Here is a 256,199-nt window from a genome sequence, read left to right as displayed (position 1 = left end):
TTTAATCAATAATAGCCCAATTAAATGTACATTAATACCTTGGCTACCTTCACTTGGCTTTGCTTTGCATTTAAATGCTAATTTTATCGATTCAAGTTGAGGCTGTTAACCAGTTATTTATTTATTTAAGTTTAAGTAAAAAATAATTTTATATCAACATATTAATGCAAAGTATTAGAAACATCAGAGAATTTCACTTCGCATTGCTTTTCACTTAACAGCCTATTTTCTAGATCCAAGTTGAGGCTGTTAAGTGAGTTTTAAAACAGTTTCAAAACATTTACTACAATAATTTTTTCAAGTTTAAGTTTCAGACAAATTGTTAAGCGAGTCTTTATATTTTCATTGATTTATTTATTTTTTTAAGGTTAATAATTCAAATAAATGTATAATTAAAAGCACTGTTTGTATCGTTGAGTCATTTACGTACGCTATTAGGCAGTACATACTGTAGACCGTCTCTCTCTTGTTCTGTGTGTGTAACAAAGGCTTTGTGCTGTTTGTTGGACTTAACATAATACGTATACGCCACGTCGTCTGCCTACACATGCACACGTTGGAGCGCTTTGTTGTGCAAACATGCCTAATTAGTGTCAACTATTAACATAAAGAGTGCACTTCACATAAGAACTCGAGACGACAGCAGCAACAGCAACATCAGTGGCAACAGTGGCAACCACAGCAGCAACAGTGGCAACAACGAGACTTGATGACTGAGCTGGCCATAACTAACACTCGACTTCAAGTTGACTAAGCCCCAACAATGCCAAAGGAGCGAGTGTGTGTCCTTAATGCTGCTGTTGCTGCTGCTGTTGCTGCTGTGGCAACATAAAACGCGTGCATTATCTGCGCTCGTCAAGAGCAAATGAAGTGCGAGGAGGCTGCCTCAAGTATCATTGCGGCACTCATGAGTTGTGCTTGTTGTTGTTGTTGTTGTTTTGACGACGCAAACTGCAAACAACAATGTTCTACAACACATTCTGCAAGTTGCAACACATTGCACTTGGGCACCCACATTGACCATATCCTGCGACACATCCTGCAACAGGAAGCGCACACACACACAAGCCCAGACCGAGCACAACAATAAGGCTTAAAACAACATTTAAATAGTTGCAACAGTTGCGTGTTGCAGCCACAGTATGGGGCAGGACACTGGACACAGGAGATTGGAGATTGAAGCAGCAGCAGCTGCTAATGCTTGCTTCGCATTTCTGATGATGGACTTTTAAGCCCCAAGCTAAAGCTGGCTAGCTTCTCTCTGTCTCTTTGTTTCTCTTCTCTTTTTCTCTGTCTCTCTCTCTCCTCCTCTGCTTTGTCGCTTAAATCACATAACTTTGGGCAACAGCTCGAGTCGAGTTTTGGGGCGCTAGAAACTATGCAAAAATTATGTGCGGCAAAAAGTCTTGGAAACTCTTTAATACAGTCATAAATTTGGCGCCTGCCAAGAACCTGTCACAAGTGGCCAAACTTGCGAAGATGAAGAGAGTGGGGGGGAGGGAGAGGGGGAGAGAGAGGCGGAGTCTCGCATGCAACTATTTAAAAGCCATAAAAGCTGAAAGCTGTTGCCCAACGGATATGCCAGCCGGATGCAAGTGATAGGCATGAGTTGTATACACACAAGCTCACGCGGCACGAGGCAAGCACTGAAAGAGACCTAGACAGAAGGGGGATAGAGAGAGAGAGAGAGGGGAAGGGAGGAAGCAAGGATCACACCGGGCCGAACACTTTCCGGCACATTTGGACAGCACAATAGCACACCGCAAACAATGGACAAGGCGACCAACATGCCACCCCCCTCTTTCTCTCTCTGTGCCTCTCTCTATCTCGCTTTTTCTTGTGCGCTGCAGTTCAGGGGGCGTGGTCGGGCGGGAGGCTGAAAAGTGTTGCCAAAGCTACAAGAGCTTTGCAGCAGAGCACACTAATTGCAACTCATGTAAATCGACAAGGACAACGACGCATACACGCACACACACTTACGCACACACACACACACTTACGCACACACACTCACACACAGCCAGACTACATTGAGAGTCATAATGCCAACGACAAGGACGAGCTGCGAACGACGCTGACAAACTACAAGTGAAAACAACTAAATATCCAAATACGAAAAAAGCAACTCACCGAACTCTGAATGCTCTTCAAAGCTATAACTTTTACTATTTTCGCAATGATAATACTATTTGTTAATAGCACTTTATCACTTTTCAATTGGTAATTCACATCATTTCATTTACTTACAATAATTCTAAGATTATACAATTGTTGATTACTTTAACCAAAAATTAATAAATATTTTTAAAAACGTTAAAAGTATAAATGAATAAATAATATAGAATATTGCAAGAAAGAATATAATATTTCAAGCATATAAACGTAATATCGGTGGAGGCTAGTCGATACATTAGCAAGTCGATAGTCACGAAGCTATCGGTATCTTCAGTCATCAGTAGATCATCAGAAGTTGTAGATCATCAATTGTTAAAAGGAGATCACGAACAAGAGTAAATCATTAAATCTTAAGAGATCTTAAGAGATCATCAACAGTAGTAGATCATCAATTGTTAAAAATAAATCGTCAGTCATAAAAAGTTGAAGTGAAGCAGCAGAAGTCGTCATTTATAATGTAGCAGGAAGCAGTATTAATCAAATTTATCAAACTGTACAATTACTATTCTCATAAATTATTATTATTATAATACTTAGATTATAAGTTCATTTATAAACTAGCGTAAATCTAGTAGCACTGGCTGACCTTTTCTGAGAATAATATTAAATAAATATTAGATAAATATACCAACTAACTCTACTACTTAATACTAAAATAAAAATAGTACAATATATAAAGTATATTATAATGATATAAACAAGATCAATTAGAATAATTAAGAATGTAATGAAAGATGCAATGTAAGAAATTTTATTATTATCTTACATTATGTTACATTCTTAATTATTCGTATTGATCTTGTTTATATCATTATAATGTATAAATATATATCATTATAATATATATATCATTATAATATATAAGAAATTTTATTATTATCTTACATTACATTCTTAATTACTCTTATTGATCTTGTTTATATCGTTATAATATACTTTTATATTATGCTATTATTTATTTACAATGTCTAAAATACTTAAAAGTATATTTAATACCAAGTAGTTACTAAAATATAAAACACTATTTAAATTCAAAAAATTAAATATAATTACCAAGTAATAAAATTTTAAGATAATATAAGTTGGTTTCAATTTCGTCATATTTTATACACTTCAATTTTAAAATAATTACTAGTTAAATTTTGAATTTTTTTTTAAATTCTGTAGTTGTTGCTCGCTTAGCTGATGTGCCTGAAATGGCAGTGTAAGAACAAAGTCAGTGCTGGAAACGGGACTCAGCAAGGACAACGAGTGTAAATACATGCATATATCCTGTGTAAAACTTGAAGTAGTGCTTAATAGTTAGTTAAGTCGAGTTGAATGCGTTTTTCGACACAGGCAGGCAAGCAGGCAGGCGAAAAAGAGCAAGAGATAGCTGCAATAGAGTGAGAGAGAAGACTGCACTTTGGCTGCTTTTGAATATTGAGTGAAATATTGTCGGAGGGGGAGGCAAAGGCGAGGCGGTGGGCGGGGCCAATTGGGGCCTGACTGTTGCTGCTGATGTCGCCTGTAATTTATTTACATTGCAATTAGTTCTCAGCTCCGTAAAGGATTATAAACTTTCGCCGCACACACATACTTAAGCTCATCTCGCACACGTGTGTGTGTGTGTGTGTGTGTGTGTGTGTGTGTTTGTGTGTTATGCCTGTGTGTGTGTGTGGCAGAAGAAACTGCAACTTGGCCCCTAAGCAAATTGACATTAAGTCCTTGCGAAATTTTCTAACACAGATCTTTAAGTGCTCTTATACACAAAGGATAATCGATGTATGCGTATGTGTGTGTGTGTGAGTGTGTGTGTGTGTGAATATTTGAATTTATATTAAAACAGTTTTACAGTATGCTACGTATGTATAGTGTATAAAGACGTTTATTTAATTGATTTATTTTTATGATTATTGTTATGAAATCTTTAGAGGTATTGTACATTTTGTATAGACAGATTTATTTAAGTTATTACTAACAAAGAAAACAAAACTAAATACTGAATAAACCAAATATTAATACCAACTAAAAATTTGAATGAAAATAAAAACTACTTTCTTTATAAAAAAATGTAAAAACCTAAGTGTGTCTATACTAATGACCAAGAAAAATTCACGATGTTTTGAGTAGCTTTAAGAAAATGCTTGAAAAGCACACTCTCTTTAAATGTATACAATAATTTGAATAATATATTTAAAGTGTAATACCACAAGTTTTTGCTTATCAACTTCATTTTAAATCTTCATTAAAATAATAAATAACAAAAGAACTTTAACCTCAGAGCAGCAGTGTAAATATCAAAAGACAGCACGCTCAAAAACTGCAATGCGAAATGCGGGCTTACGAATATTCAATATTGCCTCTTGCCAGCGTGTTTGTTGTTGTCCACCACGCAAAAATGCAGTGAGAGCGGATCATAGGTAGAAAGCTCGTGAGAAAGCTTTTGGATGTAAGCTCTCTCAGAGCAGCGCTTAGAACTAAGAAAGCGTTCGACATTATTAGCGTAACAACAGAAAACAAGACAAATTTGTATGGAAATATCAAAATTGAAAGAGCGAGATAGAGCGAGTGAGGTGAGCGAGTGAGCGATATGTCGAGAGCTTGCACAGTGCGCGAAAGACGAACATGTCTCCAATTTTGGCCGATTTCCGTGCAAATCGGGTTTCGCACCAAAGTGCAGTACTGCCATGAGACTGCCAGTGCTGCCATTTGAGGGCCAGTGCAGCCATTTGAGTGCCAGTGCTGCCATTTTCGACTAGTTCAGCTGACGCCGCTAATAAGCGAAGTTAATCAGAACATTTTCTCTTTGTTTTTAGTTTTGTTAAGCAAACGCAGGTATTAATGTATGAAGGGTTTTTTTTTTAATTGTATATTAGAGTAGCATATTTGTAGCTGTGCATAATGCTGTAAATAAATAGAAATCAATAATAATGATAATTATTATTTGTAAAAGCTTTAACATGACATATTTTTGTGGTATCGTTTTGCTTGACCAATTAATTAAAAGCCAGTTCGACACATTGATGGAATATTAAAAATCGCGAACACAATATTTTGAACTTGAATAAAGATTTTACCTTTTTATAGTCAATTTTGAGAGGCTATAATTGTTAATGAACATTTTAGTCCGGATTTTAACACTCATTTACATACATAAAAATAACTTTACATATTTTAAATACTATTTTTTTTAAATTTTTGGTTATTGTTAATATCATATTATTATAATAACATAGCATTATTATTATCGTAAGTACAAAGCTCGATTTAGTTTGATCAATGTTAGCCAAAATACTGTTTAATCAAATTGGATAAAACAAATGAAATAGTAATATGATTTTCACAATTTATATTGAAAACTAGATTTAATTTCCTCATTGGCAATAAACAGACAGTTTACAAATGAATTCCATAAAATGTACATATATTATTTTCACATAATTTGCAGCACTTTAAGCCACTTAACATAAATGTTGATAGCCAAGTGTTGCCTTCACCTGATGCTCATCCTTCAGCCTTCAGCCATCCTGCGGCGTTGACTCCTTTGGCGCTTGCTTTGTTCTGACAAAGCTGTGCAGAAGCCTAAAATTCTATTGGGATTCGCCGGCTAATCCCTTTGGTAGTTCACGGCTTAGCACGTGCTTAGCTGCCAAATCGTTCACATCTAATGCTTCCATCCACTGCTCAATGCGCAATATTCAATGTTCAATGCTCAATGCTCAATGCTCAATGCTCGACCATCGACAATCGAACACAAAGCTTTGCTTTCCCTTCACTCTTTCCTCTTTTCTCTTTCCACCAAACACTTAAAGTATTCATCGATTTGCAGTCAGAGTAAAATTGCAATTCGAACTGCAATGGAATCTGTGAAATGTGAATAAATAACTATTCATTTTTATCATAGTAGTTATTGTCCTATTTATATTGCATATTAAAGATAAAGATTTTAAATAATAGAAAAAAAGGAAGAAGCAAAAGTGGAAAAACAAATTAGTGAAAAGAGTTAAAATTGTGTTCCATTTTTAATGGCTGAATTAAATATATGTATTTTTGAACAGAAAATTTCAAATATTGTATTAAATATTAATAGATATTATTTTAAAACAAATGTCTTTACCTTAAGGCAATTTACAGTATATATTCAGTACATTTCATATTCATCGCAAGCATATTTAGCAAATAAAATGTGAAAAAACGGAAAATGTATTACAACAAATTTGAATTATTAAATCAAATATATTAAAATATTTTGTTCATTGCAACATTGGACTAAATTTATTTATCATAAATGTATTTTCAGTATATTTCATTAGTGCAACAAATAATTTTTCCTTCACAAATCATGTGAAAATCAGAACATTGAAATTGTAAATATTAAATTACATTTTGTTTAATACTTTTTAAGCATTAAAACAAATCTATCTTCGCATTTATTTCCAATCTAAGCACATTTGATATATTTCTTTAACATATAATGTTTCCTTAATTAAAATTTTAATCATAAAAAACAAAACACTTTTTTAAGTAACAATCAAATAAAAGTAATCCATGGAAAGGATTAACTTAAGTTTGTTATTTCCGCACAATTTTCTGAACTGACTTTTCAAGGTAAGTTCCCACCAAAAATATCATAAAATTCTTCTGCAAAAATGTGAATAAAATGAATAATTTACAGTCATTCTTTTCTTTTTCGATTCATTTTTATGAATTCTACATATAAATAAATAAATAGAAACCACTTTTCGCGTCCAGGCGGAAATGGCAAACAAAACGTCAAGGCAGAAGAAAAGTGCAAGAAGCTTGAGGGGCGGCAAGTTTGTGAGGGCGTCAGGGGCGTGGCTCGTCTATTGTGCGGCAGCCGCAACAAAAACGAAAAGCGATGCGATGCGATGCCAAATCAAAAGCAGAGCAGAGCAGAGAAACACTTGGAATAGAATACAGAAACGAAAAAAAAAGTGTTGTCAGTTTGGTGCAATGCTCATTTTTCTTGCTCAGAGTTTATATTGCGTCGTCGTTGCTACGTCGGTTGCACTTTCAGCTTAAGGATGGGGCACGAATCGAGAGGGGGGCAGGGGGATGCACTTGAAGCACAAACGGAAGTGCCACGTCTTCAACTGACGACAGACGGACAGACGGACAAACGGACAGAGAGCAACTGATTGACTGCAGCAGCAGCACTTGGCAACTGTTTCTTTCAAACTGAGTCTCAAACTCAGTTGGCCATGCTTTAAACTTTCCCCCTCCCACTCCTCTAATGAAATCGTTAAGCGCTTTAGACAGAACGAGAGAAGGAGAAGGAGACAAAGAGGAAGGCGGTTTACGTTTAATAGCTTTTTGGCTCAACTTTTTTGCGCGCCACTTTTCTCCCAAGCTCGGACTTCGCCTTCGCCTTCGCCTTCGCCTTAGTCTGGAATTGGATTTGAGTTGGATATGGCTGAAAGACTTATTACTTAATGACGCTTCATTTGGTGATGCGGCCAAAAGTCGCAGGCAGCGTTTCATTGACGCATCATTAGACACACATAAAAACAAAGTCTCTTTTCTCTTTCACTCCCCCCCTCAATCTTTCTCTCTCTGTCTCTGTCTCTGTCTCTCTCCTCTCTCTGTCTCTCTCCACCTGCCACTGATTAAAGTATCTGCTGCGACTTCATGGCCCATTGCCAAAAGTCTTTTAATTGCGTTACACGACACAATATTTTGGGCCAAAGTTTGTTGGGAATTTTGACGCGGATTTGCACAGCAAAGTTTATTAATTGATAATTATTACAATGAATCTGCTTATTTCCTATTGCAATAGTCCACAAAAAAGTCTTAGCTCGAGCTCTTAATAAATTAGGAGACATTCAAGAAAGCGTAACTACATATGTGTAGTAATTTTAAATAGTCTATAAACAGAGAAAGAAATATAAAACAAATCTAAATTTTAGGGTGCTCGATATTGATTTAAGATTTTGCTACAATTCTGTATTTTTGCATTCTTGCATTTTTAGGAATGCCCAATCTAAATTTATTATATGCTTTTTTAACTTTATTTCACAATTTACCTCCTGGAGTCAATTTTGACAACATAATTCAAGACTCTTTGTGTATCAACAAAATTAGCTATCAATAATTGAAATACGAGCAGGCTGTTGTTTATATAATTTTATTTGGAGATCAACTAAACCACATACAAAAAATTTCATATTTACAATATTTCTATAATCAGTTAAGATTTATCTATTTATTTATAATGTTAGTTATGTAAGATGAATATAACAATTTTTCAAATATGTTTCATAGCAAAACCTTCACAAAAACTAAATTGATTTCATAATTACCAAATCTCAATTAAGCCAAATTTCATTAGGTAAATTTATACTACCTATTTTTGCAACTAAGTAAATCTTAATTATATTATGTGTAAAACTAATACTAAAAACTACTGTAATAATAACATAGCATATAACATATTTGATAAATTTTAACTATTGTTTATTAGCTTAAGTGTGTTCATATATAGTACATAAAAATGAATTCATTGAAGTAAATATCAACCCATTATTTCATATAGCAAACTGCAATACAACTAAAACTATTACAATACGGGTATTACTACGAGGGCTGCTATTTATATTTCTGGCCTAATAATGAAAATGCGAATATTTATCAAAAAAAATGGATTTATTGTTTGTCACAGTATTCTCCAGCAAGATTTATATACTTTTGAATGCGCTCAAACCAATTGTCGAAGCACTTTTCCACTATGATAGAGGCACCTCCAAAACATGGTTTTTGAACGCTTTAACAACATCATCTGACATCGAAAATAGATGACCACGCCTTTTTTCCTTGATGTGCTATTCTGTTTTGGGCTCATAACCATAGATCCATGATTCGTCACTTGTGACGATCTTATAAATGTCTTTTGAAGCACAGGGAATGTATTTTTTCCAAATTTCTTTGAACCAATCCACACAAGCTTTTTTTTGAGCAATTGTCAAATTGTGCGGGATACAACGAGAACAATCCTTTATTAAGACCAGGTGTTAATGCAATATCGAATGTATTCTGGTGGAAGAAATGTCAAAGGATGCCTCTATCTCACGATGTGTCACATGACGATCTAGCATTATCAGTTCACGCACGGCATCAATGTTTTCTGGCACAACGTCTGTTTTTGGACGACCTTCACAACCTTCGTCAAACAGCGAGCATCGGCAACGATAGAATCCATTAAACCAGTTTTTCACAGGGCTATAGGACGGCACTTCATCGCCTTACAAAGATTTAAGTTCATCGGTCCACTGTTGTCGTAATAATCCAAGTCGAAAGTTGTGAAAAATTATTGCTCGAAAGTGTTCACGAGTTAATTCGATTTTTCTGCCGAGGTAAGTTTTTGATTAATCATTTATCGATATCAAACGTGGTCGCACATGAAAAAGTTGTATGGAGCTTTTATCGATAAAAGTCCAAACTTTTTTTAGGAAATAGCCAATTGGTCCTAAAAAGGCTAGAAGTGACCTAGGCCAGAAACTTAAATATATACCTATTTCCATATTTTTTATTTATCTTAGTTTAACAGCAATTTATAATATATTTCAAAACAAGTTAAGAAATTTGATATATTTATTTTTTAGATTATATACTATATTTATGTATTTATGTTTTAAGTTAAATATATTATTACCTTTTTAACTATTTGCAAAAATAATTTTACAGCAATTAAAAATAAAATTAAGACTAGCAAAAACAAAAGAAATATCTTTGAAGACATGTAGAAACATTTTATTATTTTAATTAATAAATTACATATGTATCTTAAACAATAATACCTGATATTTATTTAATTTTTTTAATAAAACTAAAACGTTAAAAGCACTTTGTAAAGTTGATCTATGTTTTTAAAGAACTAATAACCTATTATTGATATTATTTCTTACGTTAACATTTACACAAACAGCACTTCAACGATTAGCATAAAAATATTGCTCGTTTTATGCAAACACTCTTAACTTTTAACACTTTTTAAACTCAATCAAAACGCTGCCGCAGATAGGAGAAGAGAACTATTTAAAAGTCGTGTCTAAATGACGTGTTAAGTGCTTTAAAAACTACTTTACATAATCGCGCTTAAATTGCAATTTAATGTTTAGCTGATTTTCCCAGCAAACTTATTGTTTATTTCGAGTGAGTGGGAGAGAGAGAGAGAGAGAGATAGAGGGAGCGAGTTGAGTTTTCAGTTTGGAGTGGAGTTGTTATTGTTTTGTTGTGTTGTGTTGTGTTGTTATTGTTAAATTTTGGACTAACAAAAACAAGGCAGACAAACGATGCTGCTGCCTCAAGTTGTTGTTATTTTTAACAGGTGCTATCCATAAAGCTGAAGTCGACAGCGTTGATGTGCTCTCTGCATAATCTCTGACAACGTCAATTACCCCGACCAGGTGCAAAACATCCTCTCTCTCTCTCTCTCTCTCTCTCTCGCAATTGGCATTTAAAAACCAAGTGGGCGTGGCATGTGTCGATGTTGCTGTTGTTGTTGTCAGTAAGCGGATTATATCAGTTTTTGTGCAAAGTCAAAAACCATCGAACGATAAAGTTAAAGCGAGAATTATATAGAGTGAAAGAGATGGAAATTAAGGGAGAAACTTAGCAACTTCAAGTTGAACAATTGTCCTGGATGATCGTCATCATCATCCTCATTCTCATCGTCATCCTCGTCCTTATCTGCATTTTTTGTGCTGTTGCTGCTGCTGGCTTTTGAAATGTGAAACACGTCTAATCCTTTGAGAGCTGTCACAGTAAATGTGCTTCAAGCTGTCCAACGGTCAGACATTTATGAAAAATGATTATAAATGCACAAAGCATGCAGCGCAAGTGAGACAGAGACAGAGACTGAGAGAGTGGGAGAAGCAGACGCAATTTGAATGGCGGACGCACAAAAGTATGCTACGAAAAATGGCAAATAATTAAACATTTGATGGGCGACGGAGGCAACGGCTAACAAAATGAGCAAGGAGCCAGGAGCCAGAGGTGAGCCTGGCAAAAGGCTTACAATAGCTTGTCAGCTAACCAGACAGCAAGAGAGAGGGACAGAGAGAGAGAGAGAGATAGATAGAGGCGACGAAGCGTGTGGCAATGCAAGTGGAAATGGAAATGGCAATGGCAATGGGAACACCGCAAAACCGCAGCTGCAAGCGCTGCTAATGAGTGGCCAACGGGTTAAATGGCGGGCGACAGAGTGCGAGCGAGACGGTGAGAGAGCGAGAGGGAGAGAGAGGGAGGCGTCGCCTATGCACTAATTGAAACAGCAGCGTCAGGCGAAAATACAATGGCCGACACCTGAGCAGCCAACACAGTCAGCCAGAGCAGCCAGCAGCCAAATAGGTGGCAAGCTCAGGTGCCAACAAAAGAGAGCGAGAGCGAGAGCGAGACAGAGACAGAGAAAGAAAGAGGGACTGAGAGAGGGAGCTGAACCAACAAATGCTTCCAGCAAAGTGGCCGCCGTTTGATGAGCTCCAAATGAAAGGCAGCAGCTGGCGCCAAGTGTTTGCCAAAGCTGCAGGGCAACAAAGTGGCCACACACACACACACACATACAAACACTGCTTTGAATGCAGACACAACACACACAGTCTGTTGGCCAGTTACACAGGCAAATGACTTTGAGTGCAACAGAAGCTGATTATGGCCAAGGATTTTGGTCAATAAGTTGCGTCCAGCACTCCACAGCAGCTTTGGCTTAATGCATTTTGCATCTTGAATCAATTAGCTGATGACTGCAGCTCTTAGCAGCAACAGCAACAGCAGCTGCAGCTGCAGCAACTGAGCCATCATAAATGCAACTGCGATTATCCAAATTAAACGACTCCACTGAAAACGCTCAAAATTTTACATTATGATTTCAATTTCATAATTACTCTACATCCAGTTTAATGAATATATTATTAATACTTAAATATTACAATAATAGAGAATTAAGACTTATATTATATAATTATATTATAGCTAATGTGAATTGAAAAAGAAATTTTATTTAGAGCATTAGAAATATACTTCGATCTTAACACTCATTACTTTGATGATTTATTGTATGAATTTACTACCGTAAACGATACTGCGATTAGACAAATCACTAAACGACGCAAAATGTTATAAAAAAAAATGATTTCAATTTCATAATTACTCTACATCCAGTTTAATGAATATATTATTAATACGTAAATATTACAATAATAGAGAATAAGGATTTATATTATAACTAATTTAAACAATGTGAATTGGAAAAGAATTTTTATGTCGATAATAAGAATTATAGTGTACTTCAATCTTAATACTTTAATGATTTATTGTATTATATATTTACTACTTTACGCTACTGCGATTAGAAAAATCACTAAAACGACGCAACCCAAAATGTTATCAAGGAAAATGATTTCAATTTCATAATTACTCTACATCGAATAACTACGAAGTCAACTAGTATCCATTGAAATTTGAATATAATGTAAGAGTTAATGTAATTATTCTAATAGAGTTCAAAGTTTTCCAGTTTCGTGAATGTAATATTTAAGTATTAATAATACATACAAGAAACTAAAGAAATTAGAACTCTTTTATTATTTTCATTATTTTTTTCGTTTTCTTGTAAGAATTAACTACCATAAATGCATAACATCGAGTATTAAAATTAAACGAGTCCGCAACTAGGATGTAAATATAACATAATACATATAATAACATAAATTCAAGTAATTATAACTACAAACAACATTTATGAGTATTAGAAGAGCGTTAGATATCCTTGAATTTGAATTCCAATTTCTACATTTCTATGTCTACCACAGTTTATCGATATGAGAATATGAAAATGACGAGACATGAAGAAGAGTCAGAGTCAAGAAGTCTTTATCACATAACTCATTTTTAATTACGAAATCCATTCCCAGTCGCCAAAAATGTTTAAATTGATATAATGAATTGTGGGGAATGAAAACCAAATGAAATAAATGTTAGTTTGTTAGTCCTACAATAATAATGAACTCGATTACTAACAAATATTATATATTATTACTAACTTAAGATGTTTTTGTGTAGAGTATATTAATTATACTATTATCATTGTAACTGTAAGAGTTGATGTAAATGCGATATGTCAAATCAAACAATTCATAAAATAGTTCAACAGTTTCAATGGCATATTAACTAAACATATCAAATAACTTTAGGATTAACTAATTCCAACATAACTATCTAAGTTAAGTAAGTAGATCGAAGAATTTCATTCATTTTATATGTGATAGTAAAGATGGCATTAATTTTTTTTATTTTAATCCAATTTCTTATTGTGAATTTGGAGTATTAAACATTTCTTTTCAATTGCAGCACTTAAATTGCATAAATTTGGATTTAGAATTAATTAAAGTAGATATGGAAAATATTTTATTACAAAATTCATGATTATAAAATTGTTAAGTCATTAGTTGACTTTAACCAACTTTTGATGGTCAATTGTAAATATTAAAATGATTATTCAATTTCTTTATGGTTTTCAAAGACTTTTCACTCCCTGCAGTAATGTGGCGCAATTGAAGTGGCATGAATGAACTTGCAACACTCGTGATCAAATCGAGAAAATCTAAATTGAAGAACAACTGTTGAAATGAGGCATAAACGTGTCTGTTGAATAATTACTATCGATGGCCATTAAGTAAGTAGCTTTAGCTGTAATCCAGCTTGTTCGTTCTACAAAACACGTATACGTACCGTAAGCCCGAACCCCTTTCTAGGTATGGATAGCGAGAGGTGGAGTGGTGAGGGGGTTAAATCCAGAGAAATTCGCAACATTTGTCACGGATTATGCATATAAAACTTTCACTCCAGCTCGAACAACTCATCAAATATTCATGCAATCGCCGAAAGCCAACGGCTCCAGGCATCTTCCCCTTGCCCCTTTCCTTTCCCCTTCCCCTTCCCCTTGTAATGCATGTGTGCTACCTGCAGCTTGTGGCCAAAACTGAAATCTGAAATCCGAAATGCTAAAAGCGAATTGAAGGGGAAAATGGGGAGAAACCAATTTGCAGCAAAGCATTTTTTATGAATGATTCGTGTTGCCCGAAAACTTCTAGGGATTAGGTGACGACTGTTTCATACTAAACTAGCTCCTCCCCCTCCCCTTCCCCTTTCTGTACTCCCACTTTGCACACAAACTGTTTGTTGTTGTTGTTGTTGTTGCTGTTGACTTCCATTTTGGAATAAATAATTTATCATGCACAAATTAGCGTACGGATTTCAGATTTATGCTCAGCCAACCAGCTTCACACACACACACACACACACACACTCACACACATGACTGATGGCTGCCTTGTTGTGCTGACAAAGCCAGCTTCCCCTTTCCCTTCCTCTTTCCCTTTCCCTTTGCTCTACCTCTCTTTTGGTGTCCATTCTCTGGCTGCCTTCGCGACGTTGACAAACTTTTCTGTTGCTTTTTGCCTCGCGTTTTGTGTGTGTGTGTGTGTTTGGTTATAAAAAATAATTCTGGTCAACCGCAACAATTTTCAAGCGGTTTTCCTTGAACGTGCTAAAAAAAAAAGAGAAGAGCGAGAGCAAAAACACACACAGAGCGAGAGCTGCCAAAAAAAGGGATAAATTATGAACAAAAAGCCGGCAGCAAGTGCGGCAACAGGAGGCAAGGGGCATGGGGCAAGGACATGCCCGCAACTTTGTGGGGCATGACAACAGCGAGAATGTCGACGTCGCGTCGCGTCGCGTCGCGTCGCAAATGTTTGAAATTCTCAGGCGGCGCACGCGCTCGCCTCGCCTCGCCTTTCTACCTGCCCCACTGTGGCAAGTTGCCCCCTCTGCCCCCTCTGATGCTGTGCTCTGTCAGTTGGTCGGTGTCGTGGCTGCCTCTGCACTTCTAATGTAATCAACATCTTCTAGTTTTAATTGCATTTAGCGTTGCGAACGACGCCTAATTCGATTGTAACGGTCAGCTAACACAGAGGCAGCCCTTTGGCCAAAGTTGCCTCTTCCCCCCTCTACACCCCTTTCCACCCACTCTCTTCAAGTAGTAGTACTTAATGAGAGTTGAAGGTAATTGGCTGTTTTTATGGCCACGAGTTGACTTTGAATTCTGTGTGGCAAGTTGCTTCCGCTTCCTTCGCTCCTTACTTCCTGCTGCTGACATGGCTAATTATAAAATCAATGTAAGTAGCTGCATGTATGTAGGTGGACTACTCGATGCAACACAGCTGCAGCAGAGCTGCAACTGCAACACACTCGAAGAGACACGAAGCATATTGCACAAGACAAGAGACAAAGCGTGGAAGCAACAGACGAACAAACAAACAAATAAACAAATAGACCAAGCAGACATTGCAACGAGTCGTGGGAGCAAAAGGAAGAGATAGAGAGAGAGAGAGACAGAGAAAGAGAATGGTTAGATAGATACTCGAAAAGTTTTTCAATATGAAAAGCCGTGGCACAAGAGAAAAAAAAAAGGAAGGAATAAGACTGTGCACAACACACAGACTGTCGCACAGTGGTTTGATCGATGCACTTTGGCTGAGAGCCAAATCGATATGCATAAATCACATTTATCGATTGCTCTTGGCATATTCATATTCCTTTTCCATACATAATAATAGCTGTATTTGTCATTATGTGTAGATGCTCACGAATTCCAGACCACAAACAAACTTGCAATTATTCTCAATATAAATATGAATTCGAATTTCAAGCCATAAAATATAATACATATCAATACTTTACATACAATTTTAATATTAGAATATAATAAAACGTTATTTAGAGTTTTATTTTTTATAATAAAATTATTTTATAAACAATTTTTTTATTATAATATAATAATACATTATTTAGAGTTTTAATCCTCATACTTATTATATATTATTATAATATTATTATTTAATTTAAAATACAAATATTATAAAAAAAACCCAATTTTTTATTTGCTTCATTTAATATCGCCTAATTTGATGTTATTTTAGTAACACAAAAGTACATTAAATTATTAAATTCGGAAACAGAACATTGAAAACAATAAAATTAACGAAATTATCTATTTCTAAACTGCATTTAGTTTATAGCAATGCATTTTGTTCTACACCAGTATTACATAATTATTTATTAATTCATTTAATTTTTAAAATATTTACACATTTGTTTTAATAAACTATTCGCTACGAAACCTATTTCAAATTTTTATTTCTACCCATTGTTGTAGATCATTTAACTAATGTAATACATTTTAGTAAAACTTGTTTTAAGTACATGTATTATTTAGTTATTCCTTAATGTAATAAAAGTTAAACTGGAATGCTACATCAATTGTTTTCTTATTTTTTTTTTAATAATCTTTTTAGTAGGGAAGAATTTTAAATTTCACAGCTTTCGCATATTTGTAATAAGATATTTCATGCATTAATATACTACATTTCTTATTATTAAAATATATATTTAATTAGCCCTATATTATCTATCATTATTTATTATAATTAATACTATTTACTGCAATTAAGAAGCAATTGAGTTGAACAAGTTTTTATATAGACAGTAAATGCGAATATCAACTGCAAATTTCATTTAAAATATCAAACTAAAATTCAAGACAATTTCACCTGCTGTGGACCACTGTGCGTGTGCGTCTGAGACTCTGAGTCGGAGTCTGAGGCTGAGTCTGCGTCTGTGACAACAAGGAGACACTCGGAGACATATATTTATTTTCTTGTTCCATTTAAAAACTTTATTTATTGACGCTGATAGGAATCTAGCCATCTATCTGTGCGTTTTAGCTGCACTGTCCCCTCCCCTTTGGCCCTTCCCCCCCCCCCTCTCCACTACCTTCGCGGCCTTTCGCATGGCAATAAAAACGAGATACAAACTGCAGCAACAACAACAACAATTCAACAAATGGCTGTAAACACAGAATGTTGGCCAAAAAACACAACTGACCTCGAGTCTGGGCTGGCTGGGAAAGAAAGAAGGTGGAAAGTGGGTGGCAAGAGGTGATGGTGGGCTGGATTGGGGGATTGGGGGATTCCCCCTTTTTCCTATGTGCATCTGCAAGTATTTTATTGATGTCGCCAATAAAGCGAGTTTGAATCGTAGTTGGAGACAAGGCGCAAGTAAACACAGTCAGCAGCAGTTGAGAGCTGAGAGCTGAGAGAGCACAAAAGCCGACAAAGCGTCATAATCTAAAAATCTTGCCGCCAGCCAACCAGGCAAACAACAAGCGGGCAACAAAAACAAACAAACAAACAAACAAGAAAACAACAAAAAAGCCAAACACAAACAGAAAGCCGCTTGGACTTTGCGCCTTGACCAACTGGAAACAACTTGGAAGGGGAACGGGAAGGGGAACGGGAATGAGAACGGGACAAAGTTGCCTTTGTCTGTTGCTGCAAAATTCTAAATCAAAATCAAAGCACAAAATCCAAATCCCAATACAGCGACACACACAATGCAATTTTCATTAGGCGACAAAGTTGCCAACTGTTTGCCAAAGAGTTTTCCCCCCTCCACTTTTCCCTCTACTCCCCTTCTGTTCTGCTCTGCCACGCCCACTGACCAAGGTAATAAGGCAAAAGTTCTGATAACACTCGGCTTCAGTTGAGCTTCATGAAGGCAGCTGCCCCACAACAAAGCAACCGGAAATGAACTCGCCCCCATCTATCTATCTCTCTCTCTGTCTCTCCCTATCCCTCTCTTTGTCACTCTCTTCTATCTCTCTTTTATTGCATCTCTCGACGTGTGGGATGACATGCTGTAAGCAGCTAGACAACTAGAGGATAAGGACTGCAACTACACATATGACGACATCAAATGATCCCACTGCACAGTGGGGCAAATGCTCATTTTGATGGGCAAATTAATCATGTTTTTAAAGTACTGCAATTAGAGTTTATATTACATTAACATTTATCTAAGAACATTAATATTATAGTATATATATATCAATGCACAGTGGGGCAAATGCTCATTTTTATGGTCAAATAAATAATGCTTTTTAAGTACTGCAACTAGAGTTTATATTACATTAACATTTGCCAAAGAACATTATTATTATAGTATAAAAATATCCCACTGCACAGTGGGGCAAATGCTCATTTCGATGGGCAAATTAATCATGTTTTTAAAGTACTGCAATTAGAGTTTATATTACATTAACATTTATCTAAGAACATTAATATTATAGTATATATACATATATCAATGCACAATGGGGCAAATGCTCATTTTCATGGTCAAATAAATAATGTTTTTAAAGTACTGCAATTTGAGTTTATATTACATTAACATTTGTTAAATTATATTATTATTATAGTATAAAATATCCCACTGCACAATGGGGCAAATGATTATTTTTGTGGAGAAATAAGTCATGCAATTAGAATTCACATTGAATAAACATTTATCATACTATATTTTATGATTGTAATATGACTATATTACATTATATTTCACTTAGCCTTATTCATATAGTTTTAAAATTAATTAGAGAAAACAATTCCATATATCGAGTGGTTAAAAAACTTGATTTATAAATAACTATAATTGATAAACATATAATACTTGTTGTTAACTTGAACATATTAATAAATCTTAAGGAGATAATTCCCAGCAAGGAATTACAAGTAAAGAAACATAAACTCTATTAACATGATTTAAATTATAAATTCAGATTTATTAAGATATCTTATGTACACAAGAATACGCATTTATGTTAATCTCAGTGCACTGTGGAGCAATACAAATTCATTCAAGCCAATAAATGTTCCGCTTTAAGCAAAAAAGATTCATCAAGCTATTAAGATCTTTCATTTTGTATACATAAAATAATAATAACAAAAGGACAATTGAAAAAAGTCTTGCACTTTTTAAAAGTTTCGTAATCTTTTTTTTAATTATTGCAATGCATGATTTTTATCTGAACATCTTCATACTGCAATGATGAGAACTTGGAGAAAAATCTTGCTTGATTTGTAATTTTAAAAAGTATGTAAGATTATCTATGGAAGTATCTATAATTTTTAAGAGTTTCATGTGAAAATATTATCTACATATAAATATTTAACATTTACAATTAGAACTACTCTTTTTAGGTACTTCTATTCTGTGTAAAATTTTAATTTAAAGTATAAATAAAAAAGGGAGAAAACCTATTTTATACAAGAGAATTATAAGTCGTGAACTGTACTCACTCCGAATAAATAAAAACTACACTTATAAAAGTGGAAAAACAATTTTCGAAAATGGCCATTCAGCCCACTGTGCCCACTGTGGTACTCTGCAACACTCTGCCTCTGTTTCTGTCTCTGTCTCTGTCTCTGTTTCGATTTCTATGTCGCTCTAATCAGCTTTCTAATGGGCGGCATTAATTTCACTCACTTAATTGTAGGCAACATTTTAGTGCCAAATTTCCACCAATTTTCTAAAAACAATGCAACAGCGGGAACGAAAGAGACAGAGAGCGACACACAAACATATTTAAAGAGAGAGATAGATAGTTAGTAAACAAGTGTAGGGAACCAACTGCAGAGTGTCCTTAGAGACTGAGAGCGAGAGAGATTGTGGCACAGATAATTGTTTGAGTTTCAAGTGCAAACCATAATTCGAGGGAATTAACATTAACATTGTTGTCACGCATTTGCTGGAAAGGATTTGATCACATTCATTCTGCAATCTGAACGAAACACAAGGCAAAGGACACTCGGCTTCGTCCTCGTTCTGGTTCTGGTTGCACTTGAAGATTATCTTGAACTTGCAGCAGATGCTATCTTGCTGTGGCACTCAGTTGCTAAATGCTGAATACTTTGCATGTGTTTGTCTTCAATTTAAATTCACATTAGTTAATTGTCCTGCGGAGCATTTGAAAACCAGCAGCAGACATAATTAATCATCTGTTGAGATGGCGAGACAAATCACAAAGCCATTCACACACACGGTCTACTATCAAGAGTGTTTGGAATGTTGTTATATATACATATATATATAAGAATCATTGTTTGTAGTCTACAATTTGTTAAATAAAATGAAATTTCCATTCCTTAAATGTATTTTGTTTAAATTTATAATTTAAGATGCATTTATAAAGTGAGCCCAACAGTTGAGAATTTTATAAACATAAAGTGATTCATATCAAAATCTGTTTTATAAATATACATATATATGTAAAATATATTGTATTATTCCTAAAGGTGTAGTTTATTTATTATTAAAGTCTAGTATTATTCATATTCTGCATAAATACATTTTCTTCCACTCTCATAGTTTATGTTAAGAGAGCTAAACTTATCCTAATAACTGATCTAATAAATTTCAAATTTGAAGTTTCTTGCTCTTCTAATTTCTTAATGGATGGAATTTTGAGGTACATACTCGTATTTAAAATGATATATAGATGTTTTTATACCCGCTACCCATAGGGTAGAAGGGTATTATAACTTTGTGCCGGCAGGAAATGTATGTAACAGGTAGAAGGAGGCATCTCCGACCCTATAAAGTATATATATTCTTGATCGGCGTCAACAGCCAAGACGATATAGCCATGTCCGTCTGTCCGTCTGTCCGTCCGGCCGTCCGGCCGTCCGTATGAACACCTAGATCTCAGAGACTATAAGAGATAGAGCTATAATTTTTTAGCGGTAGCGGGTATCTCACAGTCGAGCACACTCGACTGTAGCTGTCTTACTTGTTTGTTGTGTACACATATTTCATTAGACATTAAGAAGTTTGTTGGAATAATAAAATCGTAATTAAACAGCAAGCGGAAATATTCATTTCATTTTCTACAATATTTTAACACAATTTCTTAAATTTGTATAGTACCTGAAACGCTTGAAAAAATTGGTTATAGTCTATAACTTGATTAAATACAAATATAACTACATTTAATGTTTATTTCAATTCATTTACTTTAAATTCTCAGACTATTCTTAAAGATTATTAGACTAAAATGGAATCTATATACCAATTATGGAGTCACGACTTCTTCTGAGTTATAAAAATTCAATCTGTAAGACAGACAATATTGTGCAACATATTATATATATATATATATGATACATATATATATTAATATTACTGATTGCAAGATTTCGTTTAGTACGGAATAAGGAAACATTCATTAAATGTTCATTCACTCATTGTTCTATTCGTGTCTAATTGCATTTTGTACAATTCTGAAACTTTGCTTACAGTTAACTAGACTAAAATGGAATGTGCACTACAAATTTGAAATCTCTAGCTTTTATAATTCCTGAGTTAGATGCATTCAAAGTTGTGGTCAGACGGACAGACGGACAGACGGAGCAACAGAATTGTATGGAATACGTCGCAGTTTATCGATAACGATAATTGTTGAGTCAAATACATGTTGCATAATAGCTGCTGATGTAGATGTGCTAAACAGATGATACAATAAAGTGTAATAATCGGTCAATTGATAAGCGAATCGATTGTTCAGACTGGAAACCCTTGAACTCGAAAACGTGAGAATTTGAACAATTAGCGTAGCGTGGAATTGTTTGCGGGTAACAACGGGCCACGCCCACGTCGACGCCTACGCCCACGTCGATGACGACGATAGTGCCACGCCCCTTTGGGGCAGACCGAGCAGCTAATTACAAAAGCAAAACAAACAATGGCATATGGTCATTGTGCGAGACAGAGACGGAGCGAAAATGAGTGTGAGAGAGAGAGGAACTGAAAGTGAAACGCTTATCAGGGAAGCGCAGGCAAAGCTGGAAGAGGAAGAGCAGGAGGATGGCAGGAGAAGAGGTGCTTGCAACCTGCGGCAAGACAAGCAACACAACAACAACAACAACAACAACGACGACGATGGCATTAATGAAGCCATCGCATACTCGCATCACGTAATTACACGCCTCTCTCGCCGTTCCCCTCCCACTCCCCCTCACCATCATCTCACTCTCTCGCTCAAAATTGATGATTTTCATTAACGACAAGTTAATAACTTAGCCTCAGCCCTCGCAGGCGACTTCATTATCGATAGCAATCGAAATGTAAACACAGCCATATGCATGTGAGTGCGTGTGTCTGTTTGTGTGTGTGCCCTTTTATTTTGATTTGCAGTGTGCCCAGGCTGGACGCAATTTGATGGCTGCTTAAAAACAACAAACAACAATCAGCATCAGCAGCAGCAACAAGCTACAAAATGTGTCGCCAAGTGGGTAATAAAATAATTGCGGACACAAGCAAAAGCAAAACGCAAACAAAATACAAAATACAAAATGTTGCCAGCACACACATACACACAACAACAACCACCTGCAAGCGGCCAATGTTGCCAAGCAGTCAGCAACATGCACGAGAGAGCGCAAGTGTGAGGCCGAAAGAGCGTGAGAGAGCGCATCGTGGTGAGTTGTTGAACGTCAGCAACATACATGCTGTGTAGCAACAAATGTGGATGCTGTGCATTGCTTGCGCTTGGCAACATTTGCTGCCAGCAACACAATGCAGAAGCGATCAAGCATCAGGCAACACACACACACATTCAAAGAGAACGTAGCGACTTCGTGGCTAGCGCGCGCGCTTCGTGCACGACGATTACACAGTCGACTGTGAACTGGCAGCCCGAGTTGACGTAACGAAGACCGACCGAGCGAAAAAACGAAGACAAGCGCAGCCTACGCGAATCGCGCGCGATAATAAACGCACCACGCTTAGTGAGACATATAGAGAGAGAAAGAGAGTGCAAAAACAGTTAGTGATAAAGATAGCAAGCGAGCTTAAGCCTGCGCATCAGGCTCAAAACACCCAAAAGAAGAGAATTTTTGTATTGTTTTTTTATTGTTTGTTGTTTTGTTGAAAGTGCAAGTGGAAGTAAAAGTAAAAGTGAAACATGCAACTGCAACTGCGCGCCGTTTTGTGTGTGCTCACGTTGGGCGCCATTGTGGCCACGAAGATATCCTCGTCCGAGGATCCTTGCGACAAATACGGCAAAGCCAAGTACTGCATCCCCGATTTTGTGAACGCCGCCTTCGATGCCCCCGTTGTGGCAAGCAGCACCTGTGGCGCGCAACAACGCTACTGCGAGTATCCTGGCACCACCGCAACTGCAACCGCAACCGCAACAGGAGGGAGTGAACTGCAGTGCCACAGCTGCGAGTCACAGCAATTCTCGCCACGCTTCCTCACCGATCTGAACAACTCGAATAACGTGACCTGCTGGCGATCTGCCCCAGTTGGTGGCGCCTCCGCGGGCAACGACAACGTCACGCTCACCCTCTCGCTGGGCAAGAAGTACGAGCTGACCTACGTCATACTCCAGTTCTGCCCGAATGCCCCGCGTCCCGACTCCCTCGTCATCTACAAGAGCTCCGACTACGGACAGAGTTGGCAACCCTTTCAGTACTACAGCTCGCAGTGTCGCCGCCTCTTTGGGCGGCCGAGTCGCACCACGGTGACCAAGCACAACGAGCAGGAGCCGCGTTGCACCAACGCCCATGGGCATGGCCATGATGCCGCCAACGGAGGACTTGCCTCGCGCATTGCCTTCAGCGTTCTCGACGGTCGCCCCTCGGCCAAGGACTTTGATTCATCGCCCGTGTTGCAGGATTGGGTGACAGCCACCGATATACGCATCGTCTTCCATCGGCTGCAGCAACCAGATCCGCAGCTGCTTTCGCTTGATGCTCCCATGGATCTACGCAGTGGCAAGTACAGCGTGCAACTTGCGGCGAATACCATCGAAGGACATGGCGCCACATCGGTGGCAGCAGCAGCAGCGGCGAGTGGCTTGCACTATGCCGTCTCCGACTTCTCGGTGGGCGGACGCTGCAAGTGCAACGGCCACGCCTCCAAGTGCTCCCCCGGATGCCAATGGGCAGCTGAGCTGCGAGTGTCGCCACAACCGCGGGACGCGATTGCGAACGTTGCAAGCCCTTCTACTTCGATCGACCCTGGGGACGAGCCACGGCCCGTGATGCCAACGAGTGCAAACGTGAGTACACTGAGAGAAACATTTCTATTACTATTATACATTAGATGGTGTATTGCATATTGGGGAGTGAAAATTATTTGATGGAATATTTTGGCACAAGTCTTACAATTCTATAAGCAATGTATTCATATAATTACACTTTGAGAAATTCGTATTACTATTCGAAAGGGTATTCAATATGTCACCTTATATCATACGCTATATCTGAGAGACCAAATTTGATAGAATGAAATGCAATCAAATGAGAATTATGATATTAGTCTAACTATTCTCCTAGTAAACCATGATTACACTGCGAAAAATTCGCATTTCTATTATTTTTGGTATTAAATATTGCATTTAATAAATCTTAAAGGGTGAGATAACTATTATAACAGTGTGAAGTGATAGTAATCACAATTCTAAGAGTCAAATATTTCCATGATAACACTGCAATACATTTTGACTGTCTTATTAAATATTACGTCTATCTTAGAGCAAGTTCTATTATACCTTTTTAAATAGGAATAGAATACTGTCCATGAGATGTTCATTTCACTATTCAATAAATAACAACTGATAGTCTCAAGATTACAAAAAGATATATTCTTTGTTTAAGAAGAATCTATTCACGTTAATAATAACTGCAGCAAAGGAATCCCTAACTTACTTATAAATATCAATTTCTTAAAGAAACCTATTTTCAACAATAATACTCGCTAAGGAATAATCACAAGATTACTCATATATTTGCTATGATTATATCATCATATATACACATATTCTTCATAATTATTTTAATATCACTTCAACAATTTGACAAATATTCAATTATACTTCGATCTCAACACACACTGTTTTCCATTTAAATATGAAATTGTGATATACTTGCAATTTAATTTATTTTTCATTCACTTCGAAAGAAATTCTTTTAATTATTTTTCTCTGCTTGTCTATGGAAATCATTGTGGAAAAATATGATGCATATAATTAAGTTAATTTCTTTATTAGAATCGATCAAAAGCATTTCAATTTTTCATGTGTTTTTCAACACAAGCAACAAATAAATGTTGTTTACAATTTATGTGCTCAGTTTGTCAATTTCAAGTTTATTTTCGAATTCATGTGTCCATAAAACTTGAGAAAAACATAAAAGTTGTTTTTTTTTATTCTTGTCTCCGGAGATTTGGCGAATGAATTGATTTATCTGTGTGATCGCAATGTGAATTTTTCGCTATTTTGTCTGGGAAAAATTTGGGAATTTATGTGTTTATAAAATACGGAAATCTTCACTTTGTTGAAATATTTTTTATGTGATCTGTGCGTCAATTTGAATTTAGTTTAAATTTAAAAATTTTTTTGAAAAATATATTTATTTTAGAGTTACTTAAGTGATTTGTATTTTATTTGATGTGAGTTTAGGAAGAGAATCCTTTGGAGTGATTTCGGTCTGCTGACTTATTGTAAAGCAGACGAAACCCCTTTGTTGGATTTTGACTTTCAACGGTGGAGATTGATTGGGGAAAGAGAAAGGGAAAGGGAGAGGGAAAGTGGGGAGGAAAGCAGGCGGCTTAAACGACTCAATTTCAATCCTGAGGACGTCGTCAGTCGCGTGTGTTTAGTTTTCGTCTTAAAATTTGGTGATGGCATTTTCAAATGTTGCGGGGGTTGTTGCAAGTTGTGTGTGTGTGGGTGTGGGAGGGGTAGAAGGGGGGAGAGTTGTTGCTGCTCTTTTTAAGCGCGCTTCATAAACGAAAATGTCCCGTGGGAGGCAAAGATGGAGGGGGAGGAGAAATTGTTTGTGCTGCGGATTTGGCTTAGCCATAATTGAACAACTGCGGACACGTGTAGAGAGCATGCAGCGAACGTTTTCAATCAATTTGCAACTGCTGGAGCAACCCTCGCGTTGCGTTTTGGCTTTACCTTTAACAAATAAACAAACAAACATGCAATCAATACCTAAAAATAGCTGAAGAAACCAAGAAAGAGAGACAGAGAGAGAGAGATTGAAATAAACCCTCGCAATTAACCCTCTAAACTCTCTCGCTGAGCCCGAACAATAAACGCGAATTTAGCGAAATTAATTTGATAAGCATTTCCCAAAAAAAAAAAGAAAAGAAATGAAATCGAGTCTGAGTGCATTTGAGTGTATTCATAATACTCGGGGAGGATTGCTTTGATTTCTTCAGCGCTCATTCTTCGACTTTGCTGCAGAGACAGAGACAGAGACAGTGGAAGAGAGAGAGAGAGAAGGGGACGGAGGGAAATGCTTTGGCGCTGCGGCCTTGTGAACGATGTGTCAATGTTTTTGTGGCACTTGCTGCAAGTGGCATGTTCTGTGCGTGTCTCGCGTGGATGCCACATGCCAAAGATGCCACAGCAGCAGCAGCAGCAGCAGCAGAAGCAGCGAACGCGAATTGCGAATTGCATTTTTTTGCAGAGCCAAGCGAAGCACAGACAAACAGTCAGACGGACGGACAGACGGACGGACGGACAGTTTGTTTAGTGCATAAATCACGGGTTCCAGGACAGCACAGGAGAGCGCAGGACTTCGACAAAGGCAGGCAGGCAGGCAATCGCAGGACCTCGACCAGGTCAGAGGGAAGGAAAGAGAGGGGCGGAGGCGCGACTGTTATCAGAGGCAGGCCACGTGTGGCAGCGTTGCTTTATTAGGGTTGCAAATGCAGCGAGTGGCAGACAAAGAGGCAAAGAGGCAGAAGGCATGAGGTATAAGGCAGGCAGGCGCGACCCTTTTGCCCCGCCACGCCCCGCTTGCAGCACGGACATATGTTGCATGTTTATGGGCAAGCGAAATTAACGCTGCCAACTTTTGCTTTTGACGTTCAATGTGACCTCAACAACAGCAACAACAACAACAACTGCCGGCAATTACAACCAACAACCATCAAGCAACTACAACAAAGGGGGAAATGGACAAACTGCCTAGCCTTGGCAAACAAATAAAATAACAGCAGCAGCAGCAGCCACAGCCACAGCAACATCAACAGCAACAGCAACAACGGGAGAAAAAAACCCGAGAAAATTGGAAAATTTTTGCGTGGCCAGATTTGCCGGCATATGAAAAGCAGATGAGAAACAAGGGGCTGCATTTTAGCACATAATGACAGAGAGAGAGAGAGAGTGTGAGAGAGTGAACGAGAAGTACGTGTAATTGGCATTATTAGAGAACTAACAGGCGCGTTGTGATAATATTTGCATGTTGCCCCCGCATGTGTTGCAATTACTAGCCAAGACAGCGAATTTTCCTGATCACGCTTAGATCAAGGTAATTAACGTCATGGCAAAGTTTTCGATATGCTTTCCATTCACTGTCAAAATGTTCAACGCAAATAAAATATGAATATTCATTGATGTGTATAACTAAAATTAATTATAAAGCATATAAAAAATAATATAGTTGTGTATGCACGACGGTGAGATACCCGATACCGTTTTTCAATAAAATATACCAAATGAAAATATATTAATATATGAATATACCATAGTACTACATTCAAACTATACTATAGAGTATAAAATATGCATTATACCAAATCAATATACCGAAAATAATTAAATATATCGATAACGATCCTTGGTATATGGATATAGTATATTACTGAATTCAAAATATAGCATCGAGTATAAAATATATGAAATATACCAAATAAAAATACCAAAAATACACAAATGTACTAGTGACTATACTCTGTATGTGGATACTACATTCAACATATACCGTAAAGTATAAAATATACCAAAGAGATACGAATATTCTTAAAAAATACCACGTTAATATACCGAAAATACTGAAATATACCAATGACTATTTAGTATATGAATAAAGTATAGTATGTAGTATTTAAAATATAACATAAAGTATAAAATATACCAAAGAGATACCCATATATTCGAAATATACTACATTTATATACCGAAAATACTGAAATATATTGATGACTATTTACTATATGGATATAGTATAGTAAATAGTATTCAATGTATACCATAGAATATATAATATACCAGAATTTCAATCGATAGCGGTAGACTATTTAAGCTATATAAAATACTTTCTATAATAACTTATTCTCCAATGTTATAATACCCCATGGGTAATTGGGTATAAACATGCCACAAATCATTGAAGATTCTTGAATTCTTCTCAAGCATAATCACTATTCATAACTTGAATTCATATTTCTTTGAGCACAACTTTAAAGTGAAGATTATTGTTCTTGTGGTCATCAACGAAGTTGTTGTGGCTGATTAATGATCTATTTTGCATTTAAATTGAATTCACTCCAAATTTATTTGGTTTTAATTCGATTTATTCCACTTTTAGGTTGTTCTTGTTGTTGTACAATTCAATTAATCAAAAGCATTTAGCAAATTCTTAATTTATATTCATTTGACTTAACGATTATGTGCAAATTACTTTATTAAACAATTAATTGAGCTCAGTTTTCGCAATAGACAGGAATTCTAATTATAGATGAATGTTTGAGATTTGTTTGGTCAGAAATAAAATTGTTTTATTTGCTTGCAAATTCTTGCTGAACTTTATTAACTTCTGCGAGCACAAACAACTTGAACTTTATAATTACTTCTTAAATTATTTTGCCAACATTCGTTTTAATGAAAGATTAAGCCAGGATCAAGCAACGCCTAAGTAAAACTTTGGCTAATGAGCAGCTGCAGCTGCAGCTGCAACTGCATTTGCATTTGCATCAGCTCGCAGCTTCACCTTGGCCGCAAATCAAGGGAAAAAAAGGGTGGCGCCTCCGGATGATGCAACATCAGCGCCAATCAAACGCACATTAACAGCACTTCATCATAATTAAAATGCAAGCTGGCCCACAAATGTAACGCCTCCATCCCCAATCCCAACCCCAACCCCAACCCCATCTCCTTCCTCCTTCCTTTCCTCCTCCCCCATCATCGTCTCCGCCTCCGTTTATTCTCCAGCAGCACAGTTGCCGGCTATCAACGGCTGCGCCCACATTTCATGCCACAAAACAGGCGCTAAAACATTTGCAAAAAGCAAAGAGAAAGACAAAAAAAAAAAAAGAATAGAAGAGAAGAGGGGAAACAGCAACAGGAAAAACAACTTGGCGAGATTTAGAAATAGTTTTTGCTGCCTGCATTATAATAAAAAAAAAACGAAGAAGGCAGCTAAATTTAAAATAGACGAGATGAGATGAGATGAGTTGAATTAAGTTGAGTTGAGTTCGTCTTCGCTTGTTCTGTTCTGTTCTGTTCTTGTGCGGTTGAGAGGTTGAGTGAGCAGTCGGGCAATAAATAAATTTAAATCTTAAGCCGTTGGCAAATCAAGACATTACTCATACGCCGTGTGGCGCACTCTATAAATAGTTGTGTTGCGTTGCGTTGCGTTTGCGTTGTCTGCTATTCTTGTTGTTGTTGCCCACTGACGTCTCTGATGGACGCTCTAATGCTGAACGCGTCATGATAAATGTGCCGACGGCTTTTAGCCAAATGCCGTGCAAATTAGCCAAACAATTTGTCCAATCAAATGAACCAATACACAGCACAATATTTGTATATATTAGATGAATATAATGCAAACGATGCGATGCGTCACCTATCATAAAGCAGAGTGTGTGTGTGTGTGTGTGTGTGTGTGTGTGTGTGTGTGTGTGTGTGTGTGTGTGTGTGTGTGCTTCAAGGCTATGGAGAGCAGCGTTTCCTAAAAATAAATATTTATATGCCGCGCATAAATATGAATATTAATTAAAAAGCATTGATCTGATTTATGCGCTCAAACTCTAGTTTATGACTCAATTGGGATGTGTAAAATAATTCAAATAAATTAATGAGCATCTAAAACATTTAAATATTTGATTCTTTCTAAAGAACATCGATTGACAATTAAAACTATTGTAACTATGAGGATTGCATTTCTAATATTCGATCGTCAAAAGAAGAGTTAAAACAGAGCGCACATGTACTTAATTTAAGGATTTCAATTATTATTCATCGTTTGAAACAGAGATGTGATATCGTATGCTACATTAAAAAACCACAAAAGATTGACTTCGTATTATTTGATTTTATACATGTTTCAATTTTAAGACACAAGAGCAACACAACCAACTCATAAATCTCTCGCCAAAATGAGAAGAGTTAAAACAGTGTGCCCATATACTTTAACGATGAATAATCGTGTACATTAGAGATGTAATATCGTATGCTACCTTACTAAAAACATAAAAAATTGACTTCGTATTATTTAATATTATTATTTATATTATTCTACAATTATATTATTGACCACTTACAACATTTTTATTAAAGAGAAAAGAGTTAAAAAAGAGTGCTCATATGCTATAACGAATCATCGCTTACATTAGAGATGTGATATCGTAAGCTACTTCAATAATAACGTCAAAGATTGATTTCGTAATGTTTGATTTTATATATTTTGATTTTAATGCGCAACAGAAGCAAAACTAGAATATTGATATCAAAAATGGAATAGTTAATAAAGGATGCCCAACTATTAACGATGATTCATCGCTTGCACTAAAGAAAGATGTGTGGTATCGTATGCTGCATGTATTGAAATGGAAACAATTAATCTACCTCAATCTCTGTTGAGTTATTTCCGTATGCTCAACACTTGCCCACTGTGATCTATTAACCCCTAGACATCAACGATTCGATATTCTGTGATGGATTTTGGATTTGCTTTGAACATACGCTCGAAATTGCATTGTCATGTCCTCAAGTTATTTGCCTCGCATAGTTCGCTATCATTTTTTCGTTCGATGACTGCGAAAGTTGATTTGCTTTTGCTTTCTGCTTTCTGTTTCTTTTGGGCATTTTTTAAACAAGGTATTTTGGGCATTTGTTTTTTGGGCCCGTTTTGCCACATTTTGTTTTGTGTGTGTGTCTGCGGCTCAGTCGCTGATTTTGGCTGCTTTGTTCTGTGTACTCTGTGTGTTCTCTATGTTTGCTGTGTGTGTGTGTGTGTGTGTGTGTGTGTGTGTGTGTGTGTGTGTGTGTGTGTGTGTGTGTGTGTGTGTGTGTGTGTGTGTGTGTGTGTGTGTGTGTGTGTGTGTGTGTGTGTGTGTGTGTGTGTGTGTGTGTGTGTGTGTGTGTGTGTGTGTGTGTGTGTGTGTGTGTGTGTGTATGTCCTCTGCATGTCCTGTGGCTATAATTTCGACGCTGGACTCTGATACGTGTAGATGTCGCAGCGTATCTCATCTCGTTGCTCGTCTGGTTCATTGTCAGATTTCATCAGTTACATTTTTTCGGGGGGCTTTTCACTTGTCCGCTGTGGGTTGGGCAGCAACAACAGCAACAACAACGTCGATGGGAATAGCAAAACAGCAAAGAAAGCGAAACGTGCAAAAATCCTTTCGCCTTTTTCTATCTCGCCCCGTTGTCATTTTAATTGTTGTTTACTGGGCTTGTCAAATGCGCACTTCAGTGCGAAAAAAACGACTGGGAAAAAACGCGTCCAGAGGCGCCTCGAGGCGCATCAGAGTGAGCGAGTGAAAGAGAGAGAGAGAGAGAGAGATGGGAGTACCACAGCATCTCCATCAGCATCAGAGCAGTGCCAGCAGCTTTGCGTCTCGGGGATTTGGGGACACTCTGAGACTGGGGAGATTGGGCAGATTTTTTGGGGGAGCCGGGCAGTTTGGAGACCCGTGTGTGTGTGTGCGAATGCGTGTGTGTGTGTGTGTGTGTTGCCCCATTCGTCATGGCGGCCGCTGTCTGTGACGAGGCTGTCATTGCCATACGCTCTGATTTACTGGCTAACACACACTCACTCACACACACGCAGCTCTAGGATGCGCCTTCTCCATTCTCTCTGTCCTCGCCTTATGGTTCATACCTGTGCCATGTTGGCATTTGTTTAATGTTTATGAATTTTAATACTCTTCCCCAAAGAGTCTTGTGGCTTTCGGAAAAGGTTTACCACAACACATGCAATAACTAGACACAAAAAGTATTCAAATTTAATTTCTATTACAATAAATGAAAAGTCACTTAAAAAATCCATCAATAAATAAATAAAGTTTCTACATAATTGAATATATAATATATTCTATTTAAGAATCATAATTTTCATACTTAAAAATGATTGCTTTAAATTATTTTGATGATACATTTGTATTCTTATTTGAAGTATGATACAAAATCATCTATAATTGCAGCTACACTTAATTGCATATCATAGATAATTATATCAAATTATTTTTGAGGGGATTTTTATAGAGATTTTGCATTGATACAGTATAAATTCAATATTTGCAAACTACGTTTAATTGCACCTCTAAAATATCACATTTAATTGCGCATCACAGATAATTGCTTCAAATTATTTTATCATTAAAAATTTCTATTCTCAATAACGCAATAATTTCACCTACATTTTATTGCACATCAAAAATAATTGCTTAAAATGTTGCCCAAATTTCACATACATATAATTGCACATCACAGATAATTGCATATACATATGTACGTAATATTATATGTACATAAATGATGAGATGCAGCTTAAGTGCAATGCATATAAATGCACTTAAGAGAATCTTGCCTAGCATTCAATTCTATATATTTATTTATGAAAATAAAATAGATCGCAAAATATGAATATTTGAATTGCACATTGCAGATAATTGCCTCATGGCTTGTGCAATTATTGATATTATTAAATTAAGAAAAATATGAAGTTAATATAAATGTCACTTTATATTAATGAGTCAAATCAATAAGAAAAAACAAATTAATAAAGAAATGCGACTTTTGATGTTAGATTCACATTTGGCATTTAAATATAAATATTAATGAAAATAGTATGCCATTAAAAGAGCAATGTCTTTATAAAGTTATGAAAGAGTATATTAGGATTAGAACATGGGGCAGAATAGATTCTCAGTTGTTTTGTGTCCTTGTTATTTTTGGTGGCAAATTCACTTAGCAATATTTTTAATAAGCAAGCAAAGGAAGTTGGTAAACAATGCATCCACTAAAGGATTTGTGTACAAACAGCATCACGTGGCTGCTGCTGCTGCTGTTGCTTCATTTTGTTGCAATTTATGTTGTTATTTATTGTTGAGGCAAAGTGCTCAAAGCGCTCGAAGCGCCAAGTTTGCCATTCGACATTTACCATTCACCATTCACCAGTCGACCCTTTATTTGCCTTTAGTCCTCGCTCTCACTCTTCATCTCTCTCTCGGATTTGGCTTTGGCTGGGCTTTCAAGTGATTATGATTATTTTTTATGCACATAACGTTACATATGCGGGTCGTGTCCAACCCCAAAATGCTAAAGCCAAAGCCAAAGCCGAAGCTGAAGCAGAAGCTGTAGCTAAAGCCAAAGTCAAAGCGAAAGCAAAGCGTCAGGCTCATCAGGCCACGTCAAAAGCAAAAGGCAACCTGGTGAATGGGTAGAGAACAGTGAGAGAGGGAGAAAAGTGGCTGTAAGTAAAACGAAACTTGAATGCTCTACACTTTCGCAACTCTGACTCTTGGATGTATTCGAACGTAGGACAACCGGACAAGAAATTTCAGCAAGAAATTGCCGTGTTCAGCTGAGTTACCAAAGTTGTTGGAATCGCATTGAGAGAGAAAGAGCAATGCCAAAAGGTAGAAGAGTGAGGTACTTAGTGTGTGTGTGTGTGTGTGTGTGTTTGTTGAAGTGTAGCCATGGGGCAGTCGTAAGGACGCAGGACGAATGACGTGCGTTGATTTTTACTGTTATTACTTGGACCCGGGCATATGTCTATGAATGTTTGTTTGTTTGTTTGTCTGTTTGCTCGCTTGTCTGTTGTCCATGTCTCTTCTCTCTGTCTGTCTGTCTGTCTCGCCTCTTTCCTCTTCTCTATTTGTCTGGCCATTTGTGTTTTGTGTAAGCAGTTAATTGGATCAGGGGCTAGGGTCACTCGTTGGCCCCTGACTTGTCCCACACACACACACACACACACATACAAGTCGCTTGCATCTTCTTGTGGCAGAAAGGGCATAAAAGATTGTTGCATACCTCATGGCGCCGGCAAGGCTGCCACGCCAAATATTTCATGTCCAAATGTCAACAACAGCCCCAGGAACCAACAACTTAAAGACGTCTAAGCGAGGCTTCAATGGCGAAGGGGGTGAGGGGGAGGGGGAGGGAGAGCAGTGAAGATGTCTTCAGCGTCTGGCGATTCATGGAATCTATTAAATTATTTTTTGTTGCTAATAAATTTGTATAAAAATAGCAACAACAACATCTGTTGCTGCCTCTTTTCCTTCTCTGTTGCTGCCTCTTTTATTGTTGCACAGCTGAACGTTGCAGTTGCAGTTGCACTTGCGCTGTGGCACAAACGATTCTTGTGAATTCAAAATTCCAACTTCTGTTTGTTCTCCTCACTCCCTCTCTTTCTCTCTCTCTTGCTCTCTCTCTCTGTCTCGCTCTGGCAATATGCGAAATGTTAAATCGAAGCTGGGAATGGCATTGGCCAAGTCAACTCAAGCCAAGCCAAGCCAAGCCACATCCACATCCAGACGGAGGCAACATTCGTTTTTGGTCTGTTGCCCGAGTCTAAAGTTGCTCATGCGCAACAACAACAACAACAACAGCAACAGCAACAACTGCAACATCAAGGAAACAACAATAGACAACACTAAGCACAGTCTGCTGAAGATGGTATATCATGACTCTACGATTATGCTGTGCCACTGCGGATCTATAAAGAGATATACCACCAGCGAGGGTTCCTTCTAAAGTTGTGCATATAATTAGCTGAGGAACTGTAGAATCCAACAAAAATTTGCTCAAAACGAAGTTCTCACTCGCAAGATAAAATAAGTAAATCAAAAAAGAATGAAAGATATTGAAAAGAATTCAAAATAATTTTCTGAAATGATATTCTTACTTTAGATAAAATACTTAAGAGAATGCTTAAGCAAAAAGAGAATAAGAATCATTTCATCCTTTCAAGTGCAATATTGATCACAATAAATGATAGTTAAATATTAAGATATGAAGACTATATTCCAATTCATAATGAAACAGAAATTGAAAAAGTCGCACTGCTAAAGTATTTAATTTTCTCATATATTATTCCTCAATATACTTTCTAAATTTTAATTTACTGCCAAAAATTTAAATACTTTATCTTTCACTTGAATGTAATTTAAAAATTCAAATTCACTTCCAAAAAAATGTAAATATATTATCGAAAAATTAGTTATGTCTAAAATATTGATTTATTTGCTAACTCAAATTCATTGCTAAAAAATGTTAAAACTTTATAAAAGTTTGACGTTTGAATATATTTTCAAAATTTAAGATATCTTTTATCTTGAATTATTATATTTAACGCTTGAATATAATTTTAAAATAAAATTCAGATCTACTAAAGTTTCAAATTTTAAATGCAATATTATTATTTTATCATACACTCGAATTTAATTTGAAAATTCAAATTTAAATTCATTACAAATAGCTAATTTAATCAAATTTTATTTTTTTGGTAAACAAAGTAATTTAATAGCAATGAAAATAATTTAAATAACATATTTATATAAATAACTTGTTATACTTGTGTATAAAATTGTCACTTAGCTTGAGCAATGAAATCAAATTGAGTTTTGTTCAAGTCCAGCAAAGTTTTCTAAAATGCATCTTCATCATCTTCGATTGAGCAACTTTTCGGGCAACCCATGCGCTGTGCTTGGCTAATGATATGTATGGCATATAAAGCCAAAAAAAAAAGACTTGCAACAACAGCAGCAGCAGCGGTGGCAGCAGCAATGGCAACGGCAACGGCAGCGCCAACATAAATCAAAATTTGTGCAGCGGCAACTATTTTTTTTTTTTGCTTCTTCATTTTTTTTTTTTTGTGCTTTTTTGCTGCTTTACCTTTGCTGGGAAGTTGCCGCCCCAACGAGGGAAACATGCGAAGCTGCCACTTGGAAATGGAAATGGAGATGCTATTGCCGTTGTTGTTGTTGTTGTTGTTGCTGTCGATGTTGTTGTTGTTGTTGCTGTTGTTGCTGCTGCTGTTGTAACTAAAGCCGAAGGAGCCGCCCGTCAAGTGCCGCTAAACGTAATGTAAATAAGCATTTAACAGCAGCAACATCAACATCAACAGCAGCAGCAGCAACGGCAGCAACACAAATAGCAGCAGCCACAGCAACGACAGCAGCAACAACAACAACAACACCAATAAATGGCATTACAAACAACGGGCAAATAAATCGCATTGAAGCGCAAATGCGCCAAAGATGCAACTCAGATGAAAAAGACCAAAAGACGTCGACATCGACGTCGGCGTCGAGGTTGTTGTTTAACATTTACAACATGCAACAGATTTATGCATGCAACAAAAGCAGCAGATACAGCAGCAACACATGGTGTTCACTTATGCAGCAGGCAGATATCAAGGCGTCAGCTGCCCAACAGCTACTTGCAACTTGCAAGTTGCAACTTCAAACTGCTCACTTGAACATGCAACTTACCACCCTTCATTGCAGCCCCCACCTCCACCTCCGCTGCCATGCCCCTTCTTCTCATTGTTGCAAGGTGCAGCCGCATGTGCCACATGATGAAAATGTTATCTGTGCTGTGCTGTGCTGTGCTGTGCTAAATACTTCATTTACTTTTTATGCCTCCCGCAACAGCTTTATTAGTTGAGGCATTTCCATACACAAATTAAGATGATTCGAATGTGTAACAAATCACTTCAAATGCAAATGAATAATTACTATATAATTAACAATTTATCAAATATTGAACCCAGTAAAGAAAATTGATTATCTGTCAATATGATATTATTATATTGTATCCAAGAGATGAAGACATAGTTGAAAAAGTCGCGTTAAAAAGTTGTGAAGTTTGTTTGTATATATATTCTTGATCAGTCGTGATGATATAGCAGTGCTAGGTTATTTGTATGAACACCTCTATCTTAGATACTATCAGAGCTGGATATTTAATTTTTGGACACAAATTATCATAAGTTTGTTTTCGATTTTTGATACGCTCATTTCCACCCACAAATGCGTTTTAAATCAAAATTGTAAAGTTATTTATGAAATAATTACAAATAACTGCTGCTATAGCGTCTTAGTTGATTTCGATGATATATATACTGGTATATTTTGTTGTCTATGGTATATTTCAAATGTTGTGGTATGTCAATATACTAAATATAGAAGAAATAATTACAAATTCCTGTATACTGATATATTTTGTTGCCTATGGTATATTTCAAACGTTATAGTATGTCAATATACTAAATATAGAAGAAATAATTACAAATTACTGTATACTGATATATTTTGTTGTCTATGGTATATTTCAAACGTTATAGTATGTCAATATACTAAATATAGAAGAAATAATTACAAATTCCTGTATACTGATATATTTTGTTGTCTATGGTATATTTCAAACGTTATATAGTATGTCAATATACTAAATATAGAAGAAATAATTACAAATTATTGTATACTGGTATATTTTGTTGTCTATGGTATATTTCGAGCGTTGCGATATATTAATTTAGTATATTTTAAAGAGAATACCGCAGTTTTGCAACTTGTTAGTTTGCTTATAATTATATTTTATTTAACCAAATTTATGATATAGAAACTGCGCCTTAATCCAATTTTATTGTTGAACAATAATAGTTATTAATGGAATATACAAATATACAAATATAAATACCAAATTTATTACTTTTAAAATCACTTTTAAAAACTATTATTTTGTCTGCAAGAAATTTGAATAAATTTAACAAACATTTCAAATGACTGAACACAATAAATGCGCTTGCTATGCAGTTTAAAAATAATGCATTTATCATAAATAGAATATAGCACAATATAGTGTGCTATATGTATTTGATGAGCTAGCAAGCAAAGGAATTCCCTGCATGATTAGCATTAGCACAGAAAACGAAAAAGAGAACTCGTAAACGTAAATGCAAACGTAACGTAAACGAAAACGTAATCGTAATCGTAATCACATTCGTAATTTGAAAGCCACTAAATCATGGATGTCTATGGCTGCCTTGGGGGCTTCTGATGGTCTGCTGTTGGCGCTGTCAGCAAGCAAATTTATCCCGCAGTTAAACGAGAGGAAAAAAGCAGCAAACTGTAAATGAGGCAAAGCAAAAGCACAGCGAACATGTTGCGCAAGTGGCCCACAAAGCAGAAGAAGAAGAAACAGAAGAAAAAAAGAAGAAGAAGAAGGTGGAGCACCGACAGCAAAGTCAACGTTGGCGTAGGTGTGAAGAGTGCAGAGTGGAGAGCGGAGAGTGGAGAGCGGAGAGTGCACAGTGGAGAGTGTGAAGAGAATCGAGCGGGGTGCAATCAAATTGCAGCGGACCAAAGCAGGTGCCAAAGTTGTTTAATCACACAAGACACACTTCAACAACAACACACACACACAATTTGTGTGGAGCATTGGGAATGCTAAAACGCTGGGGAATTCAAATTCGAATTGAAAATTGGGGTTAGCCATGGCCAAAAGGCGTGGCAAAGGGACACACTCGAAGAGACGCTGTCAAATAAAAAGCTCATTAGTCGAGTTGACCAAATTGCAACATGCCAAACGCTTCTCCACCCTCTTCTCTGCTCCCTCTGCCCCAAGACAAATGACGGCTATAACATTTGTTAGGCAGCCGACCCCCAGAGGCTCAACAGTAACAAAAACAAAAACAAACAACAAAATAGACCCCGACAAGAAAAAAAGTGAATTCAAATAAATAAAATTCGAATCGAATCGAATCGAGGCGAGTTGGGTTTGTTTCAAAGTTGGCCCAAAACACAAACGAAATGCGAAGCAAAACGTCAAAAGCAATTAAAATTGAAACTGTCGAGCGAATGGAAAACGCTCAGCCACAATAATGATGACGACAATGCCCAAGTGATAATGATGATGAGACTCTTACAACTCTTACAAAGCGCACAAAGTTTGCGGTCTTCAGCAGGTGTTCCACCTCACCTTTGGGTCAGCCAAAGTATTGTAATTAACTCAAAGCTGGCAAAAGTTTTTTGGGACAAAACACAATTGTGGGAGGAAGGCAAATCAGGGAGCTCATTGTCAGAGCTTTTTACAGCGTGAAAGAAAAGCTTTCGCAGCTTAACGGGTCGCCGAAAGCTCATTAAAACTGAAGTTGCTTAAAACTACTGGAAAATAATCTTCGATTCTATTTCTCGACTTAGATATTAAGAGTTCACTGAAATTGAAGTTGCTTAAAACTACTTGAAACAAACTTCGATTCTTAGCAGCTTTCTCGACTGAGATATTAAGAGCTCCCTGAAATTGAAGTTGCTTAAACTTGAAACAATCTTAATTTCTTAGCAGCTTTCTCGACTTAGATATTAAGAGTTCACTGAAATTGAACTTGCTTAAAACTACTTATAATGATCTCTGATTCTTAGTAGCTTTCTCGACTTAGATATTAAGAGTTCAATGAAATTGAAGTTGCTTAAAACTACTTGAAACTATCTTCGATTATTAGTAGCTTTCTCGACTTAGATATTAAGAGCTCACTGAAATTGAAGTTGCTTAAAACTACTTGAAACTATCTTCGATTCTATTTCTCGACTTAGATATTAAAAGCTCACTAAAATTGAAGTTGCTTAAAACTACTTGAAGTGATCTCTGATTCTTAGCAGCTTTCTTGTCACAAAGTCTACATTAGATATTAAGATCTCACAACTTGCGATTCCTCGAGGAACTTTACTGTTGAGGGCTCAGCAAAAGCTTTCATAACAAGCTCAGAATTTAATGGCTGTTTTATTGTGTGATTATGCTTAAGCATAATATTAAGTTTCTTCACGCTACGTCAATCAATCGCCATACTATTGCTCATCTTTAATAGTAGAGTGGAGTGCGTATCTTTATTTTTAGCTATTCGAGATTAGACTGTGTAATAGCCCAACCTTCAGAGCATTCGGTGCCCACTCCACGACGCATACCTTAAATCTAATTTAGTTGATTTTCCTGGTTTCTTTTTTTTTTCCTCTTTTTCTACTTTTTGCTGGGAGTGTGTCTTGTGCTCATTTGCCTCAACCCCAAATGGGCCAATGTTATTTTGGGTATTTTTACTTTAATTAAATTTTACACAAATATTTGAAAAAGTATTTCAAAATTGAAGTGAGTCGAATAAACTCCCCTTATATTTGTATGTGTGTGTGTTTGACGTGCGGTTGTCGACGCTGTGGTGGTTGTCTTTGCCTTGACGCACCTGAAAGCTTAAGCTGTGGGCAAAAAAGGGTTAACAGGCAAATGCTTAGCTGGACAGCAAATAGGCCTAAGGCTTAGACTTAGACTGGCTGGCCAAAAAGATTTCCCGAATTCGACATAGGCTTTAGTTTATCTCGATGTGGGAGATAGAGAGATAGAAAGAGAGAGAGAGAGAGAGCTGTTGACAGGCGCCAAAAGACAACGAGATTAACTCATCGAAGCGCATGAAACATAACAAAAAGAAAGAAAGGGGGGAAGGAAATTCAGCAACAACAATAGATAGCAAGAGATTCAAAATATTTTCATTTGACAACGAGTACTCGCTCCATTCTTCCCCCCCTCTCCCTCTTGTTGAAATGTGGTTAACATATATTTTGGGTGGTTGTTGGCCATATCTTGTTTATGTTGCTGTTTATTTGCCCAGGGCAATTCCGAGACCGACTCCAACTCCAAGGCTCGCTTTAATTTGGCTTTTTTTCGCCACTCTCTCGTTTTTTAGCCATATTTTTTTTTTATTATTGAATGGGGCGCATAAAAATCTTGAGCACGTAATTATCCTTTTTTTTTTGCGTCACGATTCCTCCGCTTTCATGCTTCATGCTCCATGCTGCTCATCCACCTAGAGTTAGGCTCTACTTTCCTCTTGGCTATGCATTCATTTATTTATTTGGCTTTCTTCTTTCTCTGCTGTTTATACCCGCTACCCATAGGGTATAAGGGTATTATAACTTTGTGTGGACAAGAAATGTATGTAACAGGCATAAGAAGGCATCTCCGACATTAAAAAGTATATATATGCTTGACCAAGACGATCTAGCCATGTCCGTCTTTCCGTCTGTCTGTCTGTCCGTCTGTCCATATATACACCTTTTTTTCAAAGACTATAAGAGATAGAGTTATAATTCTTTTTCGACAGCATTTGTTATGTTTACACGCAGATCAAGATTGATTCAAATTTTTGCCACGCCCACTTCCGCCCCCATAAATTGACAAAACTCGTATAACAAGAGTAATTATAAAGCTAAAGTCGAATTTTGGTATATACAATAATAATTATAGTCTTTGTGATTCCTGATTTGGTTGCAATCAGATAAAAATTGTTGAGTTATTAAAGAAATATTTTGTATGGGCAAAAACGCCCACTTATTAAAGGTCTTAGCTGCTTTAGCTAACAATCTGGTATATTTTGTACTCTATAGTATATCTTGAATGTAGTGCCATATCGATATACCAAATATACACTTTTAGTATTTTTCAAGTATATTATTTTGGTATATTCTTATTCAAAATGAGTAGCGGGCATCTCACAGTCGAGCACACTCGACTGTAGCTTTCTTAGTTGTTTTTTTTTCGGCTGCTGGCTGCTGTGGTACTTGTTATTTCTTTGGCTATTCATTTTATGACATCTTGTTATTTTTATTGTTATTGAGTTGCCTTTTGTCGTTCTTGTCGTGGTCGTCACCATCCTTCGCGTTCGTTGTTACTGATTTTCCTCGTTTTTTTTCGGTTTTTTCGTTTTTTCTTGCTTACCATAAATTGTGCCCTCGTTGTCAACGTCTTCTAGGCATTGTTGGTGTTATTAATTTTGTATTTTTTTTGTTTGTTTGTTGTTCTCTGTCGGTTTTTTATTCGGCTGCAAACGAGCTTATTAGCGGCATCTTATGGACGTGTGTTATGTCATGTTAGATGTCTCAGCCTCGCCTTAGAACATTGACAACTTCATCGAGATCAAATATCATAAGACCCTTGTTCCCGGCTGCTTTTCCGTTCTTTAATCTAGCTGCTACAAGATGCCACAGTTCAGATTAGAAATCAAAGCCTTTTGCCGGAACAATTTTCGCAGCAACAACACCAACGAAAACAACAACAACAACAACATTGACACCAACACCCATAATCAAATGCAAATTATCAACAACTATCACAGCAACAACAACAACTAGCTGTTTATGTGCGGGGCGTGTCTCGAAAGAAAAAAAAATAGGAGAAGAGTAGAGGAAAAAACAAAAGAAAAAGTTTCGGTTTCTTCGATAACAACAACAACAACAACATCGACCACAACAATAACAAAAAAATTTATGTAGATTTGCCGTGGGTTGCCCCTTCGTATCTTTTGATTGAGACATTTCCAAGTGCGACTTCTTGGCCATGGTCAATTAAAGTCAAGAGGGAAAACACACTCACAGCAGTCAGCATCCAGCATCGAATTCGAAATCGAAATCGAAATCTATGCAACGACCTGCAAATGCTGTACAAACATCTAAGCTAGAGGAATTCCATTGCCACAATGAATAAACAATTATTAGTTGTCAAATATTTCAAGTCATTCATTCATTTGTGTTTCTATTGAGAGTACACTAAAATTTAATGCAATCTAAAATGTTAAACATAATAAATATTGCATTTATTTATAGATTTGACATATTTGTTAAACTTAAAATGTCCATACAAAAAATAAAAATGAATTTAAAGAAGAACAAATTTGCTAAAAATGCATTTGAAAATGGTTTCAACTGAAAATCAAGTTGTGAAATATAAAAAATATTACATACTTTTACACTTGGCTTAAAAATGTTTTTTGGAAAAATTATAAGAAATATTATATATCAAATTAAAAAGAATTAAGTGTGATTTTAAGATTTTTCTAAAACGAACTAAGAAAAGAAATTGAAGTCATGATATACGATATATATGATATACGATATACGAGTATGATATGTACATATGTAGATGCAATACCATATCGCAAAGGAAAATATTAATAATATAATATAACGATTATTGTATTTTCTTCTTTAAAATATTTCCAAATTAATTTATTTGCTCTAATTTTTAGCTGAGATGATTTGTTTTGTGTTTTTAAAATTAAGTATTTGACTAAATGAAATTTTCAAAAAGTTTCTTTGATTAAACTTTATTTGTACTTTGATGAAAATCGTTTGCAATAGTTTATGTCATGAATATGTTTGCTCAAATCGTTCTTAACAAATGAATGAGGCAAGTGTTGCAAGTTGGCTATTGTAGGCAATGTATCTCAACTTTGGTTCTCTGGCGGCAGCTGCGCTGAGCAACGCCTATCGATTTCAATCGGCCGACAGCCGAAGACCAAACACGCCAAAGCGCAATCAAAAAGCGTTTTTAATAATGCGCTAAGTGATTGTTAAGCTCGAGACTCGAGGGGCCAAGATATCGATGGAGAGGGGAGGAGGAGGAGGCGAGTCGAGAGACGCGAGTTGATGGTCCATAGCCAAACAGCTTGATGGCTTAAACTGAGACTCCGCTTTCCCAATCGCCAGTTAAGTCATTAATGAAATGCTCTTTCAGTTGCTGTTGTTGTTGTTGTTGGCACAACATCTTCGCAGCACCCACGCGACCTTCACCCGCATCACAAAACGAGTGAGAGAGAGAGAGAGAGAGAGAGAAGGGGGGAAACTCAGTCTGGATTTTTCGCTATTAAAACTCAATTACATTTAATTAATCAAGCAGCGTTGAGCAAGTCGACACCTCGCTGATGACGCTGCACAATTGAAGGCGCCATTTGGAAGGAACTCTACTCTGACATTGGCTTCATTAGCGTATCGAAGACAAGAGCTCAAATTAATAGTTAAAACAAATTGAAATGGACAGAGTAAACACACACATACATACATGCATACATGCAGACGCATATTGAATAAGTAAAGCGAAGTTGTGTGTAAATAGTTTGTGTAAAGACTTTTGACAACTCACAAGCATCAGTGTATTTTTAAAACAAGAACAGTTATTTTTGTCATTCTTCTTTCGTCTGGCTTTGCTTAGGGTTAGAATTTGCAAAAACAAAGCTTAGCTTTTTTCAATTTCTCCTCCCCCTACATTCGCTGCACTGAATTGCGCGTGGAAATATTTAAGAGTAGTGGTAGACATACATACATACATAAATACATTACATACATACATATATTTTTGTCATTCTTCTTTCTTTTGGCTTTGCTTAGGGTTAGACTTTGCAAAAACAAAAGCATAGCTTAATTTTAGTTCTCCTCCTTCCACATTCGCTGCACTTGAATGCATAAATATTTAAGAGTAGAGGTAGACATACATACATACATAAATACATACACACATGCATATGTATGTATGAATATAATTGGGTAATTTGAATATTGAAGTGCGAAGTGCGAAGTGCGAAGGGCGACAAATATTTCAATGGTCCAACTCATTAGCCGCTGTTGCAGTTGGCAATTGAAGTGGCAGTGAAAGGTGTGAAGGCCAGATTAACTTTTAATGAGTGTTTTCTCGGCTTGGGAAGTTGAAAATGCCATAGACGTAAAGTTTTGCCTTTTGTAACATAGTATCATCGCACAGCTGCCCAATCTGTTTGCTTATCACGCCCAAACTTAGGCCTCAGTCAACAAAACAATGCAATGTGCTACCAAAAAAAAAAAAAAAAAAAACACACACACAGAAAAATAAAACAGAAGAAAACAGTAGAAGAAAAAGCCAAATAAAATCTGAGAACCCCACAACAAGATTATAAATGACAAAGAAAGCGGCGAAAGTCGCGAGTTGAGAGACTGAGAGACTGAGAGACTCTGAGACTCTGAGACTCACCTGGCATGTAACAATATTTGTATTGGCCAAACAATGGCAATCTCTCCTCATGATAAAAAAAATGAAACACCCTCTCAGGCAAGAAGTTCTTGCCACTGTTGCTGAGAACAAGAGAAAAATTACTTCATTAAAAGTTGGGAAATGAAGAAGCAGAAGAAGTGAAGTGTCCGAGGTGGGTTTTGTTGTTGTTGTTGTTGTTGTTGGGGGCAGCTGCTGTCCCGATAAGAAACTCATAATTGGTGTCATTAAAAAAGCCATTTCGGAAGTTGTTAATCTTGCCTCGCTCTCCAGGGTTGACAATTATGCCCAACTAGCCAAGTAAATCGCAGCGCAGAGCTTCTCCTTCCCCTCCTTCTTCTCCTTCTTTTGCTTCCTCCCACTACTAAAAAAAAAAGAAGAAGATGCATAAATATGTAATTTATTAAAAGCGACGCACACAATAAAGAAAATATATAAATGGAGGGAGGCGCAAAAATAAATAAATGTTTACAACAATGCCTTGGCTTTTGTTTATTGTTATCATTATTTAGCCAAGTGATAGCAGTAGCCAAGGAGACAACACAAAAAGCCTCCGATTCCGACTCCGACTCCAACTCCGACTCTGAGCTTCATATTTTGTAGCTGTCGCTTATCGCTCGCCTTTAGTTTCTCTCCCATTCTCTTGCTCTTCTCTCTGTGCTGCTCTTCATTTTAATTATAAAAGTGCGATAAATGTGACAACCTAAAAAGAGAGCGAGAGACAGATAAAAACGAGAAGCAAATATAACCGCACAACAACAACAAGTGAAAGATAGCCCAAAAGGCGAAAACAACAACTGGCAAAAGTCGTTAAGGCCTCTCTTTACCGACTTTTTTATGCCTGCCCCCCAAGAGGGTTTTTCTTTTTTCTTTTGCCTTTGTCAAGAGTTGGCCACGAAGCATTTAATAAACACCAAAAACGTCCCCGGCCTGGCCAGGTTCCCAGTATCCCTAACCCAATCCTTGTCCTGGACTCAGTCTAGGCTCGCAATATGAAATTGCAAATGTCTCTACACAAATACACACACAGAGATACACAGAGACAGGCCATAAAGTAAACGGCAAAAGATACAAAGATACAAGTAACCGCAACAAGCAAAAGATACTCGCATTCGCATATTTTGTGGCATTTGCTTTTTGTTTTCTTTTTTTTTTTTGCTATTTTTTTTTTGTCTTCTTGTCTTGTCATTTGCCCATAAATATTATCTCTACAGCCTGCTGCCTTTTGTGGCACAGTCCTGGCTTCGTCCTGGCCATGTTATGTATGTATGTTAGTTTGCCTTTTGCTGGTCAAGTGTTAATTTCCTCGAAAAGTCAACTCTCTCTCTCTCTGTTTCTCTCTTTCTCTCTGTCTGTCTGTGCTGAACAATTAACTTTAGCCTCTGTTCTTCTCGCAGTCCAGTCGCAGTTCCAATTCCTATTGCCAATTTCTATGCCTGTTGCTAGTTGCTGTTCCCATTGTTGTGCTCTCTCTTGCCAAGGCCTAGACCAAGCGAAGATAGCCAACAAACAACAAGTAAGAAAGCTACAGTCGAGTGTACTCGACTGTGAGATACCCGCTACCCATTTTGAATAAAAGAAATATACTTTGCGGTATTTTTCTCAAAATATACCGAATATACTACAAAAATACTAAAAATATACCAAATGGTATATTTGGTATATCGATATAGTACTGCATTCAAAATATACCATAAACGGCACAATATAACAGATTGTCAGCCAAAGCAACTCAGACCCCAAGTAAGTAGGCGTTTTTGCCCATACAAAAGTATTTCTTTAATAACTTCCACAATTTTCATCTGATCGCAACCAAATTTTCAGGAATCATAACTACTATAGTAATTATTGTATATATCAAAATTCGACTCTAGCTTTAAAACTAGGCTTGTTATTCGATTTTTTTGATTTGCAGGGGCGGAAATGGGCGTGGCAAACATTTTAAACAAACTTGATCTGCGTGCAAACATAACAAATGCTGTCGAAAAAAAATTATAGCTCTATCTCTCGTAGTCTCTGAGATCTAGGTGTTCATACGGACGGACGGACAGACACACAGACACACAGACGGACAGACGGACATGGCTAGATTGTCTCGGCTGTTGACGCTGATCAAGAATATATATACTTTATAGTGTCGGAGATGCCTCCTTCAACCTGTTACATACATTTCCTGTCGGCACAAAGTTATAATACCCTTCTACCCTATGGGTAGCGGGTATAAAAAATGCATTACACAGGTAAAATGCAAAAATATTTGTCGCTGCCATTGGCATTGTCTTAATATGCAAATTGCATTGTCTCAAATCGAGTTTCAGGTTTAAGGTTCAATTGCCCATCAGAGCAGATCAGCTTAAAACGCGATCGATGCAGCTTGATTTCCTTTTGACCTCGCACACAAAAATATTAATAAACAATTGCTTTGGCTGCCGGAATCATGATCATCGAGAATCGAGCATCGAACATCGAGAATTTGCTGATCACAGATTGTTGCAGATTTCCTTTACTTATTATTATTGAGTCACATTTCTGTTGTTGTTGTTGTTGTTGTTGCTGTTGTCATTGTGTGATTTGCTGGTCTCTTTTTCTTGTACTTTCACGATTCGTTTGTCATGCAAAAAACGAAACAAAATTGCTGCAAATCTGACAATATATTTACTCGCCTGTCCTCGATTCAAGTAAACGGCTTCCAAATGCTGCTGCAAATTGAGTTCTGAGCTATCAGCCAAAGTTTCAGATAAACATCTTGGCCTAATAAAGAAACACACAAGCTGCAATTTGCTGGCAAGATCAAGATCAAACGATCAGCAGAGAAATGCAAACTCAACTCTGAACTACATCGAATTTCATTCACAATCGCAGAGATCTTCAATCTCATCTTTATAGATAAATCTAGGGATTATATTGAGAATTCTTTAGCAACTCTTTCGCTGAAGAAGTGATGCCGAAATTATTCAAACAAAATTATACCGCAAACGAAAATGTAGTAAATAAATATTAATCAACATTCAGCGATCTCCAATTTCTAAATGAGAGCATAAAGATTCATTTAAGGATTATCTTGAGAATTCTTTGGCAACTTTTTTGCTGAAGAAATTAAGCGAAAATTATTATTTCTTTCGCTCGACAACAAACAAAATTATACCGCAACATATTTATTGTTGACTATATAAAGCGGGATTCATTTTCTGAATGTAGTAAATGAATTGCAACTTTTAATCAGCAATCAACGATCTTCAATCTCATCTTTAAATAACTGATCATTATAGAAAAATCTGAGGATAACATTGACAATTCTTTTGTAACTCAAAAATTATTCTTTCTATTGCTCTATAGCCAAAAAAATGGTAATTAACTAGAATTATTTTTCGAAATAAAGTTGGCAAATTCTATTAATATCAATATGTTGCATTTAAACATTAAAAGATTTTGTTTTCTCATTGTTAGATCTTATAGAGTAGTTTACTTAATTCGAGTGAGTTTATAAATTAATTTTCAAATCGAGTTTAATTTCCACTTTGTACTGCGCGATCTTTAAACTTCAGTATAGCTTCTACTAAATGTGGATTACACTTGCTTAACCCATTTGCAGTTTCATCAATTGTGTTTGCTTTAATTGATTAACTGTCGTTTTAAAGTCTGTTATTGTTTTTACCCGGTTTTTAAGGCAGCTTCTGCTTGCTGCAATCTCCTGTCGAGCTATTCATAAAATAACATTTCCATTTTGGCAACTTTATGGCAAACACACACACACACTAGCACACACACACACACACACACTAGCACACACCTGTTAGGTCCCTTTGGAAGCAACGCGGCAGCAGTTGCATTGTGTTGAGCTAAGCCAAACCAAACCAAACCAAGCCAAAAAAAAAGGCTTGAAAAATGCGCTGGCTGCATGAATGGCAATGGGAATGCATCCCAGACAGACCGGCTCTGCTTTCCATCTGTCCTGCTGTCCGTCTGTCTGTCCGTCCGTCCGTCTGTCTGTCTGTCTGTCCGTCTGTCCGGCAGGCAAATGTAAATAAATGCAAAGGCAACTCTCTGTGAGAGCTGCCGCGTCACGGGAACTGCATGGACATGAAAGAGAGACAGGGAACAAGGACAGTCCGACAGACAGACAGACAGAGGCAGAGGCGGAGGGAGGCGGGGCAGAAGAACATAGTTTTGCATGCAACTCGGGCTGCATAGTTTTGCTGAATGGATCCGGGCCAAAATGTGCAACAGCAGTCGAAGCTGAAGCTGATGCTGAAGCTGTAGATGCAGCATCAGGACAACGACGACAGCTGCCTCTTGGAAAACTCATTGAACAATTGACCAAATCGAAGCCTCGAGACCCTCAATACAATAAAAATGTGCTACTCTCCCTCTCTCCCTCTCTATTGCTCTCTTTCTCTATCTCCTCTCAAGCGTAACGAAAAGATTAAAATGCATAAAATTCGTAAGCGAGTCGAAACTAGAGACAGTAAAAACTCGGACAAAACAGACACCGGTTTCATTTTATCATCCTGTCATCCTTGTCCAAGTCTCTGTCTCTCGGCCTCAATTGTGCCAAAAAGGCATCTCTTATTAATTTGCTTAAGTGCCATAAATGGCAAAAACTGTGCACACCACAAAAGGATTTGAATTTCCTACCTTCCTTTTAGCCCATTGTCACTCTCAGACTCAGACTCAGAGAATTGTCGGCCGCCCAGCTGGAGATTTTACACGTATTACACGAACCGATCTCCAAGACGAATTGTCAAAGCAACCGAGCCCAGCAACAAAGCAAAAAATGCAAAAATAAAAAAGAGAATATAATACGATAAATAAATGACAAAAAATTACAGCAAAAGTGACCAAAAAGGGAATTCATAGAAATGCACAACGAAGTGAAAATACCCTAATGCAATGTATGGAGAATTGAATAGAATTATTCTGAAGATTAACAGAGAATTGATGAAGTTTTAAGCTACAATGCTCTATTAAAATAAATGAGATAAAAACTGATATATCTATCTGAGGTATATCTATCAATTATTAAAATGATGGGAATTGTTTTTGTTCCACAAATGTAAACTAAAATCTCATTAATTTTATTAAGTAAATCTAGCGAAGAATTCAAACAATTGAAAAAATATTTATTGCAAATGTAGAAAAAAACAAAATTATAATAAAAATATTTTGTTTATTAAAAAATAAATAATATTTTTTTTGTATATATTCTTTATTTATTTACAATCTATCTATCTAAAGATAATAAGTAAATTCTATGAAGAAATAATATGGAACATATCTAAAAGAAAATCAGCAGATATCGAAAATAAACACAAATAAATTAATATTGCATATATCTATCCAAAATATCGTTTACAAAAGCTTGAAAAGAATTTTACAAAATTAAAAGATTGATAATAACATATACAGAAATATAATCACGAAAAGTAAAGTAAGATTATTTGCAAAAACAAAAATACTTTTAAGAACATCGGAAATATAATAAATAAGTAATTTAACTGAGATCATATCAATGCTCAAAATATATATGTAAAAATATAATATGTAGAGAAATATAATCACGAAAAGTGAATAGATTGCAAAACCAACGCTTATCAGAAAAAATAGTACTGCGAAAATCGGATAATTGAAAAATAAATATTAAACTGAGATTATAATAATACTCAAAATATATATCCGTTGCAAAAATTAAAAAAAAGAAAAGTATGATTATATATTGTGGAATATATGTAGGAAAAATCAAGAGATTAGCAGCGTGAGATCATGAGCATGACATAAGAAACATTTCATATTTAATCTTAGAGCACTTGTTGGAGAATTCGGCACGTTTTCATTGGATATGATATAATGAGCAATCAAGTGAACATGTACAAGAAGCATGACATAGGATCACCAAGAATCGGCGCTTCTTTAGAAGAAATCGAATGTAAGCGAAGCGTAAAACGAGTTCACACAATTCTGCAGATGGTGCTGTGAACGAGATCGGAGATCGGAGGGCGTCATGCTGATTAGTCAGATGATCTGTTGTGACAAACTTCTTGAAGAAGTCATTGTACACGAACGCATACTCTGCCTGGTGACTGGGCTCAGATGACATTGAAAATGTCAAGACTGTAAGCAGACAGAGACAGAAAGAGAGAGAGAGAGAGAGGGAGAGGAGGGATCTTATAGAAGAGTCGCTTCGTGGGCTGATTTATGTTTTGGGCTACTCGTTTTGACCTTTTGAACGCATCGCATCGCATTTCAGTTCAGTTCAGTTGAGTTAAGTTGAGTTCGTTTGCTTTGCTTGTTGCTGCTTCTAGTGAATTTGTTACAGCCAAAGATAGGCAATCTGGCAGGACAAAGTCGACATGGCATTGACAGTGGAGAGTGCGAAGAGAGCGGAGAGTGGAGAGCGGAGACTCAAGTTGGGTTTTGCGGTTAATTAAATACAATCTATACACAAGTGTGTACAAGTCTATTGGAGACACAAGAGAACGCTGTCAACTGCAAATCAGTAGCGCATATTTTGCGTATTTAAAAATCATTAATTTGAATTAGCTGTGTGGCGCTGTAATTAAGGCGGGGCAGTCACAGTCACAGTCACACTCCATAGTCGACGGTCGACGGTTCCACGATTTCTCGTTGCCTGAAAGATAAACAAACAAATGCAAATGCAGCAACAGCAACAGCAACCAAAAGTTAAACAAAACATATTGCCGCACTTGGAGCACATGGCCTCCAAGTGAGCACCGCTGACATTTCAACACCATCAGCATTCAGTAGCACCTCACTCCCTCTCCCTCTCTCACTCTCCATCTTTGCTTCGTCTTGTCTAATGACAAAGCGCGCAGAATACAATGCAAATGCAAAGCGCAGCCGCCTGATCTTTTGAACTGGCAACTGGCAACTGGCAATCGAATCCATATCCAAATCCCAAATCCCAATTTCAATTTCAATCCCAATCAAAACAATGATCAAAACCCACAGCACACACACACCAGACACTTGAGTTGCACGTCAGCGTCAACGTCAACTGCGACTGCGACGCTGGCAGAGAGCAGCAGGCGGGCGGCTACCGCAACACACAATTCAGATTTCTGTTTCAGAGTTTTCAGTTGCCTTTGTCGTCATCTTCTTCTCGCTCTCTCGCTCTTTCTTATTGCCTTCGCATCACCTGCGCGGCTGCTTTGCTTATTGATCTAGCTGTTGTTTTGTTTATCTAACCTACACACACGCACATTCCTACACACACACACACACACACACACGTTTTCGACACTCTATTCAATTTTGTTGCGCTTTTACACATTGCATTCTGGCCAAAGCAATTAACGTGCTCATTATTTTAAACCCCAAAAGAAGAGTATTTAAAAAAGAGTGAGCGAGATAGCTACAGAGACAGCGCATAAGTGAGACTTATTGCTTTAAATATTTTGTTGTTGTTTTCTTTCCATTTATTACGAGATCAATACTTTATATACGTTTTACTCATGTAAAATGCATTTACACTTAATTGCCTAATACATCCAAGATAATTGCATACAATTTTATATAGTTTAACTGAAGTACACAACTTTTCCTATAATGACATATTTCGGATTATTGCATAATTTTTAAGGCATTAATTTGCAGTTGTCACTATCAAATGTTAAGTCGCATACATTTCAAATATAAATAAAACTTAATATATTTTTATTTGTATTGCATATTGCAGATAAGTGCATATTTTCGTTATCGACATTATACCGCATTACTTTAATATAGTAATCATATAATTGAATAAATAAAATAATCCATTCGAAATTGCATTAGCAAATTTTGAAAACATGTGCGTTCTAATAAGTTTTTTAATGATCTGAAATAAAAAAATGAACTTACAATGAGAATTACTTCATAGCACATTCAAAAATGCATTACCTAATTAACTTTAGGAACTTATTCTCTGGGGTAGTACTCATCAATTAACTAAAATCCAAGAGTCAAAATATGAAATAAATATATTAAAATAAAAATGCATTAAATTACTTCAATACAATTAGGAACTTATTATAAAGTATGAAATTTATTGGTTTACTTCATTGAATTGTTATTGAAAAAGTAACTAAACTTAAAAAAATTTGAAAATATAAATTAAATAAATTATGTACTTTACTGCACATAAGTGAATGCATTACAAATTATATTAGAAAGTCATCGTAAACAATGCTTTATATTAGTCCATTGCCTTAAAATAGTATGGTAAAAGAAGTAAAGTTAAAGGAGCAATTAAAAATGAAATTAATTGAATTACTCGAACGAATCCAATTCATAAATGCATTAGATAGGAACTTATCATAAAATATGCATTCTATTAGTTCACTTCACTGAAAATATTGCATAAGGAATTGCATGAATTATGAAGTGATCATAAAGTATGCATTCGAATGATTTTAAAATCATTTGATCATCCAATAAAATACACACTTTAATTACTTTCCACCATTAACAATATTTCTCCCTCTGGCAGCTGAGTGAAAAAGTGTATTTAGGCTTCGTGGTTAGTTAACAAACATCGCGTCCTCTTTCGGCTATTTTGTTTATATTTTCGGGCCACTTTTCTGTTGCTGTATGTGTGTGTGTGTTGGGCGACTTAATTAGGAAACTTGGTGCGTTTTATTTATGTGTCTTAACGAGTCGTTTATTTAACCCCCAACCCCCCACCTCAATCTCTCGCTCTCTCTCTCTCAGTCATTGGGAAAAACTAACATCAAATTGAAGCTGAACATTTTGGGAAAATTTGTTTATTGTTTTTCTTTGGGGTCCTCCGCAGCAACCGCTGCATTTCACTAATTTGGAAAGAGCAGAAATCGAAAATCGAAAACGAAAACGGAATTCGAAATGGAAAGGAAAATACTTGTACTGTGGGAAGGGTGGGGAAGAGAGAGACAGAAGACAGAAGAGACTCATTTGAGGGAGAATTGAAATAATGTTGTACCTTGATTTAAATAAAATAACAAAAACCAAGACGAAGGCAATTCGACGAAAAACTAAACATAAATTCTCTCTGTCTCTGGCTTCTCTCACTCAAGAGTGTGTGTGTAGAAGTGTGTGTGTGTGTGTGTGTGTGTACGTGTGTGGGCCAAGCTGCAACCATGAACTTTGTTTTTTATTAGCGGCAGGATATCGACATTGCCTCTCTCTCTCTTTCCCTCTCTATCTCTCTCTCTCTGTCTCTGTATAGTATATATATTTATATGTTAATTCGTTTGGCGGCGTTAATTGGAAAACAAAGTCCCCCAACTCCAAGATGCAACTGCAACTTGTGAATGCAACTCAAAGGCGCAGCCTCAAAATTGAAACAGAATTCCACACAATTTATTTTTAAGCAGACATTTTTGTGTATTTATTTATTTTGCCGCCGCTGGCAGCAAACAATTTGTAATCGTTGTTTTTGCTCCGCTGCTCCGCCAGCCTGACAACGAAAATGTTGCAGCTGCGGCACGCGAAAGCTGCAAGCGTCTCCTCCTTCTCCTCCTCCTCCTCCTCCTCCAACTCCTCGTCTTCTTCCTCCGCTTGGTGCCCCGTCGCGCGTTGCACTGTCGCCTTAATTGCACTCCCAAGGAAGTGACTAAAATATGCCCATAGCTTTTGATGTCGCACAAGCATCAACAACAACAACAACGCTGACAACAACAACAACAACGAGATGTGGCAAATGCCAGAGGTCGATTATGGGGCAAGAGCAAACGATGTTGAAAATCAAGACTGAAATTCAATCAGTGCGCGCAACTTGTGATCTAGCGAATTGCTTTCAATAAAATCTGCATTATATTACAACACAAAATTTGACAGTTCTTATTAGTAAAACAATCGATAGATATATACACAAATTGATTAAAAAATATAATAGAATAAGCAGATAAATTATATTAACGGTATATGGTATATTTTGTACTCAACGAAACAGTATATTGACATACCAAACATAAACTTCGTTTTATTTTAGTATTTTTCTAAATATTTATTTAGTAAATTTGAGCAAAAATACTTTCTTACTTTAACTAAGTTGAAACTAATAAAATCTAAACAAACAATTTTTAAAATATATTAAAAATCCATAAAATCTCAAAGTTTATTTCCATTCTAATTAATAGAATAAGCAGTTAAATTGTATTTATTTGTATACCAGCAAAGATCGGTATATGGTATATTTTTTACTCAATGGTATATTGTAAACGTAATAGTATATTGACATACCAAACGTAAACTTCGTTTAATTTTAGTATTTTTCTAAATATTTATTTAATAAATTTGAGTAAAAATACTTTCTTACTTTTACTAAGTTGAAACTAATAAAACTTTAACAAACAACTCTTAAAATTTATTCAAAATCCATAAAATCTCAAAGTTTATTTCCATTCTCATTAATAGGATAAGCAGTTAAGTTGTACTTACTTTTATACCCACAATGGTATATGGTATATTTTTTACTCAATGGTATATTGTAAACGTAATAGTATATTGACATACCAAACATAAACTTCGTTTTATTTTAGTATTTTTCTAAATATTTATTTAGTAAATTTGAGTAAAAATACTTTCTTGCTTTTATTAAGTTGAAACTAATCTAAATCCATGAAATCTCAAAGTTTATTTCCATTCTCATTAATCGAATAAGGGTTTACTGTATTGCAAAACTCGGTATATGGTATATTTTTTACTCAATGGTATATTGTGAACGTAATAGTATATTGACATACCAAACATAAACTTCGTTTTATTTTAATATCTTTTGGTATATTGAATTGGTAAATTTGAAGAAAAATACTTTCTTACTTGTTGATTTTCGAAATTGCAATAAAAATCCATAAAATATCAAAAATTATTCCCATCCAAATTAAACTAAATACGACAAATTCTATATATAGTAAGTATATCAAACTCAACCGTTGAATTAACATAATAAACAATAAAATTTGTGTGTAAAGGTTTTTCAATCATTGCACCACTTTGGAGAATATATTTGCCTAATTCAAATGGTTAAATTATGGTTTCAAAAATGACCACTAAAAATCGGTATTAAGCTATATATAAATTTGTAACTTAACGCCCTTCAATTTGCTGTTCGGAATTTGCCACAACAATGCGAGTCGATGGCGTCTTTATTAAATCTAAAAAGCAATTCATTTCCATATCGAGTGTTCGATTAGCATAGATACGATGCGATTATACACGATTATGAGAGCTTATTCAACAACTAATCCACTCTTCATGGCTCTTGTGTTGTAAAATACAATACAAATCTGTTTTGGCTATTTCCATTCCATAGTTTCATAGTTCTTATCTCGAATCTGAAAAGTGGAATCAGTTTATTCACTGAATGAACTGATTTTCCAATTGCATTTTCATTTGGCATCTTCATTTAGTTTTTTAGCTTGTCAGCTCATTAGACGATGGAATTTTAATTGCACTCATCATAATACTGAGGTGACAGAGAAGGAAGAGCTACAAATTGAGATGCAGATGGAGATGGAGATGCAGCAATCATTATTTCGATTTCTTGGTATTATTATGAAGACTTCCCGAGAAGAAAGTGCGAACAATTTATGAAGGCATAAAACAAAAAGAACAGAAGGGGCAAATTTTATGACTGCTTCGAGCATTTAACTTGAAAATGTTTATAAATAAGATGCAAAAGAGTAAACGTATAAATATACTATAATTTTGTTCGTTTTTAGTAAGTACCAAAAACATTCTCAAATTGGGCCACTTGGAATAGGTCAATGCATCAGATTTTACATAATTCCAATAACTGCACTAGAAAGAAATAGAAGAAGAAAGCGAGAGAGAGAGAGAGAGAGAGAGGGAAAGTGTGTGTGGTATCTGATGTGATGTGCTAATGAGAGAAATAGTCAGTTTTTACAGCTGGTTTGTTGATGTTTAGCACATAAAATGCGTTTCATGAGAACACACATTATGAGGAACTCAAACGGGGAAATAAAAAAAAACAATTCTGATGATGATAAGTCGCTCTCTGTCTCTGTCTCTCTGTCTTCTTTTGACTTTTCTGTGTGCTGTTGAAGCACAATTATTTTCAATTGTGTTTGCCAACTGAAAATTATTAATTACCAGCGCAAAAGCATGCAAACAAAAATTTGTAAATCGACCACTTTTGATAAATCACACACGAAAAACACAGAGACACAGAGACAGAGGGACAGACGGGTTGCATGCCACAACAGAACATGGCCACAAACACCAAAACAATTTTGCGATGAAATTGTCAAATTGCAGTGGAAAAACGCAGAACGGCGAATGCAAAAGCAGCAAAAGCAAAAGCAAACAAGCAACAAACCGCAACCGCAAAACGCACACCAATCGCAATCGCAAAGCGCGAGCAGCAGCAACCCTGGGCCAGCCAGAGTTGTAGCCAGCCCCCTGCCACCACAAATTCAATTCACAATTTTGGTAACCGAAAATCACAGCAACGATGTGAACGCAATCAATCATAAAACGATGAAATGTCGACGCGATTGCGAATGCGAGCAAATTGAAAACGCTGCCAGGAAACGGACACGGACACGGACAACGGACAACGGTCATAGAGGGGCCTGGGGCAGGCGCGGGGGGCGTGGCATGTCAGTCAAAGCAAAAGCAAAAGCTAGCAAAGTCATCGTTAAAACGATTTCGGTTTGCCTTCTTCTCTGCTGCTGCTGCTGTTGCTGCTACTTCCAACTTTTGTGGTCCACTATCCTCATCGACAATCTGTCAATTGCTGATTTTTGGGTCTGAGTTGTTTTGGGTATCGATTTGGGGGCCCAAGCATAAAGCCAGTTTGTACTGCAAAGTTCAGCGCCTCGAACAATATGTTCAGTCAACGGCAGTTAATTAGAGAGGCGCAGATACTACAACGACAATCCATAGATACAGATACACAGATACGCAGATACAGATACAGATACAGCCATAGATGGTTTGGGCGAACTGACAATTTCATTGTCTGGCATTGTTTTTTTTTTTTGGTGGGGTTCACTTATCAAATTTGAACTTAATTACCAATACCAAAACTGGCCTAATGAAGCGGTTGTTTTTTTTTGGTTTTTTTGGTTTTCCTCTTCTCAGTTATTTATGCAGCGTTTTAAGCCGCTGTTATTTTGTAATCTCTGCTGCGGCTAGACTGAGAGATTTACATTAAATCGACAATGCTCGCTGCCTGCCTGACACATAAATCACGTTGCATTCGCACGCAGTCGGCAGCCAGAGTAAAGTGTGTCATTAAAATTAATTATCTAGCATTTTTTAACACCAACTCTGAATCTGAATCTGAATCGGAATCGGAATCGAAACTTGAGCTGCTCATTCTCGTCATTGACTTGGCAATTAGCCACACGCCGTGCAGACTTTTGTTTTGCCTTCTTCTCTTCTCATTTTTTTTTCCTTCTGTTTGCTCTTCTAAATATTTACTCACACAGCTCTTGTTGACACACACACAGTCATGAGGAGTTACTACTGCTATAGAGCATTCAATGGCCTTCGTCGACATGTCGACTGCTCTCAAATATTTGCGCTGACATAACTTTGTCTGCGGCTGGCGCGCGCCAAGAGTCGAGTTGAGTCGAGTTGAGTTGAGGCTCAAACAGCAGACGACAGGCAGCCGCTTTGTCTGCGCCTCACAATGTGTGAAAGATAATTATAACATGTGTGCACACACACACACACACACACACACACACACACACACACACTCACACACAGATACACTCGCATTGAGAGGGACATTTGCTAGGTGGACAGTTGTTGAACAAACCGAGATCGCTAACCAAGTCAAAAAAAAATAAATAAGTAAGCTACTGCTCGACTGTGAGATACCCGACACACTCTCTCAATAACAGCTGAAATGCGAATTGGTAAAATATACCGAATTGATATACCGATAAAATACTATTATAATACCACAGAGTAAAAACTATACCAAAGTCAAGCAATGCAATTAAAATATTTCGAAAACAAATTCTATAAAAATTAACAAACATAAATACATTTTTAATGTGTATAGTAAATATACCATGGCGTGATAAATATACTAGATTGGCAACCAAACCAATTCAAATTTACTAAATAAATATACCGGAAATATACTTTACAAAAAAAAATTTTGAATGTGTATATACTACATAGTAAATATACCATGGCGTGATAAATATACTAGATTGACAACCACAACAATTCAAATAGACCAAATAAATATACCTAAAAATACTTTAAAAATATATAAAAAGCTAGATTGGCAACCAAACCAATTCAAATATACCAAATAAATATACCAGAAATATACTTTAAAAAATTTACAAACTTAAATACATTTTTAATGTGTATATACTACATAATAAATATACCATGGCGTGATAAATATACTGGATTGACAACCACAACAATTCAAATATACCAACTATGTACATATACCGATAAAATACTTTTAAAAATATGCAAATAACCATAATTTGCTAATCAGTATACTACCGCTAAGAAAATATACCATTTATTAATAAAATATTCCACATTTTGTTTTATCGATATATTAGTACATGTAAAAAAAATATACCATAGAGTACCAAATATTCCAATTTTTCTCAACCAAAAAAATTTAGACCAGCCAGCTGTAGCTCTTTTTTTTAATAACTTTTAAGTTGTGCCCAAAATCAGGTTTAGTTTTATTCCTTTTCTTGATTTGCTATCTTTCTGAAATCTACGTGTTCTTAGGAAACATGATTTTATCCGTTTTGCTGTTCGAGAATATATACTACATAGATGGAGTCCTTCTGCCTGCTGCATACAGTAATAATACCCTTGTGTCCGATGGGTAACGGGTATACATATTTAGTCTAAGGGCGACAAGTGCCAACTGTGCAAAGCGAGTCAAGTCTTCTTCACTTTTCCTCTTTTGTCGGCTTTTGCCACTGACAGCTCGAGCTTGGGCACAAAGCTGACGCTGAGACTAAAGATGCCAGCACAGCAACATCACAGCACACACAGTACACAGCATCGGCAACCGCACTCTATTCTCCCATTCTCAGTCCGCAGTTATCATCGAATGTCAATAGCAAAACTGTTTGCAAAGAACCAAGACCTGAAGCAGTCGGACATAAAGTCAAATAGATAGATTATCGTATGCACTATAAAGACTGTAAAAGCACAAAGTATATTTCAAAGCAAACGAAATTTTAAGATAAAAATAATTTATAGAAGCAATAGAGAATTATTCATTTATAAATGTATCCAAAAAATACTGCTAATTCATGAACCATTTAAAAAATACTTGAAACCGATTGCATTTGAAATGATTGCAGCCAAAATCATCTAAAATAATGTTCAATCGTTTTCATTATGCAAAAATCCAAAAATAAATATAAATGTGATTGACTTATTCAAGTTTACACAAATTTCAAAGCAAATTTAATAAACGGAAGATAAAAAAGTATTTTAATAAAATATTTACCACGCTGTAAATTATAAATGAGCAAGGTAATAAAACAATAAAACAAGTAAGAAAGCTACAGTAAAGTGTGCTCGACTGTGATATACCCGGTACACATCTTGAATAAAAGCAAAATAATGCGGTATTGTTCATAAAATTTACCAAATTAAAATTCCGTAAAAATACTTAAACTAAACCAAAGGCTAAAGGATATATTAATATGATACTACACTCAAAATATACTATAGAGTACAAAATATACCAGATGGGTAAATTGTCAAAATATACTAGATTTACCACAAAAAACTTAAAGTAATATAACAAATGTTGCTTTTAGTATATTTATATACTTATATATTCAAAATTTAGCACAGAGTACGAAATATACCAGATACCACAAGATATACCGCAAAATACTAAAATATACCGAATGCAATATTTGGTTTATTCATTTAGTATTATATTCAAAATATACCATAGAGTACAAAATATACCAGATTGCCAGACAAAGCTAAGACTATATATGTATATTTGTGTATCGTCTTGGTTATTGAGGCTGATCAAAAATATATACTATATACTTTATAGGGTCAGAGATGCCCCCTTCTGCCTGTTGCATCCATTCCCTGCAGGCACAAAGCTATAATACCCTTCTACTCTATGGTTAGCGGGTATAAAAATATTAATAAGCCGATTTGCAATCATAAAACCTAAAACTACAGCTATTCTGCTTAGCTCAGTGAGTGACCACAATGAATAAGCTGTTTTGAATAGTCTCCCAGAGTACTCACATGCATATTCACACTCACACTCACACACACTCACTCACTCTTGATGCGGTAGTCGAACTGTCGCCAGATTCAGTTTGATAGTGATGATTGCTCGCATAAATTATGCAATTGAAGCCAATGTGCCGTTAGACAAATGAGACGAGGCTTGGCCTCGTCATCAATGGCAACAGCCACAGTAGCCTCCGCTTGCCGCATGTGGCATGTGGCATGTGGCATGTGGCATGTTGAGCCCGATTTGCGTACCATTTATTTTCATTTATCGCATTGGACAGTGATAAAGACATCGCTGCTTGTTTGTTAGCTACTTAATTTGTCCATCACTTGATGGCTCAATGTCGTATGCAAAGAACATTTCATTGATTTATTCTCTCTCTGTTTGCAGAATGCAATTGCAATAATCATGCACGTCAGTGTCGCTTCAACATGGAGATCTTTCGACTGACACAGGGCGGCTCTGGCGGCGTTTGTCAGAACTGTCGACACTCGACCATGGGACGCAACTGTGATCAGTGCAAAGAAGGCTTCTATCGGGATCCCACCAAGGCGCTAACGCATCGCAAGGTGTGCAAAGGTAAGTTCAACTGATTGAAAAATTCCTTACTCGATTAATTAATTAATCAAAACATATACATTTTGTGTTACACCAATTTATAAAGAAAGAAAACATTTGCGAGTTCGAATTGCGAGTTGAAAGCAGCAGGAATTGAACACAAATTTATGAGCTGGCAATAATTTTCACGCGCTGGCTAATCAACTCGACCAAATAAGGTGGCCAACAAAAGCAGATGGCCAACTAAATCGACTATTTTTAGAGCCAACTACAACTCGTTTGTAGTCGTAGTAGTCCATCTGAACGCAATCAGACCGAAAATTCTCCTCACGAACATTTCGTATTTGCAATTGGGCAAATAGTAGAATGTTGAATGTTGGGTAAACAAAAATACACAAAAATTTACTTAAGTAGTAAAATAATGAAAACAAACAAAGCGCTTTCGCATGTAATAACGACTTCTGAGTTCTGAGCTCTGAGTTCTTAGTTCCGAGACTTCGAGTTCTTAACTTCCCCCCAGCTGCGCGTATTGCGTATACGCCCCATTTGTCATCATTTCTCAAAAGACATCGATGCTGCTGACTAAGCATCATAATTCTGAAAAGCCGTTAAATCCAAATCAAAATCTTATCGATTTTTAATTAATTATACAACGCACAGCCAACACACAAAAATCCACTCCAAAAAAATCAACCGACAACATCAACAACAACAACAAAAACAGCAATCATCAAAAATTTTACAAGGCCAGCTAAATGCGCACATCGTAAATAAGTAAAGCAAGCAGCACACACACACTCACACACACTTGCACACACACACACACACACAGACAGAGAAATGTAAGCTTTATGAGTTTAATCGTCGGCGGCTTCTCTTTGCAACGTCGTGAAATTTTTTTGTCGGTTTGAGTTTTTGTTTTATTTTCGCAACGTCGAAAGAAATTTATTCATTTTAATTTTGACACGCGTGCAATTTGTTTAAAACATTTTTGCATTGTGGTTTTCGCTCATTGTGTTGTTTCACTTGTTTTTGTTCTTGTTCTTGTTCTTGTTCTTAGTCTTGTTTCGCAAAATGTTTTACGTCATGTTTTTTTGGGTCGCTTCGCTTCGGTTCGCTTCATTTCGCCTCGAGCCATTTGGCGACGTTGCCTTTGCAATTAGTCAAGCGCCTTTCGGCGTGTCGGGACATGTTGCCGTGCTTGTCTGTTCATGTCTGTTCATGTCTTCGACTTGCTTAATGCAGCAACTGCGTCAGCTAATCGACAACAAGTGGCCCACATGGCGTATGCGAAACGTCTTTGATGGAGCCATCCATATAGACATTTCAGACGAATACGATTGCACCTTGAAATAAATGCATAAATCCAAGCATTTAACCACATCAATTTATCATCTCTCCTTTTGCAATTGAATTTGCCTCAATATATTTTCGTTTAATTTTGCCATGATAAATTTGCCATCGCAAACACAGAACACACAACACAGAAGACAGAAGAAAACGCGCAGCTCGCAGCGGAAGAGGAAACTTTTATTTACGAGTGGAAATAGCATCGACTATAAACATCTGAAGAAAGTGTTTTTCAAGCGAAAGTCCATACCTGGCTAACACATAACATTTGTGGAATTATTTGCAGCGAGCAATTTCTTAAGAATAAACTTAAACAGAAGAAGCAACAGCATCTTCGGAGTGCTTCCACTTTAATAATTTAACAGAATTTATATTCTCAGTACTTGAATTCTAAGGAATCAAAACTAGTGCATAAGATGTTATTCAGCATTTCTTCATTTGAATTTCCAATTGCTTGGCCACTTTGACTTTTCACTTTGCAAATTTGTGATGTGAAGCAATTAAGAAACTATTTTGCAAATCGTAATCGGAATATCTTCATCTGCTGTAATTGATAACATGATAGAATCTAGTATATACTATGTTGTGCAACTATTCAGTATATATGCAAAATACTATTACATGAGATTGACAACTTTTGCGTCGCATAATTCGATTTCGTTGCGAAACTTTTCTCGCCAATTTCGCAGCGGCAATTTCAAATATAAAATATGAAATTTCAAATTTGAAATGATGCATAAGTTTGCTCGTAGATTGCAAATCACGCGCCGCTCGCATGTCTCGCATTATAATTATCGCCTTAAAGCGATGTCGATGTCGATGGCGATGTCGATGGCGACTTCCGGGAGACGAGCTGAGAGTCGAGCTCAAGTCTCGACTGCTGCTGCTGCTGCTGCACATTTTTGTCGGTGCTGTTGTTGTTGTTGCCATGATTTCGATTTAATTTAAATATTCAAATGATTTACTTGAGAGCTCAGCACAGACACCACGAGCAAAATGACATCGAACAGGCGACAGACGAACAAACGAACAGACGTTGCCAGCCATAACTCATCAGAGAGAGAGAGACGGACGCCAGACTGACTGAAACGGATGCAAAAGGCCAAACCATAACATACCTTCACACACACTCGCACACACACACACTCGAGTACACTTTTGGGACTCGGACATGTTGTCAAAGTCATTTCGGTTTCGGCTCAGCCAATTTCCTTATTTGCGCAAATGTTTCAATGACCGGAAAATTACATATTATTATTTGTCCAATGAGAGATTGCCTCACACACATACGCACACACACACACACACACACAGACTGACCATCATTATTCATAATAGTGTGTTGCTGTAGCAGATCTTTGGATAATTAAAATCTCTCTCTCTTTCTCTCTGGCCGCCACCCCCAAAAAGTATGCTCCGCTTTTTTGTCCGCACTATGGGAGAAATACGCTATTTTGTAAACTATTATAAGTTTGTGTCTGAAGGAAATGTATGTAACAGGCAAAAGCATTTTCGATTTTCTAAAGTACTATATGGTATATTTCGAATATGGAGCAATATTTGGTATTTTTGCGGTATATATTATTGCTTTATTGAAAATATGTATCTCACAGTCGAGCACACTCCACTGTAGTCCAGCGCAACAAAGTCATAGACTTCTGTTTAGGTTTATATTTTGATTATTGAATACAAATTCTTTGTAGTATCAAAAATTTACTAATGTCGAAAATGAAAAATAAGTTTGCTTCTTAGTGAACTGTGTAAAAAATAAATAAAAGAATATTTTGTGTTTTCGTTTTAAATGTGTTTCATTTTAAACTTTCACATTTTGAACATTAAATATAGTTGGCTTGCTTTTATTTGTGTGACAACCTTAACAAAAGTTACTTCCTTCTTTTATTTGAACTATCATACTTATTCCTTTATTTATTTCAACCTTAACACATTTTAATTCATTTTTCTAGTTATGTTTTATTTATTTTCAACCTCTTCTATATTTACTACTTATTTCATTACTTTATGCAACAAATTTTACTTCTTTCTTCCAACTTTATTTATTTTGTTTTATGTACAGCTTAGTATCAAAATTTGTTCACAATATGAAAGTTATTTTGTGACACTATTTTCAACCTTCTAAGTAACTATAAAACAAGCAAAATTTCCTAGCCTATATTTTATTTCGTATTGTCCAAAAATGTTCAATAACCAAGAATGAAAACTGCAACTTGTTTTACACTTGGAACTAATTCAAAATATAATATATTTATAATAAACTTGAATTAAAATAATATGAGAAACAAGAGGTAACAGACTAGTTTTTCCAAAGTAAGAGAAACGATTAATATAGATTTGAAAAGAATTATATAAAATTTAGAAAGGTTCTCTTCCATTTATTAAGCGACTGACTTGCAATCGAACACGGAGCATTATGGCCCACCGTGCACAGTGGCATCATTAATTTCAGATGTCAAACTATGGAAAAGAAACAACAACAACAACCAGAAGAAGAAGAAGACGAACAAGCAACAGAGCATAAAATACGCTGCATAAATCAAGAGAATATTCGCATCAAAACTAAGCACATTCTTTGCCACAAAGTTGTGATGCCCAGCATGTTAAAATGCAACCGCAAATTGCCATTGTAACTGTGTGTGTGTGTGTGGAGTTTATGTCAATACAACAATGGACAACAAACTTACATGGCAAATCATAAACGATGCCATATTGAGGGTGGAGGGAGGAGGAGTTGCCATGAATACAATTAACAATATCCGTAACTAAATACGTGAAATTAAAAGCCATAAAATCACAAAGTCACGTGCGAAATGCTACAGCAATAACAGCAACAGCAGCAGCAGCAGCAGCAATTAAAATAATGTCATGAATTATCTAGCACACACACACAGACAGTTACACAGACAGTTACACACACACACACAGAGTGCGAGAGAGGAGCAACTTTTTTTACTGCCCATTTCGGTGGCAAGTTCATGAAACGCAGCCGTTGCCAACGCAACCATTAGACAAGGTGGTGGAAGGGGGAGGGGAGCGGGGAGCGGGGAGCGGCAACAGTTGCCGCACTCATCAGTGGGTGAGAGGTTAAAGTTCAACTCACACCATATCACATCGTATCATATCATATCGTGGGGTGTTTCTTCTCGCTTGAACGTCATTAGAATTTCATAAAATGCGCATCGCATTGAAGGTCGCTCCACTCCGAGGGTTGCAACTAAACTTAATTGAATGCCACAAGAAAATGCATTTATCATCAAAGCCAGTCGCCAGTCAGTAGTCAGCAGAAGGGGGAACGGGGGCAGCAGCAAAGGTGGCAGCTCAGTCAGCCAGTAAGCCATAATGGTTTTTAAAACTAAGCTACAAAAATCTATTACAGCTATACAATGATGTATATGAGGGGGGAGTTGAAAAGAAGGCGCAGGAGGAGGGGGAGGGGCAGGCATAGCGAGCTAAGCGGCGTAGCAAATTTACGCTGGCGAAGCAATAAAAGTTGCCAGCACAAATTTTCCAATTTCGGAAACGCAAAAAAAGCAGCAGCGAAAAAAAGTGTGCTCGACTTTGCAAATACCCTGAAATGCAAACTATTCATAGTTATCGAAAGTATGATATATCGATAATAGCAATAATCAAAAGTATATATCGATAGTATGATATATCGATAGCAGCTATAATCAAAAGTAGTCATCGATAGTATGATATATCGATAGTAGCAATAATCCAAAGTAGTTATCGACAGTATGATATATCGATAGCAGCTATAATCAAAAGTAGTTATCGATAGCATGATATATCGATAGTGGCAATAATCAAAAGTAGTTATCGATAGTATGATATATCGATAGTAGCAATAATCAAAAGTAGTTATCGATAGTATGATATATCGATAGTAGCAATAATCAAAAGTATCTATCTACAAATGAGTTCAATTGTGATAATTCAGTTAATTATTATCATTATTATAGCCCAGATTGCAAATAATTTTCGAACCTAGTATTAACTAGAATTATTATTTATTCATTATTACAAATATTTGTTCGTAAAGGTTTCCTCAATTCCTGAGCTCTGAATACGTAAATATTTCAATGAATATATTGAATGAAAATTTGACGAGCTAATATCAAATATTTCTTTAGTTGCTACCAAATGTTAAAATCAATCAAAATAAGTTTTCTTTATAATCATATTTACACATGTTTTATATACTTAAATGCAGCCAAAGTTCAAATTGTATCTTCCATTCCATCTCCTATTTTCTGGTGATGCTTCATCGAAAGCCAAAGGCTTCGATAATTGAATGTTTTTTACTGCTGATTGGAATTGATAACTGCCTCAAGATGCTGTAGAAATGATATGAGCACGTTTATGGGCTCTAAAGCCGCCCATAAATCGTATTTAGATACGCGAAGCTCTTTCAGTAGAGTTGACACTGCCTTATCAACCCCATCACTGGGTTAGAGTATAGAGTATAGAGTATAGACACATTGCAAGCCACACACATACACATCACATTCATACATTCATACACAGCACACATACATACATATATAGAGAGACAGACTATAGACACAACCTCAGGCTGGCCACGCTTTCTGGCTCTCTGTCGGCTTTTGTGGGCGTCGTGGCCTAGGGGGGCGTGGCATGGCGTGGGCCAGGATTTGAATTATGACATTTTGCATGCGAGTTGACATTTAAAGCTGTGCAAATTGTTCGAGCGTCAAATTGGCGCTGCCATTTCGTTGACTCCACGGGACCGCGACGGTTCCGCACTCCCCCCCTCACCATCCCCCCCTCTCCGATCACAAATGCTACTTTGGCATTGCCTACTTTTGTGCGCATCGTTTGATTTTCAATAGCCTTTATGTCTGCGCCTCAATTTTAACGCACAATTTGAAAAGTGCGCCAAAGTTCTGAGTTTTGCGAATACAATTGAGGTCTCATTTCTCGGCGCGTCTTTCTTCCATGCCTTTGCTTTCCCACCTGCCGCTGGCAACTTTTGTCAGTCTTCCTCCTTCTTGTTGTACATGCAACAAAATTGTAACAATCCATTTGAGTCTGCTTCTTCTTCTTCTTCATGTACTTTTGCTCATTTCGTCGTCGCGAAAGTTGAGCGAACTTTACGCCAGTTGCAACCGCGATAAAGTTTTTACACTGCCAAAGCACAAGGAAGTCCTCACTCTCTCTCTCTCTGTGCATAACTTTTGTCGCGTCGTGCGAAGCCATTGATTTATTAATAGGCCAAGCGAAGAAGAGGGGCTCTAGAGGTCTACCCCTCCAGCACTCCTCCAACATCCACACAAATTAGGCGGCAAAAACTCAGCCTGCGACTCGAGTCGTTACAACTCTCAACTGAACTGAACGTACTCTCCACAAAGTATTTAATTCCATTCAATCGCATCTGACTTTTCAGACAATTTATTGAAGTGGCCTTTAGCGAGTATTCGGAATCGGAAAGTGCATTCAATCGAATGCACAACTTTTACTAAAATGCATCTTCAGAACATTACTTTGAGTGTTACTCAAAATTCATTCATTGCTTGCGAATTTCACACAAGTATTTGACACTTTTTAATCTGAAATCTCTTCTATTCATTCACTTCACTAATCGAGTATCGATTTTCGAAATTATTATTACTCTCATCGGTACTTGTAATTGTATGTGTTGAGTAGTAATTAAATTTGTATATTGATAATATATTTGTCACTTTTAAACGATGCATATTTTCTATTCATTTCACTTAAAAGTGACGTCGATCACACACAGGTAGCGCTATACTATCGATTGTTATCGACTAATCGATTATTATTACTATCGATCGATTGATTGTTATTATCACACACAGGTAGCGCTATGCTATCAATTATTATCGATTAATCGATTATTATTACTATCGATCGATCGATTATTATAGAGTATCGAATTTTGTTCTTCTCTTTAATATTATTATTATTAATATTTGTCTATTAATAATAAAGTAGCTTTATTATCGAATATCGATTATAACTATATATCAAATAATAACTTATTTTAAATGTTGAATAGTACGTACAGATTATTTACGTCAAGTGTTGAAATAAATTGTATAAAGAAAACGGTTAATAAATCAGAGAATATAATAGTATAGCCATTATTTGAAATATTTGTATACTGCACAAAAATACAGTAAGCATTATGTGGACCACATCAGTCTGCAAAAGAAATATATTCTGCAATCTGTTGGTGCGTATTCACTTGGACTGGAAATGCCCAATCGACTCCTTCCTTCTCTGAGTTGAGTTACTCATTTCGCAATCGAAAAAGAAAACATTCATATTTTTGTTGCAGCTGCAAATGATTCATTCTCGGGTACTCGTTATTTATACAATGTATCGCGGTCTGTTTAGTGTTGCTGCTTCTCCTTCTCCTTCTCCTTCTGCTGCTGCAGTCAAAGTTGTGTCCGCTTGCTCAGGTGTAATCCCTCTCGATTCAATTACGAATACGAATGCGATTGCGATTGTGATTCGACAGAGAAATCTTTTCATAATTCTCTCCACTGTATGTGTGTGTGTTTGGTTTCTTTTGAAATTTTGCATGAATCTATTTGGCTAATAATAACAAACAACAGCAGCAACAAAATAAGAACACAATACAGTATACAGAATACAGAATACAGAATACAAATCACAATCCATATTCACATCCACATCCACAACCACATCGAAAAGTGGCCCCTTCCTGGAGGCAGCTGTGCTTTTTATTGCTCACCATTTTTCTTTCTGGTTTTCTTGGCCAACAAAATTTCGGCTAATATTTTATGGCAATTGATGGAAGTGGCCGACGCCGCCACTGACGACTAGAGTTTACGTTACGCACTTTTTAGCTTTGTGGTCAGCTAAGCAGAAGAGGGTGAGGAGAGGAGACACTGAGGTTGGGGTTGACGTTGATGCCGATGCCGATGCTGAGACCGAGACCGATGCCGAGGCTAAGGCTGAGGCTGAGGCGTGGGTTGCTTCACTTGCCCAAAGTTGAAATAAACAATAACAAATTGCGCTTGATTTGCTTTATGATGTTTACACTTCTACCCCGCCCCGCCCCACCTCATCCCCCTCTCCCGTCCCGTCCGCCCTTTCACTGCCGCCCTTCCATCGCGAGCACCAAGTGTGAATACAACTGCCAGGGCGATTGTGAGTGCAAACACAGCGCGCACAGCGAAACTTCGGTTAATTAATTTTTGGAAAGCCAAGCAAAATAAATAAATGCCAAAACAGATTTTAACCATTGTAAATAAAGGCCAGAAGCAGAAAACAGACCAAACCAGAGCACAACACATCCACACATTTAAAGCCCGACAAAATATCCAAATTGAAATACATACCTGAAAATTAAATGGCAGTCCACTCAATATTCAAATAATGCACGATACACATTCAGATTAACATATATGTATGTTATTGTGACTGATCTGATCTGAGACAACATTTTATTCTGATTGAAACAGTTTATTAAAATTATGTTTCCTTCTCTGTTATATTCATAGTATTTTATTATTTTATTGGCCATTTATTTTCTTTTATCTTTTATTCGATGCCTATTACTGATAATTAACATAAATGCTTCAATTCAGAGATAATTCTTACCTTACAAGAAAATAGTATTTTCGATCATACTATTGGAATTGTTATTCTGACTTAACCAAGCAGAACAAGAACAGAATTCTTTTGCCAAATTAATTTCAATATCATTTGTTAATCAATCACTCTCAGAAAGTAGTTTAAGAACTAAGATTAGATGATATATCCAGGCTTCTTTATAATCACTCCTCATCTGCATACCGCGGATTTGTTAACAGGTTGATTCGCCCGGATTCATGGCATATACATATCTCCACTAGCCCATTTGCGAATACCTTGGCAATTACACCTTCCAGATTCTTGTACCCAACCTTGCGGTCACCCTTGAAGACAATCCATAATATTGACAGAATTTGTCCACGCTAAATAAAACGCAGAACTCTACAGATTAGAGATTCGCGTATTCTCGACTTTGTTTGACAGCCCAAGAATTGTCCAATTTGCAAGACCTGGGCTACTAAATGTCTATTTGCATAAAACAGGCGCCATTCTCCCAGAACCAAACGTTCTTATTACCCTTCATCCACAGTCTTACCACATGAATATGTTTGTTATACTCAACTTGCTCAGGAAGTTGTTTGGAGTGATGATCCAGATCGATTCTGGTATATCAAGACGCTCAAAATTGACGCTGCATTCTGCAGTTCCTCAAATGGTGTTGGTGTGATGGATGATGCTGATGGATGTCTCTCACAATACGGATTTCTCATAATCTTTGAATTCATCCTGCAATTCTTGCTTTATCTTGTTACAAACTTTTGCTTTGAGCTTCAGACTTACGTCGCTGTTAAATACATATCCATATTTGTGAATATTGTGAGCTGTACATATGTTAAGTGCGGTACTAATGGTATATCACAATACCAAATACATCTTTTTGGTATATGTTAGTATTTTTCTGTATATTAAATTGGTATATTTTAATAATATTATCGCACTGATTTAGTTCTATGAAAAATCCTTATGGTATTCTTGTACTCTATGGTATATTAAGAATCTAATAGTATATCGATATACTAAACATAGCTGTTGTTGCATTTAAGTATATTTTTCGGTATATTTAAAGAATATTACCGCATCAATCTGGTATTTTTTGTACTTCTTTACTTTTTTATTTGTTTTTTTTTAATGCAAACTACAATTTGTACGCATATCAATAGTTGTTCAACGAAAGTTAGCTAAAATGTGAGCTTGACTCATGAGTGCGACTTTGATTAACATTGGCCATGATTCACATGATGCTGTGCTAATTAAGAGGCCATTAATAAAGCGCCCAAGCCAGAGAAGCGAGTGAACTGAGAACTGAGAGCTGACATCGAATTGGAGCAAGCAAAGTTCTCATCTCTCATCTTCCAGTTGCCAGTTGACGAAGCAAGCGAGTGACAGTTACATTTGGGAACTGCAACTGCAACTGCAACTCTTTGTGAATAGTTTGCAAGGCACGTGTTGGTGTGAGTGTGAATGTGAGTATATGAATATTTGCATGTGATTCAAAATGCGGCTTTTTTGGTTCGTCCTTTTTTGGTGAGTCAGTCAGTGTTCGGGTCTGTAAGTTGGTTGGTCGATGGGTGAAAGGTAGTTTAGTCTGGTAACTGATCTGCCTGTTGAATGAATGAATGAATGAATGAATCATCATCATGAACACAGCTTGCTGCATGTGGCAATCATTAGAGAGCAAAGGCAAATGGCAATGGCAATGGCAACAGCAACTGCAGCTGGAAACTAGAAACTAAACATTACTGAAAGCTACTCGATTACATTCTTTGTGAATGTCAATTACGGTTCTGATTGCGAATGAATGAGTGTGAGTGTGAGTGCTTGGGTGTAGGATGCGCTCTGTATGTGTGTGTGTGTGGCTCGTTATAATGAAAATTCATAATCTCTTGCCTCTTGGTCAATGCGGCAAAAAAGCGCAGCACGGACAGCAGCATATGCTCAACGACAGCGATGTGCCACCGTGTGAGCAGGACAGCAACAGACAGAGAGAGAGAGAGAGAGATATTGCACATATTTGTAGCGTTCAGTTCATAGCCATCATGCAACGATATGGGGCAGGATGCGTAATGAACTCGTTGCTGCTGCTGTCGCTGCTATTTTTTCTGCCTTGGCTATTTTAACAGTTGAGTTGACTGCGTGTGTCTGTGTGTGTGTGTGTTTGTGGCTGCCACGTTCAGATACCACACAGGGGGCAGGCATCCGTATTGTTGTCATATTGTTGCTGCCACGCCCCCACACTACCGCCGCCCCTCGCCGTATCTGACAGCTTGGCCATGCCCTGAAGCCCGAAGCCGAAGCCCAACAATGGACACAAGCGCCAAATGGTTAAAGCGCTCTCACGTTGTTCTTGTTGCCGCTGCCGCTGCTGCTGCTGTTGTGGCAAGTTATTATTGTCTGCTGTCGCTGTTGTCATTGTCATTGTTGTTGCCGCTGCCGTTGCCGTTGCTGTTGCTGTTGTTATCTTCCGGATGTGTCGCTGTGTGCATATAAATCGCATTTAATTTATTGTAAATCGGATTAAATTACCAAATGTTGCACGCACGCTGCAACCTCATTCCCGCCTCCTTGCCCCTTCCCCTCCCCCCCCCACTCACAACACCCATCGCAACATGTTGAGCCTAGATACACACACACACATTTGAGTGAGTGTCTCAGTTCTTCGTTGCAGCTTCCCAGCGGCGAAACAACTTTTTGCATGTGCGCAAGTAAAATCGCAAAAAGGCTTTGAGCCACCTCATTCGAAGTGTGGCCAAAAGCAGCTTATTAACTAAAAACCACCTCACTCGCTTTTCCATTTTCCCTCCCTCTCTCTCACACGTTGTCTCTGGGCGACACATGACACAAATGAACAGTTGCCCAGCCCAGAGTTTGTCATCCGTCAAAGTGCATCAAAGTGTTCGTGTGTGCGTGTGTATGTGTCTGTGTGTGTGTGTGTGTACTTCAGACCAGGTCATTAGGGGGTGGCCCAAATGGGACAGCTGTGTTATAGTTGCAAAAACTACAAAATGCAAAACATTGCGGCAGACGCCAAGCTTCTCTTTCGCTCTCTCTCTCTCTCTCTCTCTCGCTCGCTCTCTCCCCCAGCCCAGCGGTGAGTGCCACAAACCGAGGCAACAAGTCTACAAGCAAAGGCTGTGAAAAAAACACAAGTAAGAAGGCAACAGTTGAGTGTGCTCGACGTTGAGATACTCGCTACCTATTTTCAATAAAAGCATATTCGAAAATATACCAAATCAATATACCGAAGATAACTAAAATATACCAAAATGTATATTTAGTAGACTGATCTAGTATTACATTTAAAATATACCATAACATACAAAATATACAATATTCAAAATAACTTTATAAAGTATAAAGGTATAAAGGTATATACTATATTCACAATATACAACAAAGTACAAAATATACTATATTTCAAATATATCATAAAGTACAAAATATACTATATTCAAAATATTCCATAAAGTACAATATATACTATTTTCAAAATATACCATAAAGTGCAAAATATACCAGATTGTCAGCAAAACCATCTAAGACCCAATTACAGTATTGTTTTTTTTGTTTACATACAAATGTTTTTCTTAAATGACTTCTACAATTTCTTTTTGATCGCATCCTAATTCGGAGAAATCTTAAATACTGTAGTTAGTATTGTATGTACCTTTAAAATTCGCATCTCTACCTTTGAAATTACGTTTGCTATTCGATTTTCAGGGACCAAAATTCGAAACAAATTTGATTTGCCTGAAAATATAACAAGTGTTGTATGCAATAATATCTCTATCTATTATAGTCTCTGATAAATAATTGTTCATACGAACAGACAGACAGACGGACGGACATTGCTATATACATATATGTACTTTATGGAATTGGAGATGATTCGTTCTGCCTTTTACATTTCCAGCAGTCACAAAGTAATACTACCCATCTACCTTATGGGTATCGGGTATAAAAATGTAGGTTAAAGTCAGCATCCGATGTGGCATAAAAGCACTGCAAATTCGAGTAGTCACCACTAAAAAAGTGTGGCAATTAGTGCATCAATTAAATAAATACAAAATAGTTTATTTCTAGTCATCAATCGATTTGTAAGCATAGAAAATGTATTTACAGAAACCACATAACTAAAAGCTTATAAAGTTAAAAAAAAAAAACCATCCAATGATCACATCGAGAAATAGTCTCTGCCTCATGCCGCTCACTTGAAGTGGTGTCAAAGGGGCACTCATCGAGTACAGCACGAGGCACGAGGCACTGAGCTGCCCTCTGGTCAGAGTGGTTCGTTCTTGCTGTGAAACAATGGACTTTGGGGGGGCAGAACAGGGCACAGCGGAAACAAGTGCCAAAAGCAAAGTGGATGGCCAAGTAAAAGTCTGCCGCAAGGGGCAAGCAGATTCGCACTTTCATTTGCAATTAACCGTGTGGCATCCACCGCAGACTCGCTGCAGTCGCGACCCGGCATTTAACTGGCAGCGTGCACTCAATTTGGCATCCCGACAGTGGCTAATGGGAATGAATGCCGCTGTTGGTCAGCAAGGGGTCTGTCTGTCTGTCTGTCCGTCCGTTCGGCCTCTGTTATCTGTTAATGCATATTTCCACGGCTCATAAACGTGCAGTCCAGAAGAGAGCGAAAGAGAGAGAGAGAGAGAGGGACGAAAAAGTCGATGAAAAGGAAAACTTGAAAGTAACTTAAAGTAAAATTCAAGTAGCTTCCATCGCCACAACGCCATCTTGGTCAATACTGGCATGTGTGTGTGTTGGTGTGTGTGTGTGTGCTCAATCTCGAATGCATTTGCGATTGGGAAGAAGAGGAGAAAAAGGCTTTGAAGTGCGGCCAGCTCAATTAAGCACTCAACGCTGCTGCTGCTGCTGCAACAGCGGCAACTTTTGTATCTCTGCTGAAATGTATCTTTATCTGTATATATGCGTATCTTTCAACTGTTTCTGTATCTGTTCTGTTCTGTTCTTCTCCCATTTTCCCCCCTTACAGCCTGCGACTGCCATCCGATCGGCTCATCTGGCAAAATCTGCAACAACACAAGCGGTCAATGTCCATGCAAGGACGGCGTCACCGGATTGACCTGCAATCGCTGCGCCCGCGGCTACCAACAAAGTCGCTCCCACATTGCGCCCTGCATCAGTAAGTCGTTCTTTCACTTCTCCATTCATCATATCTACATAAGTAATACGAACTAAGTATTAGGTAACCAACAATTAAAAAGTAAATGCCGGAAAATAATTTATAGTGTAGTAGATAAAACAGCAAAAACACTGTTTATTCATTTAAATCTGCTTTAATTCATCAATATAAACTTTTTAAAAAGCAATACCAACATTCGAAATCTCACAAGATTTTTCTTGTGTTTTAAAAAGCGCATCCATTCCAGCAAAACATAATTCGATTGCTTAATTGGCCTTAATGCTAGGGTTAAGGCTTCTTATTGCAATGCACTATGGGCAAAAAGTCCCGAATTGCGGCATTTTTACCATTTTTTAAGATAGAAACATGAAACTTTGTACATATACCTAAAAAATAAAGATAGAATTTCGGATTTTTTCTTTTTTCAATTTGACCACGCCTTCCTTCCCGCCCACCTTACCATGAGGTTATAATTTTCGATTTTTTTTTAAGTATTCTAATTCAAAAAATAAAGTCAATTTAATGATACCGAACACAAACAAAAAAAATGTAAAAATGCCGCACTTTGCAACTTTTTGCCCATAATGCAATGTTAAGAGTCTTAACTTAAGACTTCGCTTCGCAGGTCGTTAGCACGGTTGTCTTAAGTCTAGACTTAAGACTAAACTTAAAACATTTCAAATAATTTATGAAACAAATTTAATTAAGTAATAAACTATTTTAAAGCTTTTATTATTATTAAAATATTATAATGTACATTCTTAAGTTCCCTTAAAATAATAATCTAGCCATAACAAAATAAAACTGAAAGCTAACGATGCAAATAGAAGAAGTAAATTCGAAAGTTCAATAAAAATTGCATAATCGAATAGATTTCGTAAATTTAACTCTGCTTACAGAACACTACTTTCGATGCTCGTCGATAACTTATCGATTTATGTTTTTGCAGAGCAACCGCCGCGCATGATTATTATTATAATACTATAATGTATATTCTTAACTTCCCTTAAAATAATAATCTAGCCATTATAAAATAAAACTGAAAGATGAACAAGGAGTAAATTCGATAGTTGGATAAAAATTGAATAATCGAATAGATTTAGTAAATTTAACGATACTTACACAACACTACTTTCGATGCTCGTCGATAACTTATCGATTTATGTTTTTGCAGAGCAACCGCCGCGCATGATCAACATGCTGGATACGCAGAACACGGCGCCGGAGCCAAGTGAGTCCAATGGAGCTGTCGGAGGCGTGGACAGAGATCGAGGCGCCTCATCGGCGGCCGCCCAATCGCAGTATTATCGCACCGAGGGCGGCAGGGGTAAGTAAGTGTTCCCTCTCTCTCTCTCTCTCTCACTCTCACTCTCTGTTGAAGTCTGTGTGTTAACCGCTTGTGCATGTTGTTGTTGTTGCTGTTGTTGCGGCCGCTTTTACTAACTATTCCAGACGGCAAACTTTTGCCGCGTCGCTTCTCTCGCTTTGTAATCCTTTCAAATGGGTGAGAAAACACAAATCCGCTAAAGTGCAGTCGGTTGTCGGTTGTTGGTTAAGCGGCGGAGCCTCAAAAGAAGACAACGGACAGCGCGAAGCGAAGCGAGAGGGCTGCTAGGGCGTGGGCGTCGACGTGGGCGTGGTCGTGTTGAAGTGGGCGGCACAGCACTTAACAGTTAGCGCAAATGTTTGCATGCAACTTTTAGTTACAGTTGCCGGGCGTGCGAGGGAGACGGGGAGTGTTTGAAGCGTAGAAACTGCAGCGCAACAAGCAAACAGAATGCGCCACAACGGCATAAATCATGCTAAAGCCGCCCGCCAGCCAAACCAGGCAACCAAGAACCACAACCCTCGTCTCCCTTCTCCTCCTCCTCCTCCACCTTCTCCTCCCATCCCCATCATGTTAAGTTGCTATTGCGGCGCCCTAAGGTGGCGCGTGCTCAAGTAAAAAGCAAAGCAAACTTTGCACAAAGTGGCAAAGCGAATGGCGAGCAGCAAATAGAAAGCAACTAACAGCGACAGCAACAGTAACAGCAACAACAACAACAACAAGTTGCTACGCAAATGTATTAAAAAGTTTCTTTATTTAATTTGTTCATGAATGAGCAGCGCCAACAATAACAGCAACAACAATGAGCTTTTAAGCGGCACTGCAAAATGTCCACGCTGCCTGCCTGTTGCCGTCGCTAATTGCTCCCAACTATTTATTTGCAATGGCTAGAGGGAGACGGCAACGTCTGACTGATGACAAATTGCCATAAAAAGCTACACTTGCAAATTGCGCAAACAGAGCTTTCTGTTCTTCGATCTTAAGCAAAGCTTTCAAGCAAGTGAAGCTTGATCTGTGCAAGAGTAAAAGCTTTAATTCCTTTTTGTTCTTGGTACATTTATACATACATGCATACATACTTGTATTGTATATGCATATTACGCAGTAAATTCAACTTGAGCGAGAGTTGAAAAAGAAAGTTGCAATCTGAAAACTGTTAAATGTAAACGGCTAAAAAGGAACTGTGACAACTTTGACTAAACTAAACTGAATGCTCGCTGAACGCAAATTGGGCAACCATCCAGAAGAGCATCCATCATCAAATGCAAATGGGGGATTCTCAGTCAAAGTGCCTTCAACTACTCAGCGTCGTCTTGCTTTCGCGCACACACACACAGACACATACACGTGTACACCTATGTGTAGCTATCTCGCTCTGGTTGCTGCTTAAAAAGGCAGTCAGTTAAATGTATTTGTCAATGGCAAAGAAAAGCGCAAAGTTGATGCCGAGCGAGAAACGCAAGTTGAAGTTGAAGTTGAAGTTGACGTTGATGTTGGGAAGTTGAAGTTTGCACGCTTGTAACCAAGAAGCGCACTAAAAAGCTGGTCAGCTCTCCCTCTCGCTCTCGCTCTCACACACAAACATATTCGCCCGCAGGCACAAACACACAGACACACACACATACACATAAGCGAACGCAAAAGTTGGTCCTTGCTTTCAAGTCATAGTGTTAGTTGTGGCATGGGGGATAGAGCGAGATGGCGAGACGAACGGAGAACAGAGCAAAGCGGTAGAAATGTGATGAAGTGGGGGAGGGGGAGGGGAATTAGAGGGTGGGGGGCTCTGGAACGAGACTGCTCGACATGAATATTAATTATGAATTTATAATTTGATAATCTTATTAAATTAATTTGAAATTCTGTCGAGTTTGAGTTAATTTAAAGTTAGTGCCTGTCACACACACACAACCACACACACACTCATACACACACACATTAACTCACGCACTCAACGCCCCCTATCGACCTTGGTGCGTATCTGATTTTGCATACGAAATTTAATGACATGTTAATGTAATGCACAATTAAATGATTAACGAGTCACTTTGAATTGATTGCAGTCGAGATACATAGAGAGAGAATAGCGACAGCGACACAATCTCACCTACATATTGCACAGGCTAGAGACAAAGGGGCGTGGCCAGTGCACTTTAGCGTAAGGGCCGCAAATAGCTGCGATAAATATCGCTAGGCCACTTAACGGCAACTAACGGCAAAGCCCTGCTCCCCTCTCCCCTCTCACAACTCCCCGCTCCCCCTCCTCTCACGCTCTTTCAAAGTGATTCACATAAAATACCAAAATGCAAGCGACAGCCTCGAAATGTTGGCGCACCCTCTCCAATTTTAGAAATTCCCCGCTCCCCCACCCCACCGCTTTCACTTTTGCATTATAGATCGATGAATCGATCGCGATCGCCCCGATCGCAGTGCCTCATATAAAACAATGTTTATGCGTCCAATTGTGTCACGTTCGGTTTGCTGCCGTCTCTGACATTGGCAGCAGTTGCAAGTAGCCAACTGCAACTGCCACAGCAGAGTGTCACATTTCTTTACTCAGCTTGCGAATATCCTGTGTTGAAAAAGTCTAAAGCAGGTTGTTAGAATGCGTTGCTTTAAATTCAAAGTTCATCTTTTCTTTCTATTTATATATAAAAAAAAAAGTTCAGTACTTTATCTAAATTTTCTTATTTGAAACCTTTTGTTTTTGAACTCATTTCAACTTATTGAAAATTAAATACTGGATATAAGACAGTAAAGTTTTCTTCATATTTTTCACTCAAGATTGAAAACATTTTGTTGTATACGAACTTAATTTACTGAAAAATTTGTGTAGGGTCTATAACAGTCGAAACATGTGAAGTGTTTTTTATATTTCAATCTAAATTTTTTTTAAATTTTATGTCATTCTCATTAGAAATAATCATTTCATCAACTGAACTTTAAATTTATTTTGTCAATTAAATTTACTGAACTTAAGTTTTAAGTTCATTGGATTGATATCAACAATGTATCAATGTATCTTTTCAAAAGCTAGCATACCCCATAAGAATAATTAATACAGGGTATAGCAGCAATTGCTGCTGAAACAACAAACGTTGCAGTTAGCATTGTTGCAATCAGAGAAACAACATCAAAATGCTTTGGCTAATTTTAGTTTACAATAGCAGGAGGCCCCACTGTAAGGAGGGGGATGAAGGGGATGTAGAGAGGGGAGTTGGAGGATGACAGCTTTAATGTAATGCCGATCGCGTCTTAATGCTTATATTATTGTTGCTGCAGCAGCAACATCAGCAGCGTCTGTTGCAGTTGCAGTCGCTGTTGCTGTTGTTGTTGCTGTTGTTGTTCGACACGCTAATTGGCATTGGCCATAAAGACATAAATTTTGCAATTAAATTGTAAACACAAACACAAGAAACGAACATGCACGCATTCATCCAGTTACGACTAAGGGAAAAGGCGTGGGCGTCAATGTGGGCGTGGCAGCAAGTCGAAGGTCTGCCAGAGATCAATAAATAAACCGAAGTTGCAACAGCTCTACCATCGGGCAAATTGAATTTCAAATGCAACGCGGGGGGCGTGGCAAAAATCTATTATGCATTTGGCTAACATGATCATTAAATGAATATTCCTGCAAACTTTGGCAACTCTAGCACAGACGATCGCTGAGATCTGGCTGTTCAAAGGGGCGGACGGACAGACGGGCAGACGGATGTTGGATGTTTGTGCTTTTATGTGCTTGTTAATTACACTGTCGCATTAATCACTTATTAATCTCCCTCTCTGTCGTTTGCTTTCTCTCTTTGCAGAATGCGAAAAATGCAAAATAAGCACCAAAAGGTTAAACCTCAACAAATTCTGCAAAAGAGATTACGGTAAGTCCTTAAGCTCCTCTCTTTCTCTCTCTCTCTCTCCGGATATATTCTTACCTTCTTCTCTTGTGACACTCGCAGCAATAATGGCCAAAGTGATTGGCAGAGATACGAGCAGCGAGGCAGCCAGCAACGAGCGTCGACACGCCATGGATCCGGACGCGGACTACGAAATGGATCAGCAGCCGGACAGGGCAGGACAAGTGCGATCTGGGAGCAGCGGAATGAGCGGGAGCAGCGCGTCCGATTATCAAAGCAGCGACAGCGAAACGGCGCGCTTCGATCTCCAAATTCAGGCGGTCTTCAAGCGCAGCAGAGCCAGCAGCGTCTATGGAATGCCGAATACAATGCTCAAACGGGGTCCTATGACCTGGATCATACCGATTAAGAATTTGGAATGTCGTTGTCCCAGGATTAAAGTCAACAGGTAACTTTGACAACATCTATTTAAGTTGCAGCAATTCAAATATGGTATTCTACATGTTGAAATAGGAGTATAGACTTTAAATCTATCTTAGTCTATAGATAAAATAGTATTTCCGGATACCGATCGATTAAACGATAAAAACTAATCTTTGCACAAAGTAGTTCATTCTCGAACTATCTTAAAACACTCATAAATAATATGAAAAGCCTTTAGACCTTACTTTTTCTTTGGAATCTGTGATCACAGTGATCTAATGGTAAATTGGTAAGAGAGTCTTAAATACATAGCCTGAAGATCCCTGGTTTAACTCTTGAAAATAACAACGATCTAATTAAGGTTCTTCTATTTACTGAGCTCTAACTTCGTCTTTGGCATATTTGTTTTGAATAATATTCTCATTATATTCTATTTCTTTCGAGTATAAATACAGTTCATACACATTTTGATTTAAGTGCAGTCAAGACTCAAACCACTTAGCATGTATTTCAACCAGTGCTTAGCGAAGTCAAGAGCTACTTAAGGCTTTCAAGCAATGTTTTTTTTTTAGTCTTTTGCATCTTATAATATAAAATTATTATTATTTATTATAAAGCTTACAAATTAATGCGCTTATTATTATATTAATTTCGATATCTCTCTCTCTCTCTCTCTCGGATGTTTTACAGATCGTATTTGATTCTGGGGCGAGATTCGGAAGCGCCGCCCGGTTACTTGGGAATTGGACCGCGTTCGATAGTTATCGAGTGGAAGGACGATTGGTATCGACGCATGAAGCGCTTTCAACGCAGAGCACGCACTTGTGCGTAGACATGCCGTCCTGCTCACACACACACACACACACACACACACGTAGCGGCCATCTCTGTCTCTGCTTTGATGTCAATTTAATTATCGTACATTAAAATATACTATTATTTTTTTTTTTTTGTAATTGCTTAACGTATTTTGTAGTCTCTAGAGCTTAAGTTAAGAACCAAAATCAAATCAAATCAAATCAAAGCATAACAACACACACTATAAATAGCGTTTAGTTTTTATTTGACTAACAGCTGCATTTAATACGACGATTTTATTTTCGCTTAGCACTCGTAAGGTATTTAATTTATTTAATTAACGCGTATCTTTAATTGTTATTTCGACTATCAGTGGAACGAAAGTATCAATATGATTTGTATTATTTTTGTACAATAAGAAGTCCAGTCTGCATACATAAATATTCTATTCTATCTATTATTAACTGTATTACAAGCAATGAACAATAACTACACACAAGAGCAGCAATTAGCGCATTAAGCATCAATAATTATACTACTTAAATACGAAATACTATGCAAGCAACTTCAATCCAAATTGACACTTGAATGTGTAGACAACGCAATCTTGAATAATGCTTACACGTAACGCATGCAACTGAAATAAATAGATATTGTACAGTGAAACCCACAAAATTCTGTGTTTTATTTCAATCGAAACGGATAACGGATTTCAAAATTACGCGCCAAACGGCAGTTGGCTGCTATTCAAATGCAGTGTTGCCACATGGTCAAACAAGTTTGACGTTGCCACCTCGACGGCATTGCCATTTCCGAAATTTAAAGAAATGTTTGTTGACTGCATTTTATTGTTGTAGCACCGAAATAAATTACAATTCAAATTGTTAGCCATTGCAAACTTAACGGTCAGTTAATCTAAAAAACACTATTTCAAAGTGGAGGTCCATCGATGAGTAAACGTTAAAAAAAGAATTGAAAGTCATAGCAGGTAGACTTTAATAAAATTATAAGTTGGCTGCTTGATTTCAATTACAAGGTAAATAAATAAAAATACAAGTGGCAAGAGCTAATAATTTAAATTTGTTGCGACGTATATCAATGCAAAAGAGGTCTCAAGTTTCCATAGAAAAGTGTGCCCAACAGCGAGTGTGATATATCTCGTTAGTATATTCGCATAATTGCGAACTGCGGTCACACACTGCACAACAACACAGGAGACGCGCCAAAAACCCGAGTATTTTGCCACAGCCACAAAAACAGAATAGTACCAACACCCTAAGGATCAATAATTAAGGATGAGCACAAGCCTGGATGCAACGATATGCGCATATTTTGTAGACAACACGACCAGCGACGGCGACAACGCTGTTGCCGAACAATTTGCCGAAGCTTTGCGCTTGATGCGCGATCAATTGGCGGACACGCAAATCCGGGAAATTCGTCCAAGCGAGGGATTCCCTTTGATTGCCGGCGGCGGCCTGACCAAACAGGATGTCTTTGTCATCGCACGCTTTGAGGGCGATTTCTTCGAGCAGCTGCAAACCACAAAGGCACTCATCCTCGGACCACCCTGCATCATCGATTGCTTGACAAGATGCACTCCAGTTCCGCTGGGCACCAGTCCTATCTACAGCACGGCGATGCGTGATCTGCAGATCTCTGCGAGTGGCGTGAGCACTCGCGAGAAGGACGAACTCAAGAAGCTTATCCATTGGATGGGCGGACACTATTTCCAGAACTTTGGCCGCAACATCACGCACCTCATCTCGAACACCATCAAGTCGAATAAGTACGAGCATGCCACGCTCAATGGCGTCGCAGTGATGCATGTGGATTGGGTGCAGCGCGTCTGGGAGCGTCACATCAGCGCCGAAGATCCGCAGTTCGAGAAATATCGTCTGCCCACGTTCTTTGGCGCCAACATCACGTGCAGCGGTCTGGAGGCGTCGCGCAAGGATGCCGTCATGCGGCTGGTCAACGAGAATGGCGGCAACTATCATCGCGCCTTTCGCTCCCAGCAGGTGGACATTGTGATCACAGAGCAATCGAAGACGGACTCGGAAAAGTACAAGGCGGCGCTGCGCTTCAAGAAGGACATCCTGCTGCCGGAGTGGATCTTCGAGAGCGCTGCCCGTGGCTACGCACTGCCTACCAAACAGTACGAGGTGCGTCCCCGCAAGCAGATGTCCACGCCTACCAAACAGCGATCGGGTGAGGTGAACCAGACGTCCGACCAGCTGCCGGATCTGTCCTGCATCAGTTTTATGTCTAACGCCGCCGGGCGACGCATGTGCAGCGACAACACGACGCTCAACGAGACGCAGAGCAGCAACTCGGGAGGATCAGGAGTATCAGGAGTTGCCTCTGAGGCTGGCGGCGCCGGTTCGGCAGCCAAGCAGCTGCTCAAGCAGGCAACCTCACAGCACGCGCAGCAGGTGAACTACCAGCAGACGCTCGCCGAGATCTGTCCGCGCCAGGCGAAGCAGGCGGGCAGCTTCCTCGACGGCTGCTGCGTCTATTTGAGCGGCTTTCGGACCGCCGAGCGGGAGAAGCTGCATCGCGTGCTCAACACTGGCGGCGCCACTCGCTACGACGATCCGCACGAGGGACTCACGCACATCATTGTCGGCCAGCTGGACATGACCGCCTATCGCCAGTGGCAGGCGGACGGACTGCTCGCCGCCTGCCAGGTGGTGCAGCTGGAGTGGCTGCGCGAGAGCATCCGGCTGGCGAGGATTGCCAGCGAGCTGCCGCATCGTGTCGCGCTGCCGGATGCTGCGGGCGTCGAGCCGACGATCGCCTCGCCGGGCAGCAAGCGGACGCTGCGTTCCATGAATCACAGCTTCAAGCAGCCGTCGACGATGGCGCCCATCAAGAAGAAGCTCTTCGAACTGCCCGCCGAGGAGGCGGAGCCGGAGTTGGAGCCATCGCTGCTGACACAGTATGCGGCCGATCAGGAGCCAGCGATGCCGTTACCCGCCGCCTGTTCCACGCAGCTCAACAACACCGTGACGCCAGCTGTGCCCTCAGCTCCTGCTCCTGCTCCTCCTCTGGCTGTGGCGCTGCCCGATCTCAGCGCCAGCACGCTCTCCATTGACTTTGACAAGCTGGACTATCTGCAGGGCGCCACCGTCTATGTGCATCCGACGAGCTTTAGCAGCGAGCTCTACGATCAAATGGTCAGCGAATGCCAGGCGGCGCAGGGATGCCTCGTCTCCGCCAGCTACACGGATCCCGTTGACTTTGCCATCGTCAGCTTCGAGCAGCTGCTCGATGTGAGCACGCTGCCGGTGCGGTGGCGTCACCTGGTCACCGAACTCTATCTCGAGTCCTGCATGAAGCAGAACAAGCTCCTCCAGCCCCTCGAGTACTACCATCAGCCGGTGCCGCAGCAGGCGAAGGCCAACACGCTGGCGGGCATGACCATTGTGGTGTCGATCTATGCGGGTCTCGAGCGGGATTTCATCAATGCGCTGGCGGAGCTGCAGGGCGGCAGTCTGAACAAGGCGTTCGTGAAGAAGGAGCGTCCGTTGCTGGTGTGCTCCAGTGCCGAGGGCTCCAAGTACGAGGGTGCCTTGAAGTGGGGCTATCCGGTGGTCACCGCCCAGTGGCTGCTGCACTGCGCCCAGGGTGGCGAGAAGCTTCCCTTTGCCGGTTACCTGGTGGGCACGAGTGCCGCCGAGTTTCCCGCCTCGCCGCGGCTCAGGGAGAGCAACAAGCAGTTGCCTCCGCCGCCGCAGGAGCCTCAACAACAACAGCAGCAGCAGCAGACACCGCTCTCGCATCGCAGCAGCAGCAAGCAGCGAGAACAGTTGCAGCCGGAACCGCCGCAGATGCAGCAGGAGAACCAAGTGACGCCGCTGCGCAATCCACGCATATCGGAGCTTGTCACGGGTCTCGCCAGCACACGACGTCGCTCCAGCTCCGGAGACGTCTCGCCGCAGACGCCGCTGCAACGTGCGGGGGCAGGAACGGGCGCGTGCAACTTTGAGTTCCTCGAGCAGGTGGCCCAGCGTCTGGACACGAGCCAAGCACGTGACTGCGTGCGTCAGATCATACGCGAGATGCGCGAGAATCAAACACCCGAACTGGAACGGATCCGGCGTCAGGCGTGCACGCCGGTAAATCGTCGTCAGGCGGCTGCACAGCATCCCGTACCGGGGATACCAGACTTTTGCCTCACCCCGGAGTTCCAGCAGCGCATGGCCGATGACTTCGAGCGGCGCTGGCGTCTGCCCAAGCAGCAGCTGAAGCCGGACACGCCGATTGCGGTGATACGACAGCGTGTGATGCGCATCACCTGCGAGACCCTGGGCATCGAGTACACATCGGGGGAGGAGGAGGACCAGCACCAGCAGCAGCAGCAGTCGGTACAGGTACAGGTACAGGTACAGAAGCCATCCACACCCACAGGCAGAACTCTGTTCCAGGCTAGGAAGACAGCGACTCCAACTGCAACTCCAACTCCAAAAGCAGCAACTGCAACGCCAAAGCGAAGAACAGCGTTGCCCGCCTCGCCCTTTGTGCCCAACACGCAGCCGCAAGACGAGCAGCCGAGCAGCAACAGCTGCGCCACAATCAACTTTGACAAGATCAGCTTCGAGGAGTCGAGTGCGGACAATATGTCCGAGCTGAGACAGATCACCGACTACCTCAAGAGCCGCGAGTCTCGTCGCTCGAGCCTCAAGCGCGATCACGATGGCCAAGCGCGCAGCCAGGCGCAATTTGTGCAGCCCTTCGAGTCCGAGGGATTCGCGCTGGGCACCAACAGCGAGGACATGGTCGACTGGCGCGATCCCGTCGACTTCAATGGCGACCAACGACGCTCCGAAAGCGGCATCGGCGCCAGCACCTCGCCCCGCATGCAGCACCAAGGAACACCGCCGTGCTTCAGCATCTCGAGCAGCGACGACGACGAGCGACGACAGCAGCTGATCGAACGCATTCGCGGATTGGGCGGCACTGTGTGCCAGAATTTGGTCAACTATGATCCGGAGTGTACGCATCTGTTGTGCGAGCGTCCCAATCGCGGCGAGAAGCTGCTCGGTTGCATGGCAGCCGGCAAATGGATTCTCACCATTCAATACATCGAGCAGTGCCATGCGAAGGGCGTCTTCCTCGACGAATCGCTCTGCGAATGGGGCAATCCCAAGGCACTCAACTTGCCACCGCTGACGCCCGAGGAGCAACCCATTGCGGTGGCAGCGCATCGCTGGCGTCTCGATGGTGGCGGCGCATTTCGCGACCAGCGCGTCATCCTCAGTCTGCAGGAGCGGAGCTTGGCCGCCATTCGGAATGTGCTGCGTGCCGGAGGCGCATGCATTCTGGAGCCCCAATTGCCACTTGGATCGGATGATGTGGCCGCCGGTGCCACGCATTGTTTTGTCGACGTGAAGAAGGCGCCGCTGGCTGCCGCGGATCTCGAGTATCTGCAGCAACATGGTGTTCGCATCATGTCCCAGATGTGGATCAACAGCTATTTGATGGGCGGACGCGATGCCAACCTGGAGAAGTATGTGCTGCGTTAAAAGCCAGCTGGAGGAGGATTCCCAATCATCCAATCACCCAATTCACTCTTCAATTTTTTTTGTAGATTTATATATTCTTGTTAAATTTGATCACTTTATGTTTTTGTAGTAAGTTCTGCTTCGATCGGAGCCGACGAAAGTCTGAGTCCCAATTAGTTGTAAGACGGCAATTAAATATTCGTTTAACTATTTTCACACAAATCACAACAATCGATGTATTATCAATTGCACATAAGCGCATCTAAGATAATTGCATTGCATATATAGATTATTGCAGTTCGATTATTGTATCATTTTAAATATTGGTTTAACTATTTTCACACAAATCACAACAATCGATGTATTATCAATTGCACATAAGCGCATTTAAGATAATTGCATTGCATATATAGATTATTGCAGTTCGATTATTGTATCATTTTTAAGGCACCACAATTGTGCAGTTAAGCGCAAAGCAGCTCAGCATAACTTTTAAATATTCTACATATACATACGTATATGTTTAATTGCTCATTGCAGATAAGTGCATATCGAAGAGCGTGTGCAGTACTCTTATGTATTAGCGTAAACACATTTTGTTTGAAGTTAAGTGAAATTGAGATGTCATTAACTGCAGCTACACACTTAATTGCACATTCAAACTAATTGCATTTACATATTCACTTTAAAAATATTGCTTATGAGATTATTGCAATATGTTGAAGGTTATCACATTTCATTGTTTTATAAGAAAACAAGTAATATCAAGTAAATATTGTTCGATCTTTGCGATTTAAACATATTTTTGTTTTACTTATCTGTTTGCATTCAATTGCATATCGGTAGTTCATTATGTTCATTCATTATAAACTAGGCATATTTTTTACTATACATTTTTTAATTGTATATTTATTTGGCGTAAATCGTTGATTGTAGATTGTAGAATGGACCTGAAAGAATGAAATTAGATTGCCACAAGATGATTCTGTACGAAATTATTATACATATTATATGTACTACTATATCTTTTGACCCAAATTAAACAAATTGTTTTCTTTTAAACCCGAAAACATAAGAAAGCGTTATTTAATGCACCCCGAATAATGCCGAAAATACAAAGTGAATTGAAGAGTTATCAAAAATCCAGATCATCGTTGTCATTGTCGCTGCCAGCGTCCAAGTCAAAGTCAGCGGGAAATAATTCCGGCAGCTCTTTGGGTAGATCGATGTGACGTCGGCAATTCGGACAGTTCGAGGCGCGAATAAGCCAGGCGCGAAGACAAATCTTGTGGAACCAATGATCACAGGCAAGACGCTGAAGATCGGCCAGAATTGTGTCGCCTTCCGTGATGGACTCAATGCAAATGCTGCACACGGTACCCGGCTCCAATCGACAGAAGGCCTCCATCAGGGACCAATTGTTCTGCATTTGCCTCAGTTGTCGCCATGAGAAAATTGTGTGGATCAATAGCAGCAAGACGATCACAGACATTGTGTAGATCACCGGCAAGTTCATCTCGGAATTCATTATTTGCTGCATGGTTGTTCTTAATGGATGATTGATGGAATTTTGCCTCGATTTATTTTTGATATTGTTGAAGTGATTCGGTTGCGAAGCAAATTTGAAATGAGGAAACTATTCTAGCTGTATGTCTACGTAAAATAGAGACTACCTATACACAGGGTTCCTGAGATGGATTCATATTTAAATTGGGGAACCTTAAATATGTATATCCGATTGAAAAATAAAAATATTAACAATGATAATATTAGTAATAATAATAATAATAATAATAATAATAATAATAATAGTAATGGTAATGGTAATAGTAATAGTAATAGTAATAGTAATAGTAATAGTAATAGAAATAGTAATAGTAATAGTAATAGTAATAGTAATAGTAATAGTAATAGTAATAGTAATAGTAATAGTAATAGTAATAGTAATAGTAATAGTAATAGTAATAGTAATAGTAATAGTAATAGTAATAGTAATAGTAATAGTAATAGTAATAGTAATAGTAATAGTAATAGTAATAGTAATAGTAATAGTAATAGTAATAGTAATAGTAATAGTAATAGTAATAGTAATAGTAATAGTAATAGTAATAGTAATAGTAATAGTAATAGTAATAGTAATAGTAATAGTAATAGTAATAGTAATAGTAATAGTAATAGTAATAGTAATAGTAATAGTAATAGTAATAGTAATAGTAATAGTAATAGTAATAGTAATAGTAATAGTAATAGTAATAGTAATAGTAATAGTAATAGTAATAGTAATAGTAATAGTAATAGTAATAGTAATAGTAATAGTAATAGTAATAGTAATAGTAATAGTAATAGTAATAGAGTAATATTAGTAGTAATAATGATAGCAATAGTCATAGAGTAATATTAATAGAAATAATAATTATTTTAATAATAATATCAATGATAATAGTAATAATAATAACAATAATGCTAAGCATTTAAAAAACAGTTGTGTTCTTGAATTTCGTTTTATTTGTTGTGTTACACAATAAGGAATATTAAGTTGATTTTCATGTTCATGTTCCATGCATGCTTATGTTTACTTCTAAATATATATATATATATATATACTATATGGTATACATATATGTATATGAATATGTCTGTGTATGCATAGTACCTACTAAGTATAGTACGAGTATACAAATATAATAATGCAGGCATCGAAAAATAGTTAAGACAGTTCTTAGCAACTATCGTAAATAGCGAATTTCCAAATTCTCATATTTTATTTCTTGTTGTAGCCGCCTTTGATTTGCTTGGTGTATATATACACATATATACTACATATCGTGTTATATGCATTAAACACAACGTGATACATGAACTGAGCATATACAAATATATATATATATGTAAGTATATATACAAATATAGAGATATCGGTAGAATTATATTTTATACAAATTAAGGTAGAAATATCAAAGCGTGCCTGTGCAGCGAAGCTTGGCCCAAAAAAACGAAAACAACTGACTCTGAACATCAAGTTGAACGCACAAAAAAAAAAAAAAAAAAACGAGGAATTGGGACAAATACAATAAAACAGAACTCGATGCAATATACTTAGGACACTAAATAAATGTAAAGATATAACAACAATTGGGTCAGCCAGCTTCGCTGCAGCAAGTTGGCAAGCGCCGCAAAACAACAACAAAAGGATCAGCATCATCATTAATCCAGGTAGTCCATGGTCTTGATGAACTTCACAACCGAACCGAAGAGCGTCCAATAGAACTCATCCTCGCCGTCCAGCCGCTTGCCGAGAAAGCAGCTGATGTACTCCACTGTCGAGAGCAGATACGGAGGATTTGCCTGTTCGAAGAGAGAGAGAGAAAGAAGAGTGTTGTTAGCAAGGAGTGGATCAGAGGGAGAGAGTGTTGTGAATAATACCATAATGACTACGTAGATGAGCACGGGGAGGACATCGTCTGCCGCTGGCACGCGACCACTTGACATGCGCAGCAAACTCATGATGCTCGAGATGCAGCTGCAATGAAGAAGAAAAGTTTACTACAGTTATACGAAATAGTTAAATGCATTCAACACACTCACTTGATGATGCAGTGCAGCTTCTCGCGCGGCGTCTTGTACGCAGCCATGTGGCACAGTTGCTGCTGGGCAAAGGTCCACGGCGCCTCGCCCAAATACTCCTGGGCAATGCAGAGGGCAGGATGCGCCGGATGGACGAAACGCTGCAGCTTGCCAATGTGCGCCGCAAGCACTTCGTCGCGCGAGACATCCGCATCCTCGTTGGGGAACATCACCTGCTCGTACATCTGCTCGAGCAGCAGACGTTCGATGGCATCGCGTGCCGCCTCGCGTTGGAACTCATCCTGCAGCCCGCCATCGCGCAACTCCTCGAGCAGTCCCTCGACAAACTCCTCGATCAACTCCACACGCTCATCGCTGACGCTGAGCAGGGCAAACTCCGCTTGGAAAGCCTGTAGCTTGCTCTGCTGTCGCCCCAGATACAAGCGCACCAACGACTGCAGCATGCAACGCTGACAGCTACGCGCCTCGCCACGCAATCGCTTCTCCAGCTGATCCAGTTGCTCGGAGCGCAGCAACAGCTGCTGGCGATGCACCAGCAAATACTGCAGATAGCTCTTGCGCCGCTCCAGATCGTGCTGCAGCTCCAGCAAGAGCTGCGCATGCTGCGGCCGCTCCAGCTGGCCGAGGCAACGCATCGCCTCGGCCACATGCGAGATCTGCGGCAGCCGCTGCAGGCTGATGCACTGCGCCAGCTGAATCTGCAGATACGTCTGCAGCGGCGTCGCCTCCAGCGGCTTCAGCGTCGTCTGCCGGAAGTCGCCGCTGTGCAGATCCGTCTTCGAGAGCACCGTGCGCAGCTTCTGTTTCACGCTGCTGAACACAACGCCGGGCAATTGGCTGCAGCACAAAGAAAGAGATGGAGATTAGAGTGAGACAGAGTTGGGTTGAAAAGATGTGGTCACAAAATAAATAGAGAGAGAGAGAGAGAGCAAGTTGTGGAGGAAGTAAAACAACTCTTTCTTACAGCATAGCATATCTTTGATTTTATTCCTCATTAATAAAGTTTAAGCACAATGAAAGATATGGAGATTGGAGTGAAACAGAGTTGAGTTGAATAGAAGTGGTCATAAAATAAAAAGGCAGAGAGAGAGAGAGAGAGCAAGTTGTGAAGGAATAAAGCATCTCTTTCCTATAGAGAAACAGCCTATCTTCGATTTGAATCCTCATTATTATAGTTGTAAATAAATAATAATCGAATACTGCTTTCAACTTTGTCTTCTATTTGATATTTTGATAAATAGATTTGTATTTGGTATATAAAAGCAGACAGATATAGAGGAAGTGGAGCATATCTTTCTTATATGTAAAGAGACTGCATTGCAAAACTTATATTTAAATCCTCTTTAAATAGAGTTTTATACTATGAAAGTTTTCAACTTCACACATTTATCTTTGTCTTATATTTGATTGACTGTTAGTATGGTTAAGTGTATATAGTATCTAAAATTTGAAAGATGTCTTATTGACTTAATGATTGAGATCATCAAACTTAATAATGCAAATACAATATTAACAAATACAATATGGTTTTCCATGATAGAGAAAGATAGGAAGTTGAGAAAATATTAAACATTCTCTGCTAACTATTTTTAAATTTAAATTTTGGTATTTATACATACGTCTAACATTGTCTTCTTCGTATATTTGTTAAGTATTCTAATATTAAATTGGGATTATTGTGAGAACTGCAATAATCACAAATGTAATATGGATAATTCTATGGTGAACAAAAGTAGCATGTGACACTATTTACAGGAACTGTTTTACGATACAATTTTGAAATTCATTAATTTTTGTTTTCTCGTACGAATTCATAATTGTAGAAGTTATTTCAGAGATTCTGCTTTGGCTGGCAATCTGGTATATTTTGAATATTCAATATCGATATACTAAATACAGTCTACGGTATATTTTTGTATTTTTATGTTATATTGTTAGTGTGTTTGTTTTGGAAATGGATAGCGGATATGTTGCAGTCGAGCACACTCAACTGTAGCTTTCCTACTCGACTTCATTGTCGCTAGAGTATTCAACAAATACATTATTATTATTTACAACAGTCTCAAGTTGAATGATTTTTAACTAGCCTCTCAACTATGCGAAATACAAGCGAAAAAGAAATATTTCCTATTTCAATGTGATTTCGATTACAAGAAAGATTTCCTATTTCAATGTGATTTCGATGAGGTTCGCTTACCCGCCATTGGTGACTTGCCCATGCGCCGTTCCTGATGCACTGTGAGCATGTCCATGACCAAGTCCGTGACTGTGCCCATGCCCATGCCCGTGACCATGGACATGTCCGTTGCCCGTGGAGTCCGAGTTGGTGGCATCGCTGGAGCTGCTGACTTTGCGGCGATACTTGGCCAGAATATCCTCGCTGCTATCACAGTAATGGGAGTGCGAATGCGACGAGCGGGCGTCGGCGTGGGCGTGGTCAGCGGCAAAGTTGATACACGCGGCTGCGGCACTCGGATCGAAGCTAACGCTGCGATTTTGATCGTTGTGGATGCTCAATCGTTGATTCGCCGACGAAGTTGCTGCTGCAGCACCCGACGACGACGAAGATGAGGCTGACTTGTTGTTGTTGCTGCTGTTGCTGTTGTTGCGACGATTCTTAAAGATGCCCTGCTTCAGTTTATTGAGAATGCTGCCGCTCTGATCGCGTTGCTCTCGCTGCTGCTGGCCACGATGCTTCTCCTTGTCTGCGCTGGCATCGAAGCTAATGCTCTTTGGTATGGCGCCGGTGGCTTTGCTCGGTTTACCCCCCGCCGCCGTGGCAGCCGGTGTGCTGCTGCTGGTGGTGGCATCCGCATCGTGCTGCAGCTGCAACTGTTGCGTTTGGGCGCAGAGCAACTGCAGTTCCTGCTGCTTGTCATCATCGGTCTTCGGTCGCTCATCGGTCGCGTGCATCGTAATGCCTTGCAGCATGATCTCGTGGTTTTCGTAGTTTAAGCTCTGATGTCGTCGCGCCGATTCGCTGCCCGCCAATATCCCGTTGCGTCGTCCATCGATGCCCGCCGTGCGCTGTTCCATGGAGATGCGACGATGCTCGACTCCATGACCAAGAGAGGGACGTGAATGCACTTGCTGCTGCTGCTGATGCTGGCGAGGATGCTGCTGCTCGTCGCCAAACTTATCGAGCAGCTGCTGCACCAAGCCAGGCGGCTCATCCTTGTCCTCGCTGTAGTCACTGAAATCGATCAGATCTCGCTGCTGTTGCTGCTGCTGTTGTTTCTTCTTCTTGTGGTGATGATGATGATGATGATGGTGATGCGAGGACAACGATTGCTGTTTGCTGCTCGACTGCGGCTCCTCGAGATTGAGGCTCTGATTCGATATGCTGCTCTCGGCTGACGTCTGGCGACGCATACACGCCGTGCCCATGAGCGGAGTGCTCTTCCTGCCCTCGGCTGCGCTGCATTTGTACTGCTGCTGGAAGCTGCTGTCGCCACTGTCGCCACCCAAGCCATGATAGCTGGTGCGCACCGAGCTGCGGGCCAGCGACGATGCCGCCTGATAGTGATGCGCATCATCATAAGAATTGACCGCATCGAAGAATGCCGAATCCTCTTGGCTACGCTCGCTAGCACTCGCATTTCCGTTGCCATCGCCATCGCCATCCCCATCGCCGTCAGGATCCGCACCATCGCCATCGCCGCTGCTGCCGGGCGTCTGTTCGCCATCGTCGAGGACCACAGCGAGCGCAAGCGGGGCTGCCGTGTCTGACTTGGCTGTGATGCTCACATTGTCGTCCGTATCGATCTCGGCCAGCTTCTCCGAGTCGCTGGCCAGCACATCGGTGCTCCAGTTGGATTCGGAGCGCTGATCCGAAGCGTCCAGGGCGGCGGGTGCCGCGGCACGTGCCAAAGCCTCCACCACAAAGTTGTTGTTGTCGCCGGGCAAGACAACAGCCGATGGTATCAATGGCGTCGAGAAGTTGCGCTCTCTCTCACGTTCTCGCTCCCGTTCTCGTTCCCGCTCTCGCTCACGTTCGCGGCCACGCTGCTGCTCGCTGCTGGCGTCGAGCGTGTTCTCCGAGTCGCTGGCGAGCACATCCGTTGACCATGTGTCCGATATGATGCTCACGTTCTCGTCGCCCTCGAATTTCTTCAGCTCAAACTTGCAGAACTTGTCCTCAATATCGGATCGCACCTTGGACAACAGCATGTTCTGCATCTGTGGCGTCGGACGCGGCACATGATGCGCCAGATCACCGGCAGCTCCATCGCCGTCCGTCACCTGCGACGAGGGCGTATCGCGGCCACTGATGTTGGGCGTGCCACGGCCCGAGACATTGGCCGAGACCATGTCGGAGAGATTGTCATCGTTCTCGGCATCATGGACATCGCGCTCCTGCTGCTCCTCGAGATCGAGCGAACTGGCCACCGAATGATTCACCGAGTGCGCCGCCTCGCTAATCGCCTCCAGATTGTCCGAGTTGCCAATGGAGGCATCATCGTGCGGCCGACGCATTGCCTCCAAGCTGCTCGCATCGTCCGCATTCGACGAAGGCGCCGCTGTGACGACGGCCACCGACGGCGCAATCTCCTGTCCAATGCAGTTCATCTTCAGCAGATCCTCCTCGGTGAGTGGCTTCAGTTTGCACTTTGCAGCCGCATTGTAAATGCTGAACATCAACACCGGTTCGTTGCCATCGACGGCATCCGCTTCAGGATTCGCTGTCGTGGCAGCCGCTGCTGCTGCCGCTGCTGTGGCGCCACACGAACTGAGGCTGGTGTTGCTGCCACTATGCGAGGACGAGCATTGCTCCAAATCGCCATTCGCCGCCGCCGTCGTTGTCGTCGCTGTTCCATTTGATGCTGCACTCCCGTTGCCAGCAGCAGACTCATGACCATGGCTGGCATTCGAATTGGAATTGGCGTTGGAGTGAGAGTGAGAGTTGGAATTCGAAGTGCTGCTGAAGCTCATGCCCTTGGCCAGCTTCTTTTTGGTGGCCTTGCCCAGCCGCATCAGCCCTTTATTCGAACGCTTCGCGCCATTCGTTGTGCTCTTCTCCTCTGCAACTGTTTGCGACGGCGGCGGCATTGCGCTGGCATTGGAGACCACCGTCGCCTCCGTCTTGGGGATGCGCGAGAGAATCCGCTGCAGACGCTGTCGCTGCTCGGCGGACACTTCGTATTCGGCTCGAGGCGCCAGCAGGCGAAAGAAGTCGACGAAGTGCTGCAGTTCACGCTGATTGATCGCCAGCTGGGCGCGCTCAAAGTCGCTCTGCTGCGGCAGTATGGCGACGACATCCTCGCCGGTTTGACCCACCAGCAGCATCTCCATGAGGTGGGCCAATTCGCTGGCCTCGTCGCTCAACGCCAGACGCTGCAGCAGCTGCACAATCTGATTGAGATTGTGGCGCATCTGTTCGCTCACATTGACATCGATGATGCCCACCAGATCGGCGCTAACGATCGCCGGGCAAATGAAGTGCGTGAACACCAGATCCGACAGCAGTTGGCGTATCTCGTGATCGCTGTGCCGTTGCGTCTGTCGCAGCTGCTGGCCCAGCGTCTGCAGCAGCCAACGCAGCGAGCTGGGAAACAGCGACCAGCTCTGCTGCAAACTCCGTACAAATGCCTGAGCATGGGCGTGCAGCTTGCCCAGCGTCTCGGCATGGAATCGGACCACATTCCGTTGATAGTTGGCGCTCGTCTCGTCCTCGCCAAAGCGTCGCTGCCGTTCACGGGCCGTGAAGCTCTGCAACAGCTTGTGGGGATCGACATCGAGCAGCGCCTCGTGCTCGCTCAGCACTGCCATCAGCGGAGCGTGCAACGCGGCTGTAAGAAAGATCCGAGCCGAGAAGAGCGACTCCACAAGACGCTGATAGAGACGGGCGAATGCGCTGCCATTGGTCCGCAGCAATCGTCGCGGCTGCTCGCTGCTCAGCAGCTGCATCTCGATCAGTTCGCGCAGCAACTTGAGCAGCAGCTCCACGTCCTTTGTGTTGATCGCATTCCCATACAGTCCGGTTGCAATTGTGTGCACAATCTGCTCCAGCTGCGACGGCGACACCAGCGACAGGCGATCCGCTGTCGCCAGCGACATGGCCAGCAAATACGGTGTGTTGTACAGGTAGTTGAACAGATCCTCATAGGCCAGGGCATGCTGCAATCAAAGGATGTCACATCAATTAGTCATACTCTAGAACATTTGTGCTTTCATTTCGGTAATTTACATTCATTTATTAGACACAATCCATAAATAGAACACAAAAATAATACTAAGGATCGGCGAATATACCATATTTTAGAAATAAATAAAACATATGCTATATGTATACAATGGTATATAGAAATTATGATAATACTAGTAGAAAAAACCCTAGATTGATCATATTATTAATAATAATACTAAAGAACTACAAATCTACCATATATATAATGATATATAGAATTTACGATAAATAGAACACAATAATAATACTAAGGATCGACGAATATAACATATTTAAGAAATAAATATAACATATGCCATATGTATACAATGGTATATAGAAATTATGATAATACTAGTAGAAAAAACCCTAAATTGATCATATTATTAATAATAATACTAAAGAACTACAAATCTACCATATATATAATGATATATAGAATTTACGATAATATTAGTAATAAAGAATTGCATATTGTAGAAATAAATATAAAGAAATAGAAATTCAACATAGAAGGAAAACATATCGACGCATCTATAAAGAACTATAAAATGTACCCTATAGATAACATCAAGAACCTAATTTTAAACGTCGTTAAAATTCCTAAACAGTTTCATTTCGCTATCTATTGATAGATAATTAAATATTGTGTCGTTAAACAAATAATTATCAAATTTTCAAAAGAACTCTAGATAAATTGTTATCACGAACTCAAGTTTGTAGCAAACTGTTTTAAGTGTATAGTTCTTGTTGAATGTGTTCTGCATGTTTGCTTATCAAGTTGTGGCAAAGACAAGATAATCTTCCACAGATAAAAGAAAGAAGATACAATCATATAAATCTCACACAGTTTCCAATGTCTGTGACTGCAAATGACTTATTGACATTTTGAATTAAATGGTAAATGGGGTTAATTGAAGATAAGCCTAGCACTCAATTGATAACATTATAAGTCAATTACACTTGTTCAATTCGATATAGAAATTGCAATTAAGTTGGGGTTTATTAAATAAAAGTTTATAGTAGATTTATGTTTAGGGTTAGAATAGATTGAAATCTGAAAGTTGAGACCTGAATCAGCTAAAACAAACTGCAATTCGATATGGCATAGAACTTGAAAAGATCAATGTAAAGTGATCCATCAAATAATATGATTATAGGAGGTGAAACCACTGGAAGGCGGTCAATTGATCTTCGATAGTAATTGCAATTAAGTTGGGGATTATTAAATAAAAGTTTATAGTAGATGTATGTTTAAGGTTAGACTAGATTGAAATCTGAAAGTTGAAACCTAAATCAGCTAAAAGAAACTGCAATTTTATATAACATAGAACTTGCAAAGATCAATGTAAAGTGATCCGTCAAATAATATGATTATAGGAGGTGAAACCACTGGAAGGCGGTCAATTGATCTTCGATTCGCGGTTCAGTCGTAAGTGACGCAGTAGTAAAAGGAGGAGGAAGAGCTAAAACTAATTTGCGTCTCGTATGATGCTCAACGAGTCGCATTTTATTTGATCTAAATAGTTTTTCGAATAGCCGCAACAACGTCAACGACAAGAGGAAGAAGAACAATGTCAATGTTCATTCCCTCTATTCACACATCGGAAATCGTTCTTTGTTGTCTGGATATGCAAGCATACAACTGATTATATATTTGTATATATGCTATACAATTATGTATATACGTAGTAAGTGCCTAATAAACGTTGGCGTTTAATGCAAGACCATAAGGGAAAGGGTAGAGGGGAGAGCCTAAAGGGAGTACCAACCTCGTAGGGTAACACCTGCTTGGCATCCAGAAAGGGAGCGTTGTCGTAGGCGCTGGCACGGCGACAGCAGGCAAATGGATCGTGATCCGTTCTGGTTAAGAGCAGATCATGCAGATTCTGTCTTTGTTGGGCGCAGATGTACGCCAGCTAAATGAGAGAACAAGGGGAAACAAAGAGTCAATGAGTGAGCGAGCGAGTACGTGACATCGTTAATCAAAATGTTATGTGACAAGTCAGACTCAGACTCAGACTCAGACCTGTGTTATGGTTGCCGCATTCGTCTCCAAGGCTCCGGTGAGCTGTGCAAACGCCGCCTGTTCGTGCTGGATGAAGAGTTGTTCCTGGCGAAGGGTTCGGGCCAGATCCATGATCTCCAGCAGATTGCCGGCAGCAGCTGTGGGCTCCATGCTGAAGCCGTAGCTGGCTGAAAGTCGATAAAAGCATTTTGTGTATATTAGACTCATTCTTCTGCAACTCGAACTTAAGTTGGAGTCGAGACTCAAACCATAGCAAACATTTCAACCAATGCTTATTGAAGACACGAATCAGTTTAACATATGGCAATTAAACTTTCCACAATTCAATTACAATTCAATCTGTTTGCAATATTCATTCACACATTTTGCATTTTGCATCAATATTGACTGACAGCAAAACAAACAATTTAACCGTTTACATTCGTGCGAATCAAATAATTCAATGTTATGGATTTATTTGAATGCATTTTTAATAACGACTGCGAATTCCGATTCACAATTCACAATTCATATTGAATTGCGGCGCAACGCGGAAATTGTGGCATCTGGACGGTGTGGCGGCGGCCGTGGCACAGTTGGGGTATAAATATAATTGACTTGCAGCCAATTGGGGCAGAGTGATGACTACTCTAATACCCTGCACCCCAAATATGAGAAAAAGTCTGAATCTCTAATTTATTCCACAGCACATTCATTCATTTTACCAACATAAATTACACGAAATTTCTTTCTTAGAAGTTAACTTTCTTTATTGCCTTCAACTCGAGTTCGACATTATTTATACGACAATTAACGTGTGTTTGCTATGTGACAGACCCAGCGACTTTTACATTTATCTGATAAAAAGCTATGTATATACTGTATACAGTACTCGACGATAAAAAAAAAAGAAACTATCACAGTGAAAGAAAGAATTACCGAACTTTATGGGACAGTCATAACTTGGATGATTAGTGACCCTTTGATATATGAGCGAAGTATTCGGTAGTGAGAATTGTGAGATCATAAATTATAGAAGCACAAAAAGTGAGAATATACATTAGAAGTCATGTCCTCATCTATAATATTCAAAACTGAGAATAGTTGTATTTAATTTTAAGAGACATTTTAGTATATTTCAATCGTATTATAATTTTAAATAAATCCCTATATGGAAGCTGCACTGTACATGAAAAGTTTAGGAAATTGTTGGCATAGTTTCTGTGGATTACTCTGGGAACTTTCCATTTAAAAATTGAAAAACAACTGCCAACTGAGAATGATGATTGGAAATATTTAAGCGCTTTCCCATGTAAATTTTCAGTGAATTGTCGAAAAGCTATTTCTATGAGTGTATTAGTGTAAACTTGTCTCTAAAGCTACCTTGTCATACAATCAAGCATATATACATATTAACACACATGCAAGTGTGTGTGAGATGGAACTTTGTTATTGTTTTGAGTTAGGCTATCTTATCGATCCGATCAGTGTGGCCGTAAGTAGGATCGATTTCATGACTTAGAATTGTTTGCATATGTATTTGTTTGAATATGTATGTGTGTCGTAGATAAATGGTGTGACCAATTGTCTGGTATACGGTTAGTCTGATGACTAGTTCCAAACTAGAAATACAAAGTGACAATTTCTGTGTTTTGTGTGTGTGTGTGTGCATAAGGCGGAAAATGGCAAAAAAATTGAGGAATGTGCAAACAGCAAACAAAACAATACTGATTTGTTGCGCTCATTACACTCACACACACACACACATACGCAAGTTCGCACAGCGTCACCAACGCACACACAAGTAGAGCGCGACATGGTGGGAGGGGGCGTTTAAATGTGCCAACAAAATGGGGGGTGGTGATCTCTCGCAGACACACATACTAACACTTCAGCGTTGTTGGTGTGTGTGTGTGAGTACTTAAATATTTGTTATTTCACGTACCATGCACTGAATATAACGGCGAATACGATACGAATCGTCAAATGAATGGAAATGCAATAGCAAAGATGATGGTGGCAAGACAAGGAAGGGGCGATGCCAATGCTGGTCAGAGAATGGGAGTGGAAGTGGGAGCGGGAACGTGAACGTGACAGCGACAGCCAATTATGTGGGCGCCTCTGTTGGTGCGAGCGAGCGCGCAGATACTATGCGAAGGCCAAACGTTGATTTGTTGTTGATGCAAAGAAAGCCACCAGCACCAGCGACGACTTATGAATGAAAGCGACGCATTACAACAAATACAATCACAGTCATCGCAACGACGTCACAACAAACCACAAGCACGCACACTTTTGCATACATATATTGTTGTTTTGAATTGGAACACACACGCACATCGAATTTGTTTGGAACGTTGACGGCAACGTTTAGTTGTGCATTAAATTTAATGCAGTAATTATTAATCAAGACAAGAGAGCATCCGCCTCAACAGTCGTCGATGGTAATAATAATACAACTGCTGTTGCTGTTGCTTTGTAGCGCGTGTGAAGCTGCGTCCCCAAAGTTGTGTGGGTTAGTTTGTTGCTGCTGCTGCTGCAGCACAATCACATGAACATGAACATGTACACGAACACAAACACAAATGCAAACACAGACACAAACACATGCACAAGCAGACGATATCTTTTCGACTGCGTCTGCTGCTTTCTTAGCTTTTGCTTACTTTTGGCTGCGCAATGCTTTTGTCCTTTAATATTTGCTTCACCTTTCTTTTTTTGTTTGGTTTGCAAGTCGTGAAGCAGGACGCAAAGCAAGTGTTCCAAATAAATCAAATGAACAGAGTACAATAGCAATAACACGCGTCTGTCAAACAAAAATAACAAAAACAATCAACTCATTACTTCTACGATTACATATACACTGAAATGGAAAATAAACTGAAACGCTTATCGATAACCCTCAATCAAAGCAACCCTGACAGTCAGTGTTGTGTTTCGTTATTCATCATGCATTTCACAACACTTAAACAACGCTTAAATGTTGAACAGCTGTTTATTATCTGCGTTATTTCAGTTTCGTAGCATTTTACGTTTTGTATAGATTTTAACGTGTTCAAATTGAAATTTTATTTCATATACAAACCAAAAAACAATGCCAAAAGTGCGTCGCAGCCGTAAACCTCCACCAGATGGTTGGGAATTGATTGAACCAACGTTGGAGGAACTGGAACAGAAAATGCGCGAAGGTATTTCCTAGTAATTTGCTGACGCCGCTTTTATTTTTTTTTTCTTTTTTTCTTCTGGCCGCCTATAAACGTATTCTTTTTTCTTTTAAAGCGGAAACGGAACCACACGAGGGCAAGCGCATCACAGAATCGTTGTGGCCCATCTTTAAAATACATCACCAGAAGACGCGCTACATCTATGATTTGTTCTATCGCCGCAAAGCCATTAGCCGGGAATTGTACGACTATTGTTTGAAGGAGAAGATCGCCGATGGCAACCTGATAGCCAAATGGAAGAAGTCCGGCTATGAGAATCTTTGCTGCCTGCGTTGCATACAGACACGTGACACGAACTTCGGCACGAATTGCATTTGCCGTGTGCCAAAATCAAAACTGGAGGAGGGACGCATTGTGGAATGCGTGCACTGCGGATGTCGCGGCTGCTCTGGATAACTCCAGTAGCATATACATATATATATAGGATATACAAATGCACATAGAATATTCATCTAGTTTGTAGAATTATACATTTCACTTTTACTGACATTGATCCCACTAATTGTACAAGTTTTGTAAGTAGTTCGCATGTAAATATCACATTTACTCTATAGTCAAAAATGGAAACCACATGTGAAATCTGAAATGTAGTTGCCTGTTTTTTTGGGCAACGCAATTATATAGTACAACGAAAGATATGGATTTTCTATGCCTAATTGTAAATAATAGTATTTATTTTGTATCTTTAATCTCCGGTTGACAAAGAGTAATTAGACTTTCTTTCTTTGTCTAATAATAGATTTGGGGATACTGACATAAGCTAATACTATTGTGAAACAATTTATATGTATTTTTTATACTAATCTTTGATAGAGAAAGAGCAAAAGCAATGTTCAAGCACAAGTAGTTGAGTTTCAATACTTATTAAATTAACAAAGAGCAAAATTTTCTAGGTTAATTGTTTTTGATTACTGCTATGAATTTGTATACCCGCTACACATAGGGTAGAAGGGTATTTTGTAACATGCAGAAGAAGCCAAATTTGATGTTCACAAAATCGAACATGGTTAAATTTGAGATTTGTTGATGCAGAGCATTTTATGCAGGCTGAAATGCTTTCTTGTGAATACATTCGCATAAAAATATAACAACTTTTTAAAGAGCACAGAAAATGAAAACAGTTTGGTTATAGTACCACCGTAAGACCATTTCTTTCCTTTTTAGTGGTCGTAATTCTTCATCATTTTGTTTAAAGGGATATAGTATAAAATTAATTGCAATAGTGGCTATTTGAATGCTTACCTTGCTCTGCATTTGGTCTTTCAAAGCTGGCACTCTTTGCTGGTGAATTCATGTTGAAAATGGAATAATGGAAAAGCGGAGGGGATGGAACCGAGTTGTCAAGGTTCGAGTGAATACCTCAAAATCCTATTTTATTTGCATACTCAACATGTGAATGTGTTGGACGATACATGTTTGGCATTTTGTAGTAAATTCTCGCCACAAATCCTATTGGGGCGTCCTCTCTGTGCTCCAAGCTGACTGAGTGTGCGGCTGTGTGTGTGTGTGTGTGTATGTTTGTGTGTGTGCCTAGTGCCGCAAGAATTGCATGAACACCCCCATACACACACACATACACAGAAGCACATACATATATATTTTAATTTAATGCCCTGAACAATTTATTACTGCGCTGACATAATTCAAACTCAATGGCAATGGCATTGCGGCTCCTCTTAGCCCCCGTCCTCGTCCTCGTCCTCGTCCTTACCCTCTCCACCCAACTACTCCTCTCCTGCCACGTGAGAGTCGAGGAGAAAACAGTGAAAGGAGAGAATGGAGAATGTCGCTTTATGTGCGTATTTACGGCTCCAGTTTTTCCTATTTTTTGTCGACCCTTTACTTTTACAAAACGTGAATAAAGTCTATTATGGAGTGTGTCGAAAGCGGATCGAGATATCTCCTTTCCTATAGTATAATCCAAAATTATGAAGCTATTGAAAAATATAAGTTTCGTAGTTTTTATTTTAACTAATTTCCAGATTTGAACCCTTCTTTCATAAATCTTTTCAGTTTTTTAATACAACTTTTTTTTACAGATTGAAATAATCAAATTTAAATTTTAAATTTATTTGGTTTTAGTATTTTAGGGAAACATTTTTCTTTTTTTGTGTAACAATTTTCGTGATAAAAATATATTTTAAAAATATACATAAATAATTGGCATAATGCCATTAAATTGAAATTGTAGTTTTTGTATATGTATGTAACATATATTGAAGAGAATGTGAAAATTAATAACAAGTTATTATAAGTTATTATTTCAGTAACATATTTTGTATTTGCCAAAATTAGCATACTTTAATGACTTGCTTTTTAAGTGATAATTGAACAATATTTTATTTTAAATTTTAATATCGGAAATTAGTTCAATCGGAAAGTTAAGGGTCTATTGCAGTCAAAGCTTGACTGTAGCTTTCTCACTTGTGTTTCTTTTCGGGGGCAGCCACAGTCGAGTCGCAAATTGTCAACGCCGAGCTGGACGGACGATGACTGTCGACAGTCGACTACCGACGGCTTCAAGTGCCACACAGCTTGGTAGGTTAAAGGGGGAGGAAAGAAAGGGAATGACAGAGAGAGAGAGAGAGAGAGAGTGAGTGGGAGAGACAGCGGCTTTCTGTGGCTGGGTCAACTTCTGTTTGCCTTCGACTGGGATTCGACAAAATGATTATAAATGGTTTTTTAATTATACTTATGGGCAGTTTGCTTTTTTCTCTTTTTGTGTGTGCGTGTGTGTTTGTGTGTGTGTGTGCGTTGTCTTCTCTCATTTGGCAGCAGGCTGGAAATAGATTCGCATTTCCTATTACGATATTTTTGCAGGAGGCGACGCCCTTGTAATATAATACCCATATAATACATGCTCATATTTTTGGACATACTCGTACAGCATTCGAGTATGAATTGAGTTGAGTCTGTTGCTGACAGTGCTCAGTGCTCAGTGCTCATCTCAGCTTCCGTTTCCGCTTGTGCTTCAGCTCCATGACAACCAGAGGAATGGCAGTGAACTGCGTTTTATTTTTAGACAACAAACAAGATCCCTCATCAGGACAGAATGGCGACGCCCTTACCACTTAAGCTCCCAATCTCCCAAATATGTTATTGCACATACACACATACATACATACTTATATAGTATAGTAGAGTAAAGTATATAAACTGTTTGGCTGTAGAGTACTAAATATGTATTTCACCAGCCAACTGTGTGAATTAAAATTACAATTGCCACATTTAATGCTCGAGCGACATGCTCTGGACTAATGATTTGAACATTTGCTTCTTTCGCATTTTGTTTGGCCTTTAACGAGCCTGTTAAAGCCAACATTTTAATGGCCTTCGTGGCGCCTCGAAAAGTTAATGAAGTGGTAATCGGATTTCGCATGCGTTCAACATTAAAGCTCAATCCCATATCTTACTCAAATTTAAGTGCATTTGATTAACATAACATAACGCTGATTTACACAATTTGCAAGAAGCAATCTGTTTCTCCTAATATATCTATAAAGTCAATTACATAACTTTTTTTTAACGTTTACTAGATGTTCTTTGATCGGACTTAGAGATCACAATATTAGTTGTGAAATAATGAATTTGAAACATAAATTAATACATACACTGAAAAAAGACTAATTTCTATAATCAAGAACATTCGTCTTAAAAATTGTGTTCTTAATGAAAGACCATTTTAAGGATCAATTAATGATAACACAAAGTATTATTCAATTTTTAAAGAGTGTGTGCTAACATTAATTTAAGACATATATGAAGTATGCTTTATAATTTTGCTTAAGCATTGCTGAGACACTTTTTTCATCGAATATCTGTATAAAAAAGGTTTTACTTTATTTGTTTATGCTTTCGATTCGATTTCAATAGATATTATTATTAAGAGAAAATTATATATCTGAAATAAACAAGATGATTTTCATACTTGACTTTACTTGAGAAGAAAAACGAATAAACTCCTTTCCAAAATTATATGACACCTCTAAAATTTTTGTTTCGTCACAGATCGAAGCACATAAAAGTATGAAAAATAACAGTACAAAGTGAAATGCACAAAATGTGATAATTTTAATAATCTGCATCTCCCGATTTCAAGTAACGGTAAAAAAAAGTGCACACACACTTCACTTTATGTAATTTACCCATCTTAAAGGAATATGCATAAACATGTTGCCATTGGGATTTTTGCAATGATCTTTTATTATTGCTAAGCCGGGGGCAGTTAATTTAATTGTTGCCATCCTAGTCCGTTTATTACCTGTAACAGGCAGCAACGTGTCCAGTTGAACTGTCATGTCCGCCACAAGTCAAATTTCTTACCTGCTACCGATTGCAGCACTTGACCCGTCACCAGGAGTTGTGTTAACCCAAACCCAAACCCAGCCACAACTACAGCTACACTTCAGTGTCATTGTAGTTGCAGGTAACACGACCAATGCGAATCGAGTTTTTGGGCTGACGATTCTTGATTGGTTTATGCCAGCTTATGGCTTATCGCCACTCCAGCCAAAAGTGAAACTCGTTCCTCGCAAAGCAAAAGTACTTCAATGCTAATATTAGCCTGTCTCTGTCTGCGATATTGATAAGCTCTGATAAGCTGGACTTGTGGTGCACACACATTTTAGTTGACAATTGCAATTTAGCACTCAGCATGTGAGCAAACCCAAACCCAAACCGAAAACCAAAATCAAATTCCTCCTCCTTCTGTATCTCCTCCTTCTTTATCTCATGACTAGTTTTGTTGTATTGTAACTGAACTGAAACAATGGCTTTACTTTTGCTCAATTTAATTTCGTATTTGCCTAAGAACTTGTTCCTTATCTCGCATAATTTGACAAATACTTTGAGCATTTTCAAATCTTCAAATAAGTTTGGTATAGATATAAACAATCCGTGAGATAGTACGATAATTTCGGAGATTTATGATAATTCATTCTCCAAATTTATTCTTATACTAAGAATATAAAAATAACAAAATTGAAGTCAGAAGGCTAAATGTAGATGGTTCACAATAAAACTGTATAAATTGTTTAACGCATTTCTTTTTTATATACTTAAGTGCTTTTATGCATTATTTAATATGTATGCATAGACATACATATGTATGTTGTTACACTTCCTTTTTAATGTTAGTTACAATCATAACAAATATATTTTATATGAAACATTATTTAAATCAAGTTTTCCAATCTAAGCCATCAAATATTATGTTTTAAAGACATCAACTATTTAAATATATAAATTTTATATCTTCGAAATTAAAAATCAAATAAATGTCACAATTCATATGATGCAATGTATTGCTTGCAGGAAGCCTTTTTTAATTTAATTTAGTTTAATATATTTGAGATTTAGAATTGAAGAATATTCGTAGTTTCTAGGTTTTGCAACTTTTCAAATACTTCAACTTTTCAAAGCGTATTTTTATATTCAAAGCAAATGAAATTGAATAAGAATAAGAAATTAATTATTAAACAAACTTCTAACTTTAACTTCAACGATGAAAATGGTTTAAATTGAAGGTGATTTATTTTAAACAATTTTATACATGCCTGATCAAAAGCATAAGAAATAAAACTAGTTTTCAACTTTTTTGTTTAAAATGATCTATTTTGGTGTAATACAGTTCATTATAAGATCGGTACAGAAATAATCATAAACGTCTAACTTTGTGATATTACAAATATAATGAATTTTAAGCTCTATTACAAAATTGAGTATTAAAATGTGACGTTATAAATTATAAAAATGACTTAGAATGTATTCAGCCATTACAAAGTTTATGATAAGTTACGAATTTAAAGTAATTATTAATATGTTTTGCTATGATTTATTTTAAGCAATTTAAACAATGAAGCTTGTATTTTTATTTCGTTCAAAAGGAAAAGTGTTGTTAAAATTGAGTTCGTTGTACGATCTTTACAGAAATAATCATAAACGTACTTAGTACTTCATTTAGGTTAATAAGTTGTGTTTAGTAGCTGTGATACCATACAAGGCAATGGCTTCAATGGCTGAAACGGAAACACATTCGATCCCCTGGTGAGTTCTGTCATGCAGACGGCTCGTCTGCTAATCCGTTTGTTTACTGGCCAGCGAATGGTTAATGTTGGCAGGCAGGTAGAATGTTAGGTAGCCGGACAGCAAGGAAAACAAGATCATAAAATGGTTGTTGCTGTTGATTCATAAAAGGTTCGCATTGCCAACCGAAGGCAGGTCAAACAGTGGGCAGGTCAGAGCCTTGAGAGCTATATAAGCGAGGCGCTGTCGAGACGAAGCCAGCAAATACGATTTGGACTTTGAGGTGAGCAGATCGTGATAAACAGACAGAAGAGAACACACATCTCTATCGATATCGATATGGAGCAGAGCAATCTTTACAAGCAACCAGTGTACACATACTATCCAAGTGCTGAGATGATGATGCTTCATCCGCTGCCGATGAGGAAACCCAGTTTGATGCAATACAACAATACGCCGGAGCAGATTGATCAGATGGTGGAGCAGGAGCTGCAGCTTCTGAAGTCACACTATGCCAACGAGGAGCAACGTTACGTCGACCAGATGCTGATCGCCAATCCCATCACCGTGGAGCGACGTCCGCCAGCCACGCGACCCGAAGAGACAACCGAAACAACAACGATAACGACAACTGCGACTCCGGCCTCCAGTCGCGACGTGCAACGCCAGCGAGCAGAATCGTGCCGCAAGTCGCGCTACAACAACAAGATCAAGAAGGCCAAGCTGCGATTCCGGCACAAGTACGCCTGCAACCAGCTGACGGAGAGCACCAAACTCTTGAGCTGCATGCGCGACGTGATCGCCCAGGCGGAGGCGCAGCTCCTTGCCCGCGGCTTCAATCGCGCCGCCTTGGAGCGCATGCGTCACAACTTTGGCGTCGACCGCTGTGGCGATGCCCCCGAGCCCAACAGCATGATGAACATGAACATGAATCACTGAAAACAGTCGCTGGCGTTGCACTTGATATACATGAGCACACATTCTATTATTATATACATACCATATAAATGCATATTAGTTGTAAGCGAGACCATCTCTAAGTTGTACAAAGAGAAGGAGTTATTTTCTATTATTACCTTATATTTAAGCACTTTTTTTCTTGTTTTTTAATAAACTATTATGCAAAGCAAAAGAATCAAGCGCATATTTTTAAATACTTAAGAAACTTAAATAGGAGTTGTTCATATAATAATATGTCGAAAATGTCTTAAATTAATTTGAAGACATGTTTCTTGAAAATGAAGAATTTATTAATTTATACTTAAGCACCTTTTTTCCAATAAACTATTATGCGAAGCAAAAGAAAATATACTGTTTCACATTTTTCATTTCAATAACTACGACTATTTTAATTAGATATAATTCAATAATATTTAAAAGTCTAATTGAAAAATTGTTGCCATCGGTTCTATTACAGTGATCTTTTTACAGCTATCTCATATAAAACTATCAATTTTAATTGTAATTCTTTTGAAATTTACTATTATGATACATTTCAAGAGAAATGAAATTGAATCGATGAAACAAAATAATCGATGACTATCGGTGGGCGCGCTAGAGATGACAAAAACATTTAGAGGCAATGTAACTCGATAAGAACATGGCTCTTATATATCTTTTTATATTATATTTTATATTATATCTCTTATAAAACTATCAATTTTAATTGTAATTCTTTTGAAATTTATTATTATGATACATTTCAAGCGAAATGAAATTGAATCGATAAAACAAAATAATCGATGACTATCGGTGGGCACGCTAGAGATGACAAAAACATTTAGAGATGGGGCAATGTAACTCGATAAGAGCATGGCGTGGAAATGAAAAAGTGCGTAATTACAAAAACTTTTGTGGAAATTTGGAATGCAGAATACTTGACTACTTGCTGTTGACTTTGCAATATATAATTGGATTGGATGCAACTAATACATGATGTCCCTCGAAGATGACGTCCACCGCAGATGGCAAAGTAACAACTGAAGTATAAAAGGAGAGATAAGACATTGTCATGCGAACGATAAGGTAAATTTGCATTGTCAATGCTGTCTGAGAAGTGCTCGATGTCGAAGTGTCTGTCTGCGATTGCTTGTTAGGCAAATGGACTTGCATCTCTCACTCTCTCTGCGAGTGTGTGTGTGTTTGTGTTGGCTAAGAGGAATCGCGTAGATTGTAATCCAATTGCAAGCCGGGGGCATTAGTCCAATTTGGGAAACAGACAGACAGAGACAGATAGACGGACAGACAGAAGTGCGGATAATGCTCAGCTGGCAGCCAAAAGCAAATCGGATGCACTGAATCGTTGACTTCGTTTCGATTCGTTTTGGGTGTCATTGTTATTCCAGTTGTTGTTGTTATTGGCGTGCGGCATGTGGCAGTAGCTGGTGGCAGGTTGCAGGTGGCAGCAAATCCGCCATGATTGCGTTTTTGCAACAATTTCAGCGGTGCAAAAGATGCAAATGCAATGGCAGCGGAAGTTATAGCCATCGTCACGGCCATGAGTGTTTGCTGAGCTTCAATTTGTTCTCCTGCCAGTTCGCTACTTTCGTTCTTTCTTATTTTTTGGTGATTGGGGGAATGGCGAAATGATGTGGAATTAAGTGCAAAAATATATAAGAATGCAAGCGGGCAAAATGGCCCCAACAATGGCCACACGAATTTGCAACGACTTTGCGCTGATGTTAAATTTCATTTTCACGTGCTACGTACAAATGATTTCATTTCGCTTCACTGCACCGCACTGCAGTGGCTGTTCCTCTCCCTCTCCTTTCCTCCTTTGCCTCCTCGCCGCTGCTCTGGACACGCACGTCGAGCGTCATTTCATCGTTGCGCAGTCGGATCTCGTCAGAACTTAGTGAAGTGCATATAACGGCCTCGTCATAATAATAAATGGCAAAACGTTTTCAAACTTAACGCTTTCCAATTTGATTTTATCGCACGGTCATAAACCAGCTCCATCGCCTCACTCCCCCAGAGAGAGAGAGAGAGAGAGACACACACAATGGAGTCCATGACAGCAGCAAAGAGAGAGAAAGGGAAGCAGAGCTCTATTCATTTTTACTTTTGATGTTGATGTTGTTATTGTTATTGTTTGTTTGCCAGAGAGTTCGGAGTTCGTTTCGTTGGCAATTGTCTTGATGCAACCATAACTATATACGTTGAAAAGGGCTGAGCACTGTCTGAGCTGAGCTGCTGCTCTCAGTGCTTGCATCAAACTTTGAAGCTGTCACACCTGGCGTATACGCGATAAAGTGCACGACACTGCTGCTCGCAAGCTGATAGACAGACAACAAGCAAAAGGAAACGAACGATAGAGACAGCGACAGAGAGTGAGAGAGACAGTGGGAGTGGGAGTTGGCCAAGCTTTCATTCAATGCACGTTTCTAATGCGATGAATTGCTTTTTCAATTTTCCAATTTATTTTTCATTTTGAAAACCACACACACACACACACACAGACAGCGAATCGAGTTGTTTGTCCGTGTAAGTGAGCAAAATGGCAGCGAGTGTGGACAGTGGCTGTGAAAGAAAAGTGTAGCACAGTTTATTGATGGTTTTTGTTGCTGCACTTGGCAGCGGAAGTCGTCGTAACGCATGTGTGCGAAGGGGGATGCTCCCCCAACCTCCCCCCCCCTTCCCTTTGCCAAGACGTGCTCAAATAGCAACAAACACAACAGCCACACATCACACAGACACACACACGCACAGAAAGAGAGAAACAATATTCGCACCCGCAATGGGAATGGCAAAAAAAAAAAAACAAGAGCAACACTCAATTTTTTGGTAAAAAGCGTTCGGTTTGCACAGTGGTTTAATGCACTCGAAACTCACTCGAAAGTGGAGAAGAACATTTACTCAAACGTCGAACTCTATTGCCTAAAAGTCTATCGAATTTGAAACATTGTTTGTATTTAACAAACTTTTAAATACAACAGTGACTTATTTGATTTAAATACTTTATGTTTAACATTGCAAAACAGTTTTGTCAACTATTAATCTAACATATCATAGGAAAATTAAGTGTTAACAGATGTTATTTATGGATTATTGTAATTCTATATTTTGACTACAAATGATAGATTCTTATATGTACTTTTATTATTCTTATTCATAATATTTTTGCATTCATTTTTTTTTCAATTTTACTTAAAAAATGCATTGTAATTAATATTCTGATAATTCTATATTTTACCATAATAGATACAATTTCTTAAATACAAATTATTCTCATTCCTAATATTTTCGTTTTTATTTATTTAAATTTTATTAAAAAAAAGCACTAATAATTTCAATTTTATTTAAAAACAAATCAATTATAATCAATATTTTTTTATATGCACAAATTATTCTCATTCCTAATACTTTCTTTAATAACTATTTCAATTTATTTTTCAAAATATTGTAATAAACAGCATTTGTTGCAATTTCAAATTTTCACCACTGTTTCCCCCTAACAAACAAAAAATGAGCGGAGGAAAACAACAACAGATTGGGACTGAATAGGGCAATCTGATTAAAAATCATATCAGCAATTTTTCGCTGATTTTTTTGCACTTAGGCACCTAAATTGTGTGTCCAGAATTTCTACGCATCACTGGAGAACTGTAAACCCAGAACGGTTTGGCGATTCAGCTGGTCGAGGACCGCCGTCGGACCGGCATAATTCAATTACGTTGCTATCCACGCCAAGCTTTGAAAAAAGTTTTTTGTGTGAATTGTAAAAATACTTCAGAGGCACACAAAAAAAAAAAAAAAAAACAAATTTGGCATTGCATTCATTAAGTCAAGTGGTTTCAAAATTTGAATATCAAGTACTGTTGGATTTCCGTCCTTTGCTTCAAATAAATATTTCTAGTGTGTGGTCTTCAAGTGTTTATTAAGTCTCCTTTGCCATCGCGTACTTGACTATCTTTCTGTGCCTTATTATTATTTTTCTATCAAGTATGTGGTGAATATTGCACTTGGTAATACAAATAAGTAAAATTATGGAAAAATAATGAATTTTTGTATTTTAGTAGCTTCGATTTTAGAATTATACTGACTATGTTGAAGGTTGAAATACTTTTGAACACGTCTTGATTAAGTCTCTCTACCTTTTTCTGCCTTATTATTATTTGTCTATCCAGAATGTGGTAAATTTTGTGCTTGTTAATATAGATACGTAAAATTTGGGAAAAATACTGAATTTTAGTAGCTTGGTTTACAGAATTATACTGACTATGTTGAAGTTTGAAAAACTTTTGGACACGTCTTGATTAAGGCTCTCTAACTTTCTTTGCCCTATAATTATTTTCTTCCAAGTATGTGGTGAATATTATGCTGTTTGCTAAAGGAATACTGAATTTTAGTAGCTTGGCCTTAAGAATTATACTGACTATGTTGAAGATTGAAATACTTTTGAACACCAATGTGCCAATTTGCATTTTATTTTCTTTACGATTCGTTTTGAGTTTCTATTTCTGCTCGGATTTTCATTGCAATTGAACCAATTTAGATCAAATCAGCATATTTAACTATTAGATACCTAAAAATAAGTTCGTAAAGATTAAAATTTAATAAAAACAAGTAAGAAAGCTACAGTCGAGTGCACTCGACTGTGAGATACCCGCTACCCATTTTGAATAAAAGAAATATATTTTGCGATAATTTTCTCAAAATATACCGAATATACTGCAAAAATACTAAAAATATACCAAATAGTATATTTGGTATATTGATATAGTACCGCATTCAAAATATACCATAGACGGCACAATATACCAGATTGTCATCTAAAGCAACTAAGACCCCTAGTAAGTAGGCGTGTTTGCCCATACAAAAGTATTTCTTTAATAACTTCGACAATTTTCATCTGATCGCAACCAAATTTTCAGGAATCATAACTACTATAGTTATTATTATATATACCAAAATTCGCAACTCTAACTTTAAAATTACGCTTGTTATTCGATTTTTTTGATTTGCGGGGGCGGAAGTGGGCGTGGCAAAAATTTGAAACAAACTTGATCTGCGTGCAAACATAACAAATGCTGTCGAAAAAAAATTATAGCTCTATCTCTTATAGTCTCTGAGATCTAGGTGTTCATACGGACGGACGGACAGACACACAGACACACAGACGGACAGACGGACAGACGGACATGGCTAGATCGTCTCGGCTGTTAAAGCTGATCAAGAATATATATACTTTATAGGGTCGGAGATGCCTCCTTCTACCTGTTACATACATTTCCTGCCGGCACAAAGTTATAATACCCTTCTACCCTATGGGTAGCGGGTATAAAAAGAAACAAAATGAAAATTCAATTTTGTTGTTCAACTTTTTAATAATTAAGACATCAATCAATATTTAAAAAAGTTATAGTCTAGTATTTAATAAATCGCTTAACAGTGGACACATTGAAAATCAAAATATTTTACTGTTTAGTTAAGGATTAAGATTGGTGAATTGAGAAATATTAATGTTTGCTTTGATAACATAAATTTGGCGTTACTTCATAAAAGAATATTCATATAGGATTAAGTTATTTACGAGCTATTTTCAGTGTTATTATATTTTCCGCTTAACACTGCTATTTTAATGAAAATTGGAATACATTCTTATTTTTTGTTATTATGTATATTTGCTAAAATATAGAGTTTATAATAGTATTTTTCAATTTTAAACACGTAGGTCGTAAGCACTGCTATTTCAACGTTCACAGCTGTATATAAAAATATCATTTACCATTTCTTAATTATCTTTGATAGGTATCTCGAAGTCGAGCTATCAGCTAATCGATTGTTCTCGTTATGCAGCTTATTGTCGTCGCTTTATGTGGAAAGAGCGAGTATCGTTTTTGCTTGGACTAACAACCATTTGGAAATGAACAGTAGCGCTCAGCCAAAAATGTCGCAATTCAATTTCCCTTTTGGTCAGCTTGGGACAATGGTAAATGGTGAATGGAAAGGAAACTCAACGATGTTTGCTCAAGGCGAGAAGCAAGAGGCGGCAACAGCTGTGGGAGAATGGCTGCTGACATAACTAGTCTCTAATTACGCTTGAGTCAACAAACAAAATTGCAGGTGTCAAAACATGAGATAAGAGCCGAGCCAAAGCAATAGCTAAAGCATTTGGCCGTGGCTTTAGCTTTGGCTTTGGCTTGTGACTTGCTGCCGTATTCATTGGCTTCATTTGTAGATGCCACGCGGCAACGAACGGTGGCATGGCACGCAAGCAGTTGTTGCAACTTCTGCTCGCCTTGATGCTGCAGACACAGACGCTGTCGCAGATACTGGACACTGGACTCCTACAACAGACAATGAACGACATTCCCCACGTGCATGTGATGCTGCGACGCCGGCAACTGCACGAGGATGCGGCGAATGCGAATGCCCGCTGGTTCATGCAACGCACGGAGACGCCACACTGCACGCACAGCTACGATGAGGAGCAGTCGCTGCCAGGCGTGGACAGTCGCGATAGCCTCGCTCTGGTCATCGGTCTGCCGCAATTAATCTCAAACAGCGGTGCCGCAGCTTTGATGCAACGAGCTGGCGTCTTTTTCTACATCATTGGCGACACCCTCGGCGAGCTGAGCGAACAGCAGCTGCTGCAAGTGGAGCAGAGTTGCCGACAATTGTGGATTCGTCGCAAGATCTACAATCGCTACATCATCACCGATACCGCCATCTACATCTATGATCCCTTTGCACGCCGCGATGCGAACGGAATGGATGCCTGGGAGGCGTCTTTTGGTCGCCTCTTGCCCTTCATGGGTGGCGAGCCATTGCCTGAGCTGTTGTTCCACAACATGCGCGGCTATCCGCTGCGTGTGCAGATCTTCAAGTCGGTCTATGCACGGCCCGTCTTCGATCCCGAGACGGGACTGCTCGCTGAGCTCACTGGCGTCGACTGGGAAGTGGCGCAGGCACTGCGAGATCTGCTTAACTTCACCATGGATCTGCAGGAGCCCGACAAGAACTACTTTGGGTATGTCCAAGTCGATGCTTGCTACATCGGATATGTGGCATAGTTATACGTTGTGGCTAGCTTTGGGAATGTGAATAGTAGCGGAGTTACATTAGTATCACTTATAGAGAGAATAATACGTAGAGAAAGCGGGACACAAACATTTTTCTATATATGTAATTAATTTATGTAACTAGTATCACAGATATATGTGAGATATAATAGTCCGTTGGTAAATACTTGGGTGTGAACAAGGATTCATTAAGAAGGCTTTAAAAATTAGAAAGTCTTATGTATAAAAAGAGGTGGCTATAATAATACGTAGAGAAAGCGGGACACGAACATTTTTTTATATATGTAATTAATTTATGTAACTAGTATTACAGATATATGTGAGATATAGTAATCGGTTCGTAAATACTTGGGTGTGAACCAGGATTCATTAAGAAGGATGTATAAAAAGAGGTGGCCATAATAATACGTCGAGAAAGCGGGACACGAACATTTTCCTATATATGTAATTGATTTATGCACTGCCAGTTGGATAAACTAGTATTATAGATGTATGTAGGATATAGTAATCGGTTGGTAAATACTTGAGTGGAAACAAAGATTCATTATGGAGGCTTTAAAGTCGAAAAATAATTATGTATAAAAAGAGGTGGCCACACGGATGTTTTCCTATATATGTTATGCATTCCCAGCGGGAGAAGTTAGTATGACAGATATAAGATATAGTAATCGGTTGCTAAATACTTAAGTGTGAACAAGTGTTTAAAAGGGAAAAAGTAATGTATAGAAAGCGTTTGGCAGACGAAGACAGACATTTTCCTGTATAATTATGTAGTTTGATATAGTAATCGGTTGATATGAACTTGGGTGTAAACAAGGTTTAGTTAAGAAGGCTTTAAAATTGAGGCGGAATGAAATTCTGGAAGGAAGAAGCTAGAGGGATTTTGTTGAGAATACTATTCAATCAGGGGATAAGTGATAGACTCATCAGATACCTTACAATATACATATAATAATTTATATATATATGATACGTAAACTAATTCGGGTTAGTGACTAACTAAAGACAGCTTATGGTAAATAATTGGGTATGAAGGAGGTCTCATAAAGATGACTTTACAATTTTTATGAAATATGAACACCTTTGTGTGGCCTCTTGGCCAAGCAGAAAGAAAGCCAGAAAGTAGAAGGAAGACTTTGTTTATGAGTCCTTGAGAGGAGAATACTACAATATTTCTATAGTATTAAAAGGAGAATATTATTTCTATAGTATTAAGAGGAGAATACTATTTCCTTCTTCATACACTAAAGACGCATCAGAAATAGTATTCTTAGACTTTGTTAAGAAAAAGTTTTCTCCTTCCTAGAACATAAAGAATCGTTCAGATACTATACACTTCTTCATTTACAGTGAAATAAGTTCACGAAGGAGAAGAAAAGCTTTGTTAAAAATAATATTTCATCAAGGAACACCTTAAAGACTAATCAGATACTAAACACTTCTTCATTCGCAGTGAAATAATTTCAGAAAGGAGAAGAAAAGCTTTGTTAAAAATAATATTTCATCAAGGAACACCTTAAAGACTAATCAGATACTAAACACTTCATCATTTACAGTGAATTAAGTTTAGGAGGAAGAAGAAAGGCTTTATTAAGAATATTATTCAATCAGATACTTTACATATGTATATTCATATATTCACAGCGAACGCAGCGCGAATGGTAGCTACAATGGCGCCATCGGATCCATTCAGAACGATGGCCTGGACATTTGTCTCACGGGCTTCTTTGTCAAGGATTATCTGGTGCAGGATGACATGGACTTTACGGTGGCCGTCTACGATGATCAACTGTGCATCTACGTGCCCAAAGCGAGTCCCATACCACAGTCCATATTGCCCATCTTTGCGGTGGGCTACGACATCTGGCTGGGCTTCATACTGATGGCCTTTGTGTGCGCCTTCATCTGGCTGCTGTTGCGCGTGATCAATCTGCGGCTGCGCATCGTGACGGTGGCCGGACGTCGATTGTGGCAACAAGCGTTGGCCATTGTCGTAGACACGTGGGTGGTGTGGGTGCGTGTGAATCTATCGCATCTACCCGATAGCTATGCAGAGCGCATGTTCATTGGTTCGCTGTGCCTGGTCAGCGTCATCTTTGGGGCCATCTTCGAGTCAAGCTTGGCCACCGTGTACATTCATCCGCTGCACTACAAGGACATCATGACTATGCAAGATTTAGACGACAGCGGACTGAAGGTTGTGTACAAGTACACCTCGATGGCCGATGATTTGTTCTTCAGTGAGACTTCGCCATTGTTTGCCAGCCTCAATAAGAAACTCTGGTGGAATCGCGATCTCAATGCCGATGTCACTCTTGAGGTGGCCACCGTGGGCGGCAAGGCGGGCGTCTCACGCTACAACTCGCTCATCATGGAGTCGGCCAACTTTTTGCTAACGCAACGCATTTGGATTGTGCCCGAGTGTCCCAAGTACTACACCATCTCGTATGTGCTGCCCCGCGACGCCCCTTGGGAGGAGGCAGTCAATACTCAACTGTTGCGACTGCTCAACGCTGGGCTCATCCACAAATGGATTCTGGATCAAAAGTATCGGGTGACTATGAGGATGCGCACCATCCTCAATCAGGCTGAGGACAACGCCAGCCCAATTCGGGTCCTAACCATCGGGGATCTTCAGCTCGCCTTCTATGTGGTCATTGTGGGCACTCTTCTTGCATCGCTAGGATTTATCGGGGAGCACGTTTGGCTGCGACATAGTTTGCGTGGCTCACGCAAGAAGCTATAAGGATTGAAGCTACTAAGAATATTCTACAATATTATGTAATTATTTTAACTTTTGTTTGTTTTCTTTTTAAGTACTGTACTATAAATTATGGCATATGTTGCTTGTAAACCAAAATAATACTTAACAAAATATATAATGTTTCTCTGATAAATACTGTACTTAATCCAGCTCTCATCTATTTTGAATCATTTAATTTATGCCTACAAGGATTTCCTCGAATCTGTTGAAAACTACAATATGGAATTCATCACAAAGTTAATAAGGCATTACGAGTGTTAATAATTGCATTGATTTTTATTAGATGTGTTAGTTTTTAATACAAATCTGAAATAACGCAATGTTCAATAGTACTTTAAATAAGTCACATAAGCCAGAATAGCGAACCCAGTTAGAGTGCACAGAAAGTAAAAGAATTTGTGATATTTCGGATTAAGTGATTTGAGGAGTAGACAAAAAGCATCCATCGGCGAATGTGGATCGTAAGTTCGTAATGATGAAGTTTCCATGATGATCCTGCCTTTATTATAGAAATAATCACTTCGATTCAGATATTGATTAGATAAATTGGAGCTTACTCATTGTGGGCGATTGATTGCCACGTGGTCGCCTCCTCGCTTTTTTATAGAGGTTCTTCACAAACTGCGAGTAAGGGAACCCATCGGAGTCACTCTCACTTTCATTCGGTGAACTATAGATAAGCTTCATATCAGCCATTCTGGTAAACTGATTGAATATTTATTTTCACTCAATTAAATTATCTCTTATTCCAAATAAGCTTCAGTCTTTACCCTTTTTTCCAGCGATGACACTGCACCTGATGCTCGAGTTGATAATGACAGCTTAAGATACGATAATAATAATCGATAATTTGTGTTTTGACAAACTCTGTTTCAGTTTCCAGCACTGGAAAATATCAAAAAGCTGTCGACAAAATAAGTTGTCAAGTGAAGAATATTTTTTTTTTTCTTTCGGAGGAAATTGAATTCGTAAGACGGGACAAGCGAGATGGACCCAACTGGAAAAAAAAATTCGGATTTTAGTGATCTAGGCTTAGACCTGGAAGGGCAACCCATTAATAACATTGTAAACGTAAGTGAGAAAGCCACCAAATCGATTATAAAGCTAAGCTAATGACGCCAACTGCAGAATGTGAACGGCACGTCTGAGGATGACCCATCACGGGGATCACATCTTATGGATTTTCTTTCAAGCTTGGAGTTTAATGATCAAGGACAAACCGGAAATAATATTGTCAGCAACTCAACTATGGATTACAGCACATATGATTCCCGTGTGCAGGATGTAAATGAGATGTTGGCCGGAGACTTCACTTGGGGAGGAGAATGTTTTTTCGATCGGCCTCCAGAGTTTGAGTTTCCAGATCCATTTGCAACCAATATTGTTGCAGAGAATGGCAACCAACCAGAAGAATATCACAATTATCAAACACAGCTAGCGGACTTCAATGAGACATTCGATGAAAATCTGATGTGGGAATCACTAAATCTTATGGAACTGCCTCCAAATTTCGAGATTAAAGATCAAATCCCAACCGAATATAATATTGACACAGTGAATGTTAAGCAACCCATCGAAAATTCCACTAATGATGGCCAACTGCAGGAAGAAATGCTATGGCTATCACAAAATCTGACTTCCACTAATGATGGCCAACTGCAGGAAGAAATGCAGAATCTGACTTCAAGTTATAAGATAATCGATGCAGAGCAATTCCAAAATAATAATGTCAACAATTCACCAATTCAAAATACTATTTCCGAGGCCCAATTGCAGACAGTGAATGATGTCACATTGGCCGAAGAAAATCTTATAAATCAGTCTCCAAGTTATAAGATCAATGTCAACAAATCACCAATTCAAAATACTATTTCCGAGGCCCAATTGCAGACAGTGAATAATGTCACATTGACCGAAGAAAATCTTATAAATCAGTCTCCAAGTTATAAGATCAATGATCAAGAAAACGTTGAAATGGAAAACAATATTATCACCAATTTACCAAACGATAATACTTCCTCTGAATACCAATTACAGAATGATGGAACATTCGGCGAAGATCTGTCAGTTGCCACTCAAAATCTAAACGAACTCACTTCGAGCAACGATCCCAAACAGACGGAAAATAATGGAGTCATTATGTTCCCAATATATAATACCTCACTCACTTCAAGCAGCGATCCCGAACAGATGGAAAATACTGAAGTCATTATGTTCCCAACAGATAACACCATTGATGAGGCCCAAGTACCGGAGGAAAACGTGATGAATCCATCACACATCCTTATCGATCTGACGCCAAGTTTTGTGATCAATGATCCTCGCATATCGACTGAGATCGGTACGATCTTTGATTTGCCCATTCAGTACACTTCGGAGCAAATCATGAACATGGAGGTGGTTCTTTGGGAGGATATGTTTCCGAATGTACCCTCAAACTTTGGGCAGACAGATTAGAAAGGATGAAGAATGAGAACTTATTGGCGTATTCCTTTAAAATTTGTCAACCAAAATATACGCTGATGTTACAAATAATTTTTTTTTTTTAACAAATTTTAGTTTTAAAGGTGATATAACATTTAAAAATTAAAGGGTTTAAGTGTTACAAATTCAGTTTATACATGATTAATGCTACAATTCATAATATTTATATTGCTTATGAGTAGAGATTTGTAACACGAAAGGGTTATAATCATTTAGGTATGATTTCCATGTTGATTACAAATTATTTTTTTTTTTGATTAAAGGAAAATGTTTATATTAATAACACTTTTTTTTTTTTTGTTATAATGTATACTTTATTTACAGTTTCTCTTGTGATAATAATTACATTTGCTGCTTAGAGAAAATGGCAGGCTAATTATGCAGTTTTTAAGAATCGCCAGAATTGACAATAAATGATAGAATACAAATTAAAAATAACGCATTTATGTTTCATTTAAGCGAATCCAGAAACCCTTTAAGGAGTCATCATGTGGGTGTCCAGTGCCAGCCAAATACTCGGTTTCAGTTGTAATTTCGATTCGGTTTGGTTTGGAGGAGAAATGTCTGGCAGGCTCTTCTCTTTTGGACCATGGCTGGTTGTGGTCGAGTGTTGTCCTTTGCCAAATGCGTGTGCCGCATTTCATTTCGTTTTATGCGATGCTCTGCAAATTTCATTTGCCAGAGGCCAGCAGCTAAAATCAACCTGCAATTTAAGCTCACACACGCAAATATATATAGCGATTCTCACTGTCGTTGTTGAAGGCCAGAAACGCTTATATAATTTAGCCATGTTAACAATGATACGCGCCAATGGCCAATGGCAACGATGACGACGAAGAAGGCGATGGCAGGGGTGGCGGGGGTGGAGGCCCAGAGACTGACTGTAACTGCAAACTGGCAAATCGAATTGGCAGCCCACCAAAATGCATATTGCAATCCAAGGTTGCATCGCAAATGCAGCCACAGTAGTTATTGCTCATTGGCAAATTCAAAAGGTATTTCAATCGTATACTTCAAATGATCAATGGCATCTTGTTTTGTGTTAAAGCTTGAATTGACGAAAATGGAAATTCTAAACATTGCGTATACTATACACAATACAGTAGATCAATAAAAAGCCGTTATTTTTCCAGCAAACTGATCGTCGTTACTCCTGAAGAAGAATTACTTGGCTTGTAATTACTTTTCCTGTGAAAATGAAATTATTTAATATTAAAATTTGATTTCATCTTTAACTTTACATCATAAATTACAAATTGTATGTTGAAGTTGTTATTTGAGTTTATGTATGTTAAAAAGCATGGTCGCTATTTCTTGTGAACAGCATCAGTACAGAAGTGATTCCTTTCCTTTTAAAAATACATATTCAATATTTTAGTATGAGGTTCTTCTTAGGCAGTGTCCACTGTGTGCACATTACGCACGCACACATCTGTTACTGTATGTGTTTATTTAGCAATTGGGGTCTGCACACGAAATTACAATTAAACAGCCGCAGCGGCCACGACGACAACTCATTTAAGCATTCAAATGTGCACTTCAGCTATCACACACACACACACACACACACATACACAAGCACACAATTAAATATTCCAGGGATTATGGCATCTTGACTGCACCAACTGAGATCTTCAAGTCCCTCCTCCCATATTTGAAATCATCCTGGCTTTTGATACTCGATGCGACCATCGACGCAGCATTTGAAGGGATTTTGTGTATTTACCACAGAGCTGCAACAAGCACTTGAATGCTGGACTTACACTTCATATCGATCGATTATACATATAATACGTACATATATGTACATATATGTATATGTATATGTTAAATGTGATTTATGTTACATATGATTTCATAATAAAACTACTACTACAGCAAATAAACAAGCAAATTTATTGAATAATCGAATATCGACTATTTACCTCTCTGAGCTACTATCGATAGTCCTTTGTCACTATCGATGGTTGTGGGCAATTTTCACATCATTTTCATTAAAGCAGAGCGCGAGGTTCAGTTGCATGAATTTTGGTTACAAAAAGTAAAAATTAAATGTTATACCTCTACTTATAAAACTGCATTCTTCATAAGAAATACTCTAAATAACATTTATTAAATTTCAGCATAATGATTGTAGTATAAAACACGTAGTTTCAAAATTGTTATGTTGTTATAATGAGTAACCGCAGGGCCTCGATAATGCGAACAATACTGACATTCTTCTATTCTTGCTATGAAATGCATGGATAGAATAATATTTCAGTTATTTACCTAGCCTCAGCTTTTGACATGAAGTTTTTTGTTTTGTTAATGAGTTGATCTCCGATTTTTGTTCCTTTATTTCATACTGAAATGTTATATTAATTTTGATCTCTTATATTTTTAGTTGTAGTTATAAGATTAAGCACAAGATATATGAAATATAAAATATATACATTCGAAATTGCTTATAATTTAAAACGATACAGTCGATAGTATCAAATTTCCTTTCCCAAATATTGAATGTCACCTCCATCGATAGTTTTCCAGCTCTAGTATGTACATGGTGGCCAAACTCTACTCGAAGATGGCCCCAAAGATGACAATGACTAAACACAGCTCGCCATTGCTTTAGGGCCAGGAAAATAGATCGATGAAATTGGGATATGATTTGGTTCTCATCTCGAATGCAATTTTCTTCTCCGGAAGAAAACGATTCTCTTGACAAATTTTTTCGTCCACAGCCTTCCGATGTTTTCCAGTGCTGAAAACTGAGCCGGAGTTTGTAAAATCATCAATTATCGATTATTATTATCGCATGTGAAGCTAAGCAACTGATTACTGCAAAGTTCGAGCACAACGTGCAGTGTCGTCAGCAAAAGATATTAAAACTGAATGTCAAATAAATAATAAATTGATTGAGAATTCTATTAACAATATATCAGTTTTCCAGAATGGCTGTTGTGAGCATTGGCTATACTTCGACAAATGGATATGAGAATGACTTGGATGGGTTTCCTTACTCGCAGTTTGTGAAGAACCTCTATAGAATGAGGCGGGAGCAGCAGCAGCGCGAAGATGCTACGCCAATGAGACCTCAGTACAGGCGACCAAGAATGCGTAGGCATATGCGACTCTCAAATTATTTAATTCTAAATAATAACTATTTCGATTATGAAGGACCACGCATAATACGCATGGAACGACGCTGCAACGATCCGCTGTATTCGCCGTTTGAGGCTTTTTGTCTGCTCCTCAAATCCTTACATCCAAAATATCATTTCGAATTCTATTGCTTTCTGTGGGTTCCAGCTGCGTTCGCTATTTTGGCTTATCTCACTTTTTTGAATTGCTATTGAAAATTGCATTGTATCAATTGGTGTTGTATTATCACACAACAAATCTAATTATAATCAATGAAATCCGTTGCTTTTCAATGTTTTTAACACGCTGTTTTGGAATATGTGCAATGCTGCCGACAATCCAATTGGATAAATAATCTTTAACAGTAATCAACAATAATCAATAACAGAGTTATGTAAATTAACAGATTAATCGATTAAGCTGAATCTAGGTTTTCAATTTCGATTTATAACAGCTGATTTGAGGTCCCTAAAAGGGAAGTATCGATATTATAATTAAATAACGGATGATTTTTAATGATGGGATCAACAAATTTGGAGAATTTGTTTAAGAAATGGATTTGAACGGGAATAGGCCTTTATAAAGCGAACATCGTAACATAAAATGATTCGATATTTGTCCATGTCAACTCATAGATAAAAAAAATAATTAAACTATTGCTATTTCGATATAATATCAACACACAACATGGACAACAGTTTCTAACAGTTTGCAACTTTTCGCAGTGATAGCAAAAAATTGCGAAGCAGCTATTTATATTTAGTGTGACCGTTTTCATCAAACGTTGTGTGCCTTAATTTAGCACATAAATGGTAAAAAGCTAAAAATTCATGGCCATACCATTGGATATTTTGCTCAATGTATACAAGTGGTGTTCGGTTGCAACAGCTCTGATATAAATATATTGTAGCAGAGTTTTTAGTAAAGATCCATTTGAATACTTTAATGCATTAAGGAATCGTAAATTTGTAATCCTGCAAAAAATGCATTTATACCAAAAAAAAAACTAAGTTAATTTCCAATAGTCGGTCGACTTGACTGATTGTGGCTCAAAAATTGTTGCATACATTGTGGGGCAAGTGTAGTTGAAAAAGAAGGAGGGAAGGATGAGAAGAAAGGGAAAGTGGTCGACTCTGAGATTGAACTGTAGATGAAAGCAATGGATCTCTTTGTTGCTAATGAGCTGTTGACACGCGCTACCTTTTCATTGCTTTAAGTTGCAATCGTCGCAATTGGTTGCTCTCAATTTAACAGCTCATCATCGTGAACGGATGAGCTGTTGAGGATGGAACAAATCGAAGGACCGCCAACGCCTCAAAGCTCAAATATTGCCCACGAACGTGCCGAGCATGCTAATCAAGGCAAAGACATGGCTCACAGTAGTATTTAAATACGCCCAGCCACTCTCAGCACTCAGTACTCAGCAAGCAGTCAAGCAGTCAACCGGTTGGCCATCTGGCCGCCAGTCCGAGTCAATCAGTCAGAGTTAGAGTCAGCATTTGTATGTGCGACGAGCGAGAGAAATGTCAATTTGATGATCTCGTTAATAGCCAATTGAAAAGCACGTGCCCATCGACGGACGATGGTCGACATTACATTACACGGTTAACGTATCGTATACGCAACTTGCGTATACTTAATATAAGCTCTCGCTCTCTCTTTCTCTCGAAACTACACTTATGAGCACAATCAGCTCGCCTGTCATATCATTTATGAGCAACCAGCGGCCATTCACTTCGAGAGCCATCAGCTGGCGCCTTTTATTTTATGGCTAATTAATAGCTCGCCGTCTTTGATGATCGTTGAGTCGACTCGATACGAGTACTCGTACACTTCGACGCGACTCAACTCAAGTCGAGTGAGTGCAGATGTTTTATGTTTTTTCAATAAATGTTGTAGCCAGACGTCATATGCTAATCTGCTTCTGGTTCTGCTTCAATGTGTTCCTAATAACTCAGCACAACGCATTAAATGATTAATAATCGATAATTCGCGCAGTATGGAAAACAATTTATGAAATCGCATTACCAATCGCTAGATCTCAAGAATGGGTAGATCTTTAAGTTATTTATAATATTTTTACTTCTCTTATTTTAAAGAATATTTGTTTGTTTGTCAAACAGTGCAGTTATATAAAGATTAATAAAGCGCAGTTTAAATGTTAATAGACATATAAAAACTGAGTGTTCTTTAATTGAAATGTAACTAAAATGAACTTTAGTTCTTACTATAAATATGTATTTTATTGAAGTATTGAAAATGTGAAGAAAAACAACCTTATTGATTGCGCTTCTCTTCGAGTCCTTAATCATAAGCTGTGGCAATGAAATCGCTTTAGCAGCCTCATCAATTAGCCATAACTGTGACAAAGGGAAAGCGAAAAAAGAGAAGAGCAAATAATGAAAAAAGTGCATTTGATTTATTACCATGTCACTTGCATTCGTACAAGTATTATAAAATTGAAAATACATATTGCTAAAAGTCCATTTAAAGCGCAAAAAGTGTGGAGTAGAATTAAGTGAGTGGAAAATAGTATAGTATGTGAAAGTTTTTGCCAATGCTGGTCACGTGCCGAGCTGGCCATTTAAAATGTAATTACGGAGTAGATATTGCAACAAAGTTGCACTGAACTAATTGCACATGCAAGTTGCAGTTGCAATTGGAGTTCTTTGTTGCAAGTCTGATGAACTCTGGAGCTGAAGCTGACCAAAATAGCAGTGCTGCATGCTCTAATTGGAGGATGCCACCCAGACTGTGGCGAGTGCGAGCACTCTTTACACACACATACACACACACACAGAGAGGTATGTACATAAATATTTGAAATTCCAAAGTTGGGCAGCTTGTGGCAGATCCAAAAATAAAACGCAAACGTCGCGACGGAGCGCGCACTGAACACATCAAATTTTAGTTTATTTCCGAATCATAACTTTTGTTTATCTTCAGTTTTTGGTGTTGCTGGAGCAGTCTTTTTTTTTCCTTTTTTTTTTTTTGGTCTGCTGATGCTGCTGCTGATGCTCATGCTGGGGGAGAAGATCTCTGGTTAATCTTTTGGCCGCTTGAATTTAGCGTTTCAGCGTTTCAGCGTTGTTTCAGTTTCAGTGTGCTGCGTCGCCTTTGTCCGCGTCGACGTCCACGTTCCACGTGCGCGTTTTAATCGTTGAAATAAAAAAAAAAAAAACAAAAAAAAAAAAAGAATTATTCCCCTAAAAACATTTATTGTGTTCAAGTGAATTCAGATTTCCACATTTTGCAATGCTCCACAAATTCAATTCACATATATGTATATTATAATTTTAATACTATACTATATATGTATTTCCCTCCGATTCCGATTCCGATTCCGTTCCGTGAATGCCATTTTTTGCTGTTTTGGCGATACCAGGAAACTTTTACGGCCAGTCATTTGATTAGATATATATCTGTTTTCAGTTGGTCAGTAGACGTCTCGCAACGCGTTGCAGTCGCAGTTCTCTCCCACGTACTATATATACTATATATACATACATACATATATATATCGGTAGTCCAAGTTCCATATATCAATTTTCTATTTTACTTTTGCCTCGCTGCAATTTCCATTTGTTAATTGTCTCTTGTGACCCGCTTTCGCATGCAATTTTTTTTTTTTTTTGGAAAAGTGTCAAACAGAAAAACTGAAAACAACAAAAAACAAAAAAAAACACAAATACAAATTATAACCTGACCAAGAGCATAAAATAAACATTCGTTTTTGTTTTAGTTTCGGCTTTGTTTATATTATATAGTACTTCTTCTGTGTGTGCGTGTGTTTGTGTGTGTGAACAATTTGTATTGGGTTGCGTGTTTTGTTTCCCATATTCTCGATGCATTAAAGCAATAAATTAAGGCGTAAATATCAATTGGATTTTTTTTTTTTTTTTGTGTTTGCTGTTTGCTGTTGGTTTGCTCGACTATTTTGTGTATTGTTTTGCGGTGAGTACACGAGTATATAAATTTTATTATGATTCTTCTTATTTTGTGCCTTTTGCAAATATTTATTTGCCTGTCTATTTTTGTGACTGGCATCGACAACGGGGCTTCAGCAAAGGGGCAACAGGGCAACAGGGGCAATGGCAACGACTTGCCGGCCTTTGGTTTTTATAAGCTAAATACAATACTAAAAATTTAATGCTCGATTGTGAAAAATTATGGCCATTTATTTGGCCTGCATCTGAGCTGCGGACCCAACAATAGTACTAACAATAATAATAATAATAATAATATTGTGAAGCAAGTATTGCCTGCGACAGATCGCATCAAGAAATACCCTTATTTCTAAAGTAAAAATACTTTATTTTGTTTATTTTGCCTCAGTGTATATATATTTTAAAAGAGGAAAAATTCGTTAACATTAACTATAATTAAATAAGATAATCACTCGATTAAAGGCAACTGGATATTACAAAAAAAATAATAAATTACATTTGATTATTTGAGTAATATTTTGTTATATTATAGATACGAAAATAATAGAAGAATCTTTTTAATAAGAACAAGTTCTTAAGAACACTTAATAGGTGAATTTAGCAAAGAAAATCAAAATATTTCATACTTAAACAGATTATTTAGGAATAATCCATAGATGATCAATTCAAATATAAAAAAACTAATTAATAATCTGTAGAATATCGATTCTGACATACGAAAATGATTGAATAATCCATTGAATATCAATTCAGATATCAAAAAAGTAATATCTTTTATAATAATACATACAATATCAATTTAGATATAATAAATAAATTAATAATATAGAATATGAATTCAGATCTGATAAGAAAATGAATCGAATATCAAAATGAATAAACAAAATGAATATATTTTAATATCATAATCCGTAGATGATAAATTCAGCTATAAGAAAATTAAATAAAATTCTGTAGATTATCAGATATAATAAGAAAATAAATGAATACGCCATAAAATTTCAATTTAGATATGATTAAAAAATCCGTTATCTACTTTACACATATAGTTAGAATAATATTTTGATTTCGATTGAATTGTAAATACTCTTCAGCCAAGAAGCAAGAGTATTGCTAGTGATATGAATAAACCACAAATTCAATTAGTTATGCTCAGTTGTTGTTGTTGTTGTTATTGCTTTTTTTTTGCCTCAGGCAACACGCAAACATTTTTAATTTAATTTTTTGCTGCTATTGTTTATTTGTCTTATTCAATGGCCTCGCATCACCATTAAAATTCGCATCCTAGCAAATGTCTTTCAATTCGATGTTTTTAACTAGCAAACTGAGTGATCAAATGGGGGGCGAAGTGGGGAGGGGGTATAAGTATGAATAATCAAAAAATAAATCATTGTGATAGCCAAGGCAAATGTGAAAAATGCTGAAAATATTTTCAAATTAATGAAATCAAATTAATTTTTACTGCAATTTTAATACTACAAACATATGAATTGTGTACTTTTGCACAATTCGAATTCTTTTTTGAATATATACACAGCATACTGAAAGCATCAGTTGAGTAATTACTAATTTACTATTTTTGTGGAAACTTAGGATCGTTAAAAACAGTAATTGTTTTAGATTTCTTGTTAACTCAAATATGCAAAGTTTGACAGTAGTTTTGCTAGAAGTGTAAGAGTATTTACGATTTTTATAAAATACTATATAATAAAACAGAGCATAAAATGTTGTAAGTCAACAGTTTTGAACATCATTCGTATTTTGCAGTGAATTATGCAGAGTAAAGCATACAAAACTCAATGCAAGAATAACTTGTTTCGAGGAAATAGCTACGTGAATACATTTTATTTGTTCTACGTTGATATACCATATTATATGTGATTTTTATATCTCTTAATGCCAGGGTTGGAGAATATACACTATTGAAGAATATGTCACATAAATATTGCAATTCAGCAAAAATATGGACTTAGATATATTAATATTTGTTTCTATGTGCTTTTAATAATTCCAAATACTTAGAGCAACGAAATATAATTTATTTGTCTAAACTGTCCGTAACAGTTTTAAGATGAAACTAAAAATTAAACTATGTATCTCATCTTTTAATCATCTCTTTGGGTATTCTTTTGCTTTATCAAAAGTGCAACATCCTTGCTTATCCTTTCGGCGTTGATAATTCAGTCTGAAGAAACAACTTTATAATTGGATATGTATTATACATAAATACAGTTCAATGAATATTAAATACATTTGCTTAAAGTTGGAAGACTTAAGCTTATTTGGTCACTAGATTTGCTAGATTTGTCTTAATACCCGCTAGCCAAAGGGTCGAAGGTTGAAAATTCGATATATTTTTAATGTAAGAGTATATTGATATACCAAATTTATCATTTGGTATATGTTTTAGTATTTTTTGGTATATTCGTTTGGTGAAATATAAGAATGTACGATATATTTTTAATGTAATAATATATCGGTATACTAAGTATAACGTTCGGTATATTTTAGTATTTTTGGTATAGCTGTATATTTTGAATATAATAGTATATGGAAATACAACAAAATTCACTTTCTTTATTTATTTGATAAATGAATTTGCTTCGTTTTTAGTATATGCGGTATTATTCATATCCGTTTGCTTTAATTGAAAATGAGTAGCGGGTATCGCACTTGTTTTAATTATGGCTAATAAAAGGAGTCAATAAAGAAGGTCGGTTGTTACTGTTGCAACTTGTTTAAAGAGTTGAAACATGTAATTATGTGTGTTGGAAGCTCAAATTCAGCGGACACAATCGCAGGGAAACCCGAAACTGGGAATATACACGCTATATAGGAGAACAGAACGATAAAAAAATCGTAGAGCGAGCTCAGCGACAGCGACTAATTAAGCCGGGGCGAGGAGGCGTTTTTGGGCCATGGTCAGAAGTATGAAGCTGCAACTGGACAGAGAAAAAAGAAGAAGAACTTAAAGCGGCATTCTCGAAATGACATTACCCAAATGGCACTCAACTCAACTCGACAAAGTGACAGTCGACAGTCGACGGTCGTCTGTCGAGTGACAGCTTTCGAAAATATGCTGCAATTGGGGCACTTGCAACAGGCGGAGGGAGGCAGCGGACAACTTGCAACTGGGTGTCAAGCGTTGTGACAGGCTGCTAATAATGCCGAGAAGCCATTGAGAGGTTGGCCAAGCGATTGTAATATGGTGCGAATGCGGCATTCAAATGCGACTCTCAACAATAATAAACAATAACGAGCGAAAACGAGAAAGCGAGAAAGAGTGAGAGAGCTAAACAAACTTGAGGATCTGAGGAAGCTTTTGTCAACTGGCAGATGTCCAGCTAAGAGAGGGGGAGAGAGAGAGGGGGCAACACAACGCTCAACATTCAATTCAATTCAGATTCCGTTTCGGACTGAGTGACAATAAATAATGGCATAGATGTCAACACATTGGGTGGGGACACGGACTCGGGCTTCTCTCCTCTCCTCCCCTCTCCACTCCTCTGCTCTGCTTTGCTCTTTTGCTGCCCAATCGATATGCATGCAATAATAAAATATACGAAAAGCTTTTTCTTCTCTCGCCCAAAACAATTCAGTTGGTTTTTACTATCGTTTCGCCTCGCTGCTGCATGAGGGATGAGGTTGTGTCTCCCTGCCCCTCCCTCTCTCCTCTTGCTCCTCTCTCTTTTTATTTTTGTTGTTGTGTGTAGTTTCGTAAATTCTTTGCCGGATGGCAGTGCATTAACCCAGTGCTCTCCTTCCGCCCTCCGACCTCTGTCACAGATTCACTCCGAGTCCCAGTCCCAGTCGGAGTCGTTGTCTCCCTCTTCCCCCCCCTTGTCCTTCACAAGATGTTTCACATGTGCGCTTTGGAATTTGACAATACTACGAGCGAGGAATGTCCAACTCGGACTGTGTGGGGTGTGCTGGTGGGAAGGTGAAGGGGAAGGCGAAGGGGTAAGGGGTAAGGGAAGGCGATGCCAAATGCCGACTAGATGACCGAAGTGGGAATGCTGATGGGTTTGTCTACGCAATTTGAGATGCGATTGGAATAGAATAATAAAACGGATCGCTTAAATTAAATATGCCATGATACTCACACACACACACAGACAGACACGCAAATAAGTACTTTATGCTGCCATCAAAAGTCTCGACCAGATGTAGTATGCCATATAGTATATATGTATGTGTATGGTACTTGTACACTTGCTTGTCGGCAGCAATCGGAATGCGAATGCGAGTGGCACAATGCGAATTATTAGCCCATGTCAGCAATGCCCAAACATCAAATATTCTTTCGCCAAATTCGCTTCACTGCATTAACAAGCATTTAGTTAAGAAAATTGTTGTTCAAGGTAAAGTTGCATTTTATTTATTGTGAATTATAGCTTCTTGAATTCCGATTGACATTTTGTCTTCTGTTGTTCGCTTTTACTTCCTATATCCTGATATCAACTCAGTTCTACTTAAATGTTGAATGTCTATGCCGCTTAAGAATTGTTTGATGTTTAAGAATAGACTTTTACTCATGTTATTCTTTTGATTTGTAAATTAAGTATACGCATAGTAAGGAAGTAATTTCCTACTTAACTTGACAACACTGTTATGCATACTTACGTGTCAAATATATATTAATTCATGAGATGTTATCAACTTTATGTAAACAGCTAAAAGAGTCTCAACCTAATCAGCAACAAGTTTGCACTGTACGCGAAATTAAACTCTGCTACTAAAACTCAACCGTTGAAATTGCTGAAGAGATTTTTTGTGCCTATTCAAAACTAGAGTTAATGAGTGGTAAATTATTTTATTTAGAATAATTCGAATTCGATAAACAGTCAGTTCGAGCATTTACATCAACTGATGAGATCAACTGCAAAGAAATCAAGGAATTGAAGCTCGAAAATCGAAATGCCCAGGAACAAGAAAGAAAGCTACAGTCGAGGTTGCTGGAATGTAAAATACCCACTGCCCATTTTCTACTAAAATATACTGAATGCCATATCTGGTATAAATATAAATATAAATATACTGTAGAGTGAACAGCTCAGTGCACAGTGGACTTTGATTAAATAGAAGAGACAGAAACTAAAACAGAAAAAGAAATAAAGGCTATGCCAGAAGAAACCTTTTTAGTATATTTAAAATAAAATAAAAGTATTTATCACAAGCGTCTTGTATGTGGGATTTTAATGGACATAAATCTAATTTAAGTACAAATACTAATTGCGTTCATACTTTGTACACAAAGAAGAAACACTTTGGGATCTTAGGATAAGCTAAACTAGCTTAACATTACCTTTATCTTATATCTTCGCAGAAATTAGAAGTTCAGTGAATATTAAAGTAAATTGCTTCTACTGAATCTTTGCATCTGTATTCCTGATTATAACTGGAAAACTTTTGTAATCAGTTCAAAGAAATTCGCAATAATTTAGTTGGAAAAAGTTGTAGTTAATAAAAACCGATTTGTAAGAATTGCAATATTTATTTGAGTGCGCTTTTCCGACCATTTTCCGCTAATCGAATGTAGCCTTGTGCGTGAATTGTTCGTGTGTGTTTTCACGGCAGCTGCTGCGATCGGAAAAGCCATCTCTCTCTCTCACTCTCTCTCTTTTTCTTTGGCTCATTTCCACCACGATTTCCACCTTTCACCTTCAACACACCTGGCAACAACCACTGAGGATTACGAATCGGGTTTTTCACTCGTTTGCTCTTTTCGGTTTCGGTTTTGGTTTTGGATTCGTTTCATTTCGATGAGCAGGCGCAGTGGAATTCCATGAGATGATCGCAGTGGCCGAGCACAGTTTGAGAGCAACTGTAACTGCGAATGGGGAGGGGAGCCAAAAATATGAGTATGCGTGTGTGTGTGTGTGTGTGTACTTTGTGTACTCAGCATCAGTCCAAAGGAACGGGCGAACGAATAATCCGGCACGAATAAGAAAATGGAAAGTAAAAGAAGAGAGCAGAGACTGAACGAAGCGGCAAAAACATTTACCGTACAGCCGTCAACGCAAACAGACGACTGACTGACTGGCTGCAAAAAAAAAAAAATAAAATACAAAAAATTAAATACAGAAGAAAAAAAAAAAAAGAATACGGGGCAGCTGTCGGTCTTATTTACATCAGCAAATATACGGGAAATGCTTATTAAAGATTCGCAAATCTAACAAAGCGAGGAACGAGAAACGAGAAACGCTGCGAAAATACCAAATAGTCAATATATACTCTTGGTATATACTGAACGTGTGCGAATTTGTTTAATTTGCAATTAGCAAAACAAATGAGAACTTTCAATTTCAATCGGTGTGCTTTTTTCCCCCTCTTCCTCTCATTCGTCGACCACTTGCATTACTTCTCTGTGTGTGTGCAAGTGTGTGCAGCTGTGTGTGTGTGCAAGTGTGTGTGTGCAACGGTGTAACGGTTCATGCGACGCGCTCGGTTTATGATTTGATTTTGTTTTTCCACTCGCGTTCCATTTTATTTGATTTTTTTTTTGGTTCTGTTCTGTTTTGTTTTGTTTGTTGGTGAATTTGTTTTTGAGTGCCGTGTTGCCAAACTAATTTTAGCCTTGGCTGGTGCCATAAACTGCACCGGTCAGCGTTTGGTTCGACCAGCAATTGATATAATGCTTCTCCCCCTGTTGACCACGTCCAACTGCAACTTGTGAGCGCCGCCTGCAAAACGAAACGAAAATAAATACCAAAAAAATACTTACAACAAACACAACAACTACCGAAAAATGCTGAGCGTCATGGCAACGACGACACAGGAAGTCATGGATGTGGAGATGTGTAAGTTGAAAACTATTGCAGCTGACTTTGATTAATATTCCACAATTGTTTGTCAAGTTCAATCGCAAACAAATATGAATCAATTTCTTTTTCACCTCTGTCTTTCTTTGAAAGTATTTCAATAGTTGCATTGATTTCAAAACAAATATCTGAACAAAGTATTTGATGTTTAGTTAAACTTCACCAATAAGAATTCTCTGAACTTCAATCGTCCTGAAATTAGAATAAAAGTTTATAAATTAAGTAAAGAAGATTTTTAGTTGAGTAATATTTATTATAAGATATAAAGAAACATAAGGAATCTGTCATTTTTTTTTAATAAGGTTCTTATTCGCTTTCACCATCCGCATATTGGAATTTGACTCTTTCGTTCTTCTAGCAGTGAATATTAATATCTATAACAGCAAATATCATTTTTAAAGCAAAGAATGCAGAGAAATAAACGATATTGAAAGTTATCGATTACTGAAATTCAATGGACAAAATTATAGACAAAATCAAAATCAATAAATATCAAAAATTTAAAAATGTTTGATATTAAGTTTGTCGATATTTCCAAGCCCTAATTACATGTGCCCATTACATTCAATTTAGAATCGCATAATTAATTACATTGTAGTTGTGACAAGTTAGAGATGACACTTGTCATTTGGAGATGACACATCGCAAATCAGTGAGTAATTTAGGAATTTGTGAAATGAAACACAAATGAATCATAAAACATTTTGAGCAAGTTTAAAATTGGATTATTGAATTTTATAGTTGTAATACTTTGGTAATATGTTTATGATATATATAAATATAAAATATTCCTGACATATAAAGAGCCTTATTTCGAAATTTTAAACAATTTGAAATTGCTCTGATTAACGATTTCTATGTGGCAACCTAAAATTGAAATATTTTTGGTTCAGCCATAGAAATCCACATGTATTTGTGCTTCCAAATCTACTTGTTCTTATTATAGTTACGTTCTCACATTAATTAGATTTTTTTTATTGATCTTGCGTTAGCGGAATTCATCGAAGCAATTCCGTAATATTACTTCCGGGTTACCAATATTTACACAGAGAGAAAGAAATAGCGAGAGAGAGAGAGAGAGAGAAAAAGAGAAAAAGAGAGAGAGATAGATAGACCTACATTTGTCCGGATGAAATTGGGGCTTGCCCTTCAAATTGCTCTTTCCCATTGTTTATAAACAGCGAAGTAAACAAAAGACTTTCGAAAATAATGCATAAATATAGTTGCTATGCTTTGTAGTTCATTTCTGAGCATGTCTGAACATATCAAAAACTGTAATATATAGTAAATTAAATGATTTATAAACAACAATGCAATAAACTACAAATTTTTATTTTATTTTTTGCTTTTCGATGTGACCTTAGGAAAATTACCATAGAAATGTTTTCTTTTTCTGTTTTTTTTTTTGTGAAATACTTGATTTTGATATGGAAGATTAATAAATTGGAATGATTCATTGTCCTAATTATGACAGTTGGTAAATTATTTCTATTTCAGATAAAAATTATTATATTATTTACGAATTAATTACTTTGGTTGACAATCTGCTATGTTTAGTACATCCTAGTGTATTTTGAATAGATGTATTACATCCATATACCAATTATAGTCTTCAGTATATTTTTGTAGTTTTAAGGTATATTATTTCGGTATAACTTTGTGCCGACAGGAAATGTATGTAACAGGTAGAAGGAGACATCTCCGACCCTATGAAGTATATATATTCTTGATCAGCGTCAACAGCCGAGACGATCTAGCCATGTCTGTCTGTCCGTCTGTGTGTCTGTCCGTCTGTCCGTATGAACACCTAGATCTCAGAGACTATAAGAGATAGAGCTATAATTTTTTTCGACAGCATTTGTTATGTTTGGACGCAGATCAAGTTTGTTTCAAATTTTTGCCACGCCCACTTTCGCCCCGCATATCAAACAAATCGAATAACAAGCGTAATTTTAAAGCTAGAGTTTTTCGGTATATATAATAATAACTATAGTAGTCATGATTCCTGAAAATTTGGTTGCGATCAGATAAAAATTGTCGAAGTTATTGAAGAAATACTTTTGTTGCTTTGGCTGACAATCTGTATCTCACAGTCGAGTACACTCGACTGTAGCTTTCTTACTTGTTTTTTTTTTAACCACCCGGTCGGTGGTGCTCGAGTTCAAATCCCGATCGAAAATACATGCATATTTATTTTTAATATTTTGGGATTATTACCGTAATATTTTGCTTTTATTCAAAATGGGTAGCGGGTATTTCACAGTCGAGCACACTTGACTGTAGCTTTCTTACTTGTTTAAGAATAATACTCTTATTCTAAATGGGTATTGGGTAATCACAGTCGAGCACACTTGATTGGAGCTTAATTCCTTTTTTTATTACTGTTTCTTTGTTTAATATAAAAATTAATATATTGTTTTAATGTGCACAGAGGAAAATAAATTAAATGATTCGGAGTTAGATTGTCTTAACTTTGAATATTATAAAAAAATAGCAAAAGTTTGATAGAAATTTATATTTAAAAAATATGTATTCCAACTTATTTTTATGCATAACATTGCTTCCACTCCTTAATTATATAATACGCGACATTGTATAATATTCTACAACTTGTAGACACTAAGAAAACAGTTAACAAAATAAATAAATAGCACGAATATTTACTTTGATTGTTTATTAGATGTCTTACAAAACTTAAATGTTTTCCAATTTTGTTCTTTTTTTATTTGTTGTAAGAATAAGAAATAGCCATAAACTCAAGTGTCGTTGACAGTTTCTTGCTTTATTTCTGGGAACATACAATGAACTTTGCACAGCTCGTAAAAATGAAGGGCTGCAAAAATTGAACTAAAATTATAGACTCTATCTATTTGACCACTATAAATTTATTGGGCATTCCAACTAGAGATTATATGTAGAGTATAGTAAACTAATCACATACCCTGGAAGTCATTCATCATATTTTTGCCACTGCCGAAAAGTATGCCGCGTGATATTCCACATTCAAAAATAAGTAATTACTAAGAGAATAGAAAATATGATAAATTCAAGCAAGAAGTGCTGTGATTTCATTGATAATTAATAAGTTTGCTCCACTTTCAAGTGGTGGTGATGATAAGCGAGAAATCGAAGTATTGTTTAGGTCTGCTTCCCGAAGAAGAAGAAGAAGAAGAAGAAGAAGAAGAAGAAGAAGAAGAAGACGCGACCTGCACTTATGAGTAGTAAGTATTGTGGGCCACCCATGGCGTTTAAATGGCTTCAGAAATAGCCGTGCGATTCGCATTAAAATAGATTTCCGAGATACAATTTCCCACTGGCACCCACCCACCCACTACGAAGCGAGCTAATGGTGTGTACATTCTGGAAATGAAACTGAAATTGCTGTGCGTGCAACACGTGCGGCGGGCAGTCGTGAAGAGGCGTGGCGGGGCGTGGAGGGGGCATCATTAAAAGTTGTTGCCCAGCACATGGCCAAAAAAAAAGTTGCAAACCCATTTTCAATCGCAGCCAAGACCATTTCGAGTGTAATTAAATTTATATAATGTGCTCGCACATTATGTACAAAATAATATATGTATTCCATATATGAAAATCGTGGCATAAAAAATAATAAATACGAGTGCAATATAATTTGGCAAATAAACAGCGGCCGAATTTTCCATTGCTTGGGCCCAAGCATATGTTCCTTTCTCTTGTGTTGCGAATATTCGTATGTTTAAAGGCAAACTTTATTTAGTAGCCCACACACACACACACACACGAACACACACACAAATTATGAACGGAGCCCGCCCATAAAGGTGGCAATTATCGTTTGATGTTGCTTTTTAATGTCCAAAGCAGCAACGGAACAAAGGCGGAGCGGAAATGTATATTGCATTACGGTTATTTCCAATTTCAATTTCCAATTCCCAATTTTCAATATCCAATTCTCGATTTTCGATTTTCGATGTTTATTCAATGTGCTCAATGGACTCTGGATAAAATCAACTCTCAGGCCATTGCCACGTCGCCATATACTATATAATTGATCGATAGCTTTATTGTTATATCTATATCCCCCGAATACGCATCGACAAAAACAAAAAAAAAATACTTTGGGTGCTGCATCTGATCTGCGATTTAATTGATTTATCTCAACTTGATTGATGGTCGACAAAATAAAACAAATATTTTGCTATAATTGAAATGTTTATTTCTTTATATTAAATATTTATGTTATGCGAATGTTTCGCCAAATACAGCGAAATATATTTGTGAAGCAAATATTGATATTCCAATCAAAAGAACTGAATTAGTTAATCCGAAGAAATAATTAGTATTCGATTTGATTTGGAAAACTGCATCAAAAACATTGATCAGCAATTATTTATATACCCGATATCCACAGTGTAGAAGGGTATTATAACTTTGTGACTGCAGGAAAATATATGTTGAATGTACTAAGTACTATATAAATATACCGAATATAGCCTTCGGTATATTTATGGTATATTATTTTTGTATGTTTTTAATGAAACAGTATGTCAATACGTCAAATATAGTCTTCGGTATATCTTGACAATTTTGTGGTATATTATTTTGGTATATTTTGAATGAAGTACTATATAATTATAGTAAATAAAGCCTTCGGTATATTTCGGCATTTTATGGTATATTATTTTGGTATATTTTGAATGAAGCAGTATATATTCAAATACACCAAATATAGCCTTCGGTATATTTTGACATTTTTGTGGTATATTATTTTGGTATATTTTGAATGAAGTACTATATTAATATACCAAATATATCATTCAGCATATTTCGGTATTTTATGGTATATTGTTTTGGTATATTTTAAATGAAGCAGTATATAAATATGTCAAATATAGCCATCGGTATATTTTGACATTTTGTGGTATACTATTTTTGGTATATTTAGAATAAAGTACTATATAATTATAGCAAAAACAGCCTTCAGTATATTTTCGGTATTTTATGTTGTAGTATTTTGGTATATTTTTAACGCAGTACTACACTAATATCCCAATTATAGCCTTAGGTATATTTTGGTATTTTTATGGTATTTTATTTCGGTATATTTTTAATGAGGTATTATTTAATTATACCAAATATTGCCTTCGGCATATTTCGGTATATTATAAGAATAATACAGCACTGTTTTGCTTTTATTTAGCTGTGTAGTTTTCTTACTTGTTTTTTTGTTTTTTATTTTTTTTTTTGCTGAGAATCGTAGTTTCAATCGACACTGATGACAGCTGAAAACCAAGAGCCGACAATGAAAAACTGAAAACCGAACACTGATAATGAAAAGTAACAGGCCAGAGGCGGAGGTCTAAACAATGTCTGGAATATGTTTCTCTTGCATACAAAAATTTTGTTTAGACTTTTGCTCGTCATAAATACATTTCGCTTCGCCCTCAACTACATTGTCGGCGTCTCTCTTCGTTCCCAGTTCCTCGTTCGTCGTTGTTCTCTCGATCTTTGGCGTAGACAAAACAGCTTTTACATAGAAAGAAAGAAAGAAGGACAGAGAGCGGAGCGGGACTTATAGACACATTTATGCATATCATTAATATAAATATTTTGCGCTCTGGTTTTTTGTATGCGATTTTATGAGTTTTGTAAATTTCGCTATTTTGTTTGTACTATATAAAATGACTTGTTTTCAAGTTAAATTCTCCGTTAATAATATAATGATGCTACGGAACACAACACAACACAACGCAACGGCACAATTTGAAACATTTTGTTGTTTTCTTTTGCGTTGCGGCAAGTTCTGTTGAAATAATAAAAAAATAAGTATTATTGTTTTGCAGACAAGTATTAAAAATGTACATTGAACAGAAGCTGACCTCAAATTGGCTTTGCAAATGTTAATGTACATAGTTTATTTTCAACTATTGCGGTTAGTTTACTATATATAATACTCGGTTTAAACTGGATGCAGCCAGTTGAACATTTCTGAAAAGTAGAACCTTTTACTCAAGAACATCGCTGAGGCAATCAAATTCAACATTTTATACAGGAGATGTTCGATTCACAATGAGTTGCTTAACATGATGCAAAACGGAAAACATAAAGTCAATTGATGAATAATAAATTAAATATATATAAACGCATTATTTAATAAATTGTTAATTTTCGGAGGATTTGTTTCTATTAGATTTATATATATTTTGTTTTTGTCTGAGCTTGTTTACTTTTGCATCCTTAGAGAGCTGTTGGACTGATGCGATTTTGATGTAAGCACTTGCACAATGAAAAGAAAGCGTGTGAGGCATTTTCTTGTGAAGAGAAATAGTATTTATTCCAACTGTGGAGTCACAAAGTGAATTTGGAACTTAAAATAAAAAAAAAATTTAACCAAGTTGCAGTAAAATAAAATTTGACTGGCAAAGAATGGAAGTTTATCTGCTTCTTTGAATAATTGCATTTATGTAAGAAGAAAATGTTTCAGGTGATGAGTGCAAAGAAATTTGGCGACCAAACTAACAATTTATTGGTGTGGCCATGCTTTCTGGGTTTTTAATAATATCATGTCAGATTTAGTCTCATACCATTTACTGAAAACGGTCACACTTAAATATATAGCAATGCGAAACATAATTTATTTAGTTCATCTGGAAACATCGTTTTATTTAAAATAATATTGCAATAATGCAACTTTGAAAGTTGACGTAAATAAAGTTATGTGCACATTGATTGCTCATCTCACATAAAAGGCAATTAGTTTGAATGCGAATGAGTATGAGTATCGTGGAGAAGTCGTTTGAATTTAGCCATAATTCTGCATATGGTTAATGGACCGTAAATTAAGTGGCCAAGCAGTTAACGCCTCCAGAAACACATGATTCACTGGCCGTGAAACAATAATGATGGGGCTCATTTGTTGAAATCAAATACTTGCTTGAGCACACACTCACACACACACATACAGACATAGTTGTGAATTAATGACACTGCGATTGCACAAACGATGCGTTTGATTATTAATTTATGCAATTAAACATCAACCGAATGCGTTTTTATGAATTCATTAAAAATGCATGTTTAAATTCAGTGCACAATTTCATAGCACAAATTAAATTCGACACTGAGAGAAAAGTTTGCAGCACTTTTCAGGTGATTTTGTTGCTCGCTTTGCGCTTGCACGTTTCTCCTCTCCTCTTCTTTTTAGTTTTTGTTGTTGTTGTTGTCGGAAATTAAATTAAAAGGCGAACGCATCCAGAGATGCAAAGCAAATATCGTGCTTCGAAATTGCAGTTATTTTAACCCAACTGGGCATATTAGTTTTCCTAGGCATAGCAGATGTGTTTATCTTGCATTTAAAATGCAGGTTGCGTACTTCAGGGAAACAAGACAATTTGCATTTATCAAGTTGACAGCTAGCTTTAAGTTTATAAAATACTTAAAGGCCTATAAGTTGCAATTTGTGTGTTTGAACTTTGATAAATACTGCAAACTGCGCCTGAAAATTCTAAAAGATAATTATTTTAATGACAAAGATATGCCATTTTTGTTGTTGCTCTCAATGCAGGGTATACAGAAAAAAAGGGGGGGAAAACAAATTGTTGACTTTTTTGTGTGTGATACGCAAAATCGAATATGTTTATAGGATGTCCTCGAATATGGAGCGTATTCAGCATGTGTTGTTGTTTATGTTGCTTGATGCTTGCACGTTGCAAGGACAGCGAATATTACGTATACGCAGACAAGATTGTTGTGCGATTTATTTTTCAGCAGTTGGCAGTTTGTTTGGCACTTTGACGCTGACATTGACACACCAACAAATACGCGCGTGTGTGTGTGTGTGTTGCTGTTGTATTAGCGCATGTGATGAATGGCTCTTTCTCTCTCCTCGATGTGCGGAAACTGTGCGTAAAATTTTAGTACTCGCATTGCCGCTTGTTTTATTTTGCCAAAGCAATCGCCAAAGAAGTAAAACAAACACAAACTAAATAAATAAAAATCGAGAAATCAATTCCCCGCCCCCGCTCTGAAATCATTTTGTTTGATGATGAATCAGACACAAGCTAAAAAAAAAAAAATTGGCAGTCAAAGAAGGAAAAAAGCAAAGAAGAAGTTCTCTTTCTCTCTCGCCTGTTGCATTCTTAGAATTGCGATTGTCGTGTGCGATTTGCTGCACGATAAAATATGCAACAAATAAACAGAACCGCAACTCAGCACCGAACACGAACACGAACATTCCTCGAGTTGCAGTTGGCTGGCTGGCAACACGCCAGGAATTAGCCAGCTGCGGCTAGGATAAGAGTTTGTCAAGCCAAAAGAAAGTGAAGAAGAAGGGAAGCAGGTGGAGGAGGGGATGAGGAGAAGCCCCTTCAATTGAGAAGACGGGCCAACAGCCAGTCAGCTTCAACATAAACAAAAATGTTTTGCCAAAAAGGTCGTGATAGCATTACTATTTTTAAAGTGCTAAACTCGTGTTGCACTCACTCACTCCACACTGGGCGGGTGAAAAGGCGAAAAGTGTCGACAGCTGTTGCCAAATAAATCAAATGAGTTACGACTTCTCAGCGATCGTTCAACGAGATTGTTTATAACACATACGAGTATCCAAGAGGCTGCTACCAAATGGTTTTCTTCTCTTCTCCTACGTGCAACACGTGCAACATGTGCATTGCCAATGAAGACACAGCAAGCAACCTTCTCATTCGTTTGAACTCTCACTTCGTTTATTGGCCAAGTAAATTGCACATTTGTCAAGAGTTCGAGATTAGATTACTTTGTAGATTTAAAGCAGACAATAAAATCCGCATTGAGTGCTTGCTAATTACATTAAAATTTAAAACAAGCATTAATCAAACTTTAAAACAACCACATAAATATTAATTCTAAAATATGTAAAAATGTTGAAGACAAACTCTTGAATGTTTACACTCGGCACCCAAAGGTCAGAGGTTATTTAAGAAATACTTATTTATCTAATAATTTTAGTTTTATATTTATTTTTTATTAACTTGATTGCATTGTTGTTCTTAAATTGAATTCTATGATTTGAATTTTTGCTGAGCTTAATATTAATATCAATGGCTAAAGTATTGCATTAAAATTATTACAATCTATCAATACGATTGAAAAGCTAATCAAAAGTTTTAATGAATATCAAAATATCGATGAATATAGTACAATATATTTTTGTATTATTAAATATCAAAAGTGTTTGAAAGATATCAATGGATATGATGGTTTGCATTAATAATTAGATATTAATGAATTTTTTTTTTAAACTTTCATAAAATTGTTGCGGAATGCATCTATTACTAAACAATACACTTAAGTGTTTATTTGTTTTAAAAAGTCGATTTTAAGTTGAATTGAAATTTAAATTAAAGTACTATTTCAATAAATCCAAGAAGATAAGGTTTTGGGGAGTGTTAGTGACTCTGATTGCAACTTTATCAAAGAATAACTGACAAAGCAATTACATAAATGCATCTTGCGGAGATCAAGTCGAAGAGAAATTCGCAATGCAGAGAAGCTTGGCCATTAGATTGATGATTTGATTGATGGAAGAGAACGAGGCGTACTTTATGGCAGATAAAAAGTGGGACTACAACTTGCACTGCATCGGAATGAGGAAATTAGAATGTGTAATCGATTACGATACGTGTGTAGTACAGGGTATTTCCCAGTCTAGCAAATCTAGTCGATTGATTGATTATTTCGCACTTTGATTAGAAAGTGAATAAAGAAATGGAATGCTCGAATGAAAATGTAAAAAAAAAACATATTTTTGTCTTACACAATGTTTGAAATCGACTTTTATCTACAGAGTACTCTGCAGTCGAGCATTCTTCTCTTCTTGTTGAGTCCTGCTCTCTCGGTCTCTTTTCCAGCTTGTTATGTTTTGTGCGCATTCTGCACCATTTGGCACATTGCCTTGCATATTTTTTGCCAGTTGAAACAAAAACCAAAAAACGAATACATTGAATGCAAATTTGAATGATTTACGACGTTCGCAAGTGAAAAAAAAAACAAAACAACGGGTGAAAATACATTGCACGAGACAGCAAAAATTTGTCACACATGCGGCGCGTATCCGAAATGGATTTTCTTTTATTCGATTTCGCATTTTCTCTGCTATTGAACTATACCAATTCTTTTTGTTTTTTTTTTTGCGACTGATGAGAACTCTTTGTTTGTTGATTCTTGCAGCGACGACCAATCCAAGTCCACTGCAGGGCAGTGTCAACGTCATTACCATACTCAGCACGAGTAATAACAACAGCAACAACAACAACAACAACAACAACAACAGTGCTCTTACCAACAACAATAGCAACAGCAATATAAACAATAACAGCGATAACTGCAACATAATTCCCAGCGAATCGCCCGAAGCAGCAGCAGCGGGAGCAGCAGCAGGTGGAGGCGGTGGCGGAGGGGCAGCTGCGGGGGAGCATAGTTTTGTGGCAATTCCATTGCTCGAGCGTCGGCGTCGCAGTCGCAGCCACAGTCGCTGCCACATCGCGCCGCTGGCGCCGATTATTTGCATACAGAACGGCGCTCATCCCGAAGATCTAACTCAACTCTCACGCTCCGTTTCGTGCTTCGTTCGATTTCGCCGGAGTTTCGCCAAACGTGAGTTCTGATCTCCATTTCTTACATTAGCATTTAACATTTGAACATTCGCTATTTATTTATTATACAATAGCTATGTGTTAGCTGAAGCATATTCTTAACCATTGTCTGTCCAAATGTTCACAAAGATCTTAATATTCCAATCATATAAGAAGAAATAAAGAAATTTAGTAAGAAATACATCGATAGACTCCATAATCACGAGGCTAAATTATCCTTAAGTCTAGTAGACAACAATTTAACAGTAAGAAGACTGACATACTCGATCTACCCGATAGATAAATCCAACCAACTGAATAGATGTTATATACTGAGAACTTATTTTTTTTGTTCATTTAATATTAATTATACAATTTACTTATTGTTTAAACAGACAGATTGTAAATAAAAGAAGAGCGAATACAAAATTGTCTGTCGGTTCTTATGAACACCTAGGATCACAGCGTAAATCAAAAAAAAATTAACATAAAGAGAAATTAGAAGGCTCGAGGGCTCGCTTTGATTGCGATCATATCATACCTTGAATGTAGAAGTTTATCGTTATGTCAAATATAACTCTTGGTATATTGTAGTATGTTTTTCAATATGCTAATTTGGTATATGTTATTTACCTTAATATATTTGGTATTTTATGTATTTAGTTGATTGTCTAATTTGGTATATTTCAAATAACGAACGTGCTAAAATATTTGGCTGTATGTTAATTTAGTATATTTGATTTAATTTGGTATATCTTAAATATCAAAGTATACCTTTATACCAAATATAGCTTTTGCAGTATTTTAGTACTTTCTCGATATTTTAATTAGGCATATTTGACTTAATTTGATATATTATATTTGGAGTATTGCATTTGATTATTTAGATATGTATATTTTTAATGTAAAAGTATATATAAAAGTAAATATTGCGCTACAATATTAAAATATAGCTTTAGCATTTTTTGGTATGTAAATTTGGTATAATTTATTTATTTGATTATTTAATTTGGTATATTTTGAATAAAAAAATTATATCGTTAGATGTAATTTAGTTCTTTTTTATTTATTAGATCATTTAATTTCTTATAGTCTGAATTTAAAACAATGTCGATTATCGAATGTAGCTTTTAGTATATTTTAGTATTTTTTCGGTATATTAATTTGTTATATTTTATTTATGTGATCATTTAATTTGGTATATGTATTTGTATATACTATTTACTTTTAATGCATAATAACGCTGTGGTATATTAATACAGTATATAAGTTGGTATATTTTATTTAGAATACCGATTTAGCATTTTCTTCGGAAGTGGGTATCTCACCGTCGAGCACACTTTTACATTGTTTTATCCCGATTTGGCATTTATCTCGACCAAACTGTATTTCTCGCATTTTAATTCATTTGCTTGCACTCAGCGTTTTTAATTGAATTGCACGATTTCTTTGCTGTTTGTATTCTCAAATTGTTAACTCTTTTCTCCTTTTCTCTCTTTTTCGCTTTCTCTTATGTAGTATTTGCCAAAATCATGGGCAGCAATAATCCCAGCGAAGCGGATCGATATGACTATTATGATTGTGAGTACAGATAATAAAAATACTTTGACCTACCGATTAAGTATACGCAACGTTGGCCCAACACCTGAATTTCAATTAACCGTCGCATCGGGCAATCGACTTTTATATATTTTTATGGATATCCTTTTACATTTCCACTTTCCACTTTTCTATTTTGTATTAAATGTTAAACTTATTTTTGATTTGGCATTTTAAACTTAATCTGAAAAGCTAAAATTATCGTCATTTAAATATGACAATATTTATATTTATAATAGTTATATATTTATATAATTTTGGTGAAATTATTGAAATTTTAGTAAAATAAAGTAAGAAAGTTATTTATATTTATTAAATATCTATTTAATCTTTTAAAGTGCTAGTAAAAGTTAATTTCTCACAAGTTTTTATATGAATTGAAGTTTTCCCAAGTCAAACATTTGCTTTGCTTGACTTTTTAGCAACTCAACAAGGGATTGATATAAATCTTTGTGATCAAAAGAATAAATTCAAAACGAAATGAAATCATTCGCAATTGTTTTGTTTTTTTGTGAGTCTTTCGCAAATTGTTTGAAATTTGAGACATTTCATAAATGGAAAGCAGAAAGTGTAATTAATGTGTAATTAACATTCGAGTTGTGTAATTAAATAAAACGTAATGACATTGATGGAAACAATGCTATTCAAACAGGTTGTTGACGTAATTCGAGTGCTAAACTTGTTTTATAGTTTGTGATGATAAATTAGTCGGGATACGTGCTGTGGGTGAAAGCAGAGAGATGGAAGCTGTTGATAAATGCTTTGCGAGTGACATTAAGTATACGCCATGGAGTCGAGTCGAGTCGAGCGACATCGAATGGACACAACATGAATTCATTACAATACTACAAGTATTTGCATCTTTCGATGCTTTTGTGCTCAATGTTTTTTTTGCGCTCTCTCTTTCTCTCTTTCGTTGCGTTGTTTTTGGGTTTTTCTTTACTTTTTTTTTTTTTTGGCTGCGTCCTTTATGCGTGGCTGGCACTTCAAACCAAGCGGCAAGTGGCTGTGAAAGCCAGCAGAAAATCAATAAGACCCCAGAGATATTCTCTGTGTGTATAGAAGAGAAAGAGAGAGAGACAGAGAGGGAGAGAGTGAGAGAGAGAGCGTCGAGCATCGACATTGGGCATAAGTAGTATTTATGTTGGTATCTAAATATCTACAGTCATCTGTCAAATATCACGTTTCTTGTTTACACTTTTCTACTTCTACTTCGACTTCGTCTTCGACTTCGTCTTCGACTTCTGCTTCGCTTCGACTTTGCCCGGGCTTCATTCAGTTGCAGCTTTCAGCTTTCAGCTTTGAGCTGCTGTGCTGTGCCTATGTTTTTCGTGTTTGTATTTGGCATGTTGAGTGTTGAGTGGCACAGTGGCATTTGCTGCTACGTGCGTTGCTGCCAAATGCAAACAAGACCCGCAAACAACAGCAACAACATCAACAACAACAACATCAACAACAACAGCAGCCGCAATGAGCATAACAAACAAAATACACGCTCTGACAACCGCACGATTGAGCAAAGCTATACTCTGTATACCCTACTATAAAAAAGTCCAAAATTTAACTCAAGTCATCAATCAACTGCAAACAAATTAAAAAAAAAGCAAAATCAAATTCCGAGCAAAGAATTTATTAATATTCGTCAGCTAAAATAAACGAAATTCAAATAAGTTTAATATTTTAGGTTTAGGTTTTCAACTTGAATTTATTTTAATTCAATTCAATTCACTACAAATTATTAAAGTGTGATAATCATGAAATTAAATTGGACTTTTTTTCAAACCGTGTGATAATCAATTGATAGTATTTAAAAACGATATTTAAAAGTAAAATCAAATGAAATTTGGTACTTAAGTGCTTTCATTTAATGCAAAAATGTGATAGGCATTCATAATTATTAAAATCTAAAATAAATGAAATTCAAATGAATTTAATACTTTATGCTTAGGTTTTCAACTTAAATTTTTTGAAATTGAATGAGTTCCAAATTCAATTGTTTTTACCACAATCTAAATTATTAAAGTTTGAAAATCATTTGATAGTATTTCTATTCTGTATTAAAATCAAATTAAATACAATTTGCTACTAATAACAATTTGATAAGTATTAAATATTAAAGAATAGGTTTTCTACCTTATAACTTAAATTGAAATATTCACAATTTACTGCTATTTAAATTATTAAATTGTGTTAATCACTTGATAGTATTTTAGAATTCTCATCAAAAATAGAATCAGTGATTTTATTCAACTAAAAAATGTGATTAATTTATAAGTATTTATAAGCTGAAATAATAAATGAAATTAGAAAAATTTTTAGTTCTCAACCTTGCAACTTTAATTTAATTATTCACACTACATTACAATCTAATTTTTTAAAGTGACTTAATAATTTGATAGTATTTGAAAACAATATTAAAAAAAAAATTTAAGTTAAATTTACTACTTCAGCGATTTAGCCTGAATTTGAAAATTAAAATAATTTTATTAAACTAAACTTTGATGCGGGTCAAAGTTAAAGCATACATATATCGTAACATATTTACTTCTCTAAATTTCTTTCGGGAAGTTCAAAAAAGTTCAGCATTATTTTATAGCGTATTTCCATATGCAACATGAAAATGATTTGATTTTCGCTTGCTTTTACTTATTGTTTATGCTTTCACTTTTTTTTCGTCCTTTTTTTTGTGTGTGCGACAAGCAAATTATGTTTGATTCCTCCGCTTTACGACCTCAGATTGTATTTTTGTGGCACATTTCGAGCTGTTTGTGGACGTGGCCTTCGTTAGCTCCTTGCTTTAACAGGAAAACTTGTTAATTAATTGCATACCAAAATTGGTTGTGTGCTCATCTTTGGGTTTGTGTGTGTGTGGCAACCCTGGCAGATGCGATTAGTATCGTTACTATCGAATGATTGATAAACTACGATATTGTTATAGATTGTTTATTTAAATCTTAATTGAAATAGTTCATATCTATTTCGTAAAGTAGGCAAATCTGAAATGAATTTAAGTATTTCAAATATAATTTCGTTCGTTCACACTAAGTAGGAAATCTGGGAGTTGCAATGAATATCGTTACTATCGTTTACTATCGAATGATTGATAAACTACGATATTGTTATAGATTGTTTATTTAAATCTTAATTAGAATAGTTCATATTTATTTCTTAAAGCAGACAAATCTGAAATGAATTTAAGTAATTCAAAAATAAATTCGTTGGTGTTCACCAAGTAGAAACTCTGGCAGTTGTAATGAATATCGTTACTATCGTTTACTATCGAATGATTGATAAACTACGATATTGTTATAGATTGTTTATTTAAATTTGTATTGAAATAGTTCAAATAAATTGAAGTATTTCAAATATATATTCGTTCGGTCACACCTAGTAGTAACTCTAGCAGTTCCAATGAATATCGTTACTATCGTTTACTATTGATATATCGTGAATCATACACAAACAAAGGAATTGTCATAGATATTTGTTTCATTTCAAATATGTTTCTTAATGTTTATTTCATATGTTTTAGTTGTGCAAATAAGATAAGATGATAAAATCGGAAATAGATTGAAAATTTTCGGAAAATGAATACTTATGTGCATGAGTAATTATGAAGAAAGTAATGTAAACATCTTGGGGCCCAAAAATAAAATCAATATATTTATGTATAGCAGCGAAAGGCACATGAAAAACGAATTCAACTTGTTGCGTAATTTGAATCGGCTGCGCGCCGTCAAGTTATTTGTATTTGTTATCCTTTGGCATTTGTTTGCATTATCTCCATATGGAATTAGACGCTCGTCGCAGATAAATGATTACCATTTGCAATTTGAATTAAAGCTGATTTGCCAGAGGAGTGAGGCAGGAGGAAGGAGGCAGGAGGCAGGAGGAAGCGGGATGTCGATTTCCAAATGCCATTTACAGCCTTTTGTCGCTCTTGGCATGTTGCGTGTGTCAAGTGCTTAGTCTAATACAATCGATTGATAATCCCAGCGCAATATGTTCAATTTTCAAATACACACACACACACACACACGTGCACACAGAGATACACTTGGGAGGAGCAGCCTGTGTATTTGTTGTGCTTTTATCGTCTTTGTACTTTTGCTCTCGCACGCTCTTTGCTTGTCATCTCTCTTCATCTCGTTCGTGCCTATTTCTTTTTCTTTTCTTTTCTTTTTTTAACACGTACTCTACGTATTTAATTTACCCTCTTCACAAAGCGAGCAACAACAACAACAATTGGGAGAGCTGTCTACTTGCGCTCGCATGCGAGAAAAAAAAGTCTACGGCCGGGTTTCAATTTTGGCGAATATTAATATGTTGTAGTTGTGCTTGGTCCGGCGCTAGTTTCGTTCTTCGCACTCGAACAGCTGTTGCAGGGATATGTTCGTTGCTGGCAAACGGGCAACATCTGTCACAGTCCCACTCTCACTCTCACTCTCTCGCTCTCTCTCTCTCCCTTGCCAAGAAGCATCGCTCAGTTGGCATGTTGACAATGATAATGAAGCCCGCGTCTGGGCGCGAGTTGCTAAGCAACAGGTAGGCCCACAATTTAGCTTTGCCTGCTCACACACACACACACACACACGGAGAGAGAGTCGCTGTCACAGCATGCAGCTGTTTTTTCGTTGCTTGTTGGGATAGGAGGCGAAGTACTTCGGCTGAAACTTCGTGCCTTTCGTTTGACGTCGTCGCCTCTGCGACAAGTCCAGGGAAATTTAAGCACCACACTCTCTCACTCTCTGTGATTCAGTTGTCGCTGTCACGCACGCACGCTGCTCCTCTCGCTTACTCTGTCGCTCTCTGTACGCTCTCTCGCGCGCTCAAGTTGTGCTTGAAAATTTCCCTGCAGGCGAACACTGCACTGTTCGCATGCCATTTCTCGCATGCGATAAATGCCCTCGTCGTTGTTGTCGTCGATGGCGTCGGCGTCGGCGACGTCGGCAGCAGATTCGCAAGAACGACGCGACGTCGTCGCTGCTGCTGCTGCCGCTGCCGAAATGAGGGAATTCGTCGCTGGCGTCGTGTTGTGTGTGTGTGTGTGTGTGTGTGTGTGGACTGTGCGACTCTGGCGCAAAGTGATTTCAGTTCAGTTTCAGTTGCTAGTTCTCGTTCAGCATTGCCGACGGCACGACGTGTTTGTTCTTGTCTGTTTGTGGGCGCGGGCGCCGAAACAGCAGCAGCTGAAGCTGAAGCGCAATTCGCAATTCGCAGTTCGCATTTCGCTTGCCAAACTAATACGACAACAACAACAATAACAACAACATCGATAACAACATCCACGACAATCGGCGACAAAACAAAACAAACCGAAACAAAACAAAACAAAGCAAAACCAAACCAAACAAATCAAAGCAACAAACTGTTTGTTCCTTTTGGTTAGTGCATCGCAACATCACAAAGTGTTGTTTATGTTTTTTTTTTTTTTTGTATTTTCAAGTGCAAAACACAAAACAAAACAAATTTCAAAAATAGTGTTTGAAAAATATTCTGAAAACTAACTGCAAAATAGCGAAATACAAATTTCGAAAATTTTTGGCAAGTAAATAATACTCCAAATTCAATTCATTCGCGAATAGAATAGAAAACATAAATCACAAAACGAAAAGAAAATCATTCATAATTAAATAAAGTTTCTTTAATTTTCACTTTTTTATTGTCTCAAATGCAGTTTGGCAACTTTTATTTTATTATTGTTGTTGTTGTTTAAGTGCTTAAGGGCAAAACTAGGCTTAATCTTGATTTAAATATTCATATGGTTTTTTTTATTTTTGGTCGAGTGCAGTTTGTGGTTCTAATTGAAATCAGTTTTCAAATTAAAATTCAGTGCAAACTTTTCACTTACGATGATTTTTCACTTTGCCAAGTGACTCTTTTTTTTTGTGTTTTTTTTTTTTTGGGGTGTGTGTTTTTTTTCTGTTGTTGTTTTGCATTCATTAAAATTAATGACTTTTAAGATAATTTTTCGTCAGTTTTTTGCTAACGGGGATTTGTTTGAATGACCTTGAAATGTTGAAAGCAATCATGAGGCGACTTTAATTCGAAATTGATGCATTAAATTTATGTTTTGATTGAAACTATCCTCTCAGATTTTAACGCAAACACTGATTATACTCGCTCGATCAGTCAGTTTTCCAAATAAACAAATTCTATTTAAAGATACTTTCGCGCATTTTGTCAAAATATATCAACGAGCTAAGCGATGTGTAATCGAATTTAATTATGGAAATTCATTTTAAACTCGACATTTCTGGCGATAATTTCCAACTTCAATTCGTTGCAAGCTAAGCTTGCCCCAAAAACTATGCAACAAAATTTGATGTTAATTGCCAAAATGTGTGAGGCAATGTTGATGTCTTCTTTTAGACCTCACAAAAAGCCAGTGTGTGTTTGTATATTAATATGAATGAGGTTGAAGAGAGCCAGAGAGAGAGAGAGAGAGAGGGGGGAGAGGGAGAAAAAAAAAAGCAAACAAAGGTAGCCCAAAAACAACGTAAATAGTTGTGCATACTTAATTACATGTTGTCCCCATAACAAAAATAACAAAAACAAGAGCGAGAGCGAGAGAAACATCAACAAAAAGTTTGAGTTGTTTTTGGCTGTCTTCATTTGTGCGCTTGTTAAATATTTAAAGAGCTTTAATTTTTAATTCAAAATCAAAACCAAAACCAAAAGCTGAAAGACCTAACACAAAAATGAGAGAGAAACACAAATAAATGAAGTGAATTGTAAATAAAATGGCAAACAAAAGGGATGGGAAGGGGGGCGGGGGGCGGGACCATGCCCACTACTAGGATCTTAGCAAGCCATTAGCAGGAGCAAACAAGAAAAACAAAAACAATTCTGAAGCACTTAATTTCATTGCGCTGTTTAAGTTGCAGCTGCCGTCGCAATAATTATAAAAAATTGCTCATACGCCACGTTGCCGCTTCGCATCTTCTTCTCTGCGTGTGTGTGTCTGTGTGTTGTGGTCCCAGCTGTATGTGTGTGTGCGAGTGTGGATACATTTTTAAGCACATTTCATTTACAAGCACAGCGCATCTGAGATTCAAGCTTTACACACTGCATTTCTGTGGAAATATTACGCATACGCCGCATGGGGCATGAGTCTGAAATTGAAATTGAAATGTGTACAAACATGTGCACCCTGAAGTATTCACATACGTTACGCTCTGCCACAAGTAAAGCCGCCCTCTAATGTCTTTCATTTATGGCTAAAAACATTGTAAATTGCTGTCAATAATTTTTATTTATAGTTAATTATAGAAATTGCATATTTAGCAAGTTAGAAAACTTTTCAATAAAAGATGTATTATACAAAAAGTACTAGAATATACTAAAAACTACATTTGGTATATCGATATACTATTATGTTGAAAATATACCATGGAGTACAAAATATACCAGATTGTCAGCCAAAGCAACTAGTTCTAAAAATATTCAAATAAATACTGGAATATACCGAATTTACCATAGAGTACAAAATATACTAAATTTTCAGTCAAAGCTACTTTTTCAAAATATCTACAAAAAATACTAGAATATACCAAGTACTATATTTGGTATATCGATATACTATTACTGTCAAAATATGCCATGCAGTACAAAATATACCAGATTGTCAGCCAAAGCAACTAGTTCTAAAAATATACATACAAATAAATACTGGAATATACCGAATTTACCATAGAGTACAAATTATACTAAATTTTCAGTCAAAGTTACTTATTAAAAATATCAACAAAAAATACTGGAATATACCGAGTACTATATTTGGTATATCGATATACTATTACGTTCGAAATAGACCGTAGAGTACAAAACATACCAGTTTGTCAACTAAAGCAACTCATTCTACAAATACTAGTATATACCGAATACTATATTTGGTATATCGATATTCTTTTACCGTAGAGTTTAAAATCAACCAGATTGTCAGCCAAAACAACTCATTCTGAAAATATACAAAAATACTAGAATATACTAAATCGTATATTTAGTATATCGATATACAATAGGTGGTAAATATACCAGATTATCCACAAAATCAACTTTTTGCCATTTAGAACCATCTCTTTAATAACTTATACAAGTTTATACCAAATATTTAGTAATATAAAATGTTAGCGACTATCTTTGAGATGGGAAGAGAAACAAATAATTAAATAATTATGATGTTAGCTAGCTTTAGGCATGCTTTGAACAGCTTTTTACTTTTATCTAATTGAAATATGATTACCCGAAGTGGAACTAAGAAGTCTTGGCATTCAGTTCGGGCAAGTTTTGAATGCTGCTTTGATGACTGCACACAAAAGGGCAACACACAAAAAGTAGCTGGCAGACTCGTAAACGCAGACATTGTTGTGTGTTTCGATGCTGTCAATGCTTGCGATGTCGATGTTGATGTCGATGTTGCTGTTGCTGGAGGTTAGACGCTGTCGTTTGAGGTTCATAAAAATTTGTAAGGCTTCCAGCGAAAAGCGTAAAATGAATGGGAAATTTGCAGCTGCAACGTTGCGACTCGTTACGCAGTTCATGTAATCAATAAACATTACTTGCCTCATTTTTGATGATGTGTTTGAAGCATTCGCTGAACACACGTAGAGAGAGAGAGAACAAGAGAGAGAGAGAGAGAGAGAGAGAGAGCGAAACTATACTGAATTCATTCATAAGAATTTTGCGGCCGCTTCGTGGCATAAACAAAAGGCAAACGGCGAGAAACGAGCAGCAACAGAAAACAACAACAACAAGAACAACAACAAGAATTAGTTGAAAGCCAAAATGAAATTAAATGAGTGTAATTTGTGTAATTCGCCTGGGCCACAAGGTGGCCGCGAATGGCGCAAAAATATTTTGCAATTTATGTGCATAAATATTTGCATTCTACTTTGGCTTACTTTTACTTTGCCTGCATTTCGATTCGTGGAAGTCTGAGCAGAAATGGGACAATCAAAGCAGCAAAATTTTATGCATTTCATAAATCAAATGCATCATTTAAACAAATCTCCCACACTTTAATTTTACACACACACACTCATTTGTTGTATACTCTAACCAACAGATAAGCGAGAATACAAAAAAAAAAAAACCTTGATAACAATTTTAGAATCGTGCAAACAAATCAATAACAAAAGCGTAAAGTAAATATCAAATAGAAGGCAAATCTAAGTAATACAACAAAAAGGCAGCAAAACATTTTTGATTGATTGCTGGCAGAAACAACATCAGCAACAACAACAACAACAACAACTGTCGGTGAGTAGTCAAACATAAATAAATAATTAATGAGCCAAGTACATTGGTGTGTGTGTGTGTGTGTGTGTGCGTTTAAACAATTATCCCAACAACGAGGTAAACTAAAATTCGTAAACTCAAACAGTACTGAAAAACCAACAGAAAGGGCATCAAAAATGCTTGCAACATAACAAAAAAAACGAAATAAATAAAAATACAAAAACAACACTTTAAGTTCACCACAAACAAAATAAAAAGCAGAGTGAAAAATTCAGCAAACGAAACTTTTCGCAACTTGGCAGCATTTAATGTTGCAGCTAAAATAAAAAAAGAAAAGAAAACAATTGAAAAACAACAAACCACAAAAAAATAGTCAAAGCATAATAAAAGACATCTAAATAAATGATGTGATTATATTTGTTGTTCTTAGTTTTTACATCGTTATTTGTCACTGTTGCTCTGATTTATTGCAGATAGTTTTTCTTATTCTCTCGGTTACTTTCCATTAAGCATTCTAAAATAGACACGGAATTTTACAATTTTTTAATTTAATTTATTTTACAATTCTTATTTATATACATATCAAATTTAAATGAGCATTTCAAAAGTATAAAACATTGAAAACAAATTGAAGAAATTTACATTGATTGATTTGGTGAATTTTACATTTTTCTATTCAATTTTATTTAGGCATTTAATTAAGAATAATTACTTTTAATTATTTTCTATTATAGATAAATAAAATGAGTTGTCGTTTTACTTATTTTATTTCTTGATAGCATACAATAAAATAATATTTTAAAATAATGAACACGAACATTTCTTTGAAAATATATGAAAAGGAGTAAAGAATTTTAATTGATATTTATAGTATTATATTTAAATGCATTTTGAATTTTAATATATTTCAATTTAATTTAGTTTTGGATAATATAACGATATCGAACTGTCTTTAATTATTAATTATTTACACTTTGCTTTAACTTATTGTGGACAGAATAGAAAACAAACATTTAAAACTGTTAAAAGAACATTTTATCAAAGCATTTTAAACTGTCCAACATAAACAATATTAATTAAGTCGACACATTTAAAAGTGCACTTATTTATTTTATAATATAGAAGAGGATTGGCGAAATTTAAATTGCTTTTAACAGTATTAAAGTTCAAATGAGTCAAATTAAATTTGAATTTTTGTGTTGAGTATTTTTAAATTTTATGCTTTCAGGATATGTTTATCTTTCAACCTTTCATTATAATTCTATTCACATTTTATTAACATAAATAAAATGATTCAAATCCTTACAAAAATATGTATTTAAAAAGGCATAAAGTAAATTGCGCATTTTTAGTCAAAAAATATCTAAAAAAAAAGTAAAAAATTGCATGTCCTCTTTTCAATTTTGAATATTATTGCACTTTTTAATAAATTAACTTTTGGTTAATATTAGATTATAAAAATACATTTATTTTATATCATTTGCATTTTATGTTTCCTTATTGTGTGACGATAAAAATATTTAAATTTAAACAAATATAAAATAAATTATGATGAAAAACTTTTCATGAAAAGACTTTAAATACATAAAAAATATGAATTTGAAATATACTTTCATATAGTTATAACTATAGAAAAGAATGCAGTATTTAAACACACATATTTCTTAGATTACGTACAAATAGGAAACGCTTAAGGTGTTGTAAATTCTCTTGAAATGAATCACGATGAATTATAATTGCTATTTATATAATATGTGCATTTTATATGGTGTCACCTTAATTTCTATGTTTGCCACATCAAATTATTCAAATGTTCTTACAGCATTTTAAACACATTTCGTGTGGCCAAATGTCCATAATAATAAATCAATTTGCCAGACAGGCTTAAAGTGAAATTATGCAAATTTCGAAGCAGTCTACGCAGTTTTAATAAATCAATGAATAAGTTTAAATTGAGGCCATAAGACAACACGTCAATAAATAAGATATTTACATATACATACATATTTATGTACAATGTTTTTGACAGCAATTTGGTAAATAATGTTCATTAGTGAATTGTGCATTAACAGAATAATAATTGAGTAAGACAAAGTTCTTGTCATGAAATATATACCAAGAAATATATTATGTCGATTAAATTCCCTTTGGCAAACTCAACTCAAATGTTATTTACACACACACGTCAAAGACGTTTCTAATCGAAGACAAACACGAATTTCAATAGCAAACAACTCGAACTACATTTGATTTAAAAGCAAATCTAATATATTTGGCAAAGCAACGAAGCTTAAATGCTCTGTTTCTCATAGATGCATACCAATGTTAAATAATAAATAATGAATGTTGATTAAAGTAGTATAATGTCGCTGAAATAACTTGCAATCTTAAAATCAGTAAAGAAACTTCAAATTAAGTATATTGTTTCGTTTTTATTCAAAATATGCAATTAAGTGCATTATTATTTTTCTGTTTATTTCATCATTTCATACATAATATTGATGCACTTAACTGCAATATGTAATTGAAGTAAACCTATTTTAATGAAATGTGGTTGCAGTAATCAACATTCTATAAAATATGAACCAAAGTAAAAGTATACATATACATTTTTGTAAATGTTTCATTAATTATCCCTTTAAGACAATGCAATTAACTGCAATACACTTACTTAAACTTGGAATAATTGAAATGTTTGAGTTTTTTCATAAATGTTGTCCATTTATGTGCCGTTAGCTTACTCATTACATTATGTTTTCAATTGATATGTAGTACAAATGTTATCTTCATAATAATAATTAGCTGCAGCTAAATTAAAAAATTAAGAATATACTAAATATAAAATGCAGTTTGAAATTAGCTTAGATATTATTGCTGTTAACTTCCCTTTATACATTTTAAGCAATGCAGTCGATAATTGCAGACACAAGCTCCACTTTTGCACTTAACTGCAATGTGCCATTAAACGAAAAATGTTGTTGGATTTTTTTGACTGTCAAAGAAAACATGAATTTTAAGTAAATTATGTAAATTGAAAACTGTTTTTGCGTTGAATCAAAAAAGTGCGTTTAATTGCAATGCAATTAACTGTATTTTGCGATTTATGTGCAGTTATGTGCTATTATACAACTAAATAATGCTATAAATTGTTAAAATGAACAGTATTGCGATGATAATGAGTTTGATGGCATCTTTAATTTGAGTAATGAATTTAGCTTGAAAGGAACATTAATTATTTGCATATTTTGTTAATTAAAGCTGTTCAACCAAAAAGTTGCAGCTGTAAAATAAGTATTTGACAATGCGAGAAAGGTAAATGCGACTCATTGTTAATTAGAAATACATTCAGAGAAGAACAAACAAACTGTGCAACAATGTGCAATTGTTGATAATGATAATTCTAATGATGATGATGATGATGAGGCTGGTAAAGACGCTTTAGGCGCGAGTTTGGGCAAATAACATAAATTCAAGTGTGTGTGTGTGTGTGTGGAGAGTGCAGTGACAGCTAATGGGGAAATCATACGGAGAAAGCTAAAGAGAGAATAAACAGAGAGTGACAGAGAAAGAGAGAGAGAGCGAGAGGAAGGGAGAAACAACAAGCAAATGGAGAGCGACAGGCGGCAACAAATTTAATTTCGTAAGTGATTTTTGGCAAGACAGGTGAAGGCGTCTATAAATATAGGCGATGTCGGCATAAATTTGTCTGCCTGCTGCTGCTGTTGTTATTGCTGCTGTTGCCTGGGCTGGGACTCAAAAGACGCTACAGATCCGTGTCTACTTGCAACAAACACACACACACAGCAAGTAAAATCAAAGAAAATTCGCGCAACGTTGTAAATGTAAAAACAAAAAAAAAGACGAAATCAAAGCATTCGCATCGCAATGAGTTGAGCGGCGGCATAAATATAAATACAAATAACAAAGAATTGGGCGTTGCTGCTGAGACGTGGGCGTGGCAATATCACAACACACACAACAACAATCAAGAATCAAGAATCAAGTATCAAGTCAGCAAGCTGCTACATCGAATGGGCTGACTCGATAAATATAGCGTACGCTGAGTTTTTTTTTTGGGGGGCTAAATCAAATTGTCGCTTAACCATTTGATAGTCCACAAATACAAATACAAATACAAAAGTGCAGCGTCATGCTAGTCGGAGAGAAGTAATTGAGGGAAATGAACAGTTCAACTTCAACTTCAGCTGAAGATATATCTCATTGTGAAGTTAATTGTGTTGATTTATGCGTCTGCGATTGTTTTTAATTGCGTGCGCTTCGCTGCGTCCCAAATCTAAATTCTGACTGCCGTTAAAGTGTGCGAGAGAGAGAGAGACAGAGAGAGAAGAGAGAGAGAGAAGAGATCGGGCATTCCAGACAGCAGCGGCGGCTTTTGAAATATGAGCCCCATTTTGTGCGGTTTTTAGGCAGCCAACGAACGCCAGAGCATCCAAAAAATGGCAGACCCAGACCCAGAAAACAAAAAACAACAAAAAAAAAAAAACAACAAACGAAGAGAGAGAGAAAAAGCAGAGTCAGAGAACACACAGACTCTCAAGTTCAGAGCCAAAGATTTGGCCACGCGTGGACCGCACGCATTTTTATTATTCCCCTCTCTGTCTCTATTTTGTTGTTGTTGCTTTCACACGAAGCACAAAAAAGTAGGCTAAAAAAAAAATTGACACAAAAATTGATTTTCGTGCCTTTATCATGTTGCTTTGCCGTTTGTTCTTCTTGTTGTTGTTGTTGTTGTAGTTTCTCACACAATATTCCACTTTGTTCGCTGTTCGTTACTGTTGTTGTTTTGTGCGTGAGCCTTTCAATTTTTTGTCAGCTTGTTGTTGTTGTTGTTGCGGGTTTGTTGAACGCCCTTCATTCTTCTGTCCAGGTTTCATTTCATTTTTGTGCGCTGAACAACACTGAACACCGAACACCGAACACAGAGCACAGCAAATATTACGGCTTAGAGGCTTTCGCTGGCAGCCTCATCTGTGTCATCCCTGTTGTAGTTTGTGTGTGTGCTTGGGTAAAGACCTTTGAAGCTGAGCGCGTGTTCTCGTTGTCGTTGTCATTGTCATTGTGGGTAATCACGAAGTATTCACACTCACTCGCTCTCTCACACTCGTTCGCATATCATAAACACTGCGAACGCGAACAAAGTTATAAAACATAATTGCCACAGACTCGAGCCATTGAATGTCAATTTGTTGTTTCTACTAGTGTGTGAGCGAAAGAGTCAAGTAAATTTCATTAACGCGTAGATCTCACTCCACCAAACTTAGCAACTCTTTCAGTCGCACACACTCAACTCCACACTCCACTCAATTCGACTCAACTCCACACTCAACTCAATTCGACTCGACACACATGGCTCCCAATTGTCTGTCGCTGGGCAAGGGCAAGGAGAATGAGCCGGAGAGGCAGATGGAGAGGGAGAAGGAGAAGAGCAATAGCTGGTTGTTGCTTTTGACATTCAACAGGCGGCGACCCCTTTTGCAAAATGAGTGCCAAAAGCAAAATGCGAAAGCGGGAGAGCGGGAGAGTGAGCGCGTGAGAGAGGAGTGTGAGAGCATATCATAGAGCACTTTAAATTTGCACAGCCAACTGACAACATAGAAGACACACACAGCCACTTTTTAGCTCTCTCTTCGCTTCGCTTCGCATTCGCTTGGCAGAGTATTTCGCAGTCTCTGTGCTTGTTGCTTTTGCTTTGTATCTCTTTTCGGTAACAGGTAGGCGTCAACAATGTTTGTCCTTTGACATTTACTTCTCCATCCCGCCCGCGGCGAATGGATGGAGTCCGAAGGGGAGCGGGAAGGCAAGGCAGGGAAGGCAGGGCAACTGATGTCTGAAAATAACGGCGCTTGTTTGTAACATTTTGAATTCGTGTCACACAATGGACGCGTCATGCGTGTGTTGTATGCAAATCGAAAATCGATAAATGACAGCCGCGCATTGTGATCAATGAAAGTATAGTCAAAATATCAACAATTGAATCGATAACAGCTGAAACGTCATGGCTCCAGGCATAACAACATTTTATTTCTACCATTATTATGAGACTATGCTTTGTGGGGATTTCGTTTTTTTCTTGGTTTGAACTACCCAAAATTACAATTATAATACTTAAAATTATGATTGAAGAAACTTTTAAATTTTCATAGTTTCATTACAGTTTTTATTGAACTTTTCACCTGTTGAAACTTCTTTTGATTGCAAATAAATGCTAATCATTATTTATAATATATCACACATAAATTATTATTTATTGAAATGAATTTGCAATATTGATAATCGAATAACTCATATCACAATTTTTCTTTCCCACTTTTTCCACCTTTAAACCTAGGAAAAACATAATAAAAGTAGTAAGTTTATTGAAATTTACTAAATTTGCTCTTTCTGTATTATTTTAATGCAATTTTAAAAGTTAAGAGAAGTTGAAACTCTAATTTTTTGAGAAATTACTAAACAACTTCTTGAGTTTCTCGTTTTTGCAATGCGTTTGCATAATCCAACGGTTTTATCGGCATTCCTCGTTTGCATTTTGGCAACAATTTAATGCGCTTATCGATAATCGTCTTGATAAATGTTGGAGATGTGGCAACCCTGTCGCATGACAAATACAAACGGCACATGGAAACGTAAAAGTTTAAGCAGCTTATGGGCATCATCTACTTGGTTGAGTTCTTAACTGAATGCCTTAACGCTTAAACACGTGAACATGCCGAATGGGAGAGAGCGAAACAGAGAGAGAGAGAGCAAGAGTGAGAAAGCGAGCGCGATATTGTTGTTGCAACTGTGTTTTCATAACTAATTTCAACTGCAAGTCATATTCAGTGTGTGTTTGTGTGTGTGTGTGTGTGTGGCGCAGCTTAACAAATTTTTGGGTTCCACTTGATTTTCAAAAGAGTTTCCATTCTCTGTGCGTCAATGTATTAGTGTGTATGGATATATACATACATACGTGTGCGTGTGTGTGTGTGTGTTTTTGCTGCCTTTCATTACGCTCGTTTGTTCATTGAGTTAGCAGTTTGCTTTTATTTTATGAAAGCATTTCTATGGCGTTTGCCAAATGTAATTTTCAATTTCATGCACGGCGCCTGCTGTGTAAATGGGCGTGACACCGCCCCTCCTCAACACCCCCCTTTGGATATCAGAGAGAGAGCAGCGTCGCCGATGGACCGGGGACATCAGTGTTTGGCAGTGTTTTATGCGAGCCATAAAAATATAAGCGCCTTTAACAATAAAATACAATAAAAAACATTTTTTTCCTCTTACTGATGCGACAATATTCTGGGCCCCAAGTACAATGCATACTTCACACACACACACACACACACAAGCATAAAAATGCTTATGTTCTTTTGTTGTTGTTGTTGTTGTTGTGCTCTCTTCTCGCGCTGCAATAAAACTTAAATTTGTTGTTGCCCGCCTTTTGGGGCACAAATTGTTAATAAACCATACAAAATATAAACTGATTGCCAGGCGCTCATAAAAGCTTGCACACCACTGTAAGTCTCTCTCTCTCTCTCTCTGTGTGTGTGCCTGAGTGTGTTGTTGTTGTTGTTGTGGACATAGAGTAAAAGTAAACTGTGAACACACTCGTCCAAAGTGTCGCACTCGAGTGAGACTTATAAATAATAAACTTATGAAAGCAACTTGCGGAGAAAGCGGTTCATATAAATAAAATAAAATAAAATAGGCAAAGGCAAAAACTTTTTCAAGTAGGCGAAATGCACAAAGACATTCGCATACAAAAGCCGCTATACACCCACACACACATACACACACCCGTACACACACACACACAGCTAAATAGCAGGACAATGAAATCAGGCGGAAACTGGGAAAGATGTTGGGACGTTGATGACGACAACGATTCCCAGCACATTCAACTTGCCTTTGACACAGAAAAGCATATTGTAATGAATATTAACACACACACACACACACACACACACACACACATACACACTCACAGAGAGACGTAGCTTAGAGGCTGATGTGGGTTTCTTCTCTTCTTCTTCTTTCTCTTCAATCGAATAACCAAACAAAGGTCGTTATTATCGCGTCTAAAACGCTGATGAAATGAAGGATACTCGCTGCGATGCTACGCTGAATATTCGTTGACACATACTTCTTAATAATACAATCACTTTTGTAGTACAATCTTAACCTTCAAAAAGAATGCTAAATTATCGTTATCGTTATCGATTCAGTAGTTTGCCAAGGAGCCACTTCAATTAATCATCATAGTTATCAGTACACTCAAATCTCTTTTTTGCATAGTCAATAAAATAAGTAAGAAAGAGTACAGAAAAAATACAAAAAAAAAAAAAACAAGGAATAAAACTACAGTCGCTACATTGTACAACTGTGCTGTTTTATTCGCAAAATATACTAAAATAATATATCAAAGACAGTACAGAAATATACCAAAGTCTATATTTGGTATATATGTATACTATTACATTCAAAATATACCATAGAACACAAAACATGCTATATTTGATATATCGATACATGTATTATTATATTCAAAATATACCTTAATATACCAAATATACTACATTTGATATACTGATATAAATACTATATATTCATATACTATTATATTCAAAAAATACCATAAAGAATAAAAAACTAGCAGATTGTCAACCAAATTTGGAGATGGATTGATCGTTAGACCGATAGATGGCGCTTATTAGCGATGAGTTTATTTATTGATGCAATAATTTCATCGCTAATAAGCGCCATCTATCGGTTATTGTGGCTTGGCTAGACTTTGAAATTTAAATAAAAACATTACTGCACGATCAAAAAAAGTCTTTGAATACTTGCGAGAAATGGTAAAAATTACAAAAAACAACAAAAATACATAGAATACATAAATTTATAACTATAGAATTTTGTTGAATATCGACAGCACATTAAAGAGCTCTTCGTTTAATTGGCTTACATTTTATAGAAAAGAAAATGCAGCTTTCCCTCGCATTTAAATAAAGTAATTGCACTGTTTGATTTGTTGTTATTGTTGTTGTTGGTGTTGTTGTCGTAATTGTAATTAGTTGTTGATTATTTGATTTGTATTATCCATTTCACATTGCCATTAGCATGAATACTAATGCACTTTTCCGAAAGACCGAAGTAGAAGCGGAAAGGCCACATTACTTAGCGAGTTACCGTGGCGGAGGGGGAGGTGGAGGGGGAGGGGGAGGCAATAGGAAAAGCGCTGCCATGTGAGTAAAGAAGAGAAAAAAGCGAGTACAAAGAATGGGGGGAAAATAAAGCGTAACCATGCTAATGGGGAAAGCCATGTTAATGGTAAATTATATGCATTGCCATTGGCATCAACATCGACATCGACATCGACGACATCAGCGACATCAGCGAGAGCAGCAGCATCAAGAGACAACAACACAACAACAGCATTGTCATCGTGGGTGTCCTTGTCTCGTTGTTGTGGCCTTAATCATTTCCTTTTCGATATCCTTATCGATGTTTAGCGCTTAGCATAAGCAGCTGACAATGCGAAAGGGAAGTGAGTGTAAAACGCCTCGTAGAACAAACAATAAACGTGTGCTTATTAGTCTCTCTCTCTCTCTCTCTCTCTCTCTCTCTCTCTCTCTCACTCGTCTTCAAAGCATTTGAGTTGCGATGAATGGGTTTTGCGTCTTGAATTTGACACTGTAATCTTTTAAATCGTAATTAAAGGTTAAATCTTAATTAAATGTGCTTTGATGATGATGATGATGATGATGATGGGATGAGGCTCTTAGGCTGCCTCGATTTTGCCTTGCGGCGTCGACGACGTTCGTTCAACATAAATCCAAACTTATCTGCGGCAATAAATCAGTTTTAATGCGATTCCTGTGAGAAGTCGAAAGAAAAGTCAATACTCTCTGATTATGCGAACATCTTTCCACTCTCTCTCTCTCTTTGTTTTTTATAGGGTATTCAATGCGTGCAGCAGTTCTTGGTGCTGGCAATTTAAAAACACACGCTCATAAAAAATACGTCTTCGACACTTGATACTTGAGACGCGTGTGTGTGTGTGTGTGTGCGGTTGACAGTTATTGGCAACTTGTCCTGCAGCTGAGACGCTCTTTCATAATGACTACAAAGTCCTTGGAGCGCCACGCCTCAAGGGTTTACGACTCTCCTTCTCTCCCTCTCTCTCTCTATCTTTCAGATAGTGCAAAAGTACATAACATATTGCGTCGTTTTAGTGCTGGCAAAATGGCAATTGGACTGCACACACATCACTTTCTTCTTTCTTCTATTCTTCCTCGTTTATAGTTCGTGTCTGAGTCAACTTAAGGGACAGACAGTCAGACAGACACTTTCTCTCTTCACTCTTTACCTGGCAACGCGCTCTACATTTTTCATTTTCATTCTCATTCTCATTTTCATTTAAGTGCCCAGTTTTATTTGCCTATGCAACACACAATTGTTGTTTGCCTTCATGCGGTTGCCTTTAAGCCTTAAGCCAACTCGTTTGTTGTTTTTTGCTTAATTAACTGCACCTCAACTCAGTGTTTGCCACGCACACACACACACACCACGAGCCAAGCCAAAAGCAAAAGCAAAAGCCAAACGCCAACAGCTGAAGCTGAAGTAATTTCAATTTGAAGCGCTCAACGTCAGCTTTAACCCCATTTTCTCCCCCCCTTCATCCCTCTCTCTGCTCCCCTTTAGTAATGTGTGCGACGATCGTTGGCTGCATATTAAAATGCTGTCAAAATTGCACGGCTAAATGTCATTTCATTTCAGGCACACACACACACACATGTCACATGTTTTCTAATGGCGTCTGCTACATGCATATTTTCTATGCATGTGTGTGTACAACACACACACACACACACACACACGCATACAATTGCCGTTTGTATCTGTCAGCTGCATTGGCCGCGAAGATTATGCCTAATTACAGCCCAACATGTGTTTCGCTGGCTTTCGCATTTCACATTTCTCCATTCGCTTCGCCATTCACAATTCACAATTCACATTGCGCATACGCCACATAAGCTGCACGCTCACACCATCATCCTCAGGCATCCTCGCCAGCATAAAGCGATTACATCTCGTGCGTTAAGTAATGTCAGAAGCTGTCAGAATGCGACGCAAAGACGCGTGCCGAGATTCCCAATGAGCTCCGCTCCACTTCGCTCCACTCCGCTCCACTCCGCTCCAGCATCTTCCCCTCTTCCCCTCTTCTGCTCTTCAAATCGCTCAACACGCTCAACGAAAACACAAGCGGGAATCAATCTCATTAAATTTAGCATATTTGAACAGATTGCTTTTACGCTTCTGTGCCAGATCGCCAAAATCAGCTATAGCTTATCTTTTAATCCATTTTAGTTGTTCTTGAATTTGTTAATTTTATTTTGTAATTGATTATTGCTTAGTTCTTTTTTTTTATCATAATTCAACATTCGTTTTTATACCCGCTACCCATAGGGTAGAAGGGTATTATAACTTTGTGCCGGCAAGAAATGTATGTAACAGGTAGAAGGAGGCATCTCCGACCCTATAAAGTATATATATTCTTGATCAGCGTCAACAGCCGAGACGATCTAGCCATGTCCGTCTGTCCGTCTGTGTGTCTGTCCGTCTGTCCGTCCGTCCGTGTGAAACACTGGATCTCAGAGACTATAAGAGATAGAGCTATATTTTTTTCGGTAGCATTTGTTATGTTTGCACGCAGATCAAGTTTGTTTCAAATTTTTGCCACGCCCACTTCCGCCCCCGGAAATCAAAAAAATCGAATAACAAGCGTAATTTTAAAGCTAGAGTTACGAATTTCGGTATATACAGTAATAACTATAGTAGTTATGATTCCTACAAATTTGGTTGCGATCGGGTAGAAATTGTCGAAGTTATTAAATAAATACTTTTGTATTGGAAAAAACGCCTACTTACTGGGGGTCTTAGTTGCTTTGGCTGACAATCTGGTATATTGTGCCGTCTATGGTATATTTTGAATGCGGTACTATATCGATATACCAAACATACCATTTGGTATATTTTTAGTATATTTGCAGTATTTTCGGTATATTATTTTTTGAAAATGATACAGCAATATTTTGCCTTTATTAAAAATGGGTAGCGGGTATCTCACAGTCGAGCACACTCGAGTGTATCTTTCTTACTTGTTTTATTTTGTAATTGATTATTTCTTAGTTCTTTTTTTTAACATAATTCAACATTCTTCTTTATTATAAGTTGCAGTAATAAAGCACAATAAATAATAACAAAGAAGTCACCCGGTGGCCACAATTAATAATATAGAAAAGCTAATATTCCATAAAAATACTGAAATATACTGAAAAGTATATACTGTGCTTGATAAGAAAGCATAATATAATATATTTATATATATATATATATATATATATATATATATATATATATTTTTAAATACACCGAGTTAATATACCAACAAAATACTAAAATATACCGAAGATTGAATTTGGTATATACTGTGATTGTTAAAAGACAAAAAATGCCAGATTTTTACCCGCTACCCATATTTGGTATTATTTTCAAAATTTACCGATAAATGTACCAACAATATACTAAAATATACCGAAGGGATTATTTGTTATATCGATATACTAAAATTGATAAAAAAAAGCAAAATTTAAAAGATTTACCCGCTTGCTATTTTCGGTATTTTTTGTTTAAATATACTGAATATTCCAACAAAAATCTTAAATATACCGAACGGTATATAGAGTATACAATAGTTGATATATGAACGAAATTCAAAACATTTCACAAAATTGCAATTAAAAATTTATAACATTGAACTGAAAAATTTTAAATTTCGAATTGATAATTATATCATTAGAAAAACTTACAGAATATAAATGTATAATTTTTATTCCCTTAATAATTATATAATTTGAAACTGTTTTTTTTTTCGTTATCTAACGAATGAGAAAAGTTTGAATATATTTGAAAAATTTGTTATTGACTTGGTCACAAATTAATAAGGGAATAAATAATTCACTGAAATTAATAATTTTCAATTACTCTAGAATTATTTATTATACTTCATATAGTTTAATCAAATATTTGTTTACAATGCAAATAGTTTCTTATTTCTTTGGGGAACTTTATTAATAAGTGCGCTCAACTCGCTTTGACTTAGTCCTTAGATTCCGAATATTGGACGTTGTTTAAACATCTCTCTAGCCAAGTTTTTGCTGGCCAACTTATTTGCAGCCAGCTCAATTAGACACTTTGAATTTCATTGTCGCAGGCCAAAAAAAATGTATATATATAATTTTTTGTTTATGCAAAGTTTTTAAGTTTTAAGTCAAACTTGAGCATTAAGTATGCATTGCACCTAGCGAATACAGAAAGAGTGGGGAGAGAGAGGAAGAGAGGAAGAGAGGGGTTGTGCCAGGGGAGCAAATAAGAGTGGATAGTCCAGGAATCGAGTCGAGTCGAGTCGAGTCTGAATTTGCGAGCCTGAGCAAATTCTTTACCTTAATTAAAAAAGTTTACATTTTCTTGCCTCGGCACGGCGACAACTTGACGCGCCTTCATTCTCAGCCTCCCTCGCCCACTCTCTCTCTCTCTTTCTCTCTTTTTCGCTCTCTCTCTCTCTCTCTCTCTCTCTCTCTCTGTGGATTTCTCCCCTGTGTCCCTGTCTTTTTATGTCACATAATAAGCAGCGAGTGCGTCAAAAAACCAACTGCGAAACAATGAAAATACGACAAGTTTTGTGAGTTCTCTCTCTCTCTCTCTTTCTGTCGCCATCTCTCTCGCTCGCTCTCGATTGTGACTTGAATTGCCCACGGGAATCAGCTGCCAACTTTTTTGCGCTACCTCTCTCTCTCCTTCACTCTCTTTCTCTGTCTTTCTCTTAGTCTTTGGGCTTTTCGCTTTGCAGACAGCCGAGGCGGCTGGTAGCAAAGTTTTAAAATAAACTTGCGTCATAAAAATTTCAAAAGTTTCATTGCTAAAGCAATGCCACACACACACACACATGCACACATGTCCCCATGCACGCACACACAAACAAATTTACACACACACACACGCACACGCAAACAAATTTACATTAATTTAAAATTACAAGCTCGAACAAATGTTGCGCTTGTTTTTTATGAAAATTAATTTTTAGTGCAAAACAAAATTGAAATTTTTAAATAAATTTATTTATGCTCTCAATTTTGCTCTTGCTCCATTCCCATACAAAAAAAAAACCCATTACAAAAATTACACAAAAAGCGGCAAGAAATATGCTTAATGCCAAAAAAGGGAAAACAAGGGACTTCCGGACTGAATGTTGGAATTTTGAGTGAAGAGTGAAGAGAATTTTAGGCGAAAGGCAACTTTAAAAGAAGTTGCGACGATTGAAGTAATTTAATCACAATAAATATGCCAGCAATAATGCATTAAGCAGGCGAAGGGCAACTAACTGCATTTTAATTGGCAATTGCCACAGGCAATTAGCTTGCTACTTGCAGCATAGATACTGTATCTCTATCTCTATTTCTATCTCCATCTCCATCTGTATCTGTATTTGTATCTGGAAAAGGCACAAAGTGAATGGCGAACAGCTGCAAATGGAATAACAACTCGCAGCCACACTTAATGTCTGTGTATATTTAAAACCCTTTCGCCTTCTTGCTCTCTGCACTTGAAACTCATCAATGGCCAGTGATGACCTCAACGAGCAGAGTTCTAATTACTGAAGCGAGCGAGAGATAGAGAGAGAGAGAGAGAAAAGCTGAAGCTGAAGCCACTTGCCAAAACAGAGTAGCTAAGTAATTCAATTAATTTTGTATTTGATTTGTTTGAACGCAGTGCGGTTCGGTTCGTTGGCGTATACGTAATGTGCAACCTTTAGTTGCACTTGACACCCTTCGTTCGCTCGCTCGCTCGCTCGCAATGTTGTCGCGCATTTCCCTTTTGCGCATTAACTTAATGAGCAGGGCAAAAATGTACTTTTAATTATGTTGTAATAAAGATATTTCACTTGGGGCGAAGAACGAAAACGAAATGTGAAAATCGCTTTCGCTTGCTTCTCTTCGCTCTCCCTCTCTCTCTCTCTCTCTTTGTGCTGGGCAACTTTGCTCGTTTGCAAATAAAGTGCAGCATACTTAACGGCGCGCAGAGAACAAAAGCCAGCTGCAGGCCAAAGCGAGCATTTATTAATTGACTGGGTCAATTATGTATACTATGCGAGGAGCGAAATCCACTTGACGCACAACGCACAACGCACCACGCTTGCTGATACCCTGTAAATACCCTTTGCAGAGTTGCTCTTGTAATGGAATTAAATTATAATCCAATTAAAACGATATTTCACCAAAGTGTAAAGTGGAAAAGGCGGCCCAGGCTTCGTATGAGTAAACTCGGCGTAATTAATGAAATAAAATCGAACAATTGGAAAACAAACGAAACGAGAAATGCACTCACAAAGGAGGTGAGAACATCACAGAGAGAAACAGAGTGAGAGAGAGAGAGAGAGAGAGAGAGAGAATTGTAAGTGCAGCAGCTGCTGAACGAAAAGGCATCAACCGGAAACAGGGCAAGTGAATTCATTTTGTATTTGTTTTCTGTACTTTTTCTTTTTCTTTTACTTTTGCTCTGTTGTGTTTTTTCTCCTTTTTTTTGTTGTTCTTGTTCTGCTTTTGTTGTAAATCAATTAAGGCTAAACGGCTGACTGGCGAAGTGAAAAGCGAAGAGCGAAAGCGAGGACGAGGACGAGAATGTGGGCGGGTCTTGACTTGGCCAACGGGGCGTGGCCTGGGCGGCTGGCCTTACAGTGGACTCGTTAAAGGATTTTCGGCCACTTTTTCTAATTGACTTTTCTTGCAATGCCGTTTAACAAATTGCCAAATGCTTTCGCCTGCTATTGACTCTCGCTGCTCGTATTTCAAAATGGCCTAAACTCTTTTTATGACTCTATTGAAATTGACCCTGCCTCCACTGCCTCTGCCACGTTCTACTCACTGACCTTGCTCATATTTTATGCGCTGAGCTGCCCACCACAAAAACCGCAGCGCTGCAATTTGTTAGCCATAGCCACAGACAGACGCCGAGTCGAGTCGAGTCGAGTTGAGAGCAGTCAACAGCAAAAAGCAGCTTTCGACGACCTCCGCAGCTCGAGGCGAATGCAGCCAACTGGCAGCAGCAGCAGCAGCCACAGCCACAGCAGCAGCCATAGCCACAGCCAACGGCAACACCAAAAGCAACAGCAACACAATATCAACTTATGTTATTTACGTAGCGAGTGCTCTATAAATATTGTTGCGCCATCAGCTTGAGCTGAACTCAGCTCAATTGGACATCTGGCTGTCCTGACAGCGACCAACGTCCAACAATGTCCAACAGCAGCGACAGTAGCGACAGCGACAGCATCAAAGCTTGCTACACTTGCCACGCCCACAAGTGACGCCCATCAGTGACGTTCGACATTTGGCGGCCCCTTTGAGGCAACAGCAATTAATGGTCACAGTGCCACACACACACACAGCCTCATGTTTGCTCGCCTCGACTTACGAGTCCAATAACTGGGCCAACTACTCGTATTGCCAATTTATGCTCACCAGCTTACGAGGGTCGCTTTAAAAGTATCCTCAACTTTGGCAACAATTGCGGCATACTTCATTGATTAACTACAAGTCATATTCAGACATTCAGTTGCACTTTAACGCTTTCGACTTTATACTAAATCGTTATTAATACTATTAATTCATTTTGAAATATGCTCGACTGTGAGATACCTGTTTTCAATATAATCAGAATAAAGCGCTTTTATTGTTAAAACATACCAAATAAATATACTGAAAAAATGAAATATACCAATTGCATATACTGAAAATATTGAAAATATACTATGTATATACCAAAAGCTATATTTGGTATAATTATATATTTAAACATTTCAGAAATACCAAACAAATTATACCAAAAATACTAAGTTATACCGATTGAGTACACCGAAAACGCATTATTATACCAAATCAATACACTGAATTTTTTTTAAATATACCAAAATAAGTACTAAAAATATAAAACCAAATTTTTTTTTTGGTATAATTATAAATTTTGACATTCAATATACCAAAATAATATACCGAAAATACTAACTTATACCGAATGAATAGACGACAAAAATATACTACAAATCGATACCTAGTATAACAATATACTTATAAATTCAATATATACCATAGTGAGAAAATTATTCAGTTTTCTTACCAAAATATTTCAGATATAAATTTGTATGCTAAATTTCAAGTGCAATAGTTCAACGTATCTAAAAAATATGTATAATACAAATAATCTCATAGAGTGAACCTTTATTAGAGAAAGTTGACGATGACACAGATAAAAACCATAAAAACCATTTTTTCTTTATGATAATAACAATAATTTTCCAATTACTGAAAAACCAAAATTCTGGACAATTTGTTTATGCAAAGGGGTTTATTGTTTAGGTAAAGAATGTAGACAAATTATTTAAATACAAGCTTTTCGGTTAGGCAACAAAACATACAAATTCATTTTAATACCTTTCATTCTGATTTCTAGTTCGATTCGAATTTCGAAGAATGCAAATTTGTGAGTTTCTTCAATTTATTAGTTGAACTTTTACCAACGATGTCAGCCATAAAATGCTATTAACCTGAATAAGCTTGTCAACTGCTCTTCTTTATTAGTTCAGAGTTAAATTGTGGTCTTGACAGGCATTTGTGAATTCTTGTTCAGAATTGTATTGTAGATATTTTAGGCACACATTTTTATGGAATAAAAATAAAGTCGCATAGTGTTGACAACTTATTTTGTGCGATTGTTCTGCTTGCTGTTGGCCATTATTATTATTCAATGTATATTTCGTGTTACATTTATGACTGTGCTTTGTGTGCGTGTAAAAGTCCAAATCATTCTCACATTGTGAATAGATGGGCATAAATCTTACAAATGGCAAACGGCAACGGCAAATAGCAAATAGCGCTGCATTTTTTTTTTTGATTTTTTGGTTTGGTCATCGGTCAATTGCTTGAGCGCTCGCTATGCGCACTCATCTAAATTTCAAAACAATTTCTTTATTTTTGTCGAGTGTTTTAGTGATTCAGGGCTTTTATTTCACCCCCTCTTTCTCTCTCCCTCTCTCTTGTTCTCGCTCTCTCTCTCTCTCTCTCTTTCTATACTCGCTGTGGCACTCGTATTATGCCCGCTCCATTTGCTGCATAAAACTTGCAGTCCACTGTGGTTACGACAGGGGCTGAATTATTGATTGGGATTTAATAAATTTAATTGCGCGCCCCGTCGCTCGGCCGCTTTGTGGCCACCAGGCCCAATGGAGCACAGTCCAAGAGGAGGAGGAGGATGAAGGGGAAAGAGGAAAGAGGAGAAACAAAGCGATGTGGCACCCGGGATTGAGTTGCTTTTGCCATTCGATTCCATTTTGAGAAGTGGGGTTTGAAATTGTGCTGAGGGGAGATTGCATTTTCCTTTTTCCCTCTTTTTGTTTTGTTTTGTTATTATTTTTATTTGGTTTTTGTTGTTGTTTATTTTTGGCATGTCAACAAATTTGTTGCCCCCTTTCCTTTCCGCTCATTAAACGCATTTACTTGCATCTCCCTCACCTGTGCTTCGGGTTAACCGCGATGGCCAAACATATAAATCAACAATACCGCAGAGCGACAGATGGACATACAGACGGACAGACGGACGGACGGACAGACCGATGGACAGGTGGAATATACTATATAATCATTTTAATTTCCGCAAAAGGATCAATGTGGAATAAAGCTCGAAACGCGGATGGACGCATTAAATTATGATGCGCAAATTATGGACCACACAATAAAAACCGAACCAATACCGAATACCAACAACAACAACAACAACAACACCGACAATTGCTTATTTAATAATTTGCGAAAAGAATAATTGCCGCAAAAGCACCTGAAATAATTATGCGAAAATCCGTGATATTCCGATTGGATGTCACAATATTTACCCTATACATACATACATATGTATTATCACAGTTCGAATATTTGCCTGAAGACATTCATGCAAATTAGTTATTCCCAATTCAATCGACAGATTCATTATATCAAACACAGAAAATAATAATTATTAGCAAAGTTTTTCTTTTTTTGTTTTGTTTAGTTAACGCAATTAAAATTACTTTTAATTTGGTAAATAAACAAAAAACAAATTAAACTGATTAAACGATTTTAATTGACGAATAATTCGCATTTTATTTTTAATCAGCATTATTGAAGTCAGCCAAAGCATTGCCAATTGAATTAGTATTGAATATTTCCAAATATTGTCATATAAAATATGTATTATTGTGATACGATGCAGACTTGCATTATTTAAATTCGAATTAGTAGAGTCAGTCAAAAGAATGCTCATTAAAAATATAATACAGAAGAAGTAATAATTATTATTTTATTTGCCAAATATTGCCTGAATAAAATATATTTTATAGATAATCAATAAGTGTAATAAATTTACTCATGAGATAATTTAAAAAGGCATTTTAAATTCGAAATGAAGACAAAGATGCAATTGTAATTATTTGTTTCTATTAAAAATAAAAAATGGCAATACTATACATATTACTTTAATTTATTTTGAAATATACCACATTAATATATCATTAATAGTATGTTTATACCGAATTAATATACCGAAAACATTGAACGTTGCCAGAGATCAATAAAGTCCTTAAATTTAGTTAATAATTGTATATTATTACTGAATTAAAAAATATATATAAATAACTACCAAATATTGTACTTCTATTAAAACAAATTGCAGTTAAATGTTTATATTTATTTGTATTTCTTATTTTCATTTCAACATCTTTTGGGATTGTTTAAGATTAGGAATTTTTAAGCAAGTGATAGCATAAATTATAAATATTCTTTATTTGATTTGCACTCAAAATATAATATCAATATAGTATATATTATTTGTTGATTTATATCAGTAAAGATAAACGATTTTATTTATTAGTAGCTTCATTTGCAACTCAGTAAAATACGTCATATGTATGTGTATTATTGTATTCTTGTAGTTTTGTCAAAAACTAATGGCAATAAATTCAAAATTTCTATCCATTAAGATTATTTTAAGATAAAACTAGTCAGCAATAAATTCAAATAGTAAAACTACGTTATTAGCTTTCTCTGGCAGCTGGCAGAGCAAAGTGTATAGAATGTATCGCAATGGCTTGTAATTAAGCAGTCATATTTCCATCGACTGATTATAAATATTAAATACTTTAATTATATCCGCCAGGCGAGCTCAACTGTCGCTGTCACAAATGTGTCGCAGGTTGGTTGGAGAGAGAGTGAGAGAGAGTGTGAGCAAGTTTTTTTCATACACTTAATTTACTCGACAATTGACACAAGTCATGTGCAAATTGCTGTGCCATCTAATAAGGCGCTTAATGCAATTACACGGGGTGGAGGAGGGAGGAGGGGTGTGCAGCGTGTGTAGTGGGGGAGGTGGCCATAAAACAATGCCAAAGTGGCAAGATAAAAGCGCCAGATACAAAAAGGCAAACAATGAAATGGCCGACGGCGTTTTTGCCGTCCAAAAGAATGAAAACGCAAAATGAGCTGCGCCAAATGAAGACACCACTGACTAGCTGGAGGGCAGCAGCAAAAAGAGAGAGAGAGAGAGAGAGAGAGAGAGAGAGTGAATGAGGGGACTAACATAAAATGTTTAAATATTGTATTCTTTTTTTTTTTTTTTTTGCTGTTGTTGTCTTGGCTTTGGCTTTGCCTTGTGTGGCGCATTTTGCGCATACTTTGGCGCTTTGTTAGAGTTTATCAGAAGCTTTTGATCTCGACTGTCTCGACGGTTTCGCTGTCCAATGCCACAAAAAAAAAAGAAAAAAATACGAAACAGCACACACAGAGATTAGATGCCCCAGAAGCATGTCCTTGAAAGCGAAAGCGTCCTGGAGGAAACCTGGACGCAGTCCGAGCTCAGTTTGGACGCTTGTTATTTTAGCAAAAATTTGTTTATTGTTGCTGTTGTTATGTATTTCCATGTGGCCTCGTGCTCTTTGCGTGCTGCCTGCTGTATTCGAGTATTATGTCTGCTGTTTATCTTTATCTTTCGAGGCCCCCTCCCTGCCCCGCCCCGCCCCGCCTTTTGTCCCTCAATTTGTTTGGCAAAATATTTGCTGTGCTGGCCTTTTAATGGCATCGTCACTACGTTGTCTTCTCGCTTAAATTGAGTTGACCCCTCGACGAGATGAGTCAAATATTTTTGCCACCATTTTCCATAACTAATATGTTGAGTATGTGTGTAAGTTAGTGTTTCAGCATTTGTAAATAACATATATCGATAGTTTAAACGTGCATTCGATAGTTTGTGGAGTAAGAAGAGGTCGGAAAAGAACAATGAAAAAGAAATGAACAAGAAATACACACAAAATATAACTATCGATAGTTTAAACACGCTTTCGATAGTTCAATTGAGTTGACAACTAAAAAGAAAGTGTCAGGCTAAAAATTGCGATCAAAAAGTAATAAGTAACAGCAACTCACTAAATATAAATATAGATGGCTTAAATGTGCATTCGATAGTTGAGTTAAGTAATTATGTCTTTAGTCTGAAAAGAATGATATCAAGATGTGAATTAAAGAGACTTACTAAATTGAAAAAGAGATTGCTTAGATGTGTAATCGATAGTTTGATTGATTTAAAAACCAATCACTAAATATAAAAATTGATCGTTTAGTTTGATAGTTCCGTTGAGTTGGCAGCACTATACAATACGATTTTCCAAGCGTGAGTCTGTAAATGGAATAAACAAAAAAGACTCACTAAATATAAACATCGAAAGTTTAAACACGAATTCGATACTTCGATTGAGTTGGCAGCACTGTGCAATAAGAAGAAGTTGACAGTGTGAGACTGAAAAGATCTATCGATGGGGAATTAAACAGACTTACTGTGATTAATTTATGCCCGAAGTCTAGGCGAATCCAAGCAATAAGTAATAAGTTAATTATCTAGGCAAATATTGTTGATATTGCAGCAATCTTTACACTGGTCAGTCTTAGCTTAATAGTCAACTAAAAGCGGCTTAATTTGGCAGCCCACAAAGTCAACATGGCATGCAGAGAGCTAATGATAAGGATATGGCCAATAATGATGACGACGACGACGACCACCATGACGATGACGATGACGATAACGATGACGATGATGGGGCGATGAGGTTGAGTTTGAGAATGAGACTGAGAATCTTTTGCTGCAGATACCTAAATTGACTCAGTAGTGCAATTATTACTAATAGAGCCTAATAAGCACGTCTTAAGTGCTTCTCTTTGGGCACACAGACAGACTCGCAGGAGGAATCCACGAAATGGAGGCCGGACCAAAATAATGTGATAAACTCGATTAAATTTTGGGGCCACCTCAAGGCGAAAGCTGAGAACTGAGAGAGCCTGAGAGCAATAAAAACGCGCCATCATCGCAATTGCAGGGCATGAATTGCAGTTTAAGAAATCATTTTCAGACAGTCACACACACAGAGAGATACAGATACAGTTACACCTACGCACACACACACAAACACATCTGACCATTAAGGTCGGCAATTGCGACTGATGTTGTTGTTGTTGTTGTTGCTGTTGATGGCAAATGCCAAGACAAAGCGCGCGATAGTGAGAGTGAGAGTGAGAGTGAGAGAGTGTGTGTGGTAGACTAAACAGCCGACGGCGTTGCCCGCACAAAGCGCAGCCGCAACAACAACAACAACAACAACAATAAGAGCAGAGGAGAAAGAAGAACAAGGAGAAATATACTCGCAAGCAGAAGCAGCAAAGAACTGAAGTGCCTTTAAGGGACATTCAAATATGCATGAGGCAAGAAGTGGAAACACGAAGCAACCAAAGGCAAGTCAAAGCAGGAGTAGAGCAGAATACAGGAGAGAAGAGGAGAGGAGCAGCCAGCAATCAGCAGTGAAATGAAGTAAAATACATATAAAATAAAAGAAAAGCCATAACACACATACCTACCATGCATATGGCGAAGACGAAGACAAAGGCGAGGACGAAGGCGAAGGCGTCGGACAGCAGCTCGAAGGAGCTGGCTGGCAAATCTTAAGCGCAAAATGAAACTGAAAGCAGCATAAAAATGAGCTTCAACTGAACTCTGTGTGTGTGTGTGTGTGTGTGTTACCTGATACACATGCTCTCCACTACAGCAGGATAGTCAGACAGAGAGACGGCAAGACGGACAAACGGACGCACGGCACATGGGATATAATCAGGCTTCAGAAGCTTCAGTCTGTTGGTTACTTGGTTAGCCGCAGGCAAACGCAAAGGCAAAAATGTTGCAATAAAAGAAAAGTTAAATTGTAATAAAGCACCCGAGGGGCAGTAACTACAACAGCCGCAGCAAATAACAAAACAACAAAAACAACAACAACAGCAACGACGACAACGACAACGAGTTGTGTGTTAGCAGCAGGCGCGAAAAATAAGAAAAGTTTTTGTGCAAAGGGCTAAACAATTGCCATGTACCGCTCTCTCCCTCTCGTCCCTCTCGTCCATCTCCTCCATCCTCATCTCCGTCGTCTCTTTGTGTCAAGGCAGGACGCGCTACATTGGCCACATTCAGCAGCAGCAGCAAAACGCTCGCAAAGGACCAAGGAGAAACAGAGGGAGAGAGAGAGAGAGAGAGAGAGAGAGAGAGAGAGAGAGAGAGAGAGAGTGAGTGTGAGAGAGAGAGATAGAGATAGAGGGTAAGGCCAACTGCGTCAAGGACTCACGGCCAGGATATCTCAGCCCCTGCTGCAAGCCAGCTAAAAACATACACAAATTAAATAAGTAATTGTTTGTCAGTCCTCCGAGTCGCCAGCTGAAACCGGGTTAAGGCTGCCACGCCCCAAACTCCTCCTCCTCCTCCTTCTCTTCCCCACATCCTCCGCCTGCCAAACAACACTCGCCTCGGGGACTCGCCAAGCCAATTGACAATTGCACCAAAATGTGCCCACAACTTGAGTGCAACCCTTTTTTATACTACTCAACAGATAGTTATTAGGCTGCAAAATAAATACTAGAGATTACTCGAAAGCACAGATAATATATTTCTTAGAACTTGTGTTAGTTAGAGCTTGAAATCAATTAAGAAACTTCAATAAATTACACTATACTAAAGTATAAATATACTCTATAAAATAGTAAATAAAGCAAGCAAGTAAAGAATTCCAGGCTCAATACAAGCAAAGTAAGAAAGTTATAGACTATTAGATACCCGCTTCAATTAAAGCATATTCTAAAAATATACCAAAATAATACAGAAAAAATACTAAAATATGCCTAGCTTTCGGCATAGAAGTATACTAATATACTTTGGTATATCAGTTACGTACAAGTTCTAAATATACCATAGCCAAAGCAGCTTAGTCTAGAAATATACACAAAAATACTAGAACATACCAAAGACTATTTTTGGTATATCGATGTATTTTAATTGTAATTATTGTAGCAAGAAAAGTTTTCTATTAAATGTGCTTACTTGAAAACATTGCATGCCTATGCTGCGTATGCTTAATATACTGCGTATATTACGCATACGACACATTGACACATTGGATGTTAGCAGACGAAATACTGCAGTAAATTTACTCGCGTTTTCTTATCTCAACTAGAGAAAATGTCTGTACGACGTTATTATTAATACTTTGATATGCTCGATTTGAAAGCGCAGATTACGCATACGACCCATTGGATGTTGGTTTATTCGAAATGCTGCAGATAACTTGCAATATTCACTTTCACTTTCAGCTGCAATTATGCAAATAAATAAGAATCGAAATAGCTAATGTTAATTGATAATAAACTATATAAATAAAACAAAAACAATTAAATGGTTCTGAATATTTTTTTACAACTATAGGCAACTCTATAGACGGCACTTAGCAAATTGTATAAAAACGTAGAAACAAAAGTAACAAGTTTAATTAAATGCATTAAAAAATGTGTTTATAGTATAAGCATTATACCCATAATTTGTAAATTTAATGAACTCTTGAGAAGAGTTGCACTTCTTATATAACATACTACAGCTTTAATATTACCAAACTAAAGTAAATCTCTGTGCAAAGATATGGAGATTTTAATTACTGTGTCAGCCTTGGATATGCTTGCTTTGAAAACACACATATTACGCATACGACACATTGGCTGTTGGCATACGAAATGCTGCTCATCATCTTCAATTTGTTTGGAACGTGAAACATTTGATAATTTTCAATACTTTGTATATCTTAAACTCAGTGTTTTGTTTTTAGTTATGCCCTATTATTCTAAAAACAAGTAAAAAAACATAAATAAAAAGTAAATATTTAATAAAAATAAATACTTTATCAACTTATCTATTTACTTTTTCGTTTCGAAACACTTTAAGCAAGCGAATGTTAATCTTCGATTGAATTTTAAATGGGGTTAAATTGTGCAAATACAGCAATTGATTATTGTAACAGCAAAGGGTATTTGTTAGTTGGGCAATGCTCTCAAATCAGCTTCGTTGCTTTTGATTGTTCTACGGTTTGAGGGGGGGGGGGGGGGGGGGAAAGGGGGACAAAAGCGATAGTTGTGCTCTGTCTGATATACTATATGAGGAGCATGTCCTTCTGCTTGGGAGGTAATTCGAGTAGCAGCTGAGCTAATACTCATTTAATTTTGCTTATTTTTTTGTGTACTGGAATGGGAGGCAGAGAGTGATGAGATGCGAGTCGCCTTTAAATGGCTTTCAGGGAGAAGCGGGGCGGGGCGGGGCAAGCTGAGCTGAACAGAGCTGAACTGAGCGGCATAAGCTTATTAAATTCCATAAGGATTTCAGATAATATGGCAGCTACTTACGGCAAGGATTAAATGAACATGCCAAGTTTACAAAGTTTGTGCCACCCCACGAGGCAAACACACACATACACACACGCACTAACACATGTACAAGAGGCGAAGAAGAGGAAGAGGAGCACACAGCAGGAGGTCACAGAGAACGAGGCGCAAAGCCTTTAATGTTGACCAAGTCGTTGACACATATGCGGTCGCAGTTGCTTCAATTGTGCCAGCAGGGCGCGCTGTCAGGGAATACGGACGGGGGCATGTGGGGGCGTGGCAACCCCCGAGAAACCCCTCCGCTCAGCTGTTAGGGTAGAGAAGAGCATATTCAGATTTCGTGTGGCATAATTTACACATTCTCTGGACAAATTGTCGCCAAGCTGACCCAACTTGTATGTAATTTGTATGCTTCTTCTTGAAATGATCATTTTACAGTATTGTTATTAATCTTGAAGAGCTGACATTAAGTGAAATCACAAAATTAATTCCACTTTACATATTTGATAGTTAAGCGAAAATTTCAAATTCGATATACTTTTTGGAAATTCTGCCGAAAAAAAACTAATTTTGTATTTCAATTCTTCAGTGTTTAAATTTTTTTATTTTTATGTTCATATATTATTTAAGTTTTCAATTTAATTGTCAAGTAATCTTGAATAATTTTTCGGTTTTCTAAAGAATAATAAATGTTTTCTTTACAGTAAACTTATATATATTTATTTATTATCATCATCATTTTTTGCATTTTGCAATTATTTACTTTTGAATATCATTTGTATTTATCTTCTAAAATACATTTTTTAGTATACCATTTAAGATTCATTTTTTTATGGTACGTCTTACGAATTTCTGATCTAAATTTTTAAATTTGAACTTATCAGTTTTAAGCATTTACTTTATATGTTCAATTCAATTTAATGTTTCTTTTATTAAATTTGTTTTATTTAATCTACGTCTTCCACTTGATTTTGTGATCTTTAAGAGAGGAATTCTTGATTTGGTGTGGTTTAAGGGTATCTGACAGCCGCATTAATTGCTGTCATAGTTATTTGGGCCTGCATTTTAATGTGGAAATTTACATTTTACTTAACGCACTGCGAACGCTTTTAACGCGTGGCAACAACGTTTGTCTAAGTCGCCCACCAGAGAGAACTCTCGAGTTCCCCATTTGCTCTACACCTTCGTCGTGTCCCTTGTGTCGCTTGTGTCCGTGTCTGTAACTGTGTGTGTGTGTGTGCGAGTATGTATGTGTGTCTGTAAGTGTGTGTCTGCTCTCACCCTTTTCAAAATGGCCGTCAAGGTGCGTTGGCATCCGTAAAATTTATGACACATTGGACGGGCAATCATTTTTGGCCGCGCTAAGAAGCCAGCGACGCAACGTGCCACAACAGCTCTTCTAATTACTCACACACACACACACACGCACACACTCTCGCGTAGACAGCGAGGCGTCCCTTTTTCTATTTGGGTATGTGAGCCGGAAAAATTCAGCAAGCGGCGGCGGTCGCCTATTGCGTGAAATTTGACGGGCCAAACAAAAACTTTTCAGCATTTAATTAAAAGAAAATGTGCGCGCCGGATGCGAATGCGGCAAAGGGAGGCAGGCTTAAAGAGACAGAGAGAAACAGAGAGAAAGAGAGAGAGAGAGAGGGAACACATTTAAATTTAGCTACACGCTTCCCGCTGCTTCAATAATGGGTTAACAGGCCCGTGTCTACTGCTAGACATCTTTGATTCCGTTTCCATTCGCCGCAGCCTCATCTCCATCCACTTTTCCGTTCACATTTTGCGCTGCTCTGATTTGTCAGCTGTGTGTCGCAAATGTGTCACGCGCTTGTCACGTGTTTGTCACAGCAGCAACTCAGCTCAGCTCAAAAAGAAAACAGCTGAAACCTGTCTGCATTCTGAGTCCCACATTGCGTATGCTTAATATTTGCATACGCTTGCTGCCCGCTAACTGTCTGCTGGCAGCTTCAAAAGTGCCAGCAACTACATACTTGTTGTCGGGCTTTTAAGTGTTTAATGGATTCCAATTGATGAAAAGCTTTTCGCTTTCGAATGCAACACAGCGTGAAAGATTTTAGAGCGATTTTAGTTGCATTCAATTCAACTTGATTATGCTCTTAATATATATTTAACATTTTGAAGCAATTGTGGGAAAGGAAGTTGTCATCATCGTATTGCATTTAATAAGATTTTGAAATATCAGTTAGACAATTTAATTATTGTAATAGCAAATTCCTTTCACTAATTTCCGATTCCAAATCGAATTGCATTGTTCTTTTGCCACATTGTTGAACTGTTTGTAAGCCGTTTATCGCTACACAAGTATTGGATGATTAAATTGCCCTTGAAGACCTCCATTAAGTGTAACTGCACTGTGGTCTAACATAACATACTCTACACATAATAATAGCAGCGTGTAATCCGATTAGAAAACCAATTTTCGATTGCGATTCGAACTCAAGTGCAATTTGCAAACTCGTAAATTTTGGTCTTTGCATATTTCATAATTGCAATTTGCAATCAAGTACAAAATGATTTAAGCTAATTGCGTGCTGAGTTTACGCATAAAATGTGCATAATGGCTAAAATCGACTTTGATAATTTGCACAGAGAGCACAGCCAAACAAAAGCGATTGCCAATTCCCAGGCAAATGAACTCTCTCGACTCTGACTCTGCCTCTAACTTTTGCGCAATGTGGAAGAATATAGAATATAGCAAAGTGATTTGCATAACTACAAAACATATCATGGCGAGCTTATTGATTTGAAAAACTTTATTTACATGTAACACATATACATAAATACATAGTCGTATATGTTATATATAGTAGCACGAGTTGGCGATATACATCGCAATTTGCGATACCAGACGACTGTCTGATTGTCTGCCTATCTGTCTGTGCGTCTGTCTGTGTTTCAGTTTTCAGCATTTTGTGTTATATTTATGACAACATTTTGCATATTACTCCCACACACATTCAAGTGACACAGATCCAACAGTCAACCCATGTTTACAATTGTGCAAACACACAAACACACCATATGTAAGTCTCTCTCTCTCTCTGTCTCTGACTATCTATCTACTCAGATATGAGGCAGGTATGTAGATTTATATGGCAGTTGTAGTCGTAGTTGTAGTCGCAGTTGTCTGGCGCCTCTTTTGTCCTGCAAAACTGTGCTCGACCGCGTCACGTTTATAAAGCACCATAAAGAGTAAAGTTGCCATTTTTACAGCAGGCATAAGTAAATTGAGTACGGTTGCTTTTTATGCCGCCTACAAAAATGATATTCCCACTATAATGTGTTGCCTAGAAATGTGTATCGCTCGACACGTGATGTCTGTCTCCCTTCTCTATCTTCCTCTCCGCCTCTCTTCGCTTTTCCCCCTCTCTAATGTAAATTGGCCACTCAGTTTTGGAAGCAGGTCGACGCAATTGTAGCTGACTCTTGAAAATTATGCATGAGCCCGATCAGACTATAACGCATTTCGTCGTAGTTCGCTTCATTTAAGAACTGCATAAATTAGAGCAGCAGCCGTTAAGACATAAGACATAATTATGCCTATGATTACAAGGAAGATAATAAGTACAGGGTAGATAGTTAGTAGTAGTGGCTGGTGAACTTACTTTGTTGCTTTTTATTCCAATTTAAATTTGATTCATGATGATATTCGATCATTATTTTAAATAACTATTCGATTAATAATTATGTTTAATTGTAATAACAATAATAATATGCGGTATATAGTCGAGTGTGCTAGAATATACCAAATAAATATACCGAAAAAACACTAAAATATAGTGAAGGCTGCATTTGGTATATAAAAATACGAAATCTACAACCCAGTGTGCTAGAATATACCAAACAAATATACTGAAGTCAATATTTAATATATAAACGTTCTTAAATATGATCATACATATGAAATCTACAGTCGAGTGTTTTAAAATATACTAAACAAATATACTGAAAACACTAAAATATACTGAAGACAATATTTGGCATATTTAACTTCTTAAATCTTGAAATATGAAATATACAGGCAAGTGTGCCAGAATATACCAAATAAATATACCGAAAACACTAAAATATGGTGAAGGCTACATTTGGTATATAAAAATACGAAATCTACAGTCCAGTGTGCTAGAATATACCAAATAAATATACCGAAAACACTAAAATATGGTGAAGGCTACATTTGGTATATAAAAATACGAAATCTACAGTCCAGTGTGCTAGAATATACCAAAGAAATATACCGAAAACACTAAAATATATTGAAGACAATATTTGGTATATTTAATTTCTTAAATCTTGAAATATGAAATCTACAGGCAGGTGCGCTGGAATATACCAAACAAATATACCAAAAAAAAAAAACAACAAAAATATTTATCTATCTTTATTTGGTAAATACAATTTCTTAAATTACTGCAACAGTTTGTATCTTCTGTAGATTTCAGTATTTTTCGGTATATTAATTTAGTTAAAATTTTAACACTTTCTGTTTACATTCGAACCGAATATGCTTTGAGAAGAACATTACTTCTTACTGAGCTAACAGCGATATATTAATATTCCCATCTTAAAGTAGCGAATATAAACAAATCTTTAACTCGAAAAGTTTTCAGGCTCAATTTAAAACGCAACATAAATATAAACACTTCACTTTTAATGAAGTAGAAGCGTAATGAAAACCTGAAATGCTGCATTTATTTACCATACATGAAGCTTCGAGTAAAGATTGTAGATTTTGTGCTGTCTTCAGAAGACGGGCTTTAGAGTTTATTGTTTTGCTGTCCGCCTTTTAATTTGCTTAATGTTTTGGTTTTGTTTGTCAGCCTAAGGTTAATTATATTAAGGCTTTTATGACGTTCGCTTGGTGTTGCCCAGGTCGGGAGAAGAGACAGAGAAAGCGAATGAGAGAGAGAGAGAGAGAGAGAGAGAGAGAGAGAGAGAGAGAGAGAGAGAGAGAGAGAGAGGGAGATTGGCAATACGCCGGCTGTAAAGCTCATAACTAATTCATGTGAAACCACCTAGCGCTTTATGCATATTCATGCTGCTGGGCAACCCTTCGCTTCCCCCTTGGCCTAATTTTTGGTACAGGTGCGAGGGGCACACAGAGAGAGAGTGAGAGGGGAAGGAAGGAGCTTGGCCACTCATTCGCGCTCATAAACACGTTCATTCATGGCGAGGCAGCAACTAACATAGGCACGTGCCGGAGACTGAAACTGAAACTGATGCCGCTGCCGCTGCCGCTGCCGATGACGATGACGATGACGATGCCTCGGTTGAGTTGTACTTTGAGCGAAGGCTGTCCTTGTGAGCTCACAACTTTGCAGTTTAAATAATTTACATGGGACACAGTCCCAGCGGAGCAGTGCAGAGCCACACTGCGCAGTGGACAAGGCAGCAAACAGCTATACTATATATAGTATATATAGTATATAAGGCAGATGGCGATGGGAATGGAGAAATGGAGTTGAAGATGCAGATGGAAATTGAGATGAAAATGCGTGTGTGTTTGTGTGTGTGTGCGAAGTGCGAAAGCAGAAGAAGAACAAATGTGAAAACACATTTGCCAGCCACATTTGGCAAGCTGTCAGCATCACGTTTCACGTTTTTGACGCAGGTAGCCAAGGGAGAAGCCAGAGAGAGAGAGAGAGAAAGAAAGAGAGAGCAGAGCAGAGTAGTGCCCAGGGAAGCAGTTGGGGAAAGGAAGCTGGCATCATCTTATTCATAATTCGAAGTTAATTGCCTTTGGCGCGCTAAGCCAGCTCAAAAGCCCAAATCCGTAATCAATATTATGGCCACTGCGCAAATTGTAATGCTAGCTTCCTCTCTCTCTCTGTGGGTGTCTCTGTCTTTGTCTTAAGTTGTCTTTGTTTGGCTGCTGTGCTGTTTGGTGGTCGCTTGGTCGCCATCAAAGCTCTGTTATCTCTGTCATTAGTTTCGAATACCGATGGGCATTAGTAGGTATGCGACTGAGGATTAGCCCAAAAACTGAGACAAACAATGTGCACACACACACACACACACACAAACACACTCGCACACACACACTTCAGTTGAACACAAACATGCGAAGACATGGACAATGTATCATGTTATAAACTGTTTGCCTGTTTACTTTGTGGGCAAGCGCTAAGCTGCGGTCGCCGAGGGAGCTGCGGGGACAGCCTGACAGACTGAAGGGAGGCTGAGAAGGAGACAGAAAGAGGGCGAGGGAGATGGCAATGGAGGTCGCTGTTAGCCAAGGAAATCAATAAAGTCGAATTATTCATTCAAGTTGCTGGAGCTCTCAGTCTGTAATTAATTTAAAATGAGCTAGTGTTTAGGCCATGTTAGTGTTTGTATGTGCAACTCGCTTCGTTTCGCTTCGCTTCCCTTCCTCTCCCATTCCCCTTGATCAACAGGAAGCGATTTGGCCAAGAGACGATTTTACGCCCCGCTGCCAATGACGTCGACCTTTCGAATGATTAATGCGACCCAACTCGAAACCAAAGTCAGTTGAATGCAAATCCAAAATGAAACTGAAGCTAAAGTGAAACTCAAGCTCAAGCTCAAGCTGAAGCCTTAAACTGAACTGAAACTAAAGCAGCCGCAATCCACAATCCACAATCCAAAATACCAAGCTAAGCTGCCCCAAATTGTTGTCTAGGTCAGCACATGGCAAAAGGCGTTGAACCAAGGCGATTGATGCTTTACTTTGGGCTTTTGGCCAGCTGATGCAGAATAAGTGAAATTACGAGTATTTTCCCAGCTCAGCCCAGGGATAAGCATGAGCATAAGGACTGGGATAAGGATGAGCTAATGTTATAGTTATTAAATAAATTAACATCATGCAACAACACACAAAAATCACTTGAGGAAGCAAAACAAAGTGAATACCCAAATCCCATTTACCAAACTTCTTGAGACATTTGAGGTCAATGCGTAATGATTCAGCTGCATTCTAAACAGAGGAAAGTAAATGAGAATTACACAAGGGAAGAACTCTGAATTTTTAATTTAAAAAAAAAAGCAAGTGTTGGGAACTTCAACAAAAAGCAAAACTGTGCGTAGGCGGTGCTATCGTTAGAATATACCAAATTAATAAACTAAAAGCGAAATATACTAGATACTACTAGATTCCAAATATACCTCTGAAAACATACCAAATAAAAATGATGAAAATACTAAAATATAGCTAAATTTTCTATATGCCACTACATTCAAAAAATGCCTCTAATTTTCACAGTGCTATCCTTAAAATAAAGCAAATTAAAATACTCTATTTTAGTGAAATATACTATATACTACTATTTTCAAAATATGCTTCTAATATTCACTGTGCTATCCTTCAAACTACCAAATGGATATACTGAAAAAAAAAACTAAATTATAACGCAATATACTACTGAATTCAAAATAATCCTATAAAAGGATGTTCGAGCATGAATTTGAGAAAGTCACAATGCATCAAGTTAGCTTAAGACTAAATAAATGTCACCAAATGTGTGGCTATTTATTGATAACAACTTATCTTGGCTTTCAAGATAAGATCTGACAATATATACATCAAGCTTAGAAACAATCTTAATTCTTTTAAAGAATTTACTTGACATTAATTCACAAATATAATTTAGCGTTGCATAATAACCGAACATAGATTTCCTCATTGCTTGAGAATTAAGTTAATAATTCTTTAAAAATTGAAAGCTTAAATTAAACTTTTCTATTGCGACATTTCGAGAATAAAGAAATTCAGCACATCTCAGATATTTCATATTCGTTTGATGAATATTTTCGTCGGGTCACTTTTGATAAGTGTTCATTTTGATTTGCGAATATTTGTTTCTTTTTAAATACTGCAATTTAGTAATGTTATGGTAAGCCCTTCATTAACTTCATTTTGTATAGTGTTGATTGACATTGACGGCTTAATTAGAATTAAGCACAGTCCTCGGATATAAATAGTTTCATCGCTTTTAAGCTCTCTTTAAATACTTGCAAAATACATACGTGTGATGTGTGAAGTTTTATTTGAGCAATGTTTCCGTATCTAAATGCTGAAATTAAGAGGACAGCCAAGAGAGCATTCATGTGTTATTTTATCTCTGGCCTTCTGAGAGTGGTTTGTGAATTTTTTTTGCCTTTTGCGATGTTCGTATCTGTGACTATCAATTCCAAAAGTTGACACTTTGCTGGCTTTTGTTTAGGGCATTGTCGCAATCAATGAGCCGGAAATGTGTGCGAAAAATAATACACACCAACACACAGTTACAGCATGCCACGTGTGGCACAAAGAACAAGATTCATTGGCCAAGGAAAAATCGAATACATTGGAAACTATTTCGATGAGGCTCTCTCTCGAAGCTTGGCAAGCTAATTAGCTATCGTTTATTACTGTTCGCTTTATTGTTTATGGCACTCGCGAGGAGGAGGTAGAAAAGAGGGAGGCGCAGGGGGCATGTTGTGGTTTAGGTGTCAGTTTGAGATGTCAGCTAATTGGCATTTCATTAAGTTCAAAGTGCGTCCCTCTCTCTCTCCCTCTCGTTCGTTCGTTCGTTCTCTTTTGCTCTGCGAACTTAATTAGCGAACGAGGAATGAAAGGACTCGTGCATTGATTTATGCGTCCACTTCTCGCTGCAGCTTCCGGTTTCCTGCTTCTCGCATCTCTGCGCTCGCGTCTCACTTCCTGTTGTCTGTTAATTGAAAGCGATCCATTAAAAAATATTTAAAGATTCACCAAGACGCTTATGCTAAAAGTAAGCCACCTTTCTCTGCGACTCTCTCTCTCTCTCTCACTCTTTCTTTGGTTGCTCGTCGAAAGCACTCAACTCGGAGAGAGAGAGAGGGGGAGAGGAATGGGTGGGGATGGGGGGATGTCTGTCAACTTTGTGCTGCTGCCATCATTGGACGCAATTAAATGCGTCGTTGCGTTGTCCTGGCTGCTCGTCTTACACAACTATACAACAAAGGCGCAGACACCGACTCTCTAGCAATTAGTTGGTTGCCATGATGCACACTGTACTACAGTCAACACCCTTACCTTCCCTTCCCTTCCCTTCTCTGCTCTCTCCCAACTGGAATGTGGCAGCACTAGCGATAACTGAATTGTGGCCTGCCACGAGCCAAGTTAAAGACATGCAACTCAAGATGCTTTCGCAAGGCCAATGCCAACTTTAATTTCTCTCTCAATGCCAAGGCTAAATACTCGGTCTGCTTTTCGCTTTTGCGAAACACAATGCTCATTAAGCACATTCGAATGCAATTTGACGAAATAATAACTCAAATAGCAGTTGGTACCCAATTAATATGGAAATTTGCCAGGAATTTCGGCCAGCATTTGTCTTGTAGCAAAACAATTTGTGGAATTTAACACTGAATTCATTTAAGGAGAATGCTATTTCGATGGCATTAGTTAAAGGTCAGGCTTCAACACTTCAAGGACATTGCACAAGCTTTTGCTTGCCATCTTGCTGCAATTAATAGCAAATTTAATTAAATTGTTTCACCTTTTAAGCATTCTGTCACTGCAGTTTCGTGATAAATGCTTCTTTTGTGCATTAAGTTTGTTTACTCTCCGGTATTTCGCATTTATTATGGTCAACTACAAACAGTTGGTCAAAGATGTGCTAAGCAAGTGTAAATATTATTAGTTGTTAAAAATATTGACTACACTTAAATGTTGACATTGAGGTTATAGAAATTGTGTTGGTTTAAGCTGAATTATTTAGTTGAGAGTATAAGAAATTTACTTGAATTGCAAAGCATATTTAACTCGCATTCTTCTGCTGTTCATTTTGTGCTTTTGACTTTTGAATTTAAAATTTGCAAAGAATAATTATCACTTATGTATATCAATGAATATGAATATCGATACATAGATTATCAATCGACAGAAGAAGCAGCAGTTGAAAAGTTGTAAAGCTGCATTCGTTAAAGTTATGATTTTAAATTGTTAATTTTTGAGTTCATTTTGATGCCACTTAACTTTGGAACAAACAATAACATTGGATATAAGATTTTAGATTACTGAACTTGGATAATTTTGTTTTGGTTGCGATCATATAAAAATTGTAAAAGTTATTTATGAAATACTTTTCTAAGGACTACGAGTCTTAGTTGCTTTGGCTGACAATCTATTTTTTTTTTTTTGTACTCAGTGGTATATATTTATATACCAAATATAGCTCTTGGAATATTTAAATATTTTTGTAGTATAAATTTGGTATAATTAAAGAATACGGTTCTATTGAAAATGAGTAGCGAATATCTCACTTTCTTGTTTAATACTTAGCTGAATAACTGTGAATTCTTACAGCTTCGTAGTTATTTTTGTGCATAGTTTTATATGTAAATTAGTCTGTCACTTGCCTAAACCAACAAAATTGAATTATTATCGCAAGACAGATTTTAAATGATGTATAAAAATACATGATTTTTTATAGCCAACATTAAATAAACACTTACACTTAAAGTGCTTATTGAGCCAAGCTGCTCTGGGCTGTTGTACACCTGTCGTATACGTAATAGAAGACAGGGCGGGCATGTATCGAGTGTGGCACATGCAACGTGCAACGTTCAACGTGCCACCTGCATGTGGCCTGCCGCCAAAACATATTCAAGGGTTATGCAAATGCGGTCATTTAGGCAAAGCTGCGTTGAGCTTGTTAATTAAGCCGCGGCAACTGCCCGCGTCCTCGTCCTCGTCCTCGTCCTCGCTCCATTCTGCAGTAGTTTAACTTGGCTTGCAGCACACATTTTGTTGTTGAGCAACAGCTGGTTAGATGGTTAGCTGGTGGTTTGGTGGCTTTTGGTGGTTTGATGGTTAACAGGACGCACGCCTTGAGCCTGGCGCTTCTGTCACCAATTAGCTAATAGCCAATTAAGTAATTAAGCGAGCAAGGTGCAAAAACGTGACAACTGCAAATTGCCGTAAAAAATGTTTGCTTCATGTTTGCGTGAAGTGCAAAGTGTGTGTGTGTGTGTGTTGTTTTTCTATTTCTCATTTTTTATTTTTGTTGTTTTTGGAAGGCCAAATTTATGAGCGAAATTAACCTGCTGGCAATGGCCATCGATTAGCAGCTGTTGGTAATTAAAGTCCCGTCTGCCATCTAATTAGTTTTGACCCAAATTGCCAGCATTAAGGAAATGAATTGCAATTTCACAATGCAAAAACCGAGTGAAAAAAGAAGAAGGCAGCAAACCAGCAACCAGCAACCAGCAACCAACAACCGACAACTGCAGCTCCCTTGAATATCTGCAGAAAGCCCAGAAACTGAAATGCGATTTTAATAAATGCCTTGCCCCCTTTTGCGGCAGCCACAGCAACGACGTCGACAACGACGACAACGACGAGAGCGTCTCTAAAATTAGAAATTACAATTTGCGGCTGGTGGCTGTCAGGAAGGTCATGACACACATTAGCACTGCCACGCCACCTGGCGGCGAGGGAGCAAATCTGTATGACTTGAATAATTGTCGAGTCAGCAGCAAGCAACCCTCTCGCTCCTCCCTCTACCCCTCTTAAGCTGCAGTGGTTAACTCATCGCCTCATCTCTCCAAAAAAAAGACATTAGAAACTCTTTAAAACAAGCAAAGAAAATGCCGCCAAAAAACTTTGAAGTCGTGTGTTTAAGATATATCGATAGTTTAAGCACCTAGCTGACAGCTCAGTCTTTAAAGAACAATTCAAACGCAAGAACATACAGTATTGAGTGTTAAACTTTCTTTAACTTGCACTGCACTCGAGCAGTTTGAAAGATATATCGATATTTTAAGCACTTATATATGTGGTTGTTCCAACAAGTTGGCAGCACTGTACACTAAGCAGTTGGCAGCACAGCTTAGTTTGCAAAGAAGGATTGAAAAAACAAACCGTGTTGAGAGTTAAACACTCTTTAACGGTAGTCCCAACGAGTTGGCAGCACTGTGCAATAAGGTTGACAGCGCAGCCTGTAAAGAAAGATCGAAACGCAAGGAATGCATGAAAAGAACAAACAGTGATGAGAGTTAAACTTTCTTTAACTTGCACTGCACTCGAGCAGTTTGAAAGATATATCGATATTTTAAGCACTTATATATGTGGTTGTTCCAACAAGTTGGCAGCACTGTACAATAAACAGTTGGCAGCACAGCTTAGTTTGCAAGAAGGATTGAAAAAAACAAACCGTGTTGAGAGTTAAACTCTCTTTAACGGTAGTCCCAATGAGTTGCCAGCACTGTACAATAAGGTTGTCAGCTCAGCCTGTACAGAAAGATCGAAATGAAAGAAATGCATGAAAAGAACAAACAGTGATGAGAGTCAAACTATTTTTCACGATAGTTCCAACGAGTTGGCAGCACTGTGCAATAAGCAGTTGGCATCTCAGCTTAGTCAGCAAAGAAGGATCGAAATTAAAAGGAATGCATGAAAAAAAACAGTGGTGAGAATTAAACACCCTTTAATATTAACCTCAACGAGTTGGCAGCACTGTGCAATAAGGTTGACAGCTCAGCCTGTAAAGAAAGATCGAAATGCAAGGAATGCATGAACAAACAGTGATGAGAGTCAAACTCTTTTTCACGATAGTGAACGAGTTGGCAGCACTGCATAATAAGAGGTTGGCAGCTCACATCAATCTGTAAATAACAAACAGTGATGAGAGTTGAACTCTCTTTAACTTGCGCTGAACTTAAGCAATTCCGAACCACTGTGCAGGCAGTGGCTGTAATTAAATCCAGCTTCAATTTATGACGGGGCGATGGCCCAAATGGCAGGCGGCATAAAGAAATTACTCAAATCCATCAACGACGCACGCAATGACATCAGCCCCAAAGAGTAGAGCGAGAGATGGAGGGAAGACCTAAGAGAAGCCTGAGATGAAGACACAGCTGAAGCTGGGAGTCGAAGCTGCAGCTGGACTCGTCAGCCAGACAAGAGGAGAGAGGGAAAGAGAGAGAGAGACATGATGGAGCATGTTTCTCTGTGGTTGGGGGCGATAATTACCAAGACTTAAGGCCCAACGCCATCAGCTTCCGGGTCTCTAGACGAGTATGTGTTCCGTCTCCATCTTTTGCTTGTCGTTGTTGTTGTCGTTGCTGTTGTCGTTGTCTCCGTTTCCGTTTACGTCTCGTGTTTATCTTAATTTGGTTTCATGTTTTCATTTTGAGGAGCCATTGCCGACCAAATTTGCGAGCCAGCAGCAATAAAACTCAACGACGACAACAGCAGCAACATCACCAGCAGTAGCGGCAGCAACAACAGTTTTGCATCATTCAAATTGCCCGAGTCGAACACTGAGAGCATGGTGCTCACGTTCGGCCACAGCTACTTGTACAACATCGTCATTATCATCATCGCCATCATCATCATCATAATCATGACAATCGTCATGCTGTTCATCATCGTTTCATGGTCATCGTCGTCATGAACACTGACAGCACAGTCAGAGAAGTCAGTGTGCTCTGTCAGCGGCAATATTCCCAGCACATTGTCGGCAACACGTTGTTGTTGTTGTTGTTGCTGGTGTTGTTGTTGTTGTATGGAACTGGGATTCGCATTTGGGGCAGCAACGAACGAGCACTCGAGATGCTCACAGCTCATGTCTGATGCTCTATTTTGTGCTGTAACCCTATGCCACAGTTGTTCTCGTTCTCGTTCTCATTCTTGTTGTTGCTGTTGATTTTATAGCACTCGACCAACTTCAATTTCATTTTCATTTTCATTTACATTTTGTGCTATTTTGATTTCGCTCAACGACCTGCTCATCCACAATGGCGACAGCAAACCTTTTTCTATCCTTCTGACCCCCTCCCCTTTCTGCTTTCCTTTCCTCTTACTACATTTCGGTACACATTTTCGAACACAAATTTAATTCAATTTCTGCCGAAAACACTTGAGTCGGGATCTATGTTTTGAGTGAGATGGGACATTTCTCTTCTTCCCCTTCATCTTCTTCTTCTTCTATTTTATGTTATCGTCTATTTTTGGACATGCTGAGGCGAGAGAGCATAAAGCACAGCATGCCAAAGGACATCGACATCGACATCGACCAACGTTGACTGACATCACAGTCCTTTTATTAGAACTACTATCTCGAGCAGTGCTCAGCTTTAAGTTGCAAACTGGCAGCAACTGGTAGTTGTCTCTTTCGTTACTGAAATAAGACACACAGAATGTGCAAAAAAGATAAATCAGTATTATAAAAATCCAATAATAAATAATGTCGCTTCTTACTAATTATTTTATGATTTCACTACAATTGAATTATTTGTGCCTCATGTGCTATTTTTAAATCGATTAACTTGATATTTTTAGACATGAGCACGGTGGCGTATACTTAATGTGCGACGTATGTGCAACTACCAGGCATATTACGCATACGACACGTGTGCTACACATTACGACTCAACACGATTCGCGTGCAAAGGTCGTAAATTAATTTTTATGTGCCTTTCAATTACTTTACTCCGTCGATACCCACTATCAATGCATACTAATGAGCAATGCGAATAGCAATCGGATAAGAACTGCGATTCGGAATTGGGATTGAGAAAAGCCAGCAGATGGCTTATCAGCTTGGTAGCTTGGCTCGTTTACCCACTTGAAGTTGCCTTTTAATTGTTGTTCTCGTTGATGGCCCCATTAAAATGTGTGCAGCTAAATCGAGAAGCCAACAAGAACAAGAAGGAGAAAAAACACGTTACAAATAATAATGGATTAAACGTTCAAATGGTTCAACTTGAGGCTTGTCCAGTAGGCAGAAGGCCATTAATTTTCGGCCACGTAGCTGAAGATGTGTCTCGGTTAAGCCGCAGGTTGTGAGAAGACAATCCCGCATACAAAAAAAAAAAAAATGGGCTTGCATTGCGGCAAATGATGTAAACGCTTTTTGCAGCTGTGCTGCTTTACGAAAACCATTTGAATTAATTATACTGAAAGTTGTGAAAATAGAAAATGTTGTGCACCTGATGTCAGATGGAAAGACAGATAGACGGACATAAAGGCAGTTAGGGAGTAGTTTACTGGCAGCTGTGTTCCCGAGGCAAGAACTTGCTGTGTGAATGCGAACATAAAAACAAGTAAGAAATACTACAGTCGAGTGTGCTCGACTGTGAAATACCCGCTACTCATTTTGAATACAAAGAAAACAGTGTATTACTCTTTAAATATACCAAATTAATACACTACAAAATTACCAAACTATACCAAAGAATTTATTTGGTATATTTATATAGAATTACATTCAAAGTATACCGTAGGGTACAAAATATACCAAATATTACGCTAAATTACTAAACTCTACCAATGGCTATATTCAGTACTACATTCAAAATATAAAATCGTGTATAAAATATACTAGATTATCAAAATATACCTGATATTCCGTAAATGTGCTAAAATATACCCAAAGCTATATTTGGTATATAGTTATAGTACTATATATAAAATATACCATAGACTATAAAATATACCGGATTGTCAGATTGCTTAAATATACCGGATATGCAATATTTGACAATATTTTGGTATATTTATAAAGTACTACATTCATAATATATCATTGAGAACAAAATATACCAGATTGTCACCCAAAATAAGCGTTTTTCCCAATACAAAAATATTTGTTAATTGACTTCTACAATTTTTATCTGAAGTTATAATACCCTTCTACCCTATGGGTAGAGTGTATAATAACCAAGAGATACAGCTGCTAGTTACTCTTAGCCTTACTTGCTGCTCTGTAGTGCTTCTCCAGCGACTGAAACTCATTACTTATGAGCAGCTTCTGGCCTAGGCAGAGCAGTTCAGCTGGCGTACTTTCCATATGAATTATGTCCCAGTCCCTAAGGACTCGATATTACTTAAATACTGCTATTAATTGCCAGCGCAATATTTAATTCATTTTATAAACCCAGAACAGAATAATAAACGTACACTTGTTGGACACAAAAGCATTTGATTTCTGCAAGCAGCTAACAACAACAATGACAACAAACAACGACAAAGAAAAGAAACTAAACCACCTGGGCAACCACTAAAAACTACTTTGTCTTTTCTTTATAACTGTGTATGTGTGGGTGTGAAGCAACAGTTGAATAAATGCATTGCGAGGAATTCATGAATTGTAGATACTTCGCAGTCATGTTAGATATTTTGTTAACAAAGTGAATGCTAATTTAATATTAATTCAAATTTAACTACAGTTAGAATTGGAAAGAATCAGATTATACATCAAACAATTTTATAAATGTTCATAAATTTATATTTCATTTAATAACATTTGTATTTTATTTTTATTATTATTATTTTATTGAACTAACGAATACAATTTCTTATTGGCGAAGGCCTTCAGGCAATTCGGTGACGGAATCATTAAAATTTTTTAATTTTAGTAGCTCTATTCATTACAATTTCAATTCTTATAAATTTGCTTAATTGAGATGTAGCTAAACGAAATTACAAATGATCAATAAAGTGTTATTTTCGCTGAAATTGTATGAACAATGTACTTTAAATGACAAAGAACACATTTATTCGGTCATAATTGCTTAAATTGAATTAATAATAAAATCTTTATGTCAAAAATAGAGCAAATAATTATTCTCATAATATTCATTATGAGATAAACAAAAGGAGACTTTCTCCATTTGACGAGATTGGAGATTTATTAGTTTGAAGTAGAGAATTGAACTCTTGTATTTTGTGTCTAAGCTTTATTTTACAAACTTAAGCATAGGGTAGCATAAACGTTTTGTGATTTTCGTATACATAAGACAGTAAGAGATACAGATACGGATGCAGATACATTGTGTGGTGGGCACGTAGAAGCAAACAAACAGACGCTCACTTGAAAATGAAACCCCACTTGACAGTTTTCCATTTTTACTTTTATTTTTCGTGCTTTTCGCTAAAGATACTCAAGTTGCAGAACATTCACTGGCGACAGTTGCAGGGCGGAAACACGTGCAAACTCATAAATACGGCCATGGTTAGGGGGGAAGGGCAGGCGGCAGTTGGTTGCAAATTGCCAGCACACAGCAGTGTGCAACTGCCCACGCAAGTTCAGTTTTGAGTTTTCGCAAATAAACGTGGCGGGGTAAAAACGCAGCAGCAACACACACAGAAAACTACGATAAAAGCGGTTGACACTCGTTTCGTTGCACGCATCCTCCTTCTTTTTGCTTCTGCTCTTTCTTCATCACTCCTCCAACTGATTTTGCCACCGTCTTCTTTTCCATATGGTGTGAGATTGCAGCTGCTCACGTGCTTGCAACGAATGTGTTGCCCCCTTGCAAATGTCTGTGTGTGTGTGTGGAAGGTGTGTGCATCACATTCATGCTCAAGCCTCATATTTTCACTTTGATGGATGCCACCAGCTGCTGCTGCTGCCTCTGTTCTGCTCTGCTCTGCTCTGCTTGGCTGCATGCATCAGACAGCTTTCAGCAGGCCACACGCGACAGTCAGCATTTAAATTCAGCTAATGTCTTCTGTTTGCCCCGTGCTTAAGCGTTCTCTTTTTATACCCGGGCAGAAGGCTATTACAGTTTTGTGCTTGCAGGAAAGGGGCATAAGCTATATATATTCTTCATCAGCATCTACAGCCGAGACAATACATATATGTAACTATGTCCGACTGATCGTCTGTCCTTATAAACACTTGTATCTCAAAGACTATAAGAGATAGAGTTGAAGCAATCGGGTCTTAGATGGATGACAATCAGGTATATTTTGTACTCAGTGGTATATTTTAGATGTACAATAATGTATAGTATGTATATCAATATACCAAATATAGCTATTGGCATATTTGAATATTTTAGCGGAATATGTGGTATACTTTGACTATTTAGTATATATTTTAAGTGTACAACTATATAAAATATATATTGAATATTTTAGCGGAATATCTGGTATACTTTGACTATCTAGTATACATATATTTTAAGTGTACAACTATATAAAGTATATAAAGTATACCTTTAGTATTTTGCGGTATATTAATATTGTATATTCTAAGAATGATACCGCACTTATTCAAAATGGGGGTAGCGGGTATCTCACAGTCGACAACACTCTACTGTAACTTTCTTACATACGTGTTTTCCATGCCATCACTCAAATGCTGCACAGACTTCAGTTTACCGAATGGCAAAAGAAACCAGCACTTTAAGGCATACGCTAATATGTGTCTTTATATCCGATGTACTTGGAGCATTATAATTAAAAGATAATAACAAGAGGCTGGCATCTCTAGCATCTGACCCGCTTTGCTTTTCAAACTTCTCTCTCAGTTTAAAGCGAACTCGAACTGAATAAAAATTTTATGTTAAAGTCATTTATATTTGGCATCGCTTTCAAATTGAAATTTTCCTATTTTATTTATTGAATACAATAAAGTTTTGCTGTTATTAAATTTGCAACATTGGCATTGGAATTTGAATTATTTTTAAGGATTGCAGCGTAGTATTTATTTTACTCGTATTTGTTATCTGAGCAACACAACAGTGTGGTAATTGTTGCAATCATTAACATATATATTGCAATATCAATAAGCTGTAAGGACATTAAATAGTCTCTTCGCAATTGATTGTTGTGGCATCTGGCAAACGTTCAGAGACATTGCATTCGAGCAGCCGCACTTGATTTACTTGTAACTGCGAAACTGCGGAACTGCAATTGCAACTGCAACTGAAATGCAGGTCATCAAAGCGTCAACGCCACTGTTTAATTAATATAAAGCAGCTTTGCCAGAATTCGATTATACTGCTGGATTGTTCTGCATGGACGGGCGGAGGAAAAATGAAAGCGAAAATAAAAATAAAATGTCAATGGAAATAAAGTAAATGATAATAAAAACTGACACGGGTCGGATAATTGTCGCTAACCATTTCAGTGCACACAATTCTTTTGCCACACTGTGCCGCTCTGATAAACACACACACACACAGTGCATGTGTGTGTAAGTGTGTGAGTGAGTGCTTGTCGTGGTCGTCGGTTGCAACTCATCAGGATGCAATGCCTGCGGCGGTTTGCTCAACATTCCGCATTTCTTTTTGTTGCTTTCCTCTACGCTCTTGTTGTTTTCACAGCACAATGAACGCACAATCTCCCCAGTGTGTGTGTGTGAGTGTGTGCTTGTGAATATTGCTGAGCACTGCGCCAAGTATAATACTAGACTCCAGAGCGAGACGCACTAGAAAACTTATTTGCCACAAGCAAAAAATAAATCTCAAATTTAACTAAAAACTTATTTTATTTATTATGTTTCTAGTTTAAATATTCATTTTTAAGAAAAAAACTAAAATAAAATAAGGAAATAAGGAAAAATTAGCCATCATAAAGGTGAATAAAATGAGGAAAACTTGTGAGCAACAGTTTTGTGCAAAATAAATCAAACATGAAAATTTGATTGGTTTTCGCGCAGAAGCGAAGAAACATATGCACAATCATGAATAAACTGCGAGTATAATGCTGATTCCTCAGACCTTTCTGCTGTTTTTATACCCGCTACCCATAGGGTAGAAGGGTATTATAACTTTGTGCCGGCAGGAAATGTATGTAACAGGTAGAAGGAGGCATCTCCGACCCTATAAAGTACATATATTCTTGATCAGCGTCAACAGCCGAGACGATCTAGCCATGTCCGTCTGTCCGTCTGTCCGTCCGTCCGTGTAAAACACTGGATCTCAGAGACTATAAGAGATAGAACTATAATTTTTTTTTGACAGCATTTGTTATGTTTGCACGCAGATCAAGTTTGTTTCAAATTTTTGCCACGCCCACTTCCGCCCCCGCAAATCAAAAAAATCGAATAACAAGCCTAATTTTAAAGCGAATAAAGTTGCGAATTTTGGTACATACAATAAATACTATAATAGTTATGACTCCTGAAATTTTGGTTACGATCAGATAAAAATTGTGGAAGTTATTAAAGAAATAGTTTTGTATGGGCAAAAGCGCCTACTTACTAGGGTCTGAGTTGCTTTGGCCGACAATCTGCTACACTGTGCCGTCTATGGTATATTTTGAATGGTGTACTATATCGATATACCAAATATACCATTCGGTATATTTTTAGTATTTTTGCAGTATATTCGGTATATTTCGAAAATGATACCGCAATATTTTGCCTTTATTAAAAATGGGTAGCGGGTATCTCACAGTCGAGTACACTCGACTGTAGCTTTCTTTCTTGTTTCTCCTTCACTTTTTTCTCGTTCCTCGTTCTTCGCGGGCGTCATGTGAGTTTTCAGTGCAGGTTTCTCAAGCATAAACAATGCCGGTGAAATGCAATATGGAAAGCATGAAAGCAAGAAAGGAAATGCTTGGGAAAAGTGCATCAGTGGTTGAGGCAGCAGCCGCAGAAGCAGAAGCAGTTTATGTTGCCGCCTCGATAACCAAGCTGCGTCTTGTTCTTGACTTATGGCTGCACACACAGCAATTTATTATGCAAAATCAAAATATGTTTACCGTCATCACACATACACACACATAGATACAGCACCAAAGAGAGGAGTGGGAGACATTTGCATTGAAATTGGCAGGACAGCTTCAAGTTGAGCCTCAGCTTCCACTTCCACTTTGGATCGGATCGGATGTGCTTGAGTAGCACAGCTCGCAAATAACTCATTGCATAAACTTGAAGGTAACGCTTCACTTGATGGCAGATGTGATGTGATGGGTCTGGGTATGGGTCTGGGTATGGGAGGGACAAGCTGAGGGCTAGGGGCTAGTCACAACTGGCCACAAAAGCAGCAAAACAGCAAAGCAGCAAAAGAAGGCGAGCCATTGTTATCGCTATTTGTGTGCCCGGATATTTGTAAAATAATGTCAACAAAAATCCAATTTCCTTTTACCTTCCCGTTTGAATATTGCGCATATTTCTCAGCTATGCAGCGACTCTCCATTCTCCACTCTCCGCTGTCTACTCTTCACCTTCCACTCTCCACTTTTAGTGAGGCGTCGAGGTTGAGGTTCAGGTTGCGGTCGTCTGTGCCGAGTCGTCGAGTCCCTTGGAGTGTGCAACGTTCACGTAAAGTGCACTTGACGTTTTCCTCCATTTACTACGACTACGAATTTTGTGGCACTGTGTTAGTGTGGCACCGTGGCACTGTGGCACTGTGATGTCTGCCACATGCTCTTTAGCTGCTTCACTGGCGCGTACAAACAATTAGCATCCTCCTCCAGTTGTGGACATCTCTGCTTAGCTTATCAAGCTTTCCCTACTCTGGCTGTGTCTCTGTTGACAGCCTTATTTTCCATCATAATTCTATCTGCTCGTACCTTTTTGAGCGGCATATCCGCTTTCCGCCTTACGCTTGCCACTTTCCACATTCCCAACTTCCGACACACTTCATCAGCCCAAGGCCAAGCTGGACTAGCAAATTGCAGCAACAGCAGCAGCAGCCGCACTCGATTACTATTCCGTGTATTGTTATAATAAATTTCAGCTTCATTTCCTTGGTACTTGCTTTCTTTTTGTCATGCTCAAGTGCCTCTAAATATGCGAGTCCTATTGTTGTCTTCAAGAAGACCTCAATGTTCCCCATCGTCGTTGTCGTTGTCGTCGACGTTGTCGTTGTTGAGCTCCTCGTTGCCATGCACTTAATTTCCTCTGTTCACATCGTTGATTTTGCCTTCCCATCGAAGTGTTTGCCCTGCACTCCAGTGCTTGCCCAGCTTGCCATTAAGCACCACCTGACCTTTATACATACATACTTACATACATATGTATATAGCGTAGCCAACATATTTCGTCTTTTCGTCTTACCTTCTTTCCACACTTCTTCTTCATTGCTCCTCACGCACTCTCCGCTTTTCACTCTCCACTCTCCGATTGCGGCTTGTGTAAACTATAATTTATTTCAATTCATTTTAATAGATATTTATGCTTTGTTTTTCATTTGTTTGGCACGGCACTTTAATGATTACATTTCCGACATTTCAATAAATTAGGTTTCTACGCTTGATTTGTTGACACTTCCAAATGGCACAATCATTTGCATTTCCATTAGGCTTCTGCAAACACAACAAAAACAAAAAAAAAACTTATTGCAGTGAATGGTTGACTTGTTGATTGTAAAAGTATGCATAGCACAGCTTTGATATGGCATTAGCGTTAATGTAGCCAACTCGTTATTTTTGAATTTAGAGCACATTGCGAAATCAACAGAACTTTTGAAATAGTAATGTCAACAAAATTTTGCAGTTATTGCTTTGTTAGTAGTGTTGTGTAAACATCGAACAATTTACTGCAAAAGTTCGTTTGTTCATTTTTGATTAATGAACTTCGATTGTTCATCGTTCGATAACCGATAAGTTCGTTTTGTTCTGTTGTAGCGACTAATCAAAAATGGAACCTGTGAACAAGTGAACTGAACAAAAGAGAACAGATGAAGGTGAACTTATTCATTTTGCTTGCTCTTATTTTCGCTCCTTTTCGTTCATTCGAAGAGACGTAATAAATAGTTTAATTCTAAACGCTTGTGAAATGTTACTCGATTTTGCTTGAGAATTATCAGCGAATAAGAATTCAGGAACACCGAGCTGAGTCGCAGTCATTGCTCATATGTTTGGTTTGCGAATGCAGAATGCGTGAATAAGTTCAATTGCACACACGCTGCTAAGAAATTGCTTGTCCTCAAAGATTGTTTGCATTTTGCATGCAGCGACAACGTCACAGCAATGAAAAGGAGAGTGAGTGCTTCAAGTGCTTGGCAAACAGGAACTAAGTGCAGACAATTTGCGAAAATTAAAACTGGCAGCAAGCTCTATGGAAAGCGTTTAACTAAGGAATTGAAAAACGCTTTCGTTCGCTTGTCTCCATTTAACAGGAAAATCGCATTAAATAACAGAGCAGCGAGTACACAAAAGTGACGCAGACTGAAAAGCATAAATAATACGAAGAAAAGGCATAGAGCGAAAGAGAGAGAGTGAGAGAGAGGGAGAGCTGTTTAACAGCTGATGATGCCAAAGAAGTCAGCAGTGTTAGCAATTTTGACAAGGGCCAAAAAATCGAGAGAGTGAGAGAGAAGAGCTCATGTAATCCGCTGTTGCTGTTGCAGTTGCATAAGTCTATCAATAAATAATAAATTTGAACTTCATTCAATTTGCAACAGACATACGCTCGAGAGACGCTGCAAAACGCCATGTTGCAAATACCAATATAAATGGAAATGCTGCTGTGTTGATGTTGCTGTTGTTGTTGTTGTTGTTGCTGCTTCTGTTGCTGAAGCTGATGCATTACTGTTGCTGGCAACGCATAAAACATGCAAATGCACCAAATTCTACCAAATTGCACTGAAAACCCGCTGAATAGAAAATGCGAGCAACATAAAAGCGCAGCTGCAAACAAAGGAAATGCAATTTGGTTTTACACTTGAGATGCGTTGTAAGGCGTAATCGCAATATATAAATAAATAATCATAGCATTACGTAGCTCAAGTCCTAAAATATGTATTTTGGAGAGTTAGATGTCATGATTACAAAATGATAAATTTGATTGTGCAAATTATACACCCAAAGGTATTAATCGATGGATAATAAATTCATATTTTAAACATGTGTGAATGATTCTCTTTGTCCTAAATAACTATAGTCTTTAATATTCTTCAAAATTTGATTGCGATCCCATACAAGTTTATTAAACTTTTGTATGGCAAAAAACGCCTTATGCAATCGGTCCATAACTGCTTTGGCTGTTAATCTGGTATATTTTGCACTATATGGTATATTTTGAATGTGCTGGTTTATCAATATACCAAATATAGCATTCGCAATCGGGTCCCAGCTAATTTGGCTGTTTATGTGGTATAATTTGAATGTTGTAGTATATAAATGTACCAACTATAGCCTTCAGTATATTTTGGCACTTTTGGTAATTAACTTGGAATATTTTACCACATTGTTTTTGTACAAAATGGGTAGCAGGTAGCTTTCTTACTGGTTTTAGTTCGATTTCTCTTCGACCGCAGTGTAGACCAAACAGAGAGTAAATAAAGCGAACGATTAATTGTATTTCTTTTTCTTTTTTGTATTTATTTATTCATGCACAATGAATTTCTGAATTTAATTAGCTGGTGCGATGCGATTGTCCCTCTTCGTGTTATTTGCTAACTTTGCTGCGCTTCTCCTTCTTTGCAAGGCTCTGAGTCGCAAGGCTTCACTTCCCCATTGGCAGCTGTAGCAGCTGTAGCAGTAGTAGACTGTGCATCCTGCTTCTCTTCCTTTGCTGTATCGGTGCACTGATTCGCTGTTGAGGTCTCTGTTGGAGCACATGCCATGCTCGGATGTGGTCCAATGTAGAAAGGATTGAAGGGTTTATCGTCAGACATCTTGTGAGGCAAAAAGATCTCTTAAATTTCGAATGAGGGACAATCTCAAAAAAAAAGAAAAAAGAAATTTAGACTTTTACGAACTGATCCGAATGAACAATAATACACAACTGAGAGAAAAATTCTAACATTGCACATGAAATGCCAAAAAGTTGCCTACTATGATCATATAAAAAAATATATATATATTATTTTAATGAAAAAATGCAATCACTATTGAAAGTAAAGAAAAATATTCATGAAATGTTAATATGCTTATGAAGTATATTATTCATACTCATGTGTTTTGTTTAATACACATACATATATGTAAATACTAAATTAAATAAGGGTTTATTAACGATGAAACTTGTTTAAATAAATATAATATATAATAGTAATATGATTACAAATGTTTAGATGTGTATAATATAAAGGAAACGGTTTTAAATGAAATTACAAATTACTATTATGAATGTAGTGGTATATCAATATACCAAATACATATATCATTCTGCTGTTTTGCGGTATATTTAAAGAATAATACCGCAATGTTTTGCTTTTATTCATATTTATGCATAGCTGAAATCTCAAATTTGTATGATCGGAATTTGTTAAAATGTAAATACAAATAGCATGCTTTAATTATTTACCCAAGGTTTGAATTTGAATGCATACAAATATCACGTATACGACCACGCTAAAACACACACACACACACATGCACACAGAGAGAGTTCTTGGTGTTGAGTGATGAACTAAAAAATATGAAATAAACAAAATCAAGCCTCTGATATTTTATCTTGTTCTCTTCCCCAATCTTTCTATCGCCGCGCAGATGAGTTGAGAATTGTGCAATTGGAGTGCAGGTTGAAGACGCAGTTGAATTTGCAAATTGAAGTTGAAGCTAAAGCAAAACGTATAGAGAACTAACGCTATTATCGCCAACATGTAAATGACAACATCAGAATGATCAGAATGCAACTAAAACTACTAACCCAACTACTAGCAGCAGACAGGCGCCTAACAACAACAACAACAACAACAACAACAACAACTAGCAACTAGACGGACCAGGCGGCGGCTACCAGGCAACCAGGCAACCGCATCTGATCAGTTGCCCAGTCGGCCAGTCAGCCAGTTAGCCAGTCTATCAATCTAACCACCAGCAGCAACAGCAGTAGATCATCTAAAAGTTAAAGAGAGAAGAGTGCGCCATGGCCGGACCTCAAGTGCAGCACACGCAGCGACCCAACAGCGCCTACTACACAGGCCTCAATGGCAGCGGTGGCTCCAACGGAGCCTCAGGTGGAGGTGGAGGAGCTGCAGCTGGAGCTGGTGGCATGGCGAGCAGCGCCTCGCATACGGGACTGGGACTGCATGCACTGCGTCAGGTGTCCAATGAGACGGAGCTCATCTATCGCGGCAGCCACAGCAATGGCACCGTCAACGAGCTCACCGGGGGACGGCAGCTGACGGGCAGCAACAGTCGGATCATTCAACAGCAGCCGGCGCACAGTTCGCGGGACAATATTGTGAGCAGCATTGCGGGCACCGGCAGCTGTGCCACCGATGCACTCATCGGTACCATTTCCACAAGTGCTGGAGCTGGTGGTGGATCTGGAGGAGCTGGACCTACTTCGGCAGCTGGAGCTGGCAGCAGCAATGCGTCGGTATTAAAGAAATCGAATACGCAGCGAAGTATTGAGATCATTGTGGATGCGTCGCAATGTGGCAAGGATGCTGTCGCCGATCTCGATGATGTGGAGCAGGGCGAGGGCGGTGGCCAGGAGTCGTCGTCGTCGGTTCGCAAGTCGTCGCGTCATCGCCATCGGCCGCTGCATCGACGTCTCATCAGCTATCTGCGCAATTTGTTCCAGGGCAGCGCCGCACAGAATGGTAAGCGAATTGTAGTAGCCCTGGTTCCTGGTTGAGCAAGCTCTCCGCCTCTCCGTTTCTCTCGTTTCTCCAGTCCCCAATTCTTAGTCCCGATTTATCTCTGCAATACTGAATGCATTTCTTTCTATTTCTCTCTTCCCCAAACTCTCTTCTTTTGTGCATATTTCTCTTCGTGCTCGTTGCGCAGCTTTGACTGAACTCCTCTTGGCCTTGGGCTGCATCTCGAAGCGTAAGCGGTGTTCGTTGCCCCTCCCCCTCTCTTCACTACTTTACACAACTTCGCCACTAACCGCCTACGCATCGATTGATTCTTGACTAACCTCCACTCCAATTTAAATGTGTGTTCGTTGTGTGCTTGAAGCTGTTCCTTAACTAACTCCAAACTTGATTTCTTCGCTAGCGAGAAAACTTCCATTTGTATTGCATCGTTGGCAACTCTAGCTTCTAGTTCTGTGAATTATACAAATTTGTGCAATTAACTAATATTAATAACATTAAAAAACTTGCAAAGCTAACTCAGATCAAAATCGTAGTAGCGAATTGCAAACGAAAAACAATCGAAAACAAAACAATTTGACTCCGCTTGATTTACTTTTTATACCCGCTACCCATAGGGTAGAAGGGTATTATAACTTTGTGCCGGCAGGAAATGTATGTAACAGGTAGAACGAGGCATCTCCGACCCTATAAAGTATATATATTCATGATCAGCGTCAACAGCCGAGACGATCTAGCCATGTCCGTCTGTCCGTCTGTGTGTCTGTGTGTCTGTGTGTCTGTCCGTCTGTCCGTCCGTCCGTATGAACACCTAGATCTCAGAGACTATAAGAGATAGAGCTATAATTTTTTTTCGACAGCATTTGTTATGTTTGCACGCAGATCAAGTTTGTTTCAAATTTTTGCCACGCCCTCTTCCGCCCCCGTAAATCAAAAAAATCGAATAACAAGCGTAATTTAAAAGCTTTTATTTTAAAAGTATTTATGATCCCTGAAAATTTGGTTGCGATCAGATAAAAATTGTCGAAGTTATTAAAGAAATACTTTTGTATGGGCAAAAACGCCTACTTACTAGGGGTCTAATTTGCTTTGGCCGACAATCTGGTATATTGTGCCGTCTATGGTATATTTTGAATGGTGTACTATATCGATATACCAAATATACCATGTGGTATATTTTTTTAGTATTTTTAGTATATTTGCTATATTTTTTATAATAATACCCCAAAATATATTTTTAGTATGTTTGTAGTATAATTGGTATGTTTTGAGAATAATACCGCAAAATATATTGCTTTTATTCAAAATGGGTAGCGGGTATCTCACAGTCGAGCACTCTCGACTGTAGCTTTCTTACTTGTTTATTATCTTTTTACGTTTGTGTTTATGCTATATTTGATACAATCAAACCTAAAATATTTAAATACGAAAGCATTTACATATGTATATATGAAAGTTAATTCGACATATAAAATTTTCGCTTTATTTATTTTCTTAATTGTATTTTACAACTTTTTCTTCGCGCGCTCATCTTCCACCACTCAAGAACTATGTAAGTGCCGTCTCGTTATGAACTAGGTCGATCACACAACTGATCAAATGAACAAGCTCTTTGAAGGTCCTTCATATAGTAGATTTGATTGTCATGCTCGTAAGATCTTGTTAGATCATTCATTCTTTTATTCGATTATTTCAATTTAGTCGGTTTAGATTTATTGTAATGTTGATATTAAAAATAAACATTAACATATGAAACTTTGACGGAAACAGCAATGGGAGTGCAACAAACCAAATCTATTCGAATAGGTCTAAAACGAAAAAACGTGGCTGAAAAGAAATAACGTATTAGTTTTCGATCTATAAGAACAAGTTATTCGTTCAGTTCGAATTGAACTACTGAACTGCTTCACCAAAATTAACTAAAAAGCACAATTCTAGTCGGTACAGTATTGCATTTTTAATACATATCGATTTCAATCACTTGATTACACGATAGTACGTGGAAGACATTAATTATATACATTTCGATATAAGTATTCTCAATTCCAATACAGCTATTATTATTATTATTACTATTATTACTCATACATATGTTGCTTCCTTGAAACCAAATCCTTTGCCAAGCAACTCGTTGAAATGCAAATTGAATCTATAAGTCTTCCTCTGCAATTGCAATTGCTTTGTTATTATAACAAGTACATATATGACGAGAATATATCATTCAACATTTGGCAAACTGATGAGCTTAATAAAATAAAAAAGTTACTCGACTTGTGCTCAATTTGTAAAAATACATTCTCTGAAGTAGCAAATCGATATGAAATGCAATACGTCTATATAACATAATACTCCACGCGCCAGACGGAATTGTTTAAGGACACGCCTACGCTTTCGCTGGCTTCATTTCAATGTGCCTGCCACGTGGAGCACCTTGACAATGACAGTTTGATAGCAGACACCGAAATGAAAATCGAAACAATCGAGGGTGCGATGCGATTCGGTTCGATTCGATTTCGAGTGGAAATTCAGAGACAGAAACTTTCCGCCACAAGGATACGAGTATCTGCTGCAGCTTCATGGCGTAATTCGGGACACAACAACAACAACTTGGGTAAATTTGAATTCAGTTTGGCATTGTGATCGGCTTTTGGCTTTTATACTTCTCGCCCCCGTTTCCGTCTTATGTCGCAAAATGAGTTGCGAGTGCCGGATTTGCAGCTCCGTTTGGCTTGGCCAGCGATGAGCTGAGCAAAAGTTTTATTGAAAAAGTTTGATGAATGACAAGTTGGCCTCATCCTCTGGCCTCTGTCTCTTCGCTTTCCGCTCCCCGCCAGCCACTTCCCTCTGACCACGCTCACAGATAAAACTCTTCCTCAGCTGAAACGAACTGCTCTCAATTTATATTAATATGCACAATGACAATGCACTTAAATAGCTGCCGAAAGTCGCATTTGTGCATTAAAAAGACATTTGCTTATCTCTGGACGCCATTCAGCGAAACACTTGATCAACACTTATCACTGCACGCAACTTTACAACACTGATTGCAGACTGCAGACTTCATGTGCATCATAATGCATAAACATATTTTGCATTGAAGCAAATCTCCCTAATGTCTTTTAATATTTGCTAGTTTGTTTAAAGTTTTCAAATATCTTTTATTAGTTTAGCTGTTGTGAAAACATTTTAAACAGAGCTTTAAATATCAGTTAAATATAATTTTAAAAGTCTTTTGAATTTTTCAGTTTTACTTTTTAAAAAAGGGTTTCAAATTTATTTTTAGACTTTTTTGAATATCTTTACAATTTATCAGCAGTATCTTTTCCATAATTTCTGAATTGCTCTAAGATCTCTTTAGTTGTGTTTTTTAAAAAATTGTTATCTCTTCCAAGATTTCTAAATATCTCATCAATCTGTTAAGTAGTATTTTTTAAAAAGGTTTATAGTCTTTTATAATTATCAGTACTTTTTTTTTAAAATAGGTTGTTAAAATTTACTTATAGGGCATTTTGAATGATTTTTTTTAAATTATTAGCAGTATCTCTTCCAATATTTCTTTTAAAACTCTTGCTATTTATAAATTTATTTTTAAGGTAGTTTGATTTGTTTGTATTAGCTTGGAATAATATTAATATCATTTGCTTAGCAATGCTTTTTAATAACTATGCAATGTATCAATATAATATTTCTTTAAGTTTGATCAATACACAAAATCATTCACGCTTGGTGCTAAGTTCATTTATTATTTTGATAGCATAACCCAAGCCGTAAATCAAATTTAAGGTCTTTCGATCATTGCTATTGCTAACATTGTTCAACACTGTCAAAGTTTACTCCTCGATGCCTCGTCACTTTTTTATCTGCTCGCCAACATTTTGTTCAAAAGCGAAGACAACAAAAGATTGGACAGATGACAACAGAGGAAAAGAAATGATATATTTTTTTATTTATAGTAATAAGCTGTAGTAAAATTGTTGTCTGCTGTTCCTTCGTTTCGGCTTTGGCAGCTCTCTCTCTGTTTCAGCTTCTGCTTGCTGTCGCTTTGTACATTGAGTTTGCCGCTGGCTGCATTTTATTGTTTCCTTCTCCCGGGGGCCAGCTCAATCAGAGTGTGGTTCCCCCTCCTCGCCTCCTCTTCGTCATCTTCTTTTCTAACAGCAGCATCAGCATCAACAGCATCTCCCTGCTGTCTTCATCTCAATTTCCGTTGCAGACTTTGTCTCTGGTCCATTTGCCTCTTGGCCTTTTTCTTGCTCTCACTCGCTCGCTTGCTTGCTGTTGCCTTGCTGTCTTCGTTGTCTTCGTTTTGTTCGTTGTCTTCGCTGCTGCTGTTGTAGTTGTAAGTCCTTTTTGTTGTCCATCAGTCCGTCTGGCTTGTTAGTTTTGTCTTGACTTTTTGTTTGCCCTTCGCCTGTTTATTCTGTGCTTTACTGCACTTCATAATTTCTTCATTACGACCACATCCACACCAAAGTCTTACACCCACACCCACACTCATACACCCATACACTCACTCTCGCACTCGCACTCATTCGTGCCATAATTGAATTCAGCGTCTGCATTTTGTGGTCGCTTCAATTTGTGCACTTGATGGCCGAGAGTGAAGGTCCTTTTAGCTTTTAGCCTGCGCCTTGCACACTGCTCACTGCTCACTGCTCACTGGCCCCGGCTTTAATTATCATTTCATTATTCGCTCTTTCTTGCATGTTGTTTGATACTCGTTCGCATTCGCGTTTCTCGTTCTATAACATTATTTTTAATGGCAACTGCCACATTTTAAGTGCTTGTGCAACCTCACGATGAACTCAGCTCAGCTCAGCTCTGGTCTTTGGCTGTGATTCCATCTCGACAGCAAAACACCTGCATGTGCCACCTTTGACTTGGTCTTCGTCTTCGTCTTCGCTTTGGTCTGCAGTCTACATTTAGCTGTCTGCGGTCTGCAGTCTTCACATTTTAGTCTGACTATCTTGACAGTTGCCTCAGTGGCCTCACTTGCATTTGTTTCTCTCTCTCTCTCTCGTTTTCTCTTGTCACTTGTCTCGTGTTTGGCGCACTTTCACTGCCTTTCACGTGCATTCAGCCGAAAGCGCAAGGATGCCAGGACACTTTGTCCTTTGTCTGTCATGTTTGTTTTTTCCGTTTCGTTTCGTTTCTTTTCTTTTCTCTCTCTTTCTCCCACTGTTGTATTATTTTTATTATTATTTTGCTGCTGCTTCTGCTGCTGCCTTCGCACTCATTCGCATGTTTGTATGTATGTTATTTAAGTGTCAGGGCTGCCACATTTTAATTTATTTAAGCGCATTCTACGCGGCTTGCAAATGAGTTAAGTGCATTTCGTTTTTCATATAATTTTTTACACTTTTTCATCATTATACCCTGAACTTCTTACACTCATTACAAGGTGTGTACTAACTGTAGGTAAAAATCAATCATGAGCAGCTAAGTAACTAGCAAAAAAGTAATATAACATAGCAATTTCACTTTTATTACAAAAAGTGATACTAAATGATGTATGAAAAATAAGCTTTTGAAATACTTATTACATCAAGAAATAAAGGTAAAAATAAAATTTGCTGCTATAAAATTTGAGTGTTTTCCTTTCGATCTTGAATGCTGAACAATTCAAAGTGTCTGTTTAAATTACATATTCACAAGATAAGTCATAAGCTTTATGTTTTATACATATTAAGAAGCAAGCGAGAGATTTAGAAAGATTGTAGTCAAATATGTTTTCATTATAAACATAAATACTAGAATCAAGTGTTGATCAATAATATTAATAGTAGGTAGGTAACCTTCGGTATAATTCAGTATGTATCTTGAATTTGTTGCTATACAATGTTCCCCATTTAATCTTGATCTTGTTTTTATTTCTTGTTGAATTCTGACCACAGCATAACTCGCAGTCGAGTACACTCGCTTAGTGGCTTTTCTCTTACTTTTCACTTGTATTTTTAGTGGCTGTTTGGCTGCGTGGAAAAGTTTTTGCATTCAGGTTGCCAGCGTCGAGATGAATGTGTGTTTATCTGTATAAGTCCAGCACAGCAGCAGCTGAAACAACTGCAGTAAACTCTCCCTCACTCTCTCTCTCTCTCTCTCTCTCTCTCTCTCTCTTTCTCTGGCCAGCAATTAGTTGGTAATTGTCTGGGCAACGGCAGCAACGGTAACCATAACCCATGGTCAGCAACAGTCGCTGCCACCAAATGTGCAATAAAATCCAGAAGCAGCTTCAGCAGCAGCACCAGCAGCCAAGAACAATAATAACAAAAACGACAGCGAAAAATAAGCATTGTTCCATTATTGCAAGTTTGCTCAGCGACATTGCATAGCGGCAACAATGTGACGACGATGTGCAACGCGCCCGCCACAAACTTTGTCGTCAGTCCTTGCCTCAGCTTTTTGCTTTTTTCGTTTCGTAGAACAAAAATGTTCCACATACGCCGTGTGCGCCCGCTGTTTGGGCTATGAAATATCCACGCGCCGTAAATTACGCGAATTTCAACGAGATAAGTGTTTGCCATTGTCTTACTGCCGCGCACAGTTTTACATCGCATTGCCTTGCGAGCCTGCAAAAAATAAGAAAACAAAAACCTCCAGCATATCGCGAATTGTGTGCCACACACATTTGTTGCAGCTTTCCCTTGCCCCCCGTTGACTGCTGTTGTCTTTATTATAAAATCTATTATTGCTAAATACCATTCCACAAATTGTTGCACTTGAGTCCGCAGCTATTTCATGCTGAATTTACGACTCGTTCGCCGTGATTTATACGGTTTGCAATTGCATTCTTTAGGCTTGATTTAATCAAAGCTCTCTCTCTCTCTCTCTCTCGTTAAACTAAGTACACAATTACTTCTCGTACTCCCAGCGACATGGCTTAAGCAGAAAGTCAACTAATCGTAGAGCAATCCCTTAGAAGCTACTCGATAAATTAGTATGAATTACTTCAAAAGTGGTAAATATGCCATGCTTAAAATTTAAAAGTTGTCGAGAGTGATTGCATATTCAAGTATTTTATTGTATTATTAGTTTAATTGATGTTTTAAATGATAAAAGATTTACATAATCGAAATGTTTAATAGAGCATTTTTCACTCATATCTTTTACAATTTGCAGTTTGACAAAAAAAAAATTAAGAAAGCTAAATTCGACACAACGGTGCGATATTATTCTTAAAATATACCTATTAATATACCGTAATAATCCTGAAATATACCAACGACTATAAATGGTTTTTCCTTATACCACTAGATTAAACATATGCCGATATAAAAATATACCACATAATATACTGAAAATGCTTAAATATACCACTGCTTGTAATTGGTATTTTTATATATTTTACTGTACGCCAAAATATACCAAATAAAATACCGAAAAAATGCCCAATTACATCAAAGGCTTTAATTGGTATTTCAATTTGCAGTTTGACAAAAAAAAGTGAGAAAGCTAAATTCGACATAACGGTGCGATATTATTTTTAAAATATACTTAATAATATACCGCAATAATCCTGAAATATACCAACGACTATAAATGGTTTTCCTTATACCACTAGAGTAAACATATGCCGATATAAAAATATACCACATAATATACTGAAAACGCTGAAATATACAAATGCTTAGAATTGGTATTTTTATATATTTTACTGTATGCCAAAATATACCAAATAAAATACCGACAAAATGCCCAATTACATCAAAGGCTTTAATTGGTATTTCGATTAACTACTATAGTAAAAATATCAATATAAACCATAGTATATGCCAAAAGATGCCAAAAATATACCAAATATTTCAACGAAAAAGTATTGAAATATACCGAAGACTATAACAAGTGTTTCGATACTACAGTATAAATATACCAATATATAACATACTTATAGTACCAATAGAGTAAACATATACCGATATAAAAATATACCACATAATATACTGAAAATGCTGAAATATACCAATGCTTATAATTGGTATTTTTATATATTTTGCTATATGCCAAAATATACCAAATAATTCGACTACAGTATGAATATATCAATATAGAACATACTATATACCAAAGACTACTACAGTATAAATATACCAATATAAAACATACCGTGTACCAAAATATACCAATGTGTTGAAGAGTCGAATGATGATCTAAATAAAGTTCTACTGAACATTTATCCTAATTGCATTACATGTGCATTTAACGGAACTACAGTGAAGTGATCGTACTTAAATTAAATGTTGTTCAAGTACTGAGAACTCATTATTGGAATTATGTGATATGCATGGAAAAACAGTAAACATTAAATCAGACAAATAAATATTTCTTTTAATACTTCCTGGAAAATAACACACACACTTTGTGTCATTTCCATAAAAATAAACAGCCGAAAAAAGAAATTGAAATATGATGATAATATTTATGTTTATTTATTTTTGCACACCATTTTCTTTGCATGTGATAAGCATTTGAGTAATAGCAAATATTTTGCAAATACTCGTAAATGCGTATTTCAATTGGTGAAAATAATTTCATTGGCAGCCCGAGTTTATGGGATTCTCTTTGGCATAGTCTGAGAATCGAGGAGATGCTGAGATGCGTGCTAATAATAACCACAAAGTAGAATGCAATTTTATGACGAAAGCCTTGAATGCAAATACTTACAACTCGGAGATAAAAAGCAGCGAATGAATGAGAGGAATGTACTCGTAACCTCATTTTGTGTATCGCTCAGCCATGTTCTCGATAACTTGTTCATTACCCGAGTAAAGGGTGCAAGAGGTGCGGGGAAAAGGGCAAAGGGCGAGGAAAAAGAACAATATCTGTGTTTGTCTTTTACGAGGCATCGCATTTACTTAGTTTTAACGATTTCATAAAAAATTTTTATAGATTCGTTTTTCTCGTTTTGACTGTCAGCCAAGTCATCTGTGTGCGATATGTGTGTGTGTATGTGTGTGTGTTTGTGTGTGTGAGTTCACTTTAGTTTGCCACGCCTTCCGTCTTATTTTAATGATGTCGACGACACACTTCCTCCACATCGCCGTCACTTTTCCCGGCTTTTCTTTTCGGTTTTTATTTTTTTGGCGGCTGCTTATCGAAGGGAAAGCGAACGAAAAGCTATAAAACTGGCAAAGGCGTTAGACTGTTCACGTATGTGTGAGCGTGTGTGTGTGAATGTTCATCTGTCTCTCTCTCTCTCTCTCTGTGGCGTATCTTCTGCGTTCGCTTCGATTGAGCGCACTTCTTCAAAGGATTGTATCTGTTTTATGTGCTCTGCAGACATCTATTTACGCTTTTGCTTTATTTTATTAATTTGCACTTTGGCTGAAAGTGGGCGTGGTTGCCGCCTTGCACTTATCGAAAACTTGATACGGGACGAACGAAAGTAAATATTTTTGCAGTTTGCAGTTGGCAGTTGCAATGGAACCTAATAAAAAGAGAAGAGCCGCAGCCGAAGCTGAAGCCGAAGCTCTGCTCTGCCACAGGCAACCACCACAAACACATACACACACGTATCAGCACAAACACACACACACACACAAACACATTCACATATATATACACCCACATGCAGCGAGATACTGATGCTGATGTGGTTGCCAGCAGCAGCATGCAAAAATATTTGTACTCTGCCGCTGCTGCAGCTGCTGCTGCTACGGCTGTGGCAACTGTTGCAGCTGTAGCGGAAACGGAAACATGACACCTGCGCAGCACACACACACACACACACACACAGCAGCAGCAGCAGCAGCAGAATGGCAAACAAACAGACAAACAAACCGCGTCGAGATAAACAGCAACTTATTATGCGAACGCATGCAATGCGGCAAGTGTTGCAGGTGCAGGTGCAACTGCAGCTGCCACTAAGTGTGTGTGCACTCTCGCTCGGCAAGTGTGTGCGAGTGTGAGTGTGAGTGTGCTTTATCTGCAATTACAATGACAACAGCGAGCGGCGAGTTGAAGCGTGCTCAAGCGCCACTCACGCCCTATTTATTGTTATTGTTGCCAATTGCAACGAGCGAAGCGCTGACCGCTGACCACTGACCATTTGCCACGCCTCCCTGCTCACTGCTCACTTCCTCCCCCCTATTCTCAGCCAACATTGGCACACGCAAATGAGCGGCTTGTTTGCACTGTCATTGCTAGTCACACACATTCACACACTCACCTGTCACTCCTCACTCACACCTTGACCTCAAGCGAACAAACAAAAACAAAAAGTAAAAATAATAATAATAATTTGTGTGCAAACTTTGAGACATTTTTGAAGCGTTGTCGGAGATTGTGCAAACAGCTTTGTTAGCCACGCAAATAATTTAGACATTTTAGTGAAAAACTGCACAATACACGCTCACACACACACACCCGGACATGCCACAAATGTCAGTTGGGAATGCCACAAAAATGGAGGCCAAAAATTAGAAGCAAACAAACATGAATATATATTCGAATTAATGCATTTCGTCAACAATTTGCGCAATGCCGCAATGCCAACTGGCTGCTTGCAACTGCCACATAGACAACTCAAAACTGGAATGGAAGATGGAAGCTGCACACAGAGTCATAAAACTAAGCTTGAGAATGTTATTTACCCCCTTGAAAAAGAGAAAAATAGGAATAAAATGAAGCCATAAAACGACAAAGCGTACAAGGTCAAGAAATTTATGGCATTTCATATGCAATGACAGCTGGGAAAACGTGAAAATTCACACAACGCAAATACAAACACCACAATGCGCATATGAATTTAAGTTTTCAAAGCTATAACTATCGCATGGAGAATTAAATAGAGAAAAAGTCCGATATGTGTGATGCTAAAAATGCTCCGTTGAAGTTTAAATTATATATTCACAAGATAAGTCATATCATAAGTTTCATGTTTGATATTTTATTTCTCTTAAGAAGATAGAGAGAGACCAAGAAACAGCGATGTCATAGAATACGTTTTCATTAATAACGTTAAAACTAGAATCAAGAGTTGATCAAAGAGACTTATACACGCTACTAGTAGCTAACTTTCGGTATATTTCAGTATGTTAATATGGTATATTTTTTGGATTAATACTGCTCTGTGTTGATTTTAAGGAGTGCAGATTTCTTACATTTAATATAGGAATTAAAGTATTCCAACGATGTATATTTAACAAATTATTTTTATGATTAAACGTTGAAAGCGCTCTATTTTGTAAAAGAAACTGTTCTCAATCGTAATTTTCAACTGCTAAAAAGTATCAGATTAATAAAGTCAACAGTGAATCGAATGCGCTTCTCGGAGTTAATTGAAGCTACTGCAACAATTTAATTTCCCCACAGTAGACCTTAATCTTCGAGAGGATATTAAACTGGTGGCACTTTTTTAGCCAGCTGCAAAACGAAATGCTAGAAATGTTTATTCTGAACTTTTTTTTTGGTCTTTTTGCTGAAGGCGATAAAATTCATTTGTTCTATTTTATTCACTTTTGTTGAAGAAAAGCGCATATTAAACAATGAATTTGCATATGCATGAGAGTGTGTGTATTTGTGTGGCTTATTTCGGCATAAATTACATGTTTTTTTAATTGAGCAGACTACAAAATACCCGGCAGCAGTAGGAGAGATTGCAACTGTTCCTTTGCGCTGATAAGTATGCTATAAAAAAAGTAAATAATTCAGTAAATAATTAGGGTAGAAGTAAATCGTAAATATGATTTCGTTTTTTAATGAATAGACGAAAGATTAACCGGCAACAGCAGCAAACTTCCACTCAATTTGAATTCCAATTGCGCGTTTTACACTGCGCTTAAAAGTGTGCTATAGAAATTTGTGCAGCAATTAATCGTATTTTGTATTGCGAGTTCTTCCGTTCGATACATTAAACATACATTATGAATATTTGGGTATTCCCACTTAACACACATATGTTATGTGCAGCCATAGCCAACAGCTTTTTATTAAACAGACTATGGAATACCCGGTAGCAGCAGAGTTTGCATAGTTAGCTGCGCTTAAAAGTATGTTAAAATTAATAGTACTTAGGATGTGGAGCACATTAAGCATGTTCAAATAGCTGTAAATACTATATATTGTAATTCACACTTGTGTTTATACTGGACAGACTAGAGAATACCCGGCAGCAGCATCAAAGATCCAGGGGGATATTCGTAATATTTCAGTAAAACTATTTACTTAGCAATAAATATCACTCTTTCACACATTGAGCATACTCGGTTATCTGACAATTATTGGGTATTCACACGTTTTTGTATGGTTGACTTCAGGTCCTTGGCAAGCGAAGCCAAACGAAGCCAAACTGGGCTTAATGTGGGTGTGGCTGACAAATAGTTGATGCGCTGCCATGGGCACGTCTCTCCTCTCTGCCTCTCTCTCCCCTCCGCACCATCCGCTACATCCTCTGCTGCTGCTGCTGCGGTTGCTGCGCGTGTTTCATGCATTTTTAAGCAGCCATTTGTCAAGCGCGTGAAAAGTGTTGCCTGCTTTTGGGCACTCACTCTAACACGCACACACACACACACACACATACTCATACGCAGCTGCAGGCAAACATGTGTGAGTGTGTGTGCGTGTGCATGTACTTACAAGTCGAGCAAAACTTTTAATTAACCAAAATTGAGGCTCCGCGGCATCCACAAAGAATTTTTCACACAAAGCCAAAGGGGCATTTACCTGGGCCAAAGTCACTCGGCGTTTTTTTGTTGTTGCCTGACTGAAAAGTTTGCCGAGTTTTTCTTTTTACTTTTACCACAAGCACTGCACACACACACACACGCACACTTCTACAACTACTGCTAATGTATGGAAAGCTCGTATAAAAGGCCTAAAAAACTTTTTTGCCGAGCGACATGCAAAGTACGAGTACTTAAGGAAGTTGCAAGTCAATTCAGCGCTAGCAGCGACTCAAAAGATCAAAATCACGCCAACTTCAGTATGTCTTTGGTGTGCTGTACTTGTCAGTCAGCATGACAGCAGACGGCAGACAGCAGACAGCAGACGGGCCGAGTGATAAGAAGCTCACCTTTTGATGTGGAGCTGCCTCACATCAAATTTGCCTGCGGCTAATGACAGAAACCACGAAATACATACGCTAAGCTTTAAATGCATTTTACGCCAGCTGAATTTCGAATTTAAAAATGCCTTCACGTTATTTTGTAGAGTAATAGCCGTAAATCAACAGTATGCTAGTTTGTCTGAGATACTGCTTAACTTTCCTGCAATATTTGTATATCCGCTAGCCATAAGGTAGAAGAGTATCACAACAGGCAGAAGGAGGTATCTCCGATGGTTAGTCGGGACGATATATCCATGTCCGATTTAGCTGACAATCTGGTATATTTTGTACTCTATATTTTGAAGTATGTATATCAATGATAAAATTGAGTATTTTTGGTATACTAGTTTGGTATATTTTAAGAATAATGTCGGCTACCTCGATATATTGTAGCAATGTGTTTTTTAGTAAACAATCAGGTATATTTTGGTATACTTTTGGCATTCTTGTTTGGTTAATAATAATACCGGGTATCTCACAGTCGAGCATACTCGAATATGGCTTTATACACAACAGACAGAAGAAGGCATCTCCCAAAGAATATGTGTACATATACTTTTTCTGGTATATTATGTAGTATATAAATATACCAAAAATTCGTTTAGCAATGTGGTATATTTTACACTCTATGGTATATTTTGAAATATATCAAATATATAATTACCAAATAAGGCATTTGGTATATTTTTAGAATTTTTTAGTAGACCAGCTGGTAGATTTTAAGAAAAATACCGGGTATCTCGCAGTCGAGCACACTCGAATGTCGCTTTATATACTGCAGACAGAAGAAGGCATCTCCCAAAGAATAGGTGTACATATACTTTTTCTGATATATTATGTAATATATAAATATACCAAAAATTCGTTTAACAATGTGGTATATTTTACACTCTATGGTATATTTTGAAATATATCAAATATATAATTACCAAATAAAGCATTCGGTATATTTTTAGTATATTATAGTAGACCAGTTGGTAGATTTTAAGAAAAATGCCGGGTATCTTACAGTCGAGCATACTCGGATAAAGAAAATAACACAAATTCTTATGAACTCCCCCTTTAATTTTAAGCTGGGAAAAAGAATATTAAAATGTAATGAAAATTGCTAAAAAATAAGTTAAGTTAAGTTCAAGTGTTGTTAAATTTTGCCCCTTTATGATGATGTTGGCTACAACATTTTCGCTTGTGGTTGAATATTAAATAAATTCCCTGCTATTGCTTGTTAATCACATTCACTCATGCTTCCCTTTTTTTCTCTCTCTCTCTTTCTCTTCCACTTCTCTCTCTTTGTTTCTCTTTATGCTTTGCTCTGCGTACTTTGCAGATTCGGAACTGGAAGAATTCGAGACGCCAGCTCGCTACAGACCAGACTCACTGAGCGCCCTGAGTCGTGCCACCCGCTTCACAGAGGATGAAATCAAACGAATTTATCGCGGTTTTAAGGCTGAGTGCCCCACGGGCGTTGTCAAGGAGGATACCTTCAAAGTGATCTATTCGCAGTTCTTTCCTCAGGGAGGTTCGTGCGGTACAGTATAATTTGTTTCGTTAACATTTGTGACTTGAACTAGTGATTTGACTAACGCTTGCCTCTCCTATCTTTATTTACATATTATATATTATATAGTATTACTCGTTTCTCGTTTAGTTCCATTCGATTACACCACACAATCAGTACGATATCGAATTTATTCAGAACATCAGATCGTGCATTAGAACTCATCAACGCAACTTGCAACACGCTTCAACTCAAAAATTTCGAGTGATCTCGATTTAAATAATATTAAAATGTTATTCTTGATGTGACAAATATTGAGTTATGTTATAAGTGTTAGCTATAAGTAGTATGCGTAATTTATGTAAGAGTGTGAGTGTGAGTGTGATTGATGCAACAATAATTTCATTCCATTCTATTCATAATGTTCAGACTACAGATTGTTCCATTAAAATGCATTTTATTTTCTCTAATTTATATCAGCAATGATTTAATATAGTTAAAATTCATTCAACAAACTTTGTCATCGTCTATCTTGTTTGCCATCCATTCACATTAATACATTTCCAGCTTTCAGTTACAAAGATAGTTTGCCGACAATGTAATGATAACAGATTTGATTAGTTTTCTTGGCAACATTATATTGTAGCTCACAAAGTTCATGCGGAGAAAAAACATTTTGTGCTGATAGCTTGCATCCATCTTAGTCAGCAGAGAAAAGTAACTTAAAGTTTTGTGAAAATCGTTGATTGTTGATTACTTTCCGTTTGATTTTCCATTAGAATTATTATTTGTTTACATTGTATAGAATGAAGCATTATTGGCATTTATTAGGAACCCAATTTTTGGTTGTAATTAGGCCAGAAAAATGCCAAGTCAAAACACAGACACTTAATCAGTTTTAAATGGCAAGCGAAGCGAGAAGAAGCAAACGCAATCCTTGTCAAAGTCCTGGCATGGGATCGAGGTTTTGGCTTGACCCAAATTCCAACGAGAGACTAAGAAGAAGAAGAAGAAGACGATTCGCATTGTTATCTGTTATCAATCGAGTGAGTCTCGTCTGGACAGCCCGCATCGTAAATGGAACGAGAGAGAATGCTAAATGGTGAATGCCAAATGGCTCAATGACAGCCAACTGAGGGGCCATCGGCCACTATTGGCTATTGGCTATTGGCTTTTGCCTCTTGACTGTTTTGCCAAAATTCAGTTGCCTTTGGGCATGTCTCATCGCAGCTCGGAGCACGGAGTGGTATTATCGTTATTATTGCCCGCTTTTGTCAGTGACCAAAACAAAGGCCAATGCCAGGCTATTGACCAAGGCTTTGTGCCCGGATTGGATGGGGCATTGATAAATAGATGCACAAACACGAGAGGATGAAAGAGGGAGGCGGAGGAGGGGGCAACGAAGTGATAGCAAAAGAGTTGCTAGAGAACTAGGGAAGAATGGCAGCCCCATTCGGGAATTCGTGCTTGGACCCTTTGCTTGCCATGTTTAAACTGAAAATGTTGAGAGAGCAAATTAGCAAAAGTATAAAAAGCAAAATCATGTTTCACAAGTCGCGACTACGCTTCGTTTTTGGGACGATGAGAGGGGAGACCAAGAGGAGATTGTGGATTCTAGGGTCATGTAGAGCAAGGCAAATGGGCGAAAGGCTAAACCAGAGCAAGGCAGGCAGCCAGGCAGGCAGGCAGGCGAGCCACCACCCACTTGACCTCGTTTGAATAACAAGTAAATTTGCTCATTTACTTTTTACCACGCGGCTGCTGCCATAAATAAAAGCTGCCTGTGCCACAAAGCGAGCCAAGTTAAGGCGTGGATAATGAGCTGCTGCTGCTGCTGCTGCTGGACAGACTAACCGACTGACTAACTGACTGACTGACTAACTGACTGACTGAGTGAGTGACCAATCAGGCAACTGAAACCATGAAAGACAACCTTCAAGCGGGGTTAATACAATGTAGATAGCAAAAAAACACAACCGCATTTTCAACAAAGAAACAAATACGAAAATTCGTATGTCTTTCATCTGGTTTAGTTCTTTTTTTTTTTTCTTTCGCCAGAAAATTAAAATTTTTTCCCTCTTATTTTTCCGGTTGGCATATCGATTTCCCTCACAACTAGAAACTGCTTTAAAAAGCACAAAAAATATATAAAACATTTTGTGTGCGGGGGGAGAAATCTCTTGGCATTCTCAAGAAGAGATGGAAAATATATACGAGAATGTGCAAAACTTATTTGCATGTATATAAGCAGATACGATACTTTCAAGTGGAAGTGGAAGTTTAAGGTGTGCTTATGTCTGAAATGGAAACTGTGCTCAATATCTTGGCAAATGCAAAAGGAGTAAGCACAACTATGTTGGCTGCTTAGTTGAACTACTTATGTTGCCATATGCATAGCCAAGTAGGTGCGTCTACAATAAATTGTACTTCAAATCCACGATTATGTGTGCCCGACTATCTGACTGTCTTCCTGACTGTCGGTCTGTCTTTCTGTCTCTCTGCCTGTGCACTAATCCCCTCGGGCATGGAAATATATATAAAACGAAACACACAAGGAGCGAAAGAAAGAAAGCAGAAATATTGCTACACATGTTCGCCACTAAATTATTATAATAAACTTATTTTTGTGTAAAAAGGGAAAACGGGAAAAGGAAAAGACATGATGGCAATGGGCGAATATTCGTAGAACAGGGAAAATGTTAGAGCTTTGCCGGCAAAGCTGACAAACAAGCATCGACAGGAGGAGCAGGGCAGGAAATGCTTGTAAAAAAGCAAAGTAAACACGAGACATGCTGTGCCTCAGTTATCTGATGAAAAATAAATAATGAAATCATTTTTTATTTTGATAAGCCGCTTTGCCACTCCGCCAAACTCCGGCGACCTCCGACCTCCGACCACGGGGTAACCTAATGCCTCTATATAGAACACACACACATACACGAACAACAACAACACACACATACACAAAAAAAAAATCATCATCAAAGTTGGTGATTTATCACTTTTGTGTCCCCACCGCCTTGGCATTCCATTCCACTCCGTTCCGTTCCGTTCGGCGTCGTTCCGTTCCGTTTCGTTCCGCTTTGTGCCACATACATTAACGCTCCTCAGATTTTCTTTGTTTTTCATCTCCCTCACTCCAGCTCTCTCTCTCTCGCTTTCGCTGTTTGTGTGTGCGTTGCGAATTTTGCGCACAAATTTTATAACAATTTTTACATGGCACATTTGCAGTCATTTTGATTTGGCCCAACGTTAAAACATATCTGACAGCCAGCGGGAACAACAACAGATGCTGGCTCAGCTCTCGCTGCCTTTGAGCTTTGACCTTGCCACGGGGTCGAGGGGGAGTGGGAGTGGGAGTGGGAGTGGGAGTAGTAGGGAGGCGTGGCAGCAGGCGTTATGCGTCATAAAAACACATTAAGTATCAAACGGCGACAATAAACTTTGACAAATACATTTTTGGCATTGCGCGAAGACGCAAAACAATGTTTCCCTCCCCTTACCCACTCCACCCCCTTCTTCACTGACTGGCAGGGGGCAGAGAGGAGGAGAGCGCGCCCTAAGCATCGAATTGCCGCTGCTGGCAAAAGTCGTCAGCAACCGAAAGGCCAAACCACATCACATAAAATTGCTCTTTGCCAGCGTCAATTTTATGAACTGCATTCAGCGGAAAGAAGAGCGAAGGAGAGAGGGAGGGAGGGAGAGCAAGGGAGAGGGAGAGGGAGAGGGAAGCAGAAAGGTGTGCAGCCTGCCTGCAACGAGGCAAGTCGTAACCATAAAGGGCACAAATGAGCGACTGTCTGGCAATAATCTAAATGTAATGTGATGGCCAGATAAGGACATTTGCAGCAAGTGCTCGCCAGAGAAACAGAGATACAGAGAGCGAGAGAGCGAGAGAGAGAGAGAGGGAAGTGTAAGATTATGAAATGCTGCAGTAAAGCGGGCTTAAAGTAATTGCCACATGTGTTGCACTGACTGCAGAGATACTCTATAATTAGCATATGTGGTTATCAGCTGCAGAGAATCTCACTTCAGTTCAGACAAACTTGCGACATCATTTGCACAACATTTGGCAACTTATCAGCACAGTCTTAGCCCCACACACACACACATATACACACATACTCGCACTCTTATCATGTGAGGGGCACACACTCACATAATTAGCTGAGAACTGCCAGAAAATTGCGGGGGATGAAGGTTCACTCGCAAGTCGAAAGTCCTTTCTTGGTTTTTTTCATTTGCCGACTTTTAGCGATAAACAAAAACTTTGTGGCTGACAAAACGAAAGTTTAGTTGCAACAATTTTTTCATGCCCGACGGGGCCAAAGGAGCAGAGAGCGAAAAGGGCACCGGGATAGCTGGATAGCACGGTGCATGGTGGCATTCCTTTGAGCAAAGTCAAAAAGAACGGGGCCCACATAAAAGTTGTTGCGACCCAACAATGACACAGCAGCCATCTCTCTCTCTCTCTCTCCCCCTCTCCCTCCGCTGTCTTCCGCCTCTTTTGTTTCCCTCTCATCTTTATGCTGACACGAAAGTTCTCTTTCAGTTTGAGTTTCAGTTTCGTTTTCGCTTCAGGTTGAGTTTTCCCTCCCTCTCCCTTCGCCATTCACATTTACATTCTTAGTTGTGTTTGTATTCACTTTCATTCACATTCACATTCACATTCGCATTCCCGTGCTCCAATCGCAGTTTATTTTGTTGTCGCATAGTTTATCGAAGACGTAAACACAGCACTTGCAAATGTAATCGCTTGTACATTCAAATCATTGTGTGTATGTGTATGTGTGTGTGTGTGTTGGCATTTAAATGTGTATGTGTTTTGTGTTCTGTGTTCTTGTGTGTGTATTTGTAGTTGAGTTGACAGTTCATATAAACGCATACTCGTTTAATCAAAAGTTAGCAGCTTAAAAGTCGAAGAAGCCTCGAAGACTTTTATGTCCCGGCTTCTGAGAGCTCAACTCCCCCATTTAACGCATTCCTTTTCTCCTTTTCATACACACCAAAAACAACGTCAATGTCAATAACCACAACAACAACAACAACGACAACTTCAACAGCAAATCCAACATTATATGCACATTATGTATTCAATACACTGGATCAGGATCACAGCGGCATTGTCAGCTTTGAGGTAAGTTGAACTCAACTCGCATAACAAATGTTTCAGTTGTGTCTTTAACTAGTTTAAAACTCATTTCTGACATTTCATTTAATAAAACTCAATTTGCGTATACGTAATATTTGCAATTGTTAGCATAAAGAAAGAAGAAAAACAAATTTAAGAAATAATTTTGTATGACGCCTTCGGAAATCGGGACATATATTTTAAATGAAGAACAATAATGATATACCAAATATACCGGTCGGTATATTTAAGTATTTTTCCGGAGTATTTGTTTAGAATATGGTTTTATTGAAAATGAAACTCGACCATAGCTTTAATACTTGTTTTTGGCTGTCACTTGTGTGATACATTTAATCTGAAATTTCGTATACGTAGTATTTGGGAATTCTTCTCATTAACCACGCAAAACGAAAGTATTACTAATATGATATTATTCATTTTTATAAATCAAATCGTATAAAAAATGTTTCAGGTCTTTTCTGAACTATTTGCTAAGGTCACACATTTCATTGAATACAACTCGACATGCGTATACTTAATATTTGGGACTTGTTCCCATTGAATACGCATAACAAGTGCTTCAATTGCATTTAATTTCATATAAAACTCAATGCCACAATAAGCAACGAATTAAGTTAAGTCTTTTAACTATTACTCATTAATATTTGTTTATTGTTTTTATTAAATTTCTATACCAAATGTTTCACTCAACTCTTCAGCTATCACTAAAGTGATATAATTAATTTTAGTACTTGCTCTCATTGAATTCGCATAACAAATTTTGGAGTTACTTTTAGAACTATCTTCAGTTACACATTTGCTTTAATATTAATATTTAATACTCGGAACTTTTGACCAATAAAATCATATAAAAATTCAGATCAGTTACCTCACATTGACTTCAAATTCACGTATTCAAGTGTTGTTATCATTAAATTCGTATAACAAATGTTTTAGATACTTCTTTATTTTATAAAACTTAATTTGCGTATGCTTAAAATTTGTGAATTGTAAAACTGAATTCTCCAACTTTATTTGCGTATGTTTGTGAATTGCTATCAAACGTAATAAAAGTAATGAAAATGCACATCAGTTTTATGCTATTTATTTGAAAATCTATTCCTCGGCAAATTTAAATATAAATTGGCTGAGAATAAATAGAACTTTATACGATGAATTCAAGGTAATCTTTTGACAATAAATAATAAATTCAGTTTTGCTATTTTTATGGTAAAATTCGAGAGGCAACTAATTCAAGTATAATGCGAATATTCACAATAAAAATCCCCCTTTTGTCAGAAATTTAGGCATGAATATTTCCCAGACGCATTTATGCATATTCTCCGAAATGTGATGGGTTTTCCCCATGTGCCAGATGGTGTAAATTTTGTGGATGGACAGCTCACTTTAAGTTTCTTAAAAACAATGGAAAAATGATGCTAATGCTTCATAACGAACAAGAATATCAACAGAAGCTGTTTCAATATGCCAAAAGTGATGCATTTATGGCATTTTAAATTCACATGTGAAGAACAAATGAATACAAATATGAATTTCGCTTCAAATAAAAGATTCTTTTGCTGATAAGCAGCTGCAATTCTTTGAGCAGTTAACAAGTGTGTTCAAAATCCGTTAAGCGACCAAATGCAAATACTCCAGCTCCAACTCCAACTCCAACTCGAACTTGTTTTGTCCGTTTTGTCGGCACATTTGGGTCAAACTTTAAACTTTAGTTGAGCATCGACGAAGTCGTTAAACAAGTGACGCCGCAGCAGGGTCAGTGCAAGCTCGGAACAAAAAAAAAAAAAAGACTGTAATATAGCTGGGAGCTAATAAAAGACCAGGGAATGCGCCAGACATAGTCAACGGCGAAAGCGAACACTAAAAACAAACAGAACAAGGAGCAAAAAAAAATGAATGAAAGAAAGAAACGAACTACGTAGTGTGGAGGGAGTTGAAAGCCTTTTGGTTTTACATGGAAATCGTTAAAGCAGGAAATGGGAATGGGAATGGAAAAAACGTCAGCTGCGCGACTCAGCGATTGTTAAGAAGCTGAGTTTGGGTTGTGTGTGTGTTTAAAGAGTTGGCCGTCTTAAAGTCAAAATGTGAACAGAGACTGTCGAACATTTTAATGCGCCTAAGCACTTGGCAAATAATTCAATTTAATATACTTAGTTATGTACTCTCGAGGGAAAATGTTGTTACTTGCTTAGTGCTGCTTTCTACTTTCTACTTTCGACTTTCGACTTGCGACTCGCTCTGTTCTTTGCTTTGCTCTGCTTTGTGGGTGGGCTCAGTGGTCAGCCAAGTGAGACACAGCATCCGATAACAGGAGCAGCAGCAGAAAGCGCTTAAGCACAATGAAATTACTTTAGACATTTTAAGCATAAAATATGGCTGACAGTTGCGTTTTGAAACTCCGCGACAACCAACGCAGACTCAGACTCAGACTCAGGCTGCCCCTTGCCTCCATTGGCATCCTCTCTAGAGGGCGTTGAGTGGTTGCGTAGCCGACTGGTTGCCCTCGTCCAAAAAGAGCACAACAACGACAACGAGGTCCCAGCTCATTTAGTTGCGGTTTACTAGCAACAACAACAACTACGACAACGACATGTCGACAAGAGCTATGAAAGTCCTTTGGCTAGATGTTTTAGCGCTCTATTAAACGCCACAGGCCACAGTCAAGTTGTAATAAGCAAAGTTCGAGGTGCACATAGTACAACTAAGTACTATATACAAGTTCTCTGAAACTCTGCACTTTACTCCATCCCCTTTTCCCTCCTCCAACTCTCTTTCTCTCTCTCTTGCTCACACTTTAATGCGCTGCAAAAAGTTGGTTGTCAAGTTTCTTGCTCGAAAAGTGCTTGTCATTGATGGCTGATGTGTTGCGTTCGGGTTCGAGTTCCAATCGCGACAACTTTCGAAACTGCCAGAGACAGCAACTGATTTGTTTTAAACATTAAACAAACACCCACACACGAAAGCAGATTTGACTTCTTAAAACATATAGAGAGAGCGCATGGGGTTTTCGATTGATACATAAATTATGACTTTACTCATTATAATAGCTTAGAAATGTGACTTGGCTATCCGCGACCTTCTCATTATGAATCCAAAGTATCGATTAACGTTTTGTGTAATTGACTTTAATTTATCCTACACCTGTTTCTACTTGTACATATATTTAAACAAAGCACTTTTTAACCAGCCATGGTAGTAATTGACTGATTTCAAGCAATTTGAGGATGAATTGCATTGTTAGATGTTGTTTTAAAAAATGTTATATTTTAAATAGTATAAAATAAATTGTATAAGATTGTGCTTTATTACATATTTTTCCATTGTCATACTTACATATGTATGTATATTTTTATCTAGTAATTACAATATTGCATTCATTTTTTTAAGTAAAACAATGGAAAAATCCCAATAAATCCCATAATTTTGTTTCTTTATTATTACAATCTTATACAATTTGAATTATAGCACTTTTCAAGCAATATTTTTATTAGTTTGGTTCATTTTATTTTTACAGCCACAAAAAAATTATAGTCACCATAGTATTATGTCTTTATGATTTTATTGAGAAATTCTATGGCGAAACATTTTGCGAGCGACTCAATTTACAGTAAATAAAAAACTCAAACTGAAATAATTTTAAAAATAAGTACAGGTTATTCTTATAGCTTTATATTAGCACTATATTTAGAGCTAGATTGATTTTATTAACTTTTTCTGTTTTACGATATAAAATAAATACAAATTTGTTCATTTTGTGTTCATTTTTGCAATCATCTTAAAATAGAAAAATAATAACAACAACATTCTTAACTCTTATTAAAGTGATAATCAAGAGCTATAAAATAAAAAAAAATGTTTTGTTTTGTTTTATTTGTTCATCTGGGAACACTCTCAATAACTAAAGATAGTTTTATACAATATTTTTTTAAGTGTGTGTTTTCTTTTTTTAAGTTCGCATGACGCAAAAGTCAACTGAATGCAATTAATTTATAAAGTTTACATAAAAATAAATATAATATAAATACTGTTGCACAAAATATTTCCGACATATACATACATACACATAAAAATGGTTATTTTAATTGTCTAACATAAGAAGTTGCAATGCTTAAACAAAAACATTTGCTAGTTCAATGATCAAAAGAAATCCGCAATGCTTTCCTCGTAAAGTAGAAGAGATTAAGTCTAACAGAAGAAATTGCTATGACATTCGTTTTTTCAAGAATTGAAACCGGAAGAGAAGCAAGCGTTAAGTACGCTTAGTAAGTCTAACGGAAGAAGTTGCTATATTAATTAAACGAAAAAATTTGCTAGTTCAACGATCAAAGTAAAGACGCAGACGTTCCTCATTAAATAGAAGAGAACGCTAGTTGTAATTAAGTCTAAAAGAAGAAATTGCTATTAGTCAAACGGACAAAGTTGCTACATTCGTTCGTTCAAGAAGTGCAACCAAAGAAGTATAGCAAAAATGCTTGCTCTGTGTTTACGTGGGGGCGCTGAAAATATCCAAGTTCTTCCTTTTCCGAAATAAAAACACTCGCGGTTTTTTCTTATAATAAACATGTATTTATTGCAAACTTTTCGGGTTGTTGATAACGCACAATTGGGGGGGTAATTATACCGGAGCGAAAGAAGCGAAAATCAGAACTAACAATAGAGAAAATGCCGACGGCATTTCGTCGATCTATTGTGCTGAGCGCGGCTCAGCGGTGGTGAGTTGTGGGAGAGAGAAGCTGAGAGCACTGGAGCTTGAGTGCATTCTTACGCACTGAGCGCATTGCTAGTGAGCGAAAAAGCTTTGAGTGCTTTTCGGTCGGCGGAGCGGAGGTGTGCCTCTCACTTAGCAAGGCGCTCGCATCAACATTCTCCCCCCCTTGCAATATTGGGATTGCAAAAAATAACAAATTTGGGAGGATACCCGGCAGGACAATATCAGGATAGATAGAGTGGGTGTGTCTTGGAGCGCAACGACGCCGTGCAGACTCCTTCAGCGCCCATGCGAGTGATGGAGAGCCCAAGGCCCCTGGCAACGACTCGCTGATGCGGCTTACTGGACAACACGGATCCAACTCGCGCTTCGAAAACCGCAGTCCCCATGTGTATCCTGACCGCCGCAGTGGGGAGTATGCTCACTCCTTTGCACTGGAAAGCGCCGTCTGCGGGAGCTAGGCACGGGCCGGGAGCGTGGGTGAGTGGGCCTGTGGATGACGGCATGGAAAATGTTGACACGGGACGTCCTTGGTGGTTCTTCTCCGGAGGGTGCCGGGTGGTCGCGTCGGCTCCTGGGCTGGCGCGAAGTTGTGACGGGAGGCACGGAGACCCCACGCGGAGTGACCGGTGCCATCGGTGCAGAGGAAGACTGCGTCTCCGTCCGGGATCGTTCGACGGACAGTCGAGCTGAAAGAGGCTCTAAGGGAGGTCCTGTCACAGGATCAATCGTATAGGTTCGGTCGACGGACAGTCGAGCCGAAGGTGTTGGAACCGATTTTGAATGGGGGCCTAACAAAGGCTTGCGTTTAGAGGATCGTTCGACGGACAGTCGAACCGAAGAAGGATCAGAGTGGGGTCCCGTCACAGGACCAATGGCGAAGTTTCGTTCGACGGAAAGTCGAGCCGAAAAAACTGAAATAGATTTGGAGGGGGGTCCTGTCACAGGACCGATCGTAGGAGTTCGATCGACGGACAGTCGAGTCGAAAAGGACGAGATGGAGTTAGAAGTGGATTCCGACACTGGGCCGGTCAGGATCCAACCGAAAATGGTCTCTTGACCAATGAGGGTCCCACAAACGTTCTGACGAGAACCGCCGAGAAGAACGGATGGGAGGATATCCGCGCCCAAAAGCACGTCTATCTGCGAATTCTCATAGAACTTGGGGGTCGGCCAGCGGAATGCTTGGCAGATTGTCGAGGATGGTTTGTGGGACAGCGCATGAGGGCAGTTTTCCTGCTAATTGCGGAAGGACGAAAGCCGATGCCTCAATCTGCAGATCTGGTCGCAACGGGGAGCCAATTAGGAATTGGCAATGCTTTCGGGGCTGGGCTGCTACAACTTGAGTCAGCCCAGAAACGTGGGCTTGAACGGATGTGTATGGCATCCTCAAGCGCTTGAACAATCGTTCAGAAATGAAGGTAGCCTCTGATCCGGAATCGATCAGAGCCCGTGCTGTGTGCCGAACGCCGTGATGGCAAATATGTACAACAGCTGTACTCAGCAGAACACCTTGTGTGTTAACTGCCAGGAATGATTGCACATTAGCTGACTGGGAAGGAGTGGACTGTATATTTGGAGTGGGATTAGTGACTGTCGGCGTCGGGTTGACTCGATGCAAGAGTGTATGATGGCGACCCTTGCATGTAAAACAGTTGTGCGCACTTGTGCACTTGGCCTGGACATGGCCTCGTGCGAAACAGTTTAAGCACAGCTTCTGTTGCTTGATATGGTTGACCCTTTCATTGACACCCTTAGTAAGTCTTAGTAAGTCTAACGGAAGAAGTTGCTACATGTTAAACGGAAGCCGTTGCTACTTCGCTAGACGTATAACAGACGACGTTTCTGCAATACACGGAGACATAAAAATTAAGAAGGGGTTGCTAGCTGTGATGTCATGAATAACCGAGGGCAAGCGAGAGCGCGATAGTTGCTTGCTGAAGCATTCGCTGATCGTGTCTAATGTTCGTGACTAAACGTTGGGCTACGTGTAAGCGTCTGAGCGAGAGCGAGAAAGCGAGCGAAGCGATTGTAGAAATCAACGCAACAGTATTACGCACTTGCTGCATTGTAAGAGTAAGGGAGATAGAAACACTTGTAGTCTGTGTAGTGGAAGAAGTTGCTACTTGAAAAGTATAAAGGGAAGCCAATGTTATGCATTAGAGGATGCTGCTTAGTGTTGATTACTACTACATGTTAAACGGAAGCTGTTGCTACTTCGCTAAATATAAAACAGAAGACGTTGCTGGAATATACGAAGGCGTAAATGTTAAAGAGAAGACGCTGCTAGCTGTGATGTCATGAATAAGAAAAGTTGCTGTTAAGATGAGAAAGTTACAAGGTGTAGACGAGTGCAAGCGAGAGTGCAATAGTCGCTAGCCAAAACGTTCGCTGATCGTGTCTAATGTTCGTGACTGGACGTTGGGCTACGTGTAAGCGTCTGAGCGAGAGAAAGTGAATGAAGCGGTTGTAGAAATTAAAGCAACAATATTACGCATATGCATGCATTGTGAAAGTAAGCGAAACAGAAACAATTGCAGTCTGTGTAGTGGAAGAAGTTGCTACTTGAATAAGTATAAAGGAAAGCCAATGTTATGCATTAGAGGATGTTGCCTAGTGTTGATTATGTCTAAGTTGCTACATGTTAAACGGAAGCCGTTGCTACTTCTCTAAATGTATAACAGAAGACGTTGCTGCAATACACGAAGATGCAAATGTTAAAGAGAGCAGTGATGTTTTCCAGTTATGCTGACAGTTGAAAGCTGTAGGCGAGAGCAAGCGAGTGCGCAATAATCGCTTACCGAAACGTTCACGGATCGTGTCTAATCTTCGTGACTAAACGTTCCTCCGCGTGTAAGCGTCTGAGCGAGAGAGAAAATGAGCGACGCGATTGTAGAAATCAAAGCAACAACTTACGCATATGCATGTATTATGAAAGTAAGCGAAACAGAAACAACTGCATTTAGTTTAGTGGAAGGAGTTGCTACTTGAATAAGTATAAAGAGAAGCCTTCTTAATGTTGATTATGTCTAACAGAAGTCGCCACTAAGCTGAAACAGGTGTTCGTAAATCATACACATTAAAATGGTTATTTTGATTGTCTAACAGAAGAAGTTGCAATGCTTAAACAAAAACATTTGCTAGTTCAACGATCAAAATAAATCCGCAGGCATTCCTCGTAAAATAGAAGAGAATGCTAGTTGCGATTAAGTCTAACAGAAGAAATTGATATTAGTCAAACGGACAAAGTTGCTACATTCGTTCGTTCAAGAAGTGCAACCAAAGAAGTATAGCAAAAATGCTTGCTCTGCTTAGTAAGTCTAACGGAAGAAGTTGCTACTTCGCTAGACGTTTAGCAGACGACGTTTCTGCAATACACGGAGACATAAAAATTAAGAAGAAGGGGATGCTAGCTGTGATGTCATGAATAACCGAGGGCAAGCGAGAGCGCGATAGTTGCTTGCCGAAGCATTCGCTGATCGTGTCTAATGTTCGTGACTAAACGTTGGGCTACGTGTAAGCGTCTGAGCGAGAGCGAGAAAGCGAGCGAAGCGATTGTAGAAATTAAAGCAACAATATTACGCATATGCATGCATTGTAAGAGTAAGCGAAACAGAAACAATTGCAGTCTGTGTAGTGGAAGAAGTTGCTACTTGAATAAGTATAAAGGCAAGCCAATGTTATGCATTAGAGGATGTTGTCTAGAGTTGATTATGTCTAAGTTGCTACATGTCAAACGGAAGCCGTTGCTACTTCTCTAAATGTATAACAGAAGACGTTGCCTCAATACACGAAGGCGCAAATGTTAAAGAGAAGATGATGATGGCTGTGATATTATGCATAACCGAAGTTGTTGTTAAAATGAGAAAGTTCCAAACAGTAGGCGAATGCAAGCGAGAGCACAATAGTCGCTAGCCAAAACGTTCGCTGATCGTGTCTAATGTTCGTGACTAGACGTTGGGCTACGGGCTACGTGTAAGCGTCTGAGCGAGAGCGAGCGAAGCGACTGTAGAAATCAAAGCAACAACTTACGCATATGCATGTTTGGAGGAGTAAGCGAAACAGAAACAACTGCATTTAGTTTAGTGGAAGGAGTTGCTACTTGTATAAGTATAAAGAGAAGCCTTCTCAGTGTGATTATGTCTAACAGAAGAAGTGGCCACAAGGCTGAAACAGGTGTTCGTAAATCACAAGACGCTTCTCGCATACACGGAAGAATTTTAATACTAGCTTTGATGAGCAATTAATTATATGTAGAAATTGGGTGTAAAAATTTCGGAGCCGTAGCTTTTACAATTTCGACTGCGTAGTCTGAAAAAATAACATAAGCAGATCGTTATGATGTCTGAATTTAAAATATTACAAAGTGATATTTAACTCAATTAAATTCTCTATTCAAAAGTTATTTAAATGAAATTACAATTTCAGAGTTAAAAATCATTCGAAATGACAATAATTTGATTACAATACTATTCTATATTATTCTACATATGTTATAGTATGGAATAGAATCATATATATATATGTACATATGTATGTATAAATATGAATTGCCAACCGTGAGTGTGTCAGTCTTGTAGTAAATTAAGTTATTATAGAAGTAAAGTCTAAGAGATCTTACTACTTTATTCTTAATATAGTAGTTAGATCTCTCAGACTTACTACTTTATTCTTAATATAGTAGTTAGATCTCTCAGACTTTATTTCTATAATAACTTCATTTTCGAAAATAAATCAAATCCCTTAAACTATGCTTATTCATATTAATTTTTAAAATTTGTTTTATTTGTTGTTTTTCTCAATATAAATCTGCAACGTTAAATTTTAAAAAGATTATATTTCTTATAAATTCATAGCATTAATTGTTTTGTGTGTTACTTAAATAAAAGTGTTTCGAAAATAGCATTTTAAACGCATTGTTGCTGGGACAAACTTTTAGGAAAAACAGCAGCTAGAGAGCAGAAAACAAGCGTAACCACTTCCAGTTTGAATTACGCTTCCATTTCCATTTCCACTTTTACTTCTATTTCCACTTGCACCTGCATTTGCATTTGCATTTTCACCTTTATCTCTGCCTACACTGTTGTGTTTCGTTTAGGAGAGGAGCAGGAGGATGAGAAGCGAGCGAAACAAAAGCCAAAAATCAAGTGAAATGTCTCAAAATTGAAATAAAATGCAGCACAAGTGGGTAAAAGGTTGGGAAGTAAGCAACATATCTGCCATATCTGCAGTCGCGTGTCGAGTTCATGTCGCTATCCTTGTTGCAGCCGCAGTTGCTGTTGCTGTCATTGTCAACATTTCTATTGCAGATGAACAAAGCGGAGTAGTAGTTGGAAATGGACTAGAAAAGCGGCAGCTATGGCGGGGGCGTCGGATCAGAGCGGAAATCAAATAAATATGCGCATGCAAATCGTGGCAAATGGTGGCGATGTCTGTGCAAAGGGGGGCGCAAAAGGGGAAGGGAAAGGGGGCGTGCCTGAGCGCACTCCGCATGCAAATTGCAAATAATTTTGCAGTTTTGTTGGTCTCTGACTCTGGTTCTGGGTCGAGTCTTGGGTGCTAACGTCCGAACATGAACTTCACTTCCGGTCCCAAGAGCCACGCCTATTGGATATGCAAAATATGCCAGAGGACAGGCCAGGAGGAAGGGAGTGGGAGCGGGGAAGGGACGGGGACGGGGATTAAGGGCAGGGAGCACGTGTTGGCGGCGACGCCATTGAAACGATGAATTATGGCGATTTTAACGCCAACTCGACGGGGCGGCAAAGTCAAGACACAAGTGCGATATAAAGCAAAGACAGGCCAAACAAAAGGCGTCTTGTCGTCCAACTGCAGCAGTTACACAGACAGAGACACACTCCCTACACACACACACACACACACACACATATACTTTCAGCTACTGAGACAGTCGCGCGTTATCTGACAATGGAACGAAGCCCATCGCGAGCTTTTGCCTTTTGCCTGGCGCTGCCTTTTGCCTGGTCGCCATTTTCGTTTGTGAATAATGACCTAAAATTGTAATGACTACAAGGCACGTTCTCGATATAAAGCATGTACGTAGTGTATGTGTGTGTGTGTTTGTGTATGTGCACAAGTGTAGTCTCTGCTCCACACAGCAAGTGATGGCTGACTAAGTAGACTTCCGCTTTTCAATTAAGCTCACATATTGTTGCCGAGGTGTTTTATGCACGATTTGCACGACAGTTGCTTTTATTAAATTGCCAACGTAAAATAACAACAACAAGAGAGAGAGGAGGAGAACAGCAAACAGCAATAACAACATATTACAGACTAAACATGGGGCGTGGGGGCAACGTTATTCGATTCGACTGCCAAGATAAATGTTGCAAACAACACGCCAATGATTAAGAGTAAAGAGTTTCAGATCCAATTGAAAACGCACCTTCAAAAGCGTTGCATATAAAATACATATTTCGATTTTAATTGCTTTAAAGTTGTTACTACATACATCGCCAGCAATTAATTTACAATTTTAATTTATCACTCCCATAATCGGCATTAATAGCATAAAGACTCAGCCGGAAATAGAGAATTAAGCATAAAGCATAAAGCGAAATTATAATTGTATTCACGTTGACCCGCTAATTGCAGCATTTAAGGTGTTCGACAATAATGTGCAAAATTAAAGACAATATTCGATGGCTGCCAATTACATTTCCAGTAATGTGAAATAATATTCTGTTGAGTTTGCGCTGCAAATATGTTATTTAATAATTTGCTTCTTGCTGCTTGGCGTGATAAAGATTGAATGCTTTAAGTAGCGAAGCAGAAATGAAATTCAACATACATGAAAGTTGCCATTGCAAATGCTTGCACTAGTTGAGGATTATTGCGGATTACTCTTTTCATCTATAAGAATTCACGGTTCTGCATTTTCTTAAAATAATAAATAATGTTCAATACAAACTGAAAAAAACATCTTCGATAATCATTCGTGATGTTGAAATATGTCAAAATATTATGTTTTTTATAATTGATGGATTGAAAATAAAAAAAGCAACATAATTTCTAAAATAACTGATTAAATAAACATGAAACATCGTCTTTCGTATTTGTGATTTAAGATTTGTCAGCATTTACTGTTATTAAAAAATATTTTACTACTGTTATACTCTATATCTATATATATGAAAATAAATCTACTTAATATGTATAAAATACTAATTATACTATATACATATAATGAATAGTATATTCAGTATAAAAACACGAGTATGTTTAGTATTTTTAAATGTAATAACCTCTTTCGTTAAAAATGAATATACTAAATGTGTAAAAATACTAATTATATTATATATAAAAATAATTGTATATTTACTATTTGCATATTAGTATATTTATACTATACTGATACTATATACTATTATTTTTATATAAATTATACTTATTGTTTTATACATATTTTGTATCTATATTTGCAATTAAAAAAGTATAATTATTAAATGTATATTTTAATTAAAGAGATAACATTTTTTTAAATAAAAACTGTTGCTAAATTTATGAAATTTATGTTTCAATTAAATAAGCATATTTTACTTCATATAAACGCTTTTGCCAGAATACGTATTCAAAGTATTAAAGTTAAATGTTGAGGTATTTAATGCATTTCTTTCATAACAATTTAATATTTAATTTCATATAATCATTTTTGCCTAAAAACGACTTCAAAGTATTAAAGCTAAATGTTTAGTTATTTCATTTTGTTTTATAGATGAATTTATTATTTATATTTTTGAAAATAATGAGTATTCTCAGCAAATGCTATTTTGATATTTTGTATTTCTGGAAGCATTTTTGGTGCTCGCTGCAGCGCATCTGGCATTCGGAGTGAATCGACTCTGCAGCTTGGGGCACGTTTAAGTATAAAGCGAGCATAGAAATATGGTTACGCCCAGAGTGAGCTGGCAGCCAGCAGCCGGCAGCCAGTGCTCATTTATTAGGAGAGCTAAGAGGATTCAACTTGCTCCATTCATGCCTTTGACTGCTTCGCATTTGTCAGCGTCCAAACTGCAACGCCCGAAAGTAGGCAACGCTCTTTTTCAGCTTTGCCCCCATCACGTGCGGTAATAACTGAAGCTGACGCTGAAGCTGAAGCTGCACTCTGCTCACTGCTCAGTGCTCTCATTGCATTGATAAATTAGCCAAGTGGCCTGTGCAAATGTTCAAATGGTCAAAAGAAACGCGCACAGCAACAGCACTCAATGTATGTAAAGCATGCTGAAGTTTTGCTTCCCAGCTGCGTTTCCAGTTTTTCTCTCTGCCTCACAGTCAAAGCTCTCTAGACGCGCAATAGCGATGGCGATGGCGATGGCGATGTAATGGTCACCTTCTTGTTAGAAACGTTGTGCGAAGAAGTTTTTGAAAAACTTCCAGTTCTTATCTAGGCACATTTGTCATACAAAGAACTGAAATAAATGTCCACTTCAGCAGCAGCAAGCAATGCCACACAACTGAGCAGAGGAAGCAGAGAAGGCGAATGGGGAGGAAGCAGAATAGCATTCAGATGGGGAAAGAAGCTGAGAGGAGAAGGCCTTGTACGTGCCCATGAGCTGCGGTTTACGAGCAATTTCTTAAAACATATTTTCAATTTCTTTTGGCTCTGCTGTCGCATTTGTTGTGCTCTCGCATTCATATTACGTATACGTATACGACGCCAAGTGCGAGGCGAGGCGAGGCGAGTCGAGTCTCTACCTCTACCTCTGCTATCTTTAAATGTATCTGCTATTTTTTTTGTGTGTATCTTTTTGTTGTAATGTTGTATTTATCTGGGCTTATTTTTCATTCGCCACAGGACTTTGTTCAAGGACTCTCGATACTGTCGCGCGGATCCGTCGAGGAGAAACTGCGCTGGACCTTCTCGTTGTACGACATCAATGGCGACGGCTTCATTACGAGGGAAGAAATGACTGACATTGTGACTGCTATATACGAGCTGATGGGCCGCCTGCCCGACGAGTGTCCCGAGGAGGAGAAGATCAAAGGCAAAGTGGAGCAAATCTTTCAGGTGGGTACTCCTCTTCCTTCCCTCCTTCCTTCTGTCCTTCAGTCCATCAGTCCTTTGGTCAGCCAAGCTCAACCCAGCTCAGCTCAGTCCAGCTGGAAGAAACAATGCGCATTACTTATGTTAATTATGCAATATCAATTTGCGCTCGCCTCAAACGACGGCTTATTTACTCTGTATTATGCAAATCAAATTATGTATTTCATTTGTTGGCCATTTGCCAAGACACACACACACACACATCTACACAGTGCAAATGTCGTTGTGGAAATGGCACTGTAACTATGACTATGACTATGGCTATGACTATGGGCATTGCCATCATGTGGTCGGAGCCATTCCAGCTGTCCAGATTGTCGACTTGCTGGACTTGGGCTCCTTTTGGCTTGCCAGTCACGCATTGTCATTAGCGGTTGTCCCTTGTCCGTTGTCCGCTGTCCGTTGTCCGCTGTCCGATGTCCGCTGTCGTCCTGTTGAATGTCCTCTCTCTCTCTCTCTCTCTCTCCACTTGCCCAACTCAACGTGTGAGCCAGCAACCTTCTACTTCTACATTGTTCCATTGTTCCGGTCATGCTTGTGCTTGTGCTTAAATCAGCCCTTACTTTAAATTTCCTTTCTTTGGCTTCAGTTTGTAAATATTTAAATAAATGCGCAGAAGAATTCGTTGCAACGAAGAAAGTTTTACCTTTGCAAAGAGGTTTGAAGTTAGCTTGCAATGATTGCTAGACATTTCTATAAAAAAAAAATATTCATTTTAAATAATTGACGAACTGGACTTCTTAAAATTCAGACAATACCAGCTGGTAATTAATGATAATCAAATTTAATAAAATGTTGTAATAATAAGTAACGAATATGAACAAAAATAATTAAAATCATGCTCAATAACCAAAGGAAACTGTTTGCATTTAAGATGAAATTCACATTCCGAGGAGAAGGAGAGTTTGTTTCTATTCGCCACTCATTAGTAAACGGGTATTAAGTTTACTGAATATGTGTACAACAGGCAGAAAGGAGCATCTCCTAACCCATCAAGTATATTTACTATTCAACGGCAGAGACAATATAGACATGTTCCTCTGTCTGTCTGGTTATCTGTTTGCTCGCATATTAGTATATTTTGGTATTATTTAAGAATAATATCTGTAGTGGTAGTTGTTATATTAAACTTAATACTTATTATTATTGGCATATTTTTGAATTTTTTGATAATATTTATTAATGAATGAGCGTAGTAGTATATCGATATATGAAATATAGTATTTGGTATATTTGAGTATTTTTTTCGGTATAATGATTTAGTATGTTTTCAGAATACTGTCCGAATTAATGTAGTACCATTTCGATATATTAAATAAAGCTCTTGTTATGTTTGAGTATTTTTTCGGTATATTTACCAAATATAGTTTAACAATTATTATCATAATAGTATAATTTAGTATTATTTGGTATTATTTAACAATAATACCCGAATGGGTGTGGAAGTATATCCATATATTAAAAATAACTCTTGGTATTTTTGAGTATTGTTCGGTTCATGGATTTGGTATATTTTTACAATAATGTCTGAATTATATATTTTCATAATAATGTCAGAATTAAAGAAGTAACATATTAATATATTATTTTTATAGTATTCTTTCGGGGTATTTATTAGATACTTTAGACAATAATGCCTGACAGTTTTTGCTTTTATTCAAAATAGATAGCGGATATCTCACAATCGAGCACACACACAATCGACTGTAGCTTTCAAATTCAAATTGTGGAAGAATAAATACATTTGTTTTGGCAAATATTTCTAAAAATCCAAACAAATGAATATAGAAATAAGAACAATACGAAAATGTGTAAAATTGAAAATACTATATATCTATATATTCAATTATCCGAATATTTTATCCAACTAATGCAACTCGCACTAGACAATTGATTAATGTGTGAATATATGATTTATGTGTCAACAGAAAATGGACATTAATCGCGATGGCGTCGTGACGTTGGAGGAGTTCTTGGAGGCGTGCCGCAACGATGATGCCATATCCAGGTCGATGTCTGTCTTCGACACAGCATTCTGACCATATCCGACTGACAAGGGTGATGAGTACACGGTGCGGCGACGACGACGCAGTCGCAGCCAGCAACAGCAGCAGCAAGAACAGCACAAACATCATCAGAAGCAAATGGAGCCGGAGAAACGTAAGTCAAACAACAAGATGAAACAGCAACAGCAACAGCAAAAACATAGCACAAGACACCAAGGGCAGCCAAGTGTTGTCATGTCATCGATATGGATGACGCGAGCACGGCAACAACAACCACAACAACAACAGCAACCACTACGACAACAATAACCAATTGCACAAGCAACAACAACAACAACAACAACTGCAGCTGCAACATTAAATACAGGTCAAAAAGGGAAAGACAGCGACATCCGAAAGTGAACTACGCTCACGATGATGACGATGACGATGAATACGATGATGAGGAAGAAGATGATGATGATGATGATGATGAAGAAGAAGAAGAGGAGGAGGAAGAGGAGCAGAGACGTTTGATGAGCGGCAACGGCAGATCGCAGACAAGGAGTCGATCCATTTGCAGGCACTGTCAACGACCGCAGTCCGAGCTGCAGTCGCGTCAATTGCCGACATCGTCGCTGCGACTGCGCAAAAGCCACTCGAAGTCACGGAGTCAACAGAAGCGCAACAAGAGCAAGCAGCGTCATCATCATCAGCATCACCAACAGCCACAGCAACAGCAACAGCAACAGCTGCCGCGTTGGCCAGAGCTGAATGTGGCTAACGAGCAGGCGATACGCTTCCGGTGTCCGCAAGTGGGTCCCCAAGTGGGCAGAGATCTGCACACGCCGCAGCCGATGCATTTCCACCATCCGCAGCAGCTCGGCCATAGCCAGAGCCAGAGCCAAGCTCAAGTTCAGGCTCAAGTCCAGCCACCGAAGCCGGCGACGAAGAGCAAAAGCAAGCACAAGCATCGACATCACCATCACAATCAACATCAACATCAACACCAGCAAAGGACGACGCCATCAGCTGCCAAAGCTGCACTGCCAACGCCGCAGCCGCCGCCACCGCCACCACCACCACCTCCACCACCGCCGCCGCCGCCGCCACCACCACCACAGCCACCTCTTCCGCCACTGCAGCCGCTGGCCTTGGCTGGCCTGGAGAGCAACGGCCAAGTGGGGGAGCTGCCAAGCACACCGGATTCGCCATCCCTGGTGACAGTCAGCACCTGGTACACGGTGGCCAAGCAGGGCGTATCCTGTTAGTGGGCTTTTCACTTGTAAATTGTACTCACACCTATCGCCATTGCTTTGCGTACTTGCTGTCTTAGTAGAAGACTCGCTGTCGCTCTCCCTCTCTCTCTCTCTCTTTCTCTCTGTTGTCCAGTGAGTACCTCTGAGACTTTCCTTGGGTTTCGCAATTGCATGACGACCGACGGGTTCCACGCACACACACACACATACACACACTCCAAATGTCCGAAATCCAAAAGCAAAACAGCCAAAATCAATAGCACAAAACACTTGTTGTCTCTTTCTGCTGGAGTTTGAAATTGCGATTCGTAGGCTCATAGAATATATACAAGAAAAGTTTTTTTTTTTTTTTTTTAAATTATTTTTAAGATATGCATTCAGTGTAATTTGCCGTATTATAATCAATATACTCGCATCTATATTTATTTTTGTTATATTCCCACATTTTTTTCTCGATATTTTGCTTTCTCTCTCGATGTGGGGCAGAGTTAAAGATTCTATGTGAAATTATATGAATGTTGCAAATGTAAAATGTGTTATAGTGTTAACTAGTATTGACTAGAAACCCCTAAATGTATGTATAACATAATAGCTACAAAAATAATTCAATATTGATTCAAAAAAGAAACAAAACAAAATAAACAACAACAACAAAACAAAATATGAACAAAACGAATATGATTTGAAACCCAATTTGCATTTTGTGTTTAATTTTGATTGCTTTTTCAATTTGGCGAAATCAAATTGTCATAGTAAAAAGGGAAACCCCAAAAACAAAAAAAAAAAAAACAAAACAAAACAAAACAAAAATCGACGTTAGCTGTGATGAAAATTGAACTACTTTAATCTACAAAAATCGAATTAATACAAAGGAAACCAAAACTATGCAACTAGCAAATCAAAGGCATACAATTAAACTAAACTAATCTAATATGTTACAAAAGCTCCGATAAATTGCTCAATACGAATAAATGCAAATGCGATTGTGTGTGCCTGTACGTGTGTGAGTGTGTGTGTGTGTCATATAATTCCATCAGAATTCAACAAGCAGAGACTTATTGTTAGTTATGATCGATCTGACCCTCAGAAGCATGCTTTACTTTTTCCGTTGGTCTTAATACTAAGCAATGAAAAAAGTGTAGCATAATTTTAGGGGCTAAGTCGATCAAAACTTTGGAATAGAATTTATATACTCTTTTTTTATAAATTGCATATTATTTTTTATGTTTTTAAAATTATGTTTTCTTGAATTATGTAAAATAACAAATACAAACTCTTTCTCTGTAGAGTAACTCTGCGTATACGTGATGCTTTTGTGAATGGTTTTTACTACGGAATTATTTGCATTAAATTGCTAATTAAATACAACAAAAACAAAAAAAAAATAACATAAATGATTTCAATTAAAATCGTAGATCGTGGGGGAATGGAAATTGAATTTGAGTTTAAAGTTTAATCAATTTAATGGACCAACGCAGAAAAAAACGGCATTAAGGGATTGAAAATATTTGCATAAAATGTTCAAATTGTATTTAAGGGCTTAGTTTGATGCTGACATTATTATTATTTTTTACATATTGTTTTCAACACTTGAAATTCATTTCAAACGTATTACCTTTGCATTATGGTAAATAATTAATACTCATCGTGTGTGTGTGTTAGAAAATGCGAAGCAAATGAATTGGCAGCGAAAGCGAACGTGAACGAAAAAAAAGAGTTGCAAAAATGTATCCATATATATGTATAAATATATATATTTATATGTCTATGTGTATGTCTGTTATATGTGTTTTTATTTGTTCTATTGCTGTTAAAACAAACAATTACAATATGGCTGCAATTTGGTCGGACGGAAAACGAAACGAAACGAAACGAAACGTGTTTGCAGTTGCTCGTTACCTTTTACTAACTGTTATTGCTATCTGTTTGTGCTGTGCTATTTTTTAATACATATGATTTGTTGTTGTTTTCTTTTGCCATAAGCAAACACACACCAACACACACAAATGAAAATTATAACACCACACACACGCACAGAAATTGAGTGCGCGACACATTGAGAACATGCATGGAATTGAAATTCTTGTACGCCAATTAAAATATGTGCTTCTCTTCTTCTTTCCTTTTCTTTCTTTCTCTTTCTATCTTTTTCTCCATCTTCTTGTTGCCATTGCTGCCGGCTGCCTGCTACAATATCTCATACACACACACACACACACACACATACCAACACACAGAAATATGCATAGCAACAAAATGAATTATGAACGACGAAGTGAGAGGCGAATATGTGAAATTGAAACCGAGCGCGAATTGTCAAGCTAACACAACTGCGAAATGGCCATAAATACAAGTATATGCAATTATCGACAAGAGTGTGAATGTGTTTATGTTTGACACTTGTGAGCAGCACACTACGATCATAGACAGCACTGACAAACAGCTATGGAATAAGTTACCGAGTTCACACCAAATGTTATTAATATTTATTTCATTTAAAAATGAATAATTTACAAATTTCGTTAGTTTAAGCAATAGTCTACGTTTTCAAAAATAATATATCATCTAAACTAAAATTTGCATCGTTTTGCGATAAGTCAATAGGCAATGAAAAAGTTATCGAGATTCAACTGAAACTACTTTTGAGGTTAGGATGAAAAGTGATTAAAAAAATTATGAAAGCAATGCAATATTGTATATCTTAGTACAGTGTTTAATATCTTTCTGAAAAGTTGCTTTATTTTCGATAAATCTAGCGACAGAGAAAAAGTTATCGCAACTCAACTGAAACTACTTTTGAGGTTAGAATGAAAAGTGATGTGAAAAAAATGATGTGCAAGAAATATGTGCTATGTCTGTAGAGTAGATAATGCGTGACTAGAACAAAGTGCTGACATTCACACAAACACACACACTTCGAAAGAGAGAGTCAAAGACATTGGCTGCATAATTTATGAAGAGCAACACTGTTGCTGCATTTATTGGCCACTCACGTTGTGGAGACAACCAGCGATAAAGTTCTCGATATGCAATTATCGTCAATTTGCCGAAAATGCAATTTGCATTGCCATTGCCCAGATTCCCCAGATTGACAAACGTGCTCGGGGGCTCATGTTCGCATTCGTGTTCGTGTTCGTGTTCGGTATTCGAATACACTCGAATACACTCGTACACATGTGTAAGTATAGTATGTAATGTGTGTGTGCGCGATTTTAATTGATTGTATTGCTCGATGGGGCGTGCCCACAAAAGTATGCAACAGCATTTTCCCAATGACTGCATGCGTAACGAAAGCTTTATTCCAAATATAAATAAATATATAGAAAGAACTACCGACTAGAGAACGTATGTTAAAAATAAATAAATTGATTAAACGTAATAATAGTAAATTGTAAAAAACAAAAATATTAGAGAAATGCTATATTTATACGAAATGCAAAACCATACGAAAAACTTAATAAGAAAAGTAAAAGCAAAAGCAAAAGCAAGACGAATGTCGAGTGTCGTTTCTCTCGTTCAAGTTATTTTGCCAACAGCTGTTAAAGTTCCGGAACTGCCAACAACAAATTTACATAAAATTATGATAAACAACAACTGAACAACAAATTGAAATCAATGTGCTGATGGTAAACATATCAGAATTTACCATTTCGACAAAAGTTCGTGACAGTTACAGTTACAGAATTAAACTTATAAACGAAGAAATTGCAAGTTCAATAAATGAAAATGAAAAGAGAATGCAAAATAGTTAATACTGTTGCCCAAGTTTTTTGGGTTGATTGTGCTTTTAAAGTCACTTCTTCAATCTGATCGAAAAATCTATACCGAGACCTTAATGTAATTGAGGGATCTAATGAGAGCAGCTAATACCAACAAAAATGAATTTCATATTCATATTTTGTTGTTGTTATTATTTTTTGCATTGATGCTATGCAAAGTTTCAATCCGTAATCTCAATAGAATAAAAATCACATACATATTAAGAGAAAGAGATTAACTGGACGAAAATCTATACTTCATATACATATACATACATAGCGTATACTTAACTTATGTAATTGTGTGTGCGTGTGTGTGTGAAAGAAAGAACAAATCAAATGGAAGCGCAATGCTTGAATCTAAAATTGGACCACAAAAGCCATAAAAAAAATGAAAAACATAAACTAAAACAAAGCAAAAATCTTAAATGTAGTAGTTTTCATGAATAACAAAGAATATATTCATATTGTATGTATAAAAAAAACTCAAATACGATATTTATCAAAAAATATTGGTGTATTGTATTTTTATAGATAGACCTAAGATACACACAACACACAACACAACACAACTACGAGTATTAGGCAAAATTCTATTGTTCGCCACAATCGAAGTCAACAATAGCTAAAAGCCCAGATTGATAATTGATGTAAATAGTTAGTCGTTTATTTTTGATGGTCAAAGTACAGAACACAACACACAGAAAACTATATGAAACGAAAACGAATCAAATCACTAAGAGAAAAATATATATCCGAACTCAATTAAACGGAATTGGAAACATTTGATTCATGTGCCCCATCACACACTGTTTTTTTTTCGGATATTATCCGTTCAATCTACCATGAATATGTGTATCTATATATATATATATATACATATATATTATTAGCTGTAGTCTTCCAATAACACAAATCTCAACAGAACTCCAATCTGCCTTGGCCTGCGAGAATGAGAATGAGAATGAGACAAAGAACAAGAACTAGAAAACGAAAACGAAAAAGAACCAAGAGCGAGTGCAAAGAAACTATAACTAATCCACTTAGACAACCTGTAGCAATTTGGTACCTTAGCTGAAACACCTAAAAAAGCTTTCAATTTTACAACTAAACACACACAAATACAATATCTGCACCAAGTGCGGTAGTTAAAAACAAAAACAAAATACATACACACAAACCAACATTTCAGCAACAACAACAAGAAGAACCTAAAGACATTTCAATTTCTCGATTTGTCGCACTAGAAAACTGTGTCCAATTTAAAAGTCAAACAAAAAACTTAAGAAAACCCCAATTAAACAATAAATGTTATCTTAATCAAAGCATAAATTAAAGCGAAAAAAAACCAATATGAAATTCAAGTTAAAAGTTGAAATTAAAATGAAATTGGAGAAAAAAAAACACGATTAACAATAGTTACAGAATATTGCATTATTTTTAGATAAATGTTGACACTGAGTACGAATACGGATAATTATGAGAAATTAAACCCTTAAGCAACACAAACTACTAAATCTTTAACTATATCTATCGTATATATTTAACAACTTAGCCTCGACAATTTAAAACTCTAACTTCATTCATTATTACTAACTAACTAGATAAATCTATACTAAACTAACTTTGCTCCTTCGAAATATATTGGTTTCTTGTTATTTAACTAACTAAAAAAATGAAATGAGATAATACAATAACAATTTGAAACTATTATAGAGTATACAACAGATACTTTACCCTATACAAATGAAAACAAAACCGAAGAAAAGCACGACAATATGCCAACTGTTCAAAATAAAAGATAGAAAGACCCACTCAATGCCAAGCAAATCAAATAAAAATCAAATCAAATCGAATCAAAACCGATATTCACCCACATCGAACACACTTTGACCCACCCAAAGAAAAAACAAAAACTGCGTTCTCAAATAATCAAAAAAAAAAAAACAAAACGAAAAATCACTAGAAATCTTTAATCTTTACAAAGGGTATTCAATTAGCTTGATTGCGGTCTGAGGCAGTTGGAATGTGAAGAGTTTTGACTAAGCAGCACGTTTTTTACTGCTGCTATTCCTTCAATCCAATTACTGTGGGATTGTGTACATACATCCATAACATCATCTTTTCAGCAAATGGATAAACCGAACATAAAGAAATTTTTTCCAAAATCTGCTGTGTTTCAAAGAGATTGAAGATTTGCTGCAGCTTGGAGTACTGTAATTACTTCGCATAAGGAATCGTAGTCTAGTAATTAGAAAAGTGTCAAAATTTGCAAAACGGAATAAATAAGTATTACGAGTCAAATTTCCGTTCAAAAAATTTCTGGGCCTAAGCCTAAATCAAAAGAATCCAATAAAAATGAAAGAGTGTTATACATAATTGTATATAGTTTATACTTGTTCACGTTGGTTTTTTTTTTAAACTAAATTTTATAAAACTGTTAAAATCAAATTTTACCAAAAAAAAAAAAAAAAAAACAAAAAACCATAAAATAAATAAAAATGAAGATGATAAGAATATAACGAAACTAAACCTCTTGGTCAGTAGTAGAAAATACGAGTATTTAACAAAAGCCAATAAAAGAACTAAATGTGAACAAAAAAATCTCGTTTTAGAGAATTTTCTATTAGGTGTTATTTTAAGTACTGTTTTTTTTTTTAATTGTTAATGTTGCAAGGCAGAAACTTGAAACGAACATGGTACCAAATTTACTGTAAAAAAAAAAACAAAACTAAAAAATAAAGATTATAATAAATGTATATTTTTTGTTTTATGAATTACTAAAGAAAATAAAACTATGAGTAGATGGGAGAAAATACATGTCATAGCATTAGACTAAGTAAATTAAATGTATTTAAAACAATTTCAGTGTGACTTACGTAAACAAATTACAGAGGACAGAGCGGTAAAGTGTCTGTCCTTAATGGACTAGTAAAAATTAAATAAACTAGATGAGATGTTGCGAAGAAGGAAGAAGAAGGTGTGCTCTCACTCTTTCTCTCTCTCTCTTTTAAAGAATACAATATACTGTACACAATATATCAAAAAAAAAAACAAAAGAAACAGAATACTGTTATCAAAAGAACGAGAAGCAAAAACATCCCACAAAGAAAATGTTTTCAAAATGATGTAGTCTTTTATCAAACGAATTGAAGTAATGAATGAATATGAATTCAAGTACTTATTATGAATGTATCAATGTAAATGTTTGCTCACTTCTCTCATCAAAACCCAGAAGCAGACCGAGCTAGAATTTCAAATCGAATTCGAAATCGCTAAAACTGAAAATAAAGAGAAACGAGCTAAGAGCAAAGAGCAAACCCCTAAAAAAATTAACGAGTATATTGTAAAACCAAATAAGATGTTAAAAGAAAAGTAAATGAAAATATTGCAAATTGATAATTACGAATATATATATTCTAGTTGTAATGCATAGCTGATCTTTTTTGGTGTACATTTTAAATGAAAAAAACTTTCCATAACAACAAAGAATAAAATACAGTTTTAAAACTAAACAAAAAAAAAAAAAACCAAATCCTTTGAATCCAAATTGCATGACACAAAAAATGCAAGAAGAAAAAAAAGTATTTAAAAAAAAATGAGAAAAAGAGAGAAGAAAAGTAAACAAACATTTGATTGAAACCAAATAATAACACAAAGGAGGAAAAACTTTTTTTTTTTGGTAATGTTAAAATATGCATATAAAAAGAATGTATGAAAAATAAATGCGTAATAAAAACTATGAAAACAAAATTATTCTTTTAACTCAAGCTGAGGGTAAATGGCAAATAAATTGTAGTTTAAGCGCAGCTTGAAAATGTCAATTTAAAATCGAGAAAGCTTCATTTCAAATAGCGGACAACTAACGCAATTTACTGGGCAAAAATGTCACAATTGTTGAACGAAGCGAAAACTAGAAAGTGGAGGCGGAGGGGAATTTCCATGGTAATGCAAACGCTTTGCCATCTACGATAATTTCGACCTAATGCGCTTAAATGCGCCTATTATCAAGGGGCCAGAAGTGGGGGAACAAGTGCTGAGGGTGTGTGTGTGTGTGTGTGTGTGCTTCGTACAAATGCAAATGGAAATGTTGTTTGCCTGTTTACGCCGCATTGTGCACTTTAACATGGCTCGTTGGGTCGCAAAGTTGGCGCCAAACTTTTACTTCATGTAAATTAGCCAATTGCAGCAGCAACGTAGCAACGCAGCAACACAGCAAATCAACTGGAAGCTTTTGGCAGAGGGCAGCCATAAAAGTAGGGTAAAGTTTGATCGCAATGCGATACGAGATCGAGACCTAGACCGATGTGTAATTATAATGCGGTTAGGCACGTGGCAGCCAGGCATGGACAGCAATTTGCTGGCTGCTCTTTTCGTGGAAAGAGGAAAGGAGAAAGGAGAAAGGGGAGAGCTAACTTTGTTCACACAAGTTAACCCAAAGCGACAAGGAAACTCACTTAATTGTTTCATCACCAGCAGCTGGAGTCGGAGACGGAGTCGGAACTGGAGCCACGTGCCCATTGGAGCTTGGTCTGAACTGCTCGATTATTGTAATCGTTAATTAAATCACGTTGGGGTTGAGAAATTAAGTTATTGACAGCACAAGTGTTTTCCTCTTTTTCTTTTTTTGGAAGGAGGGAAACGTGGCTAATTGCTAATCCTCAAGTGCATTGCAAACACGTATCTCTAGTGCGTAGGCTGATTCGCAGCGTGTCACGTGCTTGCCATTGACATTGTCCTGTGACTATTTAGAGCAGAGCTCATCAGCTTCGGAATTCAATTCAAGTTTCCAATAAAACAAAACATGTCAACGCGAAGGAAAACGCACGAATAACTGCTGTGCATTGGGACCAAAAGGATCCACAGTTTTGGGAAACGATAAAAAATAAGAGAATGTGATGAAAAGACGATCCGCAGTGACTTTATGAAATTAAATTCATTCAATCCGATTCTTATATTGTACATTACTTATTCCATATAGACATGCTCTAGAGATAATTATCATAAGGCGTGAAATTGTCTGCAGATCTAAAAGTTGTTTATGAAATAATTTTGTATGACAGAAAATGGCAGCTGTCGGATCTTTGTTACTTTGGCTGGTAATCTGGTATATTTTGGATTTAATGGTATATTTTAAATTTAAGAATATATATTTATACAAAATATAGAAAATATAGTGGCTTTACTTAATATATATGTTGTATGTTATATGGTATATTTTAAATGATATGGTATATTCGGTATTTTTATTATACATCAAGAATATTGGCTCTCTAGTAATATAATTTACAGTGTCTACTTTCATTTGCTCTACGACATTAACAGTATTTGGCATTGTTAATTAACAGTTCAAGTATAGTGCAAAATTATAAACAAATCAACATTCTATATGGAATACATTTTTATATATGAAGGGTATTCGTTCGAATGGGAATAATTTTCGCTGCATAGCTTTCACAAGTTAAAGATCGTGCTCTAACTCCTATATACTATATGATTAGTAGGCGAGAAGTTCAATAACAAATAAAGCAAGTAGGCGTTGAAACTATTGTACTGGATTTTAGTCACAATTAAAGTCAGTCTAACACTACACATCTTTCAGAGAGTATCAAAATTGTTCAGATTTTTTTTTTAAAACCCGGTTTCAGCAAAACTTAAATCATGATTGAGTTAAACCACGAGAATGCGATCGAGCAGACGCATAATACAATGCCAGGTAATCGTAGCTTAAAACATATTTCAAAGTAAAGAATGGAAATTTCACATTAATACAATATCTACAGCACCTTTAGAATCGGAGACGACTTCCGATGTGCCACAAACTTCTGTGCAGTCATTGCAACGGCCCAGTGGACTTTTAAATTGGTTGTCTGGATTATTAACGAGTCTGCTTCCATCCAGGTGGAGAAACTGATTTCTACTTTTCAAATTAATCAAAATATTTAAGTTTCCTCAAGTTAAACATTAAACTGAATTGGTACATCAACGAAACAATCGAAACATTCTTCTTATTGCATTTCACCAGCAATCAGTGCAGAAATCAAGACTCAATTTCGCATTGACTTTATTGAGTAATCTGCTAACACAGTTTAATGAACAGCCCGAGGCAATCACACTGTCATCGATGTGGTGGCAGCGTTATCCTTTCAATTCTTCTCTGGTCAAATGTACATAACTATTTACGGGATTAGCTAAATGCTAGTGCAAATATTTTGGCGATTAAAGTTGATTGCATTGTGTGGTATGAAGGGCTTTAAATTAATTTGCTGAAACTATGCCACAACGTATTGTAATAGTTGCAGCAGGTGCAGAGATTATATCGTTGGGGAAAGTGCACATCTCGTGGGAAATAAAAATA

At 37.5% G+C, this 256,199-nt stretch overlaps 13 protein-coding genes and 1 long non-coding RNA gene across 20 annotated transcripts; 10 read left to right on the top strand and 4 right to left on the bottom strand.

Annotated features, from left to right (window-relative positions):
* The first annotated feature begins 22,721 nt into the window (after window positions 1–22,721).
* Window positions 22,722–82,884, top strand: LOC117577709 (netrin-A). The gene is given in 9 exon segments (XM_034262613.2): window positions 22,722–23,995; window positions 23,997–24,037; window positions 24,039–24,127; window positions 61,536–61,724; window positions 75,673–75,822; window positions 76,997–77,149; window positions 80,956–81,021; window positions 81,100–81,445; window positions 82,111–82,884. Coding segments are annotated over 9 exon segments (2,145 nt in total). The 5' UTR covers window positions 22,722–23,026; the 3' UTR covers window positions 82,253–82,884.
* Window positions 82,885–83,352: 468 nt separating this feature from the next.
* On the top strand, window positions 83,353–88,406 carry LOC117578132 (DNA topoisomerase 2-binding protein 1). Its single transcript, XM_034263338.2, has one exon. The coding sequence runs from the start codon at window positions 83,514–83,516 to the stop codon at window positions 87,744–87,746; it is 4,233 nt and encodes a 1,410-aa protein (XP_034119229.1). The 5' UTR covers window positions 83,353–83,513; the 3' UTR covers window positions 87,747–88,406.
* Window positions 88,407–88,772: 366 nt separating this feature from the next.
* On the bottom strand, window positions 88,773–89,374 carry LOC117578134 (uncharacterized). Its single transcript, XM_034263340.2, has one exon. The coding sequence runs from the start codon at window positions 89,263–89,265 to the stop codon at window positions 88,861–88,863; it is 405 nt and encodes a 134-aa protein (XP_034119231.1). The 5' UTR covers window positions 89,266–89,374; the 3' UTR covers window positions 88,773–88,860.
* Window positions 89,375–90,243: 869 nt separating this feature from the next.
* Window positions 90,244–102,336, bottom strand: LOC117578131 (receptor-mediated endocytosis protein 6 homolog). 4 transcript variants are annotated; one of them, XM_052004989.1, is made up of 7 exons: window positions 102,329–102,336; window positions 99,506–99,672; window positions 99,249–99,395; window positions 93,508–97,427; window positions 91,311–92,147; window positions 91,149–91,245; window positions 90,244–91,070 (listed from the first exon to the last, which is right to left on the bottom strand). In XM_052004989.1, exons 2-7 carry the CDS (start codon window positions 99,653–99,655, stop codon window positions 90,930–90,932), a joined length of 5,292 nt encoding a protein of 1,763 aa, XP_051860949.1. In that variant the 5' UTR covers window positions 99,656–99,672; window positions 102,329–102,336; the 3' UTR covers window positions 90,244–90,929. The 4 variants fall into 4 exon arrangements, with proteins under 4 accessions (XP_051860949.1, XP_034119226.1, XP_034119228.1 ...); XM_034263335.2 differs by lacking the exon at window positions 102,329–102,336 and adding an exon at window positions 101,823–101,926; XM_034263337.2 differs by lacking the exon at window positions 102,329–102,336 and adding an exon at window positions 101,430–101,740.
* A 106-nt stretch (window positions 102,337–102,442) lies between these two features.
* Window positions 102,443–103,593, top strand: LOC117578133 (protein BUD31 homolog). Its single transcript, XM_034263339.2, has 2 exons — window positions 102,443–102,672; window positions 102,764–103,593. Exons 1-2 carry the CDS (start codon window positions 102,579–102,581, stop codon window positions 103,102–103,104), a joined length of 435 nt encoding a protein of 144 aa, XP_034119230.1. The 5' UTR covers window positions 102,443–102,578; the 3' UTR covers window positions 103,105–103,593.
* A 5,155-nt stretch (window positions 103,594–108,748) lies between these two features.
* On the top strand, window positions 108,749–109,755 carry LOC117567567 (protein sisterless A). The gene has a single exon (XM_034247635.2). It carries the CDS (start codon window positions 109,072–109,074, stop codon window positions 109,669–109,671), a length of 600 nt encoding a protein of 199 aa, XP_034103526.1. The 5' UTR covers window positions 108,749–109,071; the 3' UTR covers window positions 109,672–109,755.
* A 5,769-nt stretch (window positions 109,756–115,524) lies between these two features.
* Window positions 115,525–119,613, top strand: LOC117567573 (uncharacterized). Its single transcript, XM_034247649.2, has 2 exons — window positions 115,525–116,704; window positions 118,401–119,613. Exons 1-2 carry the CDS (start codon window positions 115,938–115,940, stop codon window positions 119,500–119,502), a joined length of 1,869 nt encoding a protein of 622 aa, XP_034103540.1. The 5' UTR covers window positions 115,525–115,937; the 3' UTR covers window positions 119,503–119,613.
* Window positions 119,614–119,777: 164 nt separating this feature from the next.
* Window positions 119,778–120,379, bottom strand: LOC117569653 (uncharacterized). Of its 2 annotated transcripts, XR_004572273.2 has the most exons (3): window positions 120,291–120,379; window positions 120,078–120,225; window positions 119,778–120,019 (listed from the first exon to the last, which is right to left on the bottom strand). XR_004572273.2 is itself a non-coding variant. In XM_034250900.2 (2 exons), exons 1-2 carry the CDS (start codon window positions 120,214–120,216, stop codon window positions 119,844–119,846), a joined length of 315 nt encoding a protein of 104 aa, XP_034106791.1. In that variant the 5' UTR covers window positions 120,217–120,313; the 3' UTR covers window positions 119,778–119,843. The 2 variants fall into 2 exon arrangements, 1 of the variants encoding a protein (XP_034106791.1); XM_034250900.2 differs by having other exon boundaries at window positions 120,078–120,313.
* A 34-nt stretch (window positions 120,380–120,413) lies between these two features.
* On the top strand, window positions 120,414–122,126 carry LOC117569639 (uncharacterized). The gene is made up of 2 exons (XM_034250880.2): window positions 120,414–120,591; window positions 120,649–122,126. Exons 1-2 carry the CDS (start codon window positions 120,508–120,510, stop codon window positions 121,975–121,977), a joined length of 1,413 nt encoding a protein of 470 aa, XP_034106771.1. The 5' UTR covers window positions 120,414–120,507; the 3' UTR covers window positions 121,978–122,126.
* A 2,714-nt stretch (window positions 122,127–124,840) lies between these two features.
* LOC117574243 (uncharacterized) lies at window positions 124,841–125,381 on the top strand. Its single transcript, XM_034257962.2, has 2 exons — window positions 124,841–125,103; window positions 125,164–125,381. The coding sequence occupies exons 1-2, from the start codon at window positions 124,938–124,940 to the stop codon at window positions 125,340–125,342; spliced, it is 345 nt and encodes a 114-aa protein (XP_034113853.1). The 5' UTR covers window positions 124,841–124,937; the 3' UTR covers window positions 125,343–125,381.
* Window positions 125,382–135,724: 10,343 nt separating this feature from the next.
* LOC117578281 (serine/threonine-protein kinase phg2-like) lies at window positions 135,725–208,524 on the top strand. Of its 2 annotated transcripts, XM_052006556.1 has the most exons (4): window positions 135,725–135,874; window positions 146,078–146,503; window positions 148,000–148,062; window positions 208,321–208,524. In XM_052006556.1, exons 1-4 carry the CDS (start codon window positions 135,823–135,825, stop codon window positions 208,413–208,415), a joined length of 636 nt encoding a protein of 211 aa, XP_051862516.1. In that variant the 5' UTR covers window positions 135,725–135,822; the 3' UTR covers window positions 208,416–208,524. The 2 variants fall into 2 exon arrangements, 1 of the variants encoding a protein (XP_051862516.1); XR_007955251.1 differs by lacking the exons at window positions 135,725–135,874; window positions 146,078–146,503; window positions 148,000–148,062 and adding exons at window positions 153,209–153,464; window positions 157,148–157,341 and having other exon boundaries at window positions 208,321–208,412.
* Window positions 207,214–207,624, bottom strand: LOC127565849 (uncharacterized). The gene has a single exon (XM_052006562.1). It carries the CDS (start codon window positions 207,501–207,503, stop codon window positions 207,282–207,284), a length of 222 nt encoding a protein of 73 aa, XP_051862522.1. The 5' UTR covers window positions 207,504–207,624; the 3' UTR covers window positions 207,214–207,281.
* A 4-nt stretch (window positions 208,525–208,528) lies between the features above and the next one.
* On the top strand, window positions 208,529–246,944 carry LOC117578282 (uncharacterized). Its single transcript, XM_034263719.2, is given in 7 exon segments — window positions 208,529–209,381; window positions 223,745–223,936; window positions 228,979–229,052; window positions 242,591–242,803; window positions 244,768–244,857; window positions 244,906–245,067; window positions 245,070–246,944. Coding segments are annotated over 7 exon segments (2,439 nt in total). The 5' UTR covers window positions 208,529–208,699; the 3' UTR covers window positions 246,096–246,944.
* Window positions 246,945–255,385: 8,441 nt separating this feature from the next.
* Window positions 255,386–256,152, top strand: LOC117572332 (uncharacterized). 2 transcript variants are annotated; one of them, XR_004572508.2, is made up of 3 exons: window positions 255,404–255,557; window positions 255,625–256,082; window positions 256,138–256,152. It is a non-coding gene; the product is annotated as an uncharacterized LOC117572332 (long non-coding RNA). The 2 variants fall into 2 exon arrangements; XR_007955256.1 differs by lacking the exon at window positions 256,138–256,152 and having other exon boundaries at window positions 255,386–255,557; window positions 255,625–255,835.
* Window positions 256,153–256,199: the final 47 nt, after the last annotated feature.

The sequence above is a fragment of the Drosophila albomicans genome, chromosome X (genome assembly GCF_009650485.2).
Source record: "Drosophila albomicans strain 15112-1751.03 chromosome X, ASM965048v2, whole genome shotgun sequence".
Classification (NCBI taxonomy): Eukaryota; Metazoa; Arthropoda; class Insecta; order Diptera; family Drosophilidae; genus Drosophila; species Drosophila albomicans.
This window is presented reverse-complemented; position numbering and strand designations above follow the sequence as displayed.

Excerpts from the sequence above, each read along its gene's own strand:
- LOC117578133 (XM_034263339.2), top strand. The coding sequence starts at position 102,579 with ATGCCAAAAGTGCGTCGCAGCCGTAAACCTCCACCAGATGGTTGGGAA. Across the intron at positions 102,673-102,763 it reads GGAACAGAAAATGCGCGAAG|CGGAAACGGAACCACACGAG; the intron begins GTATTTCCTAGT and ends TTTCTTTTAAAG.
- LOC117574243 (XM_034257962.2), top strand. The coding sequence starts at position 124,938 with ATGGCTGTTGTGAGCATTGGCTATACTTCGACAAATGGATATGAGAAT. Across the intron at positions 125,104-125,163 it reads GTACAGGCGACCAAGAATGC|GACCACGCATAATACGCATG; the intron begins GTAGGCATATGC and ends TCGATTATGAAG.
- LOC117578281 (XM_052006556.1), top strand. The coding sequence starts at position 135,823 with ATGCTGAGCGTCATGGCAACGACGACACAGGAAGTCATGGATGTGGAG. Across the intron at positions 135,875-146,077 it reads AGTCATGGATGTGGAGATGT|CGACGACCAATCCAAGTCCA; the intron begins GTAAGTTGAAAA and ends TGATTCTTGCAG. Across the intron at positions 146,504-147,999 it reads TCGCCGGAGTTTCGCCAAAC|TATTTGCCAAAATCATGGGC; the intron begins GTGAGTTCTGAT and ends TCTCTTATGTAG.
- LOC117569639 (XM_034250880.2), top strand. The coding sequence starts at position 120,508 with ATGGACCCAACTGGAAAAAAAAATTCGGATTTTAGTGATCTAGGCTTA. Across the intron at positions 120,592-120,648 it reads CCATTAATAACATTGTAAAC|AATGTGAACGGCACGTCTGA; the intron begins GTAAGTGAGAAA and ends CGCCAACTGCAG.
- LOC117578131 (XM_052004989.1), bottom strand. The coding sequence starts at position 99,655 with ATGGAGCCCACAGCTGCTGCCGGCAATCTGCTGGAGATCATGGATCTG. Across the intron at positions 99,396-99,505 it reads ATGCGGCAACCATAACACAG|CTGGCGTACATCTGCGCCCA; the intron begins GTCTGAGTCTGA and ends TCTCTCATTTAG. Across the intron at positions 92,148-93,507 it reads GGGCAAGTCACCAATGGCGG|CCAATTGCCCGGCGTTGTGT; the intron begins GTAAGCGAACCT and ends TTTGTGCTGCAG.
- LOC117578134 (XM_034263340.2), bottom strand. The coding sequence starts at position 89,265 with ATGCAGCAAATAATGAATTCCGAGATGAACTTGCCGGTGATCTACACA.
- LOC117578132 (XM_034263338.2), top strand. The coding sequence starts at position 83,514 with ATGAGCACAAGCCTGGATGCAACGATATGCGCATATTTTGTAGACAAC.
- LOC117567573 (XM_034247649.2), top strand. The coding sequence starts at position 115,938 with ATGGCACGCAAGCAGTTGTTGCAACTTCTGCTCGCCTTGATGCTGCAG. Across the intron at positions 116,705-118,400 it reads CCCGACAAGAACTACTTTGG|CGAACGCAGCGCGAATGGTA; the intron begins GTATGTCCAAGT and ends ATATATTCACAG.
- LOC127565849 (XM_052006562.1), bottom strand. The coding sequence starts at position 207,503 with ATGTCTGACGATAAACCCTTCAATCCTTTCTACATTGGACCACATCCG.
- LOC117569653 (XM_034250900.2), bottom strand. The coding sequence starts at position 120,216 with ATGGCTGATATGAAGCTTATCTATAGTTCACCGAATGAAAGTGAGAGT. Across the intron at positions 120,020-120,077 it reads CAATCAATCGCCCACAATGA|GCAGGATCATCATGGAAACT; the intron begins GTAAGCTCCAAT and ends TCTATAATAAAG.
- LOC117567567 (XM_034247635.2), top strand. The coding sequence starts at position 109,072 with ATGGAGCAGAGCAATCTTTACAAGCAACCAGTGTACACATACTATCCA.